At 42.0% G+C, this 285,898-nt stretch overlaps 2 protein-coding genes, 1 long non-coding RNA gene and 3 pseudogenes across 3 annotated transcripts; 3 read left to right on the forward strand and 3 right to left on the reverse strand.

Moving 5' to 3' along the window:
* The first annotated feature begins 31,242 nt into the window (after positions 1-31,242).
* Positions 31,243-37,928, forward strand: LOC103221261 (large ribosomal subunit protein eL28 pseudogene; annotated as a pseudogene).
* Positions 37,929-102,738: 64,810 nt separating this feature from the next.
* On the forward strand, positions 102,739-223,631 carry SLC7A14 (solute carrier family 7 member 14). The gene is made up of 8 exons (XM_007972113.3): positions 102,739-102,907; positions 158,853-159,308; positions 183,943-184,179; positions 186,452-186,669; positions 199,063-199,209; positions 201,945-202,153; positions 204,344-205,221; positions 217,823-223,631. The coding sequence occupies exons 2-8, from the start codon at positions 159,005-159,007 to the stop codon at positions 218,143-218,145; spliced, it is 2,316 nt and encodes a 771-aa protein (XP_007970304.1). The 5' UTR covers positions 102,739-102,907; positions 158,853-159,004; the 3' UTR covers positions 218,146-223,631.
* Positions 188,327-191,362, reverse strand: LOC103221263 (keratin, type II cytoskeletal 8 pseudogene; annotated as a pseudogene).
* Positions 223,632-224,474: 843 nt separating the features above from the next.
* Positions 224,475-231,702, reverse strand: LOC103221262 (uncharacterized). Its single transcript, XR_492926.3, has 2 exons — positions 230,386-231,702; positions 224,475-224,911 (listed from the first exon to the last, which is right to left on the reverse strand). It is a non-coding gene; the product is annotated as an uncharacterized lncRNA (long non-coding RNA).
* A 19,539-nt stretch (positions 231,703-251,241) lies between these two features.
* Positions 251,242-266,353, reverse strand: CLDN11 (claudin 11). The gene is made up of 3 exons (XM_007972114.3): positions 265,880-266,353; positions 261,915-262,079; positions 251,242-252,805 (listed from the first exon to the last, which is right to left on the reverse strand). The coding sequence occupies exons 1-3, from the start codon at positions 266,103-266,105 to the stop codon at positions 252,573-252,575; spliced, it is 624 nt and encodes a 207-aa protein (XP_007970305.1). The 5' UTR covers positions 266,106-266,353; the 3' UTR covers positions 251,242-252,572.
* Positions 266,354-275,773: 9,420 nt separating this feature from the next.
* On the forward strand, positions 275,774-278,436 carry LOC140713532 (protein mago nashi homolog 2 pseudogene; annotated as a pseudogene).
* Positions 278,437-285,898: the final 7,462 nt, after the last annotated feature.

Consider the following 285,898-nt stretch of genomic DNA (forward strand, 5'->3'; position numbering starts at 1 on the left):
CTTATAATTGAGATGATTTGGCTCATAATTCTGATGTCTGGAAAAGTTAAAGATTAGGCATCTGATGAGAGCCTCAGGCTGCTTCCACTCATGGCAGAAGGTAAAGGGGAGCCAGTTTGGGCAGACATCACATGTCAAGAGAGGAAGCAAGAGAGAGAGGAGAGGTGCCAGGCTCTTTTTATCAACCAGCTCCCTTGGGAACTAACAGAGAACTCACTCCTCACCCTAACCTCCACCTCCACCCTCAGGGAGGGTGTTAATCTGTTCCTGAGTAATCTGACTCCATGACCCAAATTTCTCCCATTAGGCCTCATTTCCAACATTGAGGATCAAATTCCAACATGAGATTTGGAGAGGACAAACAGCCAAACTATAGTACACATCAAGAATAACTAGAGTATTTTTTTTCACGCTAAACTGAGGATCTATGGAAATAGCGATAGCCCTTTTATTGTTCCAAAGGGACATCCAGTTGTTGAGCAGCTTCACTGTAATGGAAACAAAGCTAAGACCTAAGTCTGGAAACCAGCCCATCCACACAGTTCATAGCTCCCCAGGTCTAGACTACTGTAGCAGGGAGGATGAGAGCATATTGAAAAGGACAGAATATTTCCACTTTTCCTGAATGAGATCTGAGAGGATACACACTAAAAAAATACCTTGTAAAGTCACACTGCAGAACACCCCCACCGCACCCCAACCCCATGTAGCCTGTTGATCAGACTATATAAAGCTGTATCAGCTCACAACCAATGGAGAGAGCCAAAATCGTAAGTACCAGGCAAAGGCCCCAGAGCAGAGGGAAAAGCAAGGCTTTTTCTCAGGCAGCCTCCATCAGAAAAGCCAGATTACACAGGGTGTCTGCAGGCTTGAGAGGGAAGTTTTGAGGTTCCACAAAATGACTTTACAGACTAAAATTGCTTTTGTATACATCCATCTACAATGTCATGGTCAGACGGAATGTGTGTGTGTATACACATAAAAACACATACCACATTTTCCTCAAGATACAAGACAATCTGATACTTTAAAAAAATCAGTACTAGGAATGCAAAAGTGTGTCCAGTTGGAGTCCACAAAATCCAATTTACATTTCTCATCACTTTTCCATGTGGCTGTTTTTAGGTTTCCATGGGAGGACAATGGGTATTCCCTACTCTGATATTTCCTTCCATGGGTGGTCAGTGAGAGTGAAGCTCTACTGTTTATCTGCTCCTTCAATGGTTCCTCTCCAATAAGAGTGGCTGATCTTATTGGTGACTTTAGGAAAGGAACTAGGCAAAAGTAGCTCAGTCTTTTCTCTCTCTTTCCTCTAGGGAGTTGACTGCTCACAGAAAGCAAACATTCTGTTCTAATTCTGTGCTGTAAGCTTTGCAATAAGAGGCTCCATATGAGAAGGGTGGTGGTTGTCCAGCTGGGCTTATGACACGTGGGTAAGTCTGTCAGATTCTGGGTGCAGCATAGGAAGTTAATTCTTCCTGCACCAAATCACATTTAGCAACCTAATCTATACCAGCAAAAAAGCTGATATGTTGGACAGCTGCCTGATTGGTTTAATTTTGAACCAATTGGTTCAAAACTGGATAGAAGAAAAGGAGTATATGGGCATACTTCTAAAATATTGTGGGTTTGGTTCCAGATCACCACAACAATGAAATCTTTTTTTCTCTCAGCAGTAGATCTCAACAATAGGCTTAAAATATTCAGTAAACTATGCTACAAACAGATGTGCTGTCATTCAGGCTTTGTTTTTCCATTTGTGAAGCACAGGCAGAGTAGATTTAGCATAAACCTTAAGAGCTTTAGGATGTTTGGAATGGAAAAAGAGCATTGGCTTCAACTTAAGGTCACCAGCTGCTTTAGCCCCTAGCAAGAGTCAGCCTGTCCTTTGAAGCTTTGAAGCCAGGCATTGACTTATCTTCTCTAGCTATGAAAGTCTTGTTCCAATAGAAGACTGTTTCATCTCCACTAAAAATCTGTTGTTTTGTGTAGCCACCTTGATCGATTATCTCAGGTAAATCTTCTGGATAACTCACTGCAGCTTCTACATGAGCACTTGCTGCTTCACCTTGCACTTTTATATTATGGAGATGGCTACTTTCCTTAAACCTTATGAACCAACATCTGCTAGCTTTGAACTTTTCTTCTGTAGCTTCCTCACCTCTCTCATTCTTGATAGAATTGAAGAGAGTTAAGGCTTTGCTCTGGATCAAGCTTTGGCTTAAGGGAATGCTTACTGGGGAGTTGAACAGAGGAGGCCTCCAGTGGGAACAGTGTGAATGTGTGATCTACTGGACTTCACGTGGCTGAAGAGTGATATCACCATAGCTCATGGATAGAGGGGAAGGAACCCAGATGGATGGGCCAAAATGGCTCCACCTGGCTGGGTCACAGGGTGACACCTTAGCCTGGGTGTCAGGCTAGATGAAGACTTCATAGACTTCATAGAGACAGACACTCCAGATGCACAGGCTAAGGAAGAAGTTTGGAAAGGAAAGGCTCTCACAGAGCAAACAGATGGCATTGAGAAATCTTCTCAAAAGAGCTAATGCATCATCCTCTGCTTTGGTTTTACAGATGTGATTACATCAACTTCCAAGGATGAGAGAATTTGCCACAGATCAACAAGCATTTTCAAACAATAAAAATTGTATTGTATTATCTCACCAATTTTAAGGTAATGAGTGAGCATGGCAAATTCCAATTTTCATCAGGAGAAAGACGAAATAGAATGTATTATTTTTGTATGCATGCTTACATGTCTAAAGATTTAGGGTTTTACATAACATGCTATGTTTTTTCCATTTTCAGACACACTCAGATGTTTTTAATCTATGCAAAATAATGATGGATACATGCTACCTTCTTCAAGTAATTTTCAAGATGTATTTATATAAAATAAAAGAGTCTTTTAAAGCACAACTTTTTTTAAATGTATTTGTTACTGCACCTTTTGCCCTGGAAAATTATTTTTCTATCTTTATTTTTATTTTTTATTTTTTTTGAGACAAGGTCTCACTCTTGTCACCCAGGTTGGAGTGCAGTGATGTGATCACAGATCACTGGAGCTTCGACCCCCACGGGCTCAAGTGATCCTCCCACCTCAGCCACCTGAGTAGCTGGGACTACAGGCATGTACCACCATACCAGCTGATTTTTAAAATTTTTTGTAGAGACAGATCTCATATGTTGCCCAAACTAGTCTCAAACTTCTGGGCTCAAGCCACTCTCCCACTCAGCCTCCCAGTGTGCTGGGATTACAGGCATAAGCCACCACACTCAGCCTTATTGTTTTGCTCTTTAGAGTTAAGATACCCAAACTTCAAAAATATTGTTAATTTTGTACAAGTTAAGTCTCAGAAATTTTGGAAACAATCGCCTTCTGTAATATATGTGAAATATTATACAGTGTCTGGCATACAGTTAGTGCTAAATGAAAGTTTTTCCCTCCCATCTTCCTCCTCACTTACCTCATTGCCAGGGGCCATTTGGGAAAGAACCCCACCTTCTCATCCTTCCTGCATTGGCGTTCCCATTCCATTCCCATTCCTAATCTCCCTGAAGACACGAAAAATCTTCAAGATATTTCTGCTTAAATTGCACCAGGTGCTGAGAATGCAGAGACGACTCAGTCCTTGCCCAAAGAATCTGACAGCCTAGAGGGGGAGAAAGGCATGAAAACCTTTAACAAACTCAGTCAGACACTCGTCTGTCTGTATCTAATTCTATGGTTTTCTGTTACATTATGCTGTGATCTTCTCATCTGGCTAGCTCTCCACTGGTTTTCTTCTTCCTTGGACCACTCAGTCTGATGAATGGGGTCAGCCCTTATAAATTAGGCCTGCCTCATACAGCCCTTCAAACTAACCTGCAGAAGACTAACAGCTACATGGTTAGGCTTAATAGAGTCCTTGAACAGGCTTTCTAAACGAAGGAGAATCTGTTCTTAAATTGAAGAGGGAGATAGTTTTAAAAGTAAGTATTTGTGTAGCAAAGACACCTGCCTACTCACAATTTGGATTTTAGAAAACAATTTTTCTCACTTCCTTTCATTTTTACCCATCAAACCTTCCATTTAATAAGTATGTATGTGTGCCTGCCCTGGGCCAGACGTTGTATAGGGTTAAGATGAGTTGAACATGGTGCCTGCCCTCAAAGAGTTCATGGCCAAGGAAAGAAGAAAAGCAAGTCAACAGGAGATGAGAGGGGAGTGTGATGAAGGTGATGGCAGAGTCATGCACATGGAGCTTCAGAAATACAGAGGAGATTCACTTCAATCAATTGGGTAAAATTTGTTCCTTCACAATGTGTCCCTGGCCAAGTTAATCTCCATTACTGTAAGAGCAGTGATCCTGGCAAATAGAATAAGAAGGTTATTTTTCCTGATTCCAATTTGGCTCCCAGGAAAGCAGAAGTGGTATGTCTTAAAGTTTGCATTCTTACTGCTAAAGCAGTCAAGGTTATTAAGGTGTTGGTCTCAGTCTGACAGTCTTCTGGACTCTGTATTCAACATCCCTGAGGACATCTTAGGATGTGCATCTCAAGAAATGGCAACAGGACTGTCAATGGTATAGTCAGAGCTCCTCCCAATAAAGTCTAGGTTTAGAACTGATTTTGTCCACATTGAACAGAAACTTATCCCCTCATATTTTTTCTCTTGGTCCATTGGTATCCCACTAACACTTGGTGCGCATCACCACCTCTTTGCTTACTGCACCTCCAAGCTGGATTAGATCAAGTAGAACATCTTCATTTCCCTCTAATTCTTTCTCTCTCCCCCCACCCCATCTTTTTTTTTTTTTTTTTGAGGCAGGGTCTCACTCTGTCACCAGGCTGCAGTTCAGTGTCACCAGCAAGGCTCACTGCAGCTTTGACATCCCAGGCTCAGGTGGTCCCCCCACTTCAACCTGTTGAGTAGCTGAGACCACAAAAGCACTCCACCATGCCTGGCTAATTTTTTTATTTTTTGTAGAGATGGGGTTTTGCCATGTTGCCTAACCTTCTAATTCTCTTTTTCAAAGGTATGTCCTCTAACTCTTTATTCTCATATCAGGATGGATGAGCCAAGGGGGCAAGGAGATTCTATCACCTGATTCCAGTTCAGAGAACTAAGAGATATGGCATATGGTGTGTCCTCTCTTGGGTTCTACCACTGCTCTTTTTAAAGTAAGAAGCTTTGTAGTGCTGGGGGTAAATCTGGGGTTGGAAGAAAAGACCTAGGCCAAGCGTTGTGGCTCATGCTTGTAATCCCAGCACTTTGGGAGGCCAAGTCAGGTGGATCACCTTAGGTAAAGAGTTTGAGACCAGCCTGGCCAAGATGGTGAAACCCCGTCTCTACTAAAAATACAAGAAAAAAAAAAAAATTAGCTGAGCGTGGTGGCATGTGCTTGTAATCCCAGCTACTCGAGAGACTGAGATTGGAGAACCGCTTGAACCCGGGAGGCGGAGGTTGTAGTGAGTAATCACACTACTGCACTCCCGCCTGGGCAACAGAGCAAGACTCCATCTCAAAAAAAAAAGAAAAAAGGAAAGAAAAGAAAAGACCCAGTAAAGGCCCTGGAACCTGGAAGATAGGGGAGACCAGAACCTGGAAGTGGGCCTGGCATGGCAGAGGTAAAAGTTAGGAGGTATTCTCATCAACCAATCCAAACTTAGCATGAGATGGAGAGATTTAAAGTGCTTAAAAATATATTAATTTCTTAAAATAACATTTAAACAGGCCAGGTGCAGTGGCTCATGCCTATAATGAGCCACTTTGGGATCATTACACTTTGGGAGGCTTTGGGAGGCTGAGGCAGGCGGATCATGAGGTCAGGATATCGATGCCATCATGGCCAACGTGATGAAACCCCATCTCGACTAAAAATACAAAAAATTAGCGGGGCGTGGTGGCAGGCGCCTGTAGTCCCACCTACTCGGGAGGCTGAGACAGAAGAATGGCTTGAACCCAGGAGGCGGATGTTACAGTGAGCCGAGATTGCACCACTGCACTCCAGCCTGGGCGACGGAGCAAGATTCTGACTTAAAGAAAAAAAATAAAAAATAAAAAACAAAAACAAAAAAACTTTTAAACATAAATAGAAATCAAGTTTAAAATATTTTATGCTTTGACACCGACAATTGTTTTATACATTATTTAGCAATTATGAAATTTTTGGTAATGTTTTACAAATTACTGGAGTTGCTGGAAACATCACCTAAGGTTTTAAGGGAGAGCTATTTATGAATGTAGGGGCGCTTCAAGCTTCAAGTTTATCATAAACAGCTCCTCCTTAAAACCTTAGCTTCTCAAAAACTATTTTTTTTTTCTTATTGAAAAAAAATTTTACACTACTGTGTGATTCTGGTGTGACTACAGTGTTGCTTCTGCTTTTGCCTTGTTGGGGATAGGGAGAGACGCCCCTCCCAGGAGGGGAGGAGAAAGACACTGTGTTTTTCTCCCTCTACTCACAGTTTCTCTTCAGTTCAATGAACGACAACAAGACTAAAATAACAGAGCGATAACAGCAACTATGTATTGCTGTAAGAACAACTATTTTACTTCATTGCAGAGTTAAGCTGCTTATAAGCCTAGAGACTTCCATAGCAAATCAAAAGGGAAAAAACTAAGATATTTGCATGACTTTTTTTGATATGAACAGACACTTCTCAAAAGAAGACATTTATGTGGCCAAAAAACACATGAATAAAAGCTCATCATCGCTGGTCATTAGAGAAATGCAAATCAAAACCACAATGAGATACCATTTCACGCCAGTTAGAATGGCAATCATTAAAAAGTTAGAAAACAACAGATGCTGGAGAGGATGTGGAGAAATAGGAATGCTTTTACACTGTTGATGTGGGTGTAAATTAGTTCAACCATTGTGGAAGACAGTGTGGTGATTCCTCAAGGATCCAGAACTGGAAATACCATTTGACCCAGCAATCCCATTACGTGTATATACCCAAAGGATTATAAAACATTCTACTATAAAGACACATGCACACATATGTTTATTGCAGCACTATTCACAATAGCAAAGGCTTGGAACCAACCCAAATGCCCATCAATGACAGACTGGCACATATACACCATGGAATACTATGCAGCCATAAAAAATGAGTTCATGTCCTTTGCAGGGACATGGATGAAGCTGGAAACCATCATTCTCAGCAAACTAACACAAGAATAGAAAACCAAACACTGCATGTTCCCACTCATAAGTGGGAGTTGAATAATGAGAACATATGGGCACAGGGAGGGGAACATCACACACTGGGGCCTGTCGGGGGGTTGGGGAAAAGGGGATGGATAGCATTATGAGGAATACCTAAAGTAGATGACGGGTTTATGGGTGCAGCAAACCACCACAGCACATGTATACCTGTGTAACAAACCTGCATATTCTACACATGTATCCCAGAACTTAAAGTATAACTTAAAAATGAAACAACTGAAAGAAAATGCAGAAAAGTACCTTAGCAGTTTCTATCTTGTCCATAAAAATATAGAAAATTTTAGGGACCGTAACTGATGAGGTTTAATGAATAACATGCTAAAAACATACATAGATGTTTATTTCTGTAAATCTTACTCTATAAGAGTAGTGTTCCCTAATGTTCTTATATCTATTTTCAAAATATCATATTTTACAAGATGATAGCTGGGTAGAAAAGCAGGGTTTTTTTTCTCAGTTCAGTTACCTGCTGTATAGATTCTCTGACCAAAACTAAAGTACCTCAAGTGACCTCAAGTCAGGATATGCAAATTGCAGGAACACTCTGTAATGGGTTTGGGATTAGCACATTCTTAAGTAATGAATTTGCAAACTTAAATATAAAATGGCAAAGGGTACTCAGTAAATGACTATCTCAATAATAATATGTCAAACTTACAGTGAGCAAAACATCTTGATGATTGAACTTAAGCATTGGGGCAGGGGGGAAAACCATTCTCTTTGAGCTCTGAAGGCAGTAAACATGAATAAAAGTCTTGCCAAAAATTATTTTGGAGGCCAAATGGTGCCTTCTATGGTATTAATTGTCAGAGCTGAAATCAAAGTCAAAGCCATCTCTGAGAAAAATGAAATTTGTCAACCCTGAGAATGATACTGATTTTTTTTTCCTGAGGTATGTGTAGATAATTCAAAACTGTAAGCTGGTTTTATCCCTTGGAATCACATATCTTGAAAGACGCTAGATCACAAGAAAGCCATTCACTGCTCTCTTGCCTTCATGGACACTGGCCTTTGGAACCCAGCCACCATGCTGTAAGGAAACCCAAATAAGACCAGGCAAAGAGACCACATTGGGAGGCCCCATATAGGTGTTCTGGCCAACTGAGCCCAGCAGAGACCCTAACCTACAGTATCCACTGCCAGACATGTTGAGTGGAGATACCTCCAGATGACCCCAGCACCAAACTCTTGAATCTTTACAGCTGAGAAGCCCCAGACGTGTGGAGCAGAAATAAACTGTCCTTGACATGCACTCTCTGAATGACTCACAGAATCTATGAATATTATCGAATGATTTTTCCATCCAGCTTAGTTCTGGGGTGGTTTCTCACGTAGCGATAGTAACTGCAAAAATATCTTTAAGTCTCCCAGTCCAGAGACGCTCTGTTATAGTATCCTGAGAACAAATCTCCAGTCTCAATGCACAATAGAAGAGAAGCAAATGTCAGCCATTTGGACTGAGAATCTAACAACTTCTTTAATATACTTTCAGTTATGCTTATCTTTAATCACACACATACTCCCACTTCCAGAGGTCTTGTTGCTATCAATTCTTAAGCTTTTTGAGGGGTCTGCTAAATTTTTTCTCATCTTTCCCTTCTGCCAGCTCAGGATTCCACTTTCTTGGCCTCTAAGGTCATTCCTTTAGTTCCCCAGCTTCCATGATTTTATTGCTGTAGTCTTCTCTTCCATTTCTTTTTCTTGAGAGTTTATACTTTAAAAAAATCATCTTATTGATGTACTAATTGAATTTGTGGAGGAAATGGGATTAAATGAACATTTTCAATTTACTGTCTCCAATTAGAATTTTACCTAGCACTTGTATATCTTTTCTGGATGTTATGACTCTGTTTTCTTTTATTTTTTAATTAAAATCAATTACTCAAGAGAGCTGGATGTAAGAAGGCTTGTGCTTTGTTGAAAACAACAACAACAACAAAAATCTTTACACCAACTATCTTTTTTCAAATCTTTTAGTTCTTTGAGATTTATCCAAACACATGTGAGTCTGAAAGTTCCCCCTTTCTTAATTCCAATCATCATCAAAGAGCTTTTGTGTATGGTCTGTGTTGCATATTCATAAGAAGTTTTAAAAACACAGACTCATTTCTGAAGGAGAAGACAATTTAAAGATAGAAAACAATGTAGAGAAAACACAAAGACTGTCAAAAAGCATGCCATAATTGTAAATAATAAGTAGATTGGATGAAATATTTACAGATTGAATGAGCTAAGGGGTGAGTAGGTGGTGTAGTCAAGAAAGTTAGAGGTTTTTTGCTGTGGTCATAGCTGTTACCACTTAACAGGACCACTGACATGTCCCTTTTCCCCTGCAGACGGGGTCTTGGAGACTGCTGTTTCTGCTGTTGGACTCTTCAGAAATGGGAGACTCTCCCTCTCCTGTTCTCTCTGCCTTTGCAGAAAACACTTCTCCCTGTGGTACAATCTCCCCCAACCTCTCAGCTGAGTCACAGCCTTCTGTTACTTGCTGTAGGTCTTCCTCATTGTCTCTGCGTCTCTGCTGGATGACTGCAAAGGGCTACCCAGAGAAACCATTCTCCACAGTTAACCAGCACCTCCACCCCCTACTTCTAGACCTGCTAGTATTGGACAGCCATTCTGCTATTTCCCTACCACATTCTGACTCATTCCAAACTCTAATTCTTCTCTATGCGGGAGCCTTTCTTTCTCATTCTCTTTGGGGGGGGAAAAAAAACTATGTATCTATAATATCCCTTTTTTGTTTTGTTTTAAAAGGGTCAGGTAGCCTGAAGTAGCATTGTATGTGGCAACCCTAGCCAATGAATGATCAAGCATCCTGTGATCATGTGAAAACCATGCCTATTAATTCACAAGTGTTTTATTTAATAGATATGAGGTTGGTAGTCCTTAGAATTGTATGTGTTCAAGTATTTAGTTTTTTAAAGTAAGCTTGACATTTCTTTAAGTATAACCTTAAACTAGTGTCATTTATTTTAAAATAGTGTATAAAAGCTTTTTTTTTTTTTTTTTTTGAGATGGAATTTCACTCTTGTTGCCCAGGCTGGAGTGCAATGGCATGATCTTGGCTCACCGCAACCTCTGTCTCCCACATACAAGCGATTCTCCTGTCTCAGCCTCCCAAGTAGCTTGAATTACAGGCATGTGCCATCACACCTGGCTAATTTTTTTTGTATTTTGTAGAGACGGGGGTTTCACCATGTTAGTCAGGCTGGTCACAAACTCCTGACCTCAGGTGATCCACCCGCCTCAGCCTCCCAAAGTGCTGGGATTACAGGCATGAGCCACCATGCCCAGTCGCATTTTTATATACTAAATAAATAGCATATAAAAGCATTTTTGAAATTATATACCTCTGTGACATCTATCTGTGCAAATACTTTTATGCATGTTAGGGTATTTATTTGTTTAATCAAGTCTAAATAACTTAAGGGTATGAAAATAGTTAAAACACTAAAGAAGAAATGCTTAAGTGAGAGGCAAATGGGCTAATGGACAAAATGAAACTCTAACACTATGAAGACACAGAAGGAGACATATCAGAAACAAGAAAGAGTGAAATGTCAAAAGACTAATGAAATAGAAGCATCTAATGAGATCACTAACAAACTATAGAAGGTAAAAGAACGTGATAGGAAATGTGCTAACTTTCTGTAAACTTTCACGTTGGCCTCACATCACACATGTCTCTTATTTCATCTGACACAACTGCACTTCTCAGAGGCAGACAAGGCAATTCTCTATACATTTCACACTTTTACAGTCACCATCAACAATTAGCCGGGCATGGTGGGGCGCACCTGTAGTCCCAGCTACTCAAGAGGCTGAGGCAGGAGAATCACTTGAACTTGGGAGGCGGAGGTTGCAATGACCCGAGATCACACCACTGCACTCCAGCCTGGGTGACAGAGTAAGATTCCATCTCAAACAAAAACAAAAACAAAAACAAAAACAAAAACAAAAAAAACCCATTTAATATAATGGCTAAGAAAACAGATTGTCCAACATTATATTTAAATGACAAATGTAAGTAAATAATTACAATTTAATGATATTTTTATTAATACATTTAAAATCCTTTAGTTCAGGTTTGTTACTCCAAAGGAAATGTGACAATTTTCAAGTAAACCATGACAGCTCTTTTTAAATTCTCTTCTAATTCCCATTCCTTCTCTTGAGAGGCAACCTGTTAGGTACTTAACTCATTATATAATTAGGCATATGTACTTCCAGTCATTTTCTACGCATTTTGATATGGATTGACTGTGTCCCCACCCAGATCTCATCTTGAATTGTAGTTCCCATAACCACCACATGTTATGGGGGGACCCAGTGGGAGGTAATTGAATCATGGGTGTGGTTCCCCCATGCTAGTCTCGTGATAGTGAGTAAGTTCTCATGAGATCTGATGGTTTTATAACAGGCTTCCACCTTCATTCTCATTCTCTCTCCTGCCACCATGTGAAAAAGGACTTGTTTTGTTTCCTCTTCCACCATGATTGTAAGTTTCCTGAGGCCTTTCAAGCCATACTGAACTGTGAGTCAATTAATCCTCTTTGCCTTGTAAATTACCCAGTCTCGGACATGTCTTTATTAGCAGAGTGAGAACGGCCTAATACACATTTACACACATATGAGTATATATACACTTGCGGTGGGCAGAATAAAAACCTCCCAAAGATGTCTACATGCTATGCCCTGGAATTGTGAATATATTAGGTTATATAGCACAGAGCAATTGAAGTGGCTGATTAGCTGACTTTAGAGAGAGATGTGATCCTGGATTATCTGTGTGATCCCAGTGTAGTCACGGGAGTTCTTAAATGTGTAAGAGGGAGGCAGGAGAACCAATGTCAGAGTGATGTAATGTGAGAAAGACGAGTGGCTATTGCTGGCTTTAAAGATGGAGGAAAGGGCCAGGAGCTAAGGAATACAGACAGCCTCTAGAAACTGGAAAAGATAAGAAAACAACTTTTCCCCTACAGCCTCCAGAAAGCAACAAAACCATGCCAGCATTTTAATTTTAGCCTAGTGAGACTTACTTAGGACTTCTGGCCTAAGACACTGACAGTGGGAATTGCTCAATAAATGGCCTACCCAGTTTATCCAACAGTGATGTTCGGAATAAATAAACTCTATGCAGATACACAGTTTCTAATCAGCTCTTTTCTCCATTTATAATCATGAACAAATAGACAAAGATCCCCAGATATCTGAAGAAAACTTTATACATGAAAAATAGAAAACAATGTTTTAAAAAAGCTTGGAGTAGTCAAATCTGTTAGCCTTCTCATGTAGGGCTTCTGGATTTTGTGAACTGATAAGCAAATCTGCCCTCCTTTTCCATCAAGATACTAAAGTTGTTTTCCATGTTTTCTTCCAGTTATTATAATGTTTTAGGTTTTCATTTTTAGCCCTTGGTTTATAACCCTTTTACCCATAATAAGCCTGGGCTGATGGTCTCAGCCTTCTATCGTATATACAGATTATCAGTGCCTTTATGTCATGATCTCTCCCATCTTGAATGGTTCTAGCCCTCAAGGTTTTGTAAGAAAGAGTGAGTTAATAATTACAAGAGTAATTTGTAAAAATAAATTTAAAAAATTATAAAGCACTACTCAAATACAAATGCTGCTGCTGATGATTGCCAATTTTCCCACAGCTCTATTCTTTGCCAATTTTTTGCAGGTACTTCTTTCTCATCATCTCGTCTCTATATTTCTGACTTCTCTTTTGTTTCTGCCTCATCTGTCATATCCCCAGAATTCCCAATAAGGAATTCTACATCACCTGGGAAGATGGACTCTGTATCACCAGAAACAGGCCTGAGCAGCACAAAAAATCTTGGAGCTCTCATAATGTCTCTAGCATCACCATTTAGAGCAACCTGGATAAAGGCAATTGCTTCACACAGACACAAGCAAATCATCCTCTGGGCCCCACCTGCTGGGGTTTATTTACCAAGCTGGTATTCCAAACAGTAGCTCCACTCACTTCATCTCTTCTTCAGGCTTCAGAGGGTGCCAGACACAGGTGGCAGACACATGCCCTACGCCATGGCTGAAGTCCTGAGTAAGCTTGTTAATCAAAGTTTCTCCAGCTTCATCTAACAACAAGGGCGTGTTGAATAAAACTCCCAGTCAACTGTTGGCTTTGCCTCCTTGAAAGGAAAACAGTGAGACAGGAAAGGCATCCAACCAAGATAAAAGCTGAGCTAACAAATGATAGCATTTCTAAAACAAATCATTGGACTTGAATGCCCTGGAATGAAATAGAAGAGGAGGGAGTGTCAGAGAAGAGCACAGGACAAACCCAACCTTTTGGTCAACAGGAGGCAGGGGGCTGACAGAAGACCTTGATATAAGACATAGGTCTTTCTGACAGTTTTCCCAAGATGCTGCCCTGCCTGTATTATGCTACTCTTCCTGTTTGCCGCATGCTTTCTGTCTTCTTCACAAGGTGCATGCTGAAAGGACATGTTAGACTGTCATTCTAGGCTGATAATTATTTTCACTGTTCTGTTTAAGGAAACAGTCTATTAGGGAGAAACACAGAGTTGATTGAGAAGAAATAGCCTCATCATTTTAGCATGGACAAGGGGTAGTGAGAAATGATGATCAAATGTGATGATGGAAAGGTTTGGGTGGTGCAGACAAGATCATGCCCAGGCCTCTTATGTCACAGTCTTGCTGCTACATCAAGGCAATCTCTGAGTTGCTGTGCTGTAAAAGCATAGATAGGCCACTGGAGAGTGCAGACAGAAACCATCCCAATCCACACTTTCTTAGTACCTTCTCTGTGCTAGGCATTATGCTATCTTGGAAATGGCATAAAGATAAGCAAGACATCCTTGTGCCCCCAGGGACACATCATTCAGCAGAGGTAATGGAAAAGCAGGAACATGTGACTCGTTTGAAGAGTGCCAGCAGGATTTGGTGACTGTCTTCATTAAAACTCTTTTGGTTTCAAGGATGAACTTGACCTAACCTTCGCATGGGGCTGGGTATTAAAGGTGCTACATCACAGAAAAACCAAGTATTACAAAGAGCAGTAATACAGTGGAGTCTCAGAATCAACTGGAACTGAGAACTTGAACGTTGCCAAGAACTCTTTTTTCATCTTAAGCAACTGCATCCTTCTTTCTTCTTTACCTGTTGATTATCCTCTACTTCTCTAGTAGAGCATTCAATAGAATTCAGCCATTAGAGAGATTATTTTTGTCCTGTCTTGATTCCAAGTCTAAAAGTCCTAGGAGGAATCTCATTGATCCATCTTGATTTGTGTTCCATCTCTGATCAACCCACAGAAGTGAAGGAGCAGCTCCATGTAAGAGCATAGATGCTCTAGTAGGAACCTTGCAGCTACTCTCTTCAACTTGGTGAACCCCTATAAGCTTTGCCTCCTATAGTTACTTTAAGCCTTCTGATGTTTATGTATTTTTTCTACTTTTCTCACAGAGTCTTATGTCCATTCAGATTCCCCTTCTCTGCCCAGCTCTTTCAAAATAATGAGCAATTTAAATGATCTGTGTAGTTTGAACCTGCTCTGTGAACACTGGATAGAGATCATGACGTCTATCCAGCCCAGACTCCTAGATGCCAGGCACCCTTGCCTAGACAGTGATATTATGATGTCCATCAAATGACCATGGAGTTACCCAGAACACTGTTTGAAGTGTGGATCTGGAGCTCAAAAGAGCATTTGGATTGAAGGCATTGATTTGGGGGAATTGTGTGCCTGGGGATGTCAGTGAAAGTTGTGGAAGCGTATATATCATTACCAAAAAAGAAAATGGTGTGTGAGAGAAGAGCCAATAATGACTTGGAGTACCCTGTATATAGGCAGAGGAGAAGAGAACTTCATGGAAAAAAAAAAAAGTCAGATGAAGAGAAGGAAAGAATTTGATTGACTTAAAGGACTGACTTGTATTATGCTGCAGGCAACTCTTAGCTATCCAATGGCCAGAAGTGCTAGACTTCAAAGTCCACGATTTCTCACCATTTTTCTATTTCTAGTCATCTATTTCACTTCTTGATAACATTACCATTTGGGGCTGAGAAAAGAGATGAATCAATTTCATTTTGCTTCAAACACTAGGTCTGACAAAAAAGAGCTGACTGGATAGGCAAATGGCAAAAGTGCAAAGTAAAGATTTTTTTTAATTTTCTTATTTATGGATTTTTCTTCATCCCTTCTAATAGGGCATTAAGATTTTGTTTCATTTTATAGTTGCTTAGGATTCTAAGAAACAAACTGACTGGCTTCCAAGTTTAGGAGACCAAGGTATATAAGATTGTTTATTATTGCCTAGAAAGGTCTTTCACTATAGGATACCCTTTTTATGACATCCTGCTGTCTTTTTATTTACACACTTGGCATTTAAACTATGGCAGGAAATGGACAACCCTACCAAGAAAAGTATATGTCTATGCTTGTAATAGCATTCATTGCCTAACTGCTTTGGCCAGTTTCCATGTTTGTGAGTATATTGATATATCTAAGATGGCCTAGCCCAGCAACTGTAAAAGGATATAACCATCAATTAACATAGATGTTGGAGGTCATAAATGATTAAGTTCTTCTTTTCTCATTAGTGATGTAAACTTTTTTTTTAATTATTATACTTTAAGTTCTAGGGTATATGTGCACAACGTGCAGGTGTGTTACATATGTATACTTGTGCCATGTTGGTGTGCTGCACCCATCAACTCGTCAGCACCCATCAACTCGTCATTTACATCAAGTATAACTCCTAATGCCATCCCTCCCCCCTCCCCATAATAGGTACCAGTGTGTGATGTTCCCCTTTCCGAGTCCAAGTGATCTCATTGTTCAATTCCCACCTATGAGTGAGAACATGCGGTGTTTGGTTTTCTGTTCTTGCGATAGTTTGCTGAGAATGATGGTTTCCAGCTGCATCCATGTCCCTACAAAGGACACAAACTCAGTGATGTAAAATATTCCTCAAGATTTTGAAAATCAAATCTTGTGGGTCAGATTATGGTGGTTGTCAGGCAAGGTGCATGTCCTGTGATGTGTTTTTAATAAACATCTCATATCAATTTTCTGCAAAAGTCATTCGTCATCAGTTTCTGAAATTAGTAGTAAAGGAAATTTTCCAATGCCTTTTAAAAATTCCTTTCTTTTTATACATTGAACAATGAGCCAATTGAATAAAATCAGAAATCCTTCAAAGAAACAACAGCAATTAAGATAAATGGAAGTAACAACCATAGAAGTCATGGCACCACCCTAAAGTGATGATACCAGGACAACACTCCATTGGGTACTTCAAATATTTAGTGTTAACTCCTATCACATTTGCACTGTATTTACTTATTTTGGCACATACTGCCAGCCTCCTACATACTCCCATTCCTATTTAAATCACATTTCCAACATACTTCTTTATATTAGACATTCCCCTCCTGATCCACTGAAAGGCCCCCTTTTAAGTGTGGGGATTCAGCTGACCAGAGGACTCCAGATGTGGCACAACTAAAGCAGAGGGCAGCAGCAGGATTCATACCTCCAGTGGTTTAAATGTTGCATTTGTTTTCTGAACAAACTGTTCATTGAAACAGTTGTTTATTACTCCTTGTTTATTAAAGCATATATATATATATATATATATTTTTTTTTTTTTTTTTTGAGATGGAGTCTCTGTTGCCCAGGCTGGAGTGCAATGGCACAATCTCAGCTCACTGCAACCTCCACCTCCTGGGTTCAAGCGATTCTCCTGCCTCAGCCTCCTGAGTAGCTGGGATTAAGGCGTGCACCACCACATCCAGCTGATTTTTGTGATTTTAGTAGAGACGGGGTTTCACCATGTTGATCAGGCTGGTCTCAAACTCCTGACCTTGTGATCTGCCTGCTTCAGCCTCCCAAAGTGCTGGGACCACAGGCGTGAGCCACCATGCCTGGCCTATTAAAACATATTTTGTAAAATGGTTGGTGTAAACCGTCTATACTGCATTGAGAAAAATCTTAAAGAACAGGAGTGTCCATGACTGGGACAAATTTGAAAAAAAAAATTTCTATCTGACAAGTTATGGCCAGAGAGAAAGGGTATGAGTGAGATGCCTTACCACTCTTAAAAATCAAGAGTAAGCAAAAATGGATGAAGAAATAGAAAGAACTATGGTGAAGGAATTTGAATGCAACATGGTATCATGAGTGAGATAAGGGCAGAGGTGAGTAGAAGCCAACTCAAGGCCACAAAGAGATGGAGTCCCAGAGCACCTCCTTTTCATAATATCCATGCCCGTGTTGAGAGTAGGAAACATGGCCTATAAGGGTAACACGATAAATGTTCCCAACCGTATTAGTCAGCCTTCTCCAGGGAAACAGAACCACTAAGAGATAGATAATTAGATGACAGAGACAGTGAGAGATGAGAGGGACTCATTACGGAAATTGGCTAGCATGGTTACAGAGGCCAAGAGGTACCATGATCTGCCATCTGCAAGCTGGAGAACCAGAAACCTGGTAATATGATTTAGCCCAAGTCTGAAGGCCTGAGAACGAGGAGCACTGATGCCTGAGGACAGGAGAAAACGAAGGTCCCACCTCAAACAGAGGGAATGAATTCACTCTTACTCTGCCTTTTTATTCTGTTCAGGCCTTCAAACTATGGATGGTGCCCACTCACACTGGTGAGGGCAGAGCTTCTTTACTTAGCCCATTGATTCAAATTCTTATCTTTTCTGGAAACATCCTCAGAGATACACCCAGAAATATTGTTTTACCTGCTACCTGGGCATCCCCTAACCCAGTCAAATAGACATATAAAATTAATCTTCACATTGATAAAATCAGTTGAAGCATTTATAGACATCATCTTCATTGAGAGTTGCCAAATACCATCACAATTTTGATGATTTTCACATAAAACATTTGATCCTAACTGATCCAGTCGTTAGTATTATTCACAAATTATTTCTGGCTTTCATTTTCTAGACATTGAACTTCACTTCCCCCTTGGAAGCTAGATTTGGCCATGTGATTAGCTGCAGTTAATGTTTGTGAGTGGAAGCCTTGCAAGTTGATGTGCGATTTGCTACATTCCCTTCTCACTGCCAAGTGATAGTGAAGACATGAGTCAAGATGATGCCTCTGCCAGCTTGAGTCTTCATATCCTTCTTCTGACTTGCTTTGGACATGTAGTATCATTGAGAACTAGGATTTCAAACTGGACCATTTTGAGAGTAAAAGGGACAATAGGCACAATTTGAAAATGTATGGCCATCCTAGTGAAACTTGTAATGTTAAGCCACTGAGACCTGGGGGCTGTTTTTTTACTGCAGCATAACCTAGCCTATCTTGATTGATATATGAATGCATGTACAGAAATGCTCAATAACCCATACATAGAAGTGCAACAAATGACTCATATTGCACTATAACTGTGTGAGGTTGATAAGAAAATGGTTTCTAACATCTAGGCCTAAGGTGAGTCAGCTACATGGACACTGACAAGTGAGTCACCTGCGGGGATCAAGAGCTCTTGGCTTCCATCTGAAGGCTGTTTTTTAGATCTTTCCAAGGAAATGTTGCCAAGGAGCTACATTCAGGACAAAAGCTGCTGACATGAGAAAAGGGTTAGTATAGCCCGGAAAGACTAGCCTCGGTCTTGTCTGTATAACCCTATATGCTTAAGAGTATGGCACCAAGTTTTTACCGCGGAGGAGCCTGAGTCAACCTATAGAATGTTTGATTTGACCAGCAGAGTATTGTAGACAAAACATGAATTTGCATGCCTTTCAGTTGAGCAAGCACTCTCAGCTTTGCCATTGCCCTTTGTTTTTTTCTGTCTTTTGATCCTGCTCTTTTCCACTTCTTCACCTCAGTTATATTACCTGCCTGGCTTTTGAAGACGTTTGAGTTTGGACCTCTGCAGAAAAGCATTGTACCTGAGAAGGAAAGCACAGCAGCCTGCGTGAATAGAAACAGGATGCTTCACCTCTGCAGTGTTCCTTCCATAAGTCCATAACCCCAGTCTAATCATGAGCAAAATAATCAGACAAATCCAGATTGGGAGACATCCTACAGGATACCTGGAGAGTATTCCTAAAGCTTGTGAAGGTTGTGAAAAACAAGGAAAGACTGAAGACTGTCAGAGGCCAGAAGCAAATGGATAGACATGACAACTAAATGCAATGTAGTGTCCTGGATCAGATACTAGAATAGTAACAGGTCATCAACAGGAACATTGGTGAAGTCTGAAGAATGTCTGGAATTTAGTTAACGGTTACTTACCAATAATTGGCTCTTCGTTTTGACAAATGTACCATGGTAATGTAAGACGTTAATAATGGGAAAAACTGGGTGAGGGGTATACAGGAACTCTCTGTTGCTTATACGTGCGACTTTTCTGTAAATCTAAAATTATTCCAAAATAAAAAATGTAAAAATCCTTCTTTGTATAGTGATGAATATGGAATGAGCCCATCCAGAACCCATTTCGTCCCTTCTCTCCACATTCCAGATACTTAAGATGCAGTAATTCTTTGCTCACGTGTCTCCAGACCTATACAGGACTCTTCTACGTCTCTGTCTTCCAAATGGAGACTATACTGCCATTATAAATCCATGTAGGTCCTTTTGGTCCCCAAAAGGAGGCTGTTTACAAGCTCGTGTGGACAGGGCTTGGATAGGTAAGCTAGTGTGCCTATGTGCAAGAGGTTTCTTGTGGGGTTGGATGAAGCTGGGGGTGAGAAAAGAGGGTGGGTGGGCTGCCAGTGGGGATCCCTAGCTGTCCCAGGTCATCACATTCTGGGGAGAACTCTGAGAAGTCCAAGAAGGCTGCAGTTGAGCCTGGCCTCTCAGATCTTTACACAGACATATTTATGAAAGTAGGAGGACAAAACATATTAATTCATTGGTCTCTTAGCTTGATGTAAAACTTTTAGGTATCCAGACATATAGTGCGTGGGCCTCCACTGGTATCTGAGTATGAAGACACTTGGGTCAGGTGCTGTGAATCTCTCTCCGCACCTGCTAGGAGTGGTGTTCAGGGCTGTTGCCCTTCACCTTGCTTTGCAGTGTGTATTTCTTAGTGGAGGTTGCAGAAGCCCAATCAAACAAGCAGAATATGGCACAGCAGCCTCAGGACAGAATTTACCCTCCCTCTACCCCACACCGCATCCCAGGGCAGGAAATGTTATCCAAGTGGGGATAAAGGATATCATGGCTTTCTGTACAAAAGGTCCACATGTCGAAATACATGTGGTTGGCTTTAAACACAAGGAGAAAGACACAAAAGGATCATAGTTGAAGTCTTATGGGAAAAATGACCAGGACCAATGCTGAAATTTTATCAGGGAGCAGGCATATCTTTGTTCTTCAGGAACTGGGGAAGTATGTATATGTGTGTGTTGAACAGATGGGGACCAATCCATTCTGAGGTCAGATCTGCTCTGCAAGTCAGGCCACTGTGCCCCACGTTTTCAGAATAAGACATCAGATCCCACCCAGGGAACAGCATCTGGGGTCACTGTGTGGCCTTCACCTTCACCTGCCTCTTCTAGACTCAGAACATGATAGAGAGCTCCACATTAGACACCTTCATATAAACATAAAATTTAAAAATACAGAAAGCATATATTTATAAACAATAAATAGGTAAACAGAATAAAATTTAAATAAATATACATAAATAGAATACATATTTTATAAAAAGGAAGCCTGCAGAAGACACATGGCTTTCCTAACACACATACCCCCCAGGCAGTCCAGGCGCTTCCAGCTGCCTCCCGCACACTGCCACTAGGGGGAGCGGGGTCCCTGCACTTCCTGTGGTGGTTGGTGGTGGTTACTCTCCAAGATGTTTTAAAGGCCCCATTTCATCCTCTTTTTTATTTCTCCCACTCTCCTTGCCCACAGAGCCCAGAGCAAGGGGGAAAGGGAAACAATCAGAGAAGGCATCTTTTCTCCTAACAGTAGGTTCTCACTCAGGTCTCACCCACCCCCAGGGATTCTGACTCAGTTGGTCTAACTAGGGTATAGTCTGGGCATCAGGAGTTTTGAGTTCCTTGCATTGTTCCGCTGCTCTAACACCCCCACACCTGGGAAGAGGTTTTCTGTTTTAGGCCAATGTTTCCCAAACTGCCATGCCATTGAGACTTCATTCAGGAGAAAGATATCCTTGGGCATCCTATCAGCAGCACTGGGCAAATCCATGCTATAAGTGTAGACACAATAATGGTGAACTTGGACTTCATGCAGTGTCAATAGACACATAATATTCTCCCCTATTGCTTGCTATTAGCACCATATTTGCACAGATAAAAATCAATATAAAAATAGCTTACTGCGAGGGCTGGAACTTAAATACCTAAACTATTTCACTATTTTCAAAAACATAGCCTTAGGCAGTAATTTGTTTCAAGACTTTAAAGCGTGCTAAGGAAATATTTTAAATTGTAAAATTATGATACTTATTCTTGATAATTACTAGGCTTTTCATTTGCACAGAGGTCCTTTGCATATGAATCTGAAGGTACCAAGCCTTTTTTTTTTTTTTTTTTCCAGAAAGGATGTAAGGAATCTTGAAGGGTAGACTCAGCTCCTTGGAATGCTCTTCACTGATCACTTGTCCTGAGGCCAAAGCAGGCAAAGCCCCAGGGACACCTCTAGAACCTCTGTGAGAGCCTCAGTCCTGATGCTGGCAGCCTGGTGGCACAGACTTCCTGCTAGGTCTCTGTCTCCTGCCCCCACTGAACTGTACTTTTCCTCTTTGTTAAAAGAAAGAGAAGTAATCCAGAAAAGAATTTGAAAAAGGAAATGAATTGGAATGTCACTGGTAATAGTCTCTGCCTCTACATGGGGAACAAAGAGTGTTAATCTGATAGGTAAAAAAACAAGAGATGAGTCTGAGCACTGTGTTTCATGCCTGTAATCCCAGCACACTGGAAGGCCAAGGTGGGAGGATCACTTGAGTTCAGGAATTGGAAACAAGCCTGGACAACATAGCAAGACCTTGTCTCTAAAAATAGAAAACTTAGCTGGGCGTGGTGGCGCACCGCACACCTGTGGTCCCAGCTACTCAGGAGGCTGAAGTGGGAAGATTGCCTGAACCTGGGAGGTTGAGGCTGCAATGAGCTATGATTGTGCCACTCCATTCCAGCCTGGGTGACAGAGTAAGACCCCATTTTAACAAAAAGGAGGGGAGGTGGCATGGTTTGATGACATGGAAGAGATTAAGAGTCATTGCAACAATAATATAAGACCATCCAATAGTCTGTTTTTCAATTTATAATGGCATTTGCTGTTTAGCGATTGAGAAAGTCATTTTCCACTTCACTGGCGATAAGTCAATATTTTTATTACAAAGAATGACTGCTTTCTTCTTTTTCCTTTTGCCTAAATGAAATTCTTAATTGATTGGCATTTAATAATGTAAAGCATTCAAACAGAGTGTTAGGAAGACATCTCTCACTCAGCTCAGAACTATATATTCTTAAGAATGGATTGCCTCAATGTGGAAGCCATTCTATAGCATGGGCACTTTGCCGCTGCTGTCAGATCCTGTCATTTACCTGTTACAGATGGCCAAAGGAGAGCCTCAGAAACCTCTGACGTGGGCAAGAGATGATCAGTGTCAAACACTCTAAATAAATCGTCAAAACAGTTCTGGAATTTGTCCGAAAACAAAATCTCAGCAAGTTCAGTTTAAAGGTAAAATTGGTGGGAACACACTGTAGGGACAAAAATAAGTATAAAAATGAATTACTAATCATTTAAAAAGATAAAAAAAATTTTTAAGATACAGTTGGCTTTTTTAGTCATTCATGAATTGGAAACAGCTCATCTCAAGATTTAGAAACGTGGTCCAGTGAGCTGGACAGAAGAGGTGGGCTTCATAGGCAGAAAAGACTGATGAAAGCTAAAACGAGGAACAAAAAACAAACTGGTCATTACAAAACTGCTTTCCTTATAGAATTAAAACAGTGGGGACCTTCTTATCGTGCTGGCTCAGACAGACTGGGTCCCTTTTGATTGGTTGATGTGAATCTCCTGTTTTTTGGAAAACTGGCTCATTTTAAACTTTAGTTTGATTATGTAGCACCTAGCACAGTGACTACACTCTGATTTTGTCTTGTTTGTTGGGGCCTGAAGCAGGAGTTACTCCAAAACAATGGCCTCCCATACATAGAACAAAGGTATAACTATTTCCATTTCACAGATTGACATATCAGGCCAGTAAATAAAGGCAGAGAGAAAAACAAAGGGCAATAATTACTCACAACATTCCTCTCATATGGAATTAGATGGATTAGGTTTTCAGTAGAGCTTTAATGAATCTATTTTAGATTGAATTATAACTTCTATGGAGGGCAGTTTGGCACTACCTATCAAAATATAACTGTGCTTACCCCATAACACAACAATTCCACATACTGGGAATTAGCCCACAGATACATGCATACCTACAAGAAGTGCATGTGTATCATATCCATTTTAGCAGTGTTGAAATAGCAAATCTTGGAAGTCTACTATCAATGAGTGCCAATAATAGACTGGTTAAATCACTTTATGGCACATCCATCAATAGAATATTGTGCAGCCATTAAAAATGAGGCCACTCTTTCTGATGTAGAAAGATCTTCAAAGTATGTTAAATGAAAAAAGAATATATGAAACAGTGTGAATGTGTGTATAAAGAGTAAGCACATATGAATTTACATATACTTTTATATTCATATAGATTATATATTCATAGGCTATCTTCAGAAAGATATACAAGAACCTAGTAGGAGAGCCTGCCTCCTGTGAGGGAAGCTGAGTGGCTTTGGTGACTAGAAGGAAAGAAACTTTTCACTTTGTACCTTTTGAATTTTGTACCATGTCCAGGTACTATTTAGGAAAACAACTGTTTTTAACAATTTGAAAGAGGTCCAAAGTCCTCCACTGAGGCCCAAGGAGGTAAACCACAAGCCCAAGATCACAAAAGGCACAAAAGGTAGGAAGAAATGAAACCAGGGACTGGCCCTGGATTCGTCTGATTCCCACATCCACACACCATCCTCAGCACCACGCTGCTGTTCAACCAGTTCTCCTCTGCATCACAGCCAATGATGAGATCCTAAGGCTGAAATAGAGCTCTCACCATCCAAAGGGCCCATTTCCCACCTTCAGCAGGAATGCTTTGAACCTAACCTGAAAGAGATCTGCCTCTTACTAAAAGAAATCCAGGAAGGAGATTATCTTAGGTTTCCTGTTTCAGTGTCTTGCAAATAATTTTATTTCGCGAAGCTTCTTTTCAACATTTTGTAGCAAACCAAGCTCCTGAATAATTTACAAAATAAAAATTTCATAAATCTATGCTGGGACTTTAAGTTAGCACCTTGAAATACTGATTCATTCATTTCAAGAGCGTTTTTTGGGCTTAGAGCCTGTTGGGAGATGAGTTGAGCGTGCAGGAATGTATGATACGAGGCAGAATGCCATGCCAACTATAAGCAAGACAGGTGGGAGGCTCCTGCAGAGTCCAGGTCACACGCCACAGGTCCAAAGGGCCCAGGCAGTGCCATGAGTGAGCCGCAGGGTCCCTGGGGGCATGGGAAGCTCAGGCCTTGTCTCAAGGGGCAGCCAGTGTTCCCCTCTCTTCTACCGATGCCTCATGGAAATGAGGGCTCCGTGTTGTTTATCTTCCTATTTCATGTGGAATCTCTTAACTTTTATGTAGTGGCTTATATATTTTAAAAACCACCAGGCATCTCAGATAAAATGTATCTGTGGGTAAGTTTGAAAGCCTTGCGCTAGTGTTTTCATGTGCTTCCTACAATTCCCCCATGGACAAAGAGGCAGTTCAATGTTTGGGTCAAAATCAAAAGCCCTTTTCTCAGTCTGGGTGTAGAGAAAACTCCCAGTGTGGTAGCCTTGTTCTCTTGGCCCCTGATTTCCCCTTACCCTGTCACCATTTCGTTAGAATGTCCTTGGAGACAAATTTCCAACTCTGAATTTCCAAAGCAAATTTTCCCAAAGGGTTTTCTGCAGCCCACCTTTCACAGACATGTCTTATCTTTAAGAGCTGCTCATGGGTTAACTATTCCCGTAATAATGGTGACGTCTTGGATGTGATACATTGCTGTCTTGCCAACTGCTCACACCTAGTGAAAAAACAGTAGTGAAAGCCATCTTTGTCCCCAGGCATCTTCATTACTGACTTTAAAGCAGGGCTTCACTCAGAATTGTCATGGCTTTGGAAGGGCCAGCTCTAGAATTTTGAGAATTTTCTAAAGAGAACTTGAATATGGGGGCAGACTAGTCTTGTAGCCAAGAAACTTGGGTTTCAGCCCTTGTTTTGCTGCTGTGTGACCCTGGGCAAGTCATTGTTTCCAGGTAAATATCCATATGTTCCTCAATACAATGCAGACTCTGACAAGAATATCCCTAATGTCCCTTCTGGCCCTTGTTGTCAAGATTCTCTGATCCTGATCTGAGTGGACATAGTGGACATAGAGAAAGCTACTCTCAGTAAGAACTCGGTGGATTGACACATGGCTGATTTAAACAATAACTGCAGGACAGGAAGATAAGGAGAGAGGGGCATCCTCCAAAGGCATGATATTTTTATTGAACCATCAATGAATGATACATAGATTTTGTCAAAGTAGGTTTTTGTCCTCAAATGCTTAAATCAGCATGAGGCCATGTAGCATAGGACCACAAGAAATGAATCACTGGGTTTTTCCTTTTCCTCTACTGTGAGCCCAGACAAGTGATAGGTGCTCCGTCAGGAAAGGACAGGAGGCCACAGGAACATGGATGGCAGGATCTAAACCAGGGTCTAGAGGAGTGCAGGAAGTCTTCCAGGACTAAATTACCTGAAATTTTATGTAGAGGCCTGAAATCTGAGTAAAAGTTAACGAGGCAAACAGAAAAAGGAAACACTTCTAATCAATGAGAACAGAGAAGGTAAGGGCCAGAGTTGCAAGAGAGTCACCACATTAGAAAAACTGATTGAAATTCAGTATGACTGGAGCATGGAGTGCAAGGAATTGAGACATAATTAGAGAGAATGTGTCAGGAGACAAGCAGATACCAGATCATGAAAACATGTCAAGCCATGACTCTATGCCCAATTCCTTAGTCCATTCATTTATTCATGTATCTATGCACCCCATGCATCTAGTCATCCACCCATCCATCTATCATCTGTCACCCAACCAACAAAAAATATAGTGGTTCTCAACCTTGGCTGTTTATTAGAGTTACATGAATAACCTCAATACCTCAACCCCAGGCTGTATCCCAGACCAGTTAAATAAGAATCCCTAGGCGTGAGACCCAGGCATTAGTATTTTTCAAATCTCCCCAAGAGATTCTAATGTATAGCCAATAATGTGTTACCTTATACACTTTCAGGTTAACCTTGGTCTTGCAGGTAACTGCTCCACTTTCCTCTTATTGCTCTGTATCTTGGCTTCGCAATCCCAGGCCCATGAGTTTTATAGAACTGGCTATTCAATCTAGGCCACCAGTGGTTTATAGGACACCATTGTGTAAATTAGAACAGGCACTCCTTCCTCAAGACACATTGCTTCATGCTGTTCGAAATTGTCTTCATATTGTATATTGATTACACTAGAACAAATCTGCCCATCTGTCATAAAACTGATGTATTCAACATACAGATCAATAACGTCTGCAGTACAAATAGAGACTCCTTGCAGTTGCAGCCTGGTGCAGTGGTGCAGTGCACAGGCCTGTATAACCATAGATGATAACCCTCTTTCAGTCAAGGGAAGTATGTGATTTCAACTCCCCAAGTATTTTGCTGATCCTCAGCAACTTATTCTTTGGCTCCTTTACAGTCAAGATGATCTATAAATATGGAGAATGCATGTCCAATCAAATGACTACTCTTGGTGCTGAGAAAGATTTTTGTGTTATTGATTAGTGACTTTATTTAAATAAGAAGTCCTATCAAAGACATAAAAATTAAATCACAGTTTCTTTAATGAGTCATCTTTATTTAAAAAATTATGTTGCATAAAATTGGAACTGCTCTGGAAAATCTGAGAAGGATGCCTGCCAAAGTCTAACTTCCAGTCTGAAATTCTACGGCCCAATCTCCAGCTCCCATGATGGGACATTTCTGCCCCAATCTGCTCTCTTTGCCTAGTGGGTTCCTTGCAGTTTAGAGGCAATGGTGACTGCGATGGTTCTAACTGGGACATGAGAGGTGCACAGAGCACTGTCCCTATGGTGCTGTCCCTCCAACGCTTCTCATGCAGAGATGGTTGCTAGAGAGGGAATGACTGTGCGTTCTGGTCTCTCTCTCTTACTAATCCTTTAGGCACCGCCATGTACTCTTTCCCCTTACTGCTGTGCACCTGAGCTCACTGATGACTGAGGAGGGAGAAAACTGACCAGAGCGGTGATGGCCCCCAAAAGCACATGGAGCGTTTGTCCCACAGATGATCAGGAGGAAGGGAGATGCACCTTCAGATGAGGAAGAGCTGTGCAGAGCTGGAAAACACCGCTTGTAAACTTGAGCAGGGCATCTTCATCCCACCCATGGAGGACAGAAGAAGGACTATCAAAAAACAGTAGCAAAAGCCATCTTTGTCCCCAAGGAACTATCATTCAAGGTGGGGAAACATGAGGATGTGGCCAAGCCCCCATCCTTCACAGAATTATCTGCCCAAATAATCTAAGGGCACAGTGATATGAGTCATGTTCTGAAAGATAAGATTCTAGTTCCAGTCCAGATGTTAACCAGCTGTTTAATTGTGGGCAAGTCCTCTCATCACCTGGTACCTCTGAGTCAACATTGTGGAATGAGGGTGAACTAAATGACCTACAAGCTCCCTTCCAGATCCAGAGGCAGCATGGCATAGAGAGTAGAGACTGGAGCCAGAAAAAATCACCTGGATGTACATCAAAACTCTGCCTCCTGATAGCTGTGTGACCTTGAGCAAGTGACTCATCCTCTCTGTGCTCAAGTAAAAATGGGGATTTAATTGTTACCTACTTCATAGACTTGCTGAGGGGATTAAATAAGGTCACATGTGTAAAGTGCTGAGAACAGAGCCTGGCACATAGAGCATGGTTGATAACTGTTCTACTAGAATGGAGACCACATGAGGGCAATAATCCATGTCTGTTTTGATCACTGATGTGCTTCTTAAAGTGTCTGATAACAGTATCTGGCACATAGCAGGCACTCAGTATTCAGTATTTGTTGAAAGAATGAATGAGCGAATAAACATTCTGACTCTATGCCCTCATAATTAGGGTTTGCACTGATGGTACTTCTCTGTCCTCTCTCTCCCTCCATTGAGGTTTCCCACCATCATTCTTACTATAGTGTGGAGGATCTTGAGGAAGCAAGCGAGAAGAACAGAACATGTAAATTTCAAAAAACACCTCAGTTATATGACAGGTTGCATTTTCCAAAAATGGTTTTAACAATATCAACCCACATGCTCTTGCAGAACCTTGCACATCCCCATCAAGACATGGAGGGAAGTTAGACATTCCCTCTGCTTAAATATGACCAGGCCTTTGACTGCCTTGACTAATAGAGCATGGGGGATGTGACATTATGTGACCTTCCAAGGCCAAGTCACAAAATGTGATACAGCTTCTGCCAGACTCTCTGTCTTGAAATACTCAACTTGGGACACTGAGCTGCCATATGAGAAGTCCAAGACTGCCATGCTGTAGGAAAGCCCATGCTTGCTGGTCCTCATCAGGTTACTCTTCAGCAGGGCCCCTGTTTTTTCTCTTTGCATCCGGTTACCATTAGGCCCTTCAACAACCATTTCACATGGCTCTTTCTTGAGAGGTTTAATATCTTCTTCCTTTTCCCATAATTTGCCAACATTTTTCTCAAGTCTCAAGATGACAGTAACTCCAACATTTTCTGTTTTGTCATTAATGCTTGACTCATTATAAAATGAAAGACCTATAAATTCTGTATCTACCATGATAAGCATAATAAAGATTTGATTCTAGGGGGAAAAGGAACATTGATCATGATAAAGGAGGTACTATTTATCATAATGGCTATTTGGGGTGCATATCTGCACATTTTTAAGGATAACCATGCCGTGGGCATTTTAAAATAATAAAGTATTTAAGGAGCTATTCACACAAATCTCCTTACCTGATAAATTCAAGGCTGGCTACTCCTCTGGAACAGAAAGGAAGTCAAAGAGAGAACAAGCTCATGTCAAACATAAAATGTCTTGGGTGCCAAAAAGGAGTTCTTCAACGTTGAGAACAGAAAATAAGAAAGCATAATTTCAAAGTTACCATAGGAGACAACTGAGGTCTGACTTCGCGAAAGCAGCTTATAGTGTGGTGGAGAGAGCCCAGAATCTGGAGTCAGAAACCTTCATTCATATTCCAACTCTATCACATAGCAGCTATATAACTTAAACAAACACTATCTCCAAGATCTAATTTCTTTTATTTATTTCAATGCTTTCTGGGGTACAGGCAGTTTTTGGTTATGTGGATAAGATTTTTCAGTGATGTCTGCGTCTGAGATTTTAGCACACCTGTCACCCAAGCAGTGTACACTGTACCCAATATGTAGTCTTTTATCCCTCCACCCCCTCTAAGCTTCCCCTCCTGAGTCCCTAAAGTCCATTATATCACTCTTATGCCTTTGTGTCCTCATAGCTTAGCTCCCACTTATGAGTGAGAACATACAATATTTGGTTTTCCATTCCTGAGTTACTTCATTTGGAATAATGGCCTCAAGCTCCATCCAAGTTGCTGAAAGAGACATGATTTCATTTCTTTTTATAGCTGAGTAGTATTCCATGGTGTGTATATAATACATTTTCTTCATCCATTCATCAGCAAGTTCTAATTTCTTTATTTGCCAAATAAGATCTGCTTTGAAAAGTACGTAAAAAAAAGAATTGAGAAAAAGATATTCAAACAAAAGCTTACACACAAATACTCATAGCAGCACCATTCACAATAGCCAATAGGTGGAAACAACCCAAATGTCTATCAACCAATAAATGAATTAACAAAATGTGATGTATCCATAAAATGAAATATTATTTCATTGTAAAAAGGAATGAAGTGCCAGCTCATGCTACAACATGGGTGAACCTTGAAAACATTATGTTAAGAAGCCAGACATAAAATACTACATAGTGTATATTACTATTTATGTAAAATGACAAGAATAGGCAAATCCATCAAGACAGAGAGCAGATTAGTGACTGCCAGGGGCTGGGAGTAGAGGGAAGTGACTTCTTACTAGGTACCGGATTTGCTTTTGAGATGAAGCAAATGTTTTTGAACTAGATAGTGGTAATAAATGTACTACATTGTCAACGTCCTAAATGCCACTTAATTGTACAATTTAAAGTTGTTAAAATGCTGAATTTTATGTTATGTATATTTTACCACCCCAACAAAATAAAGTATTGTAAAGCATCTAGCACAATATCCAGCACTTCGTTGGAGTTCAATAAATAACATTTCTTATTTCTCTCTGATAACCTATTGTTAAGTTTGCCTGCTCTCCCCCAGGGTCCACAAAATGGAGATGAGCACACAGTACATCTCATTGGCAGAGCCAAACTTGCACCCAGAACCCTGGTGGACAGGTGGTCTAGGCAATGTCCCACTAAAGACGATGTCAGCAAAGAGCTAAGAAATAATACCAAACACAGAAAGGCACCATGTTTTCTCTGCAAGGATGACATTCCCACAGAGTTTGCTGCTAGTGCAGTTGCTTTCACTCACTCATTGCCACGTATTAATACGGTCTCATCCTTAAGACGTGATCCTGGGCCCCATCATCAGAGATTCTTCTTCAGGAGGTCTGGAATTGGGCTTAGCATTGGAACTTTTAAAATCTCTAAAATAACTCTGCACAGCCGGGACTGAAAGCCACAGTCTAGAGAGTGGGCCAGGACAAGAATACGAGGAGAGAAATAGAGAAAAGAAATCCTATGTAAACCCGAAACAAGCCAGGAGAACTTCCGCTTCCAACTGGGGGAGGAATGGGGAAGGAGATCGAGAATGTTTTGTGGAGGAGATGGCATCCGTAGCAGAGAGAGTTGGAATATGGATTCACGGGGCAAAAGCCATTCCAGGTCACGGAAATGAGTGGAGCCAAGCCCTGGTAGTAGAAGAGCCCAAGTCTTGCGTGAGGACCCACAGCCTGGTGTCATGGAAGGAATGTTGTGTCCTCCCAGTATTCGTCTGTTGAAAGACTAACCCCCCATTTGTGGCTGTAATAAGAGTAAGGAAGGAAGTAGTTAAGACTAAATGAGGTCATAAAGGTGGGGCCCTGATTTAATAGGATTAGTGTCCTACTGAGAAGAGACACCAGAGAGCTATAACAAAGGAAAGACCTTGTGAGGACACAGTGTGGCTGCCTACAAGCGAAAAACGGAGCCCTCACCAGAAACTGGCACTTTCATCTTGGGGTTTTAGCCTCCGGAACTGAGAGAAAATAAACTTCTGTTGCTTAAGCCACCCAGTCTAAGTATTTTGTTATGGCAGCCCAAGAAGACACATGGCTACAGCATAGAAGGTTCAGTAGACAATGGTTTCATCTGGAAAGTAGGCCGGGACTAGATTCTGGAAGACTTTGCATGCCAGTCCTTGGGTAGATAATATTTTAGAAGAATTGCTGTTTCCATAATGAACTTCAACTAAGAAAGGCCCGGTGTAAAGATATGGTTGTTACTTCTGGGAAAATTATTGCTTGAAAATGAGCTACTGCCCTCAAAATACCCCTGGGAAATCTGTCCTATTAAATTATTGAAATATGCAGGTTTCAGGTGATTTGTTCTGAAGTGCTTGCCGGATCTTTGGGTGAGCTGAGGACCTGGCTGAATTAGGAGCCCTGGGTTTTCACCAGAGCTTCCTAAGGCCCCCTTCTCAATATTCACTGTTCCAGCAGGACATAGGAGTCTCAATAAACAAACAGCTTTTTCTCCTGGAGAACAGTGATTACTGAAGAACAAAGGTGAAATCGATAACTTTGTCAAGAAGAGAAGAGAAGGCCAGGTGGTCAGGGCTTTTCTCCATCAGTTCTGGAGAGAGGAGCCAGAGTGGTTGTTTATTTCTTGTTCTCCTCCACTGAAGAGTGGTCATTACCAGAAATCCCTGGCACACCAATGGTCTGGAACAAATAGCAATGCCCTTAGTACAGTTCTCTCTTCCTCCACATCCGTCAGATACTGTGTGGAGTGTTTTACATATGACGTGTCATTTAATCTTTATAACAATTCTATGAGTTAAATTGCCTTGCCCAGGCTGGGCACAGTGGCTCATGCCTGTAACCCCAGCATTTTGAGAGACTGAGGGAGGTGGATCACTTGAGCTCAGGAGTTCAAGATCAGCCTGGGTAACATGGCAAAACCCCATCTCTACAAAAATTAGCCTGGTATGGTAGTGCATACCTGTAGTCCCTGCTACTCAGGAGGCTGAGGTGAGAGAATCTCTTGAGTCGAGGAGGTCAGGGCCGCAGTGAGTGAAGATAGCACCACTGCACACCAGCCTGGGCAAAAGAGCAAGATCCTGTCTCAAAAAAATAAATAAATAAATAAATTGGCTTACTCCCCTTTACAGATGAAGATATTAAAGTTCAAAGAGGAACAAATGTATTCTTTTTTGGAAAGGAGCCACAAAAGCAAATCCAAATAGAATCTCAAGGCCACTCCTACTGTGACAGATCACGTGCCCCCCTCTCACCCTCCCCATGCCACTAGACTGAAAGGAAACCAGCAACAGCCTGTTACAGGGGATCCCAACCACCCCATCACAAATGGAGATTCCCATTAGAAAGTCAATACAGGGGAAGGGACAATAGAGGTCAAAGAGTCAGCTTCATTTGCCTTGCGTGCAACTGTGGCATGTGTTTTTGCAAAATCTCCCCTGGTGATTCTCAGTTGTGCCCAAGTTAGGGACTTCTGTACCAGATTAGGCAGCCTCCCATCAATGGGTCTGAGACAAAAACTCTGCTTCATACCAGGAGTCCTGTGAATCACCTGACTCCAAGTGAAGTTCTGTCCACCAAAGATACATAGCTGACAAGACATTCAATTCAGGAGCCCTTTCTGGAGGACAGGCAAACGCCTCCAAACTAGATGGAACTACCCATCAAGTGAGCTAAATTGCAATCAAAACAAAACTCTATCCTTGGCTTTATCACTGTGAGACACAGCCATAAAAGAACCCCTTCTAATTATTGTTTGCAGAATTGCTATTAAATGATTTGCAGAGTGTGTTGAATAGTGGCATGCAAAAATGTTACATCCAAGTCCTAACCCCTGGTACCTATGAACGTGACTTTATTTACTGGAAATGAGGTCTTGGCAAATGGAATTAAACTAAAGATCTCAAGATGAGATCGTCTTGGATTTAGGCTGGACCCTTGATCCAATGACTGATGTCTTTATAAGAGGAAGCAGAGGGAGTTTTGAGACACAAAGACACAGAAGAGAAAGCTATATGAAGATAGAGGCTGAAATTGAAGTGATGCAACCCAGGGAACGCCAAGGATTGCCTGCAGCCACCAAGAGCTGAGAGAGAGGCATGGAATGGAGTCTCCCTCACAGCCCCCAGAAGGAACCAACCCTGACAACACCTTGATTTTGGACCTCTGACCTCCAGAAATGTGAAAAAATAAATTTCTGTTGTTTTAAACCACCAAATTTGCTGTCAATTGTTATAGTAGCCCTAGGAAGCTAATACATCTTATGCATTACGTCACAGTTCATATCAGGGACTAGACAACAAATTTCCTTCTAGAATTCAGTACGCAGAAGCAGCATGTGTCTCCTGATAAACACACAAAGAGCAGTTGGATTGTAACTTGACAATTTCACACTTTTTTGTCAAAAAAATCAGATAAAAACTAGGGCTCAAGTTCAGTGATTTCCCATCTTGAATTCTTGCCACAAATGTCTCCTTGCTTTTCTGTTTCTGTTCTCTCTTTCATTTTGAATTTTATTTTTAGTTTGCTTGCTGTGCACTATGTTATATTATAAATCACCTAAAATCCCTTTTGAACAGAGATGGCTACAAAATTATAAATAATAGCAGAGTGACTGAAAGAGTGAGCTCAAGAATCAAACTTCCTAGGTTCAAATACCAGCCCACAACTTAGGAGCTAGATGACTGTGTGGGCACTCCATGCCTCAGTTTCCTCAGCAGTCACATGGGAATAATATCAGTATTGTTCTATACGGCTGCTGCAAAGGATTAAATAAGTTAACAAATACATGCAAAGCACTTAGAACAATACGTGACATCTAAAAAGTATTCATTTTCCAAATGTTAGCTATTACGATTGTTTGTCTGTGTTACTGCCTTAGTTACAATGCTCTCCTGCAGCTTCATTGCCTTCAGGATGAAGTTCAAGCTCCCTGCCACAGCACACAAAGCTTTCCATGATGGCTACCTGGGGGCTGCAACTTGTCTCTGCCACGGGTGTTCTAGCTGACCCTCCGGCAATGCTGACCACACCTGCACACTTGGCTGTCTTTTCTGCCAGGGATTCTCTGACTAACTCCTACTCACCCCTCAAGACTTGGCCTGCGGTTACCTGCTCCTGAAACCCAGGCCTCCCCTGGGTTGTGGTAGACATTCTTTATCCCAGCTCTCTCTGTGCTCTGGGCCTGTCTCCATGTCTAGCTCACCATGTCCACAATCTGTTAAAGGGATTTGCGTTGTGTCTCCCTTGTCCAGGATGCATCCAGAGCTCCTGATTTCAGTTGTGTTTGTTGGCAAAGAATGAAAGCATGGAAGCCCTTTGGAAGAAGAGCCATCAGGCTGTGGTGAGAGAGGCCCCCTGTCTGAAGTCTGTATCCTGACTGACCAGGGTGCCCCCGGAAGGGACAGATAGCATCCGACTGTTTAAAGCTCCAGAAGGTTCTGCAAACCACATCTGGTCTGCTAATGCTTGAGGTAAAAGTTGGCTTTTCCATTAAGGCCTTTGAACCTTAAGGCTGATGTTACACAGTTGGTTAACTGTCACTCTGCATTTAGAGTCACTGACCCCTATTTTGAGGGAGTTAAAGAATAACAGCCTCTGGGAGAAATAGAGTTTCCAGATAGATGACTTTGTTTGAGCACATTTGGAAGCATGACATTAAATCCTCTGAGAGGTTTGCCCTCATGCCCTTTTGGAAGACCTCAGATCTGGGGCTTGGTGGGGTGTGTGTGTGTGTGTGTGTGTGTATCTGGGCATGTGCACACATGTATGTGCATGAGAGAAAGAATTGGTCAGTGCCCTGTGGTATCATGGGAACATCCTCATATGAGAATCAAAGGATAACAGGTTCAAGGAAGAAACCTGCCCATAGACTTGGGTTTAGCTGGTCCTGTGTCCCACCCAACCCAGCTCTCCAGCCTCTCCCCGCAAAGTTGCAGGCCTCCTCACCTGGGATCCCTTATTCCCACTGAAGGCAGGATACAAAGTGTGAGGGCCCAGACTTGGGGCCTGTGCACATCCTGAGATGGGAACCCAAGCCTGCACAGGGGGAAAAGTGGAACAGCTAGTCTGCAGGTTCTCGACAAGAGGGGCCCCTGTGCTCTCCAGAGCCCTCCTGAGACTGTGCCTTTTGAGACTCTCCACCATTCAAGGGGCCCTTTGTGCTTATTCAGATGAAGGAAGATCAGGAGGTCTTAAGATGCAGAAAGCAAGATGTTAGGGGAGTGGAAAGGGAGCCAGGGTGATTTCTCCTCAGGTGGGCCTGCACCAACAGCCAGTGTGGAAACAGCGTGGAGCCTGGAGTCAGGCTGGCCTGGGCTAGAGCCAGGGGTGGGAGGAGGAGGGCAACTGGGAACCTGCTACATCCAGGCTAGACTATAAATGTCTTTGGATGGGTAACTGGTGCCAGGCACTCCTCTCTGTAACCACCCATAAAGGATGGCATGGAGTACATTTTCTTGCACACAGAAATCCTTGTACCATCAGTCTGTACCCTATCCCCATCTTCCATCCCCCAATCCCAACCTTCCAGGAGCGAAGGGGTGGAAACATTGATACTCCAGCCTCACCTGATCCAGTCTCATCATTCAGAGGGTAGGGAAATAAGACTCAATGTGCTTATGCCAAGATCAGATCTGCTTTGAGCCTGAGTTGCCTCAAGCAACTGAACGCCTCTCTTGGGGCAGGTCTCAGGTCACTTACATAGAGGCCAAAAATCATGTGCAACCAGTAGGCAAGGCATGAAGTCAAAGTCAGATCATACGCAGGACAACAAAAGCCCAGGGGGACAACCATCGGCCTGAGTTGTGGTCTAGAGCTAAGATTGGACACCACTAGCAGCAAGGAGGTGGCAGCCAGTCAACCAATAGGTTCTAGGTGGTGAGGACAAAGCAGAGAACAAAAGCACAGAAACCGTGTCCTCTTGGAGCCTACATTTCTTGCTGAGAAGTAAAGGCTGGTGGCCCAACCCAAGTCTGAAGGGTTCACTGTGGCACAACGAGGCACTCAGACTCTGGGTTTGACTCCTCTTTGCCTCTTATATCTCTGTGACCTTACGCAAGCCATGTACTTCTCCAGATCTCAGTTTCCTCATCTGTAAAGTGAGATTAATAAGACCAGCAGCCTCAGTGGGCTGCGGTGAGGATTTTGTCAGTTAAGTAAGCACTAAAAACAGCATGTGACTCACAATAAGCACGGTAAGAATTTCTTTATTATTGTCCTGGACACTCCCCTTACAAAAATGCCAGGAGTGTGCAATGCTTGCACTGCAGAGCATTTTAAAGAGGCCACCCAGGGCCTGCCAGCTTGTGTTCCATCAGTGGTGACAAATTTCTGCCTGGCCTCAGACAGGTCGCTAATTGTTCTCAGCCTCCATCCCTTTCCCCAGTCCTGGGGTGGTAGAGGAGCAGATGATGCTGGCTCACTCAGGAGGACCTAGGAGGCAATCTGAGGTCACCACCAGCAGAGTCAGAGCAGGAGGCTCCAGGCTTGCCATGGAAAGAGGTGTCAAGGCTTCATCTGGCAGGGTAAGCAGGAGCTCAGGGCTTACAGAGGTTGCGTATGTGCCTCTGAACATCTTGAGGGGTGGCATCTGGAACTGTTGTGTCATGATTTATTGAAAGCTGTACTCAAGTTAAATCAAGGTTGGAAAGGTTAATGAATGAATGAACTACCATTTAAAAAAATATAGTCGCCTTATTTTGTTGAGGTTGGGATAGGAACAAGCAAGAAGAGGATCCAGCTCCTTCGGTCTCCCGCCTTCACTGCGAGAGGAGCCGCTGCCACGTCTGCGCATCTGCAATGGATGGTCGTGCGGAACTGCCCCGGTTTCCTGATCAAGAGGAATAAGCAGACCTACAGCACCGAGCCCAATAACTTGAAGGCCCGCAACTCCTTCCGCTACAACGGCCTGATTCGCTGCAAGACTGTGGGCGTGGCGCCGGCAGCCAATGGCAAGGTGTTCTAGTGGTCACGAAGCGGAGATGCGGCCAGCGGACGCCTGCTGCCTCCTGTGGGCGGACCATTATCAACAAGAACGCTAGCGCCAAGTTCAGCAGCCTCAGACACATGATCTGCAAGAACAAGTACCGTCCTGACCTGCCATGACTGCCTTCAGCAAGGCCAGCGCCATCCTGCGCAGCCAGAAGCCTGTGATGGTGAAGAGGACGCGGACCCGCCCCACCAAGAGCTTCTGAGTTGCCTGCCCCCAAAGCAGTAATCAACTGGCTTTCAAGAAGAAGGAGAAGGAGAAGGAGAAGGAGAAGGAGAAGAAGAGAGGGAGAGGGAGAGCGTCCAGTGTCCTGCAAAAAACTCCAGAAGACTTTTACTGTTTGCTCTGATTTATCATCCCCTAGGCATAGTCAGAAATAATATGAATGTCCGGCCACTGTGAAAGCCCTTTGCAGTGTTTAGAAAATCTGTACTCTCCAGTATGGTAGCCACGTGCGCCTATTGAGCACTTGAAAAGTGGCTCCTTGAGATATGCTGTATGTGTACACTCTGGATTCCTAGACTTAGTATGGAAAAAAACAATGTAAACATCTCATTAATAATTTTTATTGATTACATATTGAAATGTTAATATTTTTATATATTGGGCAAAAATAAGATGTATTACTAAAATTAATTTCGTCCATTTTTCTTTTTTCATGTGGCTACTAGAAAATCTACATATGTGACTTGAATAATATTTCTACTGGATGGTGAAGTTTAAACAGAGAATGGTGCTCATGGGATGTGCCTTTCCCAGTGGTGCCAGTTGAGCCATCACTGATTTCTTTTTGCTTAAATAGCAAAAAGACTTTGCAGTGGAGAAAACCCTGGGCCAGGAGACTGCAGATCCAATTTATCACTTCACCTCAGCCATCAAGTTGCTGGATGGCTCTGGTAACAATATTGATAGTAGCAAACACTTCTATAGTTTTATATGTATATATGGAGGCCAGGTGCTGTTCTAAACATTTGACACATGTAAATTTCTAACTAAAACTCTATGAGATGATAGAAGCTATTATTAGCTCCATTTTCCATATATGGACACTGAGGTGTTAAGAGGTTAAATCACAAGCCCTAAGCTCACGACTGGAAATTGGTAGAACTAGGATTCAAAGCCAGGCAGTCTGGTTCCAAGGTCTGTATTGTAAACCACCTCTTACCTCAAGTAATCCAAACTCGCTTGGATTCAGTTTCTTCGTCTAAGAAACAAGGTTCAGAAGATGCCACAGGTGACCACAGGCTGTATAGACGTAAGCTGGCAGAAGCTTAGGAAAGGAAATTGCATTGAAAGAGCTTCCCTGGAAACCATCATTCTTAGCAAACTATCACAAGAACAGAAAACCAAACACCGCATGTTCTCACTCATAGGTGGGAACTGAACAATGAGATCACTTGGACTCGGGAAGGGGAACATCACACACCGGGGCCTATCATGGGGAGGGGGGAGGGGGGAGGGGGGAGGGATTGCACTGGGAGTTATACCTGATGTAAATGATGAGTTGATGGGTGCTGACGAGTTGATGGGTGCAGCACAGCAACATGGCACAAGTATACATATGTAACAAACCTGCACGTTATGCACATGTACCCTAGAACTTAAAGTATAATAATAATAATAAATAAAATAAAAATAAAAATAAAAATAAAAGAAAGAGCTTCCCATCCATAAAGCTACTAAAACCCAAACCCAGTGCTTACAATAATGTCTTCCCAAATGCCTCCAAATGGAGTTAACTTTTTCTCTTCTTATGCTTCATAACATTCTGATACATTACAGTCCTTCACACATCTTATCTTTCATTGCACACACACACACACACACGTGTATATATATCTGTTTCCTTCATTACTGTTCAGATTTTTTAAAGGCAGGCTGTCTTAAAGATCAGTGCTTTTTAACTGGAGGTTAAAATTTTGCTCCCAGAGGACATTTGGTAGTGTCTGGAGAAAGTTTTGATTAACACAACTTGTGAGGTTGGAGGTATGTCGCTACTATCATCTAGTGGGCAAAGATAAAAAATGCTGCTAAGCATCCTACAATGCACAGGACAGCCCCCTACAACAAAAAATTAACTGGGCCAAAATCTGCATACTGACAAGAGTGAGAAACCTTGCAGATCATTAGATGATCCATTGTGCCTAAAACATGCATGAAACAATAGGCACTCCATAAGTGACAAAAGATTGATTGATTGATTGAAAGAATAATAAATACATATTCACCTATCTGCCCTGAATGTAACTTCCTTTTGGTTATGCTCAAGAAGTATGTATTCAATGCCCATTATATGCCAGGCACATTCTAGGGCTGGGGGATAGGGGAATGCAAAGTTCTGAGACACATGAGGCCCCTGTCCTCAGGATAGGACAGTCTCCTAGGGGAGTCAGAGTCAAAGCAGTGTGTCAAACGGTAAGTGCCCTCAACCTCGCTAGCTCTGGACAGGAGCACCACACAGAAACTTTGTGAAGACAGATGACCCAGACAATCCTGGAGATACTCATCATTTTTTCTCAATCTTTATTTTGAAAAATGTCAAACATACAGAAAATGTGGAATAATAGTACAATACACATATTTATATACATAGTAACATTTAAATAGATAGATATAGAAATATAAACACACACATAACGCTTTGGAAAATAAGATGCAGACATCATGACATCAGCCAAATACATTAGCATGCATAGGACAGACCTGCTGATTTAATCAGTCTGGAGTGGGGCCTTGCCATCAGTAGTTTAAAAAATTCTCCATTTGGGTAAGGGCCAAGATAGCCGAATGGGAACATCTCTGGTCTGCAGCTTCCAGAGAGACCAATGCAGAAGGCGGGTGATTTCTGCATTTCCAAATGAGGTACCAGTTCATCTCATGGAACTGGTTAGGCAGTGGGTGCAACCCACAGAGAGCGAGCAGAAGCAGGGTGGGGCATGGCTTTACCTGGGAAGTGCAAGGAGCCGGGGGACCTCCCTCCCCCAGCCAAGGGAAACCATAAGGGACAGTGCTACCCACCCATAGTGGGTACTATGCTTTACCCACAGATCTTTGCAATCCACAGATTAATAGATTCCTCTGTGAACCTACACCACCAGAGCCCTGAGTTTCAAGCACAAAATTGGGTGGCTGTTTAGGCAGGCACTGAGCTAGCCGCAGGAGTTTTTTCCTACTCCAGTGGCGCCTAGAACCCCAGTGAGACAGGAAACCATCCACTCCCCTGGAAAGGGGCCTGAAGTTAGGGAGCCAAGTGGTCTCACTCAGCGGTTCCCACTCCAACAAAGTCCAGCAAGCCAAGAACCACTGGCTTAAAATTCTCGCTGCCAGCATAGAAGTCTGGAGTTGACCTGGGATGATGGAGCTTGGTGAGCAGAAGGGTATCCACCATCACTGAGACTTTAGTAGGCAGTTTTCCCCTGACAATGCTAAGGAGACTGGGAGGTTTCGACTGGGCAGAATTCACCACAACATGGCAAAGTGGCTGTGGCCAGACTGCTTCTCTAGATTCCTGTCACCAGGCAGGGCATCTCTACAGGAAATGCAGCAGCCCCCATCAGGGGCTTACAGATAAAACTCATCTACCTAGGCCAGAGCACCTGGGGGGAGGGGTGACTGTAGGCACTGCTTCAGCAGATTTAATCTTTCCTGCCTGCTGGCTCTCAAGAGAGCAGATGATCCTGACAAGGGAGATCCTCCCAGCACAGCACACCAGCTCTGCTAAGGGACAAACTGCCTCCTCAAGTGGGTCCCTGGCCCCCGAGCCTCCTGACTGGGAGAGACCTCCCGACAGGGGTCGACAGACACCTCATACAGGAGAGCTCCAACTGGCATCTAGCAGGTGCTCCTCTGGAATGAAGCTTTCAGAGAAAGAAGTAGGCAGCAATCTTTACTGTTTTGCAGCCTCCACTGGTGATACCCAGGCAAACACTGTCTGGAGTGGACCTCCAGCAAACTGCAGCAGACCTGCAGAAGAGGGGCCTGACTGTTAGAAGAAAAACTAACAAACAGAAAGCAACTACAACAACAAAAACAACAAAAAAGACCCCCCCACAAAAACCCCATTCAAAGGTAATCAGCCTCAAAGATCAAAGGTAGATAAATCCAGGAAGATGAGGAAAGACCAGTGCATAACTCTGAAAATTCCAAAAGCCAGAATGCCTCTTCTTCTCCAAATGATCACAACTCCTCTCCAGCAAGGGCACAAAACTGGATGGAGAATTAGATTGACGAATTGACAGAAGTAAGCTTCAGAAGGTGGGTAAAGACAAACTCCTCTTAGCTAAAGGAGCATGTTCTAATCCAATGCACGGAAGTTATGAAATTTGATGAAAGGTTACAGAAACGGCTCACTAGAATAACCAGTTTAGAGAACATAGATGACCTGATGGAGCTGAAAAACATAGTACAAGAACCCCGTGAAGCATACCCGAGTATCAATAGCCAAATTGATCAAGTGGAAGAAAGGATATCAGAGATTGAATACCATCGTGCTGAAATAAGGCATGCAGATGAGAGTAGAGAAAAAAGAATGAAAAGGAATGAGCAAAGCCTCCAAGAAGTATGGGACTATGTGAAAAGACCAAACATATGAGTGACTGGTGTACCTGAAAGTGACAAGGAGAATGGAACCAAGTTGGAAAACACACTTCAGGATATTATTCAGCATAACTTCCCCAGCCTAGCAAGAGAGGCCAACATTCAAATACAGGAAATACAGAGAACACTACTAAGATACTCCATAAGAAGACCAACACCAAGACACATTATTGTCAGAGTCTCCAAGGTTGAAAGGAAGGAAAAACTGTTAAAGGCAGCCAGAGAAAAAGGTCAGGTTACCTCCAAAGAGAAGCCATCAGAATAACAGTGGACTGCTCTGCAGAAACCCTACAAGCCAGAAGAGAGTGGGGGCCAGTATTCAACATTCTTAAAGAAAAGAATTTTCAACCCAGAATTTCATATCCACCCAAACTAAGCTTCATGAGTGAAGGAGAAATAAAATCCTTTACAGACAAGCAAATGCTGAGGGCTTTTGTCACCACCGTGCCTGCCTTACAAGAGCTACTGAAGGAAGCACTCATTATGGAAAGGAAAAACGGGTACTGGCCACTGCAAAAGCACACCAAAATACAAAGACCAATGACACTATGAAGAAACTGCACCAAATAATGGGCAAAATAACTAGCTAGCATCATTCTGGCAGGATCAAATTCACACATAATAATATCAACCTTAAATATGAGCTAAATGCCCCAATTAAAAGACACAGACCGGCAAATTAGATGAAGAGTCAAGACCCATCCATATGCTGTATTCAGGACACCCATCTCACATGCAAAGACATACATAGGCTCAAAATAAAGAGATGGAGGAATATTTGTCAAGCAAATGAAGAGAAAAAAAAAAACAGGTTGCAATACTAGTCTCTGATAAAACAGGCTTTAAACCAACAAAGATCAAAAAAGACAAAACAAGGGCATCACATAGTGGTAAAGGGATCAATTCAACGAGAAGAGCTAACTATCCTAAATATATATGCACCCAATATAGGAGCACCCAGATTCATAAAACAAGTTCTAAGAGACCTGCAAAGAGACTAAGGCTCCCACACATTAATAGTGGGAGACTTTAACACTCCACTGTCAATATTAGAAAGATCAATGAGACAGAAAATTAACAAAGATATTCAGGACTTGAACTCAGCTCTGAACCAAGTGGACCTAATAGACATCTTTAGAACTCTGCACCCCAAATCAACAGAATATACATTCTTCTCAGTGCCACATAGCACTTATTGTAAAATTATCCACATAATTGGAAGTAAAACACTCCCCAGAAAGTGCAAAGGAATGGAAATCATAACAAACAGTCCCTCAGACCACACTGCAATCAAATTAGAACTCAGGATTAAGAAACTCACTCAAAACTGCACAACTACATGGAAATTGAACAAGCTGTTTCTGAATGATTCCCGAGTAAATAACGAAATTAAGGAAGAAATCAAGAAGTTCTTTGAAACCAATGAGAACACAGAGACAATGTACCAGAATCTCTGGGACACAGCTAAAGCAGTGTTAAGAGGGAAATTTATAGCACTAAATGCCCACATGGGAAAGTGGGAAAGATCTAAAATCGACACCCTAACATCACAATTAAAAGAACTAGAGAAGCAAGAGCAAACAAATTCAAAAGCTAGCCGAAGACAAGAAATAACTAAGATCAGAGCAGAACTGAAGAAGATGGAGACATGAAAAACCCTTCAAAAAAATCAATGAATCCAGGAGCTGGTTTTTTGAAAAGATTAACAAAAGAAATAGATGGCTAGCCAGACTAATAAAGAAGAAAAGAGAGAAGAATCAAATAGACTCAATAAAAAATGATAAAGGGGATATCATCACTGATCCCACAGAAATACAAACTATCATCAGAGAATACTATAAACACCTCTGTGCAAATAAACTAGAAAATATAGAAGAAATGGATGAATCCCTGAACACATACACCCTCCAAAAACTAAACCAGGAAGAAGTCGAATTCCTGAACATACCAATAACAAGTTCTGAAATTGAGGCACTAATTAATAGCTGACCAACCAAAAAAAGCCCAGAACCAGATGGATTCATGGCTGAATTCGACCAGAGGTACAAAGAGGAGCTGGTACCATTCCTTCTGAAACTATTCCAAACAAGAGAAAAAGAGGGACTCCTCTCTAACTCATTTTATGAGGCCATCATCATCCTGATACCAAAGCCTGGCACAGACACAACAAAAAAAGAAAATTTCAGGCCAATATCCCTGATGAACATTGATGTGAAAATCCTCAATAAAATACTGGCAAACCGAATCCAGCAGTACATTAAAAAGCTTATCCACCATGATCAAATCGGCTTCATCCCTGGGATGCAAGGCTGGTTCAACATATGCAAATTAGTAAATGTAATCTATCACATAAACAGAACCAATGACAAAAACCACATGATTGGTTGGGCGTGGTGGCTCACGCCTGTAATCCCAGCACTTTGGGAGGCCGAGGCAGGCAGATCACAAGGTCAGGAGATCAAGACCATCCTGGCTAACACGGTGAAACCACATCTCCACTAAAAATACAAAAAAAAAAAATTAGCTGGGCGAGGTGGTGGGTGCCTGTAGTCCCAGCTACTCGGGAGGCTGAGGAAGGAGAATGGCATGAACCCAGGGGGTGGAGCCTGCAGTGAGCCCAGATAGCACCACTGCACTCCAGCCTGGGCAACAGAGCAAGACTCCATCTCAAAAATAAACAAACAAAAAACCACACGATTATCTCAATAGATGCAGAAAAGGCCTTTGATAAAATTCAACATCCCTTCATGCTAAAAACTCTCAATAAACTAGGTATTGATGGAACGTATCTCAAAATAATAAGAGCTATTTATGACAAACCCATAGCCAATATTATACTGGATGGGCAAAAACTGGAAGTATTCCCTTTGAAAACCAGTGCAAGACAAGAATGCTGTCTCTCACCACTCCTATTCAACATAGTATTGGAAGTTCTAGCCAGGGCAATCAGGCAAGAGAAAGAAACAATGCATATTCAAATAGGAAGAGAGGAAGTCAAATCATCTGTGTTTGCAGATGACATGATTGTGTATTTAGAAAACCCCAGTGTCTCAGCCCAAAAACTCTTTAAGCTGATAAGCAACTTCAACAAAGTCTCAAGATACAAAATCAATGTGTAAAAATTATAAGAATTTCTATACACCAACAATAGACAAGCAGAGAACCAAATCATGAATGAACTCCCATTCACAGTTGCTACAAAGAGAATAAAATACCTAAGAATACAACTTACAAAAGATGTGAAGGACTTCTTCAAGGAGAACTACAAACCACTGCTCAAGGAAATAAGAGAGGACACAAACAAATGGAAAAACATTCCATGCTCCTGGATAGGAAAGAATCAATGAAAATGGCCATATTGCCCAAAGTAATTTATAGATTCAATGCTATTCCCATCACTGGAAATCCCATCAAGCTACCACTGACTTTCTTCACAGAATTTTAAAAAAAAGAAACTACTTTAAATTTCATATGGAACAAAAAAAGAGCACATATAACCAAGACCATCCTAAGCAAAAAGAACAAAGCTGGAGGCATTATGTTACCTGACTTCATACCCTACTACAAGACTACGGTAACCAAAACAGCATGGTACTGGTACCAAAACAGATATATAGACCAATGGAACAGAACAGAGGCCTCAGAAATAACACCACACATCTATACCATCTAATCTTTGACAGACCTGACAAAAACACAAATGGGGAAAGGATTCCCTGTTTAATAAATGGTGCTGGGAAAACTGGCTAGTCATATGTAGAAAACTGAAACTGGATCCCTTCCTTACACCTTATCCAAAAATTAACTCAAGATGGATTAAAGACTTAAATGTAAAACTGAAATTATAAAAACGCTAGAAGAAAACCTAGACAATACCATTCAGGACATAGGCATGGGCAAAGATTTCATGAATAAAACACCAAAAGCAACTGCAACAAAAGCCAAAATTGACAAATGGAATCTAACTAAACAAAAGAGCTTCTGTACAGCAAAAGAAACTATCTGCAGAGTGAACAGGCAACCTACAGAACAGGAGAAAACCTTTGCAATCTGCCCATCTGACAAAGATCTGATATCCACAATCTACAAATAACTTAAACAAATTTACAAGAAACAAACAAACAACCCCATCAAAGAGTGGCCAAAGATATGAACAGACACTTCTCAAAAGAAGACATTTATTAGTGGGTGCAGCACAGCAACATGGCACATGTATACATATGTAACAAACCTGCACATTGTGCACATGTACCCTAGAACTTAAAGTACAATAAAAAAAAACAAAAGACATTTATGCAGCCAACAAACATATGAAAAAAAGCTCATCATCACTGGTCATTAGAGAAATGCAAATCAAAACCACAATGAGATACCATCTCATGCCAGTCAGAATGGTGATTATTAAAAAGTCAGGAAACAACAGATGCTGGCAAGGCTATGGAGAAAGAGGGACGCTTTTACACTGCTGCTGGGAATGTAAATTAGTTCAACCATTGTGGAAGACCGGGTGGTGAATTCTCAAGGATCTAGAACCAGAAATACCATTTGACCCAGCAATTCCTTTAATGAGTATATACCCAAAGAGTTATAAATCATTCCACTATAAAACACACACACATATGTTTATTGCAGCACTACTTATAATAGCAAAAACTTGGAACCAACACAAATGCCCATCAATGATAGACTGGATAAAGAATATGTGGCACATATACACCATGGAATACTACATAGCCATAAAAAAGAATGAGATCATGTCCTTTGCAGGGACAAGGATGAAGCTGGAAGCCATCATTCTCAGCAAACTAACACAGGAACAGAAAGCCAAATACCGCATGTTCTCACTCATAAGTGAGAGTTGAACAATGAGAACCCATGGACATAGGGAGGGGAACAACACACAGTGGGGCCTGTCAGGGACTGGGAGGGGGAAGGGGAAGAAGAGCATTAGAACAAATACCTAATGTATGCAGGACTTAAAACTTAGATGAAAAATTGATAGGTGCAGCAAACTACCATGGCATATGTATATCTGTGTACCAAACCTGCACATTCTGCACATGTATCCCAAAACTTAAAGTTAAAAAAAAAAAAAAAAATTATCCATTTGGACACAGTCAAAGTTGAGAACTCCTGGGATATAGGAACTGTAGGAACCAGGCCTTTACTGGGAAAGAGAGATGGCTTTCAGGAGGAGGTAAAGCTGAAGCTGGGAGCCTGAACAAGCACAGCGGTGAAGCTGTAGAGGGAGGAGGGAAGGACTTGAGGGGGATTTATCTAGGTGGTAATTAGAACCACCTGGTGACTGGAGCCTGGCCTGCTTCCCAGTTCCCTTTTCCCCTCTCTGGCTGGCCTGTTTCCATTTACAGGCTTACTTTCCAAGTCTCTAGAACCAAGACTGGGTGACACAAGGAGGTACTGCTCAAAATAAGATCACCCTTGCTTGGGTCCCCATTCTGGTAGCTGCACTTCTGCTCTGTACCCACAGCGTTCCTCAGTCCTAGAATCCAATCTTGGCCCTTGCCTGCCCTTGTGCTTGTGTTTGTGTCTTTATTAGCCTGTTCTCATCCTGCTAATAAAGTCATACCGAAGACTGGGTAATTTTTAGAGGAAAGAGGTTTAATTGACTCACAGTTCATCATGGCTAGGGAGCCCTCAGGAAACTTACAATTATGGCAGAAAGGGAAGTAAGCATGTCCTTCTTCACATCATGGCAGGAAGGAGAAGTGCCATGCAAAGGGGGAAAAGCCCCCCTTATAAAACCATCAGATCTCATGAGAACTCACTATCACAATAAGTGATACAATTCAATCACTTCAGTTCAGGTAATTGAATTGTATCACTTCACACAAGAAGTGTAACAATTCAAGATGAGATTTGGGTGGGGACACAGCCAAACCACATCAGTGTCTCAGCACCCTGCCCAGAGACACATGGGCCTTCTAAGATTGGAGTCCTCATTAATCCTTCTCCCTTTATTAGAGGTTCCTTAAGCTTTTATTAGAGGTTCCTTAAGCTTTTATTAGAGGTTCCTTAAGCTTTTGCCTGATCTCTGAATCCTGCCTGCTTCTGGGCTTACAATTCCACCTTCTATGCACTGCTGGGCCCCTCGTGAATACCAGCTGTGCTACTGGGGAGTGCACGCCTGTTGCAGTGCCTTCCAGATGCCTTCTTCCACCTGCTTAATGCACGCCCTGCCACCTCACCCACCCTGGGAGCTGGGTCTGTTTACAGGGTCCTTTCCCCCACACTACCACAGCCCTGGTGCACTTCCCCACTTCTGGTTTCCATCTCCTCATCTGTACACAAGTGAGAGGCTTGCTTTAGTGATCCCTACAGCTCTTTCAAGCCAAATATTCTATGATTCCCAAATCTGATCAATGATAACAGTGAGCATCAGAGTGCATGCAGAAAGTCCTTGTGTTGGCTGTGGTTATCTTAAAACAGCTTACTAGCACACAATCTCAACATTCATAGAGGGCAAAACCATCAAACAGGCTTGTTTTTAGTCAACGCACAAACAAAACCTGCATGGTTGGTTGATTGCATTGTTGAATAATCTTCTGGTAAATTTTCTATTAATTTGAGTCCTCGTACCCCCAGCATTCTGGCTAATGCTTCATTCCACTCATCTTAGGTATATTTAGCTCATTCATTTTCCTCAGTTCTGTAAATTGAAGTAAAATACCTCCATGCTGCCTCTGATTTCCACAGAGCCTGCAAAAGCAGCTACCTTTAAAGAGGTCAAAACAGAAGAGAAATGCCACTTAAGGACAAATGAGGTCAGGCCTGGCCCTTGGACTTGGCTCTTCAAGTTCTGCTCTGTTGGCTGTGTACAGAATAAATTTTGGCTCCCAGCTGACTGTGGCGGCCTGGACACAGATACACTGTGTTCATGGGCAGATCGCAAGGGCCAGAGCAGTGATCTTTGCCAAACTCCTCACAGGTGGGAGGTTCTGAATCCCAGAGACTTCCAAGGTGGAAAGGACCTGCAGGTCATTCAGGGCAACCCCTCTCCACTACAAATAAGAAAATGAGACCCAGAAATGTCAAGTACCTTCTCTGAGGTTGCACATCAAATTAGTATGTGCTCATCTATGCTATCTCTTTCATGCTGTCCAACCTGGAAATTCTACTTTGTGGACTTTATGCCAGAGATCTGCTCAAACACAGGCATAATGATGTATAAGCAAGGTTATTCACTGCAGCACGGCAGCATAGTAAAACGCTGGAAGCAGCTTCAGCATCCATCAGGAGAGGACCAATGTTCAATGGAATACTAAGCACCTGTAAGGAAGACTGAGGTAGCTCTCCATGTGCTGATATGGAAAGATCTCTGAGATACCTTAGATGAAGAACACAAGGTGCTGAGCTGTGCCTATGGTATGCTACTATTTGTGTGAAAATGGAGAAAAAGGCTAAGAGAGTGTGTGTGTGTGTGTGTGTGTGTGTGTGTGTGTGTGTGTGTCTGTGTTTGCTTATAACAGGTAGGACTTTGATCTTGTTTGCCTACAGAGAAGGGAACTGCATGGCTGGGGATAAGAGGCAGAATTTTCACTATAAAACTTCTAACTGGACTGGGCACGGTGGCTCACGCCTGTAATCCTAACACTTTAGGAGGCTGAGGCAGGTAGATCACAAGGTCAGGAGATCCAGAACATCCTGGCTAACATGGTGAAACCCCATCTCTACTAAAAATGCAAAAAATTAGCTGGGCATGGTGGTGTGCGCCTGTAGTCCCAGCTACCCAGGAGCCTGAGGCAGGAGAATCACTTGAGCCCAGGAGGCTGAGGTTGCCGTGAGCCAAAATGGCACCACTGCACTCCAGCCTGGGCCACAGAATGGAACTCCGTTAAAAAACAAAACAAAAAAAACTTTTAACTGTTGGTGCCACATTATTACTCATTCAAAAGCTTAAGTAAACACATAGACCATGTGGCAGACTGGGGTCCAGGTGGCTTGTCCAAGGTGATTCAGCTGGGTAAATGACAGAGCTGCTCCTGAGTCCCGGTCCTCCTTACTCTTGGCATGCACATACAAAAAAATGTTTTCCAAAATACTTATTAAGTTCTAGAAAGAGGAAAGTGGTCAATTCAGAAGAGGAGGGAAAATGGGCGAGGGGGATAGAATACCATTAAGGTGAAGACAGAAGACAAGGGGAAGAGGAAAAGGGAGGCAGGAATGGAAGGAGAGTGGATGGGAGCAGGAGCTTGTAGGAGAGAATGTGAATTTGCAGCCCGAGGGCCCTTGCAGACTCAAGATGGCTCCAGCTCAACACGCGCTTGTAGCCAAGACTCATTTGCTAAGCAGCAATAGCAAGAGAGTTAGTCCAGGCAGGAGGTGGCTGAGTGCAGCCGCAAGCTCTGTAGAGGGCCATGAGCTATCCAGGCGGCATCCACCTCCACAAACTTCACCTGTGGTGTCGGCACACCTCAACTCAAACCCCACAGAATAAGCCTCTCTGGGCAGCTGTGCTCTGCTGTGTGCGTGAGTTCAACAACACCACAGCCTCCCTGAGAAATCTGCACATTCATTCCTCCAGCCTCCTGAGAGAGCGACACCCTTTGTGTGACATGGCATTTTGTTTCTCCACCAGAGGTCTGACAGAACTTTCTGGGGGCCTTGACTGGACACAGCCTTGGGCTGGTGCCAGGGTGGTTCCGGGCAGGGGTCCTGCTGAGTCAGCCATTGTCTCTTTTCCATTTTCTAAATATGCCCCTTACAGTTAAGAGAACTTGTCTGCCAGAACACCATTTTATGTACTGTCCCTCATCAGCTTGGACCATTTTGGAGCCAGGAGAAGAGAAAGGGCTTGGGGAGTCAGGCTCTGGCCTCCACCCTCTCATGATAAGGAATGGAGCTAGGGTTTCCTAACAGCTGAAGTGCAGGCCCCAGTGCTGGGACTCTATCTTACATTCTTTGGGGATCAGCTCTCCTTTGTTGTCTTTCTTTTTCTCATTTGTTAAGCACAGAAGCGATTTTCTTTCTGGGTCTGTTTAGACAAACTAATGTAAACACCATGAGAAGCTTCAAACTCTCTCTGCCGATCGGCCAGCTCCATTTTGCACTCAAAGGCATGTCTAAGCAAGGAGCCTGATGAGTACAAGGAGAACTCTAGCAGCACTGTGGGACCATCCTGAGGTCTCACTGTGGCCTGGCTTCCAAGGGCCTGGGTCCCTGACCCCCAGCCACAACTGGGTCACAGGCTCCAAGGCACGTTGTCTCCCTGGAGGAGGTTTCAAATGGCTTGCCTCAGTCAATGTATTGTCAGAAAGGGCAGGGGAAGGCATCAAAGAAAGGGTTCATCTCACATAGGAAACCGCTTTGTGCAGAGATGACACAGTGATGCCTCAATGAACACACAAAGCATCTTTCACTAAAATCAGCCAGGCACAAAGGGGAAGCTGTGGTCTCCTAGACCCTTCTGCTCCGGGTTGGTTGGTGCTGCAGCTGTGAAGGGAAGGCAGGGGTGTGGTCTCAGCACAGGTGTAAGCCCCCTACAGGTGGGCCATGTGTGTAGGAGAGGGGGAGCTCACAATGTTGTGAGCATTGGACTTGTGCAAAGAGAGCCAAATTCAGAGTCCTTTGGAATATAAAAACTTTTGCTCAGTCCCACAGCTTGCCTGGCCCAAGACCAGAGAGAGGCAGTCTGGGACCTCCTACCCTGGAGCCCTCTCCAAGTCTGCACACCTTATCTAAGGTATTCTCTCTGCCAAACCTCAGCCATTCATCCTACATGTAGTTGCAAGATCAGTCTTACTGAAGAACAGCTCTAATCATGTTACTTACCCATCAAAAAACTATGATGACTTCCTGTTTTTACTACAGAATGATGGGCTAATTTCTTAGTAATTAACGTACTTAAAATTACATGTAATAGGAGAAAAATTTCCAATTTTTTTATGGCAGTGAAGCTAAGGCCTGGCCCTCTGACTGCAGATGGGAAATTTCTCCGTTCCTGCTAAACTGCTCTGGCAGCATATGTCTATTTCAAGCTACATTTTAAGGCAATACATGGCACCTTTGAGCCAGGGTTTCATCTTCCATGGCAATTATCACTGGATGGTAGGACAGTCATGATAATTAATTATGAATATCTGATCTGACACAGTTATGAGAAAGGGAATTGATTGACGGCAACTGTTCCTAGTATTTGACATTCATACATTATAGAATCAAGAAAAAAAGTGTGTGTGTGTACATAATCACAAACTATACAGCATTCTCCTCATCACTAACAGTTTATTAATGTAGTTATTGCCAACAGCAACACATAGGTCCTGGTAAAGTGGTTGTCTCTGTCACAGCGGGGTGAGAAAGAGAGAGGAGGCCCTATCACTGGGCCATGGTCGAGGAATCCATGTCTAAGTCTCATCCCTGTGACTATTATATCGGCTTCTGATAATAAAAATTTTTCTAATAAATACTGTCCTTGGAATCTCCTATGGTGGAATTTATTCATGAATAAATGAGAAGGAGCAGGAAGCATTGGCTGGTAATACAATGCAGAGTAATTCTGAAATGAATGGAGAAGATGACATCTCAGAATGTTCAAGAATGGCACAAGCATGATCTTAGCTATAAAACTAACTCCGTCACCCCACAACATTCCCACATTCTGGGTTTCACTGTCTCCTACAACAAAACTCAATCTTGCCCCATCATTTTCAAGCCTCCGTTGAGATTTAAATCATTACTACCTGGCCCAACACTGGTTCTAGGAGAAGGTACTGGCATTGTTGGGTTCTGCATGCTGTGATCCAACCCTGGAAGACCCATTGGTTCTGGGAAATTCTTATCTGCCTCCATCAATCACTCATGTTATCCAGACTCAGCCACTTTCCCCAGGAAAATCTTTAAACTTCTCTCCAGTTCAGACCCACTGCTTGGATGTGGCCCACAATGAATCCAGACTGGGCCATCATGGTACTCCAAGTGGCTTCATTTTCCATAGAGCTTGGTGTCCAGTTAATACCCAGGCATTTCCACATTTCACCCCATTAAAACTGAAGCCCTTCTTATGAAAACAGGAAGAAATTATAATCACTAAGCTAAGATCAGGTGACAGTTACACTCCTCTGTAGACCGGGACCTTAGGTCTTTAGGAGAAGGCCCAAATCTGATTTAGCAGAGGGATAAGATGCCAGCTCATCAACACGACATCTCCAAGTCCCTTATTTCTCTATGCAGACATCTGCTACGTTTGGCTTCAAATGTTGTCTGTCAGTTAATAGCAATGAAGTTACTCCTGAGGCTCCAATATGCCACAGATTTGTGCTTATTCATTTCCCTTTCCTTCATTACAAATGGGTTTGATTATAATTAGTGTACTCCATGGAGTGCTATTGGATTTTAGAATCTTTAATTATCTATAGTAAATATATTTCCTTTTTACACCAAAATACTTGATAAATTGCTGTTTAGTTGAAATGTGCTTTCAGCCTCATGAATAAATAACAGATTGCACTCCAGCGGTTGGCCACATTCCGGACATCTTCTCAGAGTGGGCGCCTGGGGTGGGAGATGGAGGATGGAGGGTGAGAAATATCCTGACCTCTTCCCTTGTTGCACTGACTTGGGTGGTCTGGGCTTATTAAAGCACTTCTAACCTTGGGCTTGTGTTTTCCCAAAGCAAGTGGACAAGCATCATCAGCTCTCAGTTGAGGAGCTTTAGCCTGGACTTTTGGCCATGAGCACCATTAATCAACAGGTTACGCAAATTAGATGGTAATTAATTCCTGGTAGCAGGCCCATTTCCATTTAGACTGCTGCATATGCTGTGTGGTGATCAATTTGGTCTCCAAGGAAGCCCTGCTTCTTCTTCCAATGTTGTGGACCTTGGACTTGTACAAAAAGAGCCAAATTCAGAGTCCTTTGGAATATAGAAACTTTTGCTCAGTCCCACAACTTGCGTGGCCCAAGACCAGAGAGAGGCAGTCTGGGACTTCCTACCCTGCAGTCCTCTTCAAGTCTGCACACATTATCTGAGGCGTTCTGTTTGTCACACCTCAGCCATTCATCCTACATGTGGTTGCAAGATCAATCTTCCCGAAAAACAGCTCTACTCATGTTATTTACCCATCAGAAAACTATGATGACTTCCTGTTTTTACTACAGAATGATGTGCAAATTTCTTAGTAATTAGCGTGGTAATTAAAACTATATGTGGTAGGAGATAAATTTCCAATTTTCTTATGGCAGTGAAGCTGAGGCCTGGCCCTCTGACTGCAGATGGAAAGTTTCTCTATTCCTGGTAAACTGCTCTGGCAGCATGTATCTATTTCAAGCTACTTTTTAAGGCAATACACGGCACCTTTGAGCCAGGGTTTTATCTTACATGGCAATTACCACTGCATGGAAGGACAGTCATGATCATCAATTATGAGTATCTGATCTGACATAGTTATGAGAAAGAGAATTGACTGATGGCAACTGTTCCTAGTATTTGCCATTCATGTGTTACAGAATCAGGAAAAAATGTGTGTGTGTGTGTGTGTGTGTGTGTGTGTGTGTGTGTGTGTGTGTACAAACTATACAGAGTTCTCCTCATCACTAACAGTCTATTAATCAGTGGGCCCAAGAAATACATTGGCTGCCCCATAATTGCAAACAGGGCCTGTGAACTCAGGGCTAGCAGCTGGACGGAGATCACAGTGAAGATTGGGAATGCCTGTTGGGAAGGTGCTCCAACCGAAGAATTCAAGGGACCAGAGGTCAAGAAAGAGCAGAGAAATCAAAGCTGGGCCCCCTGTGGGGAGGCTGAAGTCAGGCAAAACAAGTGACAAGGAAGGGGGTAAGTGCAAGCTGAGCAATTATGTGAACAGAGGCAGAAAAAAAGGAACTTTGGAACTGAAGAAAGCTGTTCCATGACTTGTTCCATTTCAGAGTACTAAAATGTCACCTTCTCAGAATGGCCCTCCCTGGTGCTCCTGGCTAGAAGAGCAGGTTCTGAAACTCTCCATCTCAAACTTGCTTTATTGTTCATGACCCTTTTCTCTGCCTAATAAGATATTAATTTTTCATTGCCTTATGTGTTTATTATTTGTAACCCCCAGCAGAGTGTAAACTTGCTGTAAGTGGAGACATTTTCTTGTTCATTCTGGTGTCCCCAATGCCTAAGACAGCTCCTAGGACATAATAGAGTTTCAATGGATATTTGCTGTCTGAATGACGAACTCACTTAATAGATGAGGAAAGTCGGGTTCAAAATGAGGAGTGGCTTACAGAGGTCAGGAGAGCTGTAAACATCCTACGATACAGAGGATCCCCCTCCAGCACCTACAACCGAGACAGCCAGTCCAAACTGTCAGTAGTGTCCAGCTGAGAAACACTAGGCTACACAGACAGGGTAGGAGGTTGGCAGTGGAAGAGGAGGGTGTGGAGAGGATGTGCGTGACCCAGACCTTGGATGATGGGAACATTTGCACATAGGGAGATGAGCAAGAGCTGGCGAGGGAGGAAATTAAGTGTCTGTCTGCCATCCCCAGTGTGTGGCCGCCCTCACTTTGTGCCTAGCACTCCTCCCCGAAGTTGCGTGAACCAAAAATGTCTCCGGACATTGGCAAGCATCCCCTGGAGGATAAAATTGCCCCTGGTTGAGAACTGCTGGAGTCCAGCCGAAGTCAGCTCTCCCCTCTCCTTCCTCAGAATTCCAGCCTCACTGTGGGAGACCCTTATTAAAGGCTGGGCACTGCTTAAGTCTTCTCTCCTGCTGGGTGGTGAGCTCTTCATCCTGACCCTGGAGGCATTTCTCTCACACATGGGAGTAAGAGGCATCAGGGCATCAGTTTCTAAAGCACTTGGTAACCTTCGAAGGAGAAATAACCTAATTTAGAGCCAAATGGAAATAAATCAAAATCTAGAGATAGTCTGGATATCACTGATTGCCATAAAATTGTGATGACATTAAGCCATCCTGCTAGACTGATTTGTAAATGATGCTAACATAGCTCTGATATTATAAGGAAGGCGTTTGAAATAAAAGACAAACAACTCTCTATTTATCACTGCTGAACATTTGAATGAAAACTGGGAACAGAAAGAAGCATTGAGGGCAGAAATCCAAGTGACTTGATTGGCAGTTCAGACAATAGTCCCTGAGGGGCACCCTCAGAAGCTCAGGGCTACTTTATTTAGCATTTAAAAATGTTGCTATCTGTCCATTCAAAGGAAAAAATAACCTTTTTTGTTTGATTTGATGTTCTTTCTTTCTGGTTTAAGATTCAGCACATCACCCAGATGGATGAATTTCATCAAAATATTTTCCTCAAATGATCTGCAGTTCCATTTTGTAATATGTTGCCACCCACATCAATAGCTATTGATATTCTGTAATTTTCAGTGACTAGCTGAAGCTCTCCCATGCACTACACTAATCCAGCTGCTTGTTATAGGTAAAAATAAAGGAAGTGATTATTACGCTGGTGGAAAACTCAGTTGCAGCTCAAAGACTACATAACTATAAATTGCAGAAGGATTAGGAATTCATGGTTGGGTAGAACAATTATAGGTCAGCAATTTCTTGTTAAATTGCTTATTGCAAGGTAGGGGTAGAAGATACTGCTGAGCAAAATCAATTTACCTTGAAAAAATTAGTGAGATGCAAATGCCTGGAGATGGGAAATTCATTTGAAATTAATTATTGCTGCTCAAATCTAGCCAGTCTCTTTCAGCAGCAAGGACTGTCTGCAGATGGAGATTTCATTGCATTGAGCACTGCTGCAAGGATCTGTTGGATTCTGATCTAAAATCAGCTTGAGTTTAGCATTATAGGGGAAAGCTCATGCTGCACAAAGAGCTTAGTAGTCAGGATTAGATAAGTTTCTGAATACACAGGGAAGAGAAAAATGGGAAGCAATATGTGAACTGAACAATCAAGTCAGATTTAGAGGACTTAGCCTGGTCTAGTAACCCAGGTAATTGTCAATTCCTTTATGTGGATGAGGAAAGGTGAATGTCTCCTTTACTCACCATACGCAACACACCCTCACTCATTGAAGACAGAAACATTGAACGGAGTGACACTGTTTGGGTGAAGGAGAAGGGACAAAATGGAGGAAGGTGAACAAGATGGCACAGTCCCGATTGCTTCCGGGTTCTTCATCACCAACTTTCCCACGCCTGGGAAATTGCAGGACAACCAAGCATGCGCCAGGTGACGTCAATCTGAAGAGATCGAAACTTACCTGGCCACGCCTACGGAGATGCCCCTATCATGCTCTTATCCCGCCCACTGCCCTCCCCCTTCCAGTACCAATGCATAAAAGTCCCACGCTGGTAGGAGCCCGCGTGACTTCTTCGGCCCCTCCTACTTGTGGACCGGAGAACCTCACCCAAAAGCTCCGGCGCGACTTCCCTGGCCCCATACCTGAGGACTGGAGAACCTCACCTGAGAGTGTGTGCATATTTGCAATAAAAGGCTGCCGCTTTCTTATGTACTTTGGCCTCATGTTTAATTATTTAGCTCTCCTAAATTAAATTAAATTAAGACAGACACATGCTTTTCCATGTGCAATTCGCAGTATCTTTACTGGAGAGCATTCCGAGTACTGAGGCAGAAGTTGTGAAGTCAGTTAAAATCACCAGCAATGGTTGGCAAGGAAATTTGAACAATAAAGAAGCTGAGACTCTAAACACAACCCACAGGACTGGGTCTCATATCCCAGAAGGGAGGGGAAATGAGATAGGGCAGATGGTTTTATTGCATTGAGGTGTGCTTTGTCCTTTAAATTCATTTCTATCATCTATGCTAAAGACATAAATGAAAACAGGTTCTGCAGATATGCAGCTGGTCCTGTATCACAGAACACTCCAGTGAGTTGAATGAAAACACAACCAAAAGAACAGGTAGAAACAGCCACAAATCACCAAATGACCAGACGGACTGATGTCTTTGGTTTGTGGTCTTTCTGCCTCTGTAGGATCAGCCAAAGTAGTCAGTCCTTGGAGAGCAATTGGAGTCCCCTTTGTTACTGCTTCTGTGACTTCAGCTTGGTTGGAGATGACTTGCTCAGGCTGCAGGCAAAAGCCACAACTCACAGAGGGGGTGAAGAAGAGAAAATGAATCTCTCAGACTCTTTTTTTCTTTTCTTTTTTTTGAGATGGAGTCTTGCTCTGTCACCCAACCTGGAGTGCAATGGCACAGTCTCAGCTCACTGCAACCTCCACCTCCCAGGTTCAAGAGATTCTCCTGCCTCAGCCTCCTGAGTGGCTGGAATTACAGGTGTGCACCACCACGCCCAACTCATTTTTGTATTTTTAGTAGAGACAGGGTTTCACCATGCTGGCCAGGCTGGTCTCAGACTCCTGACCCTGTGATCTGCCCACCTCAACCTCCCAAAGTGCTGGGATTACAGACGTGAGCCACCGTGCCCAGCCCCTTGGATTTTTTTTTTTTTTTTTAACTTAGTTCTTTTCAACTTAGTTTAAAGTTGAGACTCATATACATACATTCAGCCGAAGGTGGCACCAGCCTAATCTCTCCTGGGTAAGCATTAGGAAAAGGCACCTCAACCTTTGGGGTATACAGCTTGTTCAGCAGATTGCAGGTTTAATTTTAGGGTGCAGCCATTAAACCAACATGGATATCTCTATCAATGTCTGTATTGGTCATGTTCCAGAAAAAAAAAATAGACGGCATATTGAAAGTAGGGCAATTCAAGGAGAGCATAATAAAGGGACATTTATGAAGGTATAGGCAGAGTATGGGATAGCACAGTACTCCTAGGATGAAGGTCAGAGTGTTACAAGAACCAGGAAAGAGAGGATCACTAGGAGAGGGTCTATTTGGCAGGAGCTGTGACCTCCAGAAAGCCCCACTGGAGGACATTCCACAGGGAGGAAGTCAAAAGAATAAATACCCCAGCCTCATTCTGCTTCTTCTCTCCAAACTCCTCTGGGACTCCTCATAGGCTGAAGTTATCTGATAAGCCAGAGGTCAAGGTATCCCATTGATGTGGCCTGTGGGGTCAGCCCAGGGCAGAGAGCAGCAGGTTGAGGGTGGAGAGTGCGCCTGGGGGTGCACATGGGAAATATCCAGCTCACAGTTCATGACAGGGCTGCCCCAGTCATTTATTCTTCTTTCGAGCGTGTGTTCAGAACCACCTCCTCGGTGCTGGACCTGTTCTGGGGGCACGTTGATGTGTCCGTTATGAATCCCTAGCCTCAAGAAGCTTTATTCCAGCAGAGAAAATGGTTGTTTTGGGGTTTTGGTTTTGGCTTTTTGCCTGTGAATCTCCTGCCAAAGAATGAGTCCACGAATTTTGGGGAATGGAACTTCTTTATTTCCAGCCATGTGGCTTCGGCTTCCACCCGAGGTGACCAGAGGGGGTTGATATTATCCTGAAGGCTCCTGACAACCTGTGTTTTATGAGTGCATCCACTTTATAAAATATTAACCAGAAAAATATTAAAGTTTGCAAAGGTGACAACAGACCCAGAGGGACAATGTGATGATACCATTTTTTATATATTTTTTCAAAACATGAAAAGCATTTCTGAAAAACGAAGGAAAAAAAGACAGGTGTGTTTTTGTTCTCCTTTCAATGTAACCGGAGTGGTATGTTTGTTTTCTGTGGACAGTGCTGATTCACCAAGGATTCAAGAATTACTAATGAGTGTTTTTCACTTCTCATTTTACAAATGGAATACATTAAGAAATCACTCAGCCACACTCGGTGTGGTTTTTAATTGAAACCTACCTCTCTGTACGGATGAATGGAATTTCTCTTTCTCTGCGTACAGGGGCTGGTTGACCTTTTCAGCTTCAGAGGGGCCTGAAATGTGGTCAACACATTTCTTTTCACATGAACAACCCCATGCGGTCTATTTAAATAGAGTAACCAAATTGTCTAATTTTCACAGAACTCATTTCTCTCTGCACGTGCACATTCATTGCTCCCCACCTTCTGTCATAGAGAAAATGCAGTAGATGACACTTTTATTAGTCTAACTTCTGCCCTTTATTTCTCTCCTTTAATATCAGACCCACAGAAAATAATAAGCAAACCATAGACTAGAAAGAATTATTAGTCCAGATGTGACAAGTGAAGTGTAAATATCCTCTTATATTCAAACACTGATAAAAACTAATAAAAATCTGATACCAATAAGTAGATGGACAAAGGACATAAACCAAATCATGCATCCAGAAATCACAGTTGCTGCCCAGCACAGTGGCTCACGCCTGTAATCTCAATGCTTTGGGAGGCTGAGGTGGGCAGATCACCTGAGGTTGGGTGTTTGAGACCAGCCTGGCCAACATGGTAAAACCCTGTCTCTAATAAAAATACAAAACTTAACCGGGAGTGGTGGTGCACACCTGTAATCCCAGCTACTCAGGAGGCTGACGCAGGAGAGTCACTTCAATCCAGGAGACGGAGGTTGCAGTGAGCCGTGATTGCACTGCTGCACTCCAGCCTGGCCTGGGCGACAGAGTGAGACTCTGTCTCGAAAAAAATAAAATAAAATAAGGAAAGAAATCACAGTTACTAAACAAACGTGGGGGGAATGTTCAACTTTATTTGCTTGTGCATTTATTCATTCATTTGTTAGATACTTGTTAAGCACCCACTGTGTGCCAAGCGTCACACAAGATCCTGAAAATATGTAGATTAGTAGAACACAGACCTCACCCACAAAGGGTTCCAATTATAGCAAAAGAGAACTGTAAACAAGATCTGTGAACTAGACTGTTGTGTTCAGGGAGCGATACGCAATTTAAAAAGCTAAAATGGTTACGGTAGAAAGAGTGAACTGAGCCCTAAAAGAAATGGCACTCAAACAAGTGCCATTTTCAATGAGGAAACTGGCAAATATTTTTAATGTTAGTATTTAATGTTGTAGTGCCTGCTTCGGGAGCAGATATATTGAACTGGACTGACCCTGTGGCAATTTTAGTAGTAAAATCCATGACTCTCTAATTCTGTTTCTGGAGTTCCATATTAAGGGTATAATCGATCAAAAAAGCTATATGTCATAAGATGTTTATATATCATATAACATTGATATGTATAATAGCAAATAATTGGAATCATCCTAAATGCCCAACAACCACAGAAAGATTCAATAAATTATAGCATATTCATTTGCAAGAATATTCTGCATCCATTAGAAATGCTTATATTAATGGAAAACATGAAAATTAAGTATACACTAAGTAATCATCATGTTTAAATATGCACAGAAAAGAAAATCTAGAAGGAAATACATTAAAATGCTAACCGTGATTATATGCATATTATTTTTTCTTTTTCCTGTGTTTCAAAAAAATTTTATTATTATTTTTTTTTTTTTTGTAGAGACAAGGTTTCTTTATGCTGCCCAGGCTGGTCTTGAACTACTGGCCTCAAGCAACCCTCACACCTTAGCCTCCCAAAGTGCTGGGATTACAGGCATAAGCTGCTGTTTCTGGACCCCCAACATTTTTAATACGATTAGTTTTTTTTAGAATAAAGTTCAACCTTGTATGAAATGAACAGTTAACCAAAAAACTAAAATTCTACTTCATCAGATCAGTAGCAGGTTTCTACCAGCTTGAATTCAAACAGCGGGAAAAGCAGTGTTGTCAATCATGCATGAGTCTTGGATGGCAGGCCCATCTCTCTAATCATGGTGTAATTTTGGCCAGGTCCCTTATCTCTCTCTTTTCATTTTCAGAAAATAAGATGCCCTGAATTCTTTCAAAATCTCTTCTGACCCAAAAACCTATGAATCTTGATATTCTAGGAAAAAGAGTTTTTGCCTCAATTCACTGAAATCACAAACAGTGCATTGAAACAGTTCTTCACATAAATCAGGTACAAAATGTTAGACGGAGAGGAGGTATAATGAGAAAATAACGTGTGTTTGTCTCATCAGACATTTTTCAGAAAAGATTAAACAGTATCTTTTCCCACTGAATTCATAACATCCTCTAGTCCTTGTCCTTAAAATCAATCTTTCCAGAAGAGAGAGCTTTATCCATTATTTAACACATATTTCAGTCTATTGTTATTTGGTCATGTGGAGGTAGTGCCTTAAATGTAGAATTTGGGTTTCCTATGCCAATACAAAACCTGTAATCCTAATTTACAGGGCCTCCTGCCTTTTTTATGGTCATTCACAGTATGGCATACACTGAGCCTTTACAGATGCAGTGCCTCAAACTAAAGGTGATCCTGGGAAATAAATCTACCTAATTTCTTCAGAGCAGAGGAAAATGCAACATTAGTAGGGTATTTCTGGGCATATGCATGCTTGGGAGCCTGGAAATATTCTGTTTCATTTTCCAATTGGAGAGATTTTCAACATTGGATTGCTTTCTTTTCCAAAGCAAACATGTCATATCTCGAATTGACTGAGACCTGATGGGCTTCCCTTGATCAAAGAACCACTTAAGGTGACAGCCTACATGGTCACAGAGTATGAAAAATCTTACCCACGTTTACCCCTGTTTTCCCTGTAGGACGATCCCTAAGGGTTAGGTGATACCAGAACCAGGAGAGGTAGGCAGAGAGAAACTGAAAGACCTGAAAGAAAATAATTTCTCTGGATAGTTTCTCTGACTACTGAGGGATTATTTAATAGTAAAAACAGGCACTACAAATCCTCAGAGGGCTTGACTTTCCACCAGTTGGGGATTTGCTTCTGGTCATGATTGCACATCTCTGGGAAGTTACTGACTCAATCCTGGGCTCCTTCTTTTCCCCAACTACAAACTCTCCTTGAGTCTCATCCAGTCCTTGGGCTTTGAATATTGCCAGGCTGACAATATCAACCTGAGACTCCTGTATCTCACTGCCATGCGGATAACTCCACTGGGATGTCCCACAAGGCATCTCCAACTTGAATATCCAGGAGAGACCTCTTGCTTTCCTGCCTCTCACTTCTAAATGTGGAGCTTGCCTGGAAACCTGGGAGTCATGATTGGCAGCTTGCTTTTCTCTCATTCTTCACAGTCCTTTCAGCCAGCAGCTCCAGCCCCCATACCCGTGATTAGTCTCCACTTCCACTGCCACCACTCAGATTCCAGCCACGGTCCCTTCTCGTGCACCAACACCAACAACCTTCTAATTACTCCTGCAACTTCCATTCTTGCCCTTCTCTAATCTGTTGTCCACACAGTGGCCAAAAGTTCTTTTTAAAACATGATTTGAATTACACCATTCTCTCGCTTAAGACTTTTTACCTGGCTTTGCACTGTAGCTTGAGTGAAATTCAGGCTCCCACCGTGGTGTCCTGGACCATGCATGATAAGACCCATGCCCTCCTCTCCACCGTGCCCAGGCCACATTTCCTGCTGCCCCCTGCACCACAATCCCTGTGGTCTTAGTCTTCCCAAGCACACACCATGCCTCAGAGCCTTTGCTCCTGCTGGCCCCTATTTCCCCTGCTCTTTGTGTGGCTGACTCTTTCCTCTCCATCAAGTTTCAGTGTCAACGTGACTTACTCTTACAGAGAAGCCTCCTCTCATTCTCTATGTAAAGAATTTCCCATCTTCATTGCCATCTGTGATAGTGCCCTGATTCTTTCTTAATACTTACTAAAAGTTGTAATTATTTTATTTATTGCTTATTTGATTACTATGCTACACCTTGTCTAGATTGTAAACTCTAAGGGAGCAGAGGTCTTGGTTATTTTTTCCCTATGTATGTCACATCCAGCACATAATAAATGCTCAATAAATATTTGCTGATTTAGTTAATTAATTAAAGAAGGCCATTAGTCATTGATACTTTTGGCTAGTTGTTAGAAAATCAACCTGATTAGCCCAATCTGATTGAGGCATGCCTCTGTGCTCCTTCTACCTCTGTGCAAGCAGAGTGTCAGCTACAGGAATGGAGAAAAAATTTGCAGGCTCATTTCCGTAAAGGTATAGAAAAGTCTATTCCTTTTTCAGGAGGGCATCTAAACAGATTCCTCTTTACAGCATCTGTCCTAGAAAGTTTTGATTTCACAGGGTATAGAGAATGTTAGTTATAATTCTTTATAGGCAAGGCTCTCCATTTTATAGTTAATTACCATGTAGCTCAATAACGTGTATCATTAAATATATGTCAGATTAATTTTCTTGTAATTTTTTTTCTTTTTCTTTTTTTTCTTTCTCTTTTTTTGAGTCGTAATTTTGCTCTGTTGTCCAGGCTGGAGTGCAGTGGCACGATCTAGGCTCACTGCAGTCTCTGCCTACCAGGTTCAAGTGATTCTCCTGCCTCAGCCTCTCAATTAGCTGGGACTACAGGTGCACGCCACCACACCTCGCTAATTTTTACATTTTTAGTAGAGACGGGGTTTCACCATGTTGGCCAGGTTAGTCTCAAACTCCTGACCTCAGGAGATCCACCCACCTCAGCCTCCCAAAGTGCTGAGATTATAGGTGTGAGTCACTGCACCTAGCCTCTTATAAGTTATTATTTTTAACTATAGCTCAGATAGTACAGTTTTTATTTTTAAAAATTAGAGGAAACAATCCAGTGACTACATGGACTATTATGCAAGTACATAAAGTTATTAAGTAAGTATAGTAACAAATAGCAATGTTTATGATTCACTTTAAGAGACAAAAGCAGAATACATAATTGTTCTGATTTGTAATTAAAATGATCAAAGTAAGTATACAAGCAAGCAGTAACTAATAGGGAACAAGAAAAAACACCTTAGTTTTCAAGTGTGGTAGATTTATGTCTGTTTCTTTTTTAGTTATTTCCATTTTCTTGGTACAAAAGTAATTGCACTATAAATTTAGGGCTGCACTGGGCTGTAAATATGATTGCTGGTGTGCCTGCAGTTAGTATAGTGACTAGAAACATGTGGGGTTGGTCAGAGAAAGTCTCGCTGCAATATTCCTGCTCATTTGGACTGTCTAAAAGTTGTGTCCTCTTGTTTAATGCTTCTAGCTTGATCATCTGGTTAAATTTGTCACTCAAATACTTCTATTGAGAAGTAGCAGCAAGAATAAACCTCTTTATTTGTATTTGTATTTCCTGCTTGTTCTCCATGTGAGTGTGTGTTAGGGTAGAGGAAGTAGGGAGGACCGTGCACTTAAAATAAATGCAACCCCAAAATTACAAAGAACAATATGTGTTTGTATGTCCCATATGGAACAATTCCCATGATATACTGTTAGTTCTCTATAAAAAGTAGAAATGTACCTATTATACTGTCATAATTTAAAAACAGAATTAAAAAATGAGAGAAGGGGATGCATGTTTATATGTGCATTTATAGAGAGATTTACATAAACTATATATTTGCATTAAAAAAATTTTTTCTTTTTAGACAGTGTCACTGTGTCACCCAGGCAGGTGAGTCTTGCCCTGTTGCCCAGGCTAGAGTGCAGTGGCATGATCTCAGCTCACTGCAACCTCCATCTCCCAGGTTCAAGGGACTCTTGTGCCTCAGCCTACCAAGTAGCTGAAACTACAGGCACATGCCACCATACCTGACTAAGTTTTATATTTTCAGTAGAGGCAGAGTTTTGCCATGTTGGCCAGGCTGGTCTCGAACTCCTGGCCTCAAGTGATCTACCTGCCTGGGCCTCTCAAAGGACTGGGATTACAGACATGAGCCACAGTGCCCAGCCAAAATATGTTCTATATCTATACTATAGATACATATACTAGACACATGCACACACATACATCTGTTTTTAAGCGAAGCTGTATCTGGAAAGATAGACAATATGCCAGTAATAATGGTTACCACTAGGGAAGGAAAGAGGCAACTGAGGGAGGCAGGGCGCTTACCTTTCATCATATAATCTTTCATACTATCTAAAATATTTACCATGGACATATATTACTATTCAAACAAATGATTAAATCATTAATAAAGACAGAGAGCTATTTGCCAACAAACCAAAATAAACAATGAAGTGAATTGCAGCCAGGCACAGTGGCTCACACCTGTAATCCCAGCACTTCGGGAACCCAAGGCAAGTGGATCTCTTGAGGTCAGGAGTTTGAGACCAGCCTGGCCAACATGGTAAGATCCCGTCTCTACTAAAAATACAAAAATCAGCTGGGCACGGTGGTGCGTGCCTATAATCACAGCTACTCGGGAGGTTGAGGCACAAGAATCACTTGAACCCAGGAGGGAGAGGTTGCAGTGAGCTGAGATCATGCCACTGTACTCTAGCCTGGGCAACAGGGCAAGACTCTGTCTCAAAAAAAAAAAAAAAAAAGTCAATTACATTAACTATTGTCTCATTAATAGATTTTTTAAATACATAAAAGATAAAAAATAAATGCAACTGGTGTCAAGTGTTGTCTAAGCTGGGCGTTGAGCATGTTATAAAGCATGATGGGTCAAGGATATGTTGGAGAAGTATAAAATGTCATTATCTATATTCATTTGCTAGGGCTGCTGTAACAAAAATACCACAGACTAGGTGGGTTAAACAATAAATTTTATTGTCTCACAGTTCTGAAACCTAGAAGTCCAAGATCAAATCAAGGTGTTACAGATTTGGTTTCTCCTGAGGGCTTTCTCCTTGACTTGTGGATGGCTGACTTTTTTTCTTTTTCTTTTATTTATTTATTTATTTTTAATTTTATTATTATTATTATTATTATTATTTTGAGACGGGGTCTTGCTCTGTCTCCCAGGCTGGAGTGCAATGATGCAATCTCAGCTCACTGCAACCTCCGCCTCCCAAGTTCAAGCAATTTTCCTGCCTAGGACTAGAGGCATGCGCCACCACACCCAGCTGTTTTTTGTATTTTTAGTAGATATGGGGGCTCACCATGTTGGTCAGGCTGGTCTTGATTTCCTGAACTCAAATGATCCACCTGCCTCGGCCTCCCGAAGTGCTGGGATTACAGGCGTGAGTCACCATGTCCAGCCAATGGCTGCCTTCTTGCCATGTCCTCACATGGTCTTTCCTCTGTATGTGAGCATCCCTGGTGTTTCTTTGTGTGTGCAGATTTCCTCTTCTTATGAAGACACCAGTCAGATTGGACTATGGCCAACCCCAATGGCCTCATTTTAACTCAATTGCCTCCAAAGGCCCAATCTCCAAATACAGTCATATTCTGAAGAATCAGAGGTTAGAGCTTTGTATTAGTCCCTTCTAGCACTGCTATAAATACCTGAGACTGGGTAATTTATAAAGAAAAGAGGTGTAATAATTGTCTCACAGTTCCACAGCCTGTGCAGGTAGCATGGCTGAGGAGTTCTCAGGAAACTTAGAATCATGGCAGAAGGTGAAGGGGAAGCAGGCACATCCTACGTGGCAGAAGTGGAAGAAAGAGAGAGAAGTGGGAGGTGCTACACACTTTTAAACAACCAAATCTCATGAGAACTCATTCACTATCGTGAGAACAGCAATGGGGAAATCTGCTCCCAAGATTCAATTGCCTTCCACCAGGCCCCTCCTCCAACATTGGAGATTACAGTTTGACACGAGATTTGGGTGGGGACACAAATCCAAACCGTATTAAGTTTCACCATATGAATTTTTGGGGGGAGGTCGGGGAGACACAATTCAGTCCATATTATTCTTGAGGAATTTTCAATTTAGTCAGTGAGTTAAGCCATATATTCTTGAGTCAAAAAACAAAAAACAAAAAAAAAAACAAATAGCAACATTAAAGGTAGCAAACAAATGTCAAAGTGAAAATAATACAGAAAGTAACGAGTTGGGATTTTCTAAGGCAGTGGTAATTTCCCAGGCACAATCTCCCATTAAAAAAATAAAAGTCAGGAATACATGAGGACAAAACCACTAGTTAGTTTTTGCCATAGTTACTGTGCATAGGGCAAGGGGCCTGTCTGCTTTTGGTTTGGAAAACCAATTAGTTCAGCAAATTATAACATGGTAGATTTAATCAATTTGGTGAAAAATATGATTCCAAATGCTGTTTGAAATTGTCTAGGCAAGAGAAAATTAGATTGTTTGAATGTTTTATTTGTTACCAATTATTTTTTGAAAAGGACAGGTGAGTGGGACCTACACATACAAAAATGCTAAAATTCCTCCATCCAGAAGGAAGCACTAAGTCATCCCTATTAATCAGTTCATGCAGCAAATTTTGAATTGAGAGCTCCAATGATGTACTTGGGCCATCTGTGGGCTTGAGATAGATCAAAAAAAAAAAAGAAAAGAAAGAAAAGGAACCACCTTGTCAGCCTCCTGCAGCACTCAGTCCAACCAATTGGAGCTTCCAGTTGTTAAACGTTTTACCTGTTATTTTAACACAATGACCTGTCTTCTTCTTTCCCAATTTCTCCTCCTCTTCTTTCTTTCCTCATTTTTGTCCCTTTCTGTACTTCATTTTATTGGTAAAAGAACACATGATCAACAACCACAACAAACTGACCCGATCCCTAATCTCCCAGATCCACAAAAATGATGGTGAAACCATCCTATGACCCACTCTTTACAGGGGCACCTAATAATAGTCTGTTTAACCTACTCCAAAGGAATTGTGAGGGCCTCATTGTCAATGCATGTAAAAGCATTTTCGAGCAGTAAAGACCTCTTTAAATGTTGGCTATTACTACAATGGAGAACTAAAAGTAAAGAACTCAAAGGAAAGCAGGGTCCATTGAAGCTGGTCAGTTGGTCAAGTATACTGTAACTGTTAGGTATCTTGGAGCTAAGAAGATGCTTTTGTACCCTCTGATGGTAAAATGAGGAGCCATGTCATGAGGGAAACAAATATATATCATGGACAAAGGGAATTTCTGTATCCTCTGACTTTTTTGTGAACTGTTTGTAAATCAGCGTTTGCTTTTAATTTTCCTACTGTGATGTGTCTGTTTTGTAGGCCTCTCAGAAAGATTAATCATAAAACAGAACAAGATGGTATACTGAATTCCAGAACACAAGAAAGAGACCCAAGAAACTCAAGTGCCAATCAGCTACTCAAGTCATGGTACAAAGACAGTTTAAAAGCTAAACAAAGTATGGACCTAGTGACCTGCAGGTTGACTACAACAAGTCCCCTCTCCCCAAATGGGGTTGCAGTCACATTACAACTGCAGAGTCGATCTATACTGCTCTCTGCTAAAGGCAGCTGTAGCTGCTCCAGGATTGCCTAGGCCCTGCAACAAATACCAGGAGTGACTCCAAAACAATTCCCCAGGTCATTGACCTAGACTGGTATTCCCCTGCCACACAAAATCCTAGGGGAAAATCTAAATAAAGAAAGGGATTGTCAGCTCCATTTTCTCAGTTTAAATCCACAGAGGAAAAACACCATAGATTTTTTTTTTTTTTTTTGAATAATTTTGCTCTGTAGCCCAGGCTGGAGTGCAGTGGTGTGATCTTTTGGCTCACTGCAACCTCCACCTCCCAGGTTCAAGTGATTTTCCTGCCTCAGTCTCCTGAGTAGCTGGGATTACAGGCACCTGCCACCATGCCTGGCTCTCTTTTTTTTTTTTTTAAACAAAAGAAACATTAGACCACTTTTTAGATTAATTTAGCTTCTTGCACAGGTTTATTTGTTTTTCCAACTTAACCAGTCATTCCAAAAAGCAAAATTTTATTTGGCCTCAATGTCCAGTTTGCTTTTTACTTACCTATCTGGTTTTGAATGAGGGGCTATTGGACCTTTCCTCTTCCTACAGGAAGTATCCACTTCCAATCTGGGATCAGGGACTTTCCAGTTATTCCAGAGGTGGGGAGGACACTGGACCTGGAAGGCTGGCCCACTACTCACAGTCTCCAAGCTTGTCTACCAGATGGCACCAGCTCCCGCCAAGCTGAGCCAGAGGGCGCATCTGGAAAGGACTTGAGACATATGGAACTCATCACTGTCATCACAGTTCCCCTCCCTCCCCTGCTTCAGTGCTTCTAAGAAGGGAGAGGCTGACATGAACCCTGGGGAGTCAGATCTGCTGTGCAGTTTACATGAACCCAGCATTCATGGTTAGACAGAACTCCTCTGGGCTGACTGTACTCTCCTGACACTTTCTCAGGCTCTCACTAGCATATGTAAAAAGAGGTAGAAGTAGGGAGGAGATGCCACATGCTGCACGAACAGTGTTTAAACTTCTATGTCTTTCCCACTGGAAACTAGTGTATTACGAAGGAGAAGTCATGGCCTTTGGAGTCATAATCCTGTCTTTGCCACGGTATTAATCAGCTTAGGCTAGGGCGTGATGTGGTAACAAACAACCCCAAATCTCAGTGACTTAGAATAGCAAATGTTTATTTCTCACTCAGGCTACATATCAGTTGTAGATCAGCTGCATCTGTCTTCCATGTGGTCATTATCTCCAGACCCAGACTAAAGGAGCAGGCAGTATCTGGGAAATTGATCTTGTGAAATAGAAATAAAAAGACAATGGGATCATATGTTGGCTTTTAACGTTTCTGCTTACATCACTTCCATTTATATTTTGTGGACCAAACAAATCACATGGCCAAGCCTGACCCCAACAAAGCAGGGGTATTTAACCCACTCCCAAGGAGAAACAGCAAATAGATTAAGCAATAATACAACTTACCACAGCCACTTACTCTGTGTCCTGTGGCAAATTACTATGACGTAAACATGATGATGTACACCTGGGGATGATAGGATGATTAAATAAAATGCAGATTTAAAATAGAGTATTATGTTCCCCTAGCCAGGCGAAGCAATGAGGGACTGTGCCGTGAGGGCTGGTGCTATCTGGCCCAGATACTATGCTTTTCCCACAGTCTTCTCAACCTGTAGACCAGGAGATTCTCTCAGGCACCCACACCACCAGGGACCTGGGTTTCAAGCACAAAACTGGGCAGCCGTTTGGGCAGACACCAAGTTATCTGCAGGAGTTCTTTTGTTCATAACCCAGTGGCGCCAGGAATGCCAGTGAGACAGAACCGTTCACTCCCTGGAAAGGGGGCTGAAGCCAGGGAGCCAAGTGGTCTTGCTCAGTGGATCCCACCCCCATGGAGCCCAGCAAGCTAAGATCCACTGGCTTGAAATTCTCACTGCCAGCACAGCAGTCTGAAGTCAAACTGAGATGCTGGAGCTTGATGGGGAAAGCGGCATCCACCATTACGGAGGCTTGAGTAGGCAGCTGTCCCCTCACAATGTAAACAAAGCCACCAGGAAGTTCAGACTGGGCGTGGAACCCACCACATGACAAAGCTGCTATAGCCAGACTGCCTCGCTAGATTCCTTCTCTCTGGGAAGGGCATCTCTGAAAGAAAGGCAGTAGCCCCAGTCAGGGACATATAGATAAAATTCCCATCTCCCTGGGACACAGCACCTGGGTAAAGGGGCAGCTGTGAGAATAGCTTTAGCAGACTTAAATATTCCTGCCTGCCAGTTCTGAAGAGAACAGTGGATCTCCCAGCACAGTGCTCAAGCTCTGCTAAGGGACAGACTGTCTCCTCAAATGGGTCCCTGATCCCCATGCTCCCTGACTGGGAGACACCTCCCAGCAGGGATTGACAGACACTTCATACAAGAGAGCTCCAGCTGGCATCTGGCAGGTGCCTCTCTGGGACAAAGCTTCCAGAGGAAGGAGCAAGCAAACAGGGTCTAGAGTGGACCTCCAGCAAACTCTGGCAGACCTGCAGAAGAGGGACCTGACGGTCAGAAGGAAAACTAACAAACAGAGAGCATTAGCATCAACATCAACAAAAAGCATGCCCACACAAAAACCCCACCTGAAGGTCACCAAAATCAAAGACTAAATGTAGATAATCCACAAAGATAAGGCAAAACCAGCACAAAAAGTCTGAAAATTCCAAAAACCAGAATGCAGCTTCTCCTCCAAAGGATCACAACTCCTCACCAGCAAGGGAACAAAACTGGATGGAGAATGAACTTGATGAATTGACAGAAGTAGGCTTCAGAAGGTGGGTAATAACAAACTCCTCTGACCTAAAGAGCATGTTCTAACCCAGTGAAAAGAAGCTAAGAACATTGATAAAAGATTACAGAAACTACTAACTAGAATAACCAGTTTAGAGAAGAACATAAATGACTTGATGGAGCTGAAAAATACAGCACGAGAACTTCGTGAAGCATACACAAGTATCAATAGCCAAATAAATCAAGCAGAAGAAAGGATATCAGAGAAGATCAACTTAATGAAATAAAGATCAACTTAATGAAATAAAGCATGAAGCAAGATTAGAGGAAAAAAAAGAATGAAAAGGAATGAACAAAGCCTCCAAGAAATATGGGACTATGTGAAAAGACCAAACCTACATTTGATTGGTGTACCTGAATGTGGTGGGGAGAATGGAACCAAGTTTGAAAACACACTTCAGGATATTATCCAGCAGAACTTTCCCAACCTAGCAAGACAGGCTAACATTCAAATTCAGGAAATACAGAGAACATGACAAAGATACTCCTTGAGAAGAGCAACCCCAAAACACACAATCATTAGATTTACCAAGGTTGAAATGAAGGAAAAAATGTGAAGGGCAGCCAGAGAAAAAGATCGGGTTACCCACAAAGGGAAGCCCACCAGACTAACAGCAGATTTCTCTGCAGAAACTCTACAAGCCAGAAGAGAGTGGAGGTCAATATTTAACATTCTTAAAGAAAAGAATTTTCAACCCAGGATTTCATTCGCAGCCAAACTAAGCTTCACAAGTGAAGGAGAAATAAAATCCTTTACAGACAAGCAAATGCTGAGGGATGTTGTTACTACCAGGCTGGCCTTCCAAGAGCTACTGAAGGAAGCACTAAATATGGAAAGGAAAAACCAGTACCAGCCACTTCAAAAACATACCAAAATGTAAAGACCATCGACACTATAAAGGAACTGCATCAACTAATGGACAAAATAACCAGCTGGCATCATAATGACAGGATCAAATTCACACACAACAATATTAACCTTAAATGTAAATGGGCTAAGTGCCCCAACTAAAAGACACAGACTGGCAAATTTGATAAAGAGTTAAGACCTATCAGTGTGCTGTATTCAGGAGACCCATCTCACATGCAAGGACACACATAGGCTCAAAATAAAAGGATGAAGGAATATTTACCAAGCAAATGGAAAGCAAAAAAAAGCAGGAGTTGCAATCCTAGTCTCTGATAAAACAGACTTTAAAACAATGAAGATTTAAAAAAAAGACAAAGAAGGACATTACATAATGGTAAAGGGATCAATGCAACAAGAAGAGCTAACTATCCTAAATATATATGCACCCAATACAAGAGCACCCAGATTCATAAAGCCAGTTCTTAGAGACCTAGAAAGAGATTTAGACTCCTACACAATAATAATGGGAGACTTTAACACTCCACTGTCAATATTAGAGAGATCAACAGGAGAAAAAATTAACAAAGATGTTTAGAACTTGAACTCAGCTCTGGACCAAGAGGACCTAATAGACGTCTACAGAACTCTCCACCCCAAATCAACAGAACAAACATTCTTCTCAGCACCACATTGCACTTATTCTAAAATTGACCACATAATTGGAAGTAAAACATTCCTCAGCAAATATAAAATAATGGAAATCATAATAAATAGTCTCTCAGGCCACAGTGCAATCAAATTGACTCAGGATTAAGAAATTCACTCAAAACTGTAAAACTACATGGAAATTGAACCACCTGCTCCTGAATTACTATTGGGTAAGTAATGAAATTAAGGAAGAAATAAATAAGTCCTTTGAAACCAATGAGAACAAAGACACAACATACCAGAATCTCTGGGACACAGCTAAAGCAATGTTAAGAGGGAAATTTATAGCACTAAATGCCCACAGGAGAAATCAGAAAAGATCTAAAATTGACATCCTAACATCACAATTAAAAGAACTAGAAAAGTAAGAGCAAACAAATTCAAAAGCTAGCAGAAGACAAGAAATAATTAAGATCAGAGCAGAACTGAAGAAGATAGAGACACGAAAAACCCTTCAAAAAATCAATGAATCCAGGAGCTGGTTTTTTGAAAAGATAACAAAATAGATAGACTGCTAGCCAGTCTAATAAAGAAGAAAAGAGAGAAGAATCAAATAGACAAATAAAAATGATAATGGGGATATTACCACTGATCCCACAGAAATACAAACTACAATCAGAGTATACTATAAACACCTCTACACAAATAAACTAGAAAATCTAGAAGAAATGGATAAACTCCTGGACACATACACCCTCCCAAGACTAAACCAGGAAGAAGTTGAATCCCTGAATAGACCAATAACAAGTTATGAAATTGAGGCAGTAATTAGTAGCCTACCAAGCAAAAAAAAAACAAAAAACAAAAAAAAACACTCAGGACTAGATGGATTCACAGCTGAATTCTACCAGAGGTACAAAGAAGAGCTGGTATCCTTCCTTCTGAAACTATTCCAAACAATAGAAAAAGAGGGACTCCTCCTTAACTCATTTTATGAGGCTAGCATCATCCTGATACCAAAGCCTGGCAGAGACACAACAAAAAAAGAAAATTTCAGGCCAATATCCCTGATTAACATCGATGCAAAAATCCTCAATAAAATACTGGCAAACTGAATCCAGCAACACATTAAAAAGCTTATCCACCGTGATCAAGTTGGCTTCACCCCTGGGATCCAAGGGGATTCATTTTCAACATATGTAAATCAATAAACGTAATCCATCACATAAACAGAACCAATGACAAAAGCCACACAATTATCTCAATAGATGCAGAAAAGGCTTTTGATAAAATTCAACACTCTTAATACTAACAACACTCAATAAACTAGGTATTGATGGAATGTATCTCAAAATAATAAAAGCTATTTATGACAAATCCATAGCCAATATCATACTGAATGGGCAAAAACTGGAAGCATTCCCTTTGAAAACCGGCACAAGCAAGGATGCCCTCTCTCACCACTCCTATTCAACATAATGTTGGGAGTTCTGGCCAAGACAATCAGGCAAGAGAAAGAAATCAAGGGGATTCATATAAAAAGAGAAGAAGCCAAATTGTCTCTATTTGCAGATGACATGATTGTGTATGAAAGCCCCATTGTCTCAGCCCAAAAACTCTTTAGGCTGATAAGCAAATTCAGCAAAGTCTCAGAATACAAAATCAATGTGCAAAAATTACAAGAATTTCTATACACCAATAACAGACAAACAGAGAACCAAATCATGAATGAACTCCCATTCACAATTGCGGCAAAGAGAATAAAATACCTAGGAATATAACTTACAAAGGTCATGAAGGACCTCTTCAAGGAGAACTACAAACCATTGCTCAAGGAAATAAGAGAAGACACAAATGGAAAAACATTCCATTTGAAGAATCAATATCGTGAAAATGGTCATACTGCCCAAAGTAATTTATAGACTCAATGCTATTCCCATCATTGAGAATTCCATCAAGCTACCATTGACTTTCTTCACAGAATTAGAAAAAACTACTTTAAATTTCATATGGAACCAAAAAAGAGCCCGTATAGCCAAGACAATCCTAAGCAAAAAGAATAAAGCTGGAGGCATCGTGCTACCTGACTTCAAACTATACTACAAGGCTACAGTAACCAAAACAGCATGGTACTGGTACCAAAACAGATATATAGACCAATGGAACAGAACAGAGGCCTCAGAAATAACACCACACATCTGCAACCATCAGAACTTTGACAAACCTGATGAAAACAAGCAATGGGTAAGAATCCCCTGTTTAATAAATAGTGTTGGGAAAACTGGCTCGCCATATGCAGAAAACTGAAACTGGACCCCTTTCTTACACCTTATACAAAAATTAACTCAAGATGGATTAAAGACTTAAATGTAAGATGTAAAACCATAAAAACCCTAGAAGAAACCTAGGCAATGCCATTTAGGACACAGGCATGTGCAAAGACTTCATGACTAAAACACCAAAAGCAATGGCAACAAAAGCCAAACTTGACAAACGGGATATAATTAAACTAAAGAGCTTCTGCACAGCAAAAGAAATTATCATCAGAGTGAACAGGCAACCTACAGAATGAGAGAAAAATTTTGCAATCTATCCATCTGATAAAGGGCTAATATCTAGAATCTACAAGGAACTTAAACAAATTTACAAGGAACTTAAACAAATTTCTAAATACACAAAAAAAGTCCATCAAAAAGTGGGAGAAGGATATGAACAGATATTTCTCAAAAGAAGACATGTATGCAGCCAACAAACATATGAAAAAAAGCTCATCATCACTGGTCATTAGAGAAACGCAAATCAAAACCACAATGAGATACCATGTCACGCCAGTTAGAATGGTGATCATTAAAAGGTCAGGAAACAATAGATGCTGGAGAGGACGTGAAGAAATAGGAATGCTTTTACACTGCTGGTGGGAGTGTAAATTAGTTCAACCATTGTGGAAGACAGTGTGACAATTCCTCAAGGATCTAGAACCAGAAATGCCATTTGACCCAGCAATCCCATTACTGGGTATATACCCAAAGGTTTATAAGTCATTGTCGTATAAAGACATATGCACACATACGTTTGTTGCAGCACTATTCATAATAGCAAGGCTTGGAACCAACCCAAACGCCCATCAATGATAGACCAGATAAAGAAAATGTGGCACATATTCACCATGGAATACTATGCAGCCATAAAAAATGATTTCATGTCCTTTGCAGGGACATGGATGAAACTGGAAACCATTATTGTCAGCAAACTAACACAGGAACAGAAAACCAAACAACACATGTTCTCACTCATAAGTGGGAATTGAACAATGAGAACACATGGACACAGGGAGGGGAACATCACACACCAGGGTCTGTCAGGGGATTGGGGGCAAGGGGAGGGATAGCATTAAGAGAAGTACCTAATGTAGAAGATGGGTTGATGGTGCAGCAAACCACCATGGCACATGTATACCTATGTAACAAACCTGCACGTTTTGCACATGTATCCCAGAACTTAAAATATAATAAAAACAAAATCAAACAAAAAAATGTAAGGTTAGGGAAGCATGACAGTAACTACATTCTGGTAATAAACATGTCTTTTTTATGAAAAAATTTAAAGTAGAGTATTACATAGTAAGAGCTAAATAAGTTAACTATCACCCATACATTACATATTAGGCTTATCAGTCAAAGAAATTCTCATCTCTTCAGAACCAGTTATAATGATACTCTAATAATATGCAGATGTGGCAAGGTTAATTACTCCTCTTGGGAAATATTTGCATTTTAATAATGGCCTTGCATGCTGTTTTAACCTAAAGGCTTAACTCTGATAGTGGGAATTTCAGACACGGTAAGGGGTTAATCTACTTGACTGCTTGTCTCCCTGCACGTGTGGCCCTCTAAGCTTTTCAGTTTGGACCATTTAACCTTGATGTGTGGATTCAGCCCTGGGGCAGGGCCTGGCACTATTTCTCTCTCACTAGAAAGGATTACATAACCCTAGCACAGTCACTTGGTGACTCAGTCCCAACACAACTTCAAAAATAGTTTCATGCAATCTTTTCCTGTGATTCTTATAGGTTCCAATGGCTGAGTCCTCATCTTTGTTCCTGAACCTGTACCAGTTTCTTCTAAAGCCTGCCTTGCTATCCCACTTGTCTCCACCTCCTAGAATTCAGAGACCTCCTGCTGACCCTTAGCCTGAAATTTCTTATTTTATGAGCTTCTTATATAAATAAAACAATACCACAGTACTCCCACCTGCTGGGACACTCACCCTTTGCCTCCCACAGAACCTCTCTGATACCCACTGTCCACCCATCTGGACCACCACCTTTTGCCAGCTGATGGTACGTCCTATGTCCCTACTGATGTGTTGGGCTCAGTGAATCACATTCTGTTGGTCCTGGCACCAACCACACTCTAGTTCAGGAGCAGAACGGTGAGAGGCATTTTGTAGAGTTGTTAAATCTCTGGTACCAAAGCCAGGCCTGGCTGATATCCCATAAATAGTTCCTCCAGGCATTAAAGCATAAGACATTTCTTCAGTCACTGGAGTCATCACAGCTGCCCCTCTATAAAGTGTCAACACTATCATGCCAGTGGCAGGGAACAGAGGCAACTCTAAACAACAGAAGCAGGGGTCCATATCTGTGGGGTTCTGACTCCCTCATGGCTTTGTGGTGATGATACTAAGGATCGCTAAACATGTTTTCATGTTTTCAAAAATTCCTGAAATGCTTTCTATTGTCCTAGAACTGGTGGCCAGGTATCTTTACTTTCTAACAGTGCCATCTATGCTTGCACCATGCACTGCCCCCGGAACACACTAAGAGCTAACAAAACATCCCTACTACTCCCAAGCGTCACACCAGCCCAGTTTACACAAGAAGGCTGGAAGTTGGGAAAGCACATGTGATGTGTCCCGTTGCAGGGAGTTCTGTGTTCATGGTGAGAGGCTTTTCCTTTGTTTACCAGCGGGGAGGACAGGCACTTTCTTCTCACATGTAATATTTAGTGTAACATTAGCTGCTGTAATCAGTGAACCCAAAATTCCATTATGGCTCAAACACAATAGTTTCTTTCTCACATAACAATTCAAAGCAGGTTTTCTAGTTCCACCGAGGGCTTTCCTCTGTAAGTGATTCAGGGATTCTGAGTTTTTCCATCATGTGGTTTTGCCATCATTTCCTGGGTCCTCATCATCTGCAACCAGCCGTTGGAAGTGGCAAGAGTGCCTGGAGCGAGCACATCTGCCTGCTAAATGCTTTGACCTGGAAGTGTCCCACATGACTTCTGCTCACAACCCATTGGTGAGAATCAGTCATGTGGGCACACCTGGAGGTAAAGGGCTGGGAATCGTAGGCCTTGATTGGAAAGCTCTTTCTGAGAGACATGGAGAGGAGAAGGGAGCATAAATCCTAGTGGATATCTACCTACAACTACCACATTACCTAGTAGTATCAAGTGAAGGAGAGAAGGCTTCATGGGCACCACTTGTAGAGACTGAAGGTCCCAGCAAGAAGTGGAGAATATCACTCCACCTCTGGATGGATGCTTACAGAGCTGCACAATCTCAGTCTTGTTATGGAATCACAGAGAGTGGTAACGGAATTGTTAGGATATCTAGACATATGTCATATGCTGATGGGGCAGAAAGGATGCTTTTGAACCCAGAGACTAGTGCTTGCTTTTTATCTGGATATTTCTAAAGAAGAACTAGCAGAGTGAGAAATATCAGTAATATATCATATTATGTAAGAAAATAATGGCTGGGACAGCCTCATCCCAGTCCCCCATGACTCTCAGAAGGTATGGAACATACCTCAATGATTTTTATAGCATCATGCAAAGGAACATAGAAGCTGTAGCCGGAGAGAGGAGACGTAAGGCTGTCAGGGCAGCTACGAGCCAAGTGAGGTAATATCCTATTGGGAGAGGAGGGTAGGAACCTGGACTGCTAGCCAAACTGAAAAAGAGATACAATTGTCTCTCTCTGAAGGGATCTCAGTACCAAAGGTGGTGGTGGGGCCGGGAAACCGATAGAATTTGACACTACCCTCAAGGAAACCTTGAAGATTACCTATGAAAAACTACCCCATCAACTATCCCATCTGTTTGAGCCACCAGCATCTAACAGAACCAGATCAAAACAGAGCTTGGTCAGAGATATCTCCCTACCACACATATGTGGCCAATTACGTAAGATGACTCCTGCCTGCACCATCTCTCCTTCCTGACTCCTAGCACCCCAGAGGATGAAGACCTAAAAGAGGAGGAGAGATACGGGTGTGTGCACCTTCATCCTCCTCTGCTTCCAACGTTTAAAGGTCACTGCTCAGGTCTGTGCTGCAAGGAGAGGGTGGGGGAATTAGTTTTAATAGACTTAGAAATTGAACTGGACTTATAATTAAGCAAAGGTGACAAGAAAGTTATGAAATCAGCTGAATATGGTGTTAAGAAACAGGAAATAGGGGATTTATCAGAGCATAGCTTAAAGTGATAATTGGGGAAAATAAAACTGTTATACTTCACTGAATTTAATCTCCTCAATACATTGTTAAACCTATTCCTGAGCCATTACCTGCATGTATTTTCCTGATTCAGAACTTTCTAATTTCAGGAGTGGGGTTAAATGCAGGCTGCTTTTTCTTTAAAATGTGGGCATTAATTTAGGGAAGATGGTCTGGTAAGCATCGGTAAAACCCAACCAAGCTTTAATTTGGCCTTCCAATCTCCCCTGTCCCAAAAGGGCCCCAAAAGAAGATGGGGCTCCCAGCCAACAGAAGAATAAAGTTTCTTCTCATTCCAAGCAGGATTTCATGCTCACAGATGGTGAAGAGGAAATGGAGTGGTTCCAACTGTGACTTCCTAAGAAAACTAGGTCTTCTTCCTCCCATCAGGGGAAAAGGCAGCACTGGCATACGTTTCAGAAGGTGCACCTCAACAGCATGGACTAATGCATTCCATTACCTTAGGCTGTTCTGGAGAGAGTGGTTATAGCCCTGAATCTTAACAAGAAGGCAAGGCCACTTATTCACTGATTTAGGATCTATTTGGCAGATACGGAACATCGCAGCGTGTCAGGCATTCTCTGCTTCGCTGTTGGGATACATCAGTGAACAAACAGAAAATTCCTACCCCAGTAGAGCTCACATTGTGGCAGGGGAGAGAAAGAATCAACAGTGAAATGTCATACATGTTTTTAATGAAGTGAGCAAGCAGGCTGTGTAGTTATCCTGGGGAAGAGCATTCCAGACACAGGCTCTGAGGCAGGAGCTTGCCTGGATTTTTTGAGAAACAATGAGGATGCCAGGGTGACTGGAGCAGATATTGAGTGGAGGGATATGCAGCAGGAGATGTGGTCAGAGAGGTAAGTTGAAGTCATCTTGAGGACTCTGGCTTGTGCTCTGAGTGAAACTGAGAGCCATCAGAGGGTTTTGAGCAAAGGAGTAACATGATCTGAGTTACATCCCCAGAAAGGATCTGGGGCCAGGTCTGGTGGCTTATGCCTGTAATCCCAGCATTTTGGGGGGACAAGGCGGGCAGATCACCTGAGGTCAGGAGTTCAAGACTAGCCTAGACAATGTGGTGAAACCCCATCTCTACTAAAAATACAAAAGTTAGCCAGGTTTGTGGCGCACACCCATAATCCCAGCTACTCGGAAGGCTGAGGCAGGAGAATCACTTGAACCTGGGAGGCGGAGGTTGCAATGAGCCAAGATCATGCCACTGCACTCCATCCTGGACAACAGAGCGAGACTGCGTCTCAAAAGAAAAAAAAAAAAAAATTAAAGTTAAATAATTAAAATTTTAAAATAAATTTAAAATTAAAAAGACCTGGCTAGGTGTAGGGACTCACATCAGTAATCCCAGCACTTTGGGAGGCCAAGGCGTATGGATCACTTGAGCCCAGGAGTTGGAGATTATTCTGGGTAACATGACAATATCCCATCTCTACAAAATAATACAAACAAAAAAGGCAAAAAAACTGACCAGGCATAGCGGCGCTTGCCCACAGTCCCAGCTACTCAAGAGGCTGAGGTGGGAGGATCACCCAAGCCCAGGATGTCAAAGCTGCAGTGAGCCATGATCGCAACACTGCACTCCAGGCTAGGTGACAGAGTGAGACTCTGTCTGAGAAAAAAAAAAAATCATTCTCACTACTTGAAAAACTTGAAGAGAAACTCTAGGGAAGGCAAGGGCGAATGTGAAGAAACTCAGTGGGAGGCTACAGAAATGATTCAGCTAAGAGATTATGAAAACTTGGGCTGGAATAGTGAGAAATTGCCAGATATGCATTTTGAGACGGAGTCTCGCTCTGTCACTCAGGCTGGAGTGCAGTGGCGCGATCTCTGCTCAATGCCCCACCTCCTGGGTTCACGCCATTCTCCCACCTCAGCCTCCCGAATAGCTGAGACTATAGGTGCCCACCACCGCACCCGGCTAATTTTGTTTTTGTATTTTTAGTAGAGACGGGGTTTCACCGTGTTAGCCAGGATGGTCTTGATCTCCTGATCTCATGATCCGCCCGCCTAGACCTCCCAAAGTGCTGGGATTACAGGTGTGAGCCACCGGACCAGGCTGAGCCAGTGCAGTTTTCTAATGGATTGGATATGGAGTATGAGAGACAGACAGATATCATGATGTATACGATTTTTTAGTCTGAGCAACTGGAATATGAAGTGGTCATCAATGTGGGTAGGAATACTGCAAAGAAGCAGGTTTTACAGAGTATATCAAGAGGTCAGCTCTGATCATGTTAAATTTGAGACACCCAGGAAAGGATGTTGAGTTAGCAGCTGGATATGTGAGTAGCACTTAGGAGAAAGGTTCAGGCTGGAGATAAAAATTTGGAATTCATAGGCATATGGATGGTTTTTAAAGCCCTGAGAAAAAATTAGATTACCAGGGTTGAGGGTGGAGAGTCAGTGTAGACAGAAAACAGAATCAAGAACTGTGCAATGGGACACTGAAATGTTAAGAGGTTAGGAAAAAGAGGAGAAATCAACAAAGGATATGGAGGAGGGATTAGTGAGGTATAAGAATAGTCAGTGGTTTGCTGGTAACTTTATAACATCCAATTCATCAGAAAAAAAAAAAATCTCAATATATAGAGCTTACAAATTTCTATGATGTAAATAATTCAACTATGGCTAATGTTAAGTTCCCAGTGTGGAATCAACTACTTATGAGTTTCTTAAAACTTTAACAACCATCAGCCCTCATGAGCCAATATTAACCAGCTCCACCACACCACTTATAAGACTATTATGAACAGCTATAAACCACAACACTTTAAATCATAGTTTAAATGAATAATTTTCTTACAATATATTTTAAAATGACAAAATCAACATGAGGAGAAATCAGAAACTTATATAAGCCAATTACCATTCAAGAAGTTGTAATTGCAATCAAAGCTGCCTCTTTCCTCCAAAAAAGAATCACACCCAGATGATTTCATATTATGAGTTCTATCAAAGTTTGAGTGAGATAATCACTCTCTGATATAAGTTGTTTAAGAAGTAAAAAGGAAAGGCTGTCCAACTGGCTTTATTAGGATTGTATAATCTTGGTAATTAAACTGGAAAAGGGCACCATAAGATTTGAAAATTTACAGGCCAATTTCACTTTTGAACAAAACTACAAAAGCCAAAAAAATGCTAACTGTCTTACTTTGAGATTCCTCAAAGCAGATCCTATTATAAGGATTCATGGGCAATGATTTTATTTGGAAGGTGACACAAGGAAACACCAGTGAGTGAGTGAAGAGGTGAGAGAGTAAAAGGAAGGAAGCAAATGCATTTTCAAACAAGTTACCACTGTGAGTAACTTGAGTTTAATCTATTGAGTTAAACTGAAAGCCAGTGTAGAACACATGCTTTGGTGTTATTCTTCCTGAAGAACACAGAAACTGGGTCCTTTATTCTCCCAACATATCAGTCATTCATTGAAGGCTACTCCTGAGATAGAAGAAGTGTTATTTGTCTGGTACTTACAGTCTGGCATGCACACAGGCAGGGGAGGCCCAGTGACCACAGAAAACTCTGAGGCCAAGAATCACAGATGCTGTTAGTCAGTTTGTCACGCACAGAAATGGTCCATACCAAGTCAGCATGAGCAGAACGCAAAAGCACCTACTACTTTAGCTAACTAAATCGCATATTAAATAGAATGTCATAATGCTCAAGTAGGATTTAACACAGAAATGCAGTGAACATTTAAAAATCTGTAATAGTATCATGTGTATAGCACTACATGTAAGTAATTATCTCAGCAGACATCAAAAAGTTATTTAATAAATTCAACACCTATTTATGATTTTGTTTAAGTTTTTAGGAAAAGAAGAGAGAACTTAACTTGCTTTTGGAACAGCTTACATGCATAGATATACATTTCCCTGACCCTTATTTGCCAACATGTGAGCAGCTTTACATGATAATGTCAAAAAGCTACCCATCATTGGCTTGATCCTCCCCAGGCTTAGATGACTGTCCCACCTTAGCCTCTTGAGTAGCTGGAACTACAAGCACATGCCACCATACCTGGCTAATTTTTGTATTTTTTGCAGAGATGGGTTTTTGCCATGTTGCCGAGACTGTTCTTGAGCTCCTGGTCTCAAGTGATCTACCCACCTAGGCCTCTCAAACTAGGATTACTAGGGGATGCAAAGAAGCCCATGTTTAAGCAATATTTTTCTAAGTCTGTCCCCAGAATTGATGCATTTATGAAGATGGTCTTGGCCACAACCCTGCCAGCAGCCACTAGGAAAGTGGGGCCATGAGCAGCTGCTATACTGCATGTTTTCAGACACCCACCACTTACTGCCTACACATAGCCATGGCATCTGCTGCATCAGGACATGGGGATGGAGAACACCTCTACTCACTGTGCTGCCCCCATACTTGTGTGGGGAGCCTTCCTTGGAGCCAATTAATTATAAAATGGATTAGACTAAGAAGGACTGATGCTCTGTCTCTGTGCTGACTGCTCATCAGCATTGCCATCCTCACTTGTCAAAATGGAGCCTGCTCACCCTCTGTCCAACCTGTCCTCTAGATAAATGATTTCTTCTCTGACCCTCATCACCAATTTTAGAAACCAGTGCTGTTTACAAAATCCACTCTTCCCCCCTGAAAATATCTGTTTCAGCACCAAGGACAGAAGCCCTCCATTTCTTGGTTGCATGAGTGGGAAAACATACCATTCTAAGAACTGTACCACGTTTAAGGAAAATGTCTTCAGCTGGGAAAAAGGGTCTCATAAATATTGTCTGATTATTCCTGCCAAATTGACCAACCCCTGTGTTATTTTCAGGCCAGCTCATGAAATGAAAGCCATAAACACTAATAGTTGTTTTAAGCAATCCCCGATTCTCTTAGTGTTCCAGTAGCACCTACCACAAAGGACTGTAATTTTTTTGATAACTTCTCTGCATCCCCCATTAGACAATAAGCTCCTGGAAGGCAGAGGTTACAACTTCTACTTGATCATTCCTAGCAACTTGCATCTTGCATGGGCACATAAAGGCTGTATAAATGGTTGCTTAAATAAGTGATATGTAGAAGCTGAAGATAAGTCTAAATAAAAACCTAGAGGATGTATTAAGCTTCAGAACTAAAATCAAGGGGGAAATTATACTATCACTTCCTCATTCCTCCCTTGGCATCCTCACCAACTCCAAGCCTTTCCCATCCCATTCACTCAGGTTACCATCTTAAATCAAAAGAAGAAGAATAAAGCTATTTTTATGCATCCAAAAATATTATCTAGGAGCTAAGCATGGCTGAAGGGATGGGAAAGGAAGTTCTATGAGACAGGGGCTAAAGGGGAATGATCTCACTCAAGGTAATGTCAACTCCCAAAGTCAAAAGAAATATCAGGGAAAGAAACAAAAGCCTGCAAGAGTGCTCAGTGAAAAATGCCAGGAGATCATCCAAAGCCAAAGGGGCCATAAGCAGGCATTGAAGTCAGAGTACAGAGTAAAGATTTAAAGTGGGTAACATGAAAGCAAGAGCAAGTATAAGTGAAAGTCATTATCTTTTAACATGGAGGCATGAAGGAGAGAGCAATTCATGCTCCCTTTGTGGATGCTGCATATCAAGATAGTTTAAGATAAAGTGAATACAAATCTTTCTTAGTGTAATTTTCCAAAATAAAATTCATAAATAACCCCTACCATAAACACAGACAATTTTTTTTTAATTTTTTTTAATTATTATACTTTAAGTTCTAGGGTACATGTGCATAACATGCAGGTTTGTTACATATGTATACTTGTGCTATGTCGGTGTGCTGCACCCATCAACTCATCAGCACCCATCAACTCGTCATTTACATCAGGTATAACTCCCAATGCAATCCCTCTCCCCTCCGCCCTCCCCATGATAGGCTCCGGTGTGTGATGTTCCCCTTCCCGAGTCCAAGTGATCTCATTGTTCAGTTCCTACCTATGAGTGAGAACATGCGGTGTTTGGTTTTCAACACAGACAATTTCTAATCAAAGAACTTAGTCATTTCTGCCATCACTGAGTGGCTCCAGACATAATTTAACAGCAGTTCAAATTTAATATGACATAAGATATTTAAAGAACTGTTCACTTGGTTTTACAACAACACAGAAGTGCTCTGTTCCAAAATGATGCACTTTTCCATGAAAAAAGTTGATGCTGAAGTATCTAATGATTCATAAGCTCTGATGCATACTGTTGCAGAGTGAAGCAATATGGAAAAGAAATTCCACTCATTTTTCAGAAAGTCAGTTTCTCATGCATGATCTTACTTTTCAACTATTCATCTGTGCAATGAATAAAAAGCATAATTTAATTTGATCAAATTTTTATTTTATTTCACTAAATATCTGCATTGAAAGAGAACAATTTATTGCATGGTCTTATGAAAGCTTTGACAGGTCACCCATCTAAGTGGCCATGACTTGCCATGATAATGTCAACTTTACTAACAAATAAACACTGATGATTGGAGACGACCATTTGAGTATTCTGCTGCTGGTGAAACATACCTAAGAGTGGCTTAAGGAATTTTTAAGTTAATTTTTCTCACACATAAAGGAAGGCTCCAGGTAAGAAGCCCAGGGCTGAACTAGCAACCCTAGACTCATGAAGGACCCAGAGCCCTTCTATCTTTCTCCTTCACCATCCTTGGCTCATGGTCTCCATTCCCAAATCACCGTCTCACCCAAAATGGCCGACTGGGCTCTAATGATCATATCCAAATTCAAGATAAAACAGGTAAAGACCAAAAAGTCACACAGCTGTCAGTTCATCTTTTAAGCAGATTTCCCAAAAGCCCTAGAGGCCAAGTAGACTAAGAAGTGTAGACTTTAGCTGGCACTTTTCCAACCAGAACAAAAAGGAAGTATTGTTACTAAGGAAAGAGAAAATTAATATCAAGTACCTGAGTAGCCCCCATTATATGGACAAGGAAAATAAAGCCCAAAGTGTCTGACTGTCTTGCCCAACCTCAAAAAAACTGGTAAGGATACATTCCAGAAAATTTTCACAGGCATCCATTCATTTCTCTCTTCTGTCATCCTAAAAGAACTTTGATTTTCTTCAGGTATTCACTTCTCCTACACACAGAGTCAAAGCTATTCACACATCTACCCCCAGAGATGGGCTTGATTCATTTAAAGGCCAGCCCATCTCCTTTGCTATAATGAGCTCCAGACCAGTCACATGAAGTCAAATGAGTCAATTAGACACAGAAGGGGTTTTTCCATGGCTTCTGGAAGTTTTCTTTGATCTTCTCAGAAGAAATCCCCAGAAGTAATATTTTAACTCCCTCAATTATCTTATTAGTAGGTATGAGGTCTCATTCTAGGGCAACCCTTCAATATCACCCATGTAAACAACATACAAGAAGGAGAGAATAAGAAAATGGCAGCTGCGTGCAGCGGCTCACGTCTGTAATCCCAACACTTTGGAAGCCAAGGCAGGGTGGATCACGAGGTCAGGAGATCGAGGTCAACATGGTGAAACCCCGTCTCTACTGAAAATACAAAAATTAGCTCGGTGTGGTGGTGCACCTGTAATCCCAGCTACTCGGGAGGCTTAGGCAGGAGAATCTCTTGAACCCGGGAGGCGGAGCTTGCAGTGAGCCGAGATGGTGCCACTGCACTCCAGCCTGGGCGACAGAGCGAGACTGCATCTCAAAAAAATTTTTTTAAAAATAATAAAATAAAATAAATTAACGTAGTGGTCTACCTTACCTCTGGATTCCAGGTAAATTTTCCTATTGTTAAGATGATTTCGGTTTGGTGGTTCTTGTTGTCGGTTTTTCAGACACACCTGGTTTGACACTGGTTCCTGCTTTGTTGCCTCCAACATCCTGCATCCACATTCTTCCCATAGTAGAAGCCATTCTACTAACATCCTAGGGTCTGACAGCACTGGGAAGTATCATTAAAAAGGCCATGTAAGTAACAACAAGTTCTTGTTTGAATTTAGACTAACCTTAAGGATTCACCACAGTAACTATAATTAAAGTTTCCTCTTTTTCTCTGTTTTCACAAAAAGCCATGTTTTCTTTCTCTACCAAAGCCTGGTGTCACAGTAAAGGTCACAGCATGTCTTCTCTACCTCAACAGTCATGTCAGCCTTGCTGCTTGACACAGATCAGGCATCTCTTGATGTCCCATTGCTTAAGCCTGAATATATTTCTCACTGTGGCTGATCTCTGGCTCCTGCAGCATGTCAGTTGTCTCCTGAAATTGTTACTTTATTGTGCATATTTATGGAAGCAATCTAATCGGTTGAAATTGATGCTGCTGCATTTGAGGGGAGTTTGTATCATAAATACTATTGCAGCTTGAGTAAACATGCCATGGCCAAAGTCCACCAATAGGTTAACATCCATCAATGACTGCCTTTTCAGAATTGTACACAAGCTGTCTTTACTGATGGCTGTTTACACATCCAACAACATTTGTTGATACCAATGCTTATCATTATTGAACTTTTAAAGCTTTTTTTTTGGCTGTGCTAAGTATTTTTGTGATCAATAGTTAAGTAAAGAACAGGCCATTAGAGAACGTAAGCACATGTGTCAACAAATGGACAAATATTGATGGGATTGTTAATGAATTTTATCCAGTTGATGGTCATTTGCTATAACAGAACATGCATAAATAGATAATAATGTCTATAATTAAAGTTATTCATTTACATCAAGAAGGAAGAAAGCGTTCGATGTAATATTTATAAAAGTAAAGAACATTATCACATTTACTCAAAACGAACTTCCTTACATCTCAGTTATCAATATAGTTTGCTATAGTCATAACTACCTATATAAAAAATGTACTTTAACCTCAGACAAAATCATAAATTACATGTTTGGAGTTTGATCTCTGAAGTCTGTCCTTACTCAATAGTTTTAAACAATGACTATTTCTTATAAAGAAAGAATGTCTTACCTAAACTTAAAAATAACATTGGGCAGTAAATGTTAATAAATTTGCTACAAGCTATTCTGTTTTCCAACTGTAACCTGATTTTATTCTTTATTCAAAACACACACTATATGTTATATTATATGTTATATATGAGGGTAGAAATGTAAAACTTAATGTCAATGTTAAAACTTAATGTCAACTCAATAATCATCAAATACAGCTCCCTTATTTCACAGAAAAAGAAGTTGAAGGCAGGAAGGTTAAGTGATTTGCCCAAGGTAATGAAGATAACTTAGCATTTAGAACCTACACCTAACTCTTGGCCTGTGATCTTTCTATTATACTAAATTGGGTAATTACCACTGTTTATAAATGATTACAATTATCATTAAATGTAAACTTTCATTCATTTGCACAGTAACTACAGTTTTTATTAGAGTACAAAGTCTACTTGGAATTCCCAAGTGGATTGACATTTCTATAATATTTCCAGGTCCGGAAACAAAGTTCTCAATTTCAACCTATAAAAATGTCTAATTGTAAGGTAGAGTTTATGCCATGAATACAGATTTCAAAGAATTCAAATAGAACAAAATATATTTAGTACTAAAGCTATGTATGAATGTAAGATGAATGTTACTCAGCCTAGGTCCAGTGATTCAGAGACACTTGCTCTGTTTTGAAAAATCATCATTATAGATGCTAACACTGAACTATTAATTTATGAATTCACTGGCAAGTACAAATAAAAACAAAAATTGGCATATAAAGACCAAAATTGATTTTCCAGATTTCTAAGAACCATTAAATTTTTTTTATTTTAAAAATGAAGCATAGCTATATTTCTAAAAAGATGTCTTATAAAATCTTAAAAGGTAAAGCCTGCATTGATAAATTAACGTATTGATAGCTAAATGGATGACTACTTGTTTGTATTTTATATCCAAATTATTCTGGTAATAGAAATCAATTTTAAAACATAAAACCAAGCATGCTAAGACACTTACATAGGTTCAGAAATCACTGTCTGGTTTTAAATATCTTAATGCCATCTCTAAATTTTCTTTAAGCATATAAAGAACTCTATTCAAAGTGTTTATGTATGTATGAAGCATAAAGAAAGCTTCCGAGATAAGGTCCAATTGTTTTACTAGTTACTGTAGATAGCCAAGCAAGTTACCACTTAGTAAGCAGATACTGTGTGACAGGCATCACTGAGCACTGGGTAGATACCAACTTATATAACCATCCCCCAGATATTATGAGATCATTGTTATTATCCTGTTTGTCATATGAGAAACCTGAGGATCAAAGAGGTTAATGATTAGCTCAAGGTTGCATGGCAAATTGGTATCTGTCTGTTCCAAAGCCCATACTTCTTACCTCTGGATATTCCAAGCGGAATAACTAGTGCAGTACATTACACTGCAGAGCATAATCTCTCCCCACATGACACTGTCCTGGGATACTGAAAATGTTTCTAAAAATAACTCCTTTGATCACAAAGGCATCCATCTGGTCTTTCTCCAGCTATTCCAAAGTCATTGTTTCTTGTACTCAGCACTATATATCTAAAAGCCACTGCTGCTGCGTTTTCTGCAACTGGAGGTTTTTCCTAAGCAAATCTACTGTTCTGAGGGATTGCTCTGAAATCTCTTCCTCATTAAACAATGTTGGCCATGAAAAAAATAGTAATAACTTACACTTTCATTATAAACTAGAAAAATGCTACTAAATTCATGTTCTTTTCTTTGATCGTAACAACCTTGTGATGTAGATAGGGTAAATATTATTTCCATTTATCTGATGAGAGACACTGAGTTTCAGATATGAGATGTGGAACTTCCCCAAGGTCACGGAGATGGGATATGGCAGACCCATGCCTTAAACACTGAATTCTAAATCCAATAATCTTTCTGTTATCCCTAACATCCTCCTACTGATGGCCCATGCCTGCCTGAAATCTCTTGTAGAATGAGGATAAATAGATACTATCTCAAAGAAGATAAGAAAAAGAAGGAGAATACAGTAATACTAACCTACTCCGGTGGACTTTGCTTGAAGTTGCCTCCTCCTTATCCAACTCCCATTCCTTGGTAAATAGCCCATTTGACTCACTACCCATATGTTTTAGAGGAAACTAATCCCCTGTCTGCCTTCAGGGGTAGGTAGACTCTTAATCAGCATAATTCAAACATCTGGTTAGAGCTTTTGGTTAGGAGGGGGTATATAACCTAGTCCAGGCCAAAGAGAATGGAGAAGATATTTGCTGAGAACTTTTTTTTCTTCTTTTTTCTTTTTTTATAGCACTAAAATAAAAACCTTTTCACAAAGACAAAATTAATTAGGACACTTAACATCTTCATTAAGAGTTTTGTACTCCAGCAAGGTGGCAGGTTGAGCTAAGGGGAGTTGGGAATCAGGTATGATATTTTGTCAACTAATGACAAGAAAACTGATGTCTGTTAGCTAAGGTTATTGTATAATTGACTCCAGTTGATGTCATCTAAGAGCTAATAAGATTGTATGCAGGAGAAAAACTCGATAAAGTATAAAGCACTGAAGAAATGCACACTGGTGCTATAAGAAAAAAGTATTCATTATTATTATCAATATGACAGTTCTTAGGGGTGTCAAAAATCAGGCAATACACTTTTTGTCCTTATTTACATATAACATTAATGGGGTCAGGTAAGAATCCCTAAGCACGAGACCATGATTATTATGCAAAATGATTCGGGAATTGGGACTGCATTCAATTGGATAGTAACCTCAATAAAAAGGATTCCATGGTCAATAAAGTTTGGAGAATGTTTTCACCTGATTAGGATCTTTTCCTCCTTCTTCTGGTAACATGTCCCAACCCTACTCCCACTCCATGTGGTTTATGTGACACTAACCCTACTTCCCAGAACTTTGGTGGGCACAGGATATAAAACAGACAATTATCATATTCCATTTCCCTGAACTTAGTGAGTGCTTAAGGAATGGGCAAATGACCCCAGTCAGTTCAATGAGAGTCAGCTCTAGACTTGTGCTAGAACTGTCGGAAAAGAGGTACTCTCCTTCCACTGGAGGTGTTAATCTGGTTGTTTTTTTAAGTGAGCCCAGAGCCATTTGCCACCTTAGAGGGGAGTTTGACTAAGGATGAAGCTAACTCAGAAACAAACAGAGCTGAGAGATGAAGGCAGATACCTAACCATGCTCTTTCAGCACCTGGACACAGCTGTGCTTGAAGTCCCTGACCTTTCCATTACATGTGCCTCCAATTTAGAGGACCATTTCCAGGGAAGACTAAAAAGTCCAGGTCACAGCCACATTCCCTTTACTGCCCACTCAATTATAGACCACATTAAGATGGCAAACTGCTGGACACCAACCGTCCTCCCAGCTCTGTGTACCCTTCATTCATACACACAACCCCGGAGCCTACACCACGGAATAATTTCTCAGTTCTATTAAACAACTCAGGATTTTAGGTAGTTCTACTCCTCCTCTCGTTTCTTTAATTGCAAAGGCTCAGCCTGACCAACACACACATAGTAGGCTCTCAGGAAATGTTTGTTTGATGTCTGTTGAACAAATAGCCACAGGACAACTGTTGAGAATTTCTCTCTGGAGAATGCATAGGTCAGATTCTACCTTTAATTTGGTCATTCAGAGTTTATTTTGGCTTAGTCAACAAATGACTGAGATCTATGACCATCCTGAAGAGCATTTCTCACCTAGTGAACACCCAATAAGTGTTAGCCATATAATTTTTGTTTTTAAAGTATTTGGCTTGACACCATTTAGGATGGCTATTAAAAAAAAATAAGTGTTGGCAATGATAAGGAGACACTGGAATCCTTGGGCATTGCTGGGAGAATCGTAAAATGATACAGCCAGTGTGGAAAAGAATATGACAGTTTCTCAAAATATTAACCATAGAATAATCATACAATTCAGTCATCCCACTTTTTGGTATATACTCAAAAGAATTGAAAGCAGGATCTTAAAGAGGTATGTGTACGCCTATGTGCATAGCAGCTCCATTCACAATAGCTAAAGTGTGAAAGCAAGTCAAGTGCCCAACAACAGAAAAATGGATAAACACAATATGCTATGTGCACACATGGAATATTATTCAGTTTTAAAAGGAAGAAAATTCTGACACACGCTACAAACATAGATGAACCTTGAAAATAATATGGTAAGTAAAGCAAGGCCACTACAAAAGGACAAATAATGTATGATTACACTAATATGAGGGACCTAAAGCAGTCAAATTCGTAGAGACAGAAAGTAAAATGCTAGTTACTAGGGACTGGGAGAGAAGGGTATGGAAAATTTTTATTTAATGGGTACAGAATTTCAGTTTGGGATGAATTTCTAGAGATGGATAGTGGTGACGGTTTCACAGTAATATGACTATAGTTAATGCCACTGAAATGTATCCTTAAACATGATTAAAAATAGTAAACTTTATGTTATATATATTTTACTACAATAAAATTATTTTAAAATTAAGTCTTCTAGCCTTCCTATTAAGGGTGAAATATCATGCACCAAAAAAAAAAAAAAAAAAAAAAAAAAAAAGAAATGCTTTTTAATTTGCATCTTTTTCCATTTGTTCACATAAGCATTTCCTCCACAAAGATCCTAAACTAGCCCTAGCCTAATCAAGGGAGGCCTCTGGCCACAGCAATTATTTCCATTTTTCACATCATTGGTGGTTATTTTGCCATCACTCCTCCAACCTAAACCAACATATACACAATATACATAATTTGAGATTCCTTTATCTTGTAATTGACTTACCAGATATGAAGAAAGGCCTAATTCTCAAACATATTCAATGCTACTCCCTTGATAGACACACTGCCTTTTCAAAGCCAAAGGTCATGTCACCTTTCTGAGTAAGGCAAACATTCTATCATTGCTCTCTTTCACACTGACCCAATTTCTCTTGTTTGATGAGGATTCCCAACAAGCTGAAAGCATTAGCATGTGAGAGATGACCCAAGTTTTATGCAGAGTTCATTTAATAAAGAATCAAGGATGGCAAATCTTACTTATAGAATTCAAAGGAGATGGCCATTTGCTTGTTAAACCAGTCATTGTCAGCATCTGTTCTGGACAAAACAATGACAGCGTTTAAGCTATTGTGAGACAGGATTAAGTTTGCCTCATTTCCCATTATAGTTTAAAGTACTTCCAATGATAGCTTAATTGATACAAATGTTCCCAACATTAAACATAGTGAACACAGCAGCAGTCAATAAAGCCAGGGTACGGGGATTAGGGAATGAGGAGTGAGAAGGAAGCCATAGGCATTGTTATTGCAATAACAATGGATCACCATCCTCACCATATCTTCAAATCAGAAGGTGGAGATCCAAAAGAACACACAGAGAAGCACAACACTGGAAGCAGACCTTGTGGATGAAGCAAGCCATTGCAATGATGATTATCGGACAGTAAGTGTAAGTGAAGCCATCCTTATTTCTTATAACAGCATAATCCATGAAATAAGTGCCTCCTCTTTGATCACCATTTTAGTAGATAAAGCCTCGATTGAATACCAGTATATAAACATAGATTGAAATAAGAAAAAAATTCAATGTGCCTCCTCTACAATAACACAGGGCTTGGCTACAGGATTAAATGTGGAATCTGCAGGGTCAGACCTGGAAGGCAGTGAGCTGGTGTCTGGTTCAGGACTTGGTCAAAGAAGCCAAGTCATGTTTCAAAATCCAGGAGTTTGCTAGAAACTCCTCCAAGCCACATGGGGAAGATGGCCTGAACCAAGTTGACCACAGAGCTAGGGGTCAAAGTCCAGAATGATTGGCCAATCTGAAGACAGATGGCTGCAGGGAGCAGCTACTCAGGTGGAATGACTGAATCCTCACAGCAGAACACAGAGGTTTTCGCCCTCAGTCATCTTAAAGGCACTCTTGGTACCTGAAACAATAAGACTTAGGAAACCTTAATGCAAAGATGATTCAACACTACAACATTTTGTGGAAGGAGGGGGAGTAGGGCAGCCAAGCTGTGAACTCTCCCTCCCTGAGGATTCTGGAAGGAGACATCTTGGTTGATGATTTAGGTCTTCCCCAGCTGGGACCTGGAGGAGATAAAGACTGGAACTTAATTCCTGTTTCTAAATTGTCTCATCATTTTCATCTAATGTACTGGAACACTTTGCAGAGTCTTTGGTCTTCTTAAGAGCTTTAAGAAATGAGTAAATAGATAAAATACTCTCATTTTCTAAAAGTCATTGAATTAAATAGGAGAAAGCTTATACACAGCAGGTGAATACATACCCTTAAAAGGCTGACAATAAAATAATCACTGTTTTACACGATGGATGCTTACTCAGAGGGTAGTGGTTTGCTTGCCCATCTCATAAAGGGAATTTGCTGCGGGTATAATTGGCCCACTACCAGTATAATCCATTACGCACTTGGTGGCAATCACATGGACTGCTGAGACTGGAGCAAGCTAACAATCCCATTAGAGTGAGCATCATTTCTTTCCCTCCAATTCTCTCTGTGCTTCTTGACTTTTTTGTTATGTATTCAAAGCTGTTGCTGTGAATGCTGCCTCAACAATGTGACCTTTTGTACATGCAAAGTTGGCTTAAAAGGCTACTCCCTGACCTGTGGTCATTTCCTCATCGTCTCTTGTTGTAATGAGTCATTGGCTGGTGGCAATGGCCACAAAATGAAGTTTGCTACACCTGAGGCTCGGGAACTCTACCAGTGGGCCCAGGGTCTCCTTTATTCAGCATGAGGTGGCACTCTCCTCATTGCTGCACTCAGTGTGGCCACTCACCAGAACTACTCCCTACCCTGCCCCCAGGAAAACCACATAACTCTTGGATTGTAGTGTTGAGTCAGTAGAAGAACTGTTTGAAGAAACCTGTTCCTATTCCCTCATTTTTGTGAAGAATAAATGGGACTCGGCATGGGGAGCTGCCATGGCTGAGCTCACTCAAGTAGGTAGTGGCTCAGCCTCTTTAGTCCCCTTCATATCCATCTTCTTATTGTTAACAACAATGATAACCACCAGGCACTTTATGCATATTATTTCCAAACTTCACAATTCTACAGTCAGGCATTATTATGCCCTCTCAGAGGTTGGTACACTAAGCCTCAGAAGACTTGAAGGTTTGCCAAATAACACATCATTAATTCATAGTTGAGTTTGGATACAAACCTAGGTCAGTTTGAGTCCCTGCTCCTTCCTACCATGATCTCAGCAGTATATGGGACAATTCTAGACCCCACCACTCTCAGCCTCCAGAGAACGATTCCCCAGCACCCATGCTAGCTGTGACTGTCATATCCTCCTACAGCCCAGACAGGGTAAACTTCCAAGCATCAATCCCCTTCTATACTGTGAGATAGGTCTCTTAATATACTGCAAAGTTTTTCCTAATGTTTATTATAGAATGCGTGCTTCATCATATCCTTAGATTATTTACTGCAACCATTGCTCTTATGTCAGATATACTGACATAAGAGATGTTTTCATGTGGTGTAAAAGAATGGGGAGTGGAATCAACTTGTAGCATGATGGGAACTCATGTATACATCTCTCCTCAGTGGAAGACTGTGGCATCTCATGTAGTAGCCACTATAGGATTTGGATGTTTCAGCTGTTTGTCTGCACACGCCTAATACAGCAAAGCCAAATCTCAGGAATTCCAATGTCAGTGTGAACAAGTGGCCCATTCTCCAGAGCCAGTGCTGCCTGGTTCCCTTTCTTAGACTTCCTGGGAGAGACTCTAAATTTGTAGTCTGGCGTTGATCATGATTTATTCTCTATTTTGACCTTAACAAATTATATAAGCCCTCTGAGCCTCTGTTTCCTTGTGTGTAAAGCAGGATAATAACAACCTGACAAGAATACTATGAGTACAAAATTATTTAAAAGTCTTAATACAGGGTCTAACACTTAGTAGGCCCTCAAGAAGTGATAGTTTTCTTTTCTTCCCTTTTTCTCTGCTCCCTCTCCCCTGCAATCACTTTCCCTTCACTTTCCGATCACTTTCCCTTACTGACCTACCTCTTTTGATGCCCCTGCTGTCACCAAAGTGACATTCTGCATTCCCTCTGCTATTTGCCTGCCTTTTCCCTATGTATGATGAGAACTCGGGTAAGAATGGACTAATGGTGGCCCGTTGTTCTGGGGAACTTAGTTAGGAAAGATTAAGAGAAGAGTAATTGAGATGACAGAATCAAGGATTGTTAGTGATGGAAAAAAAAAAAAAACTATATGGTAGAGACTCTTACCGTTTGCTTTATCTGATTCTACTCTCATTCCATGTAGAAGAAAGTATTATTCCTCCCTACTCACCTTGTGATTGCAGTGGGGTCATGTGAGTCATCCTGGACTATGAGTTGTGGGCCATGGTGATGTTGCATCACTTCCAGCACGGAGCATTTAGTTGCTGGTGCAAGGTCCTTCAGCCCTGGTCTTGCCACCCAAGGTGAAGTCTGAAGTGTTATGTTGAGACAGGACATCATAAAATAGTATTGATTGACTATATGGAGCGGGACCGACAGTGGGTACATAATGTGAACAGTAAATACACTTTTGTTATTTCAAACTACTGTAAGTTTGAGCATGTGCATTACCACAGAATAACAGATTGAATATAACAGTCCAATCCTTGGCTTTCATTTTGTATTAACACAGAATAATCTATAGAATATAGCAGTCTAAGCCTTGATTTTCATGTTGTGGCCTCTTGAAAAGGGGTGGGGTTTTGGCCTTAGTAAGCAAGATATTTTACAGATCTTTTAGGAAGCAGCACCCAGACTGGGAGACAGATCTGTGAAATGTGAGTTTTAGCTCTGGCTCATCTACCAACTAAATGGTTCTAATACAGAACCATTTCTGTATTGTTCATGGCTGTATCCCAAGTATCTAAAATATGTCGAATAAATGAATCAACACTCCCACATTCCAATTGCTAGAACAAGAAAACTACTGAGGTTAGTCAAACCCTCTGAGTCCCAACTTTTCTCATCTTTAAAATAAGAGCTAGTATCTCCCAAAAGATGGAAAATATATCATCAAAGGCACTTGCCACTCAAAGATCCTTGCTACTCAAAGAGTAGTCCAATAATCAGCAGCATCAGCATCAGCGTCACTGGGATTGTGCTGGAAATGCAAGCTCTTGAGTCCCACCCCAGTCCTACTGAATCTAATTATGCATTTTTAACAAGATCCCCTAGATAATTTCTATGCACATTAGAGCTAGAGAAATAATCATTTAGATGGTACTAGGACTCAACATTAAATGGCCTGTAATCACACAGTGGGAAGGTTATTCCTTTTCCAGTTATCATTCAACTTTTTGGTTACTTTACGGACAAAGTTTGATGTCAATATCTTTAACACCTCGCTAACAGCTGCTAATATCCTTTTTAACAAGGAGAAAGCAAGCCTTAGGTTCCTGGGCAGGCAAAGGTATTTATCTTGACTATAACAGCATTGTTTTATTCTCATTGTTTGTTTAAATGGTTGTCTTGTATTCATGGCAACTGATACCAGTTTTCTATTTAAGGTAGTGAGGAAAACCTCTTTAAAATAAATTAATTTAGAAAAGTGAATGTAATTAAGGGAAAGAAACACATAATAAATGGGAAGAAATGTTTGCTTTAGTGATTCCTTCCGTGTAAAGGAACTCCATTGGTTTGACAATCCTGACCTCTGTCTTGCCTCCATAGTTTCACTGATTAGGCAACTTTATTTACTCTGCATGGGGTAGGGGTGGGCAAAGTGTAAATTTAGGAATAAAATGAGCATTCTTAGGTCAACATACTCCTTCTTCCTTTTGAAATTTAAATACCTAGAGGATAATTTACTCATAGATAATTTGCTTATAAATTTCCAGTCCAATTGGTAGGATCGTAGCAGCAGGTTGTTTGTTTAATAGATCTTTACGGTGTGCCTATGGTAATGCTAGGTTCTGGTTGTGTGCCTTATTTTCTGTCTTCCTGCTGCTCATAGGTACTGCTCCCTTTGAAAAGTTCCAGACTAGCCTCTAGTCAGGCTATCACAGTGTCTTTGGTTTCTCAGCTTCTGAATCTGCTCAGAGGCAAGAGTCAGGGGTACTGATGAGCTTGGGGTCCTTCTAGAAGAAAGCATCAGGTACTCATTTTCATTAATCATGAGACAAAAATGGAGAATTGTTTTTAAGGCATCTGGCCAATTCCCTCATGGCCTAACCACCATCCATTCAAGCAGGTCAGTCATGAGGGATTGTAGTCATTACCCTTTTCATGACCCTATTTTGGCAAAAGGCCCTAGATAAGAGTGCTCTGCTGTTTCCCTGGAGAGTAATCGCTTTTGTCTCTGAGCTCCACATTTGCTTATGTTAGTTCTCTATCACTTAAGTGGTGCCCCTTTATTCTTCATTATATTGCTCTGTTGTATTTCCATCATGATACTTAACTCCACTGCTTTGTTTACTTGTTTGTGGTCTGATCCCCTGCTCTAGACTGTAAGCTCAAGGAGAGCAGAACCATTTCTGCATTGTTTACGGCTGTATCCTAAGTGTCTAGAATATGTTGAGTACATGAATCAACACTTCCACATTCCAATTGTATGAACAAGAAAATGAGGATGTGTACTTTAAAGATCTAGTTAGTAGTCACTTTGTAAGATCATTGCTGAACTCTGGAACTGAGATTTTCACCAATTGTTGCGGCCGTGCATGGCTCTAAATACAAATTTTTGTCTGCTGCATATCTATTTCTTTGTTCATTAATGCTCTACTTACAGTTGGAAAGTGTTTGCAGTGACTTATGATAAAGTCAACAATCATCATGCAAAAGACAAGAGCTTATAAGTAAGGGAGGACCCAAGATGAACCTTTACAAGAAATCATTGCTAGGGTATAACTTTCCACTGCAACCTATGCAAGATCTGTTCTCTAAGCTTCCTTTTCTGCTCTTCATGGATAAAGTTGACTTGGACACTTAAAACTGCTTTGAAAAAATATATATTCAGACTCCTTGAGCAATTTCTAGTGAAACTGTCCAAAATTTTCTGAAATTTATGCTTGTCTAGGTAACTGCTCATAAAGGCATGATGGCCAGATCAAATGATTCCATGCTTATTTTTCCCTTTCTCGTGTTTCTTGATGTCAGTGGAGAGGTAGGTAGGAGTCAGAAGCAGCATTTTACCTAGCCCAGACAATTTTTTCAGTGGTATAGATAGGAATATGGTTGACACTTTCTGGTCTTTTAGTCTCCCTAAATACAAAGAGGTCCAGATTGGCAATTTCCAAAGAATATTAAAGGGAAGTATACCGGGAGATAGGCCTGGAATCTGTTTAAGGTTGGGGGGTTCCAGGAGTTCCTGGTTCGTGTGAGGATTTCATTGAGCTTATTGGCAGTGGATTAGAAACACATATCATCATTCAAGCTGCTGATAAATGTCCAGAGTTTGTTCCTAGACTCCAAATGTTTTTTCTTTGAAATCAAGCCCTTTTGAATGACCAACCCAAGTCAGTTTTACCTAGCAAAGGCAGAAAAGTCTAAACCCTGCTGTCTTGAAATATAGGCACAAACTTCTCTCAGATAGTAAATATTCATAACTATTGTGATTGTGACTGGTGTTCTAAAAATGAAAGACCAGGGAAAAATGGAGATTTAAGTCAGAAATTTATCACATAAAAAGGTGAAACAAAGAACACAGTTCAATAATCACATCCCCTGAGCTACAGGCATACATGCAGACTTAAAGAAACACACCAACCACTTTGGGAGGCCGAGGCGGGTGGATCATGAGGTCAGGAGATCGAGGCCATCCTGGCGAACACGGTGAAACCCCATATCTACTAAAAATGAAAAAAAAAAAAAAAATTAGCCGAGCATGGTGGCGGACGCCTGTAGTCCCAGCTACTCGGGAGGCTTAGGCAGGAGAACTACATGAACCTGGGAGGCGGAGCTTGCAGTGAGCCAAGATCTCGCCACTGCACTCCAGCCTGGGGGACAGAGCGAGACTCCATCTCAAAAGAAAAAAAAAAAGAAAAGAAACACACCAACATTTTAGGAGCTGTGTATTCTGTGACAAATCCCATCTTCCCATGTCATCACCCTCATAATTCATTTGGACTAGAATAGACTCAGGATTTTCTTCAGTCTGTAATATTAATACTCCTTACCTTTTACAGTGACTTCTCATGCACTATCCCATCTAAACATCACAACCATCTTATATAGAAGGCAGGTAGACATTCCTTTCCCATTCTGAAGATGAGAGTCTGAGAATTTAAGTGATTTGTGAAAGATCATATGATAAGTAGCTGGCAGAGCCTGCACTAAGTTTCCAAATTTCTGATTTTTTAACTTTACACTTTTCCTACCATGTCTCACAGCTTCTTGGTGATCCCAGGAGGTCTAATATATCCTGCAGAACTATTCAAAGCTTAAAATATGGGGATATTATCAGGCTTAGATGCTCATTGAAGGCACTAATTAACTCGAGGTAGGTGGACTTAACCAAGACTGTCCTGGCAGTGATCAAGCAACTTTCTGGGAAGAACCTGGGGCAGACCCACAACATAGAGCTAGATTGGAATTGCTCCACCGTAGAGAAGGAGTGTCAATCAGCCAGTATTATCCCCAAACACAAGCTCAGTGAATTTATTTCCAAGGGTAGGAGAGTTACGTTTTTTTTCGCCTCCCATGTGTTTTGAGGGCTTGGACCAAAGTGCAAGAATTTATGTAGATAACTTTCATCCAAATCAATCTACTCAATGCTTATTAAATAATTCATTCAGTGATGTGGCCAAGCATGCCTGGGTTGGTCTCATCTAGTCCCAATCCTTTTGGGACATAACTTGGCTCTGGGACACTAATCTTAAAGGAGCCAATACAAAATATAAGCCTTCTCTCTCTCGTCTCCACTTAGACTGGTACCTGTTTAACCTGACCTCACAGATACCTCCTTCCATGTTTAAAAAGATGCTTTCACTGCATTAGCACACATCACTTCCTTCTTGCTTTGTGAAATTTATTTTAACGGAAGTGGGGGAAAAAGAACTCTCCTTTATTGAGCTCCAAATATGTGTCCAACACTAGGCTAGGCAATTCTAAAAACATGATGATTTCTCAATCTCATGACAATCCTGCAAGGTGATTATTTCACAGATGAGAGAAGAAAAGCTAAAAAGTTAAATGCTCCAAGGTCATACAGATTGGAATCCTAATGTGTCTTCAAATCTCAAGTCTATAATCTTTGCACCCCTAAGATGTTGTGGACCCAAAGATAAATTTGAGCTTTGGAGAAGGAGGTGAGTCTTGTCTTCTTTAGGAGGAGAGGAGAAATCAATCTCTCTCATTTTTTCTTTCCAGTGGGGCTCAGGGATGTGGAAGTTTAAGAGCAAGGAAGCCTTCGCAGAGGATGAGGGAAGCTTTCAGAGGGCAGGAAGGAGGTCTGGACAGCCCAGTCTAGCAGGGGCAAAGCTGTGGCAGATGCCTTCCCAACACACAGACACTGCAGAGTCCTGCTGGTCCCTGCTTTCCCAGGGCAAAGAACTGCCCCCATCCACGGCCCCCTCAGCCTCCCTGCAGCCTGAGATAAGACACTGGAGGTCACACCTGGAGGCTCAGAAGGCCAGCGAGGAGTTGTGACCGGCAGACGGGGGGGAGCGGGGGACGGTAGGCCGGGTGGGAGGTGGTCTGGTGCCAGGCTTGGGCTCAATATGTAAGGGGTTGGGCAGCCCACGTGACTCCAAGGAGGCGGAGACAGGCGAGCTGGAGGGAGGACGAGCAGGCGCGGGGAGGGGTTCGGGGGTGGGGGCGCAATCTGAATAATTGAGGAGCTGTTCAGCAGCCGCGGCTGGCTCCTGCCTGCCTTTGCCGCCACCACCACTTCGCATCCCAGCTAGAGAAACAGCTCCGCGCTGGAAGTGAGTTCGGCCAGCTACCAACCTCGGCAGCCAGCCTGTCGCCTCCAGCCCCCACCCGGGTGAGTGAACAGCCCCCTTTGCTACAGTTTGTCCCCCTCGGCAACCCCCGCGCCCCAGCGGGACCCCTGCAACTGGGATGGCCGCCTCTCCCGGAATGACCCAGGGAGCCGAAGTCACCGGGAGCGGGGGACCAAGAATATGGCGCGGAGGCCGAGGGCGCCCTCCGGGAAGGGGTTCCCTGGAAGAATGGAGGAGCTGGGTCAGGCTCTTTCTGGCTCTGGCCCGGAATGAGGCCCGGACCGCCCGCAATCTGGGGGCACTGGGCTCTGACTCGCGGGAGCTGCCGGGCGGGGCTGGGGCCAGCTCGGCTGCGGCGCCGCCAGAGCGGGAGACAGAACGGGAGCCGCGAGCGGCGTCCGGGCAGCCTGGGTCTCGGCAGACGCCGGGCCCGTCCTGTCCCCCGCCTTGGCGCGCACCCCGCACGGGCAGCTCCGTTCTCCACCTCGGACCGAGCCCGTGAAACAGAGACGCTTCTCCAGCCGCAGACCGAAGGGTCGGGAACAACGTCTGCCCTTTTGCCTGGGAGCAAACTCCTCAAAGGGACTCCCGCCAAGCCCCGCTCCCCGACCAGGCCGGTGGCGCCCCGAGGGGCGTCTGTCCCCGGAGAGTGGTGACTCGCCCGGGGGCGGCAAAGAGAACGTGACGGGAGCGGTGTCCAGGGGAGCTCCCTGCCCAGAGCCGACAACCCCAGCAAGGGGAGCTCTCCTGCACTGTTTCACCCCTCAGTCTCCTCTCTTCCCCCACTCCAAAACACATCAGTTCCCCTCTAATCCAAGAGGGTCAGGCTAGGGCTCCGTGGCCACCGGGGAGGAGCCCCCACCCTCCTTCTCTCTCCTGTGTCACCCCGCCCGCTCCCCAATTGAGTATTTTATATTGCAATTGAAGAGTAAGCAAAGCAAAGGCAGGGAAGAGATGCAGGAAGGCAGCAGCGGGGCTCGCGTCTGTTCCTGGCACTCCTCATTCCCCCACCTGTGTGAAGCTCGTTTTCTTGAGGTTTTGAGAGGAGAGACTCAAAGGAACTGGCTCTGGCGAAGGGATCCCCGCCTGAGTGTCGGGGTACGTCACTGGCTCGAGTTGCCCAAGGGCCGCAGAATGACAACCTGCCTCCCCCTAGGTACAGGGTCTAGGAGAGCGCCTGGGTAAGGTAGCTCTCCTCTGACTGAGCGCAGGAAACGGCGCTGTCCGCGGTGCTGAAAGTTCTCGGAGGCTGGGTGCTAATACCGCCGCAACCCGCATTCCCTGCAAGCAGAAACTGCGTTAGAACCATGTAAAGGGTTCTAAGCAAGCGATCTAGAGAAACACATAAAGAAGGGGCTTTGCCTTTCCCGGTTTTCTGCTTCCCCGGGACTCCGCCTGGGTAAAGGTTCTCGGCTTTCCTGGGTGGAAGTGCAGGAAGCGGGTGTCACTTCAGGATCCAGCTTTGCTAACTTGGGGAGCTTCCTCGTTCTACTTCCTGTACCTGAGCAGTGAGTCTTCCTGTAGGTAAGGTGTTGAAAGGCAGTTAGGGATGCTGTTTGTTTTGATAATAAACATTTCTGTGGCTTTCAGGAATCAGAGAATTGTTAGGCTACACAAAGGAGGGGCTTCATGGTTATAGTTTTTTCCTCTTCTTAGAACCCTTCTTTCCCCACTGCATGTTATTTACATGCTTTAGATAAAGATCGCTAAGCAGTCCTGTGTGTTTGTTTCTTTAGCTAGTCTTTTATATTACAGATAAGATGGGGAAAGGATTGAGCCAACTTTGGGAGGCCTGGTTTGTACTGAATACCTCTGTCAGCTAGGTAATAATATTTCATTTAAACTTCACAATAGCTGCCAACCATAAGACCACACAGAGAAGGAAACGGAAACTTGATTCCAGAGATTGGATTCAAACTCAGATCTGTTTAACTCAAAGTCCAAGCCATTTTCATGACTTCATTTTGGTATTTGGCTATGAATAGCTATTATTGGGGATTATAGCAGGAGAATGACAAAGAAGGGAGGCCTGCTCTTCTCTTTCACACACTCTCCTCTCTTCCAACCCTTTTCTCTTTAATCCGTTCACCCACTCACTGTCATGCACTCCCACCCTCCCAACTGGTTTTGCATGTCGCTTGCGATACCACTGTTCACACAACTTCAGCTCCAATACTATGGAAACAAGTTAGAGAACTAAACCAGCAGGCTTTTCTAGAAGAGTAGCCGGGTTTCAGGAAGTCTGGAGAACTAGAGTCCACATGTACTTTCATATTAAGAATTATACTATTGAATTTTAGGACTAGAATAGCTTTGAATAACATTTAGCACCATTGTTTTACATGAAAGAAGACTTAGAAACCAAAAGACGGTCATTAGTCTAAGTGACATGATTGAAAAATTAGAACCCAGTTAACCTGATTCCAGGGCCACTGCCTTTCCCACTATTTCCTGGTGTCTGAAATACTCTTCCATATTGCTTCTTTGATTATATTTGACAAAACGTCAACATCAGTGAACTATATAAAAGAACATACCAAAAATACAAACACTTAACATACAAGCATTCCCCTTACCTTTCTTCCAGCTCCTTTGTCTTCCAGCTCTTTCCCCTCTGGTCCTACTATTCCAGTGTTGTCTAACCCGACACACCTGGGAGATATGACCCACCTTCCTCAGTAACAGTTTTCTCTGCAGCGGCAATGCAGAAATGAGAATGGTGGTGTGGCATTTCTTTACTTGCTCTATGTTGTCTATATCTCCTCTTCTATGACCTATTCCCCAAAAAATAATTTTCCCAAAATTGGTTACCCTAAGCAGCTGCCCATGTTCTCATAGGGACTTGGAAAAGGCCCTAATAAGACCTAAGGATTTTTATTTAAAAAGAGCATTATAAGTGTTAATATCTATGAAATGCTTATCACATGTGAGGCACTATGCATAGTTTCTTCATCAGTCATTTTACTAAATTATCACAATTCTGTCAAGTAGGTATCTCAATTAAAGATGTTCATAGAGTTCTAGTTCACTCTAACATACATTGAAACCTGATATTCTGTTCATTTCCTCTTTCTTCTCTTTCCAGTTCATAGTGAAATCTCATCTTCATTAATCAGATTTTTGTATTTAATTGATAGTTCCATCCTGCTCCAAAACTTAGCATTTAAAAATTCAAATTCAATTCAAATGGCACTGTTTTGCTCTCTCGTCTCTTAATATTTACCAAACATATTCTCCCCATTTGTTATTCCTTATTTTAAAATTCCCATATGCCTCCTTATTGATAATGCCAACATTCTGCTTCAAATCTTCTCTAGAGTCAATTAAGGTATAATTTATAATTAAATACATAACTTCTTTTGTACCTCCACTAGGTGATCTGTCAAGAATGCTATTGTTGAGGTGCTCTGGGCCCTGTGAACCAGAACCTTAAACTGTCTAGAACTACTCTGTCCAACATGGTATGCTAGCCACATGTAGTTATTTATATTTAAATTTTAATTAAACTTTTAAAAATTAAAACTTTAGTCCTCCAGTCACTCTAGTCGTATTTCAAGTGCTCAATAACTCTATATGGCTAATGATTACTATATTGGACAGGGCAGACATCAGAAAATTTTTATCATTTAAGAAAGTTGTGTTAGGCCGGGCGCGGTGGCTCAAGCCTGTAATCCCAGCACTTTGGGAGGCCGAGACGGGCGGATCACGAGGTCAGGAGATCGAGACCATCCTGGCTAACCCGGTGAAACCCCGTCTCTACTAAAAAATACAAAAATCTAGCCGGGCGAGGTGGTGGGCGCCTGTAGTCCCAGCTACTCGGGAGGCTGAGGCAGGAGAATGGCGTGAACCCGGGAGGCGGAGCTTGCAGTGAGCTGAGATCCGGCCACTGCACTCCAGCCTGGGCGACAGAGCGAAACTCCGACTCAAAAAAAAAAAAAAAAAGAAAGTTGTGTTGAATAATGCTGCTTTAGACAGTACTAAACATACCCTCACAGCAACCAAGAACTAGGAACTGGGAAGAAGTAAGGACCTACTCTTCTTTGAAGCTTCTGCCAAGAAAGGCAGAAAAAGCCACTTATGCCTAATACATCACCAGCAGCCCAAAGATACCTAAGACAATTAGGCTATGAAGGAGTGTGCATATCTTACTTAAGGAGCTGGTAGCCTCTTGAGTTTGCTTCATATGAATTCTATGTTATTATAAAGTAAAATACTCCATGAGTGAGGTTTGCTGGTTTCCTGAATTTTGACTTAGATATAACCTGAAAGTTCCAATTCAAAATCCAAGTTTATAGATAATGTGGATATGTAATAACATGTGTGTGTGTTTATCTTGTCTTAGTAATCATAGTATGGTAGACATGCAAAGAATATAAGACTTGGAGTCAGTAGTATAGGTGCCACTTACTACTTGGTGACATTATGAGGCCCTCTAGAGCTCCATTTCTCCATCAGTAAGATGTTGATGAGAATTGCCATAACTACCTCAAAGGACTATTGTGAAACTCAAAGTGTAGGTATGTGAAAGTACTTTGTAAGGAGCATGATTGAATCTGCAATGGTTTATTATTTTATATAGATATGGTACAGACAATGTACAAATAGGGTAGTTCAGGCTGAATACATTTCTGAATGGTTTTAATCCTAATATGACTGTATTTTTGCCTTTGTTGTCATTTACTTCACTGAAAAGTAGAACGGTGAAGAAAAAAATTAGTTATTGAAATTTCTGGTTTGTTAGATTCTTTTAATTGAAATACTATGCATTCCTTGTGGTTTAGTTTATTTGGTCCTGAACATTTTCTTCTCAGGATTAAAAAAAAATAATAACTAGGAAGTCTAAGTTGTTTGGAACAGCTTTTACCTTTCAACTAATAGTTTTTAAGTAATCATCAATAATGATCCCATCAGGTAATAGGGCTTCAGAAATAACAAAATACAAGGATTATGGATATTCCTCAGTGTGAGTGGATGAGAGGGATAATTTTTAAAATATATTCTTACTATTTACAAATTGAAATGAGCTTCTATCCATTTTCATAGATCAATTGAACAAGAATAATTCTATTTCATGCATTGATTAAACCAAAATAAAAGTGAAAGTCATTAACTTGACTGAATTATTGAGTTTGCATTAGGGATTCTAACCTTAAATAACGAGTCTTTATTCATTCTCTAATTTGAAATCTGTTGGGGTCATTAGGAGAACTTTATGCATCTGGCTAACATTTACTCCCAAACCTAGCATCTATGATCTACTCCTGCACTTTGATCTGTGTATGCTATTTATGCTTCAAGTAAAAGTGCTTTTCAGATGCAGCCATACCTTCTATAATGGCTCACCATTTTGATACTTAAATATTTTTCTCTTATAACACAAAGATTAACACAGTGCTCAGATATTGTAGAAAATAAGCCTGGAAATGAAGCTATTCCATCAGATGATTCTTCACTGCATTTATTAGTTGTTATCATCTTGAAAACTCAACAAAGTCACTTTATTTATTCATTCATTCATTAACGAAGCACCTGAGAATCAAGCTGAGTATGACCAAGGGCATGAGATTTTATCTCCAGTTCCAGAGATCTAGTTTACCTTTGTTAAGAGTTGACGAAGGTATAGATACTACCTTGTAAGATGCTCTCTCAGGTAAATAGTTGAGACGTACACTTAGCCACTGTTTCTGGTCAAGCATGCTGTCCTCAAGCCTTTGTTGCATATGGGACTATATTACTGAGGGAAAAATAAGCGAAGTTATCAACTCTGGCTTCTACTAGATGATGCTAGCTTTAACAATAAACATATTTTGCTGGATGTCATGATTTATTCATTTCATTGGACTTGTTTACCTCTTGGAAGGGCCTGGATTTCGGAAAGGGGAAAATGCCATAACTTTGGAGCTGAAAAGAGTTTTTCTCTGTCTGTAGTTTAAAGGATTTCTCTAATTGTATATCCCAAGAGATAAAGAGAACTGACAATGTAGCTTTGAAACCAATCCTTCTAGCATACAATCATCCATTTAATCAATAACATAGTTGAAGAATGTCCTACATTGACATGAAAATGCTGTGGTCAAGGATGTTTGGAACACGTGGATGATCAATAAATATTGGTTGAATTCAGACCATTGTTCCAGGTTAATTCATGCCATACACTCATCTAGCCAACCCTCTCTACCTAGAATTCAGTATTCCCTATGGCATTTTCCTTTAGCAAATAAAACAGGAGGCAAACACAGTATATCAAATTTTACCCTAATAACCACCCTTCTAGCCCTTCTCAGGGCATAAATAGTGATGGCCAAGACAGACTACTCCTGAGAATTGTGTCTTGCTGCTTCACCCAGAAAACAAAGCATACATCAGCCCAAAGGCCTTGCATTTCACTGTGATGAGGCAACTTCAGAAACTCAAAGCTTAAATGGAGTTATGTGTTCTTTTCCGCTTTTATCTTGAAGGGATACTTGTCATTTCCTTCAGAAAGTATTTGGCTGGCCTTCACGATAGTGGCAGGCAATTGCTATTGTTCCTAAATTCAGAAGAAGCTTAGCTTAGAATGAAAGCACATATATTAATTAGAGGAGAACATCACAGTTTGATGGTTTACAGAATATTATCCTTTTTCAGGAATAATAAGGCTTCCCTTTAAGAGTTTTAACTGGTTATTACTGACAAAAATGAAAGAAAAACAGCTCATTCTATTCTAGCAAGTCAATAAGCAAATGTCTAGAATTAACTGATTCTTATTTGCCAAAGGCAAAATATTCCAACCCGATGAACAACGAATAATCAAGCTGGTTCTCACTGTCTCTTCATTTTTAAAAAATTTTTCCATGCTCTTAAAAAATAATCAGTAAATAAAAAACAATTCCACCCAGGTGTTTAAACATTCTGATGACGAAAGGGTCTTCACAAATGGAAAGGCTTAACTGTTTGTTAGAGATTATACAACATATTATTATGCCAATATTTTATAACAATCACATAACTGAACTCTCAATTTAGACAGAAATTGACCCCGGGAACACTCACCTGAGTTAATGTCAGAGGAATATGACTTGAGTCTCCTCTCTCTCAGCCAATTATAGAATGCACTCTTTTGCATTTTTTAACATCATGCATCATTTCATTAGTCATGAAAACTTGTTCAGTCGATGAGTTTATCAAAGATTCAGGTTTATCTTTTATCAAAGATTCAGGGAGTAGGAAAGAGTATGTGTTTGGATTTCAGATTATTTCCCTTTGTACCGCCAGGGGAAAGAACTACTGGTCAAGGATGGTCAGCAGGTAGAAATTTCAGGGGTGGAACTATGAGCTAGAGGAAAAGATTCAAAATCTCAGCATCATCCATGTTGCAAGAACTTAGGCAAGGATTTAACTCTTCTTACCTTTTTAATCTTCATCCCTAAAAGAAGATATTTGGATTAAATAGTGTACAACATCCTGCAAGCCATAGCATTTTATGGTTCAAGGAAATAGGGCCAAGAGCTTGGATAATCCATTATTTGCCTCCTTAAGCCCAAAGAACTGAACATAAACGAAGATTCTTATTTTTACATCATTACTTATCAGAAGCTCTGAATTTCATGCTAGTACTTTACCTAGTAACAATAACGATAATGATAGCTAATACTTATATACAATTACTATGACCGTATAAGGCTGGTAATGTTATCATTGCCATTTTACAGATGAGAAACCTGGATACTAAAGTAATTAAATTACCTGCCCAAATTCACACAGGTAACAAGTTTGTGCTACCATGCTATACCGCCTCTATAAAAACCACAAACCTGACAGATAGATAGCTGATGTGTGCCATTTATAGCTACTGGACACACCAGCCAATTCTCTGGAGAATTTCTATTTTACCTCCACTTTTTACTAGAAGAGCAATCAAGAGGGTGAATAGAACTCCAGGCCTGTGTATGGGAGTCCACATTGTCTTTCTGTAAGATGGCTCTTGTGCTTTTGCAATTGATGTCATTGACCAATTGTTTACATGGTTCAGCATTGAATGTTGGTGCTCTGCAGGCAGTTGCATTTGGTGAGGACCACTCTGCTGCCTCTTCCCAGAATGTGTGGCCAGTCACACCACCAGAAATAGATGGATATTGATGCAGGATCGATCCAGCACCTTCTAATGCTATAAAAGTCAGCCCCATATCTTCACTATTCAGTAGAGTCTTCTAGCTTCTGCCTTTAGGTTTTTGACTCAGTGTAACAATCCAGACAGCTTTTATGGTAGAGAGGGAGAGCTCCCAGAGAGTCATTTCCTGCAGGTAGGCTTGGGTCAAGGCTAAGACTAAAGCTTTCAAATCATGTTGTGAAAATCCTTTTCTTCTCATTAATCCTATATTAATAAATTAGTCATAAATACAGTACACCACAGTACCCATCTATTTCACTGTGGATTTCAATGTATTGAATATACAAATGGGCATTTAGCTCTTAATATGGTATATCTAACCAGCTGAGAATGCTCTGACTGTAGTCAAATATGTTTCTTCTTTAGCTCTAGTTTCTGGCTTGTTAAACTAGCTACATATCCCATCAACACCAAGGCCAATTACAGAATGCATAACTCTACTTCTTCCTCTGTGGTTTTCTAGATACTCTGTGGGAAGTGGGATGGCCTAGGAGTCAGAAGATCTGGTTTCCAGACTCAGCTTTGAAATGTACTACCTGTGACACTTGGGCCAGCACCATTCACTGCTTCAAGGCTGAACTTCCTTACCTTTAAAATAGGGGTAATAGATCTTGCCCCTCACATTACAAATTGGGTCAATGAGATGGCATTCACTGAAGCTCCTTGTTAATCATAGAGTGTCCAAAGGAAAGAGATGAATTTGCCATCCTTTCAGTCTTTCCCAGTCAGAAATTACTCTCAAGTTGTTGATACCCAATTCTGAACTAGGGTTAACAGCTAAATCAATGTCTTTAAGGTTAAGAAGAGCTTGGATCTAAATTTATAAATCTAGAAAATGACACTTAAATAGGAGAAGCCTCCTGGTTTCTTCTAAATTAATGATCCTCAACCTGGGGCAATGTGACCTCAATAAGGGGTATTTTGTATTGGCACAGACACTGGAGGAGAGGGGTGTTACTACTGGCTTTTAGTGGACTGGGATCTAGAATGTTAAATATCCTGTACTAGACAGAACAATCCTGCAGCATAAAAAATGTCCTGCCCAAAATACCAATAGCACTACACCCCCACTGAAAAATATTGCTCAGAGTAATGTGCTGTTCCTGGTCCCTAATTCTGCAATTGATACTGACAGAGAGAGTTTACTTTTCATCTCCTCCCACAGATGAAATCCTGCCATGCTCATGTGAGATCTGTAATAGTTGTAGTTCAGAAGCATGACCAGACTTCCAGTAAGTTCACCAGTAAATAAAACAATGGAGTCAGAGATCAGTGATTTTAAAATTAGCCCTCAGAAGCTTCCACAAAAAGCCTCCTCCAACCTCTGCAGGGGCAAGGATTCCCAGCAGGTTACTATGCCTATAATGTGAGGGCTGGCCTAAAGGATGGCATTTAGGGATGTAAAATCAGCAAATCATGATTCTAAAACCACTATCTTTGCAATTTATTCAAGAAACATTGTAATATGCACTTGTTTTATGACAAGCATTGGCCTAGCTAGGCACTGGGTATGAGACATAATCCCTGCCTCAAGTCACCAGTAATCTGAAAGTTCCACAGATGTCATCCCCATTAATTATGTATGCAACATGATACATGCTGTAACATATTATGAGGGAGCCTCCAAGGAGAGACCACCAGGAAACAATTCACTTCCACAGAGGAAATTTTAATTGAACAGTATCTTGAATGGCATATAATATTTTCTCAGACGGATAAATGAGAGAGAAAGCTATTGCAGAAATGGGACCAGCATAAGCAAATGCTGAAGGTGTGAACAGAAATGATACATGTGAAGGCTGATGTGCTTACCTGGCTGGTGGGAGGTCATATTGGAAGGACTGAAGAAACTTGAATACAGACAGGTGGATGTATTTATTCAGCCAGGGGCTTATCCTTTGAACAGGATTTTTATGAGTATCTTAGGAATATCATTTGAATTCAGGGCTCATGGAGTTCAATCTTACAACTAGAAGAAATCTCAGAAATCACCCTAGTATTCTCTTTTCCCTATGTTTTATAGTTGAAGTAGTTAAAACCCAGAGATGTTGAATGACTTGCCCAAAGTCAGCTAGCAAATTTGTGGCAGTATAAGAGCTAGAGCCTAGTCCCTCCTCTCAGTTCTCAGTTTTTTCCTGCTCTGTGCTGCATTTGGGAATTTTAGCCATCATTTGAGCATAACCCAATGTAACACACAAAGTGACTATTAAATATTCACGAAGCTCAAGTTTTCCATTGTTCACTGTGAAGCTATACCATTGTTCCTTCATTACAAGCAGGTGATAGATAAGACCCTGAGCTGCTTCTACATGAGAGCACTCTTCAGAAACACAGACAGACAGTACACCAACACATGAGCATGACATCCTTTGCCTGCCACACACATCCTCCCCTGCCTCATTTCAAACTGCCAGAGATTATGGAGTCACAGCCTGAACAGAAGGCATCTTAATCTCTGGTGGTTCTGTAAATAATATGCTGTTCATGCTTGCATATAAATTATCACAGTCTCTCTATTTTCTAGATGAGGGAGGCTTCAGAAAGATGAAGACGCCTGCACACAAAGCATATAAGAGATAGGATTTCAGACCCCAGAGTTTCAGCCCTCTTCGTAAGACAGTTGAATTTTTCCCTCATCTACATGCTCCTAATAATTTATCCAGGCTTATGGTCTTAAATTTCACCTTATAGCCAAGTTAATCTAGTCTCTGTATATTTAGGTTTCTGAGATCAGTTATTTCTTACTTCCCTTTCTCTCTAGCCACTTTTCCTCCACGCTTCATTCAATAAGCATTTAATAGAAATCATCTAAGCTAATCCATTCAGTTGATGAGAATAGAAACTGAGATCCTGAGAGGTGAAGCCAGTTGCCCAGGTTTGCTCAGTTAAAAGCAGTATGGTGACTAGATTCCCTGACTCCCAGTCCAGTGCTTTGCCCTTCACACTAATACTGCTATTTCCCAAGGATAAATAACATGGCATTTCCCACTCTCAGGCTCCCTCACTCCTTGAACAACCCCACAGGATGGATAGAAATGACTGATTGCATGTGCTCTGAGGCTCATTCCAGGACCTTGTCTAGAATGCCCACAACTTGTTATCCTTCATGCTGTATTGGTCCATCTATCACATTAAGAGGCTGGTTAGGGCAGAGTTTGACATACTTTCTGGTCTAGAAGATATTTATGATCAATGCCACCACTCAGGTAGTGATCACCATAGAAAACAGTGTGCTCAGGAAGAAAGAGGGCAGAGTCCATGGCTCCTATCATTTGAGAATGAGGCAAAGTTCACCCAGAGTTTACTGTAAGTGGCAGGATATTAGATTCATAATCCCACAGACCAGGCAATTGGGCAATTAGATGGATTTAAGCAAGATTGGGAGTGGCCAAGAAAGTGAAAAAAAGACAACTCCCAAACCATTTCTGCTAAAGATTATATTGAAAAGAGAAGCAAGTAAGAGGGGAAAGAAACCCCAGAGCTAGCTTCTCAGGTAGGGCTTTGTAGGGTCACGATTGTCTCACAGGCTGATCGGGCTAATTCGGTACAGAAACTTAATTGTATCCGTTTTATCAAGAGTGATCCAGCTCTGAAGAATCTAGCCATGCTCCCCAGGTCCCGAGAGACGGATTTGTTAGCTAGATGCCAATATAGCCACACACAATAGAAGATGCTCTTAAGTGTGGCCCAGGCTATTTCCTTCCTAATAGTGGGATCGTGAGAAAACCAAATGAGTGGTCAAAGATAACCTGTGGGCACAACATCAGGATTAATGGAGTTGGACAGACAGTCTCATGAAATGTGCCATTCAGGCTGCAACAGAGACAAGAGAATTCTTTCAAACTCCACCTAAGAACACTTTTCAGGTTACTAGAATAGTTGTGTTCTTCAAAAAAAGGGTCTTGTTCTCTCTGTTTCCCTAGTGGTGAAGAAACTGGCAAATTATTTTGGTAAAAGATGGATTTATCTAGTCTCTATGCAGTCCCCATCTTCCTTATTATTCTAGACATGTTATAATACTCAACTCAAACCCTATCTTACTTATGTCAGTGGCATCTTGTCCAAAGCCCCTTACCAAATCTTTGAACTCCTGGGCCTAATTCTCTGCTAAGGCAATGAAGGTAAACCTGCAAAATCATCCTTATTATTCATGTACTTGTATAAGATCCATTACGATTAGTCTGCTTCTGAGAAAGTTGTTTAATTGTGGATGAGCTGTACAGATGGTGAGAATCACGGTCTCAGATGGCATGGCACTTGAATCTTACATTAGTGATGATCTTTTATTGGTCTCCGTTAGAGAGTTCTGGTAGATGCCACTGATTAACCACCAATAATAAATAAACCATCCGAGTGCTTGGGTTATTTCTGTAAGGGACACATCTCTTGTATTTTGTGCTAATTCTGTTTGTGTCATTTCAGAGGGCACTATGATCTTGCCTTGCTCTGAGTGCACCTGGGTCTGGTTTATCCTTGTCAGTAATCTCTATGTGTGGACCCTGACATTTGAAACTGAATCTGTTAGTCACTCTCACTACAGAAAACAGTCATGTGGCGACTATGACTCATCTACAAAACGCTGAAGGAATAGACTCCCAAGAGGTTTTTTTTAAAATCACGCAACATTGCTACCTCTAAAAGAGGCCAAACAACCATTTTGACTATTTTTATTTTCCCCTGGAGCTGACTGGTTATCCTGATTCTGAGTAGGAACAAACTACACAGACAGTTTGGGATTCGTTTTAGATTCTGTCCTAGTCACAAAGACTTTTGACACACTTTCTATTCCAGCATCACAATGCAGAGGAAGAAAATATCTGAATGAGTAGAGACTGTCGTGCCAGAAATAAATTCCTAATATAGACAACTGAAATATGCCAGTAGAGAATTTAACTATCAAAACAGAAACAAGAATTCCTTGTTTCAATACTGTCTTAGGGAATAGCCTCTGTTCTTCCTTTCTGCCCTCAAGTCTATTTCAACCTACAGTTATAAATAAATATTCTGATCCCATTACAACACATTAAGAATCTAGAGAAAACTTGTCATTTGAGTACTATGATATCATCTCTTTACACATATGATTCCAATATAGCAACTTATTGAGTGCTCTTCTTAAAGTCAAGAATAATTAGACAACTATAATATAATACTTATAATAATAGTAGCAATCACATTTACTCATTTAATCATATCAAGTCGATATTATTATCCTCATTTTACAGATGAGGATTATAAAATTTCAATGACTTGCCCAAGTTCTCACAACCAGTGAAGGTTAGAGTCAAGATTCAAAGACCATGCCATCTGACACCATGATCCTCACCATTTATACAGCCCATCTGCAATTTAAAAATTCTCTCAGAAGCTGATCAATCCTAATGGATCTTATACAAGTGCATGGATAATAAGAGTTACTTTGCAGGTCTATCTTCATTGCCTTAGCAGAGAATTAGGCCCAGGAGTTCAAAGATTTGGTATGGGACTTTGGACAAGTCTTACTTTTTTTCTTTCTTTCTTTCTTTCTTTCTTTCTTTCTTTCTTTCTTTCTTTCTTTCTCTTTCTTTCTTCCTTTTCTTTTTTTTTTTTTTCTGTGACAGGGTCTCCCTCTATTGCCCAGGCTGAAGTGCAGTGGTGCAATCTCAGCTCACTGCAACCTCCACCTCCCAAGTTCAAGAGATTCTCCTGCCTCAGCCTCCCGAGTTGCTGGGACTACAGGCATGCACCACCATGATCAGCTGTTTCTTTGTGTTTTTGGTAGAGATGGGGTTTCACCATATTGGCCAGGCTGATCTCGAACCCATGACCTCGTGATCCACCCGCTTCAGCCTCCCAAAGTGCTGGGATTACAGGCGTGAGCCACACCGCCCGGCCAAGTCTTACTTTTTCTAGGACTGTCACTACATCTAAGAAAGAAATAATACCTTTTTACTCATTTAGTTATTCATTAAATCATTCAACAAATATACTAAAAACTGAAGCTATAATGGGAGAAAACCAGACCAGGAAGCATTAACAAAGATAGGAACCATTGTCTTGAGTATAGTTGCTAAAATAAAAACAATATTGTTGCTAAAATAAAAACAATATGAAGTCCCAATTGACTCAGGCATGTGGAAGATTATGTTCAAGATTTGTTGTTTTGGTTTAGTTTTCTTCATCAGTGAAGTGATTTGAATTATCTCATGTAACTGTCACAAGGAAACACAATTACAGGCCCTAATGGCCAACATAATATAACTTACTGCTTACAAAAACAAAGGCCTAGATCCTCAAGGCTCCTGTGAGTGGTTTGTGAAAGACAGATTTACCCTAAACTATCAGCAATACACACTACATCTCTAGATTTAAATTAATATTCTAGAAGTTCAAGATGTATCTACATGTGCCAGGAACTCATTTCTTTCAGTGAAGGCTCAGATTGTTTGATTATCCCAAAGCAAGAGCATAGGCATAGCACAGAGAGACTAATAAGCTGTAATGGGAGAACTGATGGCAGAAGGGATATTTATTAAGCAAAACAGAATGGGGGTTTTGAAAGGAAGGCAAGTAATTTGAAAGGCCATTTTGTTTAGTTTTAGAGAGTACTGAAGTTTAATCTGGATGATGGACTGGAGTATATTAAGGAAATGTTGAGTGAGAGAATGAAAAAGAAAATTAAGTCAACAATAAAAGAAGGGGTGAGGAATAAAAAATCACCTGTGGGTACAATGCACACTATTTGGGTGATGGGTGCACTAAAAGCCCAGACCTCACCACTACACAATTTATCCATGTAACCAAAACCACTTGTACTCCTAAAGCTATTGTTGGGGGTGGGGGTTGGAAAAAAAGCATGGGAAAAAGAGAAAAGAAATTACATTCATTTTTAGATACTTTTTATCCTAGGGAAAGTTAGGATAGAAGGCCTGGGGGCATCTGCTGAGCAGTACAAAGTGAAAATGCATCTCATTCCCCACAATGAAAGACTTTACCAGTGTCCGGGCTTGGGAGTGAGAAGTACAGATAAATAAATAGTTGCCTCTTTCTCAGTTTTGAATCATTCTATTTGTTTCCAATTTTCAGAAATCACTTACAAGAGATATCATCATTAAGCCATTAACTAATGGATCCCAACCACACCAAGCCTAGAGGCCGAGTTTGGACTCTCTCTCTCTCTCTTTTTTTTTTTTTTTTTTTTGAGACCGTGCCTCACTCTGTTGCCCAGGCTCAAGTACAGTGCTGTAATTATGGCTTACTGCAACCTTGACCCAGTGGGGCTCAACTGATCCTCCCACCTCCGGAGTAGCTGGAACTACAGGCATGCGCCACCACACCTGGCTAATTTTTGTGGGGTATTTTTGTTTTTTGTTTTTGTAAAGACAGGGTTTTGCCATGTTGCCTAGGCTGATCTCGAACTCTTAGGCTCAAGCAGTCATCTGCCTTGGCCTCCCAACGTGCTGGCATGAGCCACTGTGTCTGGCCTACCATTTGGACTTTTAAGGTGATTTTCCCCTCTTTAGGCAAAGAACATCAAGCCTTTCCTAGCATAAGACCAAAAACAAACCAAAAAATCAAGAGGAGATCAGTCATTAGAAAATAAAATAAATTTACCAGCTTCATCTCAGCTTGAAATCTCAGCTTGAATGCAAGGGCCAATTTCTAAGTTTAAAAGTAGGATAATATCAGTTGTCAATGAATTTTTAAGGTATAACTTGTAGCATGACTGCATCATGTCTCTCAGGGTGGTCTATTTCACCTTTCTTTAAATGTTAAAGCAAAAGTCTTGGCTTTGGGGTTTGTTTTGTTTCATTTCTCTCTTATTTTTTTTTTTACTGAACTATAAGGTGATCCTCACCAGAATTTGTTTTAGGCTCCGCTTCTTGCAGTTTTTTAGAGAAGCATTTTATGACAAGCTCGGTGGCTGTAGGATGAGTGAAACTCATCTCTCCCAGACCTTGACTGCTGAAGTAAGGAGATTAGACTTTAAGCCACAGGCAGTGGGAGCCACCAAAGGTGGTTGTGACCGGGACAGTGATGGAAGGTTCTGACAACAGTGAGTGGGATGGACGCGACAGGAGAGAAGCAAGAGACAGAGGAGAGAAGCTGGAAATAGAAAGTCAATTCAGGAGACTAAACTGAAAATTGTGCATGAAAAAGAACATTTCTTTGCTGTAGAATCAGGGTCCATTTTTGCTATTTGTTGGCTAATGTTTAACGATGTCACTGAAATCTTGTTTGAGAACTTAGCTCCAACTTCAAACACTAAGGAGAAAGATGACCTCTCCTCTCCTTAGTTCTTCACCTGACTCCAGTCGACCCCCTTTTATTCTCAGCTGGAAGGACTCCTCCACTTCCAGTAAAAGGGTTGGCAGAAATGAGCAGAGGTACAGAGAGGAAGAAAAACCAGATGAGCTTTGCATGCTTGGAACCAAAACAATGTCGAGGAAGCAAGCACCCAGAGGGGTGGAGCTGAGCAGTGTGGTTTCAGCACAGCCCTCCCTCACTGTGTTAGCCTTACCTCACACAGGTCCCTTTGCTTCTCTGGGCCTGAAAATCCTCTTTTGTAAAACAGAAGCGCAACCATAGATGATTGCCATGGCTCCTTCAGGCTGGAAAATTTATAATATCAGCAGCATATTATTAATTTAAAGATGCATTACATGAATCATATTCAATTCAATCCAATTCCAGTATGAACCACTCCACAAAATGCCAAAGCTCCTAAGGGCAACTTTCCTCACTTTATTTTTCTACCTTCATTTCTTGCTTTTTTCCATTACTCTTCTGGTGCAGTTTTTTTCCCCTTTTCCACTTGTTTCTTCATTTTCTAGTAATAGCAGGGAAGGGGTCATTCAATAGGACAAGAAGCTGAGATCATCTGTTTATCCACAGGACAAGGAGGAACCAAGGCCCAGCCAGCCAGCTCTTTCCCACACTGTTCTGCTGGTGACCCTCAACCCTACACCAGCAAGAAGAGGAAGTCAAGCTCAGCCTCCCTCTGACTTTTTTTTCACTCCTTTCTTCACCAAGCTGCAGGGTTCCGGATGTTTAGACAACTCTGCTCCTCACTGTCTACAGACCCATCAAGGTAGCTGTTGTCACTCCCTGTTCCTAGGAAAAGTATCAAAGAGGGAGACAATTTGCACAACTCTTGTTCTAGCTTAGCTTGAAAATAACCACCATGGACACATGCACATGAACACATGCAGCCCCCAGCCTTTTATCTGCAACTGCCTCTATTTAACTATAGCCTGCTCAAATCCAGCAGCTCAGCAGAACCATGGCAGCCCCACTCCCAAGGAGAGGACTAGACCCTGACTAGTCACTTATTTCCTAGTTCCCTTAGCTACTACTGCAGTTAACCATCACCTCCTTGCATTGCTCATCTCAGTTAGCGAAGAGCCCAAGTAGGGTCTCCTCTACTATGCTACCCTACTCTACCCCACCCCTGCCAGGCCAGGGATTTCTACTTACTGCTTGTAGGTCTCACCTCCTATGCCAACTTGGTTCTCTTTCTTGTGAAACAACTGAAGTTGCCTTGAAATAGTAAGGGCAGAGCACAGAATCTATTTATCCTGGTCTTCAGAGCCTAAAGAGACTAGAGATTTCCTTCTAACAGTCAAGGTTTCCATAGCAAGAACCAGATTATTGAATTTCTAGAAGTCCTAAAACAAAACAAAACAAAACAAAACAAAAACCCACTCACTTCTCAAAATAGGCCTACAGGGCCTGAATCCACATAAAGCCCAAAGCAGGAAAGACAGGAAAGACTTAGTTGCCAAATAAGTGCTATAGAAAGTGCAAGTTACATTAAAATTAGAGGTAGCAGTTGGTCCACCCCCATCACCTAGAGTACTGACAACACTTTGCGTTTTAATTAGTAGGCACCAGGCATTTCATATACATTAACACAAATTACGGCAACAATCCTACAAGGTGGACATTATCCTCATTTTTTAGATGAAGAAACCAGTGCTTAGAAAGAATATACACTTGTAACAGGTAGGGCAAGGACTGTAACACAGATTTGTCTGGCTTCAGAGACTAGAGGCTTCGTAGAAAGCTACCTTGCCTCTGCAAAAGGATAAACTGCTAAAACATACACTTCATGAAATAAAACCAAAATCAGTGAACTGGAGGGAGACCCCTGTGTCCTGGGACTCCTGCCTCTAACTAGCAGCATGACCCTGGGCACATCTTTTGGGTTTCAGTTTCTTTGTCTATGAAATGAGAGTGTCAGATCCAATTATTTCTTCCAGCTCCAGAACTGGAGAGTGTGCGTTCTAGTCCCTGCATGCCTCCTCAGCGAGCAACGGACCAGCAGCTACAATCTAACCTCAGCACAACAGATCTCTAACAACAGGAAGTGCCTCTGCAGAGCCTCTGGAAATGATTCAGAATTATTTTCTGTTCTCCAGTGAGAACCTATAATTTCTATGACTGCAATTCCCCACTGGTCAGGGCTGGCTTAAGTAACATTCACTGCTGCTTATTACTCCGCCACTCCACGACACTCTGACGACACTGGAGAGAGGATCTGTGCTCCATACTTGTCACACATGGGTTTAAAGGGGTAGTGACTCAAAAGTGAAATGTGGAGAAAATATAAATATTACACACCCACACATAGCTCTTATATGAAAATCCATCACTAGAACATAATAGTAATGATGGAATTATTTACTGAAAAGGATTCATTATTTAATAAAAGAAATCACCAGGATCCCTATCAGTAGTGTATTCACAGCTCATCAAAGGCTGAATGTGGTGGAGAGATAAATACTAAATCTAATGTACTATGAATCGAAGCTAACCAAATGCAGATGAAAACCGAAGAGGGTGCATGTATTATTTAATGTGAAAACGGGATACTGTGTTTGCAAAAATTTGCTTTACACACAACCTTTAAGACCAGTGTTTGTTGGACCGGGAGCGGTGGCTCACGCCTGTAATCCCAGCACTTTGGGAGGGTGAGGTGAGTGGATCACCTGAGATCAGGAGTTCGAGACCAGGCTGACCAACATGGTGAAAGCCCATCTCTACTAAAAAACACAAAAATTAGCCGGGCATGGTGGCTGGTGCCTGTAATCCCAGCTACTTGGGAGGCTAAGGCACAAGAGTTGCTTGAACCCAGGAGGCAGAAGTTGCAGTGAGCCGAGATTGCACCATTACACTCCAGCCTGGGCGACAGAACAAGACTCCATCTCAAAAAACAAAAACAAAAGCAAAAACAGTGTTGGTTGAACTGATGTGAGTGCATCTTTCTTGCAACAGGAGACCCAGCAATATAAATCTTTGCAAATGGGCAGGGTGCACACCAGTAAGAGAGGGAGAGGAAGGTGAAGGCGAGATATGAGAGAGCAGATGTAGGCCTAGAAAGGCATCATGGTGGCAAATGTTACATTGATTTTTTTTTAAAATGGAAGGGTGTTAATAGAAGAGAGAATGAGATGCAATTATTCAAGTTAAACAACCAAAAAGAAGCTTCATCTAAACCATCTAGAATATCAGTAGGGTTCCTTTGGTCAGCACATTAACCATTAATGGGAGTTTTACAGGTGAATAATATTTCTTGGCCCAGCACAGTGGTGCACACCTGTAATCCCAGCACTTTGGGAAGACCAGGCGGTCAGTTGACTTGAGGCCAGAAGTTTGAGACCAGCCTGGCCAACATGGCAAAATCCCATCTGTAGTAAAAATACAAAACTTAGCCAGGTGTGGTGGTGTGCGCCTGTAATACCAGCTACTCAGGAGGCTGACTCATGAGACTTGCTTAAACCCAGGAGGCAGAGGTCACTGTGAGCTGAGATCGCGCCCCTGAACTCCAGCCTGGGTGACAGAGAAAAGCTCTGTCTCAGGAAAAAAAAAAAAAAGGAATAATAATAATAATAATATTTCTTGTAGCAAGACTGCAGCTAAACAATGACAGAAGCATTGGGAAATTTCATTGCTGCCCCTGTGGTTTACTATCCTGATTTATATTTTTTTAATTTTTTATTTCCGTAGGTTTTGGGGGAACAGGTGGTATGAGTACATGAGTAAGTTCTTTAGTGGTGATTTATGAGATTTTGTTGCACCCATCACCCAAACAAAATACACTGAACCCAATTTGTAGTCTTTTATCCCTCACCCCCGTCCCACCCTCCCCACTGAGTCCCCAAAGTCCATGGAATCATTTTTATGCCTTTGCATCTCCATAGCTTAGGTCCCACTTATGAGTGAGAACATATGATGTTTCATTTTCCATTCCTGAGTTACTTCAGAATAATAAAAGTTACTTAGAATAATAGTCTCCAATCCCATCCAGTTTGCTGCGAATGCCATGAATTCATTCTTCTTTATGGTTGAGTAGTATTCCATTGTATATATATACCACAGTTTCTTTATCCACTTGTTGATTGATGGGTATTTGGGCTGGTTCCACATTTCTGCAATTGGCGAATTGTGCTGCTCTAGATATGTGTGTGCAAGTATCTGTTTCCTGTAATGACTTTTCTTCCTCTGGGTAGATACCCAGTAGTGGATTGCTGGATCAAACGGTAGATCTACTTTTAGTTTTTTAAGGAATCTCCACACTGTTTTCCATGGTGGCTGTACTAGTTTACATTTCTACCAGCAGTGTAAAAGTGTTTCCTTTTCACCACATCCATGCCAACTTCTATTATATTTTTATTTTTTGATTATGGCCATTCTTGCAGGAGTGAGGTGGTATCACATTGTGGTTTTATTTGTATTTCCCTGATCATTAGTGATGTTGAGCATTTTATCGTATGTCTGTTGGCCATTTGTATATCTTTTTTTGAGAATTTTCTATTCATGTCCTTAGTCCACTTTTTGAAGGGATAGTTTGTTTTTTTCTTGCTAATTTGTTTGAGTTTGTTGTAGATTCTGGATATTAGTCCTTTGCCAGATGTATAGATTGTGAAGATTTTCTCCCACTCTGTGGGTTGTCTGTTTACTCGGCGGTCATGTCCTGTTCTACAAACAACACATGATCAACAATACCCCATGGGTAGCCTTTTAAAGTTTTTACCACTTTTCCATGTAGCATTTTTCATTTAATCCTTGTCATAACCCTGTGGGGTAAGCAGAGCAGATATTCTAGCCTCATTTTGTAGACAAAGAAACTGAGGCTCCAAAAGGTAGAATGATATGTCTAAAGACACACAATTTGTCCACAACAGATTAGTCTAAACCCTGGACTTGTGGCTACTAATCCAGTACTCTCTTCATGACACCCCAACAGACCTGAGGCTTAAGGCACCACCAACCAAAGCAGTTTAAGTGGAAAACTGCACATATATTTCGTACGAAGATACACACACAGCAATTACCCAGGCTGAGGAGTCTGTGGATCAATTAAAAAATATTTGTTGCAAGAAGCTTGCTAGGTTCAATATAGAACCCTGAAAAAGACTGAAACATGAGCCATGTCCTCAGGGGGCTGACAACTCTGGGTGGAGCCTAGACTGTGAAGGGACTTCAGGCCACAAAATGCATTATCAGAAGTAGTAGTCATATCAGTTTAGAACCAGAGAATGAGGAGAGGAAAGAGTCAGAAGGAAGAAGTGGAGGCAGGTTGCTCCCAATCAGGGTGAAGGGAAGAATGAGTTACAAGACCCCGGAAAGGGTACTAATGTGGGGAAGGAGGGGTGTCTTTTCTTTTCTGCTATGTGTTATTGTAAGTTCCAGACACATGGTGAAAGTGGTTATATATGTGACCACAGCAATGCAATTCATAGGCTGAATTAAAATAAGTCAAAGATTAATTGGAGATCATTTTTCATTGGAAATGAAAAACACTGTCCAACTATGCTCAGGATTTTCTTCTGTTATTGAGAAGAGTTGCAAATGCCGGGCCACATTTTGTTCTCTCTGTTGTTTTCCATGAAACAAAATCTTGGTCCACTACGTACAGATTATGAGGGGGTCTATAGAGAGGCAATATTTATTTTTTATGCACATCCTTGCTAGCGCCTAATGTTATCAAACTTTAAAATTGCTGCTTAAATAATAAGTCTGAAGTAGCTTCAAATGGGTTTAATCTGTATCTCTCTGATGACTCATGAGGACTCTTCGTGTGTTTTTTGGCCATATGGACTTCCTTTTCTGTGAATTTCTTGCTCGTAACCATTGCCCATTTTCTGCCATATTGTTTGCTTTTTTCCTTAAAAATCTGTAGGAATTTTTAAATTCATATTATTTATACTAATCTTTTGTTCATTATATGCTTTGAATATTATTCTCTAGGTCTCTGGCTTTTCTTTCTTTCTCTCCTCCCCCTACCTCTTAAGTTCAGTTTATTATGGTGTCAAGATTTACAACTAATACACTTACCACTCTGCTAACAGAATTCTAAACTTAAGAAAAGAAATTTTTCTTTTGTTGCAGGTAGGTTTTCAGAAACTTAAATTTAAAATGATGGAATTACTTGAGCAATAGACCTCCTGTGCTGTTTTTCTCCACCCCTGAAAGCTAATGTCAGGTCTGCTTCAATAGGGAATTTAACTGGGATTATGCTTTAAGTCACTCATTTTTTAGAAAATTATTGATGAGAAAAAATTTACCAAAAATAAAAGAGCTATGGGATTTTCTTTATTCGATAATGCTGTGTCCTTCCAAAAACATTTGGTAAAGACAACCAGGCTAGAGAGGTGGCGCTAAGCCTATCCAGTCCTCCTCTCCTGCGAAAGCCTAGTGGACAGAAAGTGTTTGGTTTTATTTAGTTGCTAATTACACATTGTGTGAGACTGGCGTCCCACTTACTGAAGCCAACCGCAGTGTAACTTCCCAGATTCAAGAGAAAGTGAAAGATAAAAAAGAGGGAGAGGAAAAGAGAGTGACAGGTAAACTGTATTATGTCACTTGAGTCTATTGGGTTATTTTTTAATCCAAGTATCAGAATTAATAACTTTAAAAGAAAAACTATGGCATTTAATTAGAACATGGATTAATCAACATCTTTTTCTTGAATAATGCAAACTAATGAGTGTTCAAGGGTGAAAATAAATTTGCCAGAGAAAAAGAAACTGAACAAAAAATCACATTGTGACTGTCACATCACTTATATAAAAATATTTTCAAACTAATACAATAGTAAGTGTGTTAAAGTGATGCTATGGATCTTTCTCCCACTTAATAAATTTTCTCTATAATGATAGTCAATTATTATTTTATAGTAACAATACCTTTAAGGAAAATAGGTAGCATTATATTTCTGAAATCAATTAGCTCTTCTGATTGAGAGAAATATCTTTTCTGATACTTAGAAGACAATCACTTAATAAATCAATTTTAACTTAATAACAATTCACCTCTCTGAAACAGAAGAAAATTACATTTTATATTTTGTCCCCTGAAAAAAATCTAAAAGTTGACACGACCCTTTGAAAACACAAGTGTGCTGTTTAACTTGTCCTCTATCAGTTTAATACTGGCGGCAATTGACAGGAACATATTAAGTAATAATTTTGTGGGGAAAAAGTTTGGAAAGCCCTGTCTGGTATTCCAGGTTTTGTGAAGCAGATTTTCATGCAGTTGGATTCCTACATAAACCTCCCAACACAGCACTTGGCCAGGCGGTTACCCGCATGAAAATCAACAGCTCACATTTCTTCAGTTAAGCAGGCCCACGCACAAGGAAAACGATTGATATCAGGACTCGGCATTATTATAACAGGAAGGAATGACCACCTCTTCTGCTTAGGTGTAAGCAGAAGCTTAAACAAGCCATTTTTATACTGTAATCTTACATTTGTAGCGAGCAAAAGAGCCCAGTCATTGAAATCCAGCTTTGTAATTCTCCATTCAGAATGACATTGTAGGAAAAACATCTTGTTTCACTCTGTCATTTGACATTTTTCATATGAAGTAGGTGTGTTTTGTATTTGAATTTCAGCTGCACAGTCTTATTACTGAGCTACTCACATCTATCATGGTAATCTGAAAATAAAACTGACTATTTTCCCAGATACCTTGGTGTACAAAGCACAGCAAGTCAGAAGTAGAATGGGGATTTTGAACTTGAGAAGTGTACACCTGAAAGGGAGTTTAAGTAGTTAACCCCTTCTACTCTGCCCTTTTATTTTCTAAACTGAAAATACCAAGGTTCAGAGCAGTCCTGCCTAAAACGGGCTGTTGCGGTGATCCATTGACTTTATTTGCTTGTTTATTTCATTTTTTGAAAGGAAATCTCAGTCTGTCACCCAGGCTGCAGTGCAGTGGCACAATCTCAGCTCACTGCAACCTCCTCCTCCCATGTTCAAGCGATTCTCCTGTCTCAGCCTCCTGAATAGCTGGGATTACAGGTGTGCACCACCACACCTGGCTAATTTTTGCATTTTTAGTAGAGATGGGGTTTCACCACATTGGCCAGACTGGTCTTGAACTCCTGACCTGAAGTGATCCACCCACCTTGGCCTCCCAAAGTGCTGGGATTACAAGCATGAGCCACCGTGCCCAGCCTCCACTGACTTTAACCAAAAGACATGGAAGTACTGGGATATCCTAGGGAAATCTCTGTATCTCAGACAGACTTTTTGCCCCCAGCATGTAGTGTAACCCAATTTCCCCTTTGATAATCAGGACCAATTGGCCTAAATACAGTAACTCCCTTCCTACCTCTTTCCTTGCCTTTTAATTTGGAGGCATAAGTCTTGCTCAAGATCACTAAACTATTCAGTGGGAAACAGAACTAGAATTCAGGGTCCTTGCCTCTGAATAATAATAAACACTATTTACAAACGCTTACTATATACCCTGCATCTTCCAAGTACATTCCAAAAAGCATTACCTTTAATCCTTAAATAATACTTTTGGGGAAGATACTATTATTATCCCCATTTTACAAAAGGAAAAAAATGAAACCAAGATGTGGAGAGTTCAAGTAACAAGATCGCACAGCTGGTCAGTGAAAGAGCTAGTATTTGAACCAAGGTTTGGATGCCAGGTCTCCACTCTTATACACTAGGTCATACTGCTTCCTTCTGGTCAGTCCACATCTTCCAATTCAATGATATTTTCACTTCATAAGCTAAAAGCAACTGAATACGAGATCCCTGAGGGCAGGAACATCTTCCCTTCTATCTCCTGCTCTGGCACAGCACCTGACACAGAATCAGGATTTATTAAGAGTTTTATCAATGGAATTGAACGTCTCTAGGTAACAAAATTGGACGACTCCAACTTCCCACCTTGCTTTCTGGAGACCAGGCTCAGCTGGGCAACAGAACTGCCCATCGCTGTGAGGTTTCTGGAAAAAAATGGGCTCCACATTCCAAAGGATGGCCTTACCAGTGGATCCCCATAACACATCCTGTTAGAAAGTCCTGGATGGCCTATACCCAATAAGAAGACCAACCAATTTATCCAAAAATAAATAAATCAACAAGGCAGGAAGCTACCACAGAATACACTCAGTAGGAGAACTGTGCTTCATAACCCACCCGGAAGCCATGGGAAAGAACCGACTCTAAGAACTCTGATCTGCCCTCTGACTGATTAGGACTGAGAAATGGATGCAAGAGAAAGGAATTCTTTGAGTGGCCAAAAAAGCCTCATGAGCACCACTTTTTAAAAGAGACTTCCATTCATTCATTTGTTATTACTTTTGTTACAAACGTGATGAGAGTGGGGCAGAGCCTGGTGAGCCATATATTAGTAAGAATAATGTAGATCTTGAAATAATTCACATAAAAAAAACAACGAAGTGGCTTCCTTCAGTGTGTCTATGTCTGTCTATGGTAGGCAAAAACCAATACCTAGTTCCTCTAGATGTTCTGAGGAATGCCTAAATAGGGCCTGTGTTGAGAGTCTGCTAATAAAATACACATGCAGAAAACAGGCTTTTACGGCAACTCAATGTTCTCTGTGCTGATGTTGAAAAAAGTATTAGTGCCCTCCTCAAAGAATAACCCCGCATATCCAACATATTTGTTGTCATCCAGACCACGTAAGGCCTAAGTGATTTACTGAGATAAACCTTACAATAATAGCTGTGACCATTAGAACCCTACTATTACAAGGAGCCCTACATATATCATCCCATTTAGTCCTCCCACCAAATCTGCAAAGTAGACATGATTAATGGTATTTACAGAAGATCTGAAATTTAGAAAGGCTAAGGTACTTACCCAAGTTTGCACAGAGGAAATTAAAGCCAAAGCTAAAGCCAAAGACTTCCCACTTTTCCATATTGCGTCTGGACAGTGAGACCCCAGTCCCTATCCAGGTTGCCAGATTGCCTCTGGACAGCGAGACCCCTGTCCTTATCCAGGTTGCAGGCCATTCTAAGCCCCACAGAAAATGAGTTCACAATATAAGAAATTGGCTGTGATCACAATTATTTACGAGTATCATATCTTAGATACATGTTAGCTAAGGTCTGAAAGTACAAAAAACACAGCATCTCTTTGCAAAAAGGTGATATAATTCAACACCTTCATTTTACCAAAGAAGAAACTAAAGCCCAGGGAGGTAAACCATACTTTAGCACAACCAACATTGTGATACGCCCACTATGGGCAGAATTTTGTGCCAGTTTGCACATTTAGTAGGGGAGATAAAGAAACTATGCCAATTATTAAAGCAATGAGCAGAAGAGTTGTAAGGCACCATCTCCTTCTAGGAATCTCTTCTAAGCAAACATCAAAGATGTTGTCAGATTTATATGCAAACAAGTTCATTGTAGTATTATTTATAATAGAAAAATCTGATAGAAAACTAAATGTCTAACAATACCAACATAGATAATTATATCAATTATGTCACTAAAGTCATGTGCTGTGTAATGACGTTTGAGTCAACAAACTACATGTACAACACCATGGTCCCATGAGATTATAATGCTATATTTTTACTATAACTTTTCTACATTTAGATACACAAATACCACTCTGTTCTCATTGCCTCCAGTATTCAGTACAGTCACATGCTATACAGGTCTGTAGCCTAGGAGCAACAGGCAGTACCATGTAGCCTAGGTGTATAGTAGGCTGTGCCATCTGGGTTTGTGTGAGTACATTCTATGATGCTTGCACAATGATGAAATTGCCTAAGGAAGTCTTTCTCAAGCATAGCTCCATCATTAAGTAATGCATGACTGGATATAGTGAAACACTGAACAACCATTCAGATCACATTTTATAAGAATATTTTAATCATCTGAACAAATGTTCTTAATATAATAAGTGAAAACAGCAGGATACAATATTGTATATACAGTTTGAACATAATTTCAGACCATTTTCAACCAAAATGTTAACAGTGGCCAATTCTAGGCAGTGGAATTTCGTGATTATTATTTTCTTCTTCACGCTCCTTATATTTTCCGAATTGTCCACAATGAGCTGTATAACTTTCATAATGAGCCAAACAAGCAATTTTTTTTTTTTTTTTTTTTTTTTTGAGACAAAGTCTCGCTCTGTCGCCCAGGCTGAAGTGCAGTGGTGCAATCTCGGCTCACTGCAACCTCCACCTCCCAGGTTCAAACAATTCTCCTGCCTCAGCCTCTTGAATAACTGGGATTACAGATGTGCACCACCATGACCGGCTAATTTTTTGTATTTTTAGTAGAGACAGGGTTTCACCATGCTGGCCAGGCTTGTCTCGAACTCCTGACCTCGTGATCCGTTCACCTCAGCTTCCCAAAGTGTTGGGATTACAGGTGTAAGCCACTACACCCGTCCCACAAGCAATATTTTTTTTAAAGTGCCTGGCAACCTCTTCAAAGATTACTTTCCACTGGCGCCATCTTCAAGTAAGGGACTGTAAGTAAGGAAAAATAGATGAGGGCAAATAACCTAAAGACATAAACTTCATTCTTTTTGCATCAGGGCGTTGTTGAAGGCTCCTGAGCAAAGAGATAATAGCCACAGTTGGGCTTTCGGAGGAACCTCTGCCGTGGGGCAGAGAATGGGGAGGAAGGGACTGAAAGCAGACGCCAATCAGGCTGTGACTGCAGTGGTCAGGGCAGCTGGTGGCTCATGAAGGCTGCAGCAGGTGAATGCTGTGGAGAGAGAGAAAGGGACTGTGTCAGAGACATCACAAAGGCCTAGTGCTGGCTGTTTGTGGAGATGAGGGAGAAGCCACCCAGCTGGGAAAAGGAAATTCTGAACGTCAGTTACAGTGCAATTTCGACATGGCCCCTGGGACTTTGTACTGAATAAATGAAACATAGGCATGGAAGACAAAATGTGAATTAATAAACCTCCTACAAGAACTATTTCTCCTTAGCTTAACAAGCCAGGAGCTGCCATCTGACTCATGGTTAATTTCATTCTGGTCATTCTGAATTGCATTACTGACATCATGGCTGTGCAGTGGAAGATGTAATAGAATCAATACTCTAATCACTCCTAGCCATGCCCAGCATGGTTCCCAGACAGAAAAGAAGAGCTGGCAAATGTCTCAACATTTATTGTTTTCCTCCTCTTCTTGCTCTTGCCCATTTTTTTTTCTTTTTTAGCTCTGCAATTTGCAGTTTTCCCTAACAGCTGACTATCAGAGTCACACCAAGGAGGTCTTAAAAATATGGAGAGAAACAAAGCTACTGGAAATATACACACTGATATATTCATAGTGACATCTGTAGGCAGTGGAATTCATGGCAATGGGTATTGCTTCTTTCTATTTAGCCATGTTTCTCAAGACTTTTCCAATTAATGTGTATTAATTTTGGAAAGAGGAAAAAAGGTAATGTTAAAATGTCAAATCATGCAAACAAAAAAAAAGAGTTTTTTTTAACAGTGGCTGGGACACCAGAGCTGCAATGGGAGCATTGGTGTTTATGGTTGACTCCAGTGCCAATGTTGACAAGCAAGTTGTTTAAACATAGCAGCTGCAATTCAGACAAACCTATTCTCCCACCTGTTCTCAATTCAGAGGCCCCTGCACTATGGCTCCTTTTAGGTCCTAGGGCTTCTTCATCTGTTCATAGCCTCAGCTCATCCTCCACCAGACATTTCCACCATCCTTGAACATCTCACATAGGATATTTGAGTTTTAAATGGCCTCTTTCCTTATGGACAAAAAAGTTTTGCCCCATTAAAGAATTCCTGCTATTTGGCAGGCTTTCTATTGTTGCAATGATGACGATGACGATGACGATGATGATGATGACGATGACAATGATGATGATGATGATGATGATGACAATGTTACTGTTTTGAACTGGGAGTTTCCCTTACTCCCTAAAATTACACATACAGATTGCCTATCATCTCAGATAAGGGCATATGTAGTATATAAACAAATGGCAATACATCTTTATAAGCTGCAAGACTAATCAATGTCTCAGGAGAACTAGAACAGTTAGTTTCCTAAGGTGTAAGAACATATGACAATACTGAAGATTCGCTCTTTCAACCAAAATTTACTGACCTGAATGATATGCTAGGCACTGTGCTTGGGACTGAGGTAGAGCCAGGGATGCCAAGGTGAATAAGACAGGGCACTTACAGTCAGTAGCAGAAAGAGAATCCAGCTCTTGCATTTCAGAATGATAAATGCCAGAATGAAACTCCCCAAAAGGCACTTTGGGGAGCTCAAGGCAGGGCACAACTAAGTGAAGAGACGAACAGCAAGGCTTTCATAGGAGCTGATGCAGCTAGTTCCAAAAGATGAATGTGATTTTCAAAGAGCTGTAGGTATACCTGGTAGAGGGGTACTGCATGTGGAGATCAATAATCTCACAGCCATAGGCTAGGTGGCATGCAGGAAACGGATTTGGAAGGTGATCAAACTGATAAGTCATGTTGAGAAGTTTGAACTTCATATTACAGACCATAAAGAGTCATCAAAAGCTTTCAAGCAAGGAATAACCTGGACAGATTCCTATTTTAACCATGTGGGACATGGGCTAGAAAAGGCAGAGAAGAAAATAGGCAAAAGGATGCACAAGATAACTTTAGAAAAGAAGTTCTCAATGGGAGTGGTATTGCCTCCTAAGCAATGTTCTAGAAATATATGAGATGTCTTGACTATCAAAACAGTTGGGGGACACAGTGTCATTTAGTTGTCAAAGGCTAATAATGTTAGATGTACTGCAATGGGCAGCACAGTCACATATGAGGAAGAATTCACTTTCAAATATACCACCAGACAATCATACAGGTCAAAAACCTGTTAATAATGATCTCAGCAGCCCAGAACATAATTCCATTTTGCATATAAAGTACTATGTATAAATTTTATATGTGCTATAAAGATTGATATATAGATCAACGGAATAAAATTAAGAGTCCACAAATACATCCTTACATTGTTGGGCAACTGATCTCAATGCCCAACAATGTGAGGGTGTATTTCTGGACTCTTAATTTTATTTTATTTTCAATTTTATTAAATTTATGAATGTAAGAATGTATTTCTAGACTCTCATTTTTCCTGTTGAATTGTCTTGACACTAAGACACCAAATTGTCTTGACACCAAGACAATTCAATAGGGAAAAGATAGGTATTTTCAACAAATGATGCTGAGTCTTCTAGATACACACATGCAAAAGAATGAAGGCGGATCGGGCGCGGTGGCTCATGCCTGTAATCCCAGCACTTTTGGAGGCAGAGGCAGGCGGATCACGAGGTCAGAAGATCGAGACCACGGTGAAATCCCGTCTCTACTGAAAACCCTGTCTCTACTAAAAATACAAAAAATTAGCCGGGCGCAGTGGCGGGTGCCCGTAGTCCCAGCTACTCGGGAGGCTGAGGCAAGAGAATGGCGTGAACCCGGGAGGCAGAGCTTGCAGTGAGCCAAGAGACAGAGCTTGCAGTGAGCTGAGATTGCGCCACTGCCCTCCAGCCTAGGAGACAGAGCAAGACACCGTCTCAAAAAAAAAAAAAGAAAGAATGAAGGTGGACCCTTACCTCTTTCTTCAGTCGTTTTTCAAAAATTAACTTAGAATGGATTAAAGACCAAAATGTAAGAGCTGAAACAATAAAATTCTTGGAAGAAAATATAGTCACAAATCTTTGTAATTTTGGATTAGGCAATACATTTTTTAGGTATGATATCAAAAGCATAAACAATAAAAGGGAAAATAGATAAATTAGACTACTTCAAAACCAAAAAACTTTTGCATTTCAAATGAAACCTTTAAGAAAGTGAAAAGGAAAAGCACAGAATGTATTATATTGCAAAACATATATCTGAGAAGGATTTCGAATCCAGAATATACAAAGAATCTTATGACACAACAATAAAAAGAGAAATAACCCATTTTTAACGGGCAAATTATTTAAATAGATATTTCTTCAAAGGTATGTACAAATGGTTGATAAAGATGCTCAAGATCTTTAGTCATTAGGGAAATAAAAGTAAAACCACAGTGAGATATAACTTCACACCCTTTAGGATAGTTGTAATTTTAAAAAGATGAACAATAACACGTATTGAGAAAGACGTAGAGAAATTGAAATCTTGATCCATTGCTGGTGGGAATGCAAAGTGGTGCTGCTGTCTTGGAACACAGGCCAGCAGTTCCTTAAAATGTTAAACACTGAGACGCCATATGATCCAGCAATTCAACTCCCAGTATATATCCAAGAGACCTGAAAACGAATGTCCACACAAAAATCTGTACACAACAACATTATTCATAATATCCAAAAAGTGGAAACAATCCAAATGGTATCAACTGAATACTATTAATGAGTGAACAAAATATGGTATAGCCATATAATGGAATATTATTCAGCCATAAAACAGAAATGGAGTTCTCATATGTGATACAACATGGATGAACTTTGACAACATTATGATAAGTGAAAGAAGCCAGATACAAAAGGCCACATATTGTATTACTGAATTTATGTGAAATGTCCAAAATAAGCAAATCCATAAAGAAAGAAAGTAGATTAGTGATTGCCAGGAGTTGGGGAGGAGCAATGCTCATGGGTATGGGATTTTTGAGAGAGTAATTAAAATGTTCTAAAATTAAATCAGTGTGATAGTTTCACAATTCTGTGAATATACTGTATTAAAAAACACTTAAATATACACTTTAAAAGGATGAATTTTATAGTATGTGGATTATACTTCACTTTTAAAAATTATATGTGCTGAATTTTTCAGAAAGGCAACCAATATACAAATCAAGGAAAGATGGTCGGCTGCAGTGGCTCACACCTGTAATCCCAGCACTTTGGGAGGCCTAGGTGGGCAGATCACCTGAGGTCAGGAGTTCGAGACCAGCCTGGCCAACATGGTGAAACCCTGTCTCTACTAAAAATATAAAAATTATTCAGGCATGGTGGCAGGCACCTGTAATCCCAGCTACTCAGGAGGCCAAGGCAGGAGAATCGCTTGAACCTGGGAGGTGGAGGTTGCAGTGAGCCGAGATCCCACCATTGCACACAAGCCTGGGTGACAAAAGCGAAACTCTGTCTCAAAAAAAAAAAAAAAAAAAAAATCAAGGAAAGATGGCATTAGGTTTAGTTTGGAAGTTTACAAGAGTCATTTACCATTTCACAAAACCACTTCACCACAAACCCTGTCCAGTAGTATTTGAATCACCAATACCCACACTTCATAGTTTATGGCTATTGCGATTGCAGTGACTCTATGCATAGATGCAAGTTTGAGTATTTCATTATATCATTCTTGTGCATTTACAGTTTAAAGAGCATTTTTTACTATAAATTAATTGCCTTCTAGTTCTTCTTCATATTACAGTGAGCGTACTATATTGATTTTTCTTGAATAATGTTTGTGGGTTGGTTATACTATCTATGAACTTCATTTCAGCATAGAAGTGGGCAGAATGCCCCATCATATTTGTAATGAAATGTGTGCTATTAAAAAGGTGGCATTAAGGCTAATAGAATTGAGGACTACTGACCTATTTTCAGGTCAACCCTTCGTTACACACACATGTCCAGTCACAACCGTCATTTAATTATAGCTCAGGGTCTTCCTCTTTCAACCCTGCACATAAAATTACAAACATGTAAAACCACAGCAGCCACAGCTTTTGGCATTTCCCTAGACTAAAGGCTTCACCCATCAGACCTCTGCCCCTGGAATTATAAAGATTTCCTTGGAAAGAGTTTAAATTGCTTTCCATCCTCGCTGTCATTCAGTTTTCCCATGCCTCCGTGGTTTGAGAGGTGATATTTAGCTGATTGATCTAGATACGTTTTCTCCCCTGCTTATGTTAAAAAAGTAAAATATGGAGGTGACCTGGGGAACCATTGTTTATTCTCAAAGGTGGCAATCTTCGTGTCACTGTTCAAGCAAAGTGCCTCTCCCCAGGGCATCAGGTAGCTCTAACTGTTAACATTTTTAATTTCTGAGGTCATAAGTGTCACACTGGGGACATTTCAACAAACTTCCTCAGCTTGGGCTGATAGAAGAGCTATAGAGGAGCAGCCTGCATTGCAGAGAGGGAACTGGCCCACCATTCAAAAGGCTGGGCACGGTGGCTCACGCCTGTAATCCTAGCACTTTGGGAGGCCGAGGTGGGCAGATCACGAGGTCGGGAGATTGAGACCATCCTGGCCAACGTGGTGAAACCCTGTCTCTACACAAATACAAAATATTAGCCAGGTGTGGTGGCACACACCTGTAGTCCCAGCTACTTGGGAGGCTGAGGAAAGGGAATTGCTTGAACCCGGGAAGCAGAGGTTGCAGTGAGCCAAGATCATGTCACTGCACTCCAGTCTGGTAACAGAGCAAGACTCCATCTCAAAAAAAAAAAAAAAAAAAAAACAAAAAGAAGGCCAGTGTCCCAGTCTGGATTCAGTCTGTATTATTATTGAACTAGTCACTTTCTGTCTCTCCAAATCTCTCTTTTTGTGTCTGTAAGATGAGGATATTAATGCCTATATTTCCTGCCTTACAGATTCATGATAATCAAATGTGAAAATATTTATAGTGTTTTATGTCTATTCATTTCTACATCCCGAGTGCCACCTACTTACCAGCAGATCCTGACTTGGTATCAGGGACACTACAGTGCCTACAACAGACACAGCTCTGCCTTCATGGAACTCAGAGACTAAAAGAGACACAGACTCCAATGAACAATGACACAATTAATTAATTTATTACATAACGTGCTCCAAAGGAAAAGTGCAGTGCTATAATAAAAGTTTATAGGGGTGACATAGGGTCTAAACTCATTCATAGATGAGAAGTGATGCTCAGAGTGAGACCTGAAGGGTTAGTCAGAGCAGCCTAACCAGGAATTGCAAAAATATGGTCTAATGGTTTTCTTTAAAATACCGATTCTTGAATCCCACTCCCAAAGATGTGGATTCAGAAGCTCCATGAAAGAGCCTGAGGAGCTGCGTCTGTGCTTTCAGTTTGTTAAGTTTCCCAGATGATTCTCATGTGCAGCCAGGCATGGGAACAACTGAGCTAGGCAAAGAGTGGGGAAGAACAAAACAGAAGCAGCTACTGTGAAGACCCAGAGGTGGGGTAGAGCCTTACTGCTAGATGCAAACCAACTGCAGCACAGGTAGAGGCATCTTCTGGAAGCTTCTTAGTAGACTCTCAGGCCCCATTCTAGACCTAAGGAGGCAGAAATTCACAAGATTCTCAGATGGAATTTTATTTATTTATTTAAGACGCATGTTCCACCTCCAGTGATTTTTTTTTTTTTTTTTTTAATGTCTGTTAAAATACCTAGAAGCACTGGGTAGGAGAATTGAAAGAACCTTGAAGGAAGAGTCCTGGCTTATCTGTTCTGGTATCCTTAGCTCCCAGCACATATAAGGCACTTGGTAAATATAGCTTAAATCAAAGTGCACAAACATACATTTTTATTTTGTGGGAGCTGCCAAATTCAGAGATTACTAAGATTGATGAAAAATTAATCCTTCTGCATATGGAAATGGGCAAAGACATATTCTATTGAAGAGTGGTGAAACTGGCACAATCTTTTGAGAGGGCAGTCTGGCAAAGGGCACTAGAACATAAAACATGCATGCCCATTAACTTGGTCACTCCCCTCCAAGGAGCTTAGCCTAAGGAATTACACAGACATGTCTGCAAAATATATGTCCACTGTAGCATTGCTTATGAGAGAAAAATAATGAGAATAGCTTCAATTTCCATTAAAAGGCAATTAAATCATTGTTGTACATAAAATGAACAATCCTGCAGCTCTTTAAGATGACACAGATAACATATACTGTCTTGGATATGTGATATCACTGATACATTAAGTTTTAAAAAGGTCATAAAATAATATCTCAGTTTTGTAATATGTATTTCTTCCACCTCCTTCACCCCTTCCAGCTTTGCTACCCCTGAGCGAGTAAGACCAACCCCTCTTCTTCCTCCTCCTCCTCAGACTACTCAGCATGAAGACCATGAAGATGAAAATATTTATGATGATCCACTTCCACTGAATAGAAAATATATTTTCTATTTCTTAATATTTTCTTAAAAATTGCATTTTCTTTTCTCTAGCTTATTGTATTGTAAGAATACAGTGTATAATACATATGACATACAAAATATGTGTTGACCATTTATGGTATCGGTAAGGCTTCTGGTCAACAGTAGGCTATTAGTAGTTACGTTTTTGGAGAGTCAAAAGTTACATGCAGATTTTAGGCTGCACAGGGATTGGCATCCCTAACCCCAGTGTTGTTCAAGGGTCAACTGTGTTTACAATTGGCATATATTTTTTGTTTACAGGAGATAAAAAATATTTTTATGTTCATAAAGGAAAACAAAACCCTGCACTTCAGGCAGTGGAAACTACTCTATTTGGCTAACAGAATCTGCCGGACGCAGTGAAGAGAGTGATAAGGAAGAGGGAGGAAAAGGAGAAGAAAAGAAAAAGAGGGGAAGGGGGATGGTGTCTTGACAGTCTTACATCTCCATCCAGGTAGACCCAGCCCTGGCTGCACATTAGAATCACCTGGGAAGGCTTCTGATATCTCTGATGCCAGGTTCCCACTCAGACCAATTCAATATAAATCTCTTGGAAATGTGGCTGGATATTATTATTTTTAAAAGCTCCCTGGGTGTTTCTAACGTGTATCAGGGCTGTGAGTCCTTGGAAACTGGCCTGACAGACCAAGGAGACCTGTCCATCATCTACCTGCATGTGATGTTGTTCATGGTGCCACACTCTCACCAACAATACCAATTCAAGTGCACCCTGTAGGGAGAAAAAAAATAACTGGAGTTGTGAAAGACTGATCAAATCACCTTCTAAGGCAAGCTGTCCATCAGTATGAAGGGCCTCCCGTCGATTGCTCTGAAAGTCGGAGCACAGGGAACCAGCATGGGTTGACACTGGGATTACTCCAGGAGGCAGCTTGGAGATCTCATTGTTTGGGAGCAGGAAGAACTTCCGTTTAAAAGTACAGTGCTAGGTTTCATATCTTGAAAAATTATAAAATTCCCTCATCTCTTTCTCCTTCTCTGTTCATAGCACCATATAAACTTTTCCCCACTAAACAAGTCAGTGGAAATGGAAACACTATATCAATGTTCTGGATTGTTTTAGTACCAGCAGGTTGGCTGTACTAGTATAGGCCAATCACCATTGAGACCTACCAAGTCCAGGGTGTGTCACAGGGCAATTGGAAGCATCAAGGAGACCCCAACACAAATGCCCTTTCTCTGTATATTTTTCACTGTCCTAAAAAAGTCCCCCTCAGTCATTTCTCAACCTGCTTTCCAACAGACTCCTACTTTCCAGGTCACTGGAAATCCTGGTGTGCTCCTCTCCACCAGGTAACATTAGATTCTGTCTGCTTGTGTCTGAGAGCTGGGTGAGTCTTCATCTCCAAATGAGATGTGATCACCGTTTGTGATTAGATGGGCAGCCTGTTAGCTGACAAAGTAACAGAATTTCTTCTCTTCTAATGCCAAAAAGGATTGCCTGGTAGGCCAATATTTCAATTTGGTTTTTCTTGGTTAGATACAGTTCTGTTTTCTCTGTTCATGTCCAGTGGTTAAAGTAGGGTTTCCTGCTCAGATAAGTCCTAGGTCATTAAAGGGCAGCAGAGGAAGGCAACTCCATAAAATGTTAACAGTTGTTGGGAGGCTGCTGGCCACAAGGCACTGTGCTCAGCTTGTTATGAGTTAACATAAAGTTGATTTATTCAAAACTGTGCTTAGTAAAAAGTGAGTCTCCCAAACCATAAATAATTATATATTTTTTCTTTAATAAGAATATCAGCTAATGTGAACCTAATTGAAAAGTTTTCTTGGCAGGAGAAGACTTAAAATTAAATAGCAAAGATGGAGGTGGCTATAACTTTAAGACTTTCAGCCAAAGGCACTTTTGTTTATATGGCATATGTTTTGTTACCAGTGATGGGAGAACTGGGGTAGGGTGAAGGGAAAGATAATCAGGAAGAAAGAGACAGCAAAGAGTAGTTTGGGATAAGCTCTTAAGGATGTTAAGAATGAGTACACACTTGATACCAAGTTAAGCTGTTCCAATTTGGCCAATTAAACTCTACAGGGACAGCCTACATCACCCACACATGTAGCATGACGTTCATCACCAAGCACTGTTCTCCTGTTACTACATTAATAATAGAGGAAGGGAAAAAGACTCTGGATAAGGGTGAAGGAGGAAAGATAGGCTTTCGGATCCTATTTGGAAAGAGATGAAGAGCCAAGAGTGGATTGCAGAGGGGTTGGGGGAGGCGTTCACTGCTGGTGACCGGAGCACATGGCCATGGAAGCTGGCATCCTGGCTCTTCCAATGCTAGCTTCAGAGACTTGGATAAATTCCCCGGCTAGCCTGACACGCAATGTCCTCTTCTGTAAAGGATACCACACCTTTCTGGTGTTGTTTCTGAAATTTATTAAGTGCAGACTCTGCAGCTATGCTGTACAGTATAATAACCACTGACCACATGTTAACTATTTAAATTCCAATTAATTAAAATTAATTTTAAATTTAAAATTCAGCTCTTCAGTTACACTAGCCACATTTCAAGTGTTCAATAGCCACATGTAGCTAGTGGCCACTGTATTAGACAGCACAGAAAATATTTTCATCATCACAGAAAGTCTACTGGACAGTGCTGCCCTACAGTCCAGTCTCTAAAGCTGTTCTGAATGGAGTCACATGCCAGCTCTAACAGCAGCTGTGTCACTTTTAACAAACGTCTTAACTGCTCCGTGTCTCAGTTTCCTCATCTTTACCTTGGGAGTGGTTAAAAACAGTGTCTCTCTCACAGGGTTGTTGTTAGAATATACAGACAGCTCTAACTTAAGACGGTTCTACTCAATGACGTTTCCACTTTTATGGTGCAGACATGATACACGTTCAATAGAAACCATACTTCTCCCACAATGCTGGGAAGTGACTGTGAGCCACAGCTCCCAGTCAGTCACGTATTTTCAACTTGGGATATTTTAAACTTACAATCGGTTTATCAGGTACCTTATCATAAGTCAAGAACTGCATGTAAATCAGTTAAAATCATGGTGGGTACATAGTAAGCATCATATAAGTGATACTGTTATTTAGGTAAGGATTATCTAGACTTGTTTAAGCACTATAATTTGCATCTCAGATATATAGCCATTTAATCTCTGTTTTTAGCTTCCCAAAAAGAGGCTCTTCTCTTTTGTGTGTATGTCTGTGTGTGTGTATGTCTATTTTACCTTTTTTCTGCTTGTAACAGAATGACACCCAGAGTTCAGAATAATGAGGCTGTTTCAGTCCTGTAATGTGTCCCGAGAGAAGTTCACCTCTTTTTATTTGGAGATTTCTCACTAAGTGAATAGAATGGGGACCCTGGCCAGACCCAAACCACAGGCAGGGAGGATTTACCAGCTCTCGCCTATGACAGGCAATACAAATTAAGCACGCTCAATACTAGACTCTGAATGTGGAGGCTTATTTATTAAAATACTCTTCAGATGTCAAAATAGAAAATGTAGGGCCGGGCATGGTGGCTCACGCCTGTAATCCCAGCACTTTGTGGGGCCGAGGTGGGTGGATCACAAGGTCAGGAGTTCGACACCAGCCTGGCCAACATAGTGAAACCCCGTCTCTACTAAAAATACAAAAATTAGCTGGGCATGGTGGCTTGTGCCTGTAGTCCCAGCTACTTGGGAGGCTGAGGCAAGAGAATTACTTGAACCCAGGGGACAGAGGCTGTGGTAAGCCGAGATCACGCCACTGCACTCCAGCCTGGGCAATAGAGTGAGACTCCATCTCAAAAAAAAAAGAAAAGAAAATAAAGAAAATGCAGTTTGGCCCATCCCGTTTCCCAACCCTCTTGGTCCTGGAGAGACTGTGGTTTTTGTGGGGTTTTTTTGTTGTTGTTTTTGATTTTGTTTTTTTTCTTTTGAGATGGGAGTTTCACTCTTGTTGCCCAGGCTGGAGTGTAATGGTGCGATCTCAGCTCACTGCAACCTCTGGGGTTCAAGCAGTTCTCCTGCCTCAGCCTCCCAACTAGCTGAGATTACAGGCATGCACCACCACGCCCAGATAATTTTGTGTTTTTAGTAGAGATGGGGTTTCTCCGTGTTGGTCAGGCTGGTCTCGAACTTCCAACCTCAGGTGATCAGCTCGCCTCAGCCTCCCAAAGTGCTGGGATTATAGGTGTGAGCCGCGCCCGGTGGAGACTGTGCTTCTTAAAGACAGAGGGGCCATGACCTCATGGATGTCTTTAACGTAGAGCATAGTAAAATGGGCTCTCCTTGGGCTGATTCGAGACACCAGGCATCTTGGCCGTCTCTTCTGGAGGAGGCGTAAAACAATGGCAGCAGGTCCAGCAGACTGGCTTGGCACAGGGATTTTATGTCATCAACCTGAGCTTCAGATCTGAGAGAGAGGGACTGTCTCAGACAGGTCAATCCCACACGTGACTCAAAGAGCAAAGATGACCCAAGGTCCAGATAGACCTGAAAGTTTATAAACCATCTAGCCCTCTGCCTTGAGGAATATTTTTATTCTTGTTCAAGTTTGTCAAGCAGAGTTTCCCATTTCTTTTTCAGGTTGAACCTCTTTTTTTCCCTTCTAAATCACTTTTTCAGCAAAGACATTCCAGGCATCATGGCAAACTGGTTTCTTGAATGATGACTCACACTGTCCTCCGCATACTCACATCTAAATATCACTCTGTGATTTCATCTAGTAGTAGAAATCATGTTAAGGACTGAAAATATAGCAGCATTAAAAATCTTCTAAAGGACATGTCCTTCTGAAGATCTTTTAAAATCTTCTTACATTGTACTAAAGAAGAAAAAATCAGAATAGCTTATTCCTAAAAGAATGATATGAGAACCTTGCATGTGGACATGCATACACAACCCATGGCTTTCACTGCTGTGAGACAAAATCCAAATCTTTTTGAGAAGGAGGACTTGAACAACACTGCTGAGTGCTTCAGATGGGCCAAGTGAGAGAGATGAAGGCTTGAAATATGTTCATTGGATTTAGCAGAATGGAAGCTGTTGATGACCTCAGCAAAAGGAGTTGTAGTGGCAAGGGACATGCAAGAGGCAGAATGGGGAAGGCCAATGGTTGACAAGCTGTGAGAGAGTGGACACAGTCGGGGAGAGTGTAGCTATAGTGTGGCCTGGTGCTGGTTGGTGCTTTTACTTGCTGGTTTTGGGAGATGGACCTGTTGAGGATAATTAGAATTCTTAGGACAGTCCATGAAATTAACACAATTAGTTGCCTCTGGTAGAGTTGATGAGCGGAGAAAGAAAACCAAGCTATTAGAAAGCAACCTCACGGAACTGAGGTCTTTGCTTCAGGGCAGATTCCATCTTTCCAGTAAGGATGTTGGCTACAGCTTTGTGTAGCAACCAGGAGAATCCTGTCTTTTGGCTCCTGGTGACTGGATTCTGCTGTTTTAAAGCTGATTCTGTAAGCAAGTAAGAGCTTTCCCTAAGCCTAAAAAATTGTATCTCCAAAATGAAAAGAAAGCTGATGATAATGTAGGCAAATCTAATTCAGTGGAGGGTACAGACCCTAAAACAGTTCGCCATAATGGAGATGCGTAGAAGCATAACCACAAAATCCGAGGATATTTCTGCATGGTCAGGAACAGGAGCATGCACGTTACTCTGAGAGCTTCTGTGTTTTGTTTGGGGTTTTAGTTATGTAATTCTTTTCTGATTTTAAAGGAATAGATCCTGACCACAGAAAAGGTAAAAATATTAGGTTGGTGCAAGAGTAATTGCGGTTTTTTGCAATTTTAATTGCAATTACTCTTGCACCAACCTAATAGATATCATTCCTAATCCCACCACTCATAGATGCCCCATTTTTAACATTTTACCATACTGCCTTTAGAAGAAAATAAAATTAAATCATATTTTTTATTGCTGTAGTTGTTTTACTTTATCCTGAGTAACTTCTCATGTAATTACACATTACTTTTTCAGAGACAGGGTCTTGTTCTTTCACCCAGGCTTGAGTAAAGTGGTATAAATCACAGCTCACTGCAGCCTCAAACTCCTGGGCTCAAGCAATCCTCCTGTCTCAGCCTTCTAAGTACCTAGGACTACAGTTGTGTCACCATGCCACCTTATTTTTTTATCTTGGTAGAGATGGGATCTTGCTATGCTGCCCAGGCAGGTCTTGAACTCCTGGCCTCAAGTGATCCTCCCACCTTGGCTTCCCAAAGTGCTGGGATTACAGGCATGAACCACTGCACCAGGCCAATAAGTATTCTTTTTAAACAATATTTTAGCAGTTGCTTAATATTTTATTCTTTGAGTGCCTCATAATCCATTTAACTGTGTCACCATATTGAGAAAAGTAGGTTGTCTCCAACTTTTACCACTGTGAGTAATATTGCAATTAATGCCCTTGAAATAAATCTTTTTCTGCACCTGATTATTTCCACATGATGTAGTTACTTTCCAAAAACATTTATATCAGTTTATATTCCCACTATCACTTATGGACATGGCAAAGATTAAAAAAATAAAAATACTCATTGCTAATGGGATTGACATCCCATGTCCATAAGTGAAAACACCTCCTTTTCTTGGCATTTCCTTGAATATTAGTGATAATGGATATATTTTTACATATTATTGAATATTTATATTTGCATAAACAATTGTTCCTTACCTTGCTGTATGAGGAATACATTCAAACTTAAGAGCCTGCAGTCTGGAAAAATTTTAACTCAACAGTTTAGAAGCAAGCACTCATCAGTTGAATAGTTTGTAGGCTGGATATTCGTTTAAAAAGTCACCAAACAACATCTGGCATTCTTTTGTGAGCAAGGGCTGTTAGCACTGAAAGATGTTCTCCTAGCTTTCAGATTTCCTAATGGAAAAACATGATGATAGGAAAGGAACCTGCCTCGGAGAAGAATTCTCTGGACCATGGATCCAAAATGTACCCTGAGGGCCTGTGCAGTACCATCCTCAAAGGAGACACCAGAAGCTAGAAATGAACAGTGAACTCCTGGGCAATGCAAATCTCTATTTTTCCAAAAATGTTTTAAATTCCCAGACTGTCAAAAGTCTCAACTAATTTCCTGCCAGATGAAAAAAAACAAAAAGAAGCAAACTAAAAATTAAAAATATACCTTTTATGTTGCATCCTCTATGATTTATGAGGTTTTCACTGCTCTGATTGAGTAAAAGACTGAGGTCTCCAGGGAGCTACATGGAACTTCTATATCAATAAGTATAGCTCTAAATCTAACTAAATTTTAATATTTTAATATTATGGTAGTCCTCCCTTATTCTCAATTTTGCTTTCCATGGTTTCAATTACGTATGGTCATCTGAGGTCCAAAAATATAAGATGGAAAATTCCAGAAACAAACAACTCATAAGTTTTAAATTGCATGCTGTTCTGAGTAGCATAATGAAATCTCACACCATCCCACTCTGTCCCACCCAGGACATGAATCATTCCTTTGTCCAAGATATCCACACTCTGTACTACCCCCCGCCCCACCACTTAGTCACTTGGTGGCCATCTCAGTTATCAGATCGACTGTACATTGTATCACATGGCTTGTGTTCAAGTCATCCTTATTTTACTTAATACTGGCCCCAAAGTACAATAGTAGTGATGCTAGAATACTGTTATAGTTATCCTATTTTAATATTAGTTATTGTTATTAATCTCTTACTATGCCTAATCTATTAATTAAACTTTATCCAGGTATGTACATATAGGAAAAAACTCAGTATATATAAGATTCAGTACTATATGCAGTTTCAAGCATCTGCTGGGGAGGTCTTGTAATGTAGCCCCTGCAGATAAGGGGGAAATAGTATATGATATTGTAGATTTTAAATTTGTGTTTCCCTTAACTTAATGAATATAAAAGGGTTTTTTAAATAGAGATAATTTATATATAATTAGATACAAAATTCCTACCTTCAAGGAGTTTGCAGTCTAGATGGAAGAGACAGACATGAAAATATCAACAAATAAATGAATTACTCAAAACTAAATGAATAAGTAAATAAGTGAATAGATGGATATATAGATGATAAACAGATATATATATAGATAGATGACTGATAGATACACAGATAGATAGATACACAGATAGATACATAGGTAGATAATGAGGAAAAGAGTACAAGAGACCACAGAGAGGCCAGGGCCACTTTTAGCTCTCTCTGCAGATATGACATGTCAGCTGAGACTGGAAGCATGAAGAGTAGGTCATGCAAAGACTTGGGGCAAGAGATTCCAGATAGAGGAAACAAGCACAAAGGCCCTGAGACAACAGAGAGCTTGATGTATTTCAAGAACGGAAAGGAAGTCAGTGTGGCTGAAGCAAGAAGGAGGGTGGTAGGAAATGAACTCAGAGATGAAGTAGACATCAGATTATGTAGGGCCCTGGAGGACACTGTAAAGACCTTAGATTTCATTTCATTTGCAATACAAAGCCATTGGAGAGCTTTAAGAAGAGATCCAGCTCTCAAGTGTTTAACAATCTGCACAAGGCAGTTGACGAATACATGTTGAGTTGAGGGTCCTATAGGAAATCAGAGAAGAGGAGGCTCAAGTGGTTAACACACATTTAATGAGAGATGGGTTATAAGCTGAGTCCCAAAGGAACATGGAAATGTGAATAGCTTCAGAGAAAAAGGTGAGGAAAACAGAAAGAGGAGCTAAGAAGTGGGAATCATTATAGTCAGTGGGGAGACCTCCCTGTATCACATTGGATGGTCACTCACTTTGTGTCCATCTCGCAGGCCAGCCTGAGAGCTCCTGGAGGACGGGGGCTATCTTTTTCTTCTTTTTGCCTCTACATTTTGCACACACAGTGCAGACATTAACTAGGTGCTCCATATTTATAGAAATTCACTGCAGATGGTGTGTATTGAGAGCAGTAAAGCCAAGAGTAGAGTGAGGCTGGGTGTGTTGGAGTCAGGCTTTGTTGAGAATTGAAAATTTGTGGAGCATATATAATAACCTATACCGACAAAAATAAAGTTATACTTGTCCATTTATTGTTGTATCACGTGAAATGGCAGTTCTTGATATTTTGAAGGGTCTAGCTGGAATTATCGAACTTAAACTGCAGACTCTTTTAATAATAGAAATTTCCTTTGGGTGCAATGAAATAAATCTCAAAGAAACAGGTGGCCGGCCCCCACAAGAGCAAAATCTAAAGTACAAGAGAAGCCTGGCTGTGGGTTAAGATACAGAGAACAGAGAAAACAAAAGTAATTTCAAATATAAGCTCCAAACCCAGAGGCACAAACCCAGTCATCCAAATCACAGTTATTGACTTGGGAGGAAGGATCTCAGATGGACAACTCTGTTTAGCATATCCAGAGTGAGTAGCTACAGGGATGCATCCACTTAAAGACTTTCCTGCACAACCTTGGGGAGGCCAACTTGTTAATACTAATGTGAACAAGTTCATTTAGGAGACTCCTGCTAGAATTGGGCTTCTCCAGATCAGGATAAGGAAATTCCTATTAAAGCCAAATCTCTAGGAAGACTTTCAAGATTATGTCATCTTTCTTCCCTCAGATCTTGCAAGGAAAAAATATGTTTAGAAGGATCATATAGACAACTAGGCAAATGCCTAATTCTCCTCTGGAGATTATCCCAAGCCTGGGATAACATTATATGGAGAAAATATAGGCTGCTTCATTCACTTTCTTAAATATGGAGCAGTACAGAAAGCACTGGCTTGGAGGTCAGGACCCCTGCCATCACTTGGGTGCGGCCTCATATAAGCCACTTCAGTGAAGCTGCTCCTCTGAAAGCAGCTGAGACAATGACTCTACCATGAGTATTCTTGACAGACAATGGGTATATGTAGTTTGGGTTAAGTTTTTATTTAATTAGGGACAGAATTTTTCCAAAAGCATATAAATGCTCACCTGAGTGTTTTCAGGAAAAGAGAGATGAGAGAGGTGGCAGTGTGCCATAGAGCACAGAAATATGAAGAGAGACATGTCTAAGATAAGAGTGGTTCTTAGAAGATGGAATAATGCCCCCCAGAGATGTCCATGTTCTAATCTTCAGAATTTGTGAGGATGACAAAGGGAGACTCTGCAGATGTGATTAAGTTAAGAATCTTGAGATGAGGAGATTATCCTGGATTAGAGAGTAGATTTGATATAATTACAAGGATCCTTAGAAGAGGGAAGCAGGGGATCAGAGAGGAGAGAAGATACTATGTCGCTGGTTATGAAGAAGGAAAGAACCACAAGTCAAGGAATGCAGGTGACCTCTACATTCTAGAAGCTGGAAAAGGCAAGGAAATAGATTGTCCCCTGGGACTTCCCGAAGGTACACAGCCCTGCAGACTCAGAGCTATAAAATATCAAATCTGTTGTTTTTGGCCACTAAATTTGTAGCCATTTGTTACATCAGCTAGAGGAACCTAATATAGGAGGGAATTCTGTGAGATAGGTAATAGCATTTCTCTATTTTGCCAGAAAGGCTTCCATTTCCTTCAGTATCTTAGGAGTCCAGTCAGTGTTCTGTCTTGGGTGTAAGGACCTGCTGAGATGGGCATCCAGCCAGAGTGGGTGCAGATTGTCTTCTGGGGGCTCAGATTACGCATGGCATGAAGGTGCCAGGCTGGATGATCTCAATACAAATATTATATGATCTCATCATTTCAGAATGGCCTCTACAATCACATAAGGGATAAGGAGACCAGAATTTTTGTGCAAAAAGCCACCTTCTGCATCTCTCATGAGTATACTTTGAGTGTTGCATTAAAAAGTCCTTATCAACATTTTCTAAATGAGAAAATAGAAACCTTAGCAAGCTGTGGCTTACTCAAGTCTCATCCATCGCTTGTCCTACAGGACTGGGACAAAACCTCCAGTGTCCTGATTCATGAGTACAGAGTATTCCCACTATACTCATGGAATGATAGAGTGCTCTTGCTTTTCACAGTATTAATTTTGGAAATCTGCATGTATTTAGAAATGACCTATGGGCTCATCATACTTCCCAATAACTTTTGTATGCAGTTAAACCCCAAGCAACTGGAAGGCTTGGGAAATATGTTCTAACTAATTAACTTTTCTGGCTAATCAAATGTGAGCCTCAGAAAAAATATTGTTATATCAGTCTTCCATTCAAAGTTTTTCTAAACTTTAGTGGTTCCCTCTTCCTCTTTGGTAAGCAAAGCATTGCAAGCAGTTTATGATCTACTTCTGCTAATACCAAGTCCCTTGCGGTGTCTTAGCTACATTTGGGGCAAGGTCACATTTTCAATGCCTGCCCTTATAGGTTGCTTTGTGGTTTCCAAACTGCATCCTCAAGCATCATCTCATTAAATCCTCACGACAGGTTTACAAGGTAACTATTATTTCTCCTATACTTCAGATAATAAAACTGACACTCAGGGATTTTAAGATACAAACCCAAGGTCACACAGCAGAGTTAAAGTCCAGACCTCAGTGTTCTGACTTCAAACCCAGTATCTCTGTAGACACAGCAAGTATGGTTGATTTCCTGAATGATTCTCAGCCCTGGAAAATACATATGTGTCAGTCAGGATCCCAGCAGGAAGCACATGGCACACTCAAGTCTGGTATTTTGAGGAAAGTTAATGAAAAGAACTGTTAATATATATAAAGATAAGGGCAGTGGGTAGAGAAATCATGAGGCAAAATGCAGTTCCAAGGGCTAGAAACATGAGTACCACCCTCTACCTGAAATGACAGCAGGGATAAAGAAAGAGTTATCAGAACCAGAGAGAGATAAGGCTATGTGGAGAGGGCCACCTGGCTGGAGCCACAGCTAACCCACAGTGACCTGGCAAGGGGAAGCTAGAGACAAACACCTGGCCTCCCTCTCTTCCATCCTCCTGATCACCTGCTGGTGCCTCCCATTGACCAATCCAACCAGAGGGCAAGAGAGCCTGTCAGCTCCCCAGGACACAGCCAGTGGGCTGCTGGGTGGATCTGGAAGGACAAGCAGAGGACACTCGCACTCCCTGAAGCTGCCTTGGGCCTAAATTCCTGTTATTCTGTGGATTACAGTCATTTATTTTATGGCCATAACACCTACCCTTGAACTAAACACACACTAGGAACTCATTAAATACTTTCGCAATGATTAATACAAATTCTTAATCTTTTATGGTGGCATAGAAGGATTAACTGGTTTTTGGTGTTATTTGTCCCTTCTAACAGAGAGGTTTCCCAGTAATAGCTGATTAATGAAGAGTTTTTCATTTCCTGAACTCTGGTTTTGTTCATATTATCATATATACAATGAATAACACATGACACCAAGCAGAGACCTGAGACCCTGACCTGGGAGACCCGGATCCGCAGAAGAGTGGAAGGTGATGTCAGACTGTGGCCACATACCTGGCCCCAAGCAAAGACTTGAGACCCCAGACCTGAGATCCATGGGAAAGGAGAGGAGAAGGTGATGTCAAACTGTGATGCCCGTCCTGATTGGAGCATTGAAGGAGAAATGTGGTATCTCAATGCTGAGTAACCGATCTCTGAACAAGCCCCTCCTTGTTTTTCCAAGTAGATGCTCTTGAGAGTGTTTTCGCCACAATTTATACACAGATAGTGTATAAATATATACACAGATAGTATTCGCAACCCTGGAGTGTTGACAAACAGGGGAGCAGAATGGGAAACTATTTGTGTAAGTAGAAATATTGTCCCAGACCAGGTAAAGATCAATTATTTTCATAAGGCTTTTTTTAAAAGAATTATTTCAAGCAAACAGAATTAAACGGGTTACCTTTATTTTGTTCTGCTTGGTGTTGGAAGCAGATGAATTTTTAATTTATTCATTATTCATATGATTCATATTAATCATTATTCATATCTTTAAAGAATTAATTGTGGAAGTACAGAAATGAACACATCAGAGTCTTTAAGTTTCTACCTCAGATATACAGATACCTGCCCATTTCAGAGAAAACAGCCTCAGAAGAAAAATATAATTGCTTTGCCTAGTGCATAGTAAGGGGTCAGTGATCCATAATCAAAACTACGTACATCTTCCTTTATAAGAGAAGTGTACAACTTCACCCTGTGCCATGTGACTCACCTGTCTTCTGTGACTCACCCCACTAACTTTGGGCTTGGTCGTATGACTTCCTTTAGTTAATGGAAAGTCAATGGAACTGCCAGTTCCCAGCAGAAGCAGTAGAGACATTTTACATTTCCACCAGTTGTGCCATGAAAGAGCAGCATGCGTCAGATAGTGATTGCTCCTTCAGCCTGAATCCTGGAAATAAGAAGGCCTGTGGAGTAGACCCCTAGTCCAGATTGGGGAAAAGATCCGAAGTCGATCCACTGTCTGGAGTAGAGCCACAGCAAGAGACAAACATCACCATTGTAATATTCAAATTTGGGGTTGTTTATTACCACAGCAAAAGCTGATTAATATACTCAATAACATTTTAGAAACAAACGAAAAAAAACCAACAAGCTATGAAAAGGAGGCTTAATTGCTGCAACCTTATTTGCATAGTTAAAATATGCAGTCATTGTGGATTCATACTCCCCTTTAAAGACATTCCAAGTAAAACAAAATTGGTTGTGTCTGAGACTCCACATATAATATAAACAGGCTAGCACATCGTTAAATAATACGGTAGGTGATCAAAAAATATTTGAAATGGGTTTGATCAAACACTTAGCAAAGATACAACTGAAAAAATTAGCAATCTGAAAATCAGGAACCCTGGTTTTAAAGTCAATCGTACATCTGAGTGAATTTGTCAGGCACCAACATTGCATGATATAAGAGGCACGTGCTTGTGCACATGTGCACATGCACATACACACACACACACTGGGCCAGATAGATCAAAAACATCTCCTTCACCACTCTGTCATGGTCCAAAACTGTCAACCATGATAAGTTGCAGCCTGTTCAAGAAGTACAAATCAGAATGTGGTTGATCTAGAAGCTATAACATGTGAGGCACTGTTGGTCACAGAAGAAATTGAGGATGTTTAGTCTAGGAAAGATAAGACTCTAAGATGCATGTTAGTTGCTCTCAAAAACTTGAGGACTTATCCCATAAGCAGATTAACTCTAATCTGTATAGATACAGAGAGCAAAACTGCAGACAACAGAAGAGAGTTACTGGGACACACATCTCAGTTCAGTTTACTAGAGCGTTCTGTCAGAGCTGAGCAGACCCTGAGATTAAGATGCATCTGGCCTGTACCTGGCCACGTAGTATAAAGTCAGAGCGGCTGACATGCAAGCACATCCCCAGTTGCGGTGCAAACATAAAGCCATATCCGGTGAGCTTGGAAGGAGTAGAAGAGCAACAGAAGCAAGGGATCTGTGGAGAGGAGGGATCTTCAGGAGAGGATCCACCATCAAAGCTTACGCTAGCTGAGTGAGCCAGAGTAAGCCACAGGCAGAAAAGTCAGAAGGGGTTATGTTTTCAGGGATAGGGTGGTAACTGAAGGTGAACCTACCATGGTCTAGCCATCCCAAAGGTATGTGTGCATCTTGGGGAAAAAAGTCAAAGGTATAGAAGAATGAGAGGAGGCATGACATCCAAAGGCCTAAGCAAATATGCTGGAGGGTCCCTTTAGATAAAGAAAAACAGGAAAGAGGAAAGCCATTCTTCACAAGTTTGAGAAAGGTAAATAAGAATCCCTTGGAGTGGAAGTACCAGGGTGTACAGTCTACAGCCAGGAGAAATCCAGGGGAGGTTCAACAGAAAAAAAGCCCTGATTAAGGACTTGGCATCAGGCCAAAGGCCCTCTGAGCGCTGTCTAAGGAGGTGGAGGTGGAGGTGGTGGGAAGGGTATCAGCAGTAGGGAACAACAACAACAACAACAAAACACCTGGTGTCAGGGGCCACAGCAGGGTGATGCTGGCTAATGCTCCCACAGCATGCACTATATGCCAGGCACGGTACTAAAAGCTCCACACGTATTAGCTCTTCCACTCCTCACCACAACCCTGTGAGCTAGGTACCACTGTGATCCCATTTTACAGATGGCAAAATTAATGCATACTGAGGTTTGCCCAGGGTCCCTTAGTTAGTAAAGGCAGACCCAGAATTTGCAGGCAGGGAACCTGGTTCCTGAATTGTGTTCTTAACCCAGAGCCAGGAGCTCAGCCCAGAGGAAGAAAAGCAGGGAGGTGGTGAGAGGGTTAACCAAGACCTGGGTACGGGAGTGGGCAGAGACCTCAGGAGGGTCCGCAGATCCCACGGTCACCAGATGGGGCTCAGAAAATAGGCAACGTTTAGTGTAACTGCAGCCTCATTTTTCCTGGGGACATCAATTAAAAGAATTTTGGAGCAATCCTAACCGTCCCACCATATGAAAGGGTTGCTTCTTTCAGCCAATGTTTCCTGCTGCCCAGATGTTCCAGAAAAAGCTGGACAACCACTCATCGGGTGTGTCATGAGGGGATTTTTGTAGTCCCTTAGCATATTTGCAAAATCAGGCAGGAATGATTTTTGGCTGTTTACTGTTTTGTTAGCCTTCATTTCCTTCCTCTCCTCACCTCCAAAGGCAGTCTCTAACCTAATTTGATAATCCTACTCATTCAGTGAACTACTAAACTGTAATTATTTGCATCCTGAAACAAACCTGCTTTTACCATCATTATCCTTGGAGCCCACTGAACCCTCAGGCATGCCAGCAAGCAGCACAATGATGACTCTCTTGTCCCAGAGGCCCTGTAAGCCTTCCTTAGTTATAGCTGTGAAGTATTTTGAGAAACCTGAATTAAAGTGCTAGAGAAAGCACAACACACATTTATTGCTCATCTTGGAAAGACAACAGCAATGAGCTTCCAAAACTATCTTTGATTAACATAATCTGGGGGTAATGAATATGGATGTTGCCAATAGTCACCTAGAAGCATGTTTTCTTCTGTGTATTTTGTTCTCTCCAGTAAATTTCCTACCAAGAAAGGAAATGGTCCCAACTCCCTGTTTGCATCAATAAAGCAAGCACTCAGGGGAATTACGTGAAGAGAATAGGACTAGGGGGGCATTCTTGCCACCCTCAACCTTTGCTTTTGGTTGATTCTCCACATTTTCAATACGGTTTCTAATTACCAGGAATACGAAGTGCAAATAGAAGCTATCACCTTCATAACAAGGCTGGTTTGTTTCTCGGTGTCCTTGTGACAGTTTCTGATGAAGCTGAACAGGACAAGTAGCCCAGGGGATATCTCCAGACAGTGCCGCATACATAGTCATTGCCTGCCGAGGAGAGCTGTTAAGAGGCCCACGACCTGCCCAGGGAAGGAAACAGGAAGTACCTGTCAGACTAGTGGCCTCCTGTGGAAAACAGCAATATCTGGTTTTCCACATGGAGCACTTGTCATTATGCCTGGCATGAGGCAGGGAACCTCAGGACTGCTGTACTAGAATAAGCTGGGGCATTTAAAGAACCCCTGTATATAGGCCATACTTCAGACAAATTACATTTCAATTTCTGGGGTGGGGCACAGGCACCAGCGTTGCTGAAAGATCCTTGGGCATTTCCAACGTGCACCCAAGATGGAGAGCCACTGCCAAGGGATCTCAAGACGGGAAACCCATTCACCACCCCTTGAAAAGCGGGCATGAAGCCCACCTGCATTTACCACAGCCACAACCTGCCACGGGGACTGTCTCCTCGATTCCAGCAGCACATGGCTTGTGAGGCTCTCCTGGGGCCGGCTGACAATTTTTCTCCTTCCTGCATACAGTGTCCTGTGTGCAGGCACTGCCCTGGCTGCAGAGTCCCACTGGCTTGTACATCTCTGCCTACTTGTCGGCCTCCCCGCTGCGGCAGGTCCACACCCCTCGCCTTTTTACATCCATCCCGGCCTGCCTTAAAGAGTCGCGGGGCCTAAGATTCTGTGACAGCTACAATGAGCTTTTAGAAATGTAAGTCCTCTCATATTGCTCACCTGAATAAAAGCCTCCGAGGGCTTCTCATCGCACTGAATATCAAAATCACAGCCCTTTTATCTTGGCTGACCAGCCCCTTGGCAGTCTGACCTCTGTGCATCTCAAACAAGAGAGCCCTGCGGAGCCCAGGGCCAAGTTCTGGCTCTGGTGACTTTGGGTAAGTGACTGCCCCTCTCCTGGCCTACTTTGCCTCATCTGTAAAGGCAATTATGTTATGAGGATTAAATTAGTCGACATGACACTCAAATCCTCCTCCTTACCCCATACCAGTCTCACGTAGATCCCAACAGATGCAACACCGGCTCTACCCTCTTGAACCACAATGTGAGGAGCACTTCCCTGACACGGGGTACAACTGGCTCCTTTGCACCACTCAGGAGCCAATGCCATGTCCACGGAGACCTTCCCACCCCTTAATCACCCCATTTTACTTCCTCTAAGCCTATACTAGTTTAGATATATTTTACTTATTATTGAATATTTATATTTATATAAACAATTGTTCCTTACCTTGCTCTATGAGGAATACATTTGCTAGGGCAACCATAACAAAGTATTGTGTTGGTGCAAAAGTAATTGTGGTTTTTGCAATTTGTGCTTTACTGCAATTACTTTTGTGCCAACCTAATACCATGGACCAGGTGGCTTAAGCAATAGAAATGTATTGTCTCACCATTCTGGAGTCTAGAAATCCAAGATCAAGGTGTCAGTAGTGTTGGCTTCTTAGGGCTATGAGGAAGAATCGCTTCCCTGCCTCTTTTCTCGCTTCTGGTGGTTTCACGGCAATCTGAAGCATCCCTTTGCTTGTAGAGGCGTCACCCCTGTGTCTGTTCTCCCTGTGTGTGTGACTTTGTATACAAATTTCCCCTTTCTATAAGGACGTCAGTCATATGGACTAACGGCCCATTCTACTTTGGTATGATCTCCCCCAACTAATTACATCTATAATGATATTATTTCCATATAAGGTCACATTCTGAGGTGTAGTGGCTAGGACTCCAACATTCTAATTTAGAGGGCCATGATTCAGCCCATAACACAGTCTTTATCTCGCTCTGAAATTGACTGATTTTATTTGTCAACCTGTGTATTGCCTCCTCCCTCCTCACCAAACGTCAGCACCATGACAGCAGGACCTTGAATGTCTCATTTACCACAGCAACTGCTACATAAGGCTGGGCTGACACAGAGAAGATGCTTTGTATACTTTCTTGAATAGATGAATTAAAACTAAAGCAGCAGGCCAATTTTCTGAATAAAAACACTGAAGCCACAATAGTGAAGCTACTATTCAGCTATTTAAAGTGATGTTTCTATAACTATTGATGTGGGAAAACATCCTAACATATTGTTGAGCAAAACAAGAAAGTTTCAAATCAGAATAAATGATGCAATAACATTTATAAAACACACACACACACATATATAGGTCCATTCAAACAGTTGTGTAGTTACATAGAAAAGGGTCTGAAAGAATATAAATCAGGTTGTAGCTAGCTGGGTGGCATTTTATTTACTCATGTGGTTTTTTGTTGTTTATATTGTCTGACTTTTCTGCAATAGATATGCGATGTTTGTGTAAAAAGAGAAATAATCAAAGCCGAGCTTTTCAGGGAAAAACAAAAACAAACCCTCTCACTTCCAGTGTGATGTGGGCATCCACTCTCCCTTGTCCCAGGCTGCAAGCTCCATGAGAGCAGGGACCGTGTCTTTGCACCTACAAGCCTCACGCCATGCTTGGCACATAACACGTGTTCCTTACACGCTGGCTGAGTGGAAATAAATAGATACGTGGATTCATGTCCCCACAAGACCTTAACCAAAGCAGTTGTTCTAGCAGCCTTCCTGGTAAACATATGGTATATTTTCTTACCAATGCAAAAATCTTTAGAAGAAGAAAGGGGAGAGGAGGAAGGGGACGTGGAAGGGAGGAATGCAGACATTCTAGCCTGTTAAATATCTCTGGTGTGTTATCCAACTATAGTGATATCTAAGGTGTTGTCAAGAATAAAAACACAGCACGAAGCAACACTGTCAAAGCTAGGAAAAAATTAAACCAGAAGGGCTGTCACCCAAACCTGTGAACCAAACAGCCACATTTCACTTGATTCTTCTAATTAGTGTTTGAAAAGCCTTTAGAAGCAGACAAGTGCTACATTAAGTGCTTAGTATTCATTAATACTAAGTAGATGAGGTAGGCATGTACTTACTGATTATGTAAATGTCCTGAGCTTGTCAGTACAGTATTTGGAATCAATGTCTGGCTATATTTCAAAAATTCTATACATTTATGAGTTTTATAAATTTTATACAGTTTTTCTAAATTTCCTCCAGCTTCTGGCTTCCAAAGAAAGTAGCTTCATATATTTGCAGTTTATAATTTACTGAACTTTAGAAATTACCTAACACTGTAGTTCTCAACTCTATCAGATCCAACACCCCTTTTTATAATAAATACTTTCTCATACCTCCTTTTAGTATCCTGAAGTGAAATTATAGATAATCTACCTATATACAACATATTTCGGCGTGTAAATACCCAGGCATACCCAAATGACTGTGTCAGATGCTTGCACTATGTGAAAAATCACCGCAAACGTGCCGGTTCCAGGTGGCAGGCTGTTCCAGAGTGCGGCGTGAGAAATGCAGTACCATGGGTGACATTCCCACAGGGGCCTTGGTTTTCTGAAAGGGCAAACAACCTCCTCTTAAGTTCCAAACTAAATACATGATAATCTTCCTTTGATTTATTCTATAGTTATATTACCGGAAAATTCAATTTACTTGTGTATTAAGGCTATCCAAAATATCCTATGAGTTTATATGTAAAAGAGAGTGAGGTTCCAGGCTCAGATTATCATAACCAGGACTTTAATCTACAGGAATGTCAAGCAAAATATCTGAAAGTTGTGTGATAATGCCCTACACATTTCACATCTCAGGGTCCCCCCAGATGCCAGGAGTACTCCCCACCATTCCAATGTTTGAGAGTTTAAAAAAAATCCCCAAAACATTTTTTATTTCATTTGGGAGCCAAGTGCCAAAATAACCCATGGGGTGGCATGGCCCCTCTTGAGACTCATGGATCAATTTTATATCCTTATGTTAAAAAATGTAGATATCGTGTCCCCTCAAAATATGCCCAAGAATCACAGACCAAGTGTTGGCAGAGTCAAGTAAGAGGTAGAGGTGAGATGGATGAGCACTTTCCATACGCCAGGCATTTTCTGAAGCTCCTTATGGATGTCGCTCATCTAATCTTCACATCAACACTAAGAGAGAGACTGTATTGTCCCATTGGACAGTTGAGACCTAAACACAGACGTGGCTTACCAAGACCACAGAGCAGTAAGTGGCAGAGCCCTAACTCAGACCATCCTCATCAGGATGACTGTGCAGCACAGTGCACGTGCTGACAGTCCTTTAGGACTGGAGAGAAGAGCAAGGAGAGTGGAACCATGGAACCCTTTCGTGTTATGAGCACACAGGTAGACCAGTTCTACCAGTTCAGGACATTAACCTCCAACCATCCCTCCAAGTCAAGGTTTGTTTCTCACTCGGTCTCATCTTCTGCTTTCTTGTGTTTTTCCTGCAGACATTCATGCCCAGGAGAAGGCTGCACTGGGTCCCTCTGGACCTTTCCTAAAAGGGAGATCCCTGTTCACTAGATGAGTTCCAGAACCATCCACTAAGGCTTTGTAGCCCCCTTCCATCAGCTGACCTTCACTGCATCCCCTATCGCTCAAGATGAGTGGCTTCCTCGCCTCGCTGGACCCCCGGCGGGTGCAGTGGGGGGCTGCCTGGTATGCAATGCACTCCAGGATCCTACGCACCAAACCAGTGGAGTCCATGCTAGAGGGAACTGGGGCCACCACGGCACATGGAACTAAGCTAGCCCAGGTGCTCACCACAGTGGACCTCATCTCTCTTGGTGTTGGCAGCTGTGTGGGCACTGGCATGTATGTGGTCTCTGGCCTGGTGGCCAAGGAAATGGCAGGACCTGGTGTCATTGTGTCCTTCATCATTGCAGCCGTCGCATCCATATTATCAGGTAAGTGTCTCCATGCAAGGAAGTACTGTGGAAAATGTACTTACCAGCCTGGTCACTGCTCATCCCCCTTCTCCGGAGTATTTAGTGGTGAGATGTATGAAGTGGTAGAAAAGTGGATCATAATGCTCTTTTTTGCCTTGACTTCCAGGGAGGTTAGGGCCAGGTTTTGACTTAATTATAGTAGCTTCTTTTTTTTTTTTTTTTTTTTTTTTTTTTTTTGAGATGGAGTCTTGCTCTGTTGCCCAGGCTGGAGTGCAGTGGCGTGATCTCAGCTCACTGCAACCTCTCCGCCTCTGCCTCCTGGGTTCAAGCAATTCTCCTGTTTCAGCCTTCCCAGTAGCTGAGATTATAGGCGCCGGTCACCATGCCCGGCTAATTTTTGTATTTTTAGTAGAGACGGGGTTTCACCATTTTGGCCAGACTGGTCTCAAACTCCTAACTTCAACTAATCCACCTGCCTCGGCCTCCCAAAGTGCTGGAATTATAGGCATGAACCACTGTGCCTGGCCTTCTTTTTTGTTGTTGTTTTTTGTTTTTTGCTTTCTGGGTTTTTTTTTAAAAAACAAAACAAAACAAACAAACAAAAAAACAGTCTTGCTCTGACGCCCAGACTGGAGTGCGATCTCAGCTCACTACAACCTCCACCTCCCAGGTTCAAGCAATTCTTCTGCTTCAGCCTCCTGAGTAGCTGGAATTAAAGATGCGTGCCACCACGCCTGGCTAATTTTTGTACTTGTAGTAGAGACAGGGTTTCACCATGTTGGCCAGGCTGGTCTCGTACCCCTGACCCCGCACTTTGGGAGGCTGAGGTGATCTGCCCGCCTCAGCCTCCCAAAGTGCTCAGATTACAAGCGTGAGCCTCCGCTCCCTGCCTATTTTTTCAATACAGAGAGTTATTCTGGTTCTCATACATCTCCCAGCTTCTCATTCCCTGTTATGTTCTGATGGCTCTGTTTTTATTTTAACTCTCCTTTACACCGGAAGATAGGTCAATCCTCTTGAGGGAGAGGGGAAGGATACAGCTAAGATATAAATAATAAAGATAGGCAGAGCAGCAAAATGACAGGTCAATAAATCTGATATGATTGGGATTTGATAAACCTCAAACTGGCATCGAGCCCCCAAGGAGAAGGAAGCCAGGCCAGGAGATTTAAAGCTCTTGTGAGAATCACGGTGCGCCATCTGCCACAAACACCTCCACAGATTTATATTGCACAGTGACAGGTCCACTAGCAGCTCCTTGTCTCCCCTTAAGAAAGAATCATAAAACTCATTTTTTAAAATAAGGTGCCAGGACTTACACGCCTATACTTTGTAGAAATGGCTCTCCTACTGCCTTTTCCTTTTCCTTCCTCTTCTCTTGAGTAGCGATCTACAATATCTTCCCAGAATTGCTGGAGTAGGGCCAATGGACAACTTGAGAAAGGAAAACCTCCTGCTTCTTGATGATTGCATTGCAAAAGCATGAGGCTTTTCTGGGTTTTAGGGTGGCAGATCATGTGGGCCAACCCATGTACTGACAGTGAATATCTTGGACTCTTCAAATATTTCAGGAGAAGTAGGAATTCTAACTTATATTGGGAATTCTGTGTACCAATGAGTGCCATCATAAGAAAAGCACTACATTAATGTCATACATGTAGAATAGTCTTCACATAAAACACAGACTACAAACATGAAACCAGAAAGTGTGCTGGTTTGTATTTAACGTCTCTTTAATTTGATAAGGAAAATAAGCTGAGTTTCTTAACCTCCTGTCATGTCTTCTCTTTCCTGTTGGTTTTACCATTTATCCCCTTCTCTCCTGAAGTCATCCTCTCACAAGCGTGAATATCCTAATAGTTGAGGTTTCTTCAGAATTGAGGGGTTTTCTCTCCTATTGATGAAAGTAAATTATTCACATGGATGAATTTTGGAAATACTTGCAATTCTATTACTGTGATAGCAATTACCTCCAAACTTTTTTGACAGAGAAATTGACTCACCATGAGTTTCTAGATCTAAATGTGTTATCATGTGGAACAGAATGTTGATAGTAGGACAAAAGGCAGCCATATACTCAGAGGTTTCCACGGAAGGCACAGGGCTGATGCATCAGATTAATGAAGACTACACAGTTTTCAATAGATCTCATCCTATTTTGACCCAGTCTCCCAGACCACAGTGATTTTTGTGAATGAATTACCTGTGTCTTATTCTTCACAGGATATATTACATCTGTAAATCAGAGCCTGCCCCTTACCCCATCACAGTGCTCATGGGCAGTATATAATCTAGACTTTTCCACTGCTCACATGGAGAGCCTGAGATTGGCCCAGCCTGTGTTATGCTGGAGCCAGCTCACACCAGCTGCCAAGAGTACTGATTGTGCATACCTCTTTCCAACTTTACATTCAATGATGTCATGTTGTTAACTTGGAATCAGCTATGAAGGGACTATGTGTTTGTTGTTGTTACCATAGTTCAGAGAGTCAGTTGTTAAACCTTTACCAGCACATCACGAGCCCACCTCCATTAAAGACCCTGGTCCTGCCCAGTAACTGAGGCCTTCACCACAGCATCAAGCACAAGAAGAAAAAACCCTACCTCTCCCTAAAACAGGATTCCCCCTCTCCGCATATTGCCCCATCCATAACACTTCTCTGTACTGTATGACTGACTTATCTAGCCACTGAGGCCATTTGGAATCCTCCCAGAGCCCCTAGCCAGGCCAGGACCAAAACATTATAACTTACGCCAATGTTAGCATATTTATAGCAGGTTTCTTCAAGCAGGCCTCTCACTCTTGTGATTGTTGGTCACTAAACTAAAGGAAGTGCCGCTCCAAGTGTCTTCTTCCCACTTTCACATCATCACATATTGCCTCACCTTTGGCAAAACTTCCCACTGCTTCTCCATACCACAATAATCAAACTCCCCTATGTCTTCATCCTTTTTAATACATGGTCCTTTTCTCCTGGTCTTAATTAAAACCTGGCTCACCTGAGGGTGAGTCCAGTCTCCACAATTGTGCATTTATCTCCAGCAATAATCACTGCTTAGTTGCAAGAATGAAGTAAAGAGAAAGTTGGGATTAACTTAGATTTAACTTTTTCCAAGCAGAGGGAGAAAAAAGTAATGGGGTTAAGGGTATTTTCAAAGGAAGAGTAAACTGTGCTGAATCACATAATCTAGGCTGGCTAAGAAGGGAAGTGAAAACACAAGAGTGATGGCGACTCATGAAAAGTGGTATAATCGGTAGAAATTGGAATTGTCAATGAGGTCAAGATATCATTGCCATAAAAATACTGGGAAAGTGAGATAGAAAGCTAGGAAGTGATGGAAATTATAAAAGAGTGGGATGTTTGAAATAAAGATTTCAGAAGTAGTATAGCAATCAATAACATTCAGTTTAGACTTGAAAACTGGTTCAGCCACTGACTAGCTATGAGACCTTGAGCAAGCTCCATAATTTCTCTGAACTTCAGTTTCTCCACTTTAAAAATAATAATACCTACTTCATAGGGTTGTTGTCAAGACTAAAGGAGATGCATATTAATTGCCTGGTATGTTGCCGAGCACACAGCACTAAATAAGTGCTTATTATTATTTTGTGCCAAACCCTAAATTAGGTGCTTTCCAGAGAGCATGACCCTTAAAACTCTTTATCTCTTTAAAGATAAAGATTATTATCTCCAATTTCACATACGTGGAAAATGAGCAAACTGAAGTTTAAATGACAGAACCCACATTCAAATCTGTTGATAGATAGGTTGAGAGATAATGCCAACAACTCTCAACCCTGGCTATGGGTTTAAATCACTTGGCAACTTTTTTTTTCTGTATTAATGAAAAATGGATTTTGGAGTTCAGTTTTATTGAATTATAATTATGCATCATAAAATGCATCCTTTTTTATATACACTTCTATGAGCTTTGATAAACACATATAATCATGTAAGCTTCACCACAATCAAGATGCAGAAGAGCTCCATCACCCCCAAAATAATTTCTCCATGCTGCCTCTTTGTAGTTAATCCGACCTCCCACTCCCAGCCCCTGGCAACCACTGATTTGTTTTCAGTCCCTATCGGTTTGCCTTTTCCAGAACATTATGTAAATAGAATCATTCCGTATATAACCTTTTAAGTTTGCTTTCTTTCACTTAGTAAGATGCATTTGAAATTCATTCATGTTGTTGTGTGTATCAGAATGTTGTTCCATTTTCTTCCCATTGTATGGCTAAACCACCATTTGTTTATCCTTTTACCAGCTGGAGGACAACTGGGTTGTTTCCAGTCTGTGGCCGATATAAATAAACTCACTGCAAATATTTACGTATAGGTTTTTATATAAACACAAGTTGTGGTTTCTCAAGTAAATACTTAGGAGTGAAGTTGTTAGTTTGTATGGTAAGTGAATGCTCAACTATAGAATAAACAGCCAAGCTTTTTTCCAAAGTAGCTGTATTATTTTTGACTCGCACAGGAATATGTGAAAGTTCCAGTACCTTGTCAGCACTCAGAATTGTCAAGTGTTGTTTTTTGTCATTGTTTTGTTTGTTTTTGTTTGTTTGTTTGCCATTTTAAAAGACATATAGCAATATTTCAATGTAGTTTTATTTGCATTACTCTAATTACTAATGATGTTGGACATCTTTCTATGGGTTTGTCACCCATGTGCTCTCCTTGGTAAAGTGTCTATTTAAATCTTTTGCCCTTTTTTTTTTTTTTTTTTTTTTTTGAGATGGAGTCTTGCTCTGTCATCCAGGCTGGAGGGCAGTGGCGCAATCTCGGCTCACTGCAAGCTCCGCCTCCTGAGTTCAAGCGATTCTTCTCCCTCCACCTCCTGAGTAGCTGAGACTACAGACACACACCACCATACCTGGCTAATTTTTGTATTTTTAGTAGAGATGGTGTTTCACCATATTGGTTAGGCTGGTCTCGAACTCCTGACCTCATGATCTGCCCACCTCAGCCTCCCAAAGTGCTGGGCTTACAGGCATGACCCACCACGCCCAACCCTTTTGTCCTTTTTTAATTGGGTTTTTTATTTTATTATTAACTTTTAAGCATTCTTTATATATTCTGGAGACAAGTCCTATATTAGGTATGCATTTTGTCAAATACTTTCTCCAGTTTGTGACTTGTCTTTCAATTTCTGTTTATTTCTTTTTAAAACTACTGATGCCCAGGCACCACCTCCAGAGTTTCTAATTCAATTGGCTTAGGCATTGGAATTTTTTAAAGTTCCCCAGGGAATTCTAATTCTAATTACTTTTGCACCAACATAATGGAAACTATTTGGACCACACAATCTTAAGAGAGTTTTTGGCCTTGTGGCACCATTCCCCATGCTATGTAAACCAGCTTATAACATGAAACAAATCTGACTCAGAGAGCAATCTATTTCCTTTACAATTTGTCAAGCTGGGAAGTCATAGCAACTTGCCAAGCTCCTCCCACTAGTCCCACCCCAACGTTATGATTGCCCACTGCCCTGTCACAGGTGGAAGAAAACTTATCAGAGGAAGCAGCTTGTGCTTTGTCCAAAAGGTCTTATCTACTCTTCAATAGCTCAGTAGACCACAACCAGAGCCCATAGGCATGCCAACCCTAAAAACTCTTTTGTATATTGCAGATTGTATAAACTAGATAGAGGAAATAGGTTTTTTTCTTCGTGGTTCCCACCTACAGCCTTTTGGAGAGACTGAAGGGTGGAGGCAGGATGGTTTACAGTGGTTCTCTAATGTAGTTGGCTATAGATGAAACACAGCAAAGCCATCGTGCCAGTGACATCCGGTCATTTAAAGCCCCAAGAGGCTCTTATGAGTAGTGGAAGAGAGGCAGATTTAACTTTTTTTGTAAATTTATGTCCAGTTCTCTTTTAACATTATTAAAATTGTTCCTCAAACAGAATACAGGTCTGAATCACTCCTAAGCTCATACACGTTCTATAGTAACCCTTCAAGCCCATTTATCAAATATTATTGGTAAGGATTCAACAACAGTATGCATACACAGCATCAGTCCTTTCCCTGGAACACAGTACTTATAATTTTTGTCATCTACTCATAAGAAATATTTGGCAAAAATCTAATAAGATAAGGTTCAGTAAAAATGTACTGGGTTCCTACCATGTATCAGTCCTGGGGCAGTACCAAGAATAGGCAAGAAATTGCCTCCTATCTATTTCCAAAGGACCCATTGCTATTGGGTCCCATTGCTTATTGATGGTGATGAATGCCAAACCTGATAAGTGACTATGGCAATAATAGTTATAACAATGTAATAGTCGTAGTGGCAACTACCACTTATTGAGTACCTACTTTGTACCAAAAGAGTTCTAAGTGTTTAACACATTATTTTACTTAATCTTCACAACAACCATATATGACAAACAGTGTTACACTGACTGCATATTCCAGATGAGAAAACAGAGGATTCTGAAAGGTTTGGTAATTTGCTTAAGGCTCCTGCTTAAGAGGTGACAGCATGAGGAATGGAGTGAAAGCAGTCTGACTCCAGAGCTTACTTCTTCATCATTCTGCTGCCCTGCTACTCTATTAACAGATTACATTACATTCAATTGCAGACAACAGAACACCAAAATAAGGGAGAATTTCATTTCTGTCCTGTGTACAAGAAGCCTGGAGAGAGGCAGCTGTTGTGGCCTCTCAGACATGGGGACACAGGCCCCTTTATTTTTCTGCTGTGCCAGTCAGACATTTGGCTTCCACTGCAAGGTAACTCAAGACTCAAGATGACTGACGAAGCTCCAGTCAGTATGTCTGAGTTCCAGAAGGCAGGAAAAAAAATGGAAAGTTGGGGCAGGTGATTCCTTACCTTTCTGTCCCCTTTTTTGTTGTTGTTTGCTTGTTTTGAGACAGAGTCTCGCTCCGCCACCCAGGCTGGAGTGCAGTGGCACAATCTCGGCTCACTGCAACCTCCGCCTCCTGAATTCAAGTGAGTCTCCTGCCTCAGCCTCACGAGTAGCTGGGATTACAGGCACCCACCACCATGCCTGGCTAATTTTTGTATTTTTAGTAGGGATGGAGTTTCGCCATGTTGGCCAGGCTTGTCTCAAACTCCTGACTTCAGGTGATCTGCCCTCCTTTGCCTCCCTAAGTGTTGGGATTACAGGCGTGAGCTACCACGCCTGGCCCCTTTCTGTCCTCTTTTTAAGAATCTTTCTTACAGGTCCTTCCGCATTTCTCCCACTGACATTGGCCTAAACTTAGACATCTGGCCACAGCAGTGAGGCTGAGAAGTATCATCTTCTAACTGGGTATTTTGCCAACTCCAGAATTACAGAATTCTGTTGATAGGAAGGAAAGGAAAAACTGGCTGCCACTGCCACATCTCTAATGGATGCAAAATCCTGAAGCCTTCCAGTTTGCTGAGGTCAATTTTTTCTGCAATATTTAAATAAAATTGGTTCTGATTCCCAATTTACAATGGGAAAATCTAAGGTCCCCCTTAGTAAATGTAGGGAGTTGTAAAGCTGACCTTCCTCTTCACTCTTCTGGCTCTAAGTCTCTGCTTCTACAGAGTCTCTGTTTCCACTTTGCATTTTACCTCCTTACCTGCTGTCCCCTTTCTTTATCATCATTATCAAACTCATCTGAGCAAAGCCTCAGTAATGCAAGATTGTGTGTGCCATAGACTTTATGGAAAGTTTGGACCAGAGATGGGAGATATAGTACAGTCAATCCTAGCAAACAACAAGCTCACACTTGAATATAGGACACTCCAATTCTCTTTGCCTTTAGGGAATATCCACCAACCCTCTCTTCTTCTTGGCACCAGCTTTTAGCCCTATGGATGGGTGGCCTTTCTCCCATAACCTCACCTTCTACTCTGCTCATTTTCAAGCCCTAAAACTCCATCCATATCCTACCAAGCAGTTATTTCTTCATCACCCTCCAAGTTCATCCTGGTCATTCTCCAAAAAATATCTTTCCCTAACCAAAATAATTTATTGAGGTAATTCACTAAACAAAGAAGGTTCTCAAAGGAGGGACTTGGGGGCCACGCTGGGAAGGTTAGGTATCATCCTCTAGGCATTGAGAAGTTCAGTGACATGACCAGATATGTACTTTAGTAATACAGTGGAAAGAGAATGGAGGTAGGGAAGCTGTTATGCACATATTCCATGAAACACACAGGAGATATGAAGCCCTAGTCCCTGAAAGGCCAAAAGGAAGCTTAGGATGAAGAGAATTTGGGCATGAGTAGATAAGGGACAAGGAGGGAGAGCAAGAAAGGCTCTTTCTAGCCAAGAAAAGACATATAATAGAGAAACTATTGAAACAATGTCATTAAAAATAGATTTTGCAACACAGTTCTGGTGCCAGAAAGTGAAAGTAGAAACAGAAAACTCTAGCAAACAAGACCACCACAGAACACCACAAGGGGTCTAGAACTCATCTTTGCGTGTAGCACACCGCGGAAGGTGCTTTCATGCAGCACCTCCTTCCCATCCTCACCAACCCTGTGGAGGGAGGGATGACTGTTCTGCTCTACAGACGAGGAGCCAGAGTCAGAGGTTAAAGGAGCTTCCTGAAAGTCCCACTGCTATTCAGTGCTGTGCCAGAACTCAAATCTACAACTGTAGCATTCCAAAGCTCATGCTCTGCCATTTCAGCAAGCTATCTCTGAGATCTTTGAAGCCAGAAAATCTTTCTCATTCGATGTGAATTAATTGTGATCAATTCCCATTGATTGTGTCTGAAAGGCAATGAAGGGTCATCACACTGAGCAGTATTTTTCTTGGCACCCTTAGTTTATTATTTGGCATTAGGGTTTATAATCTGTGTTTCCTGCCATCCTCATTTGATCTTTGGCACCTCATGATCCATCATCAGGCAAGCTCATGGTAATGGAATCCCTGGGGAGGAGGTAAGAGAGCGGAGCCCTGTTGAGCAGATGTCTCTCCACAGGTTCCCAACCTCCTCCCGGGTGGGTTCTTGCAAAGCTCAAACGTAGGCTCCCCATCCCAGTATTCATCTTGGGTTTGAGTTTCATGATCAAAGAAAGATTTCTAAAGACTCAGTCTATATAGATAGTCTGACAAGTTCCCCTGTTTTATCTTTCAGAACAATAAACGATTTTCCCTCCTGAAATTGAAGACAGCCTTGAGAGGTGAAATAGGAGGGTTGGTCCTTTGCAACTCCTCCATGATCTAGGATTAGTCATTCATTCCACAACTTGCATTTGTTTGTTCCCCAAAACACCTCTGCAAACTGCTATTAACAACACTGGGGAGTGGAAGAGGCAGGATATTGTGAGGACGGGAAGGAAATGCAAAGATGAACAAATGCATGCCAGTCCTCAAATCTCTGAAAGACTAGCTCTCTCAAATGTCCAAATACACAGCCATAGGTCAAAATCATAATAATGATGCAGCCACTCCTGATGCTTATAAAGTCTCTAAGATATAATTTAGCAAACACATGATAAATGTTAGTTCATGTTATTATTACTATCAGTTTTATTGTTATTAGGCAAATACTGTGCACCAGGCACTGTGCATACATTGTCTCATTTAATTCTCTCAATCTTCCTATCACGTGGATATTAAGGTCCCAATTTTGTGGCTCATCATAAAACTAAACCAGAGCAGTTTTGCTGTGCCTCACACTAGCTGAAAAAATTTGCATCATCCTAACAAACTCTACAAAATAAATGCCATTATTATACTCATTTTGCAGATGACAAAACTGAGGCTCAGAGAGGTTAGGTGACTTGTCCAGAGCTACAAGGTGGTCAGTGGCAAAGGCTGGGTCTAAATATGATTCAGCCTGATTCCAGAGACCATGACCCCCATGCTGCTCCATACAGACACAAACTTCCAAATTTATTATTTATTTATTTATTTATTTTTGAGATAGGATTTCACTCTGTCCTCCAAGCTGGAGTGCAGTGGCATGATCATGCCTCACTGTCGCCTCAGACTCCTGGGCTCGAGCAATCCTCCCACCTCAGCCTCCTCAGTAGCTGAGACTATAGGTGTGCATCATCACACCCAACTAATTTTCTTTCTCCTTCTCCTCCTCCTCCTTCTTCTTCTTCTTCTTCTTCTTCTTCTTCTTCTTCTTCTTCTTCTTCTTCTTCTTCTTCTTCTTTCTTCTTCTTCTTCTTCTTCTCTTCTTCTTTCTTTTTTCTTTTTTTTTGTAGAGACAGGTGTCGCTATGTTACCCAGACTGGTCTCAAACTCCTGGCCTCAAGCTATCTTCCTGTCTCAGCCTCCCAAAGTGCTGGGATTACAGGTGTGAGCCACCATGCCTGGCCCACCCCTAAATTTAAAAACTCACCAAAAAGAACCAAATGAATCAAGGAACCCTCACTTTTATTGGGGCTTCAAAAGACCCTGTACCTTACCCTATTGATTAGCAGAGCACTTTTGTAGATCCAAACTTCTCTAAATCAGGTCATGAAGATAATGTGTAAGCTCAGCATCTTTCTGTCACCTGTCAGCAGTGAGGAGAAAGGTGTTGTAAAGTTCATGTAGCTCTTCTATATAGGGATCAATTGACAGCCCTGTAGGAAGGATGTCAGTTACCAATTCAGAGAAGGTGAGCACATTTTAATAGAAATTTGCAAGTTTCTCAAATTGTTGATGGTGATAATGAGTTTCCTCCAGCAAAGCCGGGAAAACCTGGGCTTCTTTTACATCTTCTGCAGCACCTAGTAGCGTGGACAGTGCACGCCATGAGCACCTAGCATGGCTGTGGGAGGGACTGACCACCTTCTCTGGGCCCGGCATAGCAGGAGATGCTGCAGAACATGGGAAAGAACTCTGAGACAAAGGGCTTGATATCGATATGAAGAAACAAGACACACACACGTGAAATAATTGTGAGTGCTGCAAGAGACAATCAGGCCTGGTCAGAAGTTGGGACACCTGAGGTCTAATTCCACCTCTCATCCTCAGCAGTTCAGGGCCCTCAGGTAAGTCATTCACATGACCTGATCTCGGTTTCCTCCCCTGATAAATGAAGAGTTTGAATTAGATTGCCTGTCTCATTAGTTTGCATGAAAAACGACCCAGGGAGGGGAAAGATTTGTAAAGAAGGGCCTATTGTCTCAACTCCCCTGCAACCCAACACACGTCCTAATCCCAGCTAGCATCTGGGAGCCAGATGCAATTAGTCCCTGTAGCTGAACTGCCTCTGTTCAAGACCTGCTTTGCCATTTTCTCCTTGTATGACTTGGGAAATACACTTAACCCTAGAGCTTTCTAAACAGGTTGCTGAAACTTGGAGGTGTGCCAAAATATGAATCTTTCAGCTTTAGGACACCTAGAAAGTGCTATAGGCCCCAGGCTAGTGAGCAGCCTCGCCCTTTTATACATTACCTCCTTTCCATATCCATACAAATACATATGTAGATTGAGACAGAGTCTCACTCTGTCACCCAGGATGGAGCGCAATGGCATGATCTCAGCTCACAGCAGCCTCTGCCTCCGGGGTTCCAGCGATTCTCCTGCCTCAGCCTCGTGGGTAGCTGGGATTAGAGGCGTACACCACCATGCAGGAATAATTTTTGTATTTTTAGTAGAGATGGGGTTTCACTGTGTTGGCCAGGCTGGTCTAGAACTCTTACCTCAGGTGATCCACCCGCCTCGGCCTCCCAAAGTACTGGGATTACAGGCATGAGCCACCGTGCCTAGCCCAAATATTATCTTCAAGGTGGGTTATGTGATGTGGAAAAGGTTGAGAAGTCCTGATAACCTGTTGAGATCTTGGACTCATCATCTGCAAACGGAAATTTTATTAGTTTCTGCATCGTAACCATCTTGTGAAGATTAAGATTTTGTATGTAAAGTGCTTAATATGCCTATGCACATAGTAAATGCTCAGTAATGTTTGTATTATTATTATCACCACTACCAAGACTACTGGCCAGTTTCCAACCTGACAAGGCTAGGTTCTTAATGCAAATGAGTAGTCCTGGTGCCAGTGCTGAAGGTGCTCAGTCCGCCCCTAGCAAAAAGACTGGTAGACTTGCCTCCTACTCACTTTCCTCCAGATGAACCCTGTGCAAAGACTATGCTTTTGACTCTGAAACTATGTGCCCAAGAAGAATTCTCTTGTTTACAGGAACAGCCTCCTTTAACAAGGCTATGCCTTAAAACACATTAATAGGCCATGCCTCAAAACAAGTAAATAAATATGTATAATAATTACAAACAGTGACAAGTGCTATAAAGGAAAATAAACAAGGTATCATGACAAAGTACTTTTTCTGAAGAAGTGATAGTTAAGCAGCTTCAACTTGGTGCACTGAAATAGATGCTAGAGATGCAGAGATAAGTAAGGCATGGTACCTGCCAACGGCCACAGAAAACACCTGAGACAGGAATGTTGATGAAAACTCATGAAGAGGAGTTATGCCAAACACCAACCCTTGCCCTCAGAGGTTTGCACAGGTAGACTTTCTGAGTGGAGTCTAACTGGCTGATCACAGCAGCTCAGGAGCTTTGCATGTGCCAGGCCATCTACTTTGAACACTCTGGCCCACTCCTCATGTTGCTAGTTCACAGAGGCTGCAGACAAGCAGCCACAGCCACCCCAAGGAATCAAAGAGCTCCTGACACTTGCCTTGGCAAGGAGGTGAGATCACCAAAGCAAAGGGTGCAAGGAGAGGAAAGAACTGAAGGGAGAACTTTGTTAAATGACTACACACAGATGGAGATGGATAAATAAGAAGCAATGATGAAAAAAGAAAAGAAGTGGGCAGAAGAAAGCGAGTGAAACCAAAGGAAGAACAGATTCTTACACAAGGGAACAGAGAGGGAATAAGTGTTTGCATCACAAGCTGCAGGGACACTGATAAAAGGCCATTCTGTTGACAGCTTGTGGGTTAGAGATGGCAATTTCTGGGGTGTAATGAAGACAAACACCACAGTGCAAAGGGTAGCATTAGCATGGAGAAGAGCAAACAGCAAGCAAGAGAATGGATCCTTTATTTAACAACCCAAGGAATCCATTTGTCCTGGACGCAACCTGTGCCTGTGCCTTTTTAAGAGTCATGAGTACGTATGTGAAAAACAATTATTTGCTAATATGCATCACAAACATTTTATATACTATTCCTCACCACTGGTCACTCTCATAGGTCTGGCCATAAGTCCCTCACAAAGTAATTGAAAACATATATATAATGTATACATTTACATATATATGCATATACACATATTTGCACAAATATATCTGTAGATCTTATTAACTCTTCAGACATTTCCTACTTGGAATAAATTCAACAATAGCCCTTGGCTATATTAATTTCTCTTGAGAGTTTGTTTATAAATGCCCTAGCTTATCATTTCTTAGACTTTTAAAGAAAAATAAGCAGTATAATGAATTTCTCTTACACGTGAAGCATAGATACAAACACCTGCTCCTTTGAAAACATTTCTAAGATTATTTTAATTAGGAGAGTGCTTATGTGGCAAAATACTATAAGCTCAGTCGAGGGCACTTGCTATTTTCCTTGGTGGGCAAGCCTCTTCCAAGAAGCCCCCCAGTGTATCCAAGGGAGTCACTATTCCATTCACCGGAGTTCTCTTGTTCAAAATTTAGCTCAAAACTCTCCATTGCTGTTGCATTCAGTAGGAGCTACTTAGCCATAAACAATCCATCAGGACCATGTAGGTGAGGCTCTTTGGAAGAACAGTAACTGCCATCTTTATCAGTTGTGCACAGAAGACACTGCGGCCGCAGTTTACCCAGCACATGCCAGCCTTCCATCCTCATGGATCAGCAGCAGGGGGCAACACTCACGCCATAAAATGCAAATTGTACACATGTGCCCTATAGAAGGCTGAATCCGCCTAGAGTTCTGAGGGGTGGGGGAGTAGAAAAGGGGAGAGGAGAAGGAAGGAGGTGAAAGTGATAGAAATTTGTTTCACAGGATGGGGGAGAACCAGAAGTAGGCACTGTAACCAAATCCACCTCACCAAAAGATTCCCTCCCACAAGCCTCCTAAATCCAGAGTCTCTGGCCTCGTTCTTCCCCTCCCTGTGCGTTGGCATCCCTGTCATGAAGGGTCTCTCATGTCTTTGGGAAGGGCCCCCCCCAGAGAGTGGGTGCAGGCCCATGAAAGATTTGCTGTGGCTCCCCTTCCCTAGTCATCTTCTGAGAATGTGTCCCCTCCCCGTGGAACCCCCATTCACCTGCTCCTCATCTGGGCTGGGGAAGCCATGCGAGGGCGCAGGTGGGTCCTCTCGGCACTCACCTTGAACCCAGCTCATTGTATTCTCAGGGCAGGGGGTATGGCTGACCCCCCACAGAATCTTCTGAGATCTGTCATCTCTGTTGGTGCCACTTTCACCTGCTTTAGAAATGGGACACTGCCTACTCCCTGAGAGTGGTAAGTTGAGAAATATTCAGGTGGGAGAGAATTGCTGGTTGTCACTTCAACTCCAAGTCTCCTTTCCTTTTCTGCACAAAGCCTTTTTAGTCCACTTATAAGAGTCCCCTGGATGAGAGGCAGTAGGTCTCACAAAGAGAGGTTGAGTGAGAAAATGGGAAACTTCTCTTCACCCTCACAATTTCTAACTGCAGTTGTGGAACAGAACAAGAAGTTTCTAGATTAAAGATTTCAAACCTAGGAAGAAATTTCTCCAAGTTCTGTTTTATAAGTGCATTGAGCACACCTAGGGCTTGGTCTAGAATCTAGATGATTTCTAATCTTCCTACCAACTCTCAGACTCTAAAACCATCAGCCAACAATGCTTGCTTCCAACCTGTTTTATCCCACTCTGAGGCAAAGGCTCCTGTATAAATACTCCACAGACTACTGCTAAGTAAAGCTCTCTGGGATTCCTCTTCCTCGTCAATAAATAATAGCCCTAAGCTCCCACTGAAGGAGTACCTACCATATGTCAGGAACTGTAACACGTGTCCTTTGATGACCCATAGCAACCTGCATAGTAGGTATCACCATCACCATTTTCCAGGTAGGGAAACAGGGTCAATGAATTGGCTGACCGGCTCCAGAACACAGACAGCAATAATTTTATTTGTCCTTTTTTTTTTTTTTTTTTTTTTCCGAGATGGAGTTTTGCTCTTGTTGCCCAGGCTGGAGTGCAATGGCACAATCTTGGCTCACTGCAACCTCCACCTCCCAGGTTCAAGCGATTCTCCTGCCTCAGCCTCCCAAGTAGCTGGGATTACAGGCATGTACCACCACACCTGGTTAATTTTGTATTTTTGTTGGAGATGGGGTTTCTCCATGTTGGTCAGGCTGGTCTCGAACTCCCAACCTCAGGTGATCCGCTTGCCTCTGCCTCCCAAAGTCCTGGGATTACAAGCGTGAGCCGCTGCACCCAGCCTATTTGTCCTTACTTAGTATGCCCAGGCACTGGGCAAAGTGATCTGTGTGCAACATCTTACTTCCTTGTCATAACCGCTCTCTGGGTCTCTCTCCAGAGGCTGTGTGAATTCTATGACACCTTGCTCTCTCTTCTAAAGGAGATGAGGGGCTGCTGATGCTGGCCTTAGCATTCTCTCCCAGGTTGTCTAAGCATCAAATGTGAAACCAAGTACAATGAGTCTAGCATAGGTAGATGCCAAGAAAACACGTGCCTTCGCCTTTCCCTTTTGTAGTGACTTCTTCCTTCCAAGGTGGCCTTTGATGATAACCTGAAGCCACCCACATAAAAATGTTAGGAGCAGAGAAAAGGACGGTTCCAGCCCACTTGCCACTTCGACAATGAAGAAGGACCAATCTGCGCCAGAAGACGGGCTTGGGGCACAGATAACCCTGTGGATTGTTTAGTTGAAAGTAACCACATGAGCATCATCATCATCACCATCATCATCAATTACCATCATCATTATCATTTGATAAAGCAGTCAAGTAAAACAGTGTACATTGATGATGATTATTAACAACAGCATGACCAGATAATACTTGAATTCCTCATATTATAGAGACTGTACCTTCAATAGCCTCCAAAATATTTTCATAGAGGGAGATCTAGAGAAGAGAGTAAACAGACAGGTTGGTTACATCCTTTTCTTTTTTTTTTTTTTTTTTTTTTTGAGACAGAGTCTTGCTCAGTCGCTGAGGCTGGAGTGCAGTGGCAGGATCTTGGCTCACTGCAACCTCCTCCCTCCTGGGTTCAAGTGATTCTCCTGTCTCAGCCTCCAGAGTAGCTGGGATTACAGGTGCCCGCCAAATGCCCAGCTAGTTTTTGTATTTTTAGTAGAGACAGGATTTTGCCATGTTGGGCAGGCTGCTCTCAAACTCCTGACCTCAGGTGATCCGTCCACCTTGGCCTCCCAAAGTGCTGGGATTACAGGCATGCACCACCACACTGGGCTTATTTTTGTATTTTTAGTAGAGATAGGGTTTTGCCATATTGGTCAGGCTGGTCTCAAACTCCCGATCTCAGGTGGTCCGCCCGCCTCGGCCTCCCAAAGTGCTGCGCCCAGCCGGTTGGTTACATTTAATCAACAAATTATTAAACTTCCTTGACCTGTTTGGGGGGCTAACTTCTCTGACTCTAAGGACAACTTATTTCCTAGCTGTTTATATGTTGATATATTGGTGCTGTGGTTTGGGGGACTTGGGAGTTCTCTATTCCCTACCCAACTTTAATTGGAGCCCTGTCAGGTTCAATAACTGATGGTGTCATACACCCCTGATTAATGATGCTGCCTGTCCCCTAAACACAGGTGGCTACTGTCCACATGGGGCCTGCTTGGGCAGAGAAATCATAAGTCTCTTCTTAGACACAAAGAAACATAGGCATTCCCAGACAAATTACTTTTCCTCCAGACACATTCATAAAAATGGCCTGGGCTTCCCTGACAGATGATGGAGTGACCAAGGCTGCTCAAGTAGAAGAGACAGTAGCAGTGAGGCTGAAGGGACAGAGCACCTGACCAGTCACTCCCTGAAAAAGAAACCCACAGTTTTCTTGGCTAACCAAGGACATCAGTGCAGGTTCACTGGGTCCAGCCACACCATGACAGGGCCTGGATAGATGCTTCTCCTAACCCAGCAACCTGCTTCTCCAGACAGCAATAATGGGGACACTGCATTACTCACCATATGGAACTCGGTGTCATGGAGAAAATAAACGTCTCTGAGAGAATTCACACTTCATTTCTCTCTGAGGTCCTGTGATTTCTCTTCATACCCTACTCCCCATCTACATTTAGGCAGGACTAGCCACCATAGCTACATATATGGCATGTCTTAGCCCTGCTGTGGCTTTATAAAAGGAGCAGGGATGTTTTAAGAAAAGTGAGAACATGAGAAGAAAATAAGTAACAACTCAGCAAAATGCTATATTTGGTGAGGACTTTCTTAAAGACATGTTTGGGTCTAAGTAGTGAATTTCACAAGTATGGCCCAACGGCTGATTCCATCCTGTGTCTGGCAGATGGCAGATAGCTGGCACTTGGGAAGAACTGACTTCATGGATGAGAAATCACTGACCTCGTCCATTTCCTAGATCAGCCCACTCCAACCCTCCTGCCTACCCAGTGTGAAGTATAAGACACAGTATGTGCAAAACCTAATAGGGCCTGGTATCAGTGACCTATGGTCCACTCAAGGCAGCCTGACCGAATCTCTGAGCAACACTCCAGTTGTTGCTGATCCCAGAGGCCTGAATGAAACTGTAAAGTTGGCAAATTGTTTTCTTGGACACCTGCCTCCACTCCCTCTCGTAACTTCTGATAGCCTCTTTCCCTTTGGACAGTCCTTCTGGCTGGTTGGTTTTTTGGTCTGTTTCCTCCATGATACTATAAGGCCCACAAAAAAGAGACTATATTCTTCCTGTTCACCTTTGAATCCTTAAAAGCTGATATAGATGCATAGAGATGATACCTTACCAGTGCATGGGATAAATGGATAAGTGAATTAGAAAGCTCCTAAGGCTGGATATCAGGAGACCTCAGTTCTAGCCCAAACTCTGCCATTAATTGAATACACAGCTTCAGATCTGGGGCTCAAATGCATCATCCATAATATAAAAAACAACTCTGATGAGCAACTGGCACCCCTTCCCATTCCCATGCTCAGTACAGCCCTGGGGGTCCACAGAGGAGGGTCAGGGGCTTTGGGCAGGTATGGGATGAAGGAGAACTTGAACAGACCAACCTCCATTCTCCCACCCCTTCAAAAGGAGCCACCTGCTTTCACCTATTTATGTATCGGGCTCTCAAAGAAGACTGTGTGTGAAAAAAAAGTTCTACAACTAAGAAAGAACTTTAAACTATACAAGAAGATGAACAAGTACAGTCCTTTTCAGCTAGTCCTCCCGTCTATCAAAAAGGTCCCACCCCCTCAATCACTGGATCTCGGTCCACCTCTGCAGGTTCATCTTCCACAATCTCCAAAGTAGCCTGCATGTGTCAGCCCAGCTACACCTTTCGTCTGCTTGAAACCACCCTTTCCTCTATTTTTTTCGACTGGCAAAGCCCAGCTCACCCTCCAAGAAGTAGCTTAAAAGGCTCCCTCCCCCAGTCTCCCTGCTTCCATAGCAACCAAAGAACCCTGCTCCCTAAGAAGCACGCTCACCGCACTGGGCTCCAAGAACACCTCATAAATGCTCGATAGTATGAAATGCTGGCTGCGTGGAATCAGCTGTTTATTAAACTCTTTCCTGACTGAAATATAGAGGCCTCAAGATCAGGAAATCTGTCTTACCATTTGTGTCTCTGTCATTCATTATAGTGCCTCATTTCGTAGACACTTAATGTGTGTGGAATGAAGGAAGGAAATTAGAAAGTCAAAAGTTATTTGGGAAACTGTTAAATTAACGGATAAGTATGTTAGGGAATAGTCAAAGTAAGATAAGCTACGTATTAATGGGAAAATCTGTCTATCTGAGTAGAGTAATTGGCATTCAAGTGTGAGTAACCCCTAGATTTAATCCTTCCAGGTGAAAGTACACTTATTTAAAAGTACTTATTTATCTAATGGCTTTCTTTGCTGGAATGTGGAGGGAAATTCATGTCTTAAGTGGAGAAGCCTTTCTCCACTTATGATCAGGCAAGATAATCAATGAATTCATCATATTATAGAAACTGTACCTCCAATAACTTCCCCCTTAAGTGGAAAAACTTCTCCACTTAAAAATAGATTTCCCTCCTTTTGCCTACTCCCAGCTGGGTCTTTCTCCATTACTCTCTTAAAAAGGAGAAGCTTTGCCTCCTGGTTCTAAAAGGGTTATAGGGAATCCAGGTAGGCTGCAAGTGACTCAACAGAATTAGAGAGGAAGAAGCATGTCATGATTCTCTTTGCTGTTGGGTTGTGCTATGTTAAGAATAGTTTGGAAAGGTCAACATTGTATGTAGGTTGTCTGAAAGTACTAAACCTAAGGCTGGCTCTTCATTTATATATATGATAGAACCATAGACTCTAACTTGAAAGCAAAATCACATTGAAAAGGACTATATTTTTCTGAAACCCCAAATCACACATCATCTGGGATACACATAAGAGGATTAAAAGGAATATTGCAAATCGAGAATCTCCTGGTACCTTGTCCCAACCCACTTTTCAATGTGGAAGTTCTCTCCAAGTCTAACTGATTTTTAGCCTGGCAAATTATGAATTTAACCACAAATAGTTCTGGGTACAGAAATATAAAACACTAGAAATGGGACAAAATATAAATAGGAATATGTTTACAATAGATTTATCTGATGGGTAACGGAAAAGGTGTCAGACTTGCAGCCTTCTTACCTCTCGTCCTGCTGAAATAAATCCTTTATATTTCTCAAAGACCTAGATTTCCTTCCCATCTCTGACTGACACTAAGAGAAAATCTCCATCATGTGGTCTGCAGCATTCTGCCACTCACTGATGGCTGCCTGCACCTAAACATTGGATTTCATATTGATTCTCTCTAGCTATATGAATAAGTACTTTTGAAATCAATATGCCTCTCCCTCTAATCACTTGGTGGATGACCACAAAATGTAAAATCACTCTGATAATAGCATAAGGCAAATATGATTAGAAAGGTAACTCAGGGGCAAACTTTTTTAATGGATTCACCAAATTAAGTCAATATTATTTATACATTAATCTTTTTCTTTTTCTTTTTTTTTTCTTTTTTCTTTTTTTTTTTTTTTTTGACACAGAGTCTTGCTCTGTTGTCCCCACTGGAGTACAATGGCACAGTCTCAGTTCACTGCAACCTCTGTCTCCCGGGTTCCAGCGATTCTCCTGCCTCAGCCTCCTGAGTAGCTGGGACTACAGGTGTCCGCCACCACATCTGGCTCATTTTTTTTGTAATTTTAGTAGAGATAGGGTTTCACCATGTTGACCAGGCTGGTCTCAAACTCTTGACCTCAGGTGATCCACCCGCCTCGCCCTCCCAAAGTGCTGGGATTACAGGCATGAGCCACCGCGCCCGGCCATTGATCTCTCATTTAAAACAGTGATTCTCTACCCCAGTACACCCAGATTCATTTTTGGTAATAAATACTTTGTAATGCTTCCTCTACTATTCTGGATGAAAGCTAGAGATGGTTACCTTCCTATGCACTTAATTTTTTAAAAAATAAATATGTCCTGAGTATGAAAGATAAATCAAATGAAAGTAATTTTGAATAAAATCAATATTTATTCCAACATGTGAATGCTGGGGCATGCGTACATTAGGAGACGCGACGAAGTCGTCAGATGTTTGCAGTCATTTGTAGAACCACTGTGAGTATAACAGCCACAAATGCAGACTCATATAGGTCTGTCATTTGATGCTCAAAGACCATGAATAACGTTGTTGTTGATGATGGTCTTCCAAAATGATGATCAACTCGGTAAATTCCAAACCAAACAAATGACAACTGCCTCTCAATTTACCCAGCTGTTGCAGTCCTGGAAAATTCAATGTCTAAAAAGCCATGCAAAAAAAATGCTTTGTGTGTATATGTATAATGGAGACAAATTCAAGTTCAAAAATTATAAACAGGTTTATACTTAAATGAATGTCCACTGGGGCCATCAGCAGTCATGTATGATACAAGACAGAGCTTCATTCTGTGAGTCAGTCACATTGCAGAATGACGAACAGCCCAGGCCCCTGTCCACTTAATGCCACAAGTGCCCACACTCATCATGAGAACCATAGACACTCCCACATATTTCCAAAATTCCCCTAGGAGTCATCACCACCTTTACTGAGAACCATTGGTTCATACAGTATTTTCTACAGGGCTTCCCTCACTAAATAGATGATTAAGAGTTGACTTTAGCTGTAAAACCAAAGAGTGATGCACCAGAAGGGATCCTAAACCATATCTAATTGGCCGCCTCGTTTCATCCATAGGAGGGTAACTTGCCCCTCAATACTCAGTAACCTAGGACCCTAGATAATCTAGGATAAAAACCAAGGTTTCCCCGGGCACGGTGGCTCATGCTGTAATCCCAGTACTTTGGAAGGCTGAGACAGGCAGATAACTTGAGGTCAGGAGTTCAAGACCAGCCTGGCCAACATGGAGAAAATCTCTCCTAAATCTCTACTAAATCTCTCCCATCTCTACTAAAAATACAAAAATTAGCCAGACATAGTGGTGCATGCCTGTAGTCCCAGCTACTTGGGAGGTTGAGGCAGGAGAATGGCCTGAACCCAACAGGTGGAGGTTGCAGTGATCCAAGATCACACCACTGCACTCCAGCCTGGGCAACAGAGTGAAACTCCATCTCAAAAAAAAAAAAAGGTTTCCGTTTCCATGCTTTTAATTTCTTAGTGAAATTAGAAAGATACTCCTGAATGTGTTTCTCTTACATACCAGATATTTTAAAATATTTGAATGAACGAGAACATTTTTCTCAGGATATATGAGTCTGTAAACATTCAGTTCTCACCAGTGAACTTCAAAGCCAGGCTAGACGCTCTCTAGTGCCCACTCGAAGTCTGAATTTCTCCATACAAACAAATCAAAAAGATTTTAAAATACTATAAGATCTTTTACAATGTGTCCAAAACAATGATTTCTTGGAGCAGAAATTGTCTTGTATGGTTAGTGCCTGGTTGATTTTCCCACTGTTCTCCCCAAACTATAGTCATCAGGACCCCAGCAGGACCTTGGGAAATGACTAAGTTTCCAAATGCTCCTTATACCATGCACAGCCAGGGCCTGTTTCTCTGATTCAGACAGCAATGGACTGGTCCGTTCACAAGACCTAAGGAAGACTTGGCTATTTGCTAATTACCCTTGGCAAGTGTATTCTGGTGGCAAAATGGGTATTTTTCAATTTAATTTGTCGATCTAATGTTATGCAGAGAATGTTTGATTGCACAAACTCCACAATATTGGCTCTCCAAATTAAATTTGCAATCAAATCAATGCCTACTTCAAAAGCATCATCTGGAAAAGATTTTACTTATAAATATTGTACAATATCAGGTGGTAAAGTTGGGTGATGAGAATAAGCTCATAGAATGCAGGAATTATTGGATAATGCTGTGGCTCCAATACCAAAGCAGAGAAGTGAGTTGCCTCTTCACTTCCTTTCTCACACAGCACTAAAAGAGCAACCTAATCCATACGTGCAAACTCAACTCCCGAGAACCCTGAAAACACATGGCATTCAAGAAAATATCATCAGGTTCTTATATTTAATGCATGCACACTCTATACTTTCCCCATGGAAGAGTTCTTCAGGCCTTTCTTCAAAGACCATTTCCTCTTAATTTTAGACTCACTCTAACAATTTAAATATCAGGCGTTGGAAGTAGCAATTTAGAAAAGAGGTGGTCTGACTGCTCCAGGTAAGCACTGGGACAGCAACAAGAAGTAACAACTGACAGTCTGATATCAAGGAAGGAGATGGAAAGCTATATTTACAAAGCAAGGGGAGGAGGGCTGACATAGGAACTCAAAATAAATAACAGCCTGGACTGTTTATATGTAGAGACAAACAGCTTCACTATCCCTGAGAGCATCTCCATAAAACCGAACAATACTGTAGCTGATGTAAAAGAAAAGCTAAGTTGTGCTCAATAGATTTTGCAGCAAAATATTGCAAAATTCAATATAACAGATGGAATCCTAGAGTGTCAGCGTTAGGAGATCCTTCAGAGAGTCTTTGGTGTAGTACTTTTATTTTAAAAACAAGGATGCTGAATCTATAGGTGTGGAGTAGAAACAGGAGCCCAGCATAACTGGTCCAGTGCTGCTTCCATGTAGACACCCTGACAACTGAAGCAATGGAGGGGAAGGAAGAGATAGTACATCGCATGGAATCATTTATTATGCCATTGCTTTTGACATCTCTGTTTTTGCTTCTTTGCATTGATTTCATCCCCTTCCAAAGGAGAAGAAACCTGCTCTCTTTATTCACAAAAGTGTGAACTATTGTTCCCTGGTTTGTGATGAGAGAACCTCAGGGTTGGCCCTTAACAAAATTGGGACTGAAGGTAAAGTTGACTTTGAGTTCCCTCCTACATCCTCCTACATCCCACCCCTGGTATGTTTCCTCCAAGCTGTCCTATGTCTGTCCTCCAACTCGTTGCCCTACTCACTGACCCACACCCAGAATTCCTAGCACAAAACAGGAAACTCTCCCAACTCCCAGAAGTTTGATATGTTCTCAATCTCTTTCTAATTTATTCTCTAATTACATCAAAGAATGAAGCAATATTCCAGTGCATTTCAGATACATGTTGGCACATGCATTACCTGGGGAGCTGGATAAAATGCAGCATCCTGATTCCTATCTCCTGAAATTAGGATTCAATAGATGATTCTGGTGGAAGTGGGCCCTGAACCCACTTTGTAAAACACGTGGCTCTGCTTACCTGGCCAGCCTCGTCTCCTCCTAATACCTCGATGCACACTCCCCTCCACTCAAATACTTCATACTGTCTCTCTCAGCCACGTCTTTGCCTCATGTTCCACCTTCTTCATCCAATTAATCCCTACATATGCCTCAACACCCTCTAAGTACATGTCTCACATCTCTCCTGTCATTGTTATACATTTTTAGATTGTCAAGCTTACACAGCCTACAATGGGCACTGATGGCCTCTCTCCCCTTAAGGGCAGGGGCATATGCCATTTGTCTTTTTTATACCCAGTGCTTCACACCCTGCCATGCACATGGTAGGACTCTAGAAGTGTTTGTTAAATTACCTTTTGTGCATGTGCTAAATTTCCTTGTTAATAATTAGCAATTTATTTATATTTGCATCTTTTATCTACCCCCTAGATATAGTACACCATTTTCACAGATTGCTCAAAGTATCACTGTCAAATGAGGAGCACTTTCTATAATATGTAAAAACCAAAAGAGAAGAAGTTTGTGCATAATATCACCCTGGTGCCATCAAGGGTGGGGGTCGTAATGAGTTGGGCCCATGTTCACACCGGATATCTGACACCTAAGGAACATGACAGAGACACACACAAGTGGAATATTTTCTAAATAAAGAACGGTTTACAACAGTTCAGTAGAATTAGTTCTTATTGCCTTGCTAGTCATTCAAGTTCGCATTTTTCAGAAGTGAGGTTGGAAGAGGTAAGAGTTGCCTTTGAGTCGATTCATATACATAAAACTTTGTGTGTTTGTTCTGAGATCCTAGAGAGTCTCAGTATGTTCTCTACCCAAGATGGTTAGCCACAGGATGTCAGCTTTTCTCCTGAAGTCCACCATCTGTGTGTGTCTGTCCCTTGCAGGCGTCTGCTATGCAGAGTTTGGAGTTCGAGTCCCCAAGACCACAGGATCTGCCTACACCTACAGCTATGTCACTGTCGGGGAATTTGTGGCATTTTTCATTGGCTGGAACCTGATCCTGGAGTACCTGATTGGCACTGCAGCCGGAGCCAGTGCTCTGAGCAGCATGTTTGACTCACTGGCCAACCACACCATCAGCCGCTGGATGGCCGACAGCGTGGGAACCCTCAATGGCCTGGGTGAGACTGCCACATCCTCCTACCCTCAACATGCAAACTTACCAAGCACCATAAATGAGTTCTCCTTTCAGAAAGCAATTTGGCAAAATGTATCAAAAGCCTTAAGTATATCTCTTTTCTTTTTTTGCAAAGTAATCCTTTCTCTATGGATCTATCTATCCTTAAAAAATAATTCTAATGTCCATGGAAGCATTATACAAAACGATGCTCATCACATCCTTATTTACAATAACAAGAAGTTAGAGACAGCCTAAATATTCTACAGTGGGCAAATGACTAAGTAAATTGCAGACAAATACTATGTAGCTAGCAATTAAAAGGATGATTAGGGAAACTTGTAATAACATGGATTATGTTTTAATGTAATATCATATGTCAAAGGATACAAACCATACATGTGTATGTCAATAGCTATATAAAAATAAAACCGGCCGGGCGCGGTGGCTCAAGCCTGTAATCCCAGCACTTTGGGAGGCCGAGACGGGCGGATCACGAGGTCAGGAGATCGAGACCATCCTGGCTAACACAGTGAAACCCCGTCTCTACTAAAAACACAAAAAACTAGCCGGGCGAGGCGGCGGGCGCCTGTAGTCCCCGCTACTCGGGAGGCTGAGGCAGGAGAATGGCGTAAACCCGGGAGGCGGAGCTTGCAGTGAGCTGAGATCCGGCCACTGCACTCCAGCCCGGGCGACAGAGCAAGACTCGTCTCAAAAAATAAATAAATAAATAAATAAATAAATAAATAAATAAATAAATAAAACCAATGCAGAAAAAAAAGAAATGTCAGCAATTTCTCCAGTGGTTTCATCAGATTTTTTTTCCAAATTTCAATGAAAAAAATTTAATGAGTAAAAAGGGTTCCAGCCTAGAAGAGGTCAGGAAGGGGTAATATAATAGTGAATGCTAAACCATCAGAAGTTCGTGTAACAAATACCATGAGACCTCAGGCTCCATCCATCATTTGCCATCCACTCTCTTTTTATCATTATTATTATTATTATTGTGACAGAGTCTTGCTCTGTTGCCCAGGCTGGAGTGCAATGGCATGATCTCGGCTCACTGCAACCTCCATCTCCCTGGTTCAACCAATTCTCCTGCCTCAGCCTCCTAAGTAGCTGGGATTACTACTCAGCCACCACGCTCAGCTAATTTTTGTATTTTTAGTAGAGACGGGGTTTCACCATGTTGGCCAGGCTGGTCTTGAACTCCTGACCTTGTGATCCACCGACCTTGGCCTCCCAAAGTGCTAGAATTACAGGCCTGAGCCACTGCGCCCAGCCACTCTCCATCTTGATGCCTGATAAACTCAAATTCGAGGAAAGCTGAACAATAGTTGAGAAAGCTCTGGAATCTTGCCTCAGAACTTCCAAGGAATGATCCTGTGGCTGTGTCAAGTCATCTGACTTCGATGTTCCTATCTCAAAAGAACTGACAAAAATGCTGAGCACCCAAGTACCATGACAAGATAAAAATATAAAGAACAAACCTGTTCAGTGTGCTGATTGTTTAGAATTTTAGGTCTAAAAGAGTCCTCCAAAATCAGGTCATTCATGTCCATCGCTTTACAAATGAGGTCCAGAGAGATAAGTCAACTTGCCCAAGGCCACACATCTGGCTATGGGCAAAAGTACAGCTGAAATTCAAGACCCCTGACAGCTGAGTCAGTGCCTTTTCCACTCTATAGAGGGCAGGAGTCCACTGGCCGTTGGGCAAAACCAAGCAGGCAGGGTGAACTCATTGGTTATTTTTTTCTCTGCAACCACATATACACAAAAGGACAGAAAACCCCTGTTCCCATCATTTTCAAAGACACACATTCTTCAATGTGTTGATAAAGAAAAGGTTTGGGAATGGGATGGAAATTTTACTGACTGTAAAATTAACAATAATGAAGATAAAAACAATTTTCAAATAACATGTTAGACCTAAATATGCATCCCAAATATCCCAGGTCAGTTCCCACTTCAAATGTTCTGTGCCATGCTTCCATAGGCGCTGTGTAATGTCACACCACATAGCCCAATTTTTGGTCCAGGATATCAGATCATCTTACCTATCTACCAAATTCTGCTCATTTGCAAATAGACACTTGTATCTGCTTGTGGACTACAGCATAGGCATGTGTAGGTGCACACACACACACACACACAGTTCCTTTTACAGACTCACTGCCCTTCTTAAAGCTGAGTGCGGATGCACTGGGGTAGGACCAGGAGTTTGCATGGCCCTTTCTTCCCTCCAGACAATGTCAAATCATGTCTTTCCTCTCTAGGGAAAGGTGAAGAATCATACCCAGACCTTCTGGCTCTGTTGATCGCAGTCATCGTGACCATCATTGTTGCCCTGGGGGTGAAAAATTCCGTAGGCTTCAACAATGTTCTCAATGTGCTGAACCTGGCAGTGTGGGTGTTCATCATGATCGCAGGCCTCTTCTTCATCAATGGGAAATACTGGGCGGAGGGCCAGTTCTTGCCCCACGGCTGGTCAGGGGTAAGTTTATTCCAAACACCTGGTGTGCCTGTCACACACTCTGCCTTCTACCCTGTGACCAGCCTAAGACATATTTTCAAGAAAATGCTGTTCTGTTCCATAATTACCACAGCACCCTCTTTATCACCTTTTGATCTGAATTTAGTTGGAATATCCTGAAGAAGTGGTTCTTGTGTGTGTTGTTTGTTTTGTTTTGTTTCACAAGCATTTGTTAAGATCCTATTTTATACAAATAACAATAATAGATTCAATGTTTCGGCAACCTGCAATTGCCTAAAATTGTGCTAAGTGGCGTTGCATGTACTAACTCATTTAATCATCCTGATAATCTTGTGAGGAAGATATTTACATTCTGCTCTTAAAGATGAAAAAAAAAAAAAAAAAAAAAACTCCCATTCAGAGAGTTCAAATGGCTTGCTGTTAAACACACAATGTAAGTGGCAGAACCCAGTCAGCCAGGACTGCCTGACTCCAAAGTCTGTGCAAGAACAGCTCGGTTCTATAGAATTATCTCTACAATCTACTAAGGGAGATAACAAGAACATAAATACACAAGGCAATAAAGGAGGCCAGGGAAAGGGGAGAGTAGGGAAGGGATGAGTTTTGCCTGGGTATGAAACTAGGAAAATAACAGTTTTTAATTGCAATGTCAGCATTTGACTCTAGGAGGAGAGTCCCACTGAGTCAGAGGACAGCTGAGCTGGCCTAATGGAGGGCTGTGCTATAAGTCCCATTCCAAAGGCATAGTTCATGATAGGCGGGTTTACCTGGTGTGGTCTAGGGGTTAGCAAGAGGGTGGGCCGGACCAAAAGGACATTTTCAGATCTCATTCCATGATCTGGCTAGTGTGGTTTATGCTAGAGAAAAATAGGAAGGTCAGAGTGGCAAATTCTTTATACTGACAAGTGGCTGTGAGTTGCACCTGGTTTCTTTCTCTAGGATGACTAAAAATACTTACGTTGTGGATTTATTGGTGAAATTCACTAGCCCACCTTTTTTTCATGGTAGAACATAAATCAGAGAATTTTGAGCTGTCAGGGACCTTAGAGGTTACCTGGTCCTATCCGTTCATTTAACAGATGAACAGTCTAAGGTCGAGAGAGGCAAGTCTGCCTAGAACTGATGACAGAAAGCAAGTCCAGGATTCCACCCACTTTGCCTTTGTAGCTTTTGCTTAGACTGGTTTTTCTCCAACATGTCCAGGGATCAGAAATGTTTCTTGGAGAACACTCAAAATCACTTCTGTTTATTCTGAACCATGCTATGCCGTTCAATGCAGAGAAATAAGCAAGGAAGCAATTTAAGCCAAGATTCCTAGTCTTCTCCTTATCTATAAGAATTCCACAGAACTGCAAAGTTCATCCCTCCTCTTTGAAATGAAGAAATACTGAAACTGCTTAAACCCAAGAGAAGAGACAAAGAAACACTGTTGGCCCCATTCTGGATCCCCAGATCTATATTATCTTACGATACAAACTGTTCCTTTCCTATCATATAAGAGAAACAATAAATTACAAGAGTGAAAAGAAGGAATGTTTTCCTGGAACTCAGTTGCATTTTCTTTTTTTTTTTTTCTTTCTTTCTTTTTTTTTTTTTTTTTTTTTTTTTTTTGGCAGAGTTAGCTAAGATTTTATTTTGGGCATTATAAATAAAGCAATTGAATTGTTTTGTAGCTGGAGGCATGGGCAAGAGGGGTCCCCAAGCGGTAAACTCCCCCGCAGGTGGGCTGAGAGCTGGGGCTGAGCCTCAGGTGGGTCTCCTGTTCCCTGCGCTCCCCTGCACAGCAGCCTCCCTCCCGGGCTCTGGGGCAGCCACAATAGGGGCAGGCTGGGAGGGGCTGCGGCAGCTCTTCACTTGGGCAGGACGTCAGAGGACTCGGACACCAGCTTCCCATCGCGGGTCTCGATCTCCTTCACAACCATGGCCCTGGTAGAGCTGGTGGAGCTGGTGCAGCTGAAGGAGCTGGAGCCCGCCACAGAGCCAGAGCTGGAGCCTAGGCCATAGCTGAGGCCAGGACTTGTGAGGCCCCCATAGGCCAAGCTCAGACCACTTGCATAGCGGCTGGTGGTCTTCATATGGATACTCATGTTCTGCATCCCAGACTCCAGCCGGCTCTCCTCACCCTCCAGCAGCTTCCTGTAGGTGGCGATCTCGATGTCCAGGGCCAGCTTGACGTTCATCCGCTCCTGGTACTCACGCAGCTGCCATGCCATGTCCTGCTTGGCCCGCTGCAGGGCGGCCTCCAGCTCCGACAGCTTGGCGTTGCCATCCTTAACGGCCAGCTCCCCACGTTGCTCGGCATCTGCGATGGCGACCTCCAGGGAAGCCCTCTGGCCTTTGAGGCCCTCAATCTCAGCCTGGAGCCGGCTGATGTTCCGGTTCATCTCAGAGATGTCAGTTTTTGTACACCGCTGGTCATCTCCGTGCTTCCCAGCCAGCGTCTGCAGCTCCGCATACTTGATCTGGTACATGCTCTCAGCCTCAGCCTGGCTGTGGTGGGCAATCTCCTCCTACTGCGCCTTGACCTCAGTGATGATGCTGTACATGTCCAGGGAGTGGCTGTTGTCCATGGAGCTCCTGGATCTCCTCTTCAAACAGCTGCCTGAGGAAGCTGATCTCGTCAGTCAACCCTTCCAGGCAAGACTCTAACTCTACCTTGTTCATGTAAGCTTCATCCACATCCTTCTTGATGAGGACAAATTCATTCTCCATCTCTGTACACTTATTGATCTCATCCTCATACTTGTTCTTGAAGTCCTCCACCAGCCCCTGCATATTGCCAAGCTCTGCCTCCAGCTTCAGCTTCTCCTGACTCAGAGTCTCCAGGTGCCGCCTAAGGTTGTTGATGTAGCTCTCAAACATGTTGTCCATGTTGATCCCAGCTGTCTTCTGCTGCTGCAGGAGGCTCCACTTGGTCCCCAGTATCTTGTTCTGCTGTTCCGGGAACTGTATCTTGTCAATGAAGGAGGCAAACTTGTTGTTGAGGGTCTTGATCTGCTCCTTCTCCTAGGTGTGCATGGCCTGGATATTGAGGTCCACCTCCAGGTTAACAGGGCTCAGCAGGCTCTGGTTGAACGTGACAGTGGTGATGCCTCCTATGCCGCTGGCCCCACCATAGCCTCCGTCCAGGCCACCCCAGAAGCTGCTGCTGCCCACTCGGGAGAGGCTTGAGGAGCTGATGCAGGCACCAGGCCCACTCGTGTAGAAGCAGCTGTTGAAGGCCTGGGGGCCAGAGGTGGACACCTGGTAGGACTTCTGGGTCACCCTGATGGACATGGTGGAGGCAGGAGTGGAGGCAGGTGGGCTGGATCAGGCAGAGATGCCAGAAGGAGCCGAGAAGCTGCTTCTTGGTCTTCAATTGCATTTTCATTGTAGCAGGAAAATGTCCTCACCATTTTCTTGACAATACAAGAAATTATTGGGTCATGGACTTACTGTAAGACTTTGGCCATCAATTAATTTCTGTGCTTTCAGTTTTTCTCATCTATTATGTAGCAAAACTAATTGCACCACGTTTGCAAAAAACAGCAAAATCTTAGATGTTTTTATGTGCAGCTTGTTATGGTTGGCAATAGTTAAAACTACACAAGGAAGGAACTAGTATTTATTGACTACCTGTTAAGTTCCTGGCATCGGATTCCATGAATAGTATCTCATTCTTAAAACAAAACTTTTAAGCGGTGCTGTTATCCCTAACTTAAAATTGGAGAATCTTCGTAGAGGCTGGGAAACTGACCTGACATCACTTAGCTAGTCAGCTCCAGGGCTGGGGTTTCTGCACAGATCTGTGTGACTCCAAAACCCTTTCTACCAATGGAGTACCTTGTGTATCATTATCATTCTCTCTGAGCTTTCTTTAGTAAGTAGTAAGGTAATAAATCTGACATGTTATATTTCCTTTAAACTTTCATGAAGTCATAGAATCTTGGAGGAACATTGAGAGATAGTCTAGTTTCTTTTCTTATCTTCAGATGGAATATAGTTCAACTGACCCAGGCTGCGTATGCATTGTTTATGAAGACATCCTGTCGACGCAATTCTAAAACTCTTCTTAACTACTTGATTGATATTTAATTTTCAAAATCCTCCTATTAGCTCACCCAAATGGCACACCCTCTAGTTTAGGCCCCACTTAAAGACTGGAAAGAGTTAATATCCTCTGTGCAAATGTTCTTTACCCATCCTGAAGAAGATGGAGGCACATTTTAGCATTGCCTTTAGCCTTGTATTTTGTTCTGGGGTGTTTATTCTCTTTGGGGGTCTCCCTTTCCTTCTCAGGGGCTCCATATCCTTCCTCAATCAGGAACCCACCTCATCAAGGAAGGAGCTCACCATGCCAGCCTTGGGGTTCCCCACTTATACATCCTGGGTTCTGACTAACTTTCCTAACAGACGATCAGAAGTCAGGCATAAGAAGGAAATGAAGGATGCTTTTCCTAACACTGAACATTTTCTTTGTGACAAACTGTTTCATGCACACTTTAAATTTAATCTTCACAACAGCCCTGCAAAATAAGTACAAAGATCTCCACTTTTACATACAAATAACTGAAGCTTAGAAAAGTTAAAGTCACAGATCTAGACAGTAAGTAATAGAGCTGAAATTAGATCCCAGTCCTGGATGGGTCAAAGTACTTATTTACCCCACTGCCACCTGGGTTTGGGGCCATGGAACTGGTTATCTTCTTTTGCACTTCTGTTCACTGTCCTCATTCCAATCCAAGCTTACTGCCTTGAGTAGTTTTGTCACTGGTCAAGAAAAAAGCTCGGCTGGGATTGTAAATGTTTTGCTAAATTATCCAAGTTTCCATTATCCCTAAAGGAAACTTGGGGATGATGTATGTCCTAGTGAATGTGCCTAAAAGTATCATCTGAGAACAAAGGACAGCCCAGTGTGAAGATGTTGCTGATTCATCCTCTCCGCACTCTGCCTGGCCTTGGATTTCTACGTAGTACATTTCCTTCCTAGTGAATGGGCCTGTACCTGTTATTTCTCACCTTTGGTTTCAGGTCATTTTTCCAAAGTCCAGCAAAGTCATTTTGAATTTAGACCCTATTTTTTAAGGTCTGACACTGTCTCATGAGCATGTCATACACCAAGGTAATACACACACTCCTTACTCTGTTACCTAACAATTGTCTACAAAAGCGTGTTTCCTCGTCAACAGATACATGAACTTCTTCACTCCTTAGCAAAACACTTACCTCTACCCCTGACTAGGGGACTAGTGCAGAGGTCCAACCCACTTTATTCTTCAATTGCTTTAGGTAGGATGGAATGGAGGAAACCATTGTGTAGGAGATGATGTATCAGAATAGCATGACATGACTTTCCACACAATTCTCAAAGACTTTGAAAGAGTTAATGAACAATCAATCCATCCTCTAACCATGGACCCCTTATAAACCTACTCTTTCCCCTGCTCCAAACACTTCCTTCCAAAAAAAATAGTTTAAGGAATGGTTTACTCACTTACAGGTTCTGGGTCAAATGCTTCTTTGGTCTTGAAGAGTTTAAGAACAACAAACATTTTTCCCTGTATCAAGTAACTCTGGCCTTCAGCTGAACCCCTGCTTCCATCTGCAGTTCGTCAGCCCTTGAACATTGTTGGATGTGTGTTCCCTTCATGTTATTTGTTCTTGATACTATCTTATGGTTTTTCTTTAAGCAAATAAGACACTCTAACAGCACAAATAGCTCCCACGAAAATGGTCCATAGCAATCATTTGTGGGGAATCCTGACAGCCTCCAAACAAAGGAAAAGTTGTTTTCCATGTTCTCCACATCTGAATCCATCTGTGGGAACCTATCAGTACATTCCACTGTCACTGGGGACAGGCTGCTAATAGAGCTGGGGCATGAGGGTGGTAGAAAATGCTATGAAAAGTTGGAATTTCATCTTGTTGCCTAGAGAATGAATAATATAAAGGTGCCTAATTATCTCCCAGGCATCTGGAGACTGGCCGAGGCAGAACGTGTGAAGGCTGCCTCATCTGAATGCCTCTCAAATATCAGCAACACGCAGGGGGCCAGTTTTTACGGACCTCACATACTGAGTAGCAGGCCACTAATGACATTACTTTTGACAACTAACTAAGCAGAAGCCCTCCCGCAACTAAGGCACGTGCTGCTTTCCCACAACCCCATTCTAGAGGGGTGAACTCTGTTCTGGATCAGCCGGCTGAGTTTTTATATCAGGTTGACTTCGAACAACAATCTCAGCTATATCATCAAATAAAAAGGTCAATACTTTTTTTTTTAGACAGAGTCTCACTCTGTCACCCAGGCTAGAGTGCAGTGGCGCCATCACAGCTCACTGCAGCCTCAACCTCCCGAGCTTCCCACCTCAGCCTCACTAATCTTCCCACCTCAGCCTCCCAACTAACTGGAACTATAGGTGTACACAACCACACCCAGCTAATTTTTTTCAATACTATTTTTTAATTTTGCAAAACATTAAAGCAAAGAGTTAGGATAACATACCAATAAACCCAGAAATACACATACACTTGCACACAAACACACATACACACATTTCACCCACCAATTTTATTCACAGATGCTCACCCCCAGGTACCGCACATGTGCTTTTATGCATGGAAGTCTATCCTAATTATAGACACCAGTGGTCAGATCTGAGATCTGGACAGAGTGACATGGAAAACAGTTTCAGTGGCACCCATATACAGTTTCATTTCATGAGTCTTTGCATTTACCAATCAGGGGCCGTTTGCTTGCAAGGAAGAAAAGTTCATTCAAACTAACTCAAGGAAAAAGATGACCCTTTTTGCTAATTTTATTATCTTCTCTTTAATAATTTTTTATTTCATCTATGTCTTGTTAGGCCAAGTTCGGTTTGACCTTGGTAGGTGTGCTGGTCTTTCTTCTCCATTTGCCTCCACTCCCCAGACCTATTCTCCACCCTTCATGACCTGTTCTCTACTGCAGGTTGCTTCCTGTTGAATTTAGCCAAAGGGAAATATTATCAGGTCAGAAGGTGAGAAGAAAGCAAGGCCAGAGTATTTCTTCCTTGCTGCCTCCCAGCCTTGGCATCACACTGGCTGTGCCTCCACAAGGCAGCTCCTTCTAGGAATCTCTGACCCATAGCTCCGGCTCCTGCCGGACTCCAGGACACCATTCCACCCCCTACACTTAGGCCTCGGGATGACAACTTCTCAGTGTTGCTAAGTCTCTAATACTTCAACATCCCTAGTCAGTTCCCTTAACCCTGCCTAAATACTCCCCAGACCTGCCTATAGTCCCTCACTGAAATTTTGTTTGAATCATCTGAGTTATTAATAAATCTCTTGACTGCCTAATGTGGTAGAACCTCCACATGTCCTGCCTTTGATCTGTCTAGTCTTTCTTCAACTATACTTGCTTTCTAGTTCTACGTATGCAAATGCAGGCTAAGAGACATCCTCTTTGCAAGTTTACTTCCTCTTTTCCCTACTTGGTCATAGTTAACTTTCTGATAGCTAATCATTTTCAGTAATTGCCATCCCTTCTCTCATTCATTTAGAGGAAAGTAGCATTTGTATTTTATAAATAATACAGATGCTTATTAATCTTGTTCAGTTTGTTACCATAATCAAGACTGCATTTGGGATCTTGCAGTATCCTCTAGAGTCAATCTCCGTAAAATCAAGCTGGGTACTTTTTGCTCATAACTATATCCCATCACTAAGCACAGTGCCTGGCACATGGTAGCACTTAGTATACACAAGTCAAGTTCTAAAAGGAGGAAGGTGGGGGAGTAGAGGGAGGAGAGAAGGAGAAGGAGAAGGAGGAGGAGTTTGTGCCCTTGGGTGTCAACTGCTCTAGAAAAACTTAGAATTGTCATAATAATACTGGTGGTAAGAGCTAATATTTATTGAGCACCTACTCTATTATGGACTGCAGTTTACTCTATTAGCTTATTTTATCCTTGTAACAACACTATGAGCCAAGTGCTATTATTATCTCCATTTAAGTAACAATGAAACTTAGGCTCCAAGAAGTTAAGAACTTATTCTAGGTCACCAAGCTAATATGTGGTAGAATCAACCTGGGCCTGACAATCTACAAAGTCTATGCTCCTAACCAAAGCCAATCACGCCCATGTGCGTGGCTCTAGGATTTCCTCTGAAGCCTACAGTGGACATCACATTGACTCCAACTGCCAATACTGCACATATTTAACGGTGTCCTCTGCATCTTCCACTGAGTCTTCTGCTCTTCAAATTAAACATCCCCAGGTCCCCAGTTCTTCCTTACATGGCATGGTTCACAAACCTCTCACCTTTTTCTAAGATTGCTTTGCCCAAATTTATATGGTTGTCATGCCAGGTCACTAAATGATTTACAAGAGGAGTGTATGTAATGCATATGTATGTATGTATATGTGTTTGCATGTGTATGTGTGTTTATTTGTATTTGTGTATGTGTGTGCATGTTTGTGTTTGTACATATATGTGTCTGTGTGTGTAGAAGGGAAGAATGGATGTTAAAGGAAGAGAAAGCAGGACCTGTTTTTCTGGGGGTTTTTTTTGTGGGTACTTAGTAGGTGTATATATTTATGGGGTACATGAGATGTTTTGATGCAGGCATGCAATGTGAAATAAGCACATCATGGAGAATGGGGTGTCCATCTCCTCAAGCATTTATTCTTCGAGTTACAAACAATCCAATTACACTCTTTATTTTAAAATGTACAATTATTATTGACTGTAGTCACCCCACTGTGTTATCTAACGTAGGTCTTACTCATTCTTTCTACTTTTTTTGTACCCGTTAACCATCCCCACCTCCCCACCTCCAGCCCCCAACTATCCTTCCCAGCCTCTGGTAACCATCCTTCTACTCTCTATGTCTGAGCTCAATTGTTTTTATTTTTAGATCCCACAAATAACTGAGAACATGCAATGTTTGTCTTTCCATGCCTGGCTTATTTTGCTTAACATAATGATCTTCAGTTCCATCTATGTTGCTGGAAATGACTGGATCTCATTCTTTTTTATGGCTGCATATACTCAATTGTGTATATGTACCACATTTTCTTTATCCATTCATCTGTTGATGGACACTTAGGTTGCTTCCAAATCTTAGCTATTGTAAACAGTGTTGCAACAAACATAGGAATGCAGCTATCTCTTCAATATGCTGATTTCCTTTCTTTTGGGTATATACCCAGCAGTGGGATTGCTGGATCATATGGTAGCCCAATTTTTAGTTTTTTGAGGAACCTCTAAACTCTTCTCCATAGTGTCTGTACTAATTTACATTCCCAAAAACATTGTACAAGTGTTCCTCTTTCTCCACATCCTTGCCAGCATTTATTATTGCCTGTCTTTTGGATATAAACCATTTTAAGTGAGGTGAGATAATATCTGATTGTAGTTGTGATTTTCATTTATCTGAGTGTCAATACCTGTTCGCCATCTGTATGTCTTCTTTTGAGAAATGTCTATTCAAATCTTTTGCCCTTTTTTTTTTATCAGATTACTAGATTTTTTGCTATAGAGTTGTTTGAGCTCCTTATACATTCTGGTTATTAATTCCTTGTCAGATGGGTAGTTTACAAATATTTTCTCCTATTCTGTGGGTTGTCTCTTCACTTTGTTGATTGTATCCTCAGCTGTGCAGAAGCTTTTTAACTTGATGTGATCCCATTTGTCCATTTCTGCTTTGGTTGCCTGTGCTTGTTGGGTATTGCTCAAGAAATTTTTGCCCAGACTAATGTCCTGGAGATTTTCCAAACATCTTTCCAAACATCCCCTAGGGGTAGTCTTACAGCCTATGATTGGGGTTGAAAATGCTGGATGAAAACAAAGTACAAAAAGGTAAATGAGTTCCCTAAGACATAGAGATAGCCAATATATTGATTTATTTATAACCCCGCTTATTTCCACAGAGGACTTGAACGTGTAGAATAACTCTGTTTTTATTGGGTTGCCTGTGCTTGTGGGATATTGCTCAAGAAATTTTTGCCCAGACCAATGTCCTGAAGATTTTCCCCCAATGTTTTCTTGTGGTAGTTTTATAGTTTGAGGTCTTAGATTTAAGTCTTCCATCCATTTTGATTTGATATTTGTAGATGATGAGAGACAAAGGTCTAGTTTCATTCTTCTGTATATGGATATCCAGTTTTCTCAGCACTATCTACTGAAGAGACTGTCTTTTCCCCAGTGTATGTTCTTGGCACCTTTGTCAAAAATGAAGGACCTATCTTAAAGTGAGGCTTTTCTTGATCAGGACTACTTAGTGAGCCTGCAGTCTAGCATCCGTTCATCCTTGAAGACCAGTAATATTTTCTAGATAAGTGAAAACAAGCACATTTCCAAGCCTGTGAACCTCCATGTATGATGAGGTGAGATCTATTTTCTCTCCTTGTCTGGAGGCCAAAGACATTTTCCACACGCTTGTATGAAAAATTTTGCTGTAGGGAAAGCAGGAGGTCTCTTCTCTTCTGGAAAGTAGCCATCTAGAGATGGAACCACTTATGTTTGAGAAGTTCTTTCTACCTGGCTTGTTAGAACAGACCAGGAGTTCTTGAATTTTCTTGTGCCATGGACCACCTGGATGTCCGATGAAGCCTGTAGATCCCTTATGAGAATTGTGTTTTTAAAGGAATAGCCTAATTACATAGGAATTCAAAGGAAATCAATTATGTTGAAATGTAGTATTAAGTATTTTTAATTTTATTTTATTTTTAAATTATAATCTAGTAACAATGTGCTTCTCTATTGGGATTTATATGTTAACATCTATGTCTAATAACTATCATAATTTGAAGGTAGTAATAAGCATAAGTGATATTTCAAGATCTCTGCAACAATTCTCATATGAAATGAAAATATCTGATTGCTATTGGTGACACAGGCACAGGTATTGCTAGTTTGACACCTACATTCATAACAGAAAGAAATGCTAATTCAACTAGAAGGTAGTGAAAAAACATATGTAATTCTTTCCCAGCAAAATTTATAGATGCCCTGAATTCCATGGCCTCCAGGATAAGAACCTGGGAGTAGAGGGTTGAAACATTAGAACCCTAGCTGAGAGAAACTGTAGGAAACACCAGCTCATTTTATAGATAAACAAAGTTTGCTTCTGAAGGTTTGAGAAGATCTTTGATTCTGTGGTGTACCTTACAGGTTCTGGTATTTCGTATTTTGTCTTATTGAGAAGTCAATGAGGAAGTTAAGAGTGAAAATTTTGGACAAGTGTCAGCTTGGCACACATTTTGATTTTCATCATTTATAAACTGAATGTGGAGAAAAGAAAAATAAAATGGTCCAGTCTACAATGGGTCTCACCTCCTGGACCACCGACTAGGGCTTGCATTTTTTTCCCTCATCGCATACACGCAAGTCCAAAAACATCTCTCACCTTCTAAAAGGACATCCCCAAGCATTCAAAGAGGCCCTTTTTTTACTTAAAGCTAACAATGAAAATACCAAGGTGGGTAACCCTCATTTAAACTTCAATAGGTTCTTTCAAAGAAAGTAGCCACTCTTCAATGGAAGGTTTTCACTGACATTTTGACATACATAATACATTCCCAAACACCCCTGGAGCCATGTGGACTCCTGGCAGACAGACTGCCAGCAGACGTGACTGGATACTATCCCCTAGCTTTACTCTGACCTCCTGCCTCATGCCCAACTAGGTCATTCAAGTCCCAAAAGGAGCAACAAATAAACTGTCTTTACCCTGTCTTCCCAGTGAAGACAATAGAATATCTGAAGATCTGAAAATCTTTTATATCATTTCAGATCTGGAAGTTACCATAGAGCTGATCTGTCAGGGGTACTAACAGTAATTTAGGTAGGATAACTCTTCCTTATGCAGAAGTGTCTGAATCCCCTACACTAAAAGGCAGAAGCCTTTTTTTTTTTTTTTTTTTTTTGAGATGGAGTCTCCCTCTGTCACCAAGGCTAGAGTGCAGTGGTGCGATCTCGGCTCACTACATCCTCTGCCTCCCAGGTTCAAGCAATTCTCCTGCCTCAGCCTCCTGAATAGCTGAGATTACAGGTGCGTGTCACCATGCCCAGCTAATTTTTGTATTTTTAGTAGAGACGGGGTTTCACCATGTTGGTAAGGTGGTCTCGAACTCCTGACCTCATGATCCACCCACCTGGGCCTCTCAAAGTGCTGGGATTACAGGTGTGAGCCACCACACCTGCCAATTCTTCTTGTCTCTATTTACACAGAGTAAGAGAATCGACCACAACCACACAGCTAGAAAGCGTAGGAGATCAGAACTTGCGTGTTTAGCACAAGTTCCGCCATGTTACTCCCTCAGCCACTCAGTCATGTCTGCAGGGCATAGGGCATAGGGCAGTTTCCACATTTAAGGCCCTGGTGCCTCCCTGACCTTCTGAGTCTGACAAATGCCATCATCCACACAGGTGCTGCAAGGAGCAGCAACATGCTTCTACGCTTTCATTGGCTTTGACATCATCGCCACCACTGGAGAGGAAGCCAAGAATCCCAACACGTCCATCCCTTATGCTATCACCGCCTCCCTGGTCATCTGCCTGACAGCATATGTGTCTGTAAGTACCAGATGCTTGCGGGACTCTCCTCATGATGTGGCTCTGGCACCGAGCTCCCTTCTCTGTCAGGAAGGAGTCCTTTCCTATGTCTTCTTGGTGTCTGTGTGCCTGTCTTTTATCCCCTGTAGTCCCATTCCCCACTCCCCATGACAAGAAAAAAATTAGGATTCCAAACTGAAGAAGAGGAGAAGCCCCAGTCCTTCACTTCAGCCTTGGCCTTCATTCCCACCCCTCCATCCTCACAAGCTCTCGGTGTCTGCTGCTGCCCCAGGGGCTGGTGTGCAGGGAATAGGCTGCCGTCCAAGGAGCTCAGGTCATAGGCTGGCAGTAACGGGTGGGTGTGCGAGCAAAGGCATTGTGGGCCTCTGTGCACATTCCTCAATGCTCTTCTGTCTTCTGGGAGCTTCCCGGCAGCAAAGAGGCGAGGCTCCCTGCACAGCGGGGAGAGAGAATACATTGTCCTCTACAAACTCTCTTCCCCTTAAATCTGGGGAGGAAAGTGTCATTTCTTTCGGCCGTTGCTCTCTCTTGTTACACCAGCTCAAACTCACCTTCAGGTTTCCCTAACTAGGGGAGTCCCAGAATAAAGGCTTCAGCCTTGTCTTTTTCAGGATCACGCCCCTGCGACACTCCTCACGCTTTGATGCTTGCTCTCTCAGCTCCCATCCCAGAATTTCTATCACAGAAATGGCCCAGCTGCATCCAACATCCCCCTCTGCCCCTGGCAATGGAGACAAGTGGCTCACAGGCCAATCAGTGTGTGGTTCCACAAACATTCTCAGGTCCTGAGGGGCGGACTCACTTGGGTCACCACAATTAGGAAAGAGCCGGCGGGGGGTGGGGGGATGGGGGGGTTGCTACAGCTGATCAGCCTTGCTGTTTCTCTTTCCCAAAAAGACATCTTTAGCAACTAGCTAAGGAAGCCAGACTGATTGATCATTAAGGCAAGCTGCAAAACAGGATTGTTCTAGAAGCCAGAGAAAAACACAGAGCAAACTTGGGGGTCATTTACAGACATTCAACTGCCTACCCAGAGGTTTTATGGTTGCCTCAATTATCGCCTCCCGCTATGCACACACACGCAAGGGGCTTCATCCTATCCATATCATGATTATCCCTGTGGGCAGAATGTTGAGGGAGGGGTTGCAGGACAAAAGGAACAGCAAGGGCACTCTGCATTTCTCCTTCTACTCCTCCTTCATTCCTGCCCTTCCTCCAGGAGTGGGCCTTTACAACACACACAATAAAGTCAATCATTGCAGTGCCTGCCTTAGAATAGCACTTTATAGACCACAGAGTACTTCTATGCATCCACCAACTTTTTACCCATCCTGATCTAACTCAGGAGACTCCCTGCGGCTGGAGAAGGCTCAGTCCCACTCTCCTCCAGCCCACCCTGCCCCATCCCCAAAGGGGATATTGCAAGTGGTTGTGTTACTGAGAAATGTTCTCTTTCATACTGCACGGGCCTTAAACACGCCCTAGGAGTTGTTTGGTCTTGTACTGGCCAGCAGGCAAGCCCCTCTACCACCATGAGAAGAACGAGGTTGCTGGGCTGTGCTAGGACATCCTGTCCTCCCTGGTGGCCCTTGGCTCTGCTGGAAGATCTTGGCTCCAAAGGAATAGGCAAAGAAATGGTCTACATATGACCACCCTCTTTCCTTCAGGCTTTGAATTCCTTTCTTGATGTCAATTTGGCCTTCATAGCCTGGGCGGAGAGGGGGAGGGGACAGGGGATATATCTGGTCATATGACTAGTGGCTCCGTTGCCTATGGCCAATTCCGTATGGCAGGGTTGTTGGGCAGATCAATAATATGTGAGGGGAGTAGGTCCTGGGAGCCCCCAGTTAAGTGCTTATTGCCTCCCTGATGCACACGCATACCAGTGGCTTTGTCCTGTCCATACCCCGATTTCTCCCCGTAGGTAGAGTGTTGAGGGAGGGGTGGTAGGGTAGAGGGAAGAGCAAAGACATTCTGCTCTCTATTTCCTCTTCTGCTCCTCCCTCACATCTCCCTCTTCTCTGGGGGTGGACCCTTATAGCACACACAGTAAATGATTCCTGATTAAGCAAAGCCATAGTTGCCTGACAGCCATATAATCAGTAGGATTGATTCTGTCCTGATGCCATCATTTGTTTGTTGGCCTGCCTGGCTCCTAGGACTAAGCTAGAGAGAAGAAATAGAAATATGAGTCTTTATCTGGGTCCCAATAGTTAACAGGCTATAGGCCTCTTCATCACTTATCTTTGGAGATTTTATCTCTGGTGTTTCACAGTGAGAGGGAGCATGGATAAGACCCTGAGTACCAGAAAGCATAAGAGAAATGAGAGCCTTATCCACGTGGGCAGGTGCCCATGGTCCCTGCCAGGCCTGGTTGCAGGGCATTGGCTACAGCTCCTTCCTTCTGGAAATATCTGCTCTCCACGGAACTGTCAGCATAGCTCTGCTTTCATGGGGCTGAAATACCTGCCGTCTTACTCCTCAGATATCAAAGGACCAGAGAGATAGAGAGTTTCTGGCCCAGTCCACTAAATTCACATGTGAGGAGAAAATATTGAGAAAGGCCTAGAGGCCAGATGACTGGTCTACAGTAAAGGCACATGCCAGCAAGTAGTGGATCCAAACTGCCATGCAAGCCTCTGCCTCCAGGGACAGGGCTCTTTCCCCTCCCGTGGGGCCTTCAGCCATGCGTTCTTCCCCTGTACCTCCAGCCCTGTCTTCTCTTGTTTTAACAGGTAAGCATGATCTTGACTCTGATGGTGCCATATTACGCCATTGACACGGAATCCCCACTCATGGAGATGTTTGTGGCTCATGGATTCTATGCTGCAAAATTCGTAGTGGCCATTGGGTCCGTTGCAGGACTGACAGTCAGTTTGCTGGGGTCCCTCTTCCCGATGCCAAGGGTCATTTATGCCATGGCTGGTGATGGGCTCCTTTTCAGGTAAGGGCTACCCTCCGTGAAATTTATCCTGCTCTGCCATGTCTATCCAGGGAGAATGTCTACCCACTGTCAGCTTGACTGTGATTTTTATGTCAGTGCCTTTCACATGGACTGTGGACCTTGTCATGTATCCTGGAGAAAAAGTGAGTGAACAGAGCTCAGGCCCTGAAGCAGCCCCTCAGTTTAACTCTGTGGTCCCTCAATCCAGCACAAGCTGATGTGTGGCCCCCCCCCCCCCCCGCCACACTGTCCTCCTCCTTCCAGTTGACATTGCTTGCTCCTTTGTGAAGATGATGGGTGCCAAATTGCTGTACTGGGTGGCTTCCAGAAGGAAGAACCATACCAGGGACATCTTAGGCCTGCCCTCACATTGAGGCCTGGTAACCGCCCCTCTTTCCACAGCCCCTCTGAAATCCAAAAAAAGAAGAGTAGATAAGACCATCTGAACAGAACCTAACAATAGCAGCAACACCAGCGGCCATTTATTGAACATTTGTGTATCCTGGGTGCTGTGTATACAGTATCCCATTTAGTCCTCACAATAACTCTATTTTGCATATGAAGACATCTACTAGGACTCAGAGAGGTGAAACAAAATTGCCACAAATCTCTCAGCTACTGAGTGGCAGGTCAGGATTTGATCCCAGAACATCCAACTCCAAAAACCAGACTTTTTTTTTCTTTTTTATATACTTTAAGTTCTAGGGTACATGTGCACAAGCCAGACTTTTCACCACACCAGTATATTGGCAGTTCTTGCCCCCTACATTGGCCATGAAGTGGCTCATCTGCCCATGGTACAAAGGGGATGTGGCCTCAGCCCTTTGTTTCCAGCATGAGGGGCCTGCTTGAGAAGGCATTCTTCAAGTGCACAAAGCAAGGAGTAAACCATGGAGGCCAAGGAGCCCTCAGGTGTGCAGAGGGGGCTGGTTCAGGGACTTTGTCTCTGCAGCCATCATCTTCTGACTCATTTCCCCTGCATACCCTCTGAAGCCATCACCAGGTCAGAGCTGCTATGTTTAGGTTGCTGAACAGACCAAGAGGGCCCTAGGGTGATGGAGGTGTGGCAACTTCACACATCCAAAAGGTTTCTCTGCTGTCAAAGAAACTAAGAGGAAAGATACTGGGGCTTCAAGCACATTTGCAGTCTTGTGTGAATCATAAAAATAAGGGACCAGGAGGAGAGAGGAGGGGAGAGGGAGCCTACCGCATGTGCCATTCAGTCGCTCTTCTTGGTCTCTTCTTCAGTCAGTAACTAGCTGGACATAAACCTGTATCTGTGAGCACAGTTTCTCAATTACTGTGCTATTTTGCCAACCTTTGTCATAGGTGGTGTCTAGAGCTTTGGCATAAATCAGAATCCTCTGGAGGTCTTTTAAAGCAGTTTGCCAGGCCTCACCCCACTATGATTCTGGTATAGTAGGTCTTGGATGAAACCTGAGAATATACATTTCCAACAAGCTCCAAGAGGATGCTAAGATGCTAGTTCACAGGTCAGGAGGACCCCCAAGCAGGTCCATGACTTCCTCTAACCATCACTTTTTCACGCAGAGCCTGGGCTTCAATCTAGATTTCTGAAAGACAGACTTCCTAGGTTCAATCAACCCTTCCATTACATAATAATTAGGAACTTTACTAATGAAGTTTGCCTTAAAATCAAAGAATTAGGCTGGGTGCGGTGGCTCACGCCTGTAATCCCAACACTTTGGGAGGCCAAGTTGGGTGAATCATGAGGTCAGGAGTTTGAGACCAGCCTGGCCAACATAGTGAAACTCCATCTCTACTAAAAATACAAAAATTAGCCAGGTGTAGTGGTGCACACCTGTAATCCCAGCTACTCAGGAGGCTGAGGCAGGAGAATCGCTTGAACCCAGGAGGCAGAGGTTGCAGTGAGCTGAGATCATGCCACTGCACTCCAGCCTGGGGGACAGAGTGAGACTCCATCTCACCAAAAAAATAAATAATAATAATGAAATAAAATAAAGTGAATTCTCTTTTAATTATACACTAAATCCTGGGGTAGGAATAGCAGCTGGGTTTAAAGTAGTGAATGCAGAAGTAAATTGGTGGAGCAGGACCAGGAGGAGTTAATCACACCAGCCTATTGATAGTTCTAGCTCCCTGTGTTGGCTGCACTGGAATCGGTCACTGTAGCCCACCATTAACCCTCTGTTTGCACGGCCCTTCCAGGTTCCTGGCTCATGTCAGCTCCTACACAGAGACGCCAGTTGTGGCCTGCATCGTGTCGGGGTTCCTGGCGGCGCTCCTCGCACTGTTGGTCAGCTTGAGAGACCTGATAGAGATGATGTCTATCGGCACACTCCTGGCCTACACCTTGGTCTCTGTTTGTGTCTTGCTTCTTCGATACCAACCCGAGAGTGACATTGATGGTTTTGTCAAGTTCTTGTCTGAGGAGCACACCAAGAAGAAGGAGGGCATTCTGGCTGACTGTGAGAAGGAAGCTTGTTCTCCTGTGAGTGAAGGGGATGAGTTTTCTGGCCCAGCCACCAACACATGTGGGGCCAAGAACTTACCATCCTTGGGAGACAATGAGATGCTCATAGGAAAATCAGACAAGTCAACCTACAACGTCAACCACCCCAATTACGGCACCGTGGACATGACCACAGGCATAGAAGCTGATGAATCCGAAAATATTTATCTTATCAAGTTAAAGAAGCTGATCGGGCCTCATTATTATACCTTGAGAATCCGGCTGGGCCTTCCAGGCAAAATGGACCGGCCCACAGCAGCAACTGGGCACACGGTGACCATCTGTGTGCTCCTGCTCTTCATCCTCATGTTCATCTTCTGCTCCTTTATCATCTTTGGTTCTGACTACATCTCAGAGCAGAGCTGGTGGGCCATCCTTCTGGTTGTTCTGATGGTGCTGCTGATCAGCACCCTGGTGTTTGTGATCCTGCAGCAGCCAGAGAACCCCAAGAAGCTGCCCTACATGGCCCCTTGCCTCCCCTTTGTGCCTGCCTTTGCCATGCTGGTGAACATCTATCTCATGCTAAAGCTCTCCACCATCACATGGATCCGGTTTGCGGTCTGGTGCTTTGTGGGTAAGCAACTTCCTTTGCAGCCTTGAGAGCTCCCTTTTAAGGTCTTAAGCATGCTTATCCCAAAATTACCTCCTAGCTGGACTAGGCAACTCCATTCCTAGAGAAATCTGGCTGGTTCTATGGACCTTTGTGTTCTGCCTGAGAGTCAATAAAGCCAGTTGTCCCCTTTCTGCCTGTAATGGTCTTGGTCATCGGTTCTGGAAAAATGATGTTGATTAATTCATCGCCTTACTGAATTACTGAAAGTTCTTCCTATATTAGGATAATTAATACCATAAAAAGTCCACTTAAAGTGAATCCACATTTTTAAGGGGACAAAAATAGCATAGTATAATTGGGGTCAGGGCATTTGATTGGAATTTTATTGTAGAAACTAAGAATTGTAAACTGAAAAATATGAAAAGTATTTATCTTAGATTTCACAAAATTAAATTAAAATAGCAATTACGCTCTCATTTTTAAATGAACAAAGTGTGAATTAAGTGTGGATTTTTTGGCATCATTTTTTCTGACAAAATTGAATCATGGCATCATTTAACATCTCTCACTTCATACTGACTTTTGTAAAATATTCAAAAGTTTTTCATATTTCCCAAGGTCCTTTCTTCATCCCTTGACATTCAGATCATTCACTTGGGAAGTACCCATCATGCCACCATTCTTACTGATTTTCTCTCTCCTGCTGTTAATAACGAATATGACTCTGTTAGGTCCTCAATTGTCCACAATGTTGGGTGTGAATTCAAATTTTTCTCTAAACTCTCCTTCCATGGACTTCAAGAAGTCCTGTACCTTTTCTAAGATTTCTGATTTTACTTTGTGATCCATTTCTATTGTATTTGCAGTACATGTTTATCATCTAGGACAATCTCTGATGTTCATGAGGTGGCTGGGGATTGATGCTAGTAATAACTTGAGAAGTGTAAGGAGAGACTCATTTTAAAGTTCCTTCGTCACTATTTGTATGTCCCCTGTACAACCTGGTAACCCCGGAGGTTTCGGATAACAAATTCTTAGCTAAAGAGGATCTTCAGAAGCTCTGGGGAATAGAAGAGTAAACCCTGCCTAAAGGAGAGGCAAGACAAACACACGTGAGTCACTTAGCCCGAGCAAGACCACAGAGACTCTTTTGTTGTTGTTGTTGTTGAGGTGGAGTCTTGCTGTGTCACCTAGGCTGGAGTACAGTGGTTTGATCATGGCCCACTGCAACCTCTGCCTCCCGGGTTCAAGGAGTTCTCCTGCCTCAGCCTCCCGAGTAGCTGGGATTACAGGCGAGCACCACCATGCCCAGCTAATTTTTGTATTTTTAGTAGAGACGGGGTTTCGCCATGTTTGCCAGGCTGGTTTCGAACTCTCAACCTCGTGATCCGCCCGCCTCGGCCTCCCAAAGCGCTCGGATTACAGGCATGAGCCACTGCACCCAGCTCACAGAGACTCTTAGTGATGAGCGGCGGTGCATCCGCTCCTAGAGGTCAGGAATACAGTTGTTCAACGTATGTCCTCTGTGCCTGGAGCAGGGTGCCCACAGTATGTGCTCAAAAATACTTCTTAAATGATTACAAAGTACTCTTCAAAGGGGAAAAAGGAAAACTTCCAGTCAGAATTGCCAGAAAAAAACTTGGAGGGGTTAGAATTCAAAGTAGCCCTATAAGTTAAGATATAGATAGAAAGAAGTGGGGAAAAATATAGCAACCAATGGAAAGGGCATGTATCTTCCCCAGAGGCCTGACTCCTTGCTTCTGAAGGCTGATCTATGGCTTCCTGTAAGCATTTTGTCCCAATTTTTCACTATTCTTAGTCCTCCTGGTTAGACTTTAGGAGGATTTCTTGAGAGGACCCCACTGACTCATCAAGATTTTAACCATTTTTTATAACCTATTTACAATCTCTTGGCCAGGCATAGTGGCTCACGCCTGTAATCCCAGCACTTTGGGAGGCTGAGGAGGGCAGATCACCTGAGTTTAGGAGTTCGAAGCTAGCCTGGCCAACATGGCAAAACCCCATCTCTACTAAAAATACAAAAATTAGCTGGGCATGGTGGCAAGCGCCTGTAATCCCAGCTACTTGGGAGACTGAGACAGGAAAATCGCTTGAACTCAGGAGGTGGAGGTTGTAGTGAGCTGAGATCACACCAATGCACTCCAGCCTGGGAGACAGAGCAAGACTCTATTTCAAAAAAATAAAAAATAAATTTTTAATTTTTAAAAAAATTGAAAAAAAAATATAATCTCTTATCTCTAAACATTTTCCCACTGGAACATGTAGCTAGCCAACGCAAATCCTACTCTGGATAGAAGTGATGGAAGTGGGTAGAAATGTTTTAGTCATGTATTTGTCAAATTATTCAAGACACAGACACAAATACACACAGACTTATTTATTCATAGACTATTAAAGCGGAAAAGGGCCTTCAGTGTCTAGTACAATGCTACCCACGGTGTGGTGCCCATTCCACCGGTAATATTTTCAGCTGATATTAAAAAGTATTTGAGTGAGTTCTTAAAAGTATTGTATAGTTATTATACATTTTCACCTGGGTTAGAAAAACCACACATACACATTAATCTGGTGATTTCACAAATACTATTACTTGGAAAGAGATGATACATGACTTTTTAAATTTAAAATGTGAGTCATATTAAAGAAAAAAACATTAGTACTACTAGTATAAGTACCATATGACTCATAGGAATAGTAGTAATTAGTGCTTGCATCGCACTCACCACTTACCAGCCATTTAGGGCTTTACTTTATTTACTTATTTTACTTATTTAATCCTCACAACAATCTCTATTTGACAGATGAGGAAACTGAGGCACTTGCCTGAGGTTACATAGCTAGAATATAGCAGAGGCAAGATTAGAACTCAGGAAGTGTGGGGCCAGAGGCCATGGTTATAGCCTAAATGGTTATATACTAAAAATATGGTATATAAATAACTGGAGTTGGAGAAATATGGATGTAGTCCACCACCTTCCCACTTCTCCCCCTCTCCATTTTATGGATGACTACACTGAACCTTCAAGAAGTTAAATAACATGCTCAAAGTCAACAGGAAGTTATTCAAAGAGCTATTACTAAAACTCAGCATACCCATGCTCAAATCTGGGGCTCCTACTACCCCACCAGGGTGCCTCTGAGCAGACTCATTTCATTAGAACGTTCGATAGAGCCTAACACATAGCATCAGAACTGGCCTCATGGGCGCACAGCTGTGCACAGGGTCCCATGCTTGGTTTAATGCTCTGCTGCTGCCATCTTGAATTCTTAAAAATTTCTGAACAAGAGGACCCAGGTTTTCATTTTGCATTGAAAACTCTATAGCCAGTTCTGCAGAATATTTATGGCTCCTGAAGCAGCAGAGGCATTTTGCAAAAACAGTTAGGTGGCAGAGGCCCTCACCTTTGGAGTCAAACGACACCAACTTCAAATCACAGCTCCGCCCCTCCTTTGTCTTGTAACTTTGGGAAATTTCCTTAACTTCTTTGGGCCTCAGTTTACTTATCTGTAAAAAAGCAGATAATTTAATCAGCCTTGACCTGGTTATTCTTTGGGGCTTAAATGAGAAAATGTTGAGAAAAGCAATAAGAAACATGTATTTCCTGCCTTTCTTTTAAAAATCTAAAATGATTCATTGTCCACAAGTATGGACAGACTGGCTATCATATGCCAAAGCACGATGTGAACCTGCAGCGACTCGGGCTGCCCTTCCAGCTATCAGGCAGAGGAAAACTCCCTGAGCGCCTTTTATAATCTTGCTGATAGCACAAACTCCAAACTCCCTCCAGAAACTGCTACTCACTGACTCAGAAGAATGCCACCCTGCAGAGTGGGGCTGGCCAGCCAGAGGGCAGAGAAGTCTGCAGTTCAACAAGCACCCGGGGATTGCGATGCACAGCCCGCAAACCACATTTGGGAAGGACTGCTAGTATTTCTGGGCACCTGCTGCTAACTGCTTTAGTCTCATGATTTGTGAAGGCTGTCATATGACTAAGTTTCACCCAGAACAAAGATTCTCAACTCTAGCTACACATCAGTATCACCCTGGGTTGCTTCTGAAACATTCTAAGCCCAAGCTCCCACAACAGAGATTTTCTGATTCAATTGGTCTGGTGGCCAAGTGTTGAGGAATTTTTTTTAAGTTCCCCAGGCAATTTTAATAGGCAGCCAAGTTGACAATGATCTCGATCAATGGTCCTCAAAGTGTGACCCCAGACCAGCAGCACCAATGTTATCGGGGAATTAGTTAGAAATGTGATTTTGAGGCTGGGTGCGGTGGCTCATGCCTGTAATCCCAGCACTTTGGGAGGCCAAGGCAGGCAGATCACCTGAGGTCAGGAGTTCGAGACCAGCCTGGCCAACATGGTGAAACTCCATCTCTACCAAAAATACAAAAATTAGCGGGGCGTGGTGGCTGGCACCTGTAGTTCCCAGCTACCCGGGAGGCTGAGGCAGAAGAATCTCTTGAACCCGGGAGGCGGAGGTTACAGTGAGCCAAGATCATGCCACTGCACTCCAGCCTGGGCAACAGAGCAAGACTCTGTCTCAAAAAAAAAAAAAAAAAGAAAGAAAGAAATGTGATTTTGAACTCTATCCCAGGTCTACTGAATCAGAATCTCTGAGAGCAATTTAGGGTTTAGCAAGCCCCCCTTCAGCTGACTCAAATGCATGCCACTACTCTAAGGGGAGAATAGTTTTATCAAGCAGGGCAGATAATTTAATTAAATTACAAAGACTTGTTTTCCAAAAACAATTTTTTGCATATATAAAATACATCCAACTCACAATCCCAAATTGGCTATAAAATCCTTAATGGTCTTATAAGAAATATGTCACCTCTGAACTTCGGAGCCTCCAAGATATCAGATTTTTCTTAATCTCTCTATACATAGTGTAACTTTCTGGGGGAGAACAGTAGAGATATTTTTAAATGGAGTCTCTTATGAAACTGAAGATTTACATGATTAGGCTGAGTCATAACTTGATAATCTTCTTAGACACATTTTTTTATCCAAGCTTTTCTAAACGAATCTTAATTACGGCATTTTTGTAACAATGTTTTGCTAAGCTTTTGACCTTCAGAAGAGCACAACTCAGATGGTAAAATGAGGCACAAGCCCCAACAAGATTATACAGCACATGTTTCTTTTCCTTCAGACAAGAAAAGGAATACAAACAGCAAATGTGTATTAATCCCAGCAAAGTGAGCACGAAGCAGCCTTCATCTTCCTTTTAGCTGATGCAGTTTTGTGAAAGAACCTCCCAAGGGGTCAGGCAGAGTCTCAGGGAACATGGAACTAACAGGAGCTCAGTGAGAATGTTGCACCAAAGTATCTTCCAGGGCATCTTCCAGCCTGCTGTTCCCTGCGGGTTTTTATTATAAAGTAATCGCCTGTTAGAATAGCTTGCCCTTACCGTGGGAGTTGCCATGTTGTCATGTAGGAATTTTTTCAGTCTCTCTGAGGAAAACAAATTCTTGTCTACAGATTTAGAGGACAGGACTTGTGATACGGACAATGGACCTCATGAATCCTATCTCAGAATAGAAATATCCCAAAGAGAAGACACACCTTATGGTCTATACCTGAGCTATTATCTGAAATCCAACTGGAAATTGACCCAAAGCAGCCATGTGAGAAAGAGAAGAGGAAGGAAGGAAAGAGCAATGAATTGGGACCTGATAGCTAAATTCTTGATGACATGTCCCATAAATAAGCTTGAAATTCTCCTTGGAGGTAGAGGAAAAAACGACTGGCTCTTCCAATGTCAAAATTGTGCTCAGACGAGCAAGAATAATCCTGAAGGCCAGGATGAGGATGGCACCAGGGCTGGTGGGATTCCAAGGAGGGAGGGTGAAGGTAGAGTGTGGAGGTGGGTCATGCAACCGTGAGGCTGTTTGCTGGCAGAGGTGCGCTGCCGGATGCAGAGCGGGCAGAGCACTCACACGGCTCTGCAACCAGTGGCAGCTGAGACACTGGCTCTCCTGTGAGCCCAAAGAATGAAGAGGTGGAGGGCACAGAGCTGGCATGCGCAGCTTACCTGGAACAGAATTCAAGCCACAACAGAGGGGATGTTTGCCTTCTTTCCCTCAACACTGTGTTTGTGAGATTCACACCCATTGCTGCTTGTAGTTTCAGTTTGTTCTTTCTTGTGGCTGTCTAGTCTCCCACTGTGTTAATATACCACAATATATTATTCATTCTAGTGTCCAGGGACATTTGGGTTGTTTCTAGTTTAGGGCTGTTACAAACAGAGCTGCTGTGAACATTCTTGTACATGTTTTTGGTGGACACGTGGACACGTATCTCTTGGGTTTCTGTTGAGTTAGAACTACTGGCTCAGACTACTAGGTTTTTTTTCATATTCTTTAACAAGATTGCATTACTTCCCATGGCCATTACATACCTCAAATAAAACAAGCATCCCCAACCCCATTTTGCAGATGGGAAACTGAGACATAAAGTAGCATGACTTCCCATTAGTTCAGCTGCAGGGTCATGGAGAGAATCTCCGCCCAGCGTCATCCTAAGCCTGCTCTTCCTGGCCACACCATATTAAACAAGACCTGTTGTTATTATAGTCAACAGGCTCGTGGTGGTATTTTAAAAAATAATCAGCAATAGTGGGAGTTGGTGGGGATTGAGATGGGTGGGAAGGATGCCTTCTCATTACCATCCAGTTTCTCTTTCTGCTTTGGCAAATGTCTTTTTTGGAAGGTTGATCCCAGAGTAGTCAAAATAAAAGCCCTCTGGGTATAACAAAGTGCCTCCGCTATCTGCAGTGGGCAGAGCTTCCTGCTGGAAAGTGCACCCCAGGAAGAGGCAGCTCCACCCAGCCTGAGGTCAGGTGGCCCACCTCTCTTGGTCCTGAGTATGGAGCTTCATGGAGAGGACAGGGAGTTCCCAGGGACTCTGGAGATAGGGGACCAAAGTGTGTGCCCTCAGAGTTGGAAATATGCTGTTATTGTTTGCATTACCCAGTCTCTTCAGAGTTGAGTTTTTGTTCTAGGATTTCTCCTATATGATCAAGACCCCCCCCACTTTCCCACCTCTCTTACTTGTAGGTTTACTTGTGCTTAATTTGCACAGGATAGATAAGCACAGGTAGGTGAGCAGTGATGTCATCTGCTGATGCCAAAGTATGCTAGTATATGAAGGCAAGCTTAGCTTTTGTAAACCTTCCCTGGAGGCACCTGGGTGGGACAGGAACAGCCCTCGGGTTAGAGTTAAGAGATATGAGTCCCAGTGCTGTTTCAATTACTGATTTATCACACAGTTCTTAACTTCCCTGGAATGATGGATGAGAAAGTGCTTTTTTTTTTTTTTATAAAGTGCATTACAACCACAAAGTGTTTAATATCATAAAGAAAGCCCATTCAATTGCTAAAGGCATGATTCTTGATCTTGTCTAGCCTGGACTTCTCATAGGCACATATTCCACCGGGGACCTTCTGTCTAGAAAAGAAGCCAAAGCCTCCCTTTGAACATTTCCCATCACTGCAAACAGACTTTCACAAGACTAACTACCATTACCTTTGACCAGGGCAAGCATGCAGCCCACGTGCCCCAGTCCGACCATGTCTGTTGTTAAAATATGGAAACACTTGTTGTTGTTGTTGTTGTTGTTGTTGGAAATGGAGTCTCGCTGTGTCGCCCAGGCCGGAGTGCAATAGCACGATCTCAGCTCACTGCAACCTCCACCTCCTGGGTTCAAGCAATTCTCCTGCCTCAGCCTCCCGCATAGCTGGGATTACAGGTGCCTGCTGCCATGCCAGGCTAATTTTTGTTTTTTTGTTGTTTTTTGTTTGTTTGTTTGTTTGTTTTTTAGTAGAGACAGGGTTTCACCATGTTGGCCAGGCTGGACTCTAACTCCTGATCTCAGGTGATCCACCTGTCTCAGCCTCCCAAAGTGCTAGGATTACAGGAGTGAGCCACCATGCCCAGCCAGAATATTGAAACACTTCTGTGTTTACTGCTAACTAGTCACTTTCCTGAACACACCAGGCACCCCCACCATGACCCATCTACTTGAAAAAAAAAAAAAAAAAATTCCAGCCCCACAGAGGAGCCTCAGAGACGCTGCTACAGCACAGAGGCTGACGCCCTCTGATTTCTAACATCACACCTGCCTTTAGTTTCCTACTGACATAAGATATGTAACCACACAGCAATGGATCTAAGTTATCTGCTTTTAAGGTACAGCAAAATTAAATATCCAAATAGAATAAATAGTATTATTTATGAATTAGCCATCTTATTCTTGAGGCTTGGTTTCAAATGACTTCTGGCTTATGGCAAAATCAAATCCACCCTCAAAAGATATAAGATTGCCCTCTGTAAGAGTTTACAAAAGAATATGATGCCATTCCCAGTGACCGTCTTGATTAGCAGTGGCCAAAAACTACTTGAAGCAATGATGGCATCATGGGAATATATGTGTAGCCTCAGAAGGTGAAGAGTTTTCCACACACAGGTAATAATTTACATAAATTTTAATACTGCTGGATATCAGATAATATTAAGAAATTATTATTAATTTTTAGATGTGATAATACTGTTTTTTAGAGATGCACACTTAAATATTCACAAATTAAACCTATGATAGAAGGGATTTATTTCAAAACAATTTGTAGAGAAGGGGCCAGAGGAGGGAGTGTGAGGGGAGCTGGTGATTCATGATCCTATTCACTCCACTTTTGTACATGTTCTTCATAATAAAACGTTAAGCCAAATTGTTTTCCATCCCTGGTAGACGGGAGATGTAAGAGAGAGAGAAGCGCCCTGGATTAGGGCGTGGCGAGACCTGGAAAGATTCACTGTCCACCTGCTCCCTGTGTGGCTGTGGACCGTCCCTCGTTTTCTGTGAAGTGTGCTTTGCACATAATCACACACACATACACACACACACACACACACACACGCACACACCTTCCCGGACAGGTTAAACAAGATACTGTTTGTGTAACATTTTGAGCTCCTTGAGAGAAAGGTGCAACATCAATGATCCATCACTGTCCTAACCCAGCACACACAGGTGTTTTGTGAAGTTTAGTTTAGATGATTCAGGATTCCCAGAACCCCCACAGATTTTTCAGAAACTACCTCATGCTTCGTTCTCTAAGCCAACTAAAAAACAGGAGCAGAAACAAAACACCCTGCTTCCACACAGGAGGCGTGGAACGGCTCTGTTTACTTCTCCCGACACAAAGCCCTTGTTTATGTGGGACAGATGGTAATACGTTTCTCTTCTCTTCTCTCTCTCTCCCTCCCTCCCTTCATCTGGTCCCCTCTGTTTCTTTGTCCCCCTCCATTTTTCTTTTCTCCAATCCTTCTCAGCTTCACACCACTTTTCCTGAATTGACTCAAGGGCCAGCAAGAAAGATAGACACACACAATGCCAAGCCCAGGGGAATGGCTTTGAAGCTACTATTTACTCTACCAGGCTGCATGTACATGGTTGCTTCTTGTTTCACAGTACTCATATTTGAAATGCATTTTTGAAGAGAGTGACACACCTTTGAAACTCCAGGGGGTTCAGGGCAAACATGAAAAGACCCATAAATATTTATGTGGCAAGTTTCCATGGATTGTCTTCACAAAGTAAAAAGTAACCACAGTCAATATGTGAGAGCGCACAGACACACACACACACACACACACACACACACCTGTTCCTTCGAGGCCTGGCCACTTCCAAAGAACAAATGTAAACCTAACCTCTTGCCACATATTTCCTGCAGTAAGCACAGTCTGTAAACTAGCCTGGGGGAGGGGAAAGGAGGTGTGAAGGACTAGACACGCCAGAGACTTCGCTCCCTCCATCTATAAAGCTGGTTCCTCTCCTTCTCAGACCCAGGCAAGTCACTCATTCTTTCCCAGCCTCTGTTTCTTCTAATGTAAAATGAAGGTTTTAGAATGCATAGTTGATCTATAGCATCTTTTCCAGCTCTAAATATCTATGATTTAAGGTTTTTAGATAATTCCCATAATATGAATCTACCTGACACCCAAATACCTCGTGGGGGCAGGGTATGTTGGAATCAACAAACCAGTGATGAGTGACATCAAACCAGTGACTGAGCAATGACCTGTGTGGTGGCAGAGGAGAGACATTTGGGGCAAAGGGAAAAGAAAAACATTGTATTAAGTTCAGTAGGGAAACGACTCATCTATAAGTAAAGGCAGAGAAAGGCATCAGAAAGGAAAGAACTGGCAAAACAGGTACCAAGCAGGAGTAGGAGGCAATCTATGGCATCTGCCTGGATGTCTAGAAGAAAATATGGCAAAAAAAAAAAAGCAAAGCTGTGCAAAAGGAGGTGTGCACAGGTCCTGCCTGGTCGCCTGAAATCCATTCTCAGATCCCAAACATGCTTCAGACAGAGGCATTCTCCAAGAACCAGCACACTGGCACTCTTAGAAGAGGCCTTAATGTGATACCCTTTTCTACACAAGGATAATAACTATCCCCCATGGCCACCCCGACCTACAGACAAGAAAGAGTAAATACCCTGCTTTTAAAAGATGAAATCACTATTTGAGCACTAATAGCTACAGCTGCAAATAATTAACTCCAGGATTTATTACCAATTAGGACTATAAATCTCTGCTTACTTTGGCTCCTGGAAAGTTGATTTCACTGGGGAGTGTGGGAGGGAGTGGGGACAAAGTCATTTGAGACAAGGAGGGAGAAACCCAAGCTTAAAAAGGCACACTTCAAATTCAAAAGAGAGCAAGATTTCTCAAGCACCACAGCAGCAAAGCAGGCTTGACTTGCGGTTCTAAGCAAACCAGCCCAGCAGATGCCTGCAGGATTAGCAAAGTCAAAGAGACTGGTGCTACTCAGAGGAGGACGTTAGGGCCCGGGAAGGAGGTTGCATACTGTGTGGACCCCAGTGGCTAGGCCATAATGTGGGCTGAGTGGGCAGTGGAACACATGCATCAGGCACAGTTCATTATCTCAGGGACACTCTGACCATTGGAATCACCTGTGGAGTTTTAAAAACATACCTATGCTTGGGTTACACTGCAGACTAATTAAATCAGAATCTGCAGGATGGGGCTAGGGTATCAGAGTGGTTCAAAAAACGCCCCCGGGTGGCTTTCAAGTGCAGTCAGCCAGGGTTGAGAACCACCTGAGAAGTACCTCATTTCATCCTTAGGCACTCCCATGTTAAGAAGGTTGCTATAACTCTCAAGGTTTTACAGAGAATGCTGAGGAACAGAGAGGCTAATGGGACCAGGGTTACACAGCTAATAGTGATGAAGGCAGGATCTGAACACAGAGCCCACACTCTTACTTATCATGTTCCTTGGACTCCAAGGTTATGATTCTCAGACTTCCAAGCCCTGAACCTTCAGAGTCTATTCAAGATAGAAAATGGGGACTCAAGCCAGGCCTGATGGCTCATGCCTGTAATCCCAGCACATTGGGAAGTAGAAGCGGGTGGATCACTTGAGTCCAAAAGTTTGAGACCAGCCTGGGCAACATGGTGAAACTCCATCTCTACAAAAATTAGCTGGGCGTGGTGGCATATGCCTGTGGTCCCAACTACTCAAGAGGCCAAGGCAGGAGAATGGCTTGAGCCCAGGAGGCAGAGATTGTAGTGAGCTGAGATCATGCCACTGCACTCCAGCCTGGACAACAGTGAGACCCTGTCTCAAAAAAAAAGAAAAGAAAAGAAAAGGAAAAGAAAATGGGGACTCATAAACGACTTTTATGTACGTTTTTTAAATCACAGAAATGAAACATTAGCATATATGAATGCTACATATTAACGAGGGGGGAAAGTTTCTTTCCCTTGATTGGGATGACATCAACACAGAGGTCGCACTGGACATTTCATGCTTGTCAGGAGTTCTCACTCATTCATTCAACAAACATTAAGTGCCAATTTTCTGCAGAGTCTATAAAATAGAAATGACCCTGTGCAGATAATCACACAACAGATGTTCTAAGGGACATAACAGTAGCATGCACTAGACACTCGAAGATCACACAGAAGAAAGCAGGGAGCTTGAAGTGGCCATGATATATTACACCTTTAGTGAGTGTAAAACGGCAAGGTAAATCACAGGATAATATATGCATGCTGCTAACAGGTGAAACAAGAGATGGAGTCCCTAAGTGGAGGCAGAGAATAACAAAATCTTGTAAGAAGGCTGGGAATAAACTGTTGATCTATAAATATTTCACCCAGGGTAGAAAATGCAAATTCCTGGCTGGTAGCTATATGAGTGTAATGAGCTGGATGTCAGCAGGGGAGGTGGGGACTGAGGTAACCTAGAGACCCTGTATCCTGTCTAAAGAGGCAGCTAGTTCTCACCACCAGCCAAAAATCACCATGTAGAAATGTGGATGCAGTGTTGTCAAACCTTTTGACTTTTTTAGGAAAAACTGTTAATATGGGTTGCTTAACGCAAGATCTCCCAATTTTTAAAAGGTGTCTAATTCAAGTATTTTCAAAACACCACATAAACCACAGAAAATACATCCCCGCCTCCCCCCCCCAGCTTTGATTTCATCATTGAAGGTGATCTCTCTGCTAGTCCCAGGATCCCAAAGCAATTGCTTATTCACCTGTACCTTTCCCTTCACCCAACAGGTCTGCTCATTTATTTTGGATATGGCATCTGGAACAGCACCCTGGAAATCAGCGCTCGAGAAGAGGCCCTGCACCAAAGCACGTACCAACGCTACGACGTGGATGACCCCTTCTCAGTGGAGGAGGGTTTCTCCTACGCCACAGAGGGTGAGAGCCAAGAGGACTGGGGCGGGCCCACCGAAGACAAAGGCTTCTATTACCAACAGATGTCAGATGCGAAGGCAAACGGCCGGACAAGTAGCAAAGCGAAGAGCAAAAGCAAACACAAACAGAACTCAGAGGCCCTGATTGCAAATGATGAGTTAGATTACTCTCCAGAGTAGGAGAAACACACAAGTGGGTAGAAATGGTGATGATTGATTTTCAGTAACTTAACCTGTGGGCTAGAAGGTGAAAACTTTTTTGGCTCTCACTTCACAAATCCAGCCTTCCCCAAATTCAATCCCTAGTCATAGCCTATCATTTGCTACTTTTGCTCTTCAGGATAGTTCTGTTGAAGGGCTTAACCTGGGTCCCCTAACTGGTCGCCTTGTTAAAATAAATAAATAAATAAACAAGAGGCTATCTGAAATTCCATCTTAAGTACAACCATCAGGGCTGATGGTAGCAAATGTTTCCTAGGCCTTTGCTTTGTTGGTTGAAGCCCAAGCAGGGGCTCTGGGCAGAAGGCAGAATTTCAGTCACCTGAGACATGGAAACAAAGCTCTGTTCTTGGCATGTCAGGCTGAGCGCTGCTCCCCGAGGTCAGGGTGGGTAGGTGGGCACTGGCACTTCCTGAGCAAGCATCATTTTATCCTGCAATCTCACCCAAAATTAATTCATGCAAAAGACACATGCTTCTTTTTATTCACCAACATTCTCACAGCTTCCAAACTATAATTTTAGGATCCAGCAAAGGTCAGGGACTCTGAGACCATTTTCCCAATGGTTTCAGATTCACCATAAAGCGGTCATGCAGACCCAGTAATATGGTAAGAAGCACCATCAAAGTTCTACGTAAATGCCCAGAAGAAAATTAAATAACCATCTCTTGCAGTGAAGGCCAGAGAGCACTGGCAGAAATTAACTCTGTCATGGCCTCTCTTATACTAGACTCCAGCTCCTGGTGACATGATGAAAGAGGGCAAAGGTGGAGCATGATTTCATGGCACTGATATGCCTTGAAGAAGTAGGTTGTTTGTTTTATAATCAGATAAAAATCTTTACAAGGAGAAGTGACCCAGCCACTGAGATCACATTGCAAATTCTCTTTCGTATTTCTAAAATTATAAATTCTGTAGTTTTTTGAGATATGCAACCACTTGATTGGTGTGTGCTACTCTGAAAACAAAACAGGTTGAATTACAGCTACTTAGGTAGTTGCATTCCATGAGATCACATTTCATTTCTGAACCTTATTCCTTGGGGGTAGCTCACTTTCAGAGGTGTATTTTTTTTTTCCTGTTATTTCCCAGATGAGTTTCACTAAAGCCCCAAGAAATATCTACCTGGTAAGATGTAAATTTGGGCCATAAAAGGGGCTACTAAAAGAATTTTCTCAGAAACAGAATAGATGAGAGAATTTGCAAAGGAAAAAAACACACATGGGCTATAATATAAATTCTACTCTCGGGTTACAAGGATTCCTGTGGCTGCACTGAGATGTGTACAAATGTATGTGAAGGCACAATTTGAATCGAGTTATCATAAAATTAACCAAGCTATTAAAAGTAATCAAGGTATTAATAAAATCTCTGTGAGGATTTCCTGAAAGAGGGACAAAAGAAGAAATTCTTTGTCCTTTCTCTCCTGGATGTATCAGTATGCCAAACGTTTTCCAGAACATATTCGCTAACACTCCAGTCTGTTCTTTCTGAAAGACTGAGGCTCATGCCCTCTTGGCATGCTTTAGGATTATGGCAAGGAGGTAAAAGTCCATTTTTTCATTCAACTAACACTGGTTGAGAATAGACCAAATGCTAAGTGACAGGAATGAATAGAAGCATGGCATCTGCCCTTGGGGGCTACAGTCCATGGCTGAGCAGCACCGGAGCCTGGTAAATGCAGATAAAACAACAAACTTGACAAGACTCCAGGCTGATGCACTCAGTTTTAACATACATATAAAGATCAATTGAAACTAGTTTTTTAAAAATATGCTTTACATAAATTAGATATCATAATCATAGCCAGTGTATACCATTGAATTAAATAACTGCAATTTTCTAGATATTTTTTATTCTTCTGTAGTCATTGTTTAGAACTCCGGTTTCCTGAGGTCATTTTATCATATTAATGTCATGCTTGACAATGCTGTGTTTTCTCTTCCCTAGAGTTAACCATAAAGATACAGTGCCTACTCTGTGAAATACATCATTGGGAATTAATTATAAACTAATTATCAGTCATCTTTTGAAAACAAAGTTTTGAATTGGCTATAGGACTCAACAGATCTGCCTGGTTTAAATACAATCTGTTAAGCTTGATATACATCTAGAGAGATGAGATCGGGTTGTATTCATTAAATATGAGAATAGTGAAATAGGAGTGCAAAATAGCAAACTCTTAATGCAGGTGAAAGAGCTTCCTTTTATTAGTGAGGTTTAAGTATTAAAGTAACAATAGCCTGGTGGCAGATGAATTCAATTTCTATAGGATGGGAATGGAAAATGTATGCTTTGGTTAACACCATTGCTATTGACTTTTGTGCAGATTCTATGAACCACTCTCATTTCAGGAGCCATTTTTTCCGAATAGTATATTTGTATATTTTAAGCTTAACTCTCTTTATTTTTCTAAAGTTGATAGATCACCTCCCTAGAAACCTTACTTTAAAAAAAGAAAATCACTAAGATAGAAAAAGTTTTTTCAGGTACATAGACATATTCGTCCTCGGGTTTACCAACTTCTGTAAAACAGTCCCAGATTTCACAATGCAGTTTTCAAATATCATCAATCACTAGAATGACAATATTATTATTTTCCTAACAGGTTTCTAAACGATGTATTTGTGGGACCACATTAAAAGTAAGATCACCTTATAATTATCTTAGAAACTTTGCCCCTTGAAGGGAGTCCAAGGAAGACCTACACTTCGTTGAATTCTGAATAGCAAAAGCTCTCTGAGTGAGATTTCATTGTGTGGATTTGTGGTTTGGAGCCAATTACTTTTTTTTTTTCAGATTTTATTCTACTTATTTATTGGTACTCTGCTTCATTTCCAAAGGATTTGAGGCAGTTACTAAAATATATATAATACAAAACAAAAATTAAGTGAGGAACTCAGGGCAAATAAAAATAGAAACAGAAAGGATAAGACAAAACTAGATGTATATTTAGTGCATAAATGCAGAGCCCTGATATGCTTTACTAAATTTGCCGATGAGGGGCACCATGAAAAATAATAGAATCGCTGGCAATGACAAGAACAAGCACTTCTGCATGATAAGAACAAATTTTTCCTCATGCGGGCAAAGGTTTGAAATAGCATAGGTCATTAAAATCCACAGATAAGCTTCAAACCTAGATTTTGCTAGCTACATGTGCCTGGCATATAGTGTCTATTTAAGAAATACCTGATGATTGACAGAATGAATGAATTGGAGGAAAATGAAATATTTATTCAACAATTATCTGTGGAGTGCCTATTAGGTACTGTGGCAGATACTGATACTGTAAGTCAGATAAAAATCCAGCTCTTAAGAAATAGAGGAAATAGAGTTCGGTGTGGTGGCATGTGCCTATGATCCCAGATAGTCGAGAGACTGAGGGAGGAGGATCATTTGAGTCCAGGGGTTCAAGGCTGCAGTGAGCTACGATCACGCCACTGTACTCCAGCCTGGGTAACAGAAGAATACCCTGTCTCTTAAAAAGAAAAATGAAATAGGGGAAATGGGATATATAAATAAAGAACAATAGTGAAAGTGTCAGGTGAGATGAGGGAGTTGTAATGTGCTGTGGCGGTTCAAATATGAAGAAAGCCTTTTTCCTCTGGAAAGGTCATAAAGAATGTCACACGTGTGTTGGAACTTGTGAAATGGGCATAATTTTATCAAGTAGAAATGAGAGAAAGGCATGCCAGGCAAAGGATCAGTATGAGTAAGATCTACTAGCTTGCTGTCTTCTGACTAAGAATTTGTGCTGTGCCTCCATCAAGTGAAAGCAAGGAGCGAGTTTGCCTGGAGCACATGATTTATGCATGACAATAAGAAATAATGCTAGGAAGGCAGGTGAGGGCTCACTCACAGAGAGACTTGAATGTCACACTGAGCTGGCTGGCTTTCCTCGGGTGAGAGAGTGGGAAATAATTGGGGAACTGACGAAAGTGTGAATCCAGGAAGGCTGAACTTTAAGAAAGCTGAGACAGTGGCTTCCTTGCCTATGCAAGGAACTAACAAGCCACATATACACTCCAAGTTGATTTAACAAATCAAAGGGGAAAATAGTTGTACTTTGAGTCCTGTGTCTGCGTTCATCATTAACCTAAGAGAAATATAGTCATTTAATACATGGACAGGCAACACAATTTAACAGCCACTTTAAAGTTTTCAACAATAGGTTTCAACAACCAAACCTAACAACTCGTTATATCCATCTAATCTAAACAGTAAAACCTCAGCTCCAGGTTTTACTGAGCTTGAGTTCTACATTTTTTTTTTTTTTTTTTTTTTTTTTTTGAGACAGAGTCTAACTCTGTCGCCCAGGCTAGAGTGCAGTGGCATGATCTTGGCTCACTGCAACCTCTACCTCCTGGGTTCAAGCGATTCTCCTGCCTCAGTCTCCCGAGTAGCTGGGATTATAGGCATGTGCCAGTTCTACTTCTTAGTAACAAACTAGTAGCTATACAAATGCCTACATAATGGTCATGATAAATCTGTTTAAATAAATGGCGGGCAGAAGGGAGTTGTTGAATTTAACAATCCATCCTTCTTCAGAATCTATGGGTCAGCCGGAATATGAATCTAGTAATTATTAGAAAACAAAACACAAACTCCTTCAAAGAAATCTCTCTTCTCTATTCTGCTGAAAAGGGTTGGTAAACCTAACATCCTTTCTTTTGTTGGAAGACAAATCCAACATTTGTTAGACATCCAACATTTGTTGGAAGTCTATCTTACAAGGAACCACCTCTTATCTGCAACATAAACAGAAGCTACATCAGGTCGAAAATCCACATAGAGGACTGGAGAAAATTGCTGTCCGCTTTCGCACTAGGTTTTACCAGGGGCCCAAGATGTCAGAGGAAAGTCCACGGAGGGCCAGCCGCAGGTTTACCTAATTATGAATCTCAGATTAGAATGTCTTATTGTGTGGAAAAGTCAGAAATCAGAAAATGTGTCTGAAGCCGGTGCGGGGGTCTGCTTAAGGAGTCTATGCAGCAGGTAGGGGTCCACTCTTGGGGTTTAAGCCTCAGGTCAGTGAGCAGTGCAGAGGTGCCCCGAACTTCCTATGGGGGGAGAGAGGAGAGCAAAGGAAACACACTCCAGAGGTTGCCACAGGGGCTGTGTGCCGGCGCTCCATTTTCATGCTGTTTGGAACAAGACGTGCCAAGGAAGATGTTTCTATCCAAAGTTTTCACAGAGGCTCTGCTTCCCCTGTACCTGTGCAGCTCCCTGAAACTGAGGACCCATGTGTCTGCAAAGACCTCTAGAGATCCTAAGAGAGGCACCAGCAGGTAACCAGTGGTGGCCTGGCCATGAAAGAGTATTTGAAATTAAACAGAGGGCAAGTGCAGAAACAACATCCCAAACCGCAGACCCCACCACAAGCAGGAACCAGAAAGCTGAAGTTTCACCAAGGAGTTTAATTTGTATTTCTCACTGGGAATGGGGATGGGTAGCAAAAAGCCCCTTTCGTGTGCATAATTGTTGGTCCTATGTCCTACTTTTATTTTCTCTAAGACTTTTAGAAGAAAGGCTGTTTTAATTTTTTTTCTCTCCTCAAGAGCAACTTCCTTTTTAAAATGCTTTCCTCTTCTTGCTCTGCTTGAGTAATGCATGCATCATTCTGAAATACCTAGGCAGTCGCCTTTTGCCAAAATTACTTCTCTAAGAAAATAGAGTGTTCTTTTTTTAGGACTTAGAGCCCACAAGGGGTGAGTGGAAGTTTTGTAGCCCATCAAAGGAGAATATGTGTTCTGCATTATCAACTAAAACAGTGTATAAAATCATTAAACTGGGCTGGGCATGGTGGTTCATGCCTGTAATCCCAGCACTTTGGGAGGCCAAGGCGGGTGGATCACCTGAGGTTGGGAGTTCAAGACCAGTCTGACCAACATGGAGAAACCCCATCTCTACTAAAAATAAATAATTAGCTGAGTGTGGTGTTGCATGCCTGTAATCCCAGCTATTTGGGAGGCTGAGGCAGGAGAATCGCTTGAACCCGGGAGGCGGAGGTTGCGGTGAATCGAGATCGCACCATTGCACTCCAGCCTGGGCAACAAGAGCGAAACTCTGTCTCAAAAAAAAAAAAAAAAAAAAAAAAAAATCTTTTAACTGTGTTCTGCACACACACACAGAATTACAAAATCCCTATAGGACTTTCACAGATAGCTTTGGGCTTAAGGTCTTCAGACAGCAGGTAGTTCTAATTTCTTACTCTCTGGGACATTTAGTACATGTTGGTACACATAAGGAAAGAAAATGACTTACATTAGAACTAGGAAACAGGGGCAGCCTGGATTTTTATGATAGGGACTCACTCTGTGCTTTTTTTTTTTTTTTTCTATTAAGTTTTCTTGACACTGACATTGGTAACATTGGCTAAAGGGAATTGTGAGTCATGTGAATTTCGCCTGCAGTGCAGACTTTAATGGACTGTGTTCATTCTGATTTGGAGATGAAGAGAATGTTCCATGCACATCTGTTGATTGGTCTTGGCAGTTGCTGATATACTTGTCTCATTCACACTCCCAAAGGCGAGGATTTACACTGGAAATTATAAACCCTCACTTTCCAAAGCAAAAATACTGTTAATTTTATGATGGTGCATAAATACCTCAACTGTCTGGGCTGAGAGAGGGGGCTGCAGGTTTTTAAGAGAGCAGCTATAGTCCTCATTCCATGTAGTCACACCATCTGATGACAGGACTCCACATTCTAGCTTTTCTCACTGTGGAAAAGAAACGTTACTATTTAATTCATATCCAAAGTTATAAATACAGCCTGTAAATTTTACTAACTTGTTTATTTTTTGTTTGGTCCTTGAGAAGTACAACTTGCATTTGCAGATGGTAATTCCTAGTGTTGTTCTCTGCTATATTTTTTTTTTTGGTATGAAATTGCTGTATTTGTTAAAGTTTGTTCGTTTTGTGGTTTTTAATTCCCATTGGTGCACTGTACAATGTAGTGTATCATGAAGAAAGAAATAATATACAGATGTATTATGAAATGTGTTTTATTTTCAAATGTGTGGTGTTGACAATAATATTGATTTATCAAGATACTAAGGGAAAATTCGAAATTTAACAAAATGTGTATATTTTAATAAATGCATAAAGCTTTATTGTGTGCCTTTAAATTTAAAAATGGGTTTATAAAGAAAGTCAGAAACAAAAGTGTCTTACTATAACATATCCATAGTAATGTAAAGCTTTTACACAAGAGACTACCAAAAAAAAGAAAGAAAAGAAAAAGGAACCTTCCCATATTTTGTTAACCTTCACCAAAACCTGAAGTCTGTTACTTTTTTCCATTCTTAAGTGGAGATGAATAAGTGAATTTCGCCTTAAGTGTTTCAATTGTCCTTTGTAGAAAAGCCAGATAAATGAGCTCATTTTGAATTGCATTATTGTGGAAAATTCATTTTCAGAATAAAACATTTTAAAAATTTAAATCGACTAATAAAATTTAAATTTGAAGAAAGTCAGTGCCATCCTACCTCTTTAAATTTACTTTACTTCCATGAGGAGAACATGAAAGTTACACTTTAGTGGGCTCTCAGGAGAACCTGATGTAGCACTGTCTCCCTCTCATGTTCTTCTAACAAGGGTACCTTCTGTCAGGGACCATGCTCACTACACTGCCTCATTAATTACCCCACTCCCGGTACAGTCCTACTCAAGCCACAGCCCCCCACACCTTCTGCACCATCTTACATCTAATACAGAACATTCAGTTCATTGCCCCCATTTATTTTAAAGAACAATTAGAAGAACAGTACCTGCCTACAGTCTCAAACCAAATTACCATAGCATTGATGGTGGCTTAATTGATCTTACTTGATGGTGCAGGTGGTGATACCTGGAGAAAAAGGTAGAGGGTGTAGCAGGGCCACATATTTTCCATATCACATGGGATGCAAAGACAATGTCATCTCTTTATTTCCTGCAACTCAGTGATCTCCCTTGCAACAGTCCACCTGCCTGGATAGCAGGGGAAGAAAAACAACCCATAAATGTATTAATGTTTTATACATAAATGTATTGTGTAATCATGTCTTAAATGATTAAGGTATGATGGAATCCCAGTTGATTTCCATTTAGTGGTTTTAGATGGCTGAGTCCCTTTGGGATAAGTTCTCAGTCTTTTGGATTTCCTCCCCTCCTCCTTGCTTCTCTCCAAATGACTTCTGGAAACAGAGCTTCTGTGATCTCATAAGGAGAGGGGTGCAGATGAGAACTAGGGTGCTCTGGACCCTTAGCCACTGCTCCTGCAGAATAGCTACCTGGACTGCCCCTGGACAGTCCACTGAGGAGAACCTGGCCCATCCAGCCATGTGGGCTTCGTGATGACATTCACTTTCAAAGTCTGCAGGGCTGGCACTGAACCCAGTTATGAAGTTCCTGCACAATGATGCCTCTTCCCTCAGGCTCCAGGCCTGGGCTGACCCACCGAGCCCTCAGCACTTTAGAATCCATTGCATGTCACCCTGAGTCTTGGGGAACCAGGATCACCACCTTAGGCTCGAGTATCCAGCCACTTCCTTCACTAATAATACACGTTCATTCCTGAGCTCTGCTCATTGAGACTTGGAGCCAATGATGCGCTGCAGCTGGCTCGTGAAAATGATTGGTAACTTACGACTTTTGTGAGTCAGTTGCTAAATGCAACATTATTAAAACTTAAGTTCTATAAACTTACAAATAAATTAATTACAATGAAAACAAAGGCAATAAATACTCAAAACTATTTTACTATGTTTTACTGTTATCTATGCTCTCGAGGTTATTGTATCTGTATGGGGGAAACACTATATAATGACGAGCTATTGCACATCTCTTCCCAACTCTGTGTTTAGTGAATTCACATCGGTAGCTTGAAATCAGCCATAGTGGAAGAATTTACACTATGGGAATTGGAAAATGCTACAAAATCGGATCTGTTTTTCTCTCTCAGAGAGCTGGCTGTAAACATTTACCAGCACATCACTGCTTACATCCTTTCCAACTACATATACCATAACCCCCAACATACAATGTTTTCAGGATATCTCACTCCTACCATACCTCCACCCACAGAGGAGGGGAAGCCTGGACAAGGATTTTTCCCCCTCTGTTCTACCTCTATTTCTCTTCCCCTGCCCACTATCCATCAGGACCAGCAGGGGCTGGGTTTCCACTCTTCGTTCCTTCTGACAAGGACTCCCTCTACATATTATCTTGCGTATGTCCTTCTGGGGACAATAGTCTTGTAACTGGTGAAAGAATTGCCCTTTTTTTTTTTTTCCATGGAAGAGACTACAAATAGTATCCAAGAGGAGTCACAGGACAATCTAGAAGTAGGGATTACCAGGATAAAAAATAATTGGATTAATATTCCAAAATACAACCTTATTACATGGGTCTTAAAATTAAAAGATTATTCAATAACAAGTATTGGGGAGGATGTGAAAAAATTAGAACTGTTGTGTACTGATGGGAATCTAAAAGGGTATAAACTCTATGAAAAACAGTATGGCAGTTCCATGGCCGGGCACAGGGGCTCACACCAGTATTCCCAGCACTTTGGGAGGCTGGGACGGGCGGATCACTTGAGGTCAGGAGTTTGAGACCAGCCTTCCCAACACGGTCAAACCCCATCTCTACTAAAAATACAAAAATTAGCAAGACGTGGTGGTACACACTTGTAATCCCAGCTACTTGGGAGGCTGAAGTGGGAGGATTGCTTGAACTTGGGAGTTTGAGGCTGCAGGGAGCTGAGATTGTGCCACTGCACTCCAGCCTGGGCAACAGAGTGAGACTCTGTCTCAAAACAAAACAAAAACAAATAAAAAAGAAACAGTGTGGCAGTTCCTCAAAAAATTCAACGTATAATTACCATATAATCCAGTAATTCCATGTCTGTGTATATATCTAAAAGAATTGAAAGCAACATTTCTAAGACTATTTGTACACCCATGTTCATAACAACATTATTCACAATAGCTAAAACACGAAAACAACTCAACAGTCCACCAATGAGTGAATGGATAAGCAAAATGTGACCTATACATACAATGGAATATTCAGCTTAAAAAGGAAGGACATTCTGACATATGCTATAACATGGATAAACTTGGAAAACATCATGCTGAGTGAAATAAGCCAATCAGTCAAGCTTGGTGACTCACACCTATAATCCCAGCACTTTGGAAGGCTGAGGCTGGTAGATTGCTTGAACCCAGGAGTTCGAGATCAGCCTGGGAAATATGAGGAAACCCAGTTTCTACAAAAAAATACAAAATTTAGCTAGGAATGGTGGTAATCCCAGCCTGTAATCCCAGCTATTCAGGAGGCTGAGGTGGGTGGAACCCTTGACCAGCCTAGGCAACATGATAACCCCATCCATACAAAAAAATATGAAAATTAGCCAGGTGTGGTGGCAGATGCCTGTCGTCCCAGTATTCAGGAGGCTGAGGTGGGAGGATCGTTTGAGCCTTGGTGCCCAAGGCTGCAGTAAGCCATGATTTTGCCACTGCACTCCAGCCTGGGCAACAGAGCAAGACACTGTCTCAAAAAAAAAAAAAAAAAAATTAAATACTTTCACAAACTATGCATCCAGCAAAGGCCTAACATCCAGGTTCTGGAGATTTCTCAAAGAACTTAAAACAGGCCAGGCACAGTGGCTTACTCCTGTAATTCCAGCTCTTTGGGAGGCTGAGGCAGGTGGATCACTTGAGGTCAGGAGTTCGAGAACAGCCTGGCCAACATGGTGAAACCCCATCTCTAAAAATACAAAAATTAGCCAGATGTGGTTGCACACATCTGTAATCCCAGCTACTTGAGAGGCTGAGGCAGGAGAGTCACTTGAGCCTAGGAAATGGAGGTTGCAGCGAGCCAAGTCACACCACTACACTCCAGCTTGAGCAACAGAACAAGACTCTATCTCAAAAAAAAAAAAAAAAAAAAAAAAAACAGAGCTACCATTCAACCCAGCAATCCCATTACTGGGTATATACCCAAAAGAAAATAATCATTCTACCTTCTGCCAAAAAGACACATGAACTTATACGTTCATCACTGCACCATTTATAATAGCACAGACATGGAATCAACCCAGGTGCCCATCAATGGTAGATTGTATAAAGAAAATGTGGTACAGATACACCATGGAATACTATGCAGCCATAAAAAAGAATGAAATCATGTCCTTTGCAGCAACATGGATGCAGCTGGAGGCCATAATCTTAAACAAATTAACATAGGAACAGAAAACCAAATACCACATGTGCTCGCTTATAAGTGGGAGCTAAACACTGAGCACTCATGGATATAAATATGGGAACAATAGTCACTGTGGACTACTTGGGGGTGCAAAAGAACTACCTATAGGGTGCCATGCTCACTACCTGGGTGATGGAACCCATCCTCCAAACCACAGCATCACGCAATATCCCCATGTAACAAAGCTGCACATGGACCCCTGTATCTAAAACAAAAGTTGAAATCTTAAAAAATAAGAAATATTTATTCCATTAAAAATTCAGGACATCTTCATAAGCCAAACAGTTCTTCCACATTTTATTTCCAGCTATCAACAGTTCGCTGACTGGTAAAGAGAGCCCTTTCTGTGCCAAATTCTCTTCCACTTCTTTGCCCACCTGAGTTGAGGATAGGTCCTTCCATTCTCTCATCAACCTCAATCAAATCCAGGGCAGAAAAAACACCCAGCTCTGAGGCTCAGAGAGAAAACCACGTGCTCCCATGTCTACAACCTAAAAATTCAAACTTTCCGAGCTTTTATTATATGTATGTGTTAGCCTGATGCTTACCCATCAGAGCCATGCAGAGTGTTTTTAGGAAGGAATGAGCCCTTTGTAGGTCAATTAACGCGATGAGATAAGCATTGCAGCAGGCTTTCCTTCAGAGAGGGGAAATACGAATGATTTGTGACTCTAATTAACTTCAAACAGAGCAACAGGAATGCAATTTGGAACATAATCCAAAGGGGAAATAGTCCATCCCAATTCAATTCTGGTGGCTGGAAGACTGATTTAATTTCCTTCCTAGTGGAGACACTCCTCACAGGGTGGGATGGGGAGGAGCGAGGGGTTTCCTGGTCACAGGATTTCCCTGTTTCATGAAGTTCTATTTCCAAAGCAGCCCCTTTCATGTACTGGGATTAAGTTTAAGATGTGGATGCAATGTCCTTGGCTTCCTCACTCACCATGTCAATCTTGTAAGAGAAGGTGGCCATTGGATTAACCAACGTTGGTGGAAAGGGCAGGGAAGGAGATGTCCTCCAAGGATGCTTCCATAGCAAGCTGTGAGCCTTGAGGAGCAGCAGAAGAAAGCACCTCTGCTCTATCTGCTCTCTGATGCCAGAAATTCCTCCATTGGAAACAAAGTCTGGCGTTCCTCAATAAGGAGACTGTTAAGTGCTTTCACAGTTAACTCCCCCTGGAAGAAGGAACACAGCGTCTTAATTCACCCACGTTGAGATATGAACGACTGACATCATCAGTTCCTTCTGAGAAAGCAGGTTTTCACAAGCCATGAGAAAAAAACTATTCTGAGGTCCCTGGGTGCCTGAGAGGGAGTTAAGGGGACTCCGGTACAGAAGGGAGAGGCCAGGGTCCCAAAGACGCACTTCACAGCTTCTCCCCAAGATAGCTCTAAATACAACAAGGGCTGGAAGACACCATAAACGTGCCCTGAAGTGAAGCCCGCAAGGACCACTCTGACGGGAGAGATGGCGGCCGGGAGCAAAGAGGCTCGGACTTAGAAAGAGAGACCCAGCTCGCCATTGCTATCCATGTAAATGCAGGCAAGACGGAAGGGTAGTGAACGTGCTCTCCTGCTTCCTGCTGCAAGCTGGCACCTAGTGCGGAGCCTGGGACACAAGAGGCACTGAATAAATATTTCCTGAAGGAGTGAATACATGGAAGTTAAGTTTTCCTGCCGGGTACAGTGGCTCACGCCTGTAATCCCAGCACTTTGGGAGGCCGAGGCAGGCGGATCACCTGAGTGAGTTCCAGACCAGCCTGGCCAACGTGGTGAAACTTCGTCTCTATTAAAAATACAAAGCTAGCCAGGCGTGGTGGCGGGCGCCTATAATGCCAGCTACTCAGGAGGCTGAGCCAAAAAAATCGCTTTAACCAGGGAGGCGGATGTTGCAGTCAGCTGAGATAGCACCATTGCACTCCAGCCTGGGGTAACAAGAGCAAAACTCTGTCTAAAAAAACAAAAGTTAAGTTTTCCCTCAGCATCCAGACACCCTCAGTATGCTCCCGCCAAAGCAGAGAACAATTTCAATCACTCTGTTTAAATATTCAACAGTTCTATCTGAAAGATTTCAGATCTTTCGAATCACTTTTAGAAAATGATCCTAAGAAAATAAATCACCAGATTTATTTATCTATAACTACAGGGGAAAAATACCAAAAAAATTTGAAATCGACTTAATGCCCCAAACTAGAAATTGTTTAAATTAATTATGGTTTATCTATAAAACTCAATACTGTATAGCCATCTAAAAACAAGTTTTCAAAGAATGTTTAATGACATGAGGAATGGTAATTATGTTAAATTTTAAAAGTAGGATGCAAAGTGTATATTTAGTATATATTTAGTTTTGAATAAGTATGTGTATTTTATATAGCATAGAAAAATATTTGGAAAAAGATTATATAAAGTGTTAGTGATTGTTACCTCTAAAAATTCTGATTTGGGGTGGTTTTGCATTTTCTTTTTTATACTTTTTTATTTTCTCTAGGTGTTCTTCAAAGCATATTTTACTTTTCTAATCAGAAATAAAAATAATCTTTATTTCTTATGGCAGAAGGGCCTTTTAGAATATTTGTCATGTTCTCACTGACAAACCAAGAAGGCCTCCTGGCACCTCTTTCCAAACAATGACACAGATAATAGAAGCCATCCTCTCAAGGCCACACCATACACAGGCCACTCTCTCTACATGGCATATATAGGTTTAGGATGCTTATATTCTGTCAGCAGAAGGAATTCACACTCAAGAGCTCATTGGCTTGGATGTTTGGCCTACATACATACTGGTTTTAGATGGAGTGTTTTTTTTTTTTTTTCAGGATGTAAGTATGATTTCATCATTTCACACATATAAATTCTCAGGAAGAAAAGTGTATTGGGGGTTCTGGAAAGATGGTCACCTTAATGATAGCATAGAATACCATATCTATAGGTCAGCCTTGAACTTAGATGTCCTTGATCTCTGAAGAATGTCATAACACTGCCTTATTCGTAACATAGTGCTACAACATAAACCCCAAACATATTGTTAAAGACTAAATACTAGTGTGAATTTGTTCCAGATGACAAAGTTTTCCAGAAAATTACAATTTTAAAGGACAAATGCATATATTCGTGTATTTCATTGTAAATATTCAGCTTAATTGTTCCACCAAGTTTGGGCATACCGCTTGCCATAAAGGCCAATAATTATTTGTTAAATTAGATTGAACAGAATTTTATCCACATCTACCAAAAATGTAATTATTTATAAAATGTGTATATGGTTCATTTGTAAATGAAATATATCCTTCACTAAGGTCATTTCTCCACTTAAAATCTTCAGTGGCTCCCTGCTGTCAACAGACCAAATTCCCTCACAGCCCGCATGGCACCCAGCTCTCCAGGCTTGTGTCTGCCCCTCCCCCAGGCATCCTATATCCTGACCTCAACCAACAACTCAGTGTTTCCTGAGCACATTCTCTTTTCTTGTGTCTTCTTGAATGTCCTTGGCCCACTTGTTGGTTCAGCATACTCCTATTTATCCTTCAAGTTCTTCCCAAAAGTATCTCCTCTCTTTGACTTTCTGGAATTTGCCCTCTGTCTCCCTTCTTCCCCCACAAGTTCCCATAGCATTCATTTTTTCATGTACGTAGCATTTACATGTTGAATACAGTTATTGGTTTATATGTCTCTCTGTCTCTTCCCCTGTGGATCAGAAGCTTCCAAAAAGATACAAAAAAGAAAATATTAATTCTTTTAATTCCGAAAATGTTTTTGATCTCAGGATTAAGAAAAATTAAGCCTCATATTTAATATGTAAGGCCTAATTTGTATCGTATTGTATTGTATCATGGAGTTTACTATGGATTTAGATGGAGTCACATATTTATCAGAGCATCCTTCTGTGGTCTGATGACCGTGTGGGTCATCAGGTGCTCCCGAGGATAGAGGATCCTCATCAATGAGGAGGGATGGGCAGTGCCACCCTCACTCTTCATTTGAGGTATGATAGTTGGTAGATTATAAATGCCCATTTAAGTAGCTATTTACATTGCATTATCTGTTTCTTCTAAACTAACCCCATAAAAATGAACTCGTCATTTTAAAAGATTCCTGCAAAGACATCATAAAATAGCCATTGCAGTGAAAACAGTGAAGCCAAAAGTACAAAAGTTTGCCATGTAACAAGAATTTAAAAACAAAATAAGGCCAGGCATAGTGACTCACACCTGTAATCCCAGCACATTGGGAGGACGAGGCAGGTGGATCACCTGAGGTCAAGAGTTCAAGAACAGCCTGGCCAACATGGTGAAACCCCATCCCTACCAAACATAAAAAATTATCCAGGTGTGGTGCAGGGTGCCTATAATCTTAGCTACTTGGGAGGCTGAGGCAGGAGAATCGCCTGAACCTGGGAGGCAGAGGTTGCAGTGCCACTGCACTTCAGCCTGGGCGACAGAGTGAGACTCCGTCTCCAAAAAATAATAATAATAAATAAATAAATACATAAATAAATAAATAAATAAAAGCACTGTTAACTGTGATTTTATGAGAAATAATCTGTGAACTCATGAGAAAGCAATTGCTTTTCAAAGGAAATGAGTTCTATGGAGAGACCATTTTGAGCAAAGATATTTGGACAGGTATATTATCTTATTAATGAAAATATTATGTGTCATCCATAAAAATAGTCCTATCATATATACAGAAAACTTAGAATTTTTAAACCTGGTTAAGTAATCTTACAAATCAAGAGTCTCCATGGGCTTTCAAGCCATTTAGAAATGCAAAAATGCAGCCGGGCACAGTGGCTCACACCTGTAATCCTAGCACTTTGGGAGGTCGAGGCAGGGAGATCATCTGAGGTCCAGAATTTGAGACCAGCCTGGCCAACATGGTGAAACCCCATCTCTACTAAAAATACAAAAAGTAGCTGGGTGTGGTTGTGTGTGCCTGTAATACCAGCTACCTGGGAAGCTGAGGCAGGAGAATTGCTGGAATCTGGGAGGTGGAGGCTGCAGTGAGCCAAGATTGCGCTGTTGCACTCCAGCCTGGGTGACAGAGCGAGACTCCATCTCAAAAAAAAAAAGAAAAAGAAAAAGAAATACAAAAATGCAACATATTCTGATTAGCTTGCAAGAACAACTGAAAGGCATCAAGGAAAATGGAGAAACTACTGCCAAATTTTAATGTAAATCTGCAAAATTTTTAATATAAATCTTTGCATTATACCCTTTGACACAGGATATAATGATATGATTATGTATTTCTGCTGTATGGTTCTGTGTATCCATACGAGATTTTTTTTTTCAGCTAAAGCAGCCACTGAAACCAAGTAATAAAATTCACTGAACTAAGAATCAGACTTTTGAATGTTTTTATCTCAAATATTAAATAATGAAGTAGGTTCAAATATTGATTTCACTAAAATGTTATGACTAACAAAAAAAGAAAAAAGTTTGTATCATTAATAAATAATATGAAATAAAATTAAAATATTTCATTTTTTCTTATTCTTTAACTTTTTGTGTACATTTTATGCTGTACATGATACTACAGTTGCACATCTGTATAAACAATTAAACATATGTATGTACATTTATTGCCAGAGGAGATAGTTAATAAAAGTTTGCAGAATGAGAATCTTCTTATAAGATCTGATAGTATAGATATAAAAAATGGCATGAGTCCTATACAGAAAATGTGAAGAAAGATATAAAAAGGGGGGAGTGGGGAGAGAAAAAGAAGCTGTTGGGAGGCTATGGTCTATTTATTTTATAATAATCAAAGGGAGAGAAATCCTCTCTAAAAATTTTGGTGGCCTAACATTTAAGCTACACTACTGGTTAAAAGACAAAAATGTGGAATTATCTATCCATATAAGAAAGTATATTAGAGAAGAATTATATCTTGAAGTTTAGTAGCACTTTCTAGCAAACTCTCAAGATCTGATCACTAAAAACTAAATTCACTTGACAGAACAAAGGCACATTCTAGTATCTTCCCTAAGAACACACTAATTTGAATTCATGTATATGATGGATTCTATTAAGTTTCTAAAAAATGCCCAGCTGGTTTTTGGAAAAAAAAAAAACATAGATGGAAATTAGAGGCATTGTTATCACTTACATAGCAATTTAGTGCTTTGAAAATGAGATGGAAACATGTTTTGTTTTCCTCTCACACATCCTGTGGAACTTTTGTTTCCACTGAACAGGTTAGAAGGCGGATGCATGTGAAGCTAATCCACTTACTGTTGTACCCATATCTTCAGTTGCCCACAAAATATTTTACCTCAATTCTTCAGTAAAACTTGAATCTTAAAAACTGCTCTTTTTAGGTGCTGGAATTCATTTAATGACCTAATGAGATGAGGAGAGCAAATCTGGTGGCAACCAAATGAACTATGGATGGGGCAAAGGGACAGGAGACAATTTGAGAACAAATAAAAAGAAAAACAACTTTCACCATGGAGGGTAAACATATGGAACTTGTTAACTTCAAGTGACAGTGCTAGCTGAAACATTCTGGGGTTCAAGGAGGGTTCAGAGGCATTCATGGAGAACAACTCTCTAACAGGCTACGAAATGAAAGTTGGATTTGTTCCGGAGACAATGCCTGGCTTTGGAGGTGGCCCTCCAGGAGGACACTTACCCAATCCTTCTCCCCATCAGGAACACAGCAGCTACCCCGGCCTGACACAGTGCGAGATTCTTTTGTCCTTATCGTGACATCAGAAATAAATTCCAAATCCGAATACACAGAAGGAGTCTTTGATGGCCTCCCAGCCACAGCTTGGCCCAGCACCCTCCCTTGGAGGGAAAGTGCAGGACTGAGAAATCAGAATCCTGGCTCTCTTTCTTTTCCATCCTGAAGCCAATTTTTTTTTTTTTTTTTTTTAAACAAAACCAAGGCTCTGTTTTCCCTCTAGGGGTCTTCCAGGATCAAAAGTGGCTTAAAAAGACCTCTTGATCTAGTGTGCGCTCTTGTTTTATTTTCAAGTTTTAAGCCAAAACTGGTTAACTTCAAAAGGGCTATGTGCAAAAATCCTAATATCATTTTCCTAAAGAGGTCTTGTTGAATGATTGATATTTTGAGGGTTTTCCAGCCCAATGATTTCTTTGCTGAAAACAGAGCATACCCACTCATTTTGGCATTTTGTTTGCCAACCAAATCAACAGCCTGAACACTGTTCATTCCCTCACCTTGACAACACTGGGACTTGCTAACAAGTGCTGCCCCCAGTGAACCACATCTACCAAAAAGCATTTGTGTGTGCCTTTACTTTCTGCATACATCCCTGTCATTAATTAGGACCTCAAGGCCTACCAGAGAGTTTATTTCCTTCCCTAGCGAATTTCCTTTATGTCCTGAAAATCTGTTTGTGAAGTGGTAGAGAATATGAGTCTATATTTCCTCTTTCCAGAGATACAAATATACAAGAGCCCTTATATCATAGAGAAGCTTGAGTTCCCTTTATTTTCCAATTGACTACAGACAAAGGATTATTTTCTAAGAAAATCTGTTTTGAAAAACCATGAGGTCCAGAATTTAACCCTACCCCTAAACTAATATTTTTTAACTGGGAAAGTATTTGTGTTAAATTTTTTTTTTTTTTTTTTTTTTGAGATGGAGTCTCACTCTATCACCCAGACTGAAGTGCAGTGGCACAATCTTGGTTCAATGTAACCTCTGCCTCCCAGGTTCAAGTGATCCCCCTGCCTCTGCCTCCCGAGTAGCTGGGATCACAGGCATGCACCACTACATCCAGCTACTTTTTGTATTTTTAGTAGAGGCGGGGTTTCGCCACGTTGGCCAGGCTGGTCTCCACTCCCTACCTCAGGTGATCCACCCACCTTGGCCTCCCAAAGTGCTGGGATTATAGGTGTGAGCCAGTGTGCCTGGCCCTCTTTCATTTTCTTCCTTCCTTCCTTCCTTCCTTCCTTCCTTCCTTCCTTCTCTTTCTTTCTTTTTCTTTCTTTCTTTCCTTTCTTTCTTTCTTCTTTCTTTCTTTCTTCTTTCTTTCTTTCTCTTTCTCTCTCTCTCTCTCTCTTTCTTTTTTTGAGACAACTTGGCTCTGTCACCCAGGCTGGAGTGCAGTGGCACCATCTTGGCTCAGTGCAACCTCTGCCTCCCAGGTTCAAGTGATTCTCCTGCCTCAGCCTCCCAAGTAGCTGGGGTTATAGGCACCCACCACCACGCCCGGCTGATTTTTTGTGTTTTTAGTAGAGACAGGGTTTCACTATATTGGTCAAGCTGGTCTCAAACTTCTGACCTCAAGTGATCCACCTGCCTCAGCCTCCCAAAGTGCTGGGATTACAGGCGTGAGCCACTGCACCTGGACTAAAAATCTTCTAATAAGTCTGAAACTGTCCTTTTATTAAAATGACTTTCCATTCTCTTTCTTTTTTTTTTTTTTTTAACAGAGTCTCATTCTGTCACCCTGGGTGGAGTGCAGTGGTGCCATCAAGGCTCACTGCTGCAGCCTCGACCTCCCAGGTTCAAGCAATCCTCCCATCTCAGACTCCCGGCTAGCTGAGACTATAGGTGTGCGCCAACACGCCAAGCTAATCTTTATATTTTTTGTAGAGACAGAGTTTCTCCATGTTGCCCAGGCTAGTCTTGAACGCCTGGGCTCGAGAAATCCTCCTGCCTAGGCCTCCCAAAATGCTGGGATTACAGGTATGAGCCACTGCATCTGGCCTTCATTCCACTTTCTTAGGCAGTAAGTTCCACTTGAAGGCTAGAGTAGCGGTTAATACCTCAGGCTTTACATCCAGACTGCAAAGTTTAAAATTCTGGCTGTGGAACCTTAGGCAATTTACTTAACCTCTCCATGCCTCTGTTTTCTCATCTATAAAATGGGTATGTTAACAGCCTCTAACTCATGGGACTGCTGTAAGAATTAAGTGAATAAATACATATGTGTTGTATTGTTACTGTTTTAAGTAAAATTGTGTTTCTGCAATATCCTACGAGAAAGTTGTGTTTTTTACATTCTCATCTTACTGTAGTTTAGGAAACATAATTTAGTTTCATTTCATAAACTCTAAGCATACCATAGCAGTAAGAGAACTGGCCTTAACTTTAGAAGACTTGAGTTCAAATATTGACCTTGATACTTGCCAGCTCTGTAATCTTGGCTCGTTACCTCATCTCCCTGAAGCCCAATCTCTTAACATGGAAAAAGGAGATGACACCTTCCTTATAGAATTGTTAGAAAGTGTGACTTAGGCTACAAGTTTTCCCCAAAATCTATTGTCTTATTCTTACAGACTTAATCCAAATTTTATCTAGGCTCCCCGCCTGCTAGAATAAAGGCCAGGACCAGCTTCCTGGACATGCAACCTGTGCGATCTCACAGGCCCCGCAAGCAGAAGGACCCAGCACTTGGTTTAATGCTCGGCTGTCAACATCTTGAAATTCTTAATAATTTGGTCATTGAACTGGTGTTTTGTTTTCTTGGTGGAGGGGACAAAGTCCTTTTCTGTCTCCCAGGCTGGAGTGCAGTGGTGAGAACTCGGTTCACTGCAACCTCCGCCTTCCGGGTTCAAGTGATTCTCCTGCCTCAGCCTCCCAAGTAGCTGGATTACAGGCACACACCACTACACCTGGCTAATTTGTGTATTTTTAGTAGAGATGGGGTTTTACCATGTTGGCCCAGGCTGACCTCGAACTCCTGACCTCAGGTGATCTGCCCACCTCGATCTCCCGAAGTGCTGGGATTACAGGCGTGAGCCACCATGCCTGGCCTGAACTGGTATTTTTTAAGTGAAGTCTGATGGGACAATGGAGCATGCAAAGAAGCAGAGAAAATATGTGTAACATATGCATGAGAATCATTGCTTCAATTCTCCACTCTGCTCTGCTAAACTGTGTCTGGCCAAGCATTTCATGTACATGCCAGTGCCACTGAGTCAGCTATGTTTTTGCTGCACTTGACACAGTAGAAGCTGAGTTCTGACACCTGGAGAGTTTTTTAAATTACTCTGACAAGCAAAAGAGTGATGCCTTCAACTAAGATCCAGCTCTAAGAAGAAACAACGTGCTCCTCCGCAGGTCTCAGCAGGACATCCCACAGAAGCCTGAAGACGGCACTTCTCTGCCAGTATCTCATTGTTTTTGCTCATATTAAGTCAATAAACTTCAGGAAGTTTAGGAATTGACTGACTTTCCACACCCACAAAAAAGGTACAACCTTGGGGGAAGACGTAGTTGAAGTTAGTATGCATTTATACATCAAATATTCCTTCTTTTTTTTTTTTTTTTTTTTTTTTTTGAGATGTAGTCTCGCTCCGTTGCCAGGTTGGAATGCTATGGCACCATCTCACCTCACTGCAACTTCTGACTGCCTAGTTCAAGCGATTCTCCTGCCTCAGCCTCCCGAGTAGCTGGGATTACAGGCACGCGCCACCTCGCCCAGCTAATTTTTGTATTTTTAGGAGAGACAGGGTTTCACCATGTTGGCCAGGATGGTCTCAGTCTCCTGACCTCATGATCCGGCTGCCCCGGATTCCCAAAGTGCTAGGATTAGAGGCACGTGCCACCACACCTGACCACATCAAATATTCTTTAACCTCTTATCTTTAATCTGTGCAATGATGTGTGTCTGCTGGTATTTTATTTTACCCTCTCAGCCAGGGCTGGGCATAGTGGCTCGTGCCTGTAATCCCAGCACTTGGAGAGGGGCAGTTGAGTGGATCACTTGAGGCCGGGAGTTTGAGACCAGCCTGACGAACATGGCAAAACCTCATCTCTACTAAAACCATAAAAATTAGCCTGGTATGGTGGCTCACACCTGTAATCCCAGCTACTCAGGAGGTTGAGGCATGAGAATCACTTGAGCCCAGGAGGCGGAGGTTTCCATGAGCCAAGCTCACGCCACTGCATTGCAGCCTGAGCAACAGAGTGAGACCCTGTCTTAAAAAAAAAAAAAAGAATTCAATCATTTGAAGTGTAACTTTTCAAAGTAGATTAAAGATGACAGTGATAATAAACTAGTATCATTATTATTCATGACATGCCTGACTTTGCCACTAGACTCTGAGTTATTCGAGCCTGGTACTGTCTCTGTGCTTCCTTTTTATATCTGGTGGCTAATGCATGGCTGGCACATAACAAGTGCTCATTAAATGTTTGCTTGATGGCCGGGCGCGGTGGCTCAAGCCGGTAATCCCAGTACTTTGGGAGGCCGAGATGGGTGGATCACGAGGTCAGAAGATCGAGACCATCCTGGCTAACACGGTGAAACCTCATCTCTACTAAAAAATATAAAAAACTAGCCGGGCAAGGTGGCAGGCGCCTGTAGTCCCAGCTACTCGGGAGGCTGAGGCAGGAGAATGGCGTAAAAACCCGGGAGGCGAAGCTTGCAGTGAGCTGAGATCCGGCCACTGCACCCCAGCCTGGGCGACAGAGCAAGACTCTGTCTCAAAAAAAAAAAAAAAATGTTTGCTTGATTAGTTAACTAATTAACAAATGAATGAATGAATAATATGATTTTAGGAGACACAAAACTCATTTTAAGATGATCAAAGTTTTAAGAATTTGTGAATTTTTAAATAATATGAAATTTTTAAAGTCTTAATCAAATATCAGTAAGCTCTAAAGAAGCCCAGATGTGAAACACAGCACAGCCATGAATTATGTATCTAACCTCATACCCTGAAAGCCTGCTTATTCAGAATTCTGTTCCATTCTGAACAGAAGGCAGAATGAGGGGAGATTTTTCATTAAGAAAAGCTTTTTAGATTTACTGAAAATGTAAATAGTTTTAGGGAAAGAGTTTAAAATTTACAATAATTCTCCAGGATATTGTTCTTATAAAGAGTCGCTTGTTTAGTGATAATTGATTCTCTCCCAAAGACCATCTTGATGAGATTATGGGGCAATGGGCAGGGAGGAGACAATGAGAATGATTGAATCATACTTTGGGATATTGGCGAATGTAATAGACATGTGTTACTTTGGATTCTTTCAGCATTCACGTCCCTTAAGCACCTTAATTTTTTGGGGGAGACCCTCCTCTTTTTCACCCCCACCAACCCACAGGGGAAAAAAAATAGAGAGAGAGCATAAGACCTAGGCCTGGCCCAATTTCCCTAGCTACATACAGTGATGGGCTCAGGGGCAGGCACATGACTTTTCTAAGCCAATCAGATGCTACCTTCTGGTATTTTAATCTTAAACCAAGTGACGAAAAGACTGAACACAGCTGGAGTTCCTTCATCCTAGCAACAGAACCCTTGCAAAACTGTCTACTTTTTGCTTGCCCTTCTCTGAGTTTGGTTTTTCTGAAAAACTAAATTTTCTTCCCCCAAAACCCTATTTTCCAAACTCCCCCTCCCCCCCGAAAAAAATCCCTCCTTTGTTTCGTCTATCCAGAGTCTGTTTCTCTTGCTCATAATCAAAGATCCTTATGTGAATATTTTTAATAAAGGCCAGGTAGGTTTCTGAAGGGCCTTGCATGCCAAGCTAAGGCAGTTGCATTTTATGCAGTGGGCAAAGGGGGAACTCAAAGGATGACAAGCCAGGGAAGCACCTGTTGAGATCTCGGTATTGACAAAGGGGAAGCTAGACACGAAGGAGGAAAGGCAAGAGGCATCCAGGAAGGAGATGGTGCGGTCTTGAGGAGAGACAGAGACAGCAAGAATGGAGAGGGGAGAAGCTCCAGAGTGGACAATTACAGTAGCATTAATGGGAAAGAAGATAGTTCAGAACCAGGATCTGGCTTGGATTCCAGACAGCAAGCAGAGGAAGAGAAACAGAGGCATCCCTGAACCTGAGCAGTAGTATTGTAGGACCTTCTGTGTGCTACCCAAAGCATGACCAGTTCCAACAGGGAAGGTAGATTTGGGAATCAGTTTTGAAATCAGTGTCCTAAGCAAGCCCAGCACTCATTTATGAAGTATTTACTGGCAGACACTCAGAGAATAGCCCCTACTCTGCCCCATGAGGTCTGAGCAGCTTCCAGATTTTGAGGCTCTCTATTCCTTGATCTGTTCCTGCCATATTCAGGCTTAACTGTGCACGTGCTCTGAGAGCCACTGTCTGGCCTGCCCTCTGTCTACATTTCCCAGGCTCCCTGGACTTCTGACTGGGTAGGTCAACCAAAGAGAGGCACTGGCAGATGACTGGAGGGCAGGAGAAGGGGAGAAACCATGGTATTTTTCCCTCTTTTGCTCTGCTTTGGGTAGTGTATTTAGCAGGGGCTGAGTCACCTCCCTGGTCCCAGATCCTACAAGGCCCCTTCCCTCTGTGGTCTTAGCCCTCAAGAGGCAGTCCCACCATGGTCTCAGATCCCCCTAGGTGGCCCTAGCCTCTGGGTTCTATTCACAGCCTCCTCCTATTGCCTCTTCATCCCCTGTTAGTGGCTTCCAGCTATTGCCAAACTCTGAGTTACCTCACCATCTTGCTTGACTTCTCGACTGTTCCATTATCTACAACCAATTCCCTGTATTAAATTCCCTCTGTTTGAAATCCTAAGGTGGTTGCTTTTTTCCTGAACTCTGATTTAGCCAGCTAGTATAGGGAATAGAGGTATGGGGGGAGTAGACGTGTGGTGGAGGTGGGTGAGGAAGGTGTCTATGGGTTTAAGTTAGGATAAACGTTAGTGATAAAACCTCACCCTTTTTCCTTGCATAAATTTACAAGCAGCAGCCCACACATGAGACCTCCTCAGGATTAAGGTCTAAACCAATTGTTTCAGGAAGCCCTCTATCCTCGTGGACTTTTTTGATTGAAAGTGACAGTGACTCACGTCATACTTGCTTTGACCAAAAACTATGTCGCTAGCTCCTCCAGGGTCACCTAGAATGAGACACCTCAACGTTGTCGGGCTCCCTGCTCTCTATCTCTCATTTCTGCTTCCTCTCCCTTCCTACAGATAAGCTTCTTCACAAGACTTAGGGACACCATGGATACTAGAAGCTCTTCTAAATGGAGAAAAACGGTGTCCTCTCACAACTGCAGTTTGAAAAGTTCCAGGAGAGAATTTGATTGGCCTGACTTGGGTCACACATCCATCTTCTGGACCTAACGTTCTGGCAAAGGAAGAAGGCCATGGTTCCATTCAGAACACATGGCTGGTGAAAGAAAAGGTGAAATCCTCCAAAGGAAGAGGGAAAAACAGACTTGGACTTTGTAGGAATGTGTCTATAAACAGAGTCTCTGCCAAGTCAGAATTCTTTTGGTTGCAATTGACAAAACTCACATAGGAAAAGTAAAAGAATTGGTGGAGGTATTGGTTTATGTAACCAAAGGGCTTTTATGAAGCTGGCCTCAGAAACTATGGAATCAAGCTCCCCATATATCATGGAACTCTCTGTTCTATGGCCTCCACTTCTCTCTGCATTTTGGCCTCATTTTCCCAGACTCACTCTTTCCACAGAGCTTGAATGGCAGCTTGCTAAGAGCTTCTAGACTCACACCTTTCCAGTTTTGCTATCAGAGAAATGTGCTCTATCCCATGGCTCCAATAAAGAATGGGCTCTGGCTGGTCCAGTTTAGATGAAAAGCTGCCCTCCTGGGCCAATCCCAGTTATCTCAGGGCAGTGAGGTACGGTGATTGACCCAGCCTGAATTAGGCACTCACCCCAAGACCAGAAGGATGGGCCAAATAAGATAAAGACAGCTCTCATTCTGATGGAATGGCTAGTTCAGAGAAGGAGCAGCTCCCCAAAACTACAACCCCTTCATTTTAGAGCCCTAGGGAATAGGAAATGACATCTTAGCAATACACCCTTGGGGAAATCCCTTTACCTTTCTGGCTCCCAGTTCCTTCATATGACTCGTCTTTCTGCAATGGTCTGTTCCGATGCCCATATTCACTGAACTTTCTTCAATGGTTCTCAAACTTCAGAAAGCACCTCAGTCACCTGGAGAGTCATGTAAAATGCAGATTCCCAGGATCCATCCCTACTCCATTCGTCTGGAGTAGGACCCATGAATCTCCATTTTACTGAATTAGTCATATGCTGATGATCCCCATATCATACTTTAGAACTAATGAATGAGCCGGGCGCGGTGGCTCACGCTTGTAATCCCAGCACTTTGGGAGGCCGAGGCAGGTGGATCACCTGAGGTCGGGAGTTCAAGACCAGCCTGACCAACATGGAGAAACCCCGTCTCTACTAAAAAAAAAAAATACAAAATTAGTCGGGGTGGTGGCACATGCCTGTAATCCCAGCTACTCGGGAGGCTGAGGCAGGAGAACCGCTTGAACCCGGGAGGCGGAGGTTGCGGTGAGCCGAGATCGCGCCATTGCACTCCAGCCTGGGCAAAAAGAGCAAAACTCTGTCTAAAAAAAAAAAAAAAAGAAAGAAAGAAATAATGAATGAAATGACTCAAGATCTTGCTTAGATACTCCATGACTGAGGCAAATCTGAGCTCTGTTCTGGTTTGAGAAAGGCCATGGTGAGGGAGGAGTGGTCTGTCATAATCCTGAATTGAAGGGAAGAGCTGCATCCCCGGGTCCACCCTGTGGACTAGGATGAATGAGTGGTGGTTCTTAACTGTGTGAGGGGAAGGCTCTGCTTACTCATGGAGGCCACTTCAAAACCAGGAGAACAGCCCAAGGTCCTCGGCTGCTCTGCAGTGCCGAGGCTGTCATCCCCAACAGTCCTGGGCCCATCACACTTCTAGAAGCTCTCCTTGATGTGCATTTTCCCTGACCTTTTGTTGAAACAGCAATAAGCAAAATCAGATAGCAAATGAAGCCAGGTACATTTTCTTTCCATCATAAGCACAAGATTAATGTCTAAAAGACTTGGGAAAAGAGAAAGTGATTCATTTGACCTTGCCTTGTTTTGGTCTCAGTAGATTATGTTTGGGATAGTATGCTGAGAAGAAATAAAAATAATGGTTCAGCCTACAATTCTCCCAGAGCTTCCCACCCTAACCAGGGGCTATTGGAATCAGAGTGTCCCACACACAAAGTCTCCTGAAGACAAACATTCCATTCCCTGTGGACACTGGTCAGCTAAAGCAGGACTATAATATAGGGCAGGCAGAACTTCAGTCCCCCACATCCCATTTGCACACATTTTCTTCCATCATGAATACTTTTGAAATGTTTGAATTCACCATTTATTAGAAGTATTTGCTTATGTAACTCCACATCAATAAACTGAAAAAAATAAATATTTCAAATAATTTTAAAAGAACAGCATATTAAATTGATATGCTGCATTCTATTATTAGTGCTGGAGAAACTAGGCACCCTCCTACCAAAAAGAAAAAAAGAAACCTGTTTCTAAAACACTACTTAGAATATATGATCCAGCAACTCCTTTCTAGGAATTTATCTTTAAAAAGATCATCATGTATATGTGCAAAAATTTGCCTGTAAGGATGTTCATGGCAAAATTGCTTAGAAGAAATTGAAAAGAAACCAAAACAACTAAGATATTCTTAGGAATTCATTGAGTAGATTATGGTACCTCCAAACAATGGAATATTATGCAGATATTAAAGATCCTTTCATAGAAAAGCCACTTAATGATATAAGAAAATGTATGTATTTTTTTAAAGCAGGAACAAATTTATATGTAGAATATGTTAGAGTTTTTGTTTTAAAATAAAATGATGGCTAAACATATATACAAAAGAAATTAATGATGAAATGATGGGTGATTTTTTATTTAATTTTGTATTTTTCCACAGTGTTCAAATTTTCTATAATAAATATACATTACTCGATAGTTGTGTGATTTAAGCCAGTTTGAAAACACCTCTTTATCTTAATTTCCTTATCTGTAAAATGAAAATATCAATAGCCCCTAATTCATAAGGGTTGTTGTGAGATTAAATTTGTCAGTATATATAAAATACTAGGACTGTGTCTGGCAAAGAATAAGCTTTCAATAAACATGAGTCATTATATTATTATTAATATTACAATCAGAAAAAAAGTGACCTTTCAAAACTAAATCTGCCAGGAAACTTCTAGAAGCCAGATTAGTGACGCCCCAAGTATATGAGTTCAAAAGAGAATAGGATGGCCTTATGCACTAACCTGGTAGCCATGGTATTTGATATACAAACCGGTTTTACCGACCACTCTCCAAGCCTAGGAACCAGACTAAAAGGTGAGGAAGCAGCCCTTTGTCTACCAGGCCACCAAGACCCTCAGACTCAGGACAAACAAGGAGACCAGTGCACACACAGCCCCAAGAGACCGCAGCTGGTACATCTCTTTTCCCGAAGTCACCCCATGTACTCCTAGCTCTACCCACCTTCCCTCATTGAAACTTCTTCTTAGGGATGGGAGGAATAGAGCCTTTCCCAATTACAGTGACAAGGTCTGATACAGCTTAATGTGTGGTTCTCCAAGAGCTAAGCAGTGGTGGCTTGGTAAATTTTTAGCAACTGACCGGAAGCTGGAGCTGAGGCAGAAATGCATGATCTGCAGTGTTTGTTGATTTCTGTGGAATGACTCTCCCACCATGGCTGCTATCAAGCTCCTAACATGACATCAACTGGCTTGCAAACTTCCTGAAAATGTGATAATCAGCTTTCAAGAGTCAGTACTTAGCTCAAGCGTACCACTGAGTGTTTATATTTAAATAAAGAACAAAACCTTGAAGCCAAAGGATGATTCTACACCAGAATTATTGGCCAGTGAGGCTCCAGAATTACTTTGAAAGGCAAAGAACCACTCCCAGTGTCTTCCACAAAAACAGGCACCACTCACGATGTCTATGCACAAAGCTGATCTGTGCTTCCGCAGGAGGTAGACTCCAGAGTCTGTTTACCCAGGGTGTGAGTCTGGGACCATTGGCGTCAGCATCCCCTGAGAGCTGGTCAGAAATGCCAAACCTCAGGCCCTACCACACACTTGCTGAATTAGAATCTGCATTTTAACAAGATCCCCAAGTGATCCGTATCAACACTACAGTTCGAAAAGCATAGCTATAGATTTCAACATAAGAGATACAAAGATAAAACCATTTTTATTCAAGAAAGCCCCCAACAGTGACGATCAGGTGATCTTTTGTATTTGGAAGCAATTCTTACCTTCCACAATCCTCTAGAAACGGCTTAACATTTCCACATTTTCCATTTCAACAATGGGGTATGGAGCAGTGACAAGTTCCTCCATCTCCACTCCCTCCCCCAGCCACAGGGCCACAAAGCCAGAGCTCTAAGATTCTGCATGAGGTAGAGAAATATAGATTCCTCAAGAGCTGCTATTCAAGCCATAAGCAGCATGTGCCAATGTTCCACCCACAATCCTGGTTCAGTCTCCATTAAGCTGCACATCTGGCTGTCACACACTCTTTTGTGGGGACATCTCAATGGTAGCACTGATGCTGCCTCTCTTCGAGGCCAGCCCTACAGTGGCCTCCCTGTCCTCTCAGCATGTGATGTCATGAGCATGAATGTCCTGCCAAACATTTAAGATGTTGCAGTTCACATTGTGTACATTGTATAGAGAAACACTGACATGCAGATTTCTTTTTAATTAAAAAAAAAAAAAAAAAAAAAAAAAGCAGGGCAAGATACAACCAAACCTTGTTCTATTGTTAACCCAAACCAATTCAGCACAAATATGTAACTTGTATTCTTTAAGCACACAATCTTCTCTTTTTTATTACTGTCATTGTAACTAACATCCCTAGATTCAGAGATTGCCTTGAAACATTCTTTTCTCTCTAATTTGGTTTCTATCAAATTCTTGGAAAGCATGAGCCGGACTGTTTCATTTTCAAACCAAAAACCCCCTGCAAGTGGTCTCTTCAGAACAGGCTAAAGAGAGGGAGTAAAGCATGGTGTGATTCTCAAAATCATCTCATCTCCAATGACCATCAAACAGCAGACCAGGGAGGACATGGAGTCAGGCTTACAGAAAGGCTTGAGAAAGAAGTCCTTTTGTTTGCTGTTTCTCAAAGTGTAGTGTGGGGACTACCTTATAAGAATCACTGAGGGTACACAACAATAATGCAGATTCTTGGCTCCCCACCCTAATGAAGAGAGTGAATCTCTAGCTGTGATTCCTTTTTTTTTTTTTTTTTTTTTAAAGAAACGGAGTCTCGCTCCCTCACCCAAGCTGGAGTACACTGGCGTGATCTCGCCTCCCAGGTTCAAGCGATTCTTCTGCCTTAGCCTCCCGAGTAGCCGGGACTACAGATGCAAGTTGCCACACCCAGCTAATTTCTTTTGCACTTTAGTATAGACAGGGTTTCACCGTGTTGCCCAGGCTGGTCTTGAACCCCTGAGCTCAGGCAATCTGCCCCCCTCAGCCTCCCAAAGTGCTAGGATTCCAGGCATGGGCCACTGCGCCCAGCCCTAGCCATGATTCTTAAATTGGACAACTCGGGCTTTAGAGTTACATAGTCTTAAATCCCTTTTCGTTTATATAGTGGCTATATGATCTTGACACCTAAACTCTCCACATGCTATTTTTCTCATCTATAAAATAGGGACCATGGGGAGGATGAAATGTATGAAGCTCCTAACACATACAGGTCTCAATAGTGTGAATTCCCTTTGCCCTGTTACTTAGACAGAGTACTTTAAGCCTGCCATTTTACACGTGATTGGGGGACATTGCCTTCACCTAGGTGAACATTTATTATAATTATTCAATAAATTATAATTGCCAAGTTCTCAGGGGACTCTAATGAGAGCAGATAAGACAATGAAGACTGATCCTCTTGATGGTTACTGAGACAGAACCTGTTGTTCCACAGTTGTGCTGTCCAATCCAAAAGCCTCCAGCCACAAGTGGCTACTGAACACTTGAAATGTGGCTGGTGTAAATGGAGACGTGCTGCAAGTGTAAAATACACGCTGGAATCCAAAGACAATACAAAAACAAGGGTGTGAAATATCTCATCAATTGATTACATATTGAAATGATAATATTTTGGATGTACTGGATCAAATAAAATACATTAATTTCCCTTGTCTATTTTTAGCTTTTGAAATGTGGCTACTAGAAAATTTTAAATTACATACACGGCTCACATCGTATTCCTAGTGGACAGTACTGTTCTAGAGGCACATCAACCTCTCCTCCATCAAACTGATAGTAAACCTAACACTAGAGTTATGACCTCCAAACTGGGATTCCCTCATTAGTCAGGGAATGGTCAGCTAGGAGAGATTTGGGAGTCTCTCTTCTTACACTGAAGGGAAAAGCAGCCCCCTTATGAGAGAAAGCAAGCAGCAGCTCAGGGAAGGAGCGGGCGAGTCAATACATCCATAAGAGAGGAGTCCCACTTAATGACACTTCTGACACAAGCTGGCGGTTGTGAGCAAAGGGATCATGGGGTCTGAAGCGTCCTCGTCCACTCCCTCAAATGCTGTTTGTTCCCTTCTGGTTCATAATTGTTATACCCTGACAAGTTTTAATGAGGTAGGGAGGGTCCTCCAATGTAGTCACATGACTTTTATCCTTACAAAAGCTATATGACAGCTAAGCAAATATTTTAGTTAACATAAAAATTGTCTTCTGGGCCGGGCGCGGTGGCTCAAGCCTGTAATCCCAGCACTTTGGGAGGCCGAGACGGGCGGATCACGAGGTCAGGAGATCGAGTCCATCCTGGCTAACACGGTGAAACCCCGTCTCTACTAAAAAATACAAAAAAATAGCCAGGCGAGGTGGTGGGCGCCTGTAGTCCCAGCTACTCCAGAGGCTGAGGCAGGAGAATGGCGTAAACCCGGGAGGCGGAGCTTGCAGTGAGCTGAGATCCAGCCACTGCACTCCAGCCCAGGCGACAGAGCGAGACTCCGTCTCAAAAAAAAAAAAAAAAAAAAAAAAAAAAAAAAAAATTGTCTTCTATGGCCAGGCGCGGTAGCTCACACCTGTAATTCCAGCACTTTGGGAGGCTGATGCAGGAGGATCACTTGAGGCCAGCAGTTCCAGACCAGCCCGGCCAACATGGCAAAACCCTGTCTCCACTAAAAATACAAAAATTAGCCAGGTGTGATGGCACACACCTGTAGTCCCAGCTACTTGGGAGGCTGAGGCACAAGAATCGCTTGAACCCAAGGGGCAAGGGGCGGAGGTTGCAGGGGGGTGAGATCGCACCACTGCTCTCCAGCCTGGGCAACAGAGCGAGCCTTCTTCTCAAAAAAACAAACAAAAAAAGATTATGTTTTATGTATAAGTAATTTAGAAATACTTTCCAACAGGTTATAATCAAAACTACACAAATTTCTCCAAAATGGCTAGCCCAAATTAGTATTTCCAAAGAGGAAATGTTTGCCAATTATTCTACTATCAGCTAATGAAATTAGTATTTTATTTGGAAGAAGTCTGCCAAAATAGATTGTAACGTGTTTCCTTAAACCAGGCCCATAACTTGACAGAGTTTCTGGAACAGAAAACAAATAAAAATCAACTCAATGTGTCTTTGTCCAAAATGTCCAAACAGCTACATATGTATGTTTGAACGAAATGTATTTAGATATTATTACTTAGAGATCCAATAAAATAGGTTTCTTTCATTCTCCTTTGATACCTAGCCAATCAATTCCTTTACTAAGTGTTCACAGTAGATGAAGGACATTAACTGCATAATGCTGAGAACTTTGTTTCTGATTGCTGCCCATTGATCGATAATTAAAGATGCCATAAAGTCATCCCACTGAAGAAACCTAGAGAGCACGGAGGTTATGCGTTCATGACCACAAATTACCATCACGATACAGTGAATAAAATATAACTTTTTAATTATTCAAGGCAATGCAGAATTACTTGTTTTTGAAATCACTGATCTGAATACCTATAAATTACCAGTAGAGATTAATGAGATTTTTTTTTTTTAATCAGCAATGATACCTTTGGATACAACAGAAGATCAAAGGCCAGTTTTGCAGACAGTCTGTTATTTTATTGCACAGATTTCACTTAAAGAATAAAATGCACCATCAGTATTTGGAGAGTTTGGGGTCTCAGATACTGATATACCATCAGTGTTTACACCCGTAAAGCCAAATTCAACAGTACAATTTATGTTAAACAACATCACTTCAAGATGGCTAACAATGCAAATAGAGAGAAAACTAGGGGAAAGCTTTAAAAATGTGTTAGTTTGAAGCATGTGAAAATGTAGGATTAAAAACTACATCATACAAACCTGAAATCAAAAATGTTTTGTGGAACATCAGTTAAAGTTATACTCACTTGCACTGTTATTTATTGCATAAAGTCTATGTGGTTCATTTCCTTCATATTGATGAATTGAGGATTTCAGGAAAACCATGGTTATAAAAACGATCAATCTTGAAAAAGTATGTACAGATAAATGTAAAATCACAAACTAAAAAATATCCCTACCCCTGGCCCTCAGCTTACAAAAGGGAAAGTTTCCCATGGAAAGAAAGTTCCACTATTCCCCTCCCTCCCGCATCCCATGTCCCCATTGCTATCTTTTTCTGTCTCGTACAAGTAAATGACCTTGAAGGGAAGAAACAAAAGCCATCTTTATGAGGCTCCCATTGTCAGCTGTATCAGTTTGAAAAGTGTCTTGGCCGGTGCGGTGACTCACTCCTATAATCCCAACACTTTGGGAGGCCGAGGCGGGAGGATACTTTGAGTCCAGGAGTTCTAGATCAACCTGGGCAACATAGGGAGCCCTCATCTCTACAAAAAACTTGAAAATTAGCTGGGTGTAGTGTTGGACGCCTGTAGTCCCAGTTACTTGGGAGGCTGAGGCAGGAGGATCACTTGAGCCTGGGAGGTTGAGGCTACAGTGAGCCGAGATCACACCACTGCACTCCAGCCTGAGTAACAGAGTGAGGCCCTATATAAAAAAAAAAAAAGAAGTGTCTTGTATTTCTCTTCCCCACCCCCACCTAACTCAGTGATGTTTGCAAAACATTTGAAATTTAAAGAAACAAAATATATATAATATATTTTTTAATAAACAGCAAAGGAATGCCCAAGAAAAGAGCTAATAGTTGGCAACGCCATGAGAAAAAATGTATGGGCATTATCTGAGCTAGAGATTTCTTTAAAGGCAACCAAAAGATGGGGGAAAGGGAGAGAAGTTAAGACTACAAAATGCCAGACAGGATGCTTTTCTAGACCTTTGGCTTTAAGCCTGGCAGAGGAGTGGGCTTCCCCCACACTGTGACTAGCAAACCTAGGGCCCTGAGCCCAGCATCTACAGCACCTCTGTGGGCAGCCGGGCAGCCCTCTTATACATGGGCACTCTTGGCATGCGTCGGGGAGCTAGAGCCCGAAGAGTAGTAGAAACGGTTTTCACCAAAGGCCTGGGCATCTCCAGCGCAGCAGAGGATGACACAGCCACCCACGAGGCACAGCACAGCACCAATCCAGCCTGCATACAGGGAGTAGCCAAAGCTCACGATGGTGGTCTCACGGTGGGCGCACACAGGGAACCAGATGGTGGCAACAATGGCGCAGAGAGCTGGAGAGACATGGAGAGGCCGTGACTGGGCGCACCCATCACACACCAAGCACGTGGGCAGGCCCACTCACTCCACATACACACACTTGTGGCTTCCAACCAGCTCCAAAAAGCTCCATACACACGGCTCTGCTCCCTCAACACTGAACCAATATGTAGCAGTTGGCATCTGTAGAAGCAGCTGACTGCTGGGTCCTTATTTTTTTCAGCAGGTGGCAGAAATAAAATAATTCCAATGTAAAGACCTAGAAATAAGCCATTTAAGTCCAAAAAATATTTATTTGTATTTACTTGTATATCAACACTTCGTATCTAGTTATAATTCTAAAATTAATATACTTACCTAATTGTATTACAATTATCGCTTTACCTATCTATGTGTCATTGTAAGCTCTCTGAGTTCCTTGAAGGTAGGGTCCATGTCTTACTTATGTCTACCTTGGTACGAGGCAAATAGTATGTGCTCAATGTAGACCAGTTGAATGGCTGAATTATCTGAGCTATTCAAAAATGAGAAACGAGATGGCAGCCACCTCAATTTTCCACTCTATTTTCTCAGTTTGGTCAATTCACATTACAAAGATCTGGAGAAGGTATGAAATTTCTCTTGATGTGGTGAATGTTGCTAGATGAAAATGGAGTACCAGATAAAGGTTCAAGTTTGTATTACGCTGTTCACAATCACAAAATCCCAGCACACAAATGAACAGTCCTTGGAGTAGAAAAACTCACCCATTCGGGGGTCAAAATGGTAGAACTTTACTTTTGGTCTTGCACCAATCAATCTAATCTTCATTTTGGTTTTGATTTTATAGAGTAAAATAAGAAATAGCTTATATATCATGTAGTTTTTCACCTCTTTATAAGCAAAGTAACAAAACATGGGCAGGCAAGAGGCTATAAAGACTTTTTTATATTTTTTTCAAATCTCTAGACCAGCACTGTCAAATGGAGTAGCCACAAGTTATGTGGGACCACTGATCATTTGTCATGAGGCTAGTGAGATGAAGAATTGAATTTTGAATTTTCACTACTTTTAATTTAAATGGCCACATGTAGCTAGTGGCTACTGTACTGAACAACACAGCTCTAGACAAAGTAACTCCAAACCCCTTTAAGTTGAGATGGCACATTAAAGTTGGCAGACAGAAAAATAACAACAATAATAATAATAACAATGAGGTTTCCATCAACAAATTAAGAAAGAATACTGCACTGCCAGTGTGACGTTTGCCACCAGGGATACCCTTATCACTTTCAACTCAGCAAGCTTTTTTCTGATTTCTACTCATGGTGAGTGATTTTCTAACTTACTCTCTATGCCCGCAGAGAAGAAATATAATTTAACATAAGCAATCAAATCTAACAGCCTTGTATATTAGTTCTAAATGGAAAAAGGGATTGGTCTTACCCATTTTGAAAGACCTTTTAAACAGTCTCATGGCATTTGTGTTGCTCGTAACATAGATTCTTATTGGCAATAGATTAAACCACTCCCACAAGCTGGGTATAGATACACATAAAAATATATGATCTCTATCCTTAAAAAGAATAGATCTCAAGAGGAAATCAGAAGGAAGAGAGTTAATTTGAAAAGCTATGAATTGCCCAGATTGGCTTTCTAACAGCCCAAATTCACTCCATTAATTATTTATAGATTATCTAAGAAGCTAAAATTGGCCAGGCATGGTGGCTCACACCTGTAATCCCAGCACTTTGGGAGGCCAAGGTGGGCGGATCACTTGAGGTCAGGAGTTCAAGACCAGCCTGGCCAACATGGCAAAACCCCGTCTCTACTAAAAAATACAAAAATTAGCCAGGCATGGATGGTGGGTAACTGTAATCCCAGCTACTTAGGAGGCTGAGGCAGGGAGAATTGCTTGAACCCGGAAGGCAGAGGTTGCATGCAGTGAGTGGAGAGCTCACCACTGCACTCCAGCCTAGGCAACAGAGCAAGATTCTGTGTTAAAAAAAAAAAAAAAGAAGAAGAAGAAGCAGCAGCAGCAGCTAAAATCTACCCATATGCTAATGTTTCCTTTTTCTTAAAAAGTAAGCACAGTCATGCCAGCTTCTGTAATATTTTCATATGAGATACCATGAGAAGATGTATTTTCCTTCTGTGACTAGAATGTTCAAGAAGAGCACTGTGTACCTGAAACCTCCCTTTCTAGCTCAGGACTTAGGAAACCTCAGATGCAGGGGAAAGTCTTTTTCTTTCTCTTCTCTGATATGGATTCCAAATCAGGCACTCTTGGAGAATTGCTTGGCTATTATCAGAGTCTCTACTTTCAGCAAGACACAGAGAAAAATCTTTTTCTCTGTCAGAACAGGGGACTAAAATCCTCTTTTGGAGGGTTTCAGCCAGAGAGAACTACCGTAGATTTTCCATAGCATAGACAATCTACTTACACAGCCCCAAACGTCAAAAGTGGGCATTCATTTTGCTACTGGCAAAAACAGCAACCTAGCAAGGGCTTCCGAACACCCAGGCTTGTTTAGAGGAAAAAGAAGGGGAGTGAAAAGCTGAATTCTGTAGGGAAAAAAGTTTTAATTCCCAAACAACTGATATGGTTCAAGCTAACTGATCTTTCCTATAAACAATTAACTGGTCTCAAAACAACTCAGGATTCAAATCAAGTTTTATATTTTTCAACTATACTGTATTTACACATACAGCACATGTGCACACACATGCAGGAAAGCATTCCCCACATCCAATGTAAACCTAACTTTCAGGTTTAGTTTAGATTTTATAGAATAAGACAAAAAACTGCCTCTAAATTCATTTAATTGTTCCCTTAAGCAAATAATAAAACAAGATTATCTTGTTTTAAACACAGGGAAATAATCAGGCTCAATATCCCAAAAGTAACCATCAGTCTTGGTTTTGACTATTTTAGGGATTTTGTTAGGTTTTATTCCAATATAAATCATTAGAAAAAGGGAAAAATCAGAAAAAGGTCTAAACATTTCATACAATGAACCTCTATAGGGATGGATGAGTGAACGGGGGAACGAATGGATGGATGGATGAGAAGTAGTCTCATTTCAATTCTACCTTTCACTTCATACACACCAAAACTGAGGTCCAAAGTCATAAAATCTTACTGTGAGTTTAACACACTTAAAGTCGCAAGCTCATCACTGACCTCATTAAAGATTTCCTTCTCTTATAATTCACACGAAACAAGGCAAATGAGTGCCAACAGGCTCTTTACTTCCTAGGAGACAAATGAACCCTGGGTGGAATTCCTGTGGCTCTCAAAGATGAATCACATCAAAACCACTAAAAAATGACAGACTACCACACAACATGAAAGGAAATGAGAGGCTCACTGAAAACAGTGACCTCCAATTGAACTCAAATGAAAAATGTTTAAAAACTAAAATAGGAGAATTTACTCAATTTCAGCAATGGTTTCAAGGAAGAAAGGGATATGTTTTGTCCAGTAAAGTTAAAAACGCAAGTCAAATCATTACGTAACTTAAAAACGTGTGAAATAGTAATAGAACTGGCCAAAAAAAATTGCCTTTCTTAAAGACATAGAAGGTCTGATAGATTTATTTTTATTTGCAAACCCAAAAAGATGAGTTTGGAATGGTTCTCTCTGTCATTTGGGAAAAATAAAGAAAATGTTTTTCTAAAAAGTCAGTTACCTGTAAGGTCAAGAAAATTGAAGAAAGATAAAGGAAATTTTTGTTATTTTTCTTTTTACATCATCAGAATATATTTTTAAATTAAATCTCTAAAAACAAGACAGTAATTTTAGCACTCAGATTTTTCAGTCTTTCTCCTCTTCTACCTTCAGAAGATGCAACAGTTAACTACACAAGGTGGGGGGGTACCATTTGTTGTTGGAGAATAGAAAGTAAAACTGAGGTATATTCTTAGCTAAAAATGAGAAGGAGGAGAAGGAGGAAGAGAAGGAGAGAGAAAGGGAAGGGAGAAGAAAGCTTCACTATGTAAAGACAGATATATCTAAACCTAGTCCTCTCATAAGTAGAATTCCTTGCTCTTCAAAGAATAAAATTGTTTGCCTCTTTTGAGAACAAGTTTCAAATAATGCAATACAGTACATTATTGAATTGATAAGATATGCCTTGTTAAAAACTAAGAAAGATGGTGACATGACCAAACGGAAAATATTTGAGAAGTCCATTTTAAAGCAATGAAATGTAAGTGTGGCCTTTAATCTCTTTAGAGATGAGATGACACATGGTAATATATGGAGTTAAACAAACACAAAGTTAAAAAAAATCAATATAGGTGTGTTTGACTTTGGAGGTAACAACTGAGAGACAGACAGACAGACAAAGAGACAGAGAAAGACAAGGTCAGTGGGCACTGACATTTCTTCCTCCTTCCAATAAACCTACTTTTTTTTTTTTTTTTTTTGGATAGGGTCTCTGTCACCCAGGCTGGAGGGCAGTGGTGCAATCTCAACTCACTGCAGCCTCGTTCTCCTGAGCATCGATCCTCAGCCTCCTGAGTAGCTGGAATCACAGGGGCACACCACCAGGCTGGCCTAACTTTTGTATTTTTAGTAGGGAGTTTTGCCATGTTGGCCAGGCTGGTCTCAAACTCCTGGGCTCAAGCAATCTGCCCATGTTACCCTTCCAAAGTGCTAGATTACAGGTGTGAAATACCACGCCTAGCCCCAATGAACCTTTTTTCATGCTTTGTCACTTTCCACTGAAAGGCCTTTTTTTTTTTTTTTTTTTTTTTTTGAGACAGTCTCACTCTGTCGCCCAGGCTGGAGTGCAGTGGCATGATCTCAGCTCACTGCAAACTCCACCACGTGGGTTCAAGCAATTCTTGTGCCTCAGCCTCCCAAGTAGCTGGGATTACAGGCGCCTGCCATACCTGGCTAATTTTTGTATTTTGTGTTTTTTGGTTGGTTTTTCTTGTTTTCTGTTTTTTGAGATGGAGTTTCACTCTTGTTGCCCAGGCTGGAGTGCAATGGCGCGATCTCAGCTCACCGCAACCTCTGCCTGCTGGGTTCAGGTGATTCTCCTGCCTCAGCCTCCCGAGTAGCTGGGAATGCAGGCGTTGCCACCATGCCCAGCTAATTTTATATTTTAAGTAGAGACAGGGTTTCTCCATGTTGGTCAGGCTGGTTTCGAACTCCTGACCTCAGGTGATCCACCCACCTCAGCCTCCCAAAATGCTGGGTTTACAGGCGTGAGCCACCACGCCCAACCCTGAAAGAACTTTCAAAAGCACCATTTCTAGCACAAAGCAAAATTTTCATTAAAGTCATTTAAATTATTCTGACTTCTTACATTAGTAATAGCAAAAAAAAAAAAAAAAAAAAAAAAAAAAAACTTCCTTGATATGCTAAGATTTCCTTTAAAAAATCTGAAGACTGGAAGAAATGGAGAAGTGGAAAGATGAAGCATGTATTACAGTCATGAGTTGATCACTGTTGAGGAGGTTGGGTTCACAGGGGTTTATTATACTATTCCTCTACTTTTACATAGGTCTGATATTTTCCACAATAAAAATGTTCTTAAAGACCTTCTTGGCCGGGTGCGGTGGCTTACGGCTCAGGAGTTTGAGACTGGCATGGTGGCACATGCCAGTAATCCCAGCTAGTCGGGAGCCTGAGGCAGGAGAATCGCTTGAACCTGCGTGGCAGAAGTTGCAGTGAGCCAAGATTGCGCCACTGCACTCTAGCCTGGGCAACAGAGCAAAGCTCCATCTCAAAAAATAAAAAAATAAAAATAAAAATAAGGAAATTAGACATGATTGGGAGAATACCCAGCTGCTCTCTGGGTATTTTTTTAACCAGCTAACCAACAATAACAAAAATAATAGCAACCATTTATTGAGAACTTACTATGTGCCAGATCCCATGCTAAATAATTTTCACACATCACTTCACTGTTTTTACTAACTTGAGAAGCAGGCGTTATTGTTCCCATTTTATGGAAGGGACCAGAGACATTAAGGAACTGCCCTAGTTCACACAGCCAGAAAGTAGTAGATTCCAGATTAAGCACAGTTGGATCGGATTCCAACTGATAAGATCAAACAATTCAGGGCATAGGCACCTCCTGCCTTGGCAGGAACTCTTAAAAAGCCACAAACAGATTAGCCTCAAATCCACCACAGATCTGAGAGCCTGCTGCTCCTGCGCCACTCATCTGGCTTTAGAAGCAACTGACTTCTATTTCTTCCTCCACAGCAGGAACCAAATCCTCACACCATTAAACGTAACTGCTGAGAAGATAACGGTGTACAACACACATAATTTTTTTAAGGTTTCACAAAAATAATTACAGATTTTCAGGGTCAGGAAAAACAGATTTTAATTAGCAGTGTTCACAGTTCCCATACCAGGACTAGCTGTGATACTGTGTCCAGTTCCCAGGCCCCTGAACTCCAGGGGATGCCTCATCTTCTTTGGTCGAATGAGGTTTTCGCTCAGCCCCATTCAGTGACCCTGAGGACCCTGCCCAGGCCTAGCGCTGGCTTCTCTGAGGGAGTGACAGAAAACAGTGCAGAGGAACACAAAGGGAGCCTTCACTCCCCGTGCTCCTCCCACCACTGCCAACAGGGGAAACAAGGCCCTTGGGGCTCCGTGGTGAGAAGACCTAGAGGAGATCAGCAGGTGCCACGCCGGAGACAATGAGCTTTACATTTCCAGAGCTAGCTCGTTCTAGTCAAAACAACATCCAACCCACAGGCAGTGGTGACCCACTGAGAAATAAATCTGGATAGGAGCAAAGGCAGACAATATCGGAAATGCAAGGCCGTAAAAGTGCAATGAGGGGACTCCGGTGAGTGTCCGGAAACGGGCAGCCTCCTTGGGTGGGGTCAGATCCCTCAATGTCCTGCCTGCCCCATAGTTTCACTCCAGACAGGCAAACAGGGACTGAGGTACTCACCCACTCCCCAGCCCCACATCACTTTCTTCCTCTGTGATTCTGACTATCTATATAAACCCACTTTTAGAAGACAAAGAAAAACAAATTCAGCTAGGAAGTTTCAAACCACCAGCTGCTTTTTCCTTCAATATCCCTGATTATTCAACTAAACAATTCTGTTGTATTTAGGGTTTTTTTTTTAACTATCTATGTATACTTTGCTTTTATCCCTCTATTTTCCAGGGTTTGTGTGTTTTAGTGTGTTCTCTTACTTGTGGATACCTGTGACACTCATATGGAAGGCCAGAATTTCTAAACATGAGCACCCAACACAACAGACCCATCTTTTGGCTCTGCCATCCTCAGAGCCCAATAGAACCTTCTGGGGCTTCTGTGAGAATGTGAGGAAAGTAACAAACAGCAAGTGTCTAGAAGGGTTTCACCTGGATTCTGCAAATCCAGTTTACTTGTGGAGCTTTGACTTTCCTGTTGGAAAGGGAGTCGGACACACAGATCTGACCTCCATAGAGCAGGGCAAGAGGGGGCCCCTGTAAGTCAGATAAAGCACCAGATGCTGGTATGTGTTCTGTGTGATACTGGCACACAAATTCTTTGTGGCTGGAACCAAAATTTCCACATTCAGATTTTTCTCTGGAAATTACAGTGGTCTTTTCACTCCTGTTAACACATACACACACACACACACACACACACACACACACACACACACCTGTGGCTTCACAAGAACCTGCAAACCTCCGTCCCTTTGCAATCCTGGAAAATGGTGCCCCGCCTCTCATGTCCCCTCACCTTACTGGTATCATTGTGAGTGTGAGGCCTCCAGATGGGAGGTACCCACCACTAAGTGGTGTCAATCCGCACAGAATCCTGATGCCTATTCTTACTCCTCAAATTAATCATCTGATATGCCAATCTGGGGATATGAATTCCTTGTTTCAGAAGAACATGATTTTATATCTAACCCATACCCAGACTAATTTCTTCTCACTGATACGTGCACTCTGCAACAAGAGTTGTTCTTAAAATTCATATCGTCTATTAGGATTTAGAATGTGCTGATGAAACTAGCATCTGAGGGGGAAAAAAATGGAGAGAAACGAAATCACTGACGAGAGTAGAGCTAGAAGGACCCTCCATAGGTTGTTAAATGAAGCCCTCTATGTGCAGGTATAATCAGCAAAATCAAATGAGCACAGGCCATTTCCTGTCCCCGGACTGTCCCTCCCCTCAATTCATGACCAGCCCACCTTCTCTTCAAGTCTCAGGGCTTATTGCTGGGTTCTTCTGCTCTGGAAACTCATCCAGTCCGGGTTAGGTGTCTTCCTATGTGTATACACAGCCTATATACCTTTTCTACATGAACACATACCATATTCTATTGAGGTGTCTAAGTACACCCAAAGCAAAGACGGCCTATTTTCCCCGGGATGGAGCCATCACCTGGTGGTCTAACCACCCTCAACTCCTGACTTTTCTCTTGCCCTCCTCTTTACTTTTTTCTTTCTTTTTCTTTTTTTTTTTGGAGTTGCACTCTGTCAGCCAGGCTGGAATGCAATAGCGCAATCTAAGCTCACCGCAACCTCTGCCTCCTGGGTTCAAATGATTCTTCTGCCTCACCCCCCCACCGAGTAGCTGGGATTACAGGCGTGCACCACCATACCTGGCTAGTTTTTGTATTTTTAGTAGAGATGAGGTTTCACCATGTTGGCCAGGCTGGTCTTGAACTTCCAACCTCAGGTGATTCGCCCACCTTGGCCTCCTTCTTTATTAACTGAGTTTCTCAGTCTTGCCTGCACATAAGCATCACCTGGGAAGCTTTCAAAAAATATCTTTGCCTGGCCTGATGCCCAGAAAATTCTGATTCGATTGATCTGCTTTGGGACCTGGGCATAGGTGTTCAAAAAGGATTCCACTGTGAAGACTGGAAGGCTTCCGTCTTTCAGGTCTTTTCCTTAGGTATTTCCTACCTTCAAAATCCTCTTTCTCTTTCTGTTTTTAAACTTATCTTCATGTTCAGTGACTCCCAGAGACATTACTTAGCCCTCTATGTAAACTGCCCATAAAATACAAAGGGATACAGATTGTGGGGGTCCATCCCCCACTGGGTTCACTTGGCTTCCTTTCACATTTCTCTTGAACTTGAGAAGGCAGCAACCACAAGATCTGAGATTCATCAGGCTCCCTCATAGGTGGGGTACCATTGAGAAAGCTGTCTTACCCAGCAGAATGAGCAAAACACCAGCCAGCTGGGCCCGCCTGTACTTAGCCACACCGGGCTCATGGCCCATCCGGATGAAGGGAAGAACAGTCAGCAGCAGTAAAATGGCTGGCAGACCCAGGACTGAGGCAGCAATCATCAGGGCACGGCAGGCCTGCACATAGCCTGGGAACAAGAGAGCAGATGGGAAAAGTTAGACCACGGGGTTCTCTTGCTTCCTGAGTCCTGCCTTAGGGAAATTCAGCATCATCTCCCTTCCTCCCTCTTGGCCCATTCCAGGACTTGGAAGGTGCTAGTATTGTCCAAGGTCACTAAGCACTTTTCAACTTTTAAAACAACTCAGCAAGAAAAAAGGGGGCTGGAGAGACTAAATGGGGGCCCCTGGTTTAGGCCACTTGGCCAAGTTTCCAGGATGGAGGGGCCAAGAGTCCATTTACATTATTACATCCCCATGAGAAAGTTCAGATGAAAACTCAAATCTCCCAAGAATCATTCTGTGAGGGCCAAGTCACTTAACCATGATGTCTTACTTTCCACATCTATAAAGTAACAATAGGCCAGGCACGGTGGCTCACACCTATAATCCCAGCACTTTGGGAGGCCAAGGCAGGTGAATCCTCTGAGGTCAGGAGTTCAAGACCAGCCTGGCCAACATGGCAAAACTCCATCTCTACTAAAAATACAAAAATTAGCCTGGTGTGGTGGTGTGCGCCTGTAGTCCCAGTTACTCAGGGAGGCTGAGGCAGGAGAATCGCTTGAACCTGGGAGGCGGAGGTTGCAGTGAGCTGAGATAGAGCCACTGCACTCCAGCCTGGGTGACAGAGCAGGACTCTTTCTCAAAATAAATAAATAAATAAAGTATTGATAATAATGTAATAGTACCTGCATCTCTCTAATAGAATTCTACCGAAGATTACGTTAGTTAATTTATGCAGTGCTTAAAACGGTGCCTATACCAAATCCTCAAAAAAGGTTAATTGTTATCATTGGTGTTCTTTGTCTGTCTCAGTGCAGTGCTTTCATCTCCAGGTGTCCTAGGTGATTTTCTCCTAACCACGTGCTTTCATTCACATTGGCTGTGGCCCTAACCCAGACTAAGCTAAAATTCAGGCTTCCTCTCTTTGCTGTCTCCCCAGAGGCTGCTGTCCTCATGGATCCTGCCCCTAAATGGTTGGGTGCCATCTGCTTCCCCCACAGTACCCTGGGCATCCTTCCTCAGCTGTCCATCATTGCTTAAAAGGCATCTCTCCAGCCCTCAGGGCTCCTGGATGGCAGACACCTGCCTTGGTATTCATGGAGTTAACACAGTGCCCACAACAGATCATGGAAACAATTGCAAATCAAGGAATAAGAGAACTAAAAAATAGAAGAGTAGAGAAAAACTACATGAACTTTATCCTGTCAAGTAAAATGCCAAGTAAAAACTTTATTAAGAAACAGATTACAATATGTGTCATATTTATTTAGAATAACTCTGACAAGACACTGGGAGAATTTCACAGACAAATTTGTTTCACTTTTAAATGTAATGTTTCTCATTAAAACTCTCCCTCCTCTTAAAAAAGTGGGGGGCGCATTTATTACTTTCCCTTCTTTGCTCAGAAGGAACTAGTACTAGCGGCCTGGGTGAGGCAGAGTTCATAGCAAAGCCAGGAAACTTGCCCGACATCTGCCTCACACACCAGGACCCTCATGTGCACAAAGTCCTAACTTCAACGCTGTCCCTTAGCAAGGTACGTTTTGCCAGAATTCGGGCTTCACAAGGGCCCTCTTCCAGCACTGCCCATCTCAGCTCCTTCAGAATTAAAGATAATCAGTCAAGTGTCTACTGACTTGAAGATCTCCAGAAAGGAGCTCCAGGAAGTCTGAGGCCCATCCCCTGACCCAGCCATCTGCCCCTGCAGCTTGTAGAGAGCCAGCACCCACACAAAGGAGGCAGTCAACTGGCAATGCAGGTTCTGAAATCCACGGCACTGGCTGTCCACATGCTACAGTGCCAAGGCCATGTCCGGACACGAAAAGATAGGGACTGAGGACTGTTACTGCCTCCACCCAAAGTGTGACGGAGAGGGAAGGCAGGAAGGACTAGCACCGCCCCCCACTCCCCCAATATGCACTCCCCTCTGGAGGATGGCCTTTGTTCTCTGAAAACAAACCACTTGGCATTGAATGCTCAGTAAAGTTAATTTCAGGAGAAGGAAGCAAAGGTAATTTTATGCTTCAAAGATCCCTACAAATCCCATGCCCAGCTTTTAATAAAATACTATAACTACCATTCATGAAGCGTCTACTATCTCAAAGGAGATTACATTTCTTATCTCATTTAATCCTCAAATAATCGTGAAAGATGGGTGGTTAATCTGATTTTAACTTTTTCAAAAGAAGACAACCGTGGTTCACTGATGCTAGCAATTTGTTCCCCGTCACCCAGATGGTGAGTCCTGGATCCCGGAGGCTGCCCTGGGTCTGCCAACACCAGCATTAGCCAAAGCTGAGTCTAGATCTGGGTTTGTTGACCTCTGGCCTTCTGAAAGTTCAAAATGAAGTAAAGGATAGCGTAAGGCAAGCCAGGCAAGCACTGCCCGCAGCTATTGTGTGCCAGAGGCCATGCCAGGTCCAGAAGAGGAAGCAAAGAGAATTAACAGGACGGCATCTCTATCTTCAAGGGATTTAAAACGTAGTGGGAGAACTTCACTCACGAACAATCAACAAAAAACAAGATAAAATGTGCCTTTGTGGGGATAAGAGCCAAGTACTAGGCAGCAAGGAGGGAGGGATTCAGATTCCGACTGCGAAGACTGGAAATAGGGGGTGCTTGGAGGAGGCTTAAGGGGCGAGCAGAGTCTTTTATCTGACTGGCGGCTTCAGGAACAAGTTTCTCCCCATCTTGAGGAAACCGGGAAAATCCTTTAAGTGAGCACAATCCACGAAGGCTGGGGAACAGAAGCCCACCTTGTAGAGACCAGGATAAGGACATGCCTTTGGGGCAGGACAGAGATTCCAGCAGAAAACCAAGGGGGTGCCCCCGACCTCGCCATTGCCCAGCTGGCTCGTGGTTTGAATCTGAATTGAGACTGTCGCCCAGAATGTTTCCACAGGACACAGGTGAAGATGTGGCCCCTGGCCCGCGCTAGGCTGTCAATTTTTAGCTCCCCTTTCCACTCTGAGGCACGCTGGAGGGGTGGCGGCGAGCGACCCTCGGCGGCGCGCTCCGTGTCTCCCCAGTGGAGTCCGCCCTCCGAGGAGCCCCTGCTCGTCCCTATCCAACCCAGCGGCGCGGAGCGGGAACCGGCGTCACCGCAGCCCCGCGGTCTGACGCGCCCACAGCAGGGGCGGGGGCAGCGGAGACGGCCCTGGGCACATGCGGGAACCAACCTGTCATTTCCCAAACCAGGCAGCCCAGAGCGCCTTGGACGTGAATCGCTCAGCGGCTGGGCGGACAGAGCTAGGAGGGCTCTAACCTGGCTGGGGCGCTTCTCCCATCCTATGAGGACCGGGAAACTCAGCCTAAGCCGGTTCGATTCTCCTGTCCGCTTGTGTTACACGCTCCTTCTCACCTCTGCGGGCGGAATCTAACGCGAAGGCTCGGCGCCCCGGGGAAGGCCTGGCGGGAGCGGGAAGGACTTTGGGAAGCCGACGGTGGAAGGATGCGGGCTGGGGCCGCAGTAATTAATACGGACTCAGTTCCTATTATGTGTTCCGGTTTGTTCATTCTCAAGGGGACTCGGCCAGTGTTACCACCGGCCACACTGCCACTGTTACCCCAAATTCCAGATAAGAATACTGAGGCCTAGAGAAGTTAAGTTCCGGGGTGCCTAATTCTTCTACAAGGTGGGACTAGGGATGTCAAAAACGTACCCAAAGATCTTCAAGCCCCCAAAATGTCTCTGTGACCGCCGTCTAATATCCCGCTCTTTACCCAGAGGATAAGGATTGGGGAGCCTCCGCCAAGCTCGTGTCCTTACCCGGCAGGATGAGGATGTCCACCAGGGGCTTGCAGTGGTACAGCCCCGTGGCCATGACGCAGTCGGCCCACAGCCCCTTGGAGCCCAGCTCATCCAGCTTGCGGCAGGTGGGGATGGTGTAGCCGCAGGTCACCACCCAGTCATTGGTGGAGGTGGTCACGATGACGCCGATCCAGCCCACGAAGCTCGTGACGAAGCCCACCACCTGCAGGCACGTGGCCACCATCGTGCGCGCCAGTTTGTCCCCGTGTCTCGCCCCTCACGGCTGTGCCTGGGCCCGGGCTGGACAGTGCCTGCCCAGATACGTCTCCCACGCTCGCGAGTCGCTGGAGGGCGACGGCCCGAGGCGGGACACTGGAGGCGGAGGTCGGCGCGGGAGGCTGTGAGCTCAGCGGCGAAGGGCTCACGGCCGGGACAGCAGCGCTGCTGGGCAGCGTGCCCCCGCCCCCTCTTTAAGCCCCGCGGCTCGGGCCGGCGAACACCAATCGGCTGCAGCCCCGGGGCCCGCCGGCCAATCGCGGGGCGGGGCCGGGAGGGGAGGGTGAAGGGGAGCAGAGCAACCCCAGGGGGTCCATTGGGCCGCCCCGCCCCGTCCGCAGCGCAGTCCCGCGATGCAAAGTAAAACAATTCCATCCAGGTCCAAAGAAACGTAGAGCGCAAAGAGGGCGTGCGTTTGTCGAGAGTTCTGTTCTGCTGCGACTGGTTTCTTTTCTTATAGCCCCTCTCTCCTCTCAGTCTCTGGGTCTCCCTTCCGCTCCGACCCTCCTCAGTTCCTCCCTGTTCGCTCTTTCTTCCCTGCTGAGAGCACTGCAAGGGCGCTCGATACAGTCCCCCGACGACCCAGGATTGTGACAGCCTGAAAAGTGCGGTAGGGACAGATGCGAAGCATTCAGTACACACAGTTACTAGAAGAAAGAAAACGATGCTTTTCAGTGGTTGAACATCATCAACGGCAAACGTGGCCATGGTAATGGTGGCAACAGTAGCAACTCACATTTATCGAGCTGTGTTATATATTATGAAGATGCATTTTACATGCATTAGCTCATTTAATTCTCATAACAGCCTTTAAGGTAGGAACAATTGTTAATTACACATGCTAGGCCGGGCGTGGTGGCTCACACCTGTAATCCCAGCACTTTGGGAGGCCGAGGTGGGCGGATCACCTAAGGTCAGGAGTTCGAGACCAGCCTGACCAACATGGTGAAACCCCATCTCTACAGAAAACACAAAAAGTAGCTGGGCATGGTGGTGCATGCCTGTAATCCCAGCTACTTGGGAGGCTGAGGCAGGAGAATAACTTGAAGGAGACTGCAGTGAGCCAAGATTGAGCTACTGTACTCCAGCCTGGGCGACTGAGACATCGTCTCAAAAGTAAACTGCAACAACAACAAAATTACACTCACTAGCCATAGAGAAACAGCACGAGAAGGTTAAGTTGCCCAAGTTCACACAGCTAGGAAGGGGTAGATACCATGGGCCCATCTCATCCCTTTCATGAACCATTTCTGGGAAACTGTCCTGATTATCAGTCTAAAAATTCCTAAAGGGTTCATGTGTCCCATTTCAGATGCATTAAAAGCTACAGCAGACTTCTCTGGCTCACTGTAAATAAATTAATATCTGTACCCCACTGAGAAAACTGCCTAGCCCAGAATGAGCACTCTGATAGTGTAAAGCTATCATCATCACCATCAACATCATTAAGCCACCATGCATACAAATAGGCCCCATTATCTGCACCTTTTTATTCAGATAGGGAAGTCCTCCTTGAGCTGTATTTACATTCAACAGTTTTCACTCCCTTTGAAACATTTGGCTTATCTTATTATCTCCTTCTATCCATTCCCTTGGACCACTGCCTCCTCACCAATCATGAGACTTAAACATGTGAGGATTTCAGCAAGCACAAAAACTTCCTGCTCAGCATTCTAAAATCTAAGATAGACCATAAATCACAGGTACTGAGCTTTCCCAAAGCCAGCCCTAATGCTGGTTATCAGTGCAATCACCATGTCTTCTAGGAAAGCCTGGACTTGAGGAGACAATTACATTTCCCTGGAGATCCCAAGGAAATCAAGTGCACACACAGGAATGGCTCTTGTAATTGATAGTAGAGTGTCAAGTACAAGGGTCACAGTAATCACCCAGGAAGCACAGTGACTAAGAATGCAGGTCAACTGCCCAAGTTCAAATACTGGCTCCATTACTTTTTGGCTGTGGGGCAAAGTAACTTTATCATTCTTGGCCTCCTTTTCTCATTTGTAAAATGAGGATGAAAACTGTACCTACCTCATAGCTTTTTTATTATTCTGTGAGTTATTAGGTTGGTGCAAAATTATTAAACATAACGGCAAAAACCATGATTGCTTTTGTACCCAACCTAATAATACAGATGCAGAACTTAAAGTAACATTTGGTACAAAGTAAGTGTTCAGAAATCCCTGGCTAATGTGATGCTTCAGAACGTTGTTGTTGTTGTTGTTGTTGTTGTTGTTGTTGTTGTTGTTGTTTTGAGACAAGATCTCACTGTGTCACCCCAGCTACAGTTCAGTGGCGTGATCACGGCTCACCGTAGCCTTGAACCCCAGGACTCAAATGATCCTCCTACCTCAGCTTCCTGAGTAGCTAAGACTACAGGCATGAGTCACCATGCCCAGCTAATTTTTTTTTCTTAGTAGTAGAGAGACGGTCTCACTATGTTGCCCAGGCTGGTCTTGAACTCCTGTGCTCAAGCAATCCACCTGCCTTGGCCTCCCAAAGTGCCAGGATTATAGGCGTAAGCCAGCACGCTTGGCCTGATTTTGCATTCTTATGTATCCTCCCTATATTCATATGAGTTTGATTTGTGGAAACTATTCCGTAGGAGTATGTTCCGAGTGAGCCACTGTGTGTGGGGGACGTTTTATCACCAGAGTCTATGGACTGAATGTTTTCAGATATTTCCTTATAACACTTTTTTAAAATGGCTTTTGTGCTAAGTACAACATAAAACCCAAGCAACATTAACTTACCGGAAAAGCCCTCATGAAATCTGCACTCTTACGCCTCCATTAGAATTTGACATTCGAACCATGAAACTTCAACCAATCAGAATTCGATAATGCCCAGATCATCCACAGGTCACACACACATAGTGTTTGTAAAGCCAGATTTCAGAACTCAGGTACTAAATGGTTAAAAAAAAAAAAAAAAATTGCCAGATTTTTTTTGCTATCTTGGACTGGGACCTCCTAGGTTCACATTCTGTCTTCACCACTTGAGCTGGCCCTTCACCTACATGACTCTCAGGTTCTTCATGTACAGAGTGAGATAGTAAATACTCCCTTAGGGTATGGTGAGGATCAAGTGAGATAATTTATACGAAGTACTCAGCATAGTGCCCAACACTGCTGGACACTCATTCACATTAGACACTGTTAGAATGATTTATAGGCAGCATAGATCAATTGGAAATGGGAGTTGCCTTTGGTAGAGATACAAGCTAAATAATGAGGTTATTATTATCATTATCCCATGAAAGAAATTGTAAAGCCAGTGTCTAATCCATTCCAGCATAGATGTACAAAAGGCCACTTGAGGAGGCCACAAGATGTAACCTGTTTGAATTCATTAGCCCAAGGTAAAGAGAGGGCTTGTCCCTTCAAAAGGAAGGCAGGAAGCCATGGAAGCAAAGAGAACTGGAGGCCAAGAGGCAGAGAGACACAATGGGAATCCTTGACTATTTTCAGAGTCTGTGGCTTACAGACTCTGAGGATGCAGTGCTATTAGCAAGTCCCTGTAGGGTGGGGAAGTCCCTCAAGCTATCTTAGCTGAGATTTTTGCTAAAATCATCCACACTGGGGCCGGGCACAGTGGCTCATGCCTGTAATCCCAGCACTTTGGGAGACCAAGGTGGGCGGATCACGAGGTCAGGAGTTTGAGATCAGTCTGGCCAACATGGTGAAACCCCGTCTCTACTAAAAGATAGATAGATAGATAGATAGATAGATAGATAGATAGATAGATAGATAGATAGATAAGCTGGTCGTGCTGGCAGGCGCCTGTAATCCCAGCTACTCAGGAGGCTGAGGCAGGAGAATCGCTTGAACCTGGGAGGCGGAGGTTGCAGTGAGCCGAGATCGTGCCATTGCACTCCAGCCTGGGTGACAAGAGCAGACTTCATCTCAAATATATATGTATATATACAAAATTAGGCAGGCATGGTGGCACATGCCTGTAATCCCAGCTACTCGGGAGGCTGAGGCAGGAGAATCCCTTGAACCCAGGAGGCATAGGTGGTGGTGAGCCAAGATCGCACCATTGCACTCCAGCCTGGGTGACAAGAGCAGACTCCATCTCAAATATATATGTATATATACAAAATTAGGCAGGCATGGTGGCACATGCCTGTAATCCCAGCTACTCGGGAGGCTGAGGCAGGAGAATCCCTTGAACCCAGGAGGCATAGGTGGTGGTGAGCCAAGATCGCACCATTGCACTCCAGCCTGGGCAACAAAAGCAAACTCTGTCTCAAAAAAAAAAAAAAACACCCATCCACATTGCTTGGCTGTGTCTCTGCTCCCAAACCCTCTTTGTGATTAAGACCTGACTTCCCATGCAGCACAACTTACTCAACTGATATTCTGGGTCTGCACATTCTCAGGTACCCTTTAGTTGTAAGAGTCAGTCTCTCAAGGTCTAATCACCCTCAGATAAATGTCAATGATTGGTCCCCAGACCATCCAGACAAAGGTCTTCTCAGTTAATTTTTTCTCAGCAAACCCTGCCATGCCATCGCTTCACATTTCTACAGTACATATCAGAACTAGGAAAGTATAGCTGAGACCTGATTTCAGGTCTTCTATCCCTAAGTCCAATGTTTGTTTCCATTATAAAAAAAATGTAAGACGAGTCATATGCTCTATGGCTTGAGCATAAGTTCGTTCCTTCATCTTATTCTTATTCAAAGGTATTTGAAGGGGAGGATTAGGGGATTAGGGCCAGTAAGGCCCTAAAACCCAGGTGTGAACTAAACAAAGGAAAAGTCCTGGTTAACTGTTCTTCTACCACTTACACCTAAAAATAGTTAAACTAAAATGCTATCCAGTTAGAGCACAAATGCACATCACAAGGCAGATGTGACTGCTGGCAAGCATCAAAAACCCACATTGAGAGCAAAGTTTGGGCCAAGGAGTAAGCTCTTAGCGCCTGCTAGTGGTTATCTTTTATCATTGCATGGCCGGTAAAAAACTGAAGGGAGCTGTAACTTGTAGAGAAATATGATTAACCTCAGCTTCGCACATTCCAAATGAGGGACAATTAAGCCCATCTGGAATGTGCATTTCTCTGTGGAAGTTTTCTTCATATATTTAAAAAAGATGATTCACCTCTTTAGAAAACCAAACATGAAAACACAGGACATATATGAAATTACTTAAGCAAGATTATTCATTTAAAAAATCAAGTACTTCTACTAGGCTGTCATTTATTTATTTAGTTAGTTAGTTAGAGACAGAGTCTTGCTGTCCCCCCGGAGGCTGGAGTGTGGTGGCACGAACATAGCTCGCTGTAACTTCAAACTTCTGGGCCCAAGTGATCCTCCCACCTCAGCCTCCTGAGTAGCTAGGACTATAGGTGCATATCACCACACCTGGCTAATTTTTTATTGTTGTATTTTTTATAGAGATGGGGGAAGGGTCTCTCTATGTTGCCCAGGTTGGTCTCAAACTCTTGGCCTCAAAAGATACCCCCATCTCAGCTCCCAATCACATCCGGCCTTTTTAAAGGATAAATTCCTCTGGTGCATTTTAAATATTTGATAATACACACATACACACACTTTTAGAAATACTGTAGAACAAATTCATAGCATAAAAAGAGTATCAAGCATAGGCTTTAAAAATGAAATGCCTTGTAAGTTACAGGATTTTGTCTGTTTTGTTCATCACTGAAACTGTTGAGTGTGGCACAGTACATGGCATACACAAAGGCACACAATACGTACCTGTTGAATGGAGGGGGGAGAGATTGAATTTGCAAGCCTACAAGTTTCACCAGGATGAGAACCTGAAGACACCATGCAGAAGAAATCAGGAGGTGGTGATTAGAGCTGGTCTAGGGAGTGGGCAAGAGGCAGAGTAGAGCTCTTTGTGGTCTCAGGTACCCACCTGGTGTCCACAGTGAAGTGAAGCCTTCCCCATTTGAAGGGATGTGTACTGCTCAGATCTCGAACAGAAAAGTCTCTAATTACCTAGCCATGCTGGCCTCAATGCACACACCTCCATCAGATAAGAGTGGCACCTTCACAACTCACTTCCACCTAGAGGTTCAAATTCAGATACGAGAGGGGAAAAAATTCCTTTTCAGGAAATGTATCCAATAATCACGGTGGAAAATACACCAGGTTCTCTAGAACAGACAACAGGGCTCCAGGTGCTCCCCCATATCGTGCCCTTCCTTCGCAGTGCAACTAGAATATCTTTTCTTCAGAAGCCATTTCATCCCAAATTTCCCCTCCTTCAGCTTGTAGAGTAAAATAATGAAAAACTTGTACCTGGAGTTTTAGGCTTGAATCCTCTCAGAGCGTTTTCTATCTTCTGTCTTCAGGCAGGCAATTCTATTCATCTGCTTCTCTGCCAAGAGTCTCAGACTGCATTAAATGATATCCTAATTCAACCTATGAGATCATAGCTCCTGAAGAAGAGCAAAAGTCCTTATTTTTACCCCAAATTCAACTATTGATTACATTTTCAGAAAACGCAGTAGTAATAGAGTATGTAAGTGCTGAAGGGAAAAATAAGGAAATAATGTAACTAAAAAGCTACGTCTTTAAATTCTCTATCTTAATAATTAAGGGGCAGGACGTGGTGGTCACACCTGTAATCCTAGCACTTTGGGAGGCCAAGGCAGGCAGATCACCTGAGGTCAGGAGTCAAGACCAGCCTGGTCAACATGGTGAAACCCCGTCTCTCCTAAAACTACAAAAAATAGCTCGGTGTGAAGGTGGATGCCTGTAATCCCAGCTACTCGGGAGGCTGAGAAAAGAGAATCATTTGAATCCAGGAGGCAGAGGTGGCAATGAGCCAAGATCATGCCACTGCACTTCACCCTGGGCAACAGAGTGACTCTGGCTCCCAAAAATAGTAATAATAATAATAAAGAACAGGTGTTTGTTGGCCAGGAGCGGTGGTTCACGCCTGTAATCCCAGTACTTTGGGAGGCTGAGGCAGGTGAATCATGAGGTCAGGAGTTCAAGACCAGCCTGGCCAACATGGTGAAAGCCCATCTCTACTAAAAATACAAAAAAGTAGCTGGGTGTAGTGCGGAGTGCCTGTAAACCCACCTACTTGGGAAGCTGAGGCAGGAGAATCACTTGAGTCCAGGAGGTGGAGGTTGTAGTGAGCTGAGATTCGTGCCACTGCATTTCAGCCCAGGAGACACAGTAAGACTCTGTCTCAAAAAAAAAAAAGAACAGGTGTTTGCATTTAGCTACCTAGGACATGGAAACACTGAGCAATTTACTGACTTTTAAGTCTTTTACTGAAATCATGAATAATAAAATGATCAAAACAATCATGTGTCCTCTTATTATTCATTTAATATATAATAAAAAATCACAAATCATGTTATCAATGCTACACTGTTCCATAAAAAACTGTCTACAAGAGAAGCCTATGTCTCAATTACACCAATTGTTTTGTTTCTTATGTAAATAAAGATTCTATTTTATTAAATTATCCTGAATAAGGACATTGTTTGGCACCAAGATCCAGAGCAGACCTCAGAGTAGAGTAGTAAGGTTGGAATCCTGACTCCATCACTAACTAGTAGGCTGTTTAACTTTTTGTTTAGTAACTGCATTTAATAACTAATATTCTATTTCCTCACCAGAAAAATTGTATTAACAATGGTAATTGGCTGAGCACAGTAGCTCATGTCTGTAATCCCAGCGCTCTGGGAGGCTGAGACAGGAAGATTGCTTGATGCCAGGAGTTTTAGACCAGCCTCGGCAACCTGTCTCTACAAAAACAAAAATAGCTACTGATAGTCCTAGCTACTGAGGAGGTTGAGGCAGGAGGATCACTTGAGCCCAGCAGTCGGAGGTTACAACATGCTATGATTGCATCACTGCACCCCATGCTGGACAACAGATGGAGACTCTGTCTCAAAACAAAAAACAACAGTAACTATTTCATAATAGCTGTTAGAATGTTATAATTAAATGTTTTCCTAAATGTAAAATTCTTGGAGTAGTGCCTAACACATAGTAAGTACTCAATAACTATTGGCTTCTATACCAAAAAATAATCAGTTGGTTGTAAACCTGTGTGTTTGTTTGTTTGTTTGTTTGTTTGCGGCAGGGTCTCCTTCTGTAGCCCAGGCTGGAGTGCAGTGGCGGGCTATCACGGCTCACCTCAGCCTTGATGCTCCCTGCCCACCAAGTTCAAGTGATCCTCCCACCTCTGCCTCTTGAGCAGCTGTGGCCATATGTGCCCACCACCACAGCCGACTAATTTTTTTTATCATTTGTAGAGACAGGGTCTTACTATGTGGTCTCAAACTCCTGGCATCAACTGATCTGTAAACACAATCTTAACCTTCATATTACAGAGTGAAACTCAAAATGTTTCAAAATCTGGTAACATATCAATAAGAATTTTGAAGGAAAGAAAATGTGATCTCACCTACAAGTACAGCATATGGCCTTTTAAACAGCTAAAATAATTCTAGCCATCCCTTCTCTTTGCCGTTAAGATTTAACAACTGCATACAATTCCTTTTTCATTCCGAGGACGGTATTTTTGCAGAAATTAGCTTGGCCACTGGAGGGCTCTTGTGGTCTCCCATTCGTTCTAGATAAATGATTTGATAAAAACTAACTTTACTGACACACACAGTTTACAAAATACCAATAGCACTGCTGACATACCCCATTTCAAAAATAATTTGCCATATATAGCAAAAGGATTTAAAATATATACATGGTTTGATTCAGCTTCTAAAAATGCATCTCATAAAGTATCAAATTGTTTTTTATTTACATTTCAATTAACTGTTCAATTAAGTAATTATATGTTATAAAATATGAATCTTGGCCAAGTACTGTGGCTCATGCCTATAATTCCAGCACTTTGGGAGGCCAAGGTAGGCAGATCACTTGAGGCCAGGAATTGAAGACCAACCTAGGCAACATGGAGAAATCCTGTCTACTAAAAATACAAAAATTAGACGAGTGTGGTAGTGCGGGCCTGTAGCCCCAGATAGTCCGGAGACTGAGGCAGAAAATCGCTTGAACCCAGGAGGCGGAGGTTGCAGTGAGCAGAGATCGCGCCACCACACTCCAGCCTGGGCAACACAGCAAGATCATGTCTCAAACAAAATAAATAAATAAAACAAAACATGAATTTCAAAATACAAATTTCTAAATGTAATTCCAAAATATCTGTACAGTTGGAGATTAGTTTTTAAAATATATATAAATATATTTGGAAAATATACACCAAAATGTTAACAACTTTTTTGGGTAGTGAAATTGAGAGTTTTTCCTCTCTTTTGTTCTTCAGACATTTTCCAGTTCTCCATAATGAACGTGAATTCTTTTGATCATGAGAAAAAAAATGTTTTAAATTGTAAAATATTTTAAGTATTTTTAAATATTCATTATTATATAAGGATCTATAAAGAGTACAGGCATACCTCAGAGATAATGTGGGTTCAGTTCCAGATCACCACAGTAAAGCAAATTTCACAACAAAGCAAGTTATGCAAATTATTTGGCTTCCCAGTACATGCAAAAGTTATGTTTATGCTATACTGTAATCTATTAAGTGTAGAATAGCAGTAAGACTTGTAAAAATGTACATACCGGCCTGGCGCGGTGGCTCACGCCTGTAATCCCAGCACTTTGGGAGGCCAAGGCGGGCAGATCACAATGTCAGGAGTTCAAGACCAGCATGGCCAATATGGTGAAACCCTGTCTCTACTAAAAATACGAAAATCAGCTGTGCGTGGTGGCACATGCTTATAGTCCCAGCTGCTCGGGAGGCTGAGGAAGGAGAATTGCTTGAACCCGGGAAGTGGAGGTTTCAGTGAGCCAAGATCGTGATACTGCACTCCAGCCTGAGCAACAGAGCGAGACTCCATCTCAAAAAAGAAAAAAAAAGGAAAGAAAAGAAAGAAAAAGAAAAAGAAAAATGTACATTCCTTAATTTAAAAATACTTTATTGCTTTAAAAAATGCTAACAAAGATATGTACCTTCAGCAAGTCATAATCTTTTTGGTGGTGCAGGGTCTTGCCTCCATGTTGATGTCTGCTGACTGATAAGGGTGGTGGTTGCTGAAGGTTGAGGTGGCTGTGGCAATTTCTTTTGGAGTGCAATGGCGCCATCTCGGTTCACCACAACCTCCACCTCCTGGGTTCAAGCGATTCTCCTGCCTCAGCCTCCCAAGTAGCTGTGCCACCACGCCCGGCTAATTTTGTATTTTAGTAGAGATGGCGTTTCTCCATGTTGGTCAGGCTGGTCTCGAACTCCCAACCTCAGTTGATTCACCCGCCTCAGCCTCCCAAAGTGCTGGGATTATGGGCGTGAGCCACCGCACCCAGCCGGCAATTTCTTAGGATAAGAAAACAATGCCTGTAATCCTAGCACTTTGGGAGGCTGATATCTGAGGTCAGAAGTTCGAGACCAGCCTGGCTAACACGGCAAAACACTGTCTTTCCTAAAAATACAAGAATTAGCCAGCGTGGTGGCGGGTGCCTGTAATACCAGCTACTCGGGAGGCTGAGGCAAGAGGAGAATCACTTAAGCCTGGAAGGTGGAGGTTGCAGTGAGCCAGGATTGCATCACTGCACTCCAACCTGGATGACAAAGTGAGACTCTATCTCAAAAAAAAAATTGGGGTTTTCGGCGGGCTTCCCGGGGACAAAAATGGCTATGGCTAGCGATTTCTACCTGCGCTACTACGTAGGGCACAAGGGCAAGTTTGGGCACGAGTTTCTGGAGTTCGAATTTCGGCCGGACAGAAAGCTTAGATATGCCAACAACAGCAATTACAAAAATGATGTCATGATCAGAAAAGAGGCTTATGTGCACAAGAGTGTAATGGAAGAAGTGAAGAGAATTATTGATGACAGTGAAATTACAAAAGAAGATGATGCTTTGTGGCCTCCCCCTGATAGGGTTGGCCGACAGGAGCTTGAAATTGTAATTGGAGATGAGCACATATCATTTACCACATCAAAAATAGGTTCTCTTATTGATGTAAATCAGTCAAAGGATCCTGAAGGTCTTCGAGTATTTTACTATTTGGTACAAGACTTGAAATGTTTAGTTTTCAGTCTTATTGGATTACACTTCAAGATTAAACCAATTTAAATTGTATGTTTTCAAGCTGTTTGTATATTTAATTAAGGGATGGGAGGGGTTATTTGTCATTGACAATATTGGGGTTTTTATGAATGTGAAGCAAACAAAAAAAAAAATTTGTATGTAAACTGAAAATAAGAAAATACATTAGCCAGCTTAATGGTTATCCTTACTTGAGTCCACATGAGTTGGACAGTCCCCACACACATCAAATTCTGTAAATAAAAGCCACCTTTTGTTAAAACTTTGCTCTAATAAAACATACCAAATCCTGAAAAAAAAAAAAAAAAATTTATCTGTAGCATGTGGTGCTATTTGATAGCATTTTACCTATAGTAAAACTTCTTTCAATAATATTCCCAGCATCTTCACCAGGAGTATATTCCATCTCAAGAAACCACTTTCTTTGTTCGTCCATAAGAAGCAACTCTGCATCTGTCCAAGTTTTATCCTGTGATTGCAGCAATTCAGTCACATCTAATTCTAGTTCTTTTACTATTTTCACCACATCTGTGGTGACTTCCTCCACTAAGGTTTTGAATCCCTCAAAGTCATGCAGGAGGGTTGGACTCTGCTTCTTAACTTGTGAATGTTGATATTTTGACCTCCTCCCATGAATCATGAGTGTTCTTAATGTCATCTAAAATGATGAATCCTTTCCAGAGGTTTTGTGTTTACCTTGCCCAGACCCAACAGAGGAATCACTATCTATAGCAGCTATAGCCTTACAAAATCTATTTCTTAAATAATAAAACTTGAGGTGGGGCACGGTGGCTCATGCCTGTAATCCCAGCACTTTGGTAGGCCGAGGCGGGTGGATCACAAGTTCAGGTGTTCAAGACCAGCCTGACCAATATGGTGAAACCCCTTCTCTACTAAAAATACAAAAATTAGCTGGGCGTGGTGGTGCGTGCCTGTAATCCCAGCTACTTGGGAGTCTGAGGCAGAAGAATTGCTTGAATCTGGGAGGCGTAGGTTACAGTGATCCAAGATCACTCAACTGCACTCCAGCCTGGGCAACAGAGTGAGACACCATCTCGAAAAATAATAGTAATAATAAAACTTGAAAATCAAAATTACTTCTTGATTCATGAACTTCAGAATACATGTTGTGTAAGCAGGCATGAAAACAACATTAATCTACTTGTACATCTCCATCAGAGCTCTTGGGTGACCAGGTATATTGTCAAAGAATAGTAGTATTTTGAAAGAAACATTGTTTTCTGAGCAGTAAGTCTCAAAACTGGGCTTAAAATATTTTGTAAATCATGGTGTAAACAGATGTGCTGTCATCCAGGCTTTGTTGTAGCATTTATAGAGCACAGGCAGAGTAGATTTGGCCTAATTCTCAAGGACGCTGGGATTTTCAGAATGGTAAATAAGCATTGGCTTCAATATAAAGTCAGCAGCTGCATTCGCCCCTAAAGGGAGTCAGTCTGTCTTTCGAAGCTTTGAAACCAGGCATTGACTTCTCTCTAGCGATGAAAGTCCTAGATGGCATCTTCTTCAGATAAGATAAAGGTGTTTCATCTATATTGAAAATCTGTTGTTTGGTGTAGTCAGCTTCATCAATGATCATAGCTGGATCTTCTGGATAACTTGCTGCAGCTTCTGCATAGGTACTTGCTGTTTCACCTTGCACATTTATATTATAGAGATGAAGTCTTAAATCTTTGTGTGTTCACTAGAGTTGTACTTTTAATTTCCTTCGATAACTTTTCCTTTGCATTCACAGCTTGGCTAACTGTTTGGCACAAGAGGCCCAGCTTTCAGCATATCAGGGGATGTTGCAACATTCCTTCCCACTAAGCTTAATCATTTTTAAGTTTTTATTTAAAATGAAAGTTAAGTATTTATTTTTTTATTTTATATTTTAATTTTTTTTTTTTTTTTTTTTTTTTTTTTTGAGACAGAGTCTCGTGCTGTCATCCAGGCTGGAGTACAATGACTGCTCACTGCAACCTCCACCTCCCAGATTCAAACGATTCTCCTGCCTATGCCTCCTGAGTAGCTGGGTTTACAGGTGCACACCACCATGCCGGGCTAATTTTTGTACAAAATGGCAGTAGTAAGTCTTTACCGATCAATAATTACCTTGAATGTAAAGGATTTAAATTCCTCAGTCAAAAGGCCTAGGGTGGTAGGGTGGGCTGGGTGTGGTGGCTTATGTCTGTAATCCCAGCACTTTGGAAGGCGGAGGCAGGTGGGTTGCTTGAGTTCAGGAGTTCAAGACCAGCCTGGCCAACATGGTGAAACCCAATTTTTACTAAAAATAGAGGCCAGGCATGGTGGCTCACGCCTGCAATCCCAGCACTTTGGGAGGCCAAGGCAGGCAGATGATTTGAGGTCAGGAGTTCGAGACCAACCTTGCCAACATGGAGAAACCCCACCTCTACTAAAAATATAAAAATTAGCCAGGTGTGGTGGCGGACACCTGTAGTTCCAGCTACTTAGGAGGCTAAGGCAGGAAAATTGCTTGAACCTGGGAAGTGGAGGTTGCAGTGAGCCAAGATGGTGCCACTGCACTCCAGCCTAGATGACAGAGCAAGATTCCATCTCAAAAAAAAAAAAAAAAAAAAAAAAAATTAACTATCTTTTCTGACCACAATGGTATGGAACTAGAAATAAATAAGAGGAATTTTGGAAAATTCTCAAATATGTGGAAATTAAACAACATGCTCCTGAACAACTGATGGGTCAAACAAGAAATTAAAAGGAAAATTTAAAAAAATATCTTGAGACAAATGAAAATGGAAACAAAATATACCAAGACTTACGGAATACAGCAAAAGCTGTCCTGAAATGGAAGTTTATAGCAATAAACAACTATATTAAAAGGAAATTCGATTCCCAAAAAAATCAACCTAATGTTACACTTTAGGGAACTTGAAAAAGAACAAACTAAGTCCAAAGTCAGTAGAAGAAGGGAAATAATAAAAGATATGACCAGAAATAAATGAAATAGAGACTAGAAAGACAATGCAAAATATCTGTGAAACTCAGAGTTCTTTTTTTAAAAAAGATAAAATTGACAAAACTTTAGCTAGACTAAGAAAAAAGAGAGGAGGCTGAAATAAAATAAATAAAAGAGATGTTACCATTGATACAACAGAAATGCAAAGGCTGATACAAGACTACTGTGAGGAAGTATTGAGTAGTTGAGTACTACCCAACAAATTGGATAACCTAGAGGAAATGGATAAACTCCTAGACACATGCAACCTACCAAAATGAAATAAACAAGAAATAGAAAATTTGACAGATCAATAACCAGTAGAGACTGAATCTTTTAAAAAACAAACAAAAAGTCTCCCACCAAAGAAAAACCCAGGACCTGATGGCTTCACTGCTGAATTCCACCCAACATTTAAAAAACTAATACCGGTCAGGCATAGTGTCTCATGTTTGTAATTCCAGCAATTTGGGAGGCTGTGATGGGAGGATTCCTCGAGGCCAGGAGTTTGAGACAAGCCTGGGAAACACAGCAAGACTTTGTCTCTACAAGAAAAATTTTAAAAATTAGCCAGGCGTGGTGGCACATTCCTGTGGTCCCAGCTACTCAGGAGGCTGAGGTGGGAGAACTACTTGAGCCCAGGAGTTTGAGGTTACAGTGAGCCGTGATTGTGCCATTATACACCAACCTCAGCAAAAGCAAAATCCTGTCTCAAAAAATAAAAAATAAAATAAAGAACTAATAAGGCCGGGCAGGGTGGCTTACACCTGTAATCCCAACACTTTGGGAGGCTGAGGTGGGCGGATCACCTAAGGTCAGGAGTTCAAGACCAGCCTGGCCAACATGGTGTTCACCCCCATCTCTACTAAACCCCATCTCTACTAAAAATACAAAAATTAGCCAGGTGTGGTGGCAGGTGCTTGTAATTGCAGCTATTTGGGAGGCTGAGGCAGGAGAATTACTTGAACCCAGGAGGCAGAGGTTGCAGTGAGCCGAGATCATACCACTGCACTCTAGCCTGGGTGACAGAGTAAAACTCTGTCCAAAAAAAAAAAAAAAAAAAAGAGAACTAATATCAGTTCTGCTCAAACTCTTCAAAAAATAAATAAATAAAGAAGGAAAACTTCCACACTCATTGTATGAGACCAGCAATATCCTCATTACCCTGATACCAAAAGCAGAGGTCACTATAAGGAAAGAAAATTGCAGGCCAATGTCTCTAATGAACATTGATGTAAAAATCCTCAACAAGGGTGGGTGCAGTGACTCATGCCTGTAATCCCAGCACTTTGGACTGCCAAAGTGGGCAGATCACTTGAGGCCAGGAGTTCGAGACCAGCCTGGCCAACATGGTGAAACCCTGTCTCTATTAAAAATACAAAAATTAGCCAGGCATGGCTGCTCACACCTGTAATCCCAGCACTTTGGGAGGCCGAGGTAGGTGGGTCACCTGAGGTCAGGAGTTCGAGACCAGGCTGGCCAAAATGGCAAAACCCCATCTCTATTAAAAATACGAAAAAAAAAAAAAAAATTATCTGGGTGTGGTGATAGGCGCCTGTATCCCAGCTACTGAGGATGCTGAGACAGGAGAATTGCTTGAACCCAGGAAGCGGAGGTTGCAGTGAGCCAAGATCACACCATTGCATTCCAGCCTGGGCCACAGAGCGAGACTCTATCTCAAAAAAAAAAAAAAAAAAAAAAAATTAGCTGGGTGTGGTGATCCACCACCTAATAATTTAATAAGGAAGGAAGGAAGGAAGGAAGGAAGGAAGGAAGGAAGGAAGGAAGGAAGGAAGGAAGGAAGGAAGGGAGGGAGGGAGGGAGGGAGGGAGGGAGGGAGGGAGGGAGGGAGGGAGGGAGGGAGGGGAGAGAGAAAGATGAAAGAAAGAAAGAAAGAAAGAAAGAAAGAAAGAAAGAAAGAAAGAAAGAAAGAAAGAAAGAAAGAAAGAAAGAAAGAAAGAAAGAAAGAGAAAGAAAAGAAGAAAGAGAAAAGAAAGAAAATAGAGAAAGAAAGAAAGAAGAAAGAAAGAAAGAAAGAAAGAAAGAAAAAGAAAAAGAAAGAAAGAGAAAGAAAGAAGAAAGAAAAGAAAGAGAGGCCGGGCGCGGTGGCTCAAGCCTGTAATCCCAGCACTTTGGGAGGCCGAGACGGGCGGATCACGAGGTCAGGAGATCGAGACCATCCTGGCTAACACGGTGAAACCCCGTCTCTACCAAAAATACAAAAAACTAGCCGGGCGAGGTGGCGGGCACCTGTAGTCCCAGCTACTCCGGAGGCTGAGGCAGGAGAATGGCGTAAACCCGGGAGGCGGAGCTTGCAGTGAGCTGAGATCCGGCCACTGCAGTCCAGCCCGGGCTACAGAGCAAGACTCCGTCTCAAAAAAAAAAAAAAAGAAAAAAAAAGAAAGAGAAAGAAGTAAAAGGGAAGGGAAGGAGAAGGAGGAGGAGGGGGGAGGAGGAGGGAAGGGAAGGGAAGGGAAGTGAGAGGGAAATGGGAGGGAAGGGAAGGAAAGGGAAAGGAAGGCAAAGGAAGGGAAAGGAAGGGAAAGAGAAAATGGGGTATATGTAGCATATATGCAAAATGGAATATTACTCATTCTTGACAAAGGACAACCTGTCATTTTTCAACAACACAGATGAACCTAGAGCATATTATGGTGTATTGTTGTTGTTGTTGTTTTTCTTTTTTTTTTTTTTTTTTTACTTTTTTTTTTTCTGAGACGGAGTCTCGCTCTGTCGCCCGGGCTGGACTGCAGTGGCCGGATCTCAGCTCACTGCAAGCTCCGCCTCCCGGGTTCACGCCATTCTCCTGCCTCAGCCTCCTGAGTAGTTGGGACTACAGGCGCCCGCCACCTCGCCCGGCTAGTTTTTTGTATTTTTTAGTAGAGACGGAGTTTCACCGTGTTAGCCAGGATGATCTCGATCTCCTGACCTCGTGATCCACCCATCTCGGCCTCCCAAAGTGCTGGGATTACAGGCTTGAGCCACCGCGCCCGGCCTCTTTTTAGAGACAGTCTCACTCTGTCACACAGGCTGGAGTGTAGTGGTGTGATCTCGGCTGACTGCAACTTCTGTGGAGGATATTATGTTAAGTGAAATCAGCCAGGCACAAAAAGACAAATACCATGTGATCTCACTTATATGTGGACTGTAAAAAAGTCAATCTCATAGTAAAATGGTGGTTACCAGAGCCTAGAGAGATTAGGGAGCTGTTGGTCAAACACCACGACATCTTGGGAGGAATAAGTTCAAGGACCTATGTTACACCGTGGTGACTACAGTTAATAACAATATATTATATACTTGAAAATTACTAAGAGAGTAGATTTTGTGTCCTCACCACAAAATAATGAGAGGCAATGCATATGTTAAATAGCTTGATTTAGCCATTCCATGTGCATAATGTATCAAAACATCATGCTGTACACCATAAACGTATATGATTTTAATTTATCAATTAAAAGTAAAAAATAAGACATTGGCAGAACGGATTTTTAATCATTATCTAATGGCCGGGCACTGTGGCTCATACCTGTAATCCCAGCACTTTTTTGTTGTTGTTGTTGAGACAGGGCCTCACTGTGTCACCCAGGCTGGAGTGCAGTGGCATGCTTTCGGCTCACTGCAACCTCTGCCTCCCGGGTTCAAGCGATTCTCTTGCCTCAACCTCCCGAGTAGCTGGATGGCCAGTACAGGCATGCACCACCACACCCAGCTAATTATTATTATTATTATTTTTGTATTTTTAGTAGAAATAGGGTTTCATCATGTTGGCCAGGCTGGTCTCAAACTCCTGGCTGGCCTCAAGTGATCCACCCACCTTGGCCTCCCAAAGTGCTGAGATTACAGACATGAGCCACTATGCCTAGCCTAATTCCAGCACTTGGGGAGGCCGAGGGGGGCAGATCACCTGAGGTGAGGAGTTTGAGACCAGTCTGGCCAACATAGTGAAACTCTGTCTCTACTAAAAATACAAAAAAATAGCCGGATGTGGTGGTGTGCACCTGTAATCTCAGCTACTTGGGAGTCTGAGGCAGGAGAATCATGTGAACCCAGGAGATGGAGGTTGCAGTGAGCCAAGATTGCATTATTGCACTCCAGCCTGGATGACAGTGCAGGACTCCATCTCAAAAAAATATAAAAATAAAAATAAGGGATTAATATCCAGAATATATAAAGAATCCCTACAACTCAACAACAACGACAACAACAATTTTTTAAATGGGCAAAGGACTTGAATAGTTCTCTGAAAATACACAAAGCACATGGTGCTCAACATCATCAGTCACTAGAGAAACGCAAATGAAATAGCACTTCACACCCAATAGGATGGCTAATACTGGCAAAATGGAAAATAACATGTGCTGGCAAGGGTGTAGAGAAACTGTAACTGTCATGCATTCCTGGTGCAGATGAAAAATGAAGCAGTCCTGTGGAAAACTTAGGTGGTTCTTCCAAAAGTTAAATATACAATTACCATATGAATACACAATTCTACTCCTAGGTACACATCCAAAAGAAGAGAAAGCAGGGACTTAAGTAGATAACTGTAAAGCAATGTTCATAGCAGCATTATTTGCAATAGCTAAAAGGTGCAAACAACCAAAGTGTCAATCAACAGATGGATAAACAGAATATGGTATAACCATGCAATGGATTACTATTCAGCCGTAAAAAGAAGTGAAATTCTGAGACATGAAACCACGGATATATGTTGAAAACATCATGATCAATGAAACAAGCTAGATACAAAGGACAAGTATTTTTATTCCACTTACATACCTAGAATAGGCAAATTCAGAGAGACAGAAAGTAGAAAAAAAGTTATCAGGGGCTGGGGGAGAAGATATGCATTAGGGAGTTACTGTTTAATAGGTACAGAACTTCTGTTTGGGATAATGAGAAAGTGCTGAAAACAATGGTGATAGTTGCCTAACATTGTGACTATATGTCATTGAATTGCACACTTAAAAACGGCTAAAATAGTAAATTGTTGTGTATATCTTATCACAAAAAAAAATTTAATTACAATTTAGAGGGTACTATAAACAGACTATAAACAGACAATTTAGAGGTACTATAAACAGATAGTCCCTAATGATCCCTGCCTTCTGGTATTCAAACCCTATATAAACTTGTCCTGTAATAAAACAAGGCAAAAGTGTGTGACTTCCAGTCTGGGACATAAAAAAATTGTGGCATGACATTTTCTTCTGGATCACTCATTTGGGGTAAACTAGTCATGTCATTAACAGCTCCATGGACAGGTCCACAGAGTGAGCAACTGAGCACCTTGTCAGCAACCATGTAAGTAAGCTCGGAGGCAAATCCTTTAGTTCAATCCAGCTTTCAGACTTCAACCCTGGGTAACATTCTAAGTGCAACCTTACAAGAGCTCCTGAGCCAAAACAGCAAGTTAAATGTTCCTAGATTTTTTTTTAAATTGCCCTTATTGATAACACCATGATATAATTTGTAAGTAGCTTGGGGTTTTTTGTTTTTAGAGACAAGGTCTCACTCTGCTTACTCTTACCCAGGCTGGAGTGCAGTGGTGTGATTACGAAACAGCTCGCTGCAGCTTCATCTGCTACTCCTGGGCTCAAGCGATCCTCCCACCCCAGCCTCCCAAAGCACTGGATTACAGGTAAGAGCCAGTGTGCCTGGCCATCTCCTGAATTTCTGACACTGCTAAATATGGGGGCAATTTGTTATGCAGTAGAT

The sequence above is a fragment of the Chlorocebus sabaeus genome, chromosome 15 (genome assembly GCF_047675955.1).
Source record: "Chlorocebus sabaeus isolate Y175 chromosome 15, mChlSab1.0.hap1, whole genome shotgun sequence".
In the NCBI taxonomy this organism is placed as follows: Eukaryota; Metazoa; Chordata; class Mammalia; order Primates; family Cercopithecidae; genus Chlorocebus; species Chlorocebus sabaeus.

Excerpts from the sequence above, each read along its gene's own strand:
- SLC7A14 (XM_007972113.3), top strand. The coding sequence starts at position 159,005 with ATGAGTGGCTTCCTCGCCTCGCTGGACCCCCGGCGGGTGCAGTGGGGG. Across the intron at positions 184,180-186,451 it reads GGGAACCCTCAATGGCCTGG|GGAAAGGTGAAGAATCATAC; the intron begins GTGAGACTGCCA and ends TTTCCTCTCTAG. Across the intron at positions 202,154-204,343 it reads GGTGATGGGCTCCTTTTCAG|GTTCCTGGCTCATGTCAGCT; the intron begins GTAAGGGCTACC and ends CGGCCCTTCCAG.
- CLDN11 (XM_007972114.3), bottom strand. The coding sequence starts at position 266,105 with ATGGTGGCCACGTGCCTGCAGGTGGTGGGCTTCGTCACGAGCTTCGTG. Across the intron at positions 262,080-265,879 it reads GGACATCCTCATCCTGCCGG|GCTATGTGCAGGCCTGCCGT; the intron begins GTAAGGACACGA and ends TCTTGTTCCCAG. Across the intron at positions 252,806-261,914 it reads TGTTTTGCTCATTCTGCTGG|CTCTCTGCGCCATTGTTGCC; the intron begins GTAAGACAGCTT and ends ATGTCTCTCCAG.